The sequence below is a fragment of the Mustela lutreola genome, chromosome 7 (assembly GCF_030435805.1).
Source record: "Mustela lutreola isolate mMusLut2 chromosome 7, mMusLut2.pri, whole genome shotgun sequence".
Taxonomy (NCBI): Eukaryota; Metazoa; Chordata; class Mammalia; order Carnivora; family Mustelidae; genus Mustela; species Mustela lutreola.
The window spans coordinates 8,195,312-8,468,548 of NC_081296.1; the positions used below are offsets into that span (position 1 = coordinate 8,195,312).

At 53.0% G+C, this 273,237-nt stretch overlaps 13 protein-coding genes, 3 long non-coding RNA genes, 1 other non-coding gene and 1 pseudogene across 45 annotated transcripts; 8 read left to right on the plus strand and 10 right to left on the minus strand.

Annotated features, from left to right (window-relative positions):
• The first annotated feature begins 680 nt into the window (after positions 1-680).
• FURIN (furin, paired basic amino acid cleaving enzyme) lies at positions 681-15,461 on the plus strand. Of its 3 annotated transcripts, none has more exons than XM_059179954.1 (16): positions 681-805; positions 7,594-7,930; positions 8,344-8,442; positions 8,557-8,652; positions 8,993-9,124; positions 9,233-9,309; positions 9,562-9,650; positions 10,096-10,268; positions 10,908-11,120; positions 11,520-11,620; positions 11,729-11,832; positions 11,916-12,033; positions 12,142-12,321; positions 12,757-12,881; positions 12,999-13,109; positions 13,310-15,461. In XM_059179954.1, the coding sequence occupies exons 2-16, from the start codon at positions 7,754-7,756 to the stop codon at positions 13,903-13,905; spliced, it is 2,391 nt and encodes a 796-aa protein (XP_059035937.1). In that variant the 5' UTR covers positions 681-805; positions 7,594-7,753; the 3' UTR covers positions 13,906-15,461. The 3 variants fall into 3 exon arrangements, with proteins under 3 accessions (XP_059035937.1, XP_059035936.1, XP_059035938.1); XM_059179953.1 differs by lacking the exon at positions 681-805 and adding an exon at positions 3,717-4,018; XM_059179955.1 differs by lacking the exon at positions 681-805 and adding an exon at positions 3,717-4,018 and having other exon boundaries at positions 8,996-9,124.
• A 710-nt stretch (positions 15,462-16,171) lies between these two features.
• On the plus strand, positions 16,172-25,631 carry FES (FES proto-oncogene, tyrosine kinase). 2 transcript variants are annotated; one of them, XM_059179951.1, is made up of 19 exons: positions 16,173-16,457; positions 16,891-17,106; positions 17,328-17,501; positions 18,846-18,942; positions 19,053-19,236; positions 20,556-20,693; positions 20,774-20,893; positions 21,042-21,164; positions 21,305-21,491; positions 21,613-21,696; positions 22,096-22,305; positions 22,570-22,692; positions 23,081-23,134; positions 23,558-23,676; positions 23,990-24,084; positions 24,199-24,322; positions 24,552-24,709; positions 24,802-24,924; positions 25,314-25,631. In XM_059179951.1, the coding sequence occupies exons 2-19, from the start codon at positions 16,900-16,902 to the stop codon at positions 25,454-25,456; spliced, it is 2,463 nt and encodes an 820-aa protein (XP_059035934.1). In that variant the 5' UTR covers positions 16,173-16,457; positions 16,891-16,899; the 3' UTR covers positions 25,457-25,631. The 2 variants fall into 2 exon arrangements, with proteins under 2 accessions (XP_059035935.1, XP_059035934.1); XM_059179952.1 differs by lacking the exon at positions 23,081-23,134 and having other exon boundaries at positions 16,172-16,457.
• Positions 25,632-34,919: 9,288 nt separating this feature from the next.
• On the minus strand, positions 34,920-35,526 carry LOC131835587 (uncharacterized). The gene is made up of 2 exons (XR_009355255.1): positions 35,226-35,526; positions 34,920-35,106 (listed from the first exon to the last, which is right to left on the minus strand). It is a non-coding gene; the product is annotated as an uncharacterized LOC131835587 (long non-coding RNA).
• Positions 35,527-35,653: 127 nt separating this feature from the next.
• MAN2A2 (mannosidase alpha class 2A member 2) lies at positions 35,654-58,647 on the plus strand. Of its 6 annotated transcripts, XR_009355246.1 has the most exons (26): positions 35,655-35,883; positions 36,146-36,347; positions 37,134-37,283; positions 37,835-38,092; positions 38,163-38,307; positions 38,440-38,611; positions 39,072-39,199; positions 39,402-39,575; positions 39,843-40,029; positions 42,255-42,432; positions 42,743-42,945; positions 43,150-43,332; positions 43,497-43,611; positions 43,832-43,899; positions 44,056-44,221; positions 44,748-44,984; positions 45,218-45,340; positions 45,635-45,749; positions 46,000-46,133; positions 46,279-46,420; positions 48,392-48,525; positions 48,780-48,854; positions 50,293-50,487; positions 50,629-50,739; positions 51,301-51,505; positions 57,243-58,647. XR_009355246.1 is itself a non-coding variant. In XM_059179956.1 (25 exons), exons 3-25 carry the CDS (start codon positions 37,152-37,154, stop codon positions 51,451-51,453), a joined length of 3,528 nt encoding a protein of 1,175 aa, XP_059035939.1. In that variant the 5' UTR covers positions 35,655-35,883; positions 36,146-36,347; positions 37,134-37,151; the 3' UTR covers positions 51,454-53,738. The 6 variants fall into 6 exon arrangements, 5 of the variants coding, with proteins under 5 accessions (XP_059035943.1, XP_059035939.1, XP_059035940.1 ...); XM_059179956.1 differs by lacking the exon at positions 57,243-58,647 and having other exon boundaries at positions 51,301-53,738; XM_059179957.1 differs by lacking the exon at positions 57,243-58,647 and having other exon boundaries at positions 37,856-38,092; positions 51,301-53,738.
• A 1,150-nt stretch (positions 58,648-59,797) lies between these two features.
• UNC45A (unc-45 myosin chaperone A) lies at positions 59,798-78,265 on the plus strand. 2 transcript variants are annotated; one of them, XM_059179961.1, is made up of 23 exons: positions 59,798-59,930; positions 63,504-63,670; positions 63,870-64,080; positions 64,563-64,970; positions 65,149-65,310; positions 65,561-65,597; positions 65,885-66,060; positions 67,948-68,040; positions 68,424-68,591; positions 69,796-69,964; positions 70,253-70,423; positions 71,926-72,097; positions 72,700-73,000; positions 73,781-73,875; positions 74,072-74,213; positions 74,587-74,727; positions 74,889-75,016; positions 75,169-75,235; positions 75,641-75,754; positions 75,966-76,081; positions 76,924-77,041; positions 77,146-77,301; positions 77,468-78,265. In XM_059179961.1, the coding sequence occupies exons 4-23, from the start codon at positions 64,920-64,922 to the stop codon at positions 77,723-77,725; spliced, it is 2,835 nt and encodes a 944-aa protein (XP_059035944.1). In that variant the 5' UTR covers positions 59,798-59,930; positions 63,504-63,670; positions 63,870-64,080; positions 64,563-64,919; the 3' UTR covers positions 77,726-78,265. The 2 variants fall into 2 exon arrangements, with proteins under 2 accessions (XP_059035944.1, XP_059035945.1); XM_059179962.1 differs by having other exon boundaries at positions 64,563-64,925.
• HDDC3 (HD domain containing 3) lies at positions 60,500-62,159 on the minus strand. 2 transcript variants are annotated; one of them, XM_059179971.1, is made up of 4 exons: positions 61,996-62,159; positions 61,641-61,696; positions 61,233-61,530; positions 60,500-60,992 (listed from the first exon to the last, which is right to left on the minus strand). In XM_059179971.1, exons 1-4 carry the CDS (start codon positions 62,105-62,107, stop codon positions 60,862-60,864), a joined length of 597 nt encoding a protein of 198 aa, XP_059035954.1. In that variant the 5' UTR covers positions 62,108-62,159; the 3' UTR covers positions 60,500-60,861. The 2 variants fall into 2 exon arrangements, with proteins under 2 accessions (XP_059035954.1, XP_059035955.1); XM_059179972.1 differs by having other exon boundaries at positions 61,290-61,530; positions 61,996-62,153.
• LOC131835586 (uncharacterized) lies at positions 71,581-74,923 on the minus strand. The gene is made up of 2 exons (XR_009355254.1): positions 74,788-74,923; positions 71,581-74,238 (listed from the first exon to the last, which is right to left on the minus strand). It is a non-coding gene; the product is annotated as an uncharacterized LOC131835586 (long non-coding RNA).
• A 305-nt stretch (positions 78,266-78,570) lies between the features above and the next one.
• Positions 78,571-103,678, plus strand: RCCD1 (RCC1 domain containing 1). Of its 9 annotated transcripts, none has more exons than XR_009355249.1 (12): positions 78,571-78,875; positions 80,084-80,288; positions 80,373-80,769; positions 80,941-81,062; positions 82,943-83,041; positions 83,301-83,471; positions 83,977-84,006; positions 85,875-85,986; positions 90,946-91,063; positions 99,669-99,757; positions 100,772-100,996; positions 103,629-103,678. XR_009355249.1 is itself a non-coding variant. In XM_059179970.1 (8 exons), exons 2-8 carry the CDS (start codon positions 80,114-80,116, stop codon positions 84,728-84,730), a joined length of 1,095 nt encoding a protein of 364 aa, XP_059035953.1. In that variant the 5' UTR covers positions 78,571-78,875; positions 80,084-80,113; the 3' UTR covers positions 84,731-85,860. The 9 variants fall into 9 exon arrangements, 3 of the variants coding, with proteins under 3 accessions (XP_059035953.1, XP_059035951.1, XP_059035952.1); XR_009355248.1 differs by lacking the exon at positions 103,629-103,678 and adding an exon at positions 103,484-103,574; XR_009355251.1 differs by lacking the exons at positions 85,875-85,986; positions 99,669-99,757; positions 103,629-103,678 and adding an exon at positions 103,484-103,574.
• PRC1 (protein regulator of cytokinesis 1) lies at positions 103,561-129,770 on the minus strand. Of its 4 annotated transcripts, none has more exons than XM_059179967.1 (15): positions 129,618-129,770; positions 120,787-120,919; positions 119,797-119,919; positions 116,684-116,917; positions 116,437-116,607; positions 115,797-115,946; positions 114,947-115,094; positions 114,033-114,169; positions 112,125-112,220; positions 110,060-110,206; positions 109,755-109,865; positions 107,183-107,293; positions 106,511-106,610; positions 106,073-106,114; positions 103,561-104,514 (listed from the first exon to the last, which is right to left on the minus strand). In XM_059179967.1, exons 1-14 carry the CDS (start codon positions 129,626-129,628, stop codon positions 106,095-106,097), a joined length of 1,692 nt encoding a protein of 563 aa, XP_059035950.1. In that variant the 5' UTR covers positions 129,629-129,770; the 3' UTR covers positions 103,561-104,514; positions 106,073-106,094. The 4 variants fall into 4 exon arrangements, with proteins under 4 accessions (XP_059035950.1, XP_059035946.1, XP_059035948.1 ...); XM_059179963.1 differs by having other exon boundaries at positions 106,434-106,610; XM_059179965.1 differs by lacking the exon at positions 106,073-106,114.
• LOC131837421 (U6 spliceosomal RNA) lies at positions 118,681-118,786 on the minus strand. Its single transcript, XR_009356032.1, has one exon. It is a non-coding gene; the product is annotated as a U6 spliceosomal RNA (small nuclear RNA).
• Positions 129,771-132,862: 3,092 nt separating the features above from the next.
• Positions 132,863-153,944, minus strand: VPS33B (VPS33B late endosome and lysosome associated). Of its 3 annotated transcripts, XM_059179977.1 has the most exons (23): positions 153,489-153,722; positions 149,724-149,804; positions 149,310-149,371; positions 147,333-147,382; positions 147,070-147,137; positions 142,599-142,644; positions 141,500-141,594; positions 141,131-141,235; positions 140,445-140,541; positions 140,158-140,235; positions 139,876-139,949; positions 139,507-139,593; positions 139,232-139,322; positions 138,296-138,370; positions 137,975-138,039; positions 137,796-137,850; positions 136,581-136,627; positions 135,655-135,787; positions 134,755-134,828; positions 133,954-134,055; positions 133,698-133,773; positions 133,352-133,468; positions 132,863-133,242 (listed from the first exon to the last, which is right to left on the minus strand). In XM_059179977.1, the coding sequence occupies exons 1-23, from the start codon at positions 153,582-153,584 to the stop codon at positions 133,163-133,165; spliced, it is 1,854 nt and encodes a 617-aa protein (XP_059035960.1). In that variant the 5' UTR covers positions 153,585-153,722; the 3' UTR covers positions 132,863-133,162. The 3 variants fall into 3 exon arrangements, with proteins under 3 accessions (XP_059035960.1, XP_059035959.1, XP_059035961.1); XM_059179976.1 differs by lacking the exons at positions 149,310-149,371; positions 149,724-149,804 and having other exon boundaries at positions 153,489-153,944; XM_059179978.1 differs by lacking the exons at positions 149,310-149,371; positions 149,724-149,804; positions 153,489-153,722 and adding an exon at positions 148,904-149,055.
• A 4,914-nt stretch (positions 153,945-158,858) lies between these two features.
• Positions 158,859-164,165, minus strand: NGRN (neugrin, neurite outgrowth associated). Its single transcript, XM_059179984.1, has 3 exons — positions 163,984-164,165; positions 163,467-163,577; positions 158,859-159,950 (listed from the first exon to the last, which is right to left on the minus strand). The coding sequence occupies exons 1-3, from the start codon at positions 164,145-164,147 to the stop codon at positions 159,341-159,343; spliced, it is 885 nt and encodes a 294-aa protein (XP_059035967.1). The 5' UTR covers positions 164,148-164,165; the 3' UTR covers positions 158,859-159,340.
• An 835-nt stretch (positions 164,166-165,000) lies between these two features.
• Positions 165,001-176,252, minus strand: TTLL13 (tubulin tyrosine ligase like 13). The gene is made up of 15 exons (XM_059179975.1): positions 175,987-176,252; positions 175,209-175,479; positions 174,828-174,868; positions 174,011-174,129; positions 172,469-172,599; positions 171,862-172,018; positions 171,315-171,458; positions 170,881-170,966; positions 170,361-170,592; positions 169,725-169,918; positions 167,324-167,509; positions 166,863-167,043; positions 166,387-166,566; positions 165,491-165,809; positions 165,001-165,149 (listed from the first exon to the last, which is right to left on the minus strand). The coding sequence occupies exons 2-15, from the start codon at positions 175,466-175,468 to the stop codon at positions 165,001-165,003; spliced, it is 2,379 nt and encodes a 792-aa protein (XP_059035958.1). The 5' UTR covers positions 175,469-175,479; positions 175,987-176,252.
• Positions 176,253-180,059: 3,807 nt separating this feature from the next.
• On the minus strand, positions 180,060-185,180 carry GDPGP1 (GDP-D-glucose phosphorylase 1). Of its 4 annotated transcripts, none has more exons than XM_059179982.1 (3): positions 184,797-185,180; positions 184,498-184,611; positions 180,060-181,343 (listed from the first exon to the last, which is right to left on the minus strand). In XM_059179982.1, the coding sequence occupies exons 2-3, from the start codon at positions 184,564-184,566 to the stop codon at positions 180,246-180,248; spliced, it is 1,167 nt and encodes a 388-aa protein (XP_059035965.1). In that variant the 5' UTR covers positions 184,567-184,611; positions 184,797-185,180; the 3' UTR covers positions 180,060-180,245. The 4 variants fall into 4 exon arrangements, with proteins under 4 accessions (XP_059035965.1, XP_059035964.1, XP_059035962.1 ...); XM_059179981.1 differs by having other exon boundaries at positions 180,060-181,420; positions 184,530-184,611; positions 184,797-185,179; XM_059179979.1 differs by having other exon boundaries at positions 180,060-181,409; positions 184,797-185,179.
• A 97-nt stretch (positions 185,181-185,277) lies between these two features.
• CIB1 (calcium and integrin binding 1) lies at positions 185,278-190,226 on the plus strand. Of its 3 annotated transcripts, none has more exons than XM_059179985.1 (7): positions 185,278-185,504; positions 185,647-185,681; positions 186,819-186,927; positions 187,902-188,052; positions 188,184-188,302; positions 188,375-188,463; positions 189,409-190,226. In XM_059179985.1, the coding sequence occupies exons 1-7, from the start codon at positions 185,454-185,456 to the stop codon at positions 189,542-189,544; spliced, it is 690 nt and encodes a 229-aa protein (XP_059035968.1). In that variant the 5' UTR covers positions 185,278-185,453; the 3' UTR covers positions 189,545-190,226. The 3 variants fall into 3 exon arrangements, with proteins under 3 accessions (XP_059035968.1, XP_059035969.1, XP_059035970.1); XM_059179986.1 differs by lacking the exon at positions 189,409-190,226 and adding an exon at positions 188,681-188,972 and having other exon boundaries at positions 185,283-185,504; XM_059179987.1 differs by lacking the exon at positions 189,409-190,226 and adding an exon at positions 188,710-188,972 and having other exon boundaries at positions 185,293-185,504.
• Positions 189,566-228,454, minus strand: SEMA4B (semaphorin 4B). Its single transcript, XM_059179974.1, has 16 exons — positions 228,299-228,454; positions 216,104-216,201; positions 215,396-215,611; positions 200,942-201,105; positions 200,718-200,780; positions 198,828-198,926; positions 198,083-198,194; positions 197,683-197,796; positions 197,413-197,564; positions 195,497-195,678; positions 195,218-195,368; positions 194,195-194,405; positions 193,997-194,112; positions 193,571-193,737; positions 191,458-191,543; positions 189,566-191,233 (listed from the first exon to the last, which is right to left on the minus strand). Exons 3-16 carry the CDS (start codon positions 215,529-215,531, stop codon positions 190,491-190,493), a joined length of 2,496 nt encoding a protein of 831 aa, XP_059035957.1. The 5' UTR covers positions 215,532-215,611; positions 216,104-216,201; positions 228,299-228,454; the 3' UTR covers positions 189,566-190,490.
• A 23,236-nt stretch (positions 228,455-251,690) lies between these two features.
• On the plus strand, positions 251,691-251,771 carry LOC131837350 (U4 spliceosomal RNA; annotated as a pseudogene).
• A 249-nt stretch (positions 251,772-252,020) lies between these two features.
• On the plus strand, positions 252,021-256,669 carry LOC131835594 (uncharacterized). The gene is made up of 3 exons (XR_009355256.1): positions 252,021-252,156; positions 253,566-253,665; positions 255,139-256,669. It is a non-coding gene; the product is annotated as an uncharacterized LOC131835594 (long non-coding RNA).
• Positions 256,670-273,237: the final 16,568 nt, after the last annotated feature.

Here is a 273,237-nt window from a genome sequence, read left to right on the forward strand (position 1 = left end):
TCTGTCAAATAAATAAATAAAATCTTAAAAAAAAAAAAAAACTTAAAAAAAAAAGATGAAAATGGACTGTCTTACTTTTCTGGATCAAGAGGGAGAAGGAAGGGCGGGGGTTTGTTGGAGCCGCGAGGCCGTGGGAGGGTGCAGATTTCCAGGGACACTGGTGTCCTCACAGGCAGGTCCTTCCAACCCCAGCAGAGGCGGTCGCTGGCTTCCTGAGAACAAGCTCTAAGGGACTCCGTGCTTAGGGCTCCCGCATACAGCAGGTGCTCAATGAATGTCTGCCAGGCGAGACTGCACCCAAAGCACCTGTCAGGCGCCCAGCTATGGGTAACACTGGCTGGGCACTGAGGACAAGGAAGAAGACACAAAGTGGGCAGAGGGAAGCCATTAAACCGGTAAGTGACTTGGGGACGTGGCAGAGCCATAAGGCAAAGGTGAGCACAGACCCACCCCAATAACTGGTAAAATGAGGAGAGCTGGCAATGCTGCGATCCTGTCCCAGCGTGACCAGATGTCAGCACCCAATCATTTCTGGCTCCTCCCCACACCCACAGACACCCTGTTTGACTGTCATATAAAGGAGGTTTTCCCAAAGTGGTTTAGCCAGAACTGGCTAGGCCCTGCCCTGAGACCAGATAGGAGGAGCCTGGCTGTAGCCCCCAGCGGGCGGCGAGGCGCTCAGGATGGACCCCGGGTGTTCAGGCGCTAGCTGGTGAAGTATGGGCGTGCTTTATTCAATTTTGCATGACTTCAAGGTTTAATTATTTTATTAGAAAAGTTACTGTAGACATTCCAGAAAACGCAGGTAAGCAAAAAGGAAGAAAACTTTAAAAAGCTCTCCAAATCCCACCGTCTCAGAGAGCGTACCCGTTAGATTTTGTCAGAGGCCCTTCTGTGCATGCACGGACGGGTTTGATTAAAACCAGGTGTGGGCGCTGCTGTGGAGGGCTCTGAGGTGCCCGAAAGCGGGGAGGAGATTTGGGGAGAAATGGACCCCCCCGGAGCACTCAGGGGACATGGGAGCACCCGGGTGGACGGAGCCACAGGACGGTGGTTGCCCTCAGGAGCCTTGCCCCCCAATTTGAAGGTCAAGAGAAGCCTGGCTGGCTGCAGCCTTCCTCCCTGAGCCTTGCTGGGAAGGTGGGAACCCCCTTTCACAGCCCCTTCATCCCTCAGGCCTTACCCGGCCCCGCTCTTACCCGCCCCTCCCAGGCCTTCCTGCTCGGGGCTCCTGTCACGTGCTGCTACCATCTTGCCCGCCGCTGTGTAAAACTGATAACCCGCTCCGGAGAGCCCTGGGCTCTGAAGGCCCTCGGTCAGGGGGGGACCGGGCTTCAGGGGGCAGCTTCGCTCCCTCAGGAGTTAAGGCCTCAGGGAAATGCTTGGGCGGGATCCAGAGAACAATACATGGCCCTAGGCCTTGTTTGGGGGAGAGAACTGTCACCAGCTGTGGCCAGGTGGGATTCTCTCCGGAGGGAGGCTCGTCTCAAGGGGATTGGCTTCCATATTCATTTTCCGCCGAGAGGCCTGTTGTATTGCCAAGAGGCCTGTTGTAAAATACTATTGATTGTGCGTGAAACTCCCCAGTGGGAGAGGGACAGAGGTAAAGATGGTCTGGGCAAAGCAAGGACAGCTGCTCACTCGCTCGGTCCTCTCCCTCCTCCCCACAAATGAGGCACCTCTGAGCCACACAGCTGAAGGAATCGCACTTCCTGCCAAAGACGGGATGGGAGAGGCCGGCCCCTCCGGGGTGGCAGCCCTCTGAGACAGCCCTCCCCCTCCTGAGACCCACGGTGGCACCCCCGGGGCCAGCCTCCAGGAAGGGTGGGGCACCTGGAGGCTGCCAGTCTCTCTCTCTTTCTGCTTGGGCCTTACGTCTAGGCCAGAGGACATGTGGGGGACTCCAAGCCTAAGGTGGGGCTAGCCCTGTCCCAATTTCCTCTCAATGGGGTTCTCTTGCTCATAGACTGAGGAAGAACCATGACTCACTTCCTGCCTCAGTCTGACTGCACAGGCATTGTTCTCCCAAATGGGGCTACCCCAGGGTGGCCCCTAGGAGTCTCAGCTTCTCATGAGGGAAGTTCCCACCCCAAGCGGGAACAAACCAGACTTAGCTCCCAGCCCGACTTTCGGGACCCCTGCATCCTAACCAGAGTTTCCAGTTTCTGCAGCATCTGAAGGGGTGTCCCAGTGGTACCTCGTCGCATTCCATGAGGACCATCTCCACTTGACTGAGGAGCCAGGGGAGGCTCTCAGAATGGAGTAACTTGTCTAAGGTGGTGGGGTGTGAAATAGGGCCACGGGGCTCTGAACTGGGCTTAACAGCTGACTTGCCACCTAGTGACCTTAGGGAGAATACTTGACCTCTCTGGGCCTCGGTTTCCTCTTCTGTAAAATGTAAACAGTGCTACATAAAACGTGTCAAAGGAGAATGTATTTGTACCCACCTGGCGGGGTTTGTGGGGAGGGAGAAATAAGTTAACACGTGGAAAAGAGCCGAGAATAGCTCCTGGCTCCTGGTGAGCCTGTTCGGTTTTGTCATCAACCCCCCCCCCCCCCCCCCCCGCCTCCATTTAAGGACGCCAAGGATAGGACTGTGCACAAGGTAGTCTCACAGGGCGCAGGAAAGGATGGGCAGAGACTGCTCTACGACCTTGGAATAACCGAGCCCCGGGAGCTCTTGGCCACATTTCCCCTCTTTTCTTTCTCAGCTCAAGCAGTGGTGGCCTCAGCCAAGTAGCACAGACGTTTTCTAGGGCAGGGACCCAGGGAGGGAGAGGAGCTCGTTGGTATACGGCAAGTAGCTTGGATCAGGTTCTGCCAAAACCCCAGATCTCTCCAGCTCTGAGGCCTGCTAGGTGGGGGGCCTTGGGCAAATTATTTAACTTTGTGCTCCTCAGTTTCCTTATCTGTAAAATGGGATTAATAATGTCGGCTTGGAAGGATTATGTGAATTAAATAATGTATTTAAGAAGGAGGCAACCTAAAGGGACTGTCCCCGTGCCGGGTCCGCGGTTGGTGCTTTTTTTAAAAAAAAAAAAAAAAAGGAAAAGGCGTGGGCTGCTCTTTCAGCTTATCCACCTGTCTACATAGATGCAAACAGTCGTGACTCTTCTAACTGTAGGCCCTGGGAAGGTGTGCCCCGCTCGCTGAGGTCCGACCTCAGGGGGAGCTACCCCAGGTCGGTCACCCCGGGACACTTAACTGGGTCATGCCCAAATTTCTGGCTCAGGAATGGGACAGTCGTGGGGGTTCGGGAAAGAGAGGGCCGGCTCCCCCGCAATGCAACCGACACTGAGCTCGGAGTACTAAGCAGCCCGAGCCAAGGGTTCCGAGTTCCGGTCTCTGCCTCCGCCTGCCCCGGGAGCAAGGGGCGCGCAGAGCCGGGAGCGGGGGCGGGGCAGCTGGGCCCGGGAGGTGGGGGTGTGGGGACGTGCCCGGCGGCCGCCAAGGCTTTGGGATCTCCAGCCCCACTTTTTACCTGCCCCTACCGGGCGCCGGAGGAAGCGGGCGCCCCAGAAGGCCGCAGGGCCTGGGCTCGGGGCCCGGCGCTCTGGGTCCGCGCGGCTCGGGCTCCGAACGCCGGCCGGGGCGCGGGCGGCATGGGCGGCGTGCGCGGCGGGCCAGCGGCGGCGGCGGCGGCGGCGGCGGCGGCGGCGGCGGCGGGCCGGGAGCGCGGAGGTGGCGCCGCGAGGGGGAGGGGCGCGGCGGCGGAGGAGGAGGAGCCCGGGCCGCCGCAGCCGCTGACAGCGACGGGAGTAAACAAGCAGCGCCGCCGGGGCCCGGCCGCTGCCCCCGCCCGCGCTGGAGCCGGAGCCCAGGCCGAGCCCTGCCCCTGGTCGCGGGCCGGGCCGAGGCCGCCCGCCGCGCCTCCCCGCCTCCGCGCGGTGACGCTGCTGCTGGGCGCGGGGACGGCGCCGAGCCCAGGCCCCCCGCCGCCGGGCTCTCCGCTCGGCCGAGGGGCGCCCGAGCCGCCGCGGCGCTCGCCTGGAAAAGTTACCCGCCCGGGCTCCCTCGGGTAAGCAGGCGGGCGCGGGGCCCGGGGAGGCAGCGCGCCGGGCCCGGGGAGGGCCGGCCGGACTGGGCCGCTGTGCCCCGGGAGCGGGCTCCTCGGCCCCGGCGCCCCGGCGGGGGAGGGTCGCGGCCGGCCTGACCCGGGCCCCCAGGCCCCGGCTGCCCGTCGCGGCGTTCGGAACGGGCTCGGGGGCCGGCCCGAGGGTGGAGCCGCGGGGAGCAGGAAGGGCGCCCTGCAGCCCACCTGAGCGCTCCGGGCCCGGCTCGGTCCCCGGCCCCTACCGGGGCCGGTACTTTTCCGCTTGGGGCCGGGGCGAGCCCTCTGACCTCAGGAAGCGCCTGCGGGGCCCCCGCCGGGGGCGGGATGGGGAGAGAATTCCAGAGGCGCCGGGTGCTCCCGCCTCCCCGCTGGCCGCCGGGGGCCGCCGCCGGCTCGCCTACTCCGCCGCCCCGGGGAGGGGGAGGAACGGCGGGGCGCGGGGCGGAGGGGATTATTCCCTGCCCGGCCTCGCCCCCGCCCGCACACCTGGGCGACAGAGACTCAGGTGCGGGTCCCGCGGGCTCCGGTAGGCGCTGGGGCTGCCTCCCGCCGAGGCCTGACCCAGGCCCCTTCTGTCCCCGTGGGGTGGCTGGACCGCGGGGCCGCCTGCTCGCCAGACAGGTCTGACGGCAGTCACTTGTCTGGTTTGTACCTGCTTTCCGCTTGCCCCGCCGGTGGGGAGGGGAGGTGCAGACCCTCTGCCCTGGAGGGTGTTGGAATCCTATTTTTGACTTGGGAAGTGTGAGGGGAACCCAGGTGATGTGGCCTGGTGAGGGCTGAGCAGCTGCGGGCCAGGTGTGGACACAGCGCAGGAGAGTAGCCAAGCTTGACGTGTTTCAACCGGAACAGCCCAAATTTTACCGTTTCCTATGTGGGGCTTTCATGTAAGATTTGATTTTTTAAAAGGGGGGGGGTGTATGTGTGTAATGTGGCTTTTAAAAAAAAGTTGGAAAATCTCAGATCTAGCAGTTTTTACCACCAAGGAAACTGAGGCCCAGAGAGAGGAAGTAACTTGTTTGAGATCACACAGCAAATTAGTTGAGCAGAGACTGAAAATCAGAATTTCGGGGGCACCTCTCAGGTTTGGTGACCTGGCTTGGTGTCTCTGCTAGAAAGACTGAATCTAGTCCACACCAGACCCTCAGTGCCTAGGAAACAGCAGCCCGCCCAGGGGGTAGTAGGTTCAGTTTAACGCTTCAGAGCTGCTCTCTGTGTTAGAGGTTCCCGGGACCTCTGGAGAAATGGCTTTTCCCAGGAACACAGCCAGAAAGAGCAGTTCCAGCTTTCTCCGTGGCCACAGCCTAGAGCCCAGTCCCATGTGAGGGGGCATCACAGGAGGCTAGAAATAAAGCAAGCCTGGTGGTTTGGGGAGGGGAGGTTTGAGCTGAACTGGGACTCTGAGGGTGAGTCAGAGTCTGGGATGGGGGTGGGGAGCAGCCCATTCATTCATTGTTCTCAGTGCCTGCTCTTTGGGGAGGGAGGGGGGTGAGAAATCTTCCCTCCCTCCAGGTTGCTGAGGTAGGGATGTGTGGGGGCTTGGGGGCTGTGTGGGAGCCATATCCACAGCTCCCCGCGGCTGGAGATGCTGGGCAGAGGAAGGCAGGCCCTTTCTCCGGGGACTGTTGGGTTGTGTCGGAAGCCTGCTTTCTTTTGGGGGGCTGCAGGGTAAATAGTTGGTTAATCACCTTTAATGCCGAGCAGCTGCAGCTCCATTCACAGTGTGCTGGAACCTGAGCTGGGCCTCAATGGGCCCGTCTTGATTTGGGAGCTTCGGCAGGGCTCACAGCACTGTGGTCCGGGTCCGGGTCGGGTGGAGGTTTACTTGCCATCTGGACCGAGAGGTGGCTATTGCAGTGTCCAGAAGAGGCCTTGTCTGGTTCCTACCTGGTTCTGCCCGAAGGGCCCCACATCCACTATTAAGTGAGAGGCTTGGGTCTCTTCACAGCCTAAGGCCTATGTTTGGCCACCCAGCTATTGCTAAGACTAGCTTTCTGGAAGTTGGACGCCCAAGGCATCACGGGCCTGACCTGGAGCCCTGTGGACTCTGCCCCGTAACAGGGCGAGGAGGAGCCGTATTGTGGATGCCTCCCGCCATCAGCTGTCAGGTTATTTTGGTGTAAACTGAAAATACCCTGGGAATTGTGTGTTGAGTCCCTTCCAGCCTGCAGAGTGGGACTGTAGGGGCGGCCCTCCTTCCGTGAGGCTGGTCATGGCCTAGGGGAGCCCCTGGAGGGGTGAGGTTTCCCAGTGGTGAGCCTGCCTGTTCAGCGCCCCACAGCCTGGGGCGAACTGGGGAGCTTCCTTTTTGCTGCCTGGCAGAGTAATCTCCTTTGGGGCTGAGAGTTGGTGGGGGCATCTGGGGCCCTTTGGGCAGGCTCTCTGCTCAATGAGCTTGGCACTGACACAGGATACCTCCAGCGGCCCTACTGGGGCCTCCCTGAGCAGCTCCCCACCCCAGGGGCTTGGGTTCTGGCTAGTCAGGGGCCCTGTGTGGGGACAGTTATGTGGCCCCAGGCATAGAGGTCCCGCTGCTTGTTTGCTGAAGGAGGAGAAACAACAGGCAGACTATTGATTGAGCCTCACCTTGGCGCTCCTGGCTCAGCAGCCAGTGTTTGCTCTGGCTGCCTGGGCTCAGATGATGCAAGGCTGGTGGGCGTGGAATACAAGGGGGCCGCTGGGGGCCCTGCACCCAGGCCTGGGCAGGGCAGGGGGGGCAGTGTTCCCCAGGAAACAGCCTAGAAAGAGTCTGGGCCCTACTTTGATGATGGCCACCGGCCTGGGGTCTGTCCCTAGAGGGAGGTGAAGCCAGTGGGATCCCCTGTGCTCAGCCCCCCAAGCCCCATCCCTCCCAGGGTCACCCGCTGTTTCTTCCCATGGGGCTGTGGGTCTTTGCAGGTAACTCCCTGTGGCTGTGTCTGCTTTCCTGAGCCAGGAGCCCCTGGCAAGCTGGGTGGACACCACCCATTAAAAAACTTTGAAAAGACATTTTGTCAAATATACCTGGGTAATTTGGAAAGCATGCAAGGACACAAAGAAGAAAATAACAGTTATTTGTAATCGTCACCATCTTGAGAGAATCGTTGGTTAACGTTTCAGCATGTGTCCTTCCAGATTTTGTTTTGTGGTTATATATAAATATACATGTATAAATAGTTCCTTAAAAACAAAATGGGGTCATGTGTACATACTGCTTTATAACCCATCTCTTTTTTACTTTGATTGTGCTGAACATTTATTCTGTTGTTGTTTCTGATTCTGGATGACTCAAGCCTGATACTTCATCCCACTTCCGTATTCTTATGTGGAGAGAGGCTTAGGAGCCGTGTGTGTGTGTGTGTGTGTGTGTGTGTGTGTGTGTGTGTGTGTTTGGGGGTTCCATCTGGCTGGCCGGCTGACCTTGGGGGGCTGGATTCTCACCCGTCTCCCCAGGAGGCCTTTTCAGGCCTAGATCTAGCAGCCCTGGGGCTTGGAAGGCAGCTTTAGCACATGGCTGGGGAGGGACTGACCGTCTCCCCCTCTTCTTCCCTTGTTCCCCTCAGAGCTGGCAGCCCTCGTCCCCTCACAGCCCTGCCCCGCTCGGCCCCATGCCCCCGCCAGTCAGCCCCGGGCCACAGGCAGTGAGCAAGCACGCGGGAGCCGAGGCCCTGTGACCAGGCCAAGGAGACGGGGGCTCCGGGGTCCCGGCCACCTGTACCCCCCATGGAGCTGAGGCCCTGGTTGCTATGGGTGGTAGCAGCAGCAGGAGCCTTGGTCCTGCTGGCCGCTGACGCCCGCGCCCAGAAGGTCTACACCAACACCTGGGCCGTGCACATTCCCGGAGGCCCTGCTGTGGCTGACCGCCTGGCGCGCAAGCATGGCTTCCTCAACTTGGGCCAGGTAGGACCAGGGCAGACCACCTCTGGCCTTGGCTCAGGACCTTGCTGGGGGTGGGGCCAGTGAGGGCAGGGGTTCGGGCCCCAGGCCCAGGACTGTGGGCTTACCTTGTCGGGACTGTCTGGGTGGGGGCACATTCAGGGCAGCCGGGGGTAGGGGTGGGTGGGGATGGGAGCAGGGGTTCATCCTGCCTTCTGGCTTCCAACCTAGGTTGTTTGGGAGACCAGACTGTGCCAGGGAGGGTGGGTCCCTCTCTGTCCCCTGCACCCCCTGGCCGGTCCCAGGCCGGGAGCAGATGCCCCACCACCCCCTGGCGTCGTGAGCCTCCCCTTGCAGCCGGTTGTCCACCCCCGTCCGCTGCCTCCCCGGGGACTGACAGATGGAAAGCCCGGCTCAGCCTCCCTGCTCTGTCGCAGATCTTCGGCGACTATTACCACTTCTGGCATCGAGCGGTGACAAAGCGGTCCCTGTCGCCTCACCACCCGCGGCACAGCCGGCTGCAGAGGGAGCCTCAAGTGAGTGCACCCCCAGCCCCTCTGGCTGCCACCCTTCCCTCTCTGGAGCCTCTTGAGTAACCACCGCCCCCCCACCCCCCACACCCTCACCTGCTCACCCTCACTCCCTCACAGGTGCAGTGGCTGGAGCAGCAGGTGGCCAAGCGAAGGACCAAACGGGATGTGTACCAGGAGCCCACGGACCCCAAATTTCCCCAGCAGTGGTACCTGGTACGCGGCCTCCTCGGGTCGTGGGTCCTGCTCCCCCGTGGCACCCATCTGGCCACTGAGGGCTCCCACGGGAGGCTGAGGCTGACATGGAGGCCTCCTGGCCTACTTCGTTCTCCCTGCCGAGCATTCTCTTGCTGCCCCTTCCTGCTAAGCCTGGGGGGCGCCCTTCCCGAGTTCTCGACCCTCCCACGGAGCCCAGGCAGCCGGGGACGGCACTGTGGCTGCAGGGGCGGGTAGAGAAGGAGGTTCGGGGGTGGTGACGGGATTCTTCAGCGTACCCCTGACCTCACACAGCCAACCACATCTTGTAAGTGCTGGGGTGCTGGGGCGGGTTTCTCAGCAGTCTGGCGTCACCCAGCGGGACCTGAACGTGAAGGAGGCCTGGGCTCAGGGCTACACGGGTCACGGCATTGTGGTCTCCATTCTGGACGACGGCATCGAGAAGAACCACCCAGACTTGGCAGGCAATTATGTGAGGAGGTGGGGGAGGGAGGCCGTGATCCCGGAGAGGGGTGTCTTGGGGCGGTCCTGTTCTGTCAGTTGGTCAGACTGTTCCTGACGATGGCCATGTCCTCTCCAGGATCCTGGGGCCAGCTTCGATGTCAATGACCAGGATCCTGACCCGCAGCCTCGGTACACACAGATGAATGACAACAGGTGAGCTATGGCAGGCCCCCCGGCCCCGCCTGGTGTCTCCTCCCTTCCGCTGAGAGAGCGGGGTTGAGCCCGGGTTAAGACCCGTTTCCCTGGGTCGTGCTGTAGTTCTGGTCAGAGCAGGGGTGGCCGTGGAGCGGAGAGCATGGGAGGGCACAGAGGTCGCAGCTGGAGGGCTACACTGACCTATCCGGTCCCTCTGACTGCTCCACCACACTTTGTCCCCTGCTAATGCTGTGCTCTTGTCCCCGGCAGGCATGGCACACGGTGTGCCGGCGAGGTGGCTGCCGTGGCCAACAATGGTGTCTGTGGCGTAGGTGTGGCCTACAATGCCCGCATTGGAGGTGGGTGTGGGCCGTGGCCACCCTGTCCTGGGGAGGGCCCTGCTGGGGATTTTGTCCCATCTGGCCAGTGCCCATCTATTCCCACCACGGGGCAGTTCCTTAGAGGCTCCCGGACCACGCAGAGCTGAGCCGCCCATGCTGCAGGCCAGGTGAGGGCCTCTCAGCAGGAGCCTCCCTGAATCCCTGCCGCCCACTCTGAGCCCTCGAGTCCTTGCAGGGCCGGCCTTGGCCCCCGCGCACCCCAGGGAGTGCAGAGGCTTGTTCCAGGCCAGGCTGTGTGGTTGAAGGCAGGGTGTGTTCGCTTTCTCCCTTCCGGCTCTTGGCCAGCTCCAGCCTCTGCCTTCCTCTGTGTGTCCTCGGGGTGCAGGGCTGGATGTGCTTTGGGGGGGTGCCCCGGCGGCTAGACCCATGCAGCATCCCTCTCCTCACCCCCCTCCGCGGCCAGGGGTGCGCATGCTGGACGGCGAGGTGACGGACGCGGTGGAGGCCCGCTCGCTGGGCCTGAACCCCAACCACATCCACATCTACAGCGCTAGCTGGGGCCCCGAGGACGACGGCAAGACCGTGGATGGCCCTGCCCGCCTCGCCGAGGAGGCCTTCTTCCGGGGGGTTAGCCAGGTGCGGTGGGGGTCCCCACACAGCCTTCTCGGGCCAGGCCCGGGGCTGTCTGCTCGCTGTCCTAGCTCGCTTCCCCCGTTCTCCTCTTCCTGTTTGTGGATGCTTGCATTACACCTTAATTTTATATGAGGCTCGTTTATTAAAACGTTAATGCGGGCGTCTGGGTGGCTCAGTGGGTTAAGCCGCTGCCTTTGGCTCAGGTCATGATCTCAGGGTCCTGGGATCGAGCCCCGCATCGGGCTCTCTGCTCAGCAGGGAGCCTGCCTCCCCCCTCTCTCTGCCTGCCTCTCTGCCTACTTGTGATCTCTCTCTGTCAAATAAATAAATAAATAATCTTTAAAAAAATAAAAATAAAAATAAAACGTTAATGCACTAGACAGATAGCAACAGAGAAAAACAAGGGGAAAACCCTCAAACTTCCAGCTCCTGCAGTCCCGGGTCTGGACGCTTTGGCAACAGCCTAGGTCTGTGGTTCCAGATAGACAGACAGACTTGCCCAAGTGCCCAACCCAGCAGGGGTCTCACGGGGTGCGGAGTAGGGTGACGTGTGCGACGAGGGGCCCAGTGCCCGGCAGTGCCCTCCCACCAGGCCTCCCCCGGGCCCCGTCTGCGAGTGACCCCGGCCCACTCTGTCCACAGGGCCGCGGGGGGCTGGGCTCCATCTTCGTGTGGGCCTCGGGGAACGGGGGCCGGGAGCACGACAGCTGCAACTGTGACGGCTACACCAACAGCATCTATACGCTGTCCATCAGCAGCGCCACGCAGCTGGGCAACGTGCCCTGGTACAGCGAGGCCTGCTCGTCCACGCTGGCCACCACATACAGCAGCGGCAACCAGAACGAGAAGCAGATCGTGAGTCCCGCCCCAGGGGCGGGGGGCTGCCTGTGGGCTCCACCCAGGGCCCCTTTTCCAGACCAGGTGTGGCCAGGGAATGGTGGAACAGGAGCCGGGGCTCCCTGAGGCTAGGGATGGGGCCATGGGGCTCTTTGACGCCCCCGAGAAGTGGAGACTCTAAGGAAGTGCGTGGCTTCGAATGGTCTCCAGCCTGGCGCTCAGCCCCTCGAGCCATGGGAAACGGAGACCTGGGGAGGGCCAGGCATTGGCCTGTTCATGGCAAGTGAGCAAGGCCGCGGCTGGGCCCCAGGTGTCCTGGCCCTGGCTCCCCGGCCCTCCGTGGGTGCTCTGGGCCTGTGGGCAGAGCAGGGGGCAGGCTGGTGGCCTCTCTAGTCCCTCCACCCGTTCTCCTGGTAGGTGACCACAGACTTGCGGCAGAAGTGTACGGAGTCTCACACGGGCACCTCGGCCTCTGCCCCCTTGGCAGCCGGCATCATTGCTCTCACCCTGGAAGCCAAGTAAGTCGGAGGGTGCAGCGACCTCATCCCCACCTGCGCCCCCTGCAGGACCGCCCTTGGCCTCTCTCCAGAGAGGCTGAGCCCCACCTCTCCCTGCCCCCTTTGCAGTAAGAACCTCACCTGGCGGGACATGCAGCACCTGGTGGTACAGACCTCGAAGCCCGCCCACCTCAATGCTAATGACTGGGCCACCAACGGTGTGGGCCGTAAAGGTGAGGACAGGGTGGCCCAGCATGTGGGTTGGGCGTGGGGGGCTCTCTGCCTCCCAGCTGAGCCCGCCTTCTCTGCCCCGCAGTGAGCCACTCGTATGGCTATGGGCTGTTGGACGCAGGTGCTATGGTGACCCTGGCCCAGAACTGGACGACGGTGCCCCCCCAGAGGAAATGCATCATCGACATCCTCACTGAGCCCAAGTGAGGCCCGGCCCTGGGCTGGGAGGGGTGGCTGGGGCCTGAGGCTTGCTGGGGGTGCGGCCCCGCCCTCCTGGCCAGGCTGGCACACTGTCCCTACTGTCTGCACAGGGACATCGGAAAGCGGCTGGAGGTGCGCAAGACGGTGACCGCCTGCCTGGGGGAGCCCAGCCACATCACACGGCTGGAACACGTGCAGGCCCGCCTCACCTTGTCCTACAATCGCCGTGGCGACCTGGCCATCCACCTGGTCAGCCCCATGGGCACCCGCTCCACCCTGCTGGCCGCCAGGTGCCTGCCCTCTCCCCTGGCCAGCTTGCCCTGCCCCTCATACTCGCACACGTCCGTTCGCGTACTCACACCCTCCTGGACTTGTCACAGAGTCTTAGTGGCCACCATGTTCTTCTTAGTGGAGGTGCTGTTGGCACTTGAGGAGGGACCGTTTGGTCCTAGGGACTGTCCCACATCAAAGGAATCCCTGGCTTCTACTCATTATGTGCCAGTAGTGTGCCTTCCCGTGTCCAGACTTTGCACGTTTCCAGAATTTTCTGGTTGAGAACACCTGGCCTACTGGGAAACAACAGCTATAGGCATTTTCAGCCTAGTGGGGCCGGTGCTGCACTGGGGGAGGGTGCATAGTCCACGTGTCGCGGCCTTGGTGTGCCCTGGCTGCTCGCGGGGGTCCCCCAGAGGCCTCCAACAGCCATGGGCACCCTTCCCCCCCAGGCCACACGACTACTCTGCAGAGGGGTTCAGCGACTGGGCCTTCATGACGACCCACTCCTGGGACGAGGACCCCTCTGGCGAGTGGGTCCTGGAGATCGAGAACACCAGCGAAGCCAACGACTACGGTACTGGGGCTGTGTGAGGGCCGGGGGGGGGGCACAGAAGGGAGCTGGGGGGGCCTGGGATTCCGGGGGCAGTGCCGGTGCTCCCTAACTCTCGCCTCCTCCCCCACCCTGGAATAGGGACGCTGACCAAGTTCACCCTTGTGCTGTATGGCACAGCCCCCGAGGGACCGCACACACCTCCCGAGAGCAGTGGCTGCAAGACCCTCACGACCAGCCAGGCCTGCGTGGGTCAGTGGTGGTGGCTGTTTCGGGGTTTCGGGGCCTGAGGTTCGAGGGGGTGGGCACGGAGGGAACCTGTCTTGCAGCCCAGTGCTAGGAGGAAAAGGGGTTTGAAGAGAGCTCGGGATGACCGTGGTTTTGGGGCTGGAGGCTGCTCAGGGCCGCCTTGCCTGCTTAGCTGACACCCATGTCCCCTCCTCTGCCGGCAGTGTGCGAGGAAGGCTTCTCCCTGCACCAGAAGACCTGTGTCCAGCACTGCCCACCAGGCTTCACGCCCCAAGTCCTCGATACGCACTATAGCACCGAGAACGATGTGGAGACCATCCGGGCCAGCGTGTGTACCCCCTGCCACAGCTCGTGTGCCACCTGCCAGGGGCTGGCCCCCACAGACTGCCTCAGCTGCCCCAGCCATGCCTCGCTGGACCCCGTGGAGCAGACGTGCTCCCGACAGAGCCAGAGCAGCCGCGAGTCGCCCCAGCAGCGGCCGCCGCCCCAGAGGCTGCCCACAGAGGTGGAGGCGGAGCCGCGGCCGCGGGCAGGGCTGCTGCCCTCACACCTGCCCGAGGTGGTGGCCGGCCTCAGCTGCGCCTTCATCGTGCTGGTCTTTGTCACCGTCTTCCTGGTCCTGCAGCTGCGCTCCGGCTTCAGCTTCCGGGGGGTGAAGGTGTACACCATGGACCGCGGCCTCATCTCCTACAAGGGGCTGCCCCCCGAAGCCTGGCAGGAAGAGTGCCCGTCGGACTCAGAAGAGGACGAGGGCCGGGGCGAGAGGACCGCCTTTATCAAAGACCAGAGCGCCCTTTGATGAGCGCCTACTGCCTGCCCCTTCCAGCCCATCCCCTCCTTGGGCACTTTTTAATTCACCAAAGTATTTTTTTATCTTGGGGCTGGGTTTGGACCCCAGCTGGGAGGCAAGGGGCAGAGACTGCTTCCCACCCCTACCTTCGGGCCCCCTGGCTGCCTGAGGTGGGGCCCCAGGACCAGCTGGGGAGCAGGGGAGGGCCTCACCCCACTTCTAGCACCCCTTCTGCGTGGAGAAAGGAGTGGAACCGTTAGGACAGCTTTCCAAGGTCCAGGCCCCAGCCGGGATCCCCTGCGTCTCTTCCGGGATTCCTGACCGAGCTGCGGCTCTTGTCCCTTCCCTGTTCCTCTGAAGCAATAATGGTCCCCATCCAGGCAGCAGGGAGGCTGGCCTAGGGGGTATTTGAAGGAGGAGGCCACCTCTCCAAGGGCTTTTGTATCCCCAACCCTGTCCCCCGAGTCTGGTGAGCCTCTCGAGAAAGTGGTGATCAAAGGAAGGGACCAAGGCAAGGCAGGTGCTTCCAGGGTGCGCCCGCGTGTGTGTGTCCCTTTGCCCACCTCCACCACAGCTGGCTGCCCGCCAAGTGTGGCTGGCCCGACCGAGCCCCGTGCTGGTGTCCTGACCACCCTACCTTCTCGGGCCTCCTCCCCTCCTGCCAGGGCCCAAGTCCCTGTTTTCTGAGCCCGGGGCTGCCTGGGCTGTTGGCACTCACAGTCCCGGAGCCCCTGGGTGGGTGGTGGGGAGGGACGGTGGCCCGGCCGGCCTCTCCCGCCTCCCACCCGATGCTGCTTTCCCCTGTGGGGATCTCAGGGGCTGTTTGAGGATATATTTTCACTTTGTGATTATTTCACTTTAGATGCTGATTTTTTTTTTTTTTTTTTTTGTATTTTTAATGGGGGTAGCAGCTGGACCACCCACCTTCCCACACCCACTGTCCACTCTGCTGTTCCCCCGGCTACCCTGGCCCTGAGGTGTGGGGGGGCTGCAGCATGTTGCTGAGGAGTGAGGACGAGTTGAGCCCCAAGTCCCAAAGAGGCAGGCGGGCAAGCCAGGTGGGCCCTAGGAAAGGGGATTGTGGGGGGGAGGGGCAGGCTGTCATCTGTGTCTCAGATGGGGCTCATCGTGCCAAGGGCTCATGGGTCACTGGTTCTCCAAGTGCCAGGGGTGGGCAGGCAGTGGCACTGAGCCCCCTCCAACACTGTGCCCTTGTGGAGAAAGCACTGACCTGTTCTGCCCCCTTAAGTCCCCCTCTTCTGACGTGCCTTTCGCACCCCTCCCATTAGGACAATCAGTCCCCTCCCATCCGGGAGCCCTCTTTTCTTTCTCTCTCCCCTAGCCCTTGCTGGCACCCAGCCACCTGCCCAGGGGTGTCCCCTCCTCTCCCAACCCCCCACCCTTGTGGCCAGCCTGGCTAATTTTGTAAGATACTGGGTTGGTGCCCAGTGATTTTTTTTTTTTCTTGTAATTTAAACAGGCCCAGCATTGTTGGTTCTATTTAATGGACACGAGATAATGTTAGAGGTTTTAAAGTGATTAAACGTGCAGACTATGCAAACCAGGCCTGGTCTCCAGCGTGGTGATGCCGCTCTTCCTAGGACCCTGGGACTGCATCCGGGGTGGGGGCGGGGATTAGGACCAGGTGATGACCTGCTTCCCTCCAGGTGGACCCAACGCTGTCTCCCACGGAATTCTAGGGCCTCCTTGGGGGAGCGGTGGGCTGTGGAAGGAGGCAGCCGCTGGGGACAAGCCCCAGGGTATGGGACATGGGAGCCCCAAGAGGAGGACAAGCCGAGGGCTTCTACTCCTTCAGGCCTGCTCTCCAGCAGGGCGGTCCCCCTTGCTCAGGATCTCGCTTGGCTGTAGGGCTGAGGTCTGCGGTGGGGCCTGACTAAAGCCAAGATGGATGGTTTTCTGCTGGCCGGTGTCCTGTCAGGAAACTCCATACCTGTCGACTCTCCCGCCCTAGACCCTCTGCCCTAGGCCCTCCGCGGGGCCGAGGTTCCCTTGGGACAGGAAGCCCCTGCCTCGGGTAGGGGGCTGGCAGCCGGCTCCCCAGGACCTGTGCCTGAGAAGGAGGCCTCTCCTCGGGGATATTTACTTGGAAATTTTATTCACATGTTGGCTGGCGCCTGAGCGCTCCTTGGGGAATCCGATGGGGTGGGGAGGCCCGGAGCAGGCTTCCCCCTTCCCCTTCTGGGCCGCCCTGGCCGGGCGCCAGGCCCCCACCGCGCAGCGGCAGCTTCCCCGCGCTCCCGGGCGCTGCCCTGGCCCTGGGGGCGCCGGCAGGCGGCTCTCCGCGCGGCCATTCTTCCCCGGCCCCCTCCTCCCTTCCGTTTCCGCGGCCGCGCGGCGCGCTGGGCAGGGGGGCCGACAGGCGTTGGGGGCGCCGGCCCTCCCGCCCGCCCCTTCCCCTCGCCGGGCCCGCCCCGGCCGGCCAGCCGAAACCGCGGCAGGAGGAAGCCGAATCAGGAACTGGCCAGGGTCGCCCGGGCCGCAGTCGGGCAGGAGTCGTCCCGGAGGCGTCCTCGGCAGCCCCGGAGCAGCTGCCCGCGCGGGTAAACCTGCCGCGAGACCCCGGAGGCGCACGGGGGGCGGGGGGCCGCAGGGGCCGGGGGTGCGGAGGGGGGACACCCCCCCGGGTGGGGCGCGCGTGGCACGGCAGGGGCCCGGCTCAAGCTGTGTCTGCCCGAAGCCCGGAGGAGGGTCCCGGGCGCGCCGAGCCCCTGGGAAGGGTGCGGGTAGGAGGGCCTGGGGAGGGAGGGGTTCCCTGGCGCCAGGCCTTGGCCGGAGACTCGGGAAGCAAGGAGGGCCGGGCGTCCCAGGCCAAGTTGCCGTTTTGGATCTATGGCTGCATTTCAGAAGGAGAGGACCCACCTCCTGACCAACGGCAGCTCCTTTTTGCCGGGCTGCCACCCCCCTCTCTGGCCGGCCCCTCCATCCTCAGCTGCCGCCTTACCCAGCTGTGGACCCTCCTCTCTCTGCCCCCAGGACGGCACCATGGGCTTCTCTTCAGAGCTGTGCAGCGCCCAGGGCCACGGGGCCCTGCAGCAGATGCAGGAGGCCGAGCTGCGGCTGCTGGAGGGCATGAGGAAGTGGATGGCCCAGCGGGTCAAGAGCGACAGGGAGTATGCAGGGCTGCTGCACCACATGTCCCTGCAGGACAGTGGGGGCCGGGGCATGAGCCCCAACAGCCCCATCAGCCAGGTGGGGATTCTGGGGGACCCTAGGCCTCCTCGTCCCCTTCCTGCCTTCTACTGACAGGAATTTCGGTGGCGCGGGAAGGGGGATTGGGGGGGAAGGGACAGTTCTGCCTGCCTGTCCCTTCCCTTCCCAGAGCCCACTGGGGAGGGTTGGAGGGTTGGCCAGGCCCGGGCCAGGGAGCCATTGGTCCCCACTCGCTGTCTCGCCTGTCCCATGTCGTACAGTCCTGGGCAGAGATCACCAGCCAGACAGAAGGCCTGAGCCGCTTGCTGAGGCAGCACGCGGAGGATCTGAACTCAGGGCCCCTGAGCAAGCTGGGCTTGCTGATCCGGGAGCGGCAGCAGCTGCGCAAGACCTACAGCGAGCAGTGGCAGCAGCTGCAGCAGGACCTCACCAAGGTGGGTCGGTGGCCCTGGGCTCCCCCAGCCGTGGCTGCCCAAAGACTGAGAGTAAATGGGCTGGTTTTGCACAAGAGCCCCTGGATTCACGGGGGAAGTGCAAGTCCCTGACCGCAGGCCTGCCCTAGCTTCCGTCCCTCCTCCCTGCTCCTGGGCTGGTCTGTAACAAGGCCTCTCTGCATTTTCTGTCCCCTGAGTGCGCGCCCGAGCCAGGTGCTGGGGGTAAAGGGGAGTGATTGAGCCACTGCCTGCAGGGCGCACGCATCTGTAACCCCCACCCCTCACTGCCCTGCACTCTGAGGCCCGCGAGAGCAGTTGGGGTTGGTCTGTCTGCTGTTGGTCTAGGCGGGCTCCTCCAAAGGCGTCAAAGATACCACAAGCAGCAGTGGGGGCCCCCACTGTGGGGACACGGAGGTGCAAAGTCAGCCCACCGGCATTTGAACCTGGCCCTGCTGCTCAGGTCTAGAGGTTGAGCGATTGGAGGAGGTTGGAGGCTGCTCAACCTGCCCCGTTCCCAGGTTCCCAGTGCTGGTCAGCACCCCTGCGCCACACCCCTTCCACCTGTGCCAAACCCAGCCTTCCCACGGACCCACAGCGGCCCCTGGTGGCCACTGTCCACCCACCGGCGGGCTCCCCAGAAGTGCATCTAATTCGGGGGTCAGCCTGCTTTTATGGGGTACTTTTCCTGGAACCCAGCCATGCCCGTTTGTTCATTTTCCCGTTACCTGGGGCTGTTACAGACCTATAGTGACAGAGCGGATTCCAACAGAGACTGAGGAAGTGTTTACTTCTGGCCCTTTAAGAGATTCGTCTTGTCTTTCCTTTAAGTTGTTGTACAGACCGGGAAACTAAGATTTAGAGGAAAGGGAGGGAACTTACCCAAAGGATCCCAGTGCATAAACAGGGGAGCTGGGATCAGAACTTTGCTCTTGGCCATCCATTGTTCCTGCCACCAGGAACAGAATTTGCAGGAGTTGATGCAAAGTGAAAATGCGGGGCCTCTTGACAAAAAATTATGAAGAGTTTCAAGATGGCACCAACAGAGCGTTAAACCAAGCCCTGGCCACACGTGCCTCCAGGTACCACTCTAGGTCAAGGAGGGCCAGGTGGAGCCTGCCCAGCGCCCCTCTCTGCCTCTCCCAGGCGCCTGCCCTCACACCAGCTCCTCTGCTCTCACTTCAGCAGCAGCATTGGGCCCCAGAGGCCTGCAGGCCCTTCCCGGGGGACAGACAAGGGTGCGCAGCCCGCCAGGACTGCAGGACCCTTGCAGGGCTTCGCCTCAGGCCGAACTCTTCTGGGCCCCAGGGAGCTGTTAGCCCACGCTGGCCCCTCGTCTCTCCCCAGGCCCACAACCAGGACATCGAGAAGCTGAAGAGCCAGTACCGAGTCCTGGCACGGGACAGCGCCCAGGCCAGACGCAAGTACCAGGAGGCCAGCAAAGGTGTGTGGCTTCCCTTCCTGGGAGAGAGGGAATCCCAAGCCAGCCCTGACCCCCCCATGGGGATCTGTCCTTCTGTGCCATTCCGCACGACCTCTCCCTGCCCCCCGCAGACAAGGACCGAGACAAGGCCAAGGACAAGTATGTGCGCAGCCTGTGGAAGCTGTTCGCTCATCACAACCGCTACGTGCTGGGCGTGCGGGCCGCGCAGCTGCACCACCAGCACCACCACCAGCTCCTGCTCCCCGGCCTGCTACAGTCGCTGCAGGACCTGCACCAGGAGATGGCCTGTATCCTGTAAGTCGCAGCCCCAGCCGCCCCTGCCCTGCCGTAAGCCCCACCGCCAGCCCCAGAGGCCGAGTCTGCCCGGGGGAGCAGGTGCTGGGTTGAGATGTGGAGTCCGCCGGCTGGTGTCTGGGTCACGCTTTTCCAGGGTCCCTCTTGCAAGGTGTTCTTGTATGAACGGAGCACTATTCTAGGCTCTGGGGTACAGCAGGGAACAACACAGACAAGAGCATCTGTCCTCTAGGGTCGTTCACGGTACTGGAGAGAGAAAAGAGTAACGACGAGGGGCAGCATGTGTGGGTGGCAGTACAAGGAACAGAGAAAGGCAGGGGAGGGGAGGCGGGCAGGGAGGAGGGAGAGCTTTCCATAGAGTGCTCTGGGAAAGCCTCAGAGATACTCAGGTAAATGGGGGTGGATGGGGTGTTTGGAGAAAGACCGTTCCAGAAAGAGGGAAACGCAGGTGCACGGGCTCTGGCGTGGGAGAGTGCCTAAAATCCGGGAGCAGCAGGGCAGCCAGTACAGGCCAGGCAGAGGGAGGGGAGGGCCAGAGCCGGCTGCGAGGCCAGACGGGTCCAGGTTTGGGGCACTGCCGGGTGACGGAGGGGCCAGGAGGCCTTTGGGGGACTTGGGTGCTGCTGTGTGGAGGAGAGAATTCACGGGGCCAGGAGGGGGGCTGTTGCAGGAGTGCGGATTGCTGGGCCAGCGCCGTCTCCGTTAGGGGTACTCCCAAGGCAGAGCCGGGCCGGTTCTTCATGAACCAGAAGTGAGGTGTGAGATGGTGTCTGGGGAAACTGGAGTTTCCGCTGACTTACGTGGACATGAAGGAGAGAAACGGGTTTGGGAGACAGGAGTTTGCCTTTCAACTCCAAGGGTTACGGTGTCTCAGGGACGTCTGGCACGGGACGTTTGTGTAGGTACATGGCCGTGTGAGGCTGCAGCTCCGGGAGGGCCTGGGACTGGACACGTGGGTGCAGGGCCAGCAGCATGGCAGAACCCAGAGCCCCCAGACCCCCAGCGTGGGGCTGGCAGCCCGGGACAGGTGCACCTGTACTTGCATTTACCGAGCAGTCCGCACGCACCACACGCTCTGCACCCCAGCTCTCACGGGGTCCTTATCACAAGGTCTAGTGTCCCGGTGGCACACACGGGGAAGCGGAGATAAGGGAGACATTGAGTAACTTGCCTGTGGTCATTTATTTGGCTGGTAAATGAGAGGGAGGGGGAGGCTCAAGCGCTGGCCCCTCCAAAGCCAGCGTCAGGGGCCCCACGCTGCGCTGCCCAGCCTGGCCCGGCCCGAGGCCCCACTGACCAGGGCTCCTGTCTGGGCGCAGGAAGGAGATCCTGCAGGAGTACCTGGAGATTAGCAGCCTGGTGCAGGACGAGGTGGCGGCCATTCACCTGGAGATGGCGGCAGCGGTTGCCCGCATCCAGCCCGAGACTGAGTACCAAGGCTTCCTGAGACAGTATGGGTAAGCCCCTCCTTGCTCCTGCCGGGTAGCAGGGCTTCTAGCCCATTCCCGTTCGCTGACGGGGCACTGTCGCCCCAAAGGTCCACACCTGACATCCCACCCTGTGTCACCTTCGATGAGTCACTGCTTGAGGAGGGTGAGCTGCTGGCTGCGGGGGAGCTGCAGCTGAACGAGCTGACCGTGGAGAGCGTGCAGCACACGTGCGTGGGGGCCGGGGGCTGGGCTGGGGGGAGGGGTGGGGGGCAGTGGACACCGCCTCTGCAGAGCTGTGGCCCACCAGGCTTGCTTGGCTCCGCGGCGGTGCATCTGAGGGGCCCGGCTCTCACATGGCCCTTCCTTCGGGCACAGGCTGACCTCAGTGACAGATGAACTGGCTGCGGCCACGGAGACGGTGCTCAGCCGGCAGGAGGCGGTCACCCAGCTGCAGCGCGACCTCTGGAACGAGGAGCAGAACACCCATCCCCGGGAGCGGTGAGCGCTTCGCCCACCCACGGCTCGCCCACAGCAGCTTCCTGGCCTGCCCCCCCTCGCCCGCTGGGCGGACCGCTGCTGGCTGCTGCCAGGGCTGAGCCCCTCTCCCCTCCCCTCCCCGTCCCCCCCACCCCCTGCAGGGTGCAGCTGCTGGCCAAGAAGCAGGTGTTGCAGGAGGCGCTGCAGGGGCTGCAGGTGGCTCTGTGCAGCCAGGCCAAGCTGCAGGCCCAGCAGGAGCTGCTGCAGGCCAAGCTGGAGCAGCTGGGCCCCGGGGAGCCCCCGCCCGTGCTGCTCCTGCAGGACGACCGCCACTCCACGTCGTCCTCGGTGAGCTGCCTGCCACTGCCCGCCCTGCTGGCCTCGCCCGCCCATCCCCGGGCGCGCTCCTCACTTTTGCCCTCCCCCTCCCCAAGCCTGGCCACCCGCTGACGTCTGTCCCTGGCCTCAGGAGCAGGAGCGAGAAGGGGGAAGGACACCCACCCTGGAGATCCTTAAGAGCCACATCTCGGGAATCTTCCGCCCCAAGTTCTCGGTGAGTGGAGCCCAGCCTGGGCCCACAGCTCTGCCCTTCTCCAAGAGGTGGGCTGGGCCAGGGGTCTCCGACACGTACTGCTAAGCAATATGTGCTGCAGCCTTGGTACCCCCGGCTGTCCCTGCTCCGGGAGTAGTTGGGCAGCTGGAGCCTGGAGGAGAAGGCAGAAGCCTGGTTTGAGATCAGCCGGCCCGGGCTTCCTGTCCCAGCTCTGCCTAGAGCGAGCCTGACTCCGTCTGTTGCTGGCTCCTGGGGCTCTAATGGCACGCAGGTGGTTTGTGAGGACAAGGGACATATGTGAGAGAGAGAGAGAGAGACCCCAGCTGACCCTTGTCTGTCCTGGTGGCCTCCCCTGGCAAACTGGTGGAATGACCTTTCCTTGCCCCCCATCCCTGCCAGCTCCCTCCACCCCTGCAGCTCGTGCCAGAGGTGCAGAAGCCGCTGCACGAGCAGCTGTGGTACCACGGGGCCATCCCACGGGCAGAGGTGGCTGAGCTGCTGACACACTCCGGGGACTTCCTGGTGCGGGAGAGTCAGGGCAAGCAGGAGTACGTGCTGTCTGTGCTGTGGGACGGCCAGCCCCGGCACTTCATCATCCAGTCCACTGACGTGAGTGAGGTCTGCCCTCTGGCCTTCCCTGCCTCGCCCCCTGCCCGCCTCCACGGGAGAATGGCCTTGGGAGGGCAGGAACTGGCTGCTACGTCCACTGCTTCCTTGGCGGAGCTGAAAGGGGCCACAGAGAGCACCCCGTCTGTGCCGCAAGCTCAGGTCTTCTGCATGGGCGCCCCCCCCCAACGGCTTCAGGCTTGCAGTACAAGCGCCCCCCCTCCCCCCGCAAGGAGGCCGTTGACCCTGGGTTCCCCTGCCCCACAGAACCTATACCGACTGGAAGGGGACGGCTTTCCCAGTATCCCCTTGCTCATCGACCACCTGCTACGCTCCCAGCAGCCCCTCACCAAGAAGAGCGGTATCGTCCTGAACAGGGCTGTGCCCAAGGTGAGCCTGTGCCTGGCCCCGCCATGCCACCCAGGCCACACAGCGTCAGAGCAGGAAGGGTTTCCCAGGCTCCTGTCTATATGGGGGTGCAACGTGATTCCACCCTCCTCGGGGCCAGCTTCCCTCTAGGTTTGGAATCTCAAGGCCACGCCCATTCCATGGGACACACACATACCCGCAGAGCTGAGCCTCCCTCATGGAGGGCACCTGCCTGGTCCCCAGAGTCATCTAAGTGTGATCCTGAGGCTGCCCAGCCCCCATTTTTCAGACCAATAAACCGAAGTGCTAAGAAATGAAAAAAAGCATTGGTGGGGGACGTCTCGTCCCTTGCAGGGCCCAGCACCCATCCCCTCACCGACTTCCGACCCTCCTTCCCCTCCCTCCCCAGGACAAGTGGGTGCTAAACCACGAGGACCTGGTGTTGGGGGAGCAGATTGGGCGGGTGAGTTGCATGCCCTTATTTTCCGTCCACCACTTCCGCTGGCACCCCCATGCCTCCTCGCCCCACCCAGGCAGGCCCTTTCTCCTCAGGGGCAATATCCATGAGCTGTAAAATATCTCCTAAGGAAAGAGTCATTTCCTTAAGAATCAGAATGGGTTTTCAATTCAAGGGAAAGATCTGGGGGTTTTCTGTGTCACTTTTCCTTGTGAGTGTGGCATGTCTGAGGTAACATTTTCTCCCTATCCCGTGCACACCACCTTGGCTCCCCCCCCCCCCAGGGGGTAGACGCCTGTGGAGCACAGCTGAGCAGTCTGGGTGTGGGGACAGTGAAGGGTGGGTGGGGACAAGATGAGGGCCAGCCTCTGGGAGTGAGGAAGAGGACCTGGTCTGGGGACAACTGGTAGGAGCCTGGCGCCCTTTCAGGGGAACTTCGGTGAAGTGTTCAGTGGACGCCTGAGGGCCGACAATACTCTGGTGGCCGTGAAGTCTTGTCGGGAGACGCTCCCACCTGACCTCAAGGCCAAGTTTCTGCAGGAAGCAAGGTGTGTGATAAAGCAACAATCCCACAGTTCCACATACACGATGTTCCTCTGTGCATGGCATGAGGTGACATGCTCAGCTTAATCTTCATGCCCCTCACCCCGCACTGCACAGATGGTATCCCTGCCTAGTGCCGAGGGGTAGAGGTCCAGTGACCCACCTGAGGGCAGGTATCTGGGTCTGCTGGCCTCACAGGCCATGCTTTCCTCATCTGCTGCCTTCTCCTGGCTTCCCTTGGTCTCCCTGGGGCTCCTGGGGCTCCCCGGGGCTCCTAGGGCTCCCCGAACCAGGGTGCTAAGTGGTGCTGCCCCCCAGGATTCTGAAGCAGTACAACCACCCCAACATCGTGCGTCTCATTGGCGTCTGCACCCAGAAGCAGCCCATCTACATTGTCATGGAGCTTGTGCAGGGTGAGCCAAAGAAGCTGGTCTACCGCTTTGTCGGGGGTGGGGTGGGGTGGGGGGGTGGAGGGGTGGGGAAGCAGCCGCCCATGGCTCACCTGGTCTCCTGCTGCCCACCCCCAGGGGGCGACTTCCTGACCTTCCTGCGGACCGAGGGCTCCCGCCTGCGGATGAAGACCCTGCTGCAGATGGTGGGGGATGCGGCCGCGGGCATGGAGTATCTGGAGAGCAAGTGCTGCATCCACCGGTGAGAGCTGGAAGGGTCCCCCCTCAGCGGCCTGGACCCATCTCTACCCCCCACACCCCTCCCACCCCTGCCCAGGGCAGGCATGGACTCCAGACCTGGTGGCTGTCTGTCCCCCGTAGACCAGGGGCTGGGGCTGGTGAGCAGCTCTGTCCAAGGCCGTGCCTGGAGCGCGGGGTTGGGCAGGGGTCGTGGCTGCATGGACACTGTCCCCCTCCCCGCCCCCACCCAGGGACCTGGCGGCTCGGAACTGCCTGGTGACAGAGAAGAACGTCCTGAAGATAAGTGACTTTGGGATGTCCCGGGAGGAGGCCGATGGGATCTATGCAGCCTCCGGGGGCCTCAGACAAGTCCCGGTGAAGTGGACAGCTCCGGAGGCTCTTAACTACGGTAGCCGGGCCTTCCCCGGGTGCCACACGGCTGGGGCCTCACTGCGGCTGCGCACAGGGCCGCTCACGCCCCCCCCCCCCCCCCCCCCGCAGGACGCTACTCCTCAGAGAGCGACGTGTGGAGCTTCGGGATCCTCCTCTGGGAGACCTTCAGCCTGGGGGCCCCCCCGTACCCCAACCTCAGCAACCAGCAGACGCGGGAGTTTGTGGAAAAGGGTAAGGCGTCCCCGCATAGTGGCCACTTCGGACCCACGCGGTTCTCCCGAGGCTCGGGCTGGGCTCCCCAGGGTCCCCGACCGCCCTGAGGGCACAGCGAGGGCCATCCCGTGGCTGCCACCAGACACCCAGTGCTGTCGCGCTAACCCGTCACCGCAAGGGCGGGAGGACTTCCCGCGTCCCTCCTACTACGACCAGTCAGGCCTGCAGAGCCGACCGCGTGCTGTGGGACCGGGGTCAGGGCCTCTGCGTCCTCGGGGCCCTTGAGGAGTGGCGCCCCGAGAACACCCCTTGGCGCAAGCAGCTCCCCGTGCTCCGGGAGCACCCCAGGGGCTGCCGGTCCCCCGCCCACTCCTCACGCTGCCGCGCCCCCGTGCCTGTCCCCACAGGGGGCCGCCTGCCCTGCCCCGAGCTGTGCCCCGACGCCGTGTTCCGACTCATGGAGCAGTGCTGGGCCTACGAGCCCGCGGAGCGGCCCGGCTTCAGTGCCATCTCCCAGGAGCTGCAGAGCATCCGGAAGCGGCACCGGTGAGGCCGGCCCGGCTCCCGCCCGCCAGCTCGTACCTCCCGCCCTGCGGCTCCCGCGGCCCGTCGCCTCCTCCCAGGCCCGGCCCCGGCTCCTCCCCACTCCGTGCTGCCGGCAGCCACGCAGCTCCAGTCGGTCGGCCCGTCCCTGCGGAGATAATAAAACCACTTGTGTCCACTGAGTGCTCTCGGCATGTGCGCTCCTCCGGAGGGCAGGCCTGAGGAGGAGGGGGCGGGGCCCATGCTGTGGCCGTGGGGAAGGGGGGGACCGGCAGTGTCTGGGGTCACAGCTGACCTGGTCCGTAGCCCCTGGATGCGAGACACGGGGGAGAGGGAGACAGTCTACAGGCTTCTGGCGGTGGCGATGTCCTTCCTGAAGGAGGGTCGCGGGCAGTGGAGCAGAACTGCAGGAACCGTGGGGAGTTTGGAGAGGTCGCTTCTGAGGGGCCTATGGGGATGTAGGTGTGACACAGAAGTCTAGAAGCCCTGGGTGGGTCTGGCGGCTCAGTGGGTTAAGCGTCTCCCTTGGGCTCAGGTCATAATCCCTGGGGTACCTGGATGGAGCCCCACATTGGTGTTGCTGCTCCTCCTTTTGCCCCTCCCCCCCGCTGTGCGTGCTCTCTCTCTCTCTCTCTCTCTCTGACAAATAAATTTAAAAAAAATAAAATAAAGAAGTCTAGAAGCCCAGATGGAGGCAAAGCCTGGCCACTGATGTTGGAAAGTCACTAGCTGACAAATGTCGGAGTAGCTGACATGATAAGTGTGACAGTCATAAGAGACTCAGGGGAGAGGGGAGGGGAGCCAGGGAAAACGAGTCTCCCTAAAAGGGGGCTGGGGTGACTGAAGAGAGAGTACAGCTTCCCAGGGAGCTCATCCATCGAGACAAGTCTACTGAGCAATGGGGTCGCAGAGCGGGGAGCTCTCACCTCCTCCTCTAGGTCCATAAAGACCCCCCAAATCTATACAATCATCATCAGAAACTTTCCCAGCAGCACCAGAGAAGGGCACGAAGACAAAGAGGTATGAACAAACTGAAAAGCAGAAATCGGGAAGGATCTCTTGCTCCCAAGAACAAGGCAACAAGAACTTTGAGGTAAAATGGCCTTCCCTTGAGAAAGCTGAGGAAGTAGTTCACATCTATTTTTGACAGAGATAAAAAACACTGTAACTTGTGTAAACAAGAGGAAATCAAGTTAGAGTGTGATTAAGAAAAAATACTAAGAAGTCTTTATCATTAGAAGTGATAAAAAGCAGAACCAAGGAACTTCTGTTTTCTGGGTAGGATGTGGTAGGTGGGTCTCCACAGACCATTACTCCCATTGCAACAGCTAGGAGGAAATGACCTCGAAATCATTTTTATTTTACTTTTCTAATTAAAAAAAAATTTAAAGTATTTAAATATTTCTTTTTAAATATTTAAAATATTTTAAAGTATTTTTAAAATATTTTATTTATTTATTTTTTAGAGATTGATCACAAGTAGGCAGAGAGGCAGGCAGAGAGAGAGGGGGAAGCAGGCTCCCTGCTTAGCAGAGATCCCCATGTAGGGCTTGATCCCAGGACCCCAAGATCATGACCTGAGCCGAAGGCAGAGGCTTAACCCACTGAGCCACCCAGGTGCCCCTATTTATTTATTTATTTATTTATTTTAAAGATTTTATTTATTTACTTGAGAGAGAGACAGTGAGAGAGAGCATGAATGAGGAGAAGGTCAGAGAGAGAAGCAGGCTCCCCATGGAGCTGGGAGTCCGATGCGGGACTCAATCCCGGGACTCCAGGATCATGACCTGAGCCGAAGGCAGTCGTCCAACCAACTGAGCCATCCAGGCGTCCCTATTTATTTATTTTTGAGAAAGAGAGAGAGAGAGTGCATAAGCAGAAGGAGAGGGAGAAGCAGACTCCCTGCCGAGTAGGGAGCCTGATGCAGGGCTCAATCCCAGGACCCTGGAATCATGACCTAAGCCAAAGGCAGACACTTAATGGACTGAGACACCCAGGTGCCCTGAAAATTATCATTTTTTTTAAAAGAAAGAGGAGCGGTGGAAGGAATAAGGACCAGATGAACAAAATTTCCAGTGGGAAAGATACCTTCCAAGGTGAACTGATGATAGATTATTATTTTCTTCTCCCAGACATTTGTTGATTTGGGGCATCTCCAGTGAGCAACATTGTGCCGACCAGGGAGACTCTAATGGGAAAAAGAGGAACGAACAGTGTGTGATTCTTGCAAGGACTGTGTCGTGGGATGGGCACTAGAGGAGCCTGGAAAGCCAAGCCAGTTTTCCCCATGGAACATTTGCTGAGTTCTGGAGCACTGCGGCCAGCTGAGTACTGGTTGGGCTAGAAAGGCAAGTCCCACAGTGCTGCAGTGTTTAAAAACGTGGTGGGGGCTAAAATAATGACTGCCCCACCTCAAAATACTGGCCAGATTTTGAACCTGGGTGGTTTGGGAGGCTAAAGAGCTAACCTCAGAATTTCAGAAAAGAATTTGAAGGACTAGAGCAATACGGGCTGGCCAGGCTTTCAACCCCAAATCCAAGAGGGTCACTCTTAAGGGACAGGGACAATCCAGAAAAATATTGAATTTTATCAGAACTGTAGCTCTGCCCCAACTCCTCTCAGTGCCCGATTACATTGAGGTGACTGGCTCCCCTGGGATGGAGGGTAAGGGAGAGGAATAACATAGTCTGAAGTCCTACCCTTTTTTTTTCCTTTTTGAAGATTATTATATGTTTTTTATTTTAATTCCAATGTAGTTAACATAGTATTAAATTAGCTTCAGGTATACAATATAGTGATTTAACAATTGTATATATTACTCGGTGCTCATCAATATACCCTTCTTTTATACCCCACATGCAACCTACAATCAGAAATTATAAAACATGCACACAAGGGGATAGAAAATGGGGCCTATGAACAGGAGAAAAAAGAAACAATAGAAGCAGACCCACCGATGATCCAGACATTGGAGCTGGCAGACAAGGACTTAAAAATAACTATGGTTAATAGTTATTAACTATTTGTGAAATTGAGGATGGATTAATAGGAGGTATCTAATCTGAGATATAGGGAGAGGAAAAAAAAAAAAGAGAAAGCAGGGACAGCTGGGTGGCTCAGTCAGTTATGCATCTCACTCTTGGTTTCAGCCCTGGGGGTGATCTCAGGGTCCCAGGATGGAGCCCTGTGTTGAGCTCTGTGCTCAGCAGAGAGTCTGCTTGAGGATTCTTTCTCCCTCTGCGTCTGCCCCTCCTCTGCCCCACTTTCTATCAAATACATTGGGAAAAAAAAAACAAACAGAGAAATGGGAGCCTAAGGAACACACGAGATTCCCGTATATGAGTGATGGAAATTCCAGAAGGAGAGCGAGGTTAGGACCGAAATAAACCGGAAGTGACCAAAATGTCTCTCTAGCAATAAGGAACAGACCACGGGTGCGCATACCAACATTGACAAATCTCAATGACACGTCGACGAAAAAAGCCAGATGTGAAAATGTGCCTTCTATATGGTTCCATTTCATGAAATTCAACAACAGGCGAAACAAAACTATCGAGACCTCAGCCTCGTGGTTGGGGCTGAGGGTTACCCATAGGAAGGGGTGTGAGTGCAGGGTCACAGCCCAACCCAGTATCCTTACAACTTCACACGTCCCTCCATAGGCTGTGTAGGCAAGGCCTGAGGTGACTGACTTGAGTCTTGACAGAATGAACAACAATTCCTCCTGCAGCAAGGGGGCCACAGGCTGCCGGGTGGGGAGGCTCCCCATCCATGGGAGACCACCACAAGCCCATGCCTCATTCCATCCCTCTAGTTCCGGTGGAGTGCAGGGCTCGTCCCCCCGCCTCCTCGTAGAGAGCAGCCTGAGGCCGTGCCCCTGCTCGGCTGTAGTTTACAGTTGGCTCCTTCGCCACAGTGACCTCCCACCATACCTCCTGTCCCGGTCCCTCCAGTTCTATGTCCTCCTGTGGGACTAGGGGTGTGAGAAGTTGGCACCATGCTGGTCTTCCTTTTGCCGTCTGTGAGTAAAAAGCCATCTGGATGCCCTGGGGCTTTTTGTCTCCTTCCCAGCTGAGTCTATGACATGAGGCAGTCTATGGGCCTAGTGACGGCAACAGTGACTTGTGGCCCCATTAGCCCCGACACCGCACTTCCTGTAGGACCAATAAGTCCAGTCTCTCTGGAGAAGAGACAGGGCTGTATGGAACATCAGGTAAAGTAGAAGAGAGAAATCTGCCTCTCTCAGTGTCCGTTTTGTGCTGACGTGTTTGGTGACGTCAGAGACAGGCAGTCTTTGGCCATCATCCCTGATCCCAAATGAGTTCCATTAGCGTGTTTTGCTTTGTTTTGTTTTAAGATTTTACTTTTAAGTAATCTCTACCCCCAACGTGGGGCTCGAACTCCCAACCCCCAGATCAAGAGTCACACGTTCTACTGACCGAAGCCACCAGGAGCCCCATACATTGGTGTTTCGGGTTAGAAGTCAAAGACAGAGTTTCTCACTGAGGTGAAGAAAGCAGTACTGCTCACCCTCTTACTGTGACTACAGATGGAATGCTACCTGGTGATCAGGGGCAGTCCGCCACTCCGAAATGCAATGGGGTCCACTCTTACAGTGAGTGAGACAGGAGGGAAATGAGAGATTGGAACAAAAGTCCAGTGAAATCATAGAAGCAAGACTCATCTGACTAGCAAACGAGGGTGCTTTGCCCCACAGGCTGACGAGGAATAGAGGTCCTCCAGGTGCTTCACAATTGACCCCACGCTCCATGCCCCCCTGGCTACGACCGTGCCAGCCAATGTCATGGATGTGGCGGAGGAAGATATAAAGATAAGTTAGGGCTTGTGCAGTGGGTCTTCACGGTTATACTGAAATGGCAGCCTATCCAAGATGAACTGTCATCTGACGGGCATCCTCAGATCGTGCTGGGAGAGGCTACCCTTTCCTTTCAGTGCTCAGGAACCAGCATTCATAATGGAGACCACGAGTGTCCAGATAACAAAAAGTCATCCGAAGTCAGCTCGAACGTTTGCTGAACACTACCAGGCTGCAGGAGAAATGGAGTCTTCTCTTGCTCTCTGAGGATGTCTCCGGGAAACTAGTCAGCTACCGCATGATAATTTTTCCAGAATGGAAGCCTTGGCAAAGGCCAAGATAATGCACCCCAGGCCAAGGCTGGGGGTAGAAACCAGGCCATCTGGACCTGACTATTGTGCCAGGGGTTCCCGGAAGAGGAAAGTGATATTCTTACTGTGACCAAAAAAAAAAAAATCTTTCTGGTTATCATGTCCTGGGACAGTCAATGGGACTTAATCACGTGGGCCATAACTGCGCCAGCTTTGCCATGTCCTCTGAACAGACAGGAGAGACACCAAAAAAAGCCCTGACCCTCCCGCTGAAGTTTGTGCTGTTCAGACTACAGTTGGACCCAACACTTTCTGCGCTATCCTAGACCCCTTTCATAGACAAATTGGGGCTAGTTTGGAGGCCAAGATCCTTTTATCCCCAGGGGAGACCAGAGGCCCTATGTAGTGGCCAGGGTGAATTAGAAAACTGAGAACGATGAAAATTCCCAAAGCTTCTCAGGCCTCCCGTGGGCCACTGTGATATCAGGGCATACCCACAGGTGTGGCTGAGAGCTCACCCTTACTAGATTTGGACAAATTGAACACTGGACTGCTGTAGTTCTGGAGCAAGCCCTTTTGAGCCATCACACACCCAAGTGGTTGTAACTAATACTGTTGAATGTATTGTGAGAGCAGAAGTTTTGAGTGTGTGTAAGCGATGTTCCCAAAGGGGAAATGTCACGATTAGGATTGTGGTCATAAGGATAGCTACAAGTGGTCACCCTGAAGCAGAGCAGGACAGGGGGATGAGGAGGGGAGCTACTGTCTTGACGAAGGAGCTAGTAGATTTAAGGGAGCTCAAGGACCTGATATCTCCTTATAATAGTTCTGAGTGGCCACTAACAAAGGCCAGTTGCCTGTGGTGCCTCAAAGATTATTACAAGTCCCAGAGCTCATGGCACAGACTGAAGAAGACACCTGGGTGTGGTGGGAGACTTTGCTTGCTAATGCCTTTTTTAGCATCCCATTAGATCCAAAGGATGAAAAATCATCTTGCCTTCATTGGCTTGGGTTGCAGTACACCTTTCCAGTGATGCCACAGGACTAGTTGAATTCTGTGATTTGCTACCAGTCCTAACTCCTGTAGGAAGAGCCTTGTGACAACAGATTACGGGAACACGTGTCCCTGTTCACAACCCACAGAAAGCATGGTGGTTATCTCACGTGTCCACTTGGCTGAGCTGTAGTGCCCAGGTACATGGTCAGACATTATTCTGGATGTTGCTGTGAAGGCGTTTTTAGTTGTGATTAACATTTAAGTTGATGGTCTTTTAGGAAAGCAAATCTCCCCCCATATTGTGGGTAGACCTCATCGAATCAGCCGAAACCCTGCAGAGAACGAGACTGACCTCTCCCAGTCAAGAGGGAAGTCTGCAGCAGATGGCTTTTGGACTTGAATGGCTCTTCCCTGGGTCTCCCACTTCCCAGCTTTCAGACTTAAAGTGTAGCATTAACTTGTCTCTGGGTCTCCAGCCTGCTGGTCTACCCTCCAGACTTTTGACTTGCCAGCTTCCATTGTTGCAGGAGCTTATTCCTTTAAAACACACATGCATCCATACATCCAACTGGTTCTTCTCTGGAGACTCTTGACTAAAACAGGCTACCCACGGAAAAAGGACACTTTGACCATGAACATCAGTTGAACCAACAAGCTGTTTAGACCCATACTAAGTAAGAACTATAGCCACCTGGATTGATGATCACACAGGACATGGCCGGCTGTCTGTAACCCAGGGCTCGGCTGATACCCCTGGACTATCGGCCAGTGCGTGTGGCCTAAGATGCCTACACTACAAGCTACACAGTGGAGTGACAGAACTCTGGGGCATGTAGTCTGGGGCACTGAACCTGGCTGGTTGTGACAAAGAGACTAGATGGGTCTCCTGCTTTCTGCTCAGAGGTACTCCTGGGCCATGACTGCTATCAGCAGCTTTTTCGAGATATGGACAGCAATTCCTGTCCGCACGGTAGATGTGGGGCGTGCCATTCAAAGACTCCTAAATGCGTGGGGTTGCACATAAGGGTTCTCCAAACTTCCAATCAGACAGTGGTGCTTTCGTGCCCAAGAGCACTCAGCCGTGGTAACTACTCGCAGCGTTCCCTGGACGTTTCATGCCCTGTATCACTGACAGGTAGCAGGTGCCAACAAAAGACGGAAAGTGCCCTTAAAGGAAAAACTAAAAAAAGGTAAGTAGATGACCGACCCTCAGCTCCCAATAGAGTGCACCCTTGAGATGAAGCAGTGTGATTTCTGAACATGGCAATTCCAGGAAAGGGTGGTTCTCATCCAGATAGTGTTTAACTATAAGGTTGAGAGGAAGAAAAGAGGCCTTGACTCACTGTAAGAGACCCAAACCCCATATTTAGTTCCCTTTACTCTTTCTTCTCCCTTCTCATCCCTACCTCCAGGAAACCAGGCTCCTGGGCCCTACAGCAGCAAAAAAGAGTCAGGGGTGAGAGAGTCTAACCTAGTGCTTCTCCTGCTGCCCTGGTTATGCCTGAGGACATTAGGCCTCTACTGGCCTGCCAGACACAAACCAGTCTAAAGTCTGTAGCACAAGTGGTGATGGACAATCCTTTTGCTCTGGGCTTTGTGCTGGCCAGTCAAGGCAGCATATTCACGGCTCCCAACAACTCTTGCTGCACTCGAATTAATGAATAAGGAAAAATGGAGTGATCTATCTTTCGACTTACAAACAGGGTGGCTCTAAGGTTGATCCCAAAGGCATCTGGGACATCATGGTTTGGCTCTAAGGAGGGAGCCTGGTTGTGGTCTGTCCTCCACGTGGGCCCATTCACTCTACCCAGAGGCACAGCTGCGGTCACTGTCATCTGATGTTAAGACAAACAGAATTTGGTCCAAGCTTCCATCAGCACAACTAGCTCTCTGATGGAGTGGCTATGCTCCTGCAAAGAATTCTTGGCTGGATACGTGAAAGGTTGGGGCGGCAGGAAGTAGAGCGGCAGGCAGCACAGAGCCCTGATGCCCTTGCCCAGCGCCGGAGAGGCCACGAAGGTGAGGCTTGACCACAGAAGCACCCAAGTCTTGGCAGAACGTTTTCTTTTCTTTTCTTTTCTTTCTTTCTTTTTTTAAGATTTTATTTATTTATTTGACAGAGAGAGAGAGAGATCACAAGTAGGCAGAGAGGCAGGCAGAGGGAGAGGGGGAAGCAGGCTCCCTGCTGAGCAGAGAGCCTGATGCAGGGATAGATCCCAGGACCCTGAGATCATGACCTGAGCCAAAGGCAGAGGCTTAACCCACTGAGCACCCAGGCACCCAGCAGAATGCTTTCTGATTCCGCCTGGAGCCAGAGGACAGAAGCAGCCTGACAGTGTGGGGACACTGCCACCAGGCCCTCTCTCATCCCTCCTCCTAGCTCATCTGTGGGGCTTTCCACAAGGCCCCTCCCTCCATGTCAAGGGCAGCTGCAGGCCGTGAAAACGGCTCGATTGTTGCTGAGTTGGCTCCCTAGCCACGGAGAGACCTACGTCCTCATTGCTGATCACACCGTCCCCAGTTCACTCTTGTCCTCTTACTTGGGAAAGCTGACACCACGCTGGTCTTGCTTTTGCTGTCTGTGTGAGTAGAAAGCTATGTGGATCCGTGGGGGTGGGGCGGTTGTCCTTACTGGCTGAGGCTAGGGAAATGCGGCAGGCTCACCTAGCAGCTTCTGCAGTGACCCTTGTGGTCTGTTAGCCACCATGCTGTGCTTAGGGACTGCTTGACCTCTTAACAGGATCATTTTGGGGGTGATGGGAATGTTCTGTTTTGATTGGAGTGGGGATTATCCTTGTGCATATATTTATCAAAACTGATTAAACTGTATACACTTAAGACTTGTGCCATCATGGGGCGCCTGGGTGGCTCAGTGGGTTAAAGCCTCTGCCTTCGGCTTGAGTCATGATCTCAGGGTCCTGGGATCCAGCCCTGCATTGGGCTCTCTGTTCCGTGGGGAGCCTGCCTCCCCCTCTCTCTCTGTCTGCCTGTCTGCCTACTTGTGATCTTTCTCTGTTAAATAAATAAATAATTTCTTAAAAAAAAAAAAAAAAAAAGACTTGGGCCATCAACTGTGAATTAGATGTCAAATTTTTAAAAACCACCAAAAAAACCCAAAAAACAAGCCAACAGCCCACCAGGGAACAAATAAAAGCTTTTGAAAATTATGATTGCCAAAATGAAAAATCCAGTAGAGGGCTGGAAGATAAATTTACCTGAACACAGGGCAAAACACAGAGGCCTAGGGAACCATGAACCTAGCCTAGGTCTAACACCCTAGTACCGGGCCTTTCGGTTTGTAAATAAACCTAGAGGAATGTTTGTGGTGATAAAAAAGAGATATGAGTTAAAACAATGAGATGACAGTTTAAGTAATAATTGTTTTTTTTAAACTGTGTAAGCAATATTCAACAGTTTGTCACTGATAGCACAATCCTTTGGGGGAACAACAGATCTCCAAGTAGGCTCACACAGGTCTCTATCTTTAAGGCCCAGGTAATCTCACTGCTGCGAATCTGTCCGAAGGTAACACTCTACGAAGAAAAATGTGGAATTCAGGAAGATGTTCACTGCGTATGTTTATGACGCTGCAAAATTATGAACCACCCAGACGCCCGGTGAAAGAAGAACCACCAGGAAGACGGTGTCTTACCGACGGGGTGGCAAGCACGGAAAGGGATCGTGATCAACGCACGTGTGGGGAGGAGCAGCACCCCTTGGCCTGAGAAGCGTAGCCGCATCCAGTCAAGGCGGCCCGGCGCAGAACAGGGCGCGCTCGGAAAATGGGCTTCACCGCTCGGCGGCTGAAATGGAGGAACGTTTCCCCTGCTGCTTGGCAATGCGCGGACGCTAGTAAGATCCAGAAAATAAAGTTGCGCGCCCCTCGCGCAGGTTCCGCAGCGCGCCCAGGCCCGGCCCGGGCTGCGGCTGCGCACTGCGGCCCCGTTGCCGGTCCCCGGGCGGCGGCGGGGAGCGCGCGGGAGGGGCCGGGCCGGCTGGCGGGGGCGGGGCGGGGCCGGGCCGGCTGGCGGGGGCGGGGCCGGCGCGGCGCGGCTGTCTCCGCCCCCCGCGCTGGTCGGCGGGCTGCCGCGGGAGGCGGCAGGGCGGGCGCGGGACAGGCGCAGCGGATCGCGGGGGCGGCCGTGGCCCCGCGGGAGCGCGGCTGCGGCGCGCTGAGCGGGCAGCGACGGCTGGGCTGACGCCCGCCTTCGCCTGCGTCGCTGCCTCCGCGCGAGCCGCCGCCCCCGGGGATGTGAGGGGCGCAGCTCGGCCGGCGGGGCCTGGAGCGGCGCGGAGGCCGGCCGCGGACGGTAACGCGCCTGGTGGACCCGGGGGAGGGCTCCGGCTGCACCCCGGGCCGCGACCGGGGTGGGCAGCAGGAGAACGAGCGGCGCTTCGGGTCGGAGGCGGCCCGCGCTCCCGCACCCTGCCGTTGTCGATGCGGTCCCCGGGGCCGGGAGGGTCGGCGAGGGCCGCGGCCGGGAGGGGGCTGGGCCAGCCGGCGGGCGGGCCTCCGAAGACCCGGCGGCAGGTGCCTAACCCACCCTGTGACCCAACTCTCTCTCCCCGCAGCTCCACCCACTTTGGCCTAGACCCAACCTCCAAGGGCTAAAAATATTGCCCGGAGGCTTCTGAGCGGATCAGATCGTGCTAAGTAGGGCACAACGCGCAGAGGCGACAGAGCTCCTCGGCCCCAGGGCGGGAGCCAGTCTCCGGAGCGGCGGTTCCGCCCACGCTCGGCCCAGCAGCTAGCGGCCTCCCTCCGCCCCAGCAGGCAAGTGGGGGCCCGCGGGCGGTGGCAGCGGGCACTGGTACCCCGAAGTTGCCCCACAGCGGAGCAGTGTGCGCAGCTTCTCTCTAGCCGGGGGACCTTGGGCACCAATCACTGCTGGCTTCCAAGGGGGTCCCCCAAGTGCTCTAGAACCAAAAGCTGGAAGTTACCCCCTGCAGGAATCCCAACCAGCCCTGAGAAGAAGCAGGGCCCGTTTGGTGTGAGAAACGCGAGGCGCTCTTGCAGCTTTGTGAACTCATTCTGATTTTCTTAATGAGAGACGTGCTGTGCCAGGCGCTTTCTGGTGTGCATCCGTCTGAGCCAAGAGGGCAGAAGAAAGGCTTTCCTGTCCGTACCTTTAAAGCAAACTAAATCTGTTTATTCCTCTGAAACTAGAAGCACATGGTTGAGGAGACTGGAGATCTACCTCCTTTGGCTGTGTCTTTCTTGTAGGGAAGCTAATTATGACCCTGAGATTGTGGGGTGAACTCTGGAGTCAGACCTGTTATACTGTTGTGTTACCCTGGGAAGAAGCAGCCTCGGCATCCTAGGGGCAGAGCTGTCCCAGGACTGGGCAGGACGAGCTCCTGGAGCTTTCTGGGTCTCAGCGGAGAGAGGAGGCTCCACAGCCAATGTTGGGATTTGATCCTTAGAAACTTGCTTTTCTCTGGAGTCAGGCAAATAGATGCACCTAGACGGTGGCACTCAGAAACTCTTTGGGGCATTTGGTGGAAAGATCAACAAAGGGATTTTGCCTGCTAGAGCCACAAATGGTGTCTCTCCTGCCAGGTGTGTGTGGAGGCCAGTATGAAGCTGAAAAAGCAGGTGACAGTATGCGGGGCTGCGATCTTCTGCGTGGCTGTCTTCTCGCTCTACCTGATGCTGGACCGAGTGCAGCATGACCCCACCCGTCACCAGAATGGTGGGAACTTCCCCCGGGTGAGTCAGACTTGGCTGCTAATCTCTTCATGTATGCAGGTCACCTCAGCTCAGGTGGAGAGTCACTGTCAGCCCAGGACAGAAACGTCTCTTTCCAATAGGCAGATTTTCTAGAAATGCAAAGATAAAAACAAGGATAGCAAAAAGAGAGAAGGAGGAACATGTCCTGCCGTTCTGTCCTCCTGAATTCTTGGCAGACATTGCTAATGGATTGCAGCATTCTTTCCCACTAAGCCCGGATGTAGTCCTTGTCAGCACCATGCCCCAGACAGGCCACACCTGGAGAATAGGCACTCGAGATGAAATCTTCACCTTCCATGAGCCGGGGTAGGTTGGGGGGGGGGGCGGCGAGGGTACTCCCAAGTCAAGTGGACTGTAGTGATTTGCAGATCTCCCCTTATCTGACCAGAGCCATCCAGGCCTGTAGGCTCCTGGCTCTGCCTGCACTTGGGGAGAAGGATCACAGTCAGGCCTCTGGTGGTGGGCCCCACGCAGAGATCCTCCCTGTGGCGCCAGAAGCCGTGGGTGATTGCTTTCTGATCTTTCGGCAGAGCCAAATTTCTGTGCTGCAGAACCGCATTGAGCAGCTGGAACAGCTGTTGGAGGAGAACCATGAGATCATCAGCCACATCAAGGACTCGGTGCTGGAGCTGACAGCCAACGCGGAGGGTCCGCCCGCCCTGCTGCCCTACTACACGGCCAACGGCTCCTGGGTGGTGCCACCAGAGCCCCGGCCCAGCTTCTTCTCCATCTCCCCTCAAGACTGCCAGTTTGCTCTGGGGGGCCGGGGCCAGAAGCCAGAGCTGCAGGTAGGGGCCCGCGCTGGCAGGGAGCGCTGGTGGTTGTGGCTGGGCGCTGAGCTGCTCTCTGGCCTGGCAGATGCTGACCATATCAGAGGAGCTGCCCTTTGACAACGTGGATGGCGGCGTGTGGAAGCAAGGCTTCGACATCTCCTACGGGCCCCATGACTGGGACGCTGAAGACCTGCAGGTGTTCGTGGTGCCTCACTCCCACAATGACCCGGGTGAGGCCCCGGCGGAGCCCTGGGAGCCGGGCTGTGCCGGGCAGAGGGGGGCGGAGTTCTCTGATGGCAGGGGTGAGGGAGGGGCCCACAAAGAGGCTGGCATCCTAAGGGGACCCTGTGTTGGCTCCCCAGGCTGGATCAAGACCTTTGACAAGTACTACACAGAGCAAACCCAGCACATTCTCAACAGCATGGTGGGCAAGCTGCAGGAGGACCCCCGGCGGCGCTTCCTCTGGGCGGAAGTCTCCTTCTTCGCTAAGTGGTGGGACAACATCAATGCCCAGAAGAAAGCAGCAGTCCGCAGGCCAGTGCCCACCGGGGAGGCATGGGAGGGCTGCCATCTGGGCCCCGGGATGGCTGCCAGAGCAGCTGGAGGCCAAGTGGTGGGCGCCAGTGTGGCAGGGAGAGGCAGAGGGAAGCAGGGCAGGGAGGAGCGATGGCAGAGGGGCCGAGGCAAAGAAAACAAGAGCTGGTGTTAGGAGAAATCAGAGTCACATGAAGCTGTATGCCCGGAGAAGAAAGACCCCAGGGCCTGGCCCCAGGAAGCGTAGATGGAGGTCCAAAGAGAGGCCGGCCCGGACAGCATGGAGGTTGTATGGTGGGGAGAGGAGGGTGCTCAGTTGTTCTGTGGGTCCTGGGCTTGGGCTGGGCTGGGTGAGGCGAGTGGGCTCGGTGAGGCCAGCACGCACAGGTCCTGGCACTTCTGGTCAGCGGGACTGGGAGAGCATCCTTGCCCCACGCTGAGTGTGAGTCCCTCACTCCAGGCTGGTGGGAAACGGGCAACTGGAGATTGTGACAGGAGGCTGGGTGATGCCGGACGAGGCCAACTCCCATTACTTTGCACTCATTGACCAGCTTATTGAGGGCCACCAGTGGCTGGAGAGAAACCTCGGTGAGTCTGGGCTCAGGAATGGGGTCTGTCCCCATAGCTGGGCCCAGGAGGCAGCAGGGGCCTGTGGGGCACGGATTGGCGGGGGTTGGGGGGTTGTTCCCTTTCCAGGCTGATTCCACCAGCTTGGGCCTGGCGTGATGACAAGAAGGGAGCTCGCTTCCCAGGACCAGGGAGCCCACCTGTGGCTCCCATGTCCTCTCAGGTGCAACCCCGCGCTCTGGCTGGGCAGTGGACCCCTTTGGCTACAGCTCCACTATTCCCTACCTGCTGCGCCGTGCCAACCTGACCAGCATGCTGATCCAGAGGGTGCACTATGCCATCAAGAAGCACTTTGCTGCCACCCACAGTCTGGAGTTCATGTGGAGGCAGACCTGGGGTAAGACCAGGTAGGGTGGAGCGGGTCACAGTTCTCCCTGGGGAAGGACAGGGGGATGAGAAATAAGGCTCCAGAACAGACCAGCGAGCGCTAGTGCTGGTGGCCAGAGTGCTCTCCTCCTTCGGGGGAGGTCGGGGGTCACGTTCACCCCTGGCCTCTGCAGGGCCTGCTATCTATCCTGCGGGTCTGAGCGGCCCGGCCCCTGGAGACGCCGTGGGCTCCGGGGGTAGCCTGCTTCCGGCTGATGGCCCGCTCTGTCTTCTCCAGACTCAGACGCCAACACGGACATCTTCTGCCACATGATGCCTTTCTACAGCTATGACGTGCCCCATACCTGCGGCCCGGACCCCAAGATCTGCTGCCAGTTCGATTTCAAGCGGTTGCCAGGTGGACGCATCAACTGCCCCTGGAAGGTGCCGCCCCGGGCCATCACAGAGGCCAACGTGGCTGAGAGGTAGTCTTTTCCGGCCTACGCTGGGCCATTTCACACAGAGGAGCCAGGAGACCTGGCCTCAGGCCGGGCTCTGCTTCACAGGGGGTGGGGGCGTTTGTACCTCTGTAGAAAGGGGGTTGGGCACAGGGAGTGAGTTCAGGTCCCCAGCCACTAAGGTGGCAGCTCCTTTACTGAACCTCCCTGGAAAACTGGAATTATCCAGAATGGTTTTATTTTCCCAAATGAGGATATTTCCCAGCCAGTGCCGGTTGATTGACTCAGAAGGGAACAATTCTCAAAATAAGTGAATTTCTTTGCACCCTGTGGCCTGATATGCCTTTATTTAGCACGGGCATTCTGATTTGGCTCAAAATTGGCCACGAGCCCCCATTCAGATGCACAGTCAGTCCTGCCCAAGAGCCCCCAGCCTCCGAGAAAGCCCACCTGTGCCACCAAGGGTCATTAGGGACCCCTAAAGATGTCTCTGTTGCTGAAGTCAGCCCACGCCCTGGGATAGGGCAGACTAAGCGTGATCTAGAACAGTGGGTTGGCTGGAACCAAATGGCCTTGGGAATATAACAAGTTGAACTGGTTTTCGTGTTGTGGTAACTCAAATTTCCATGAGGTCTGAGAGGGGAAATGTGTGACCAAAAGGGAAAGAAAATGGTCTTTTGTTTCTGAAACTCAGAAATCTGAATGCTGATTCTAAGCAAGATTCTAGGGCTGTTAAGGCGCGGTGTGTCTTAGAGCAGCAGTTGTGACCTGTGATGCCAGCCCAGGTCTGCGGAGGGCAAGTCATGAGAGTAACTTCGTCTTCTCCTTTGAAAGGCTCACTAGGCTCAGGAATTAGGGGAAGAGGGTGTTCGAGGGGTCCTCCCTTGAGCGCAGAGTAGTATAATAGTAGCCGCCGGGTCAGCACAGTTAAGTAGATTAGTGGCTGAGTGAACCACAGTACCACAATGTGCCAATTACTAGATTGGTCTGAAAAGAGACAGGGACTTTAATGAGAGGCTGTGAGGCTCTGATTTTTCTATTGATTTTTACCAGTTACTTCACTGAAAACGAAAATGACAAATGTGTATTTATCGTTTCTTCTGTATGTGCAAGGCGCCATTCTAAGTGTTCAGTATATACGAATTTGTGTAGTTTTTTTTTTTTTTAAGATTTTATTTGTTTGACAGAGAGAGAGATTACAAGTAGGCAGAAAGGCAGACAGAGAGAGATGGGGAAGCAGGCTCCCTGCCGAGCAGAGAGCCCGATGCAGGGCTCGATCCCAGGACCCTGAGATCATGACCTGAGCTGAAGGCAGAGGCTTAACCTACTGAGCCACCCAGGCGTCCCCGTTTAGTTTGTTTTAATTCTCAAAACATCATAATGGTAGGTACTGATGGTCTCCTCATTTTATAAAAACTGAGGCCCAGAGAAGTTAAGTAACTTGCACAGAGTCACTCAGCCTAGTCCGTGTGGAGCTGGCCTAGTCTGGCTCTGGTTCTAGGCTCTTTGGTGGTGTGCTGTGCCACTAACTGGTAGGCAAAGTGAAGCCAGGTGTCAGGGTCAGGATCCCACAAGATCGCAACAGGTTGTGTGTGATGTGGGTTGAATCCAACCTGGTGAGATTTACTAGATGTAAATGTAAGGTTCCCCTCCTAGCCTCAGAAAACAGCATAGAAAAGTTCAGGATGAGAAGAGAGGACCTTGCTGAACCTCAGGCATGAGAAATGTGCATGCTGGCTGACATCAGCTCCGTGGGGTGACCATGGGGCTGCCAGAGATACTCCTGCTGATGCCCCTGCACGCTGGCCGGCCGAGGGGGCGGTCAGGGGGCTCACCTGGACTCCCGCCTCCAGTGCTGGGCCCCTTGCTCTGAGGGACATAGGCACAGTGTGCTGGGGAACTGCTGGGGATGGAGGGACCCAGGAGACAGAGGAGCTGGGCTTGTGGAGTGGGAACGGAAGGCACAGAGGAGTGTGGTGGGGGGGTGCTGCATTGCGTGTGGTGTCCAAGGGCCACTGTGATATCCAGGACCTGCAGCCAGAAACCACAGCCCAGCCTGGGAAGACGTCCCTGGTTGTCAGAACTATCCAGAGAACATGGGGCTCCCAGGCACAGGTTTCCCAGTCTGGGTGGTGCCCACTGCGGGCCCCATGACTCCTTGATGGATGTGTTCAGGGGCCCTCTGGGGCTGGCTCAGCCCCGTTCCTCTTAGGCCCAGACTCCACTGGGGCCCGTGCCCTTCCTCACTGCAGGGCCGCGCTGCTCCTGGACCAGTACCGGAAAAAGTCCCGGCTGTTCCGAAGCAACGTCCTCCTGGTGCCACTGGGGGATGACTTCCGATACGACAAGCCCCAGGAGTGGGATGCCCAGTTCTTCAACTACCAGCGGCTCTTTGACTTCCTCAACAGCAAGCCTGACCTCCATGTGCAGGTGGGAGGGGCGCCGAGCTGGGGGGCAGGGTGGGGGGGGTTCCTCCCCAGTGCTGCAGACTGGCCTGGCCTGGGAGGTTACCAGCTCCGGGGGGGTGGTTTGTGCCCGACTCTTGGGCAAGAGCCTCCCTTTTCTGTCAGAGTTCCTCTGCGGGCCTCCTAGCGTCTGCGTGCGGTCCCGCAGGGCGGGACGTGCCACGGCTGCCTGCACATAGGCAGAATCCCTGCCCCCAGTGCCCGGCTGCAGCCCTGGGGGCCACAGCTTCTAGAAGCTCTGGAACTGATGGGAGCGGGTTTTGGGGTCTCCGCAGGCCCAGTTTGGCACCCTCTCTGACTATTTTGACGCTCTGTACAAGAAGACCGGGGTGGAGCCAGGGGCCCGGCCTCCAGGCTTCCCCGTGCTGAGCGGGGATTTCTTCTCCTACGCGGACCGGGAGGACCATTACTGGACTGGCTACTACACTTCTCGGCCCTTCTACAAGAGCTTGGACCGGGTCCTGGAAGCCCACCTGCGGTGAGGCTCACCCCCACTTCCAGGCCAGAGGGAGGAGAATGAGCCTTCAGGGTTTCAGGAGGAGCCGGATTGGCTTAGAATGCACTAGAAGCGCTTGGAGACGAAGGCTGGCGGAGACGTGGTGGAAGGAAGGGGTCGGGGCTTGCTGAGCAGGGCGGACCTGGGGGTCGTGCAGGCAGGAGTGTGACCCCTCTCTCTGGGCAGGGGTGCGGAGATACTATACAGTCTAGCTACCGCTCACGCCCGCCGCTCTGGACTGGCCAGCCAGTACCCGCTCTCAGACTTCGCCCTTTTGACGGAAGCTCGACGCACTCTGGGCCTCTTCCAGCACCACGACGCCATCACCGGCACCGCCAAGGAGGCGGTTGTGGCAGACTATGGCATCAGGTGGGGGCTCCCTGCTGGATCCACGTCCTTGCCCACTGTCCTAAAGAAACGCCCTGCTGGGCAGTCAGTGGGCAGGTCTGCCGAGGGCTCTTCCTGCGGGGGAGGTGAGCAGTCTGTCTGTGGCGGTGTTCTCCATGGCCCCCTCCTGCCTCCTGTGCCCCCAGGCTCCTGCGCTCCCTTGTGAGCCTGAAGCAGGTCATCATCAATGCGGCTCACTATCTGGTGCTGGGGGACAAGGAGACCTACCGCTTCGAGCCTGAGGCGCCCTTCCTCCAGATGGTGAGCCCCGCTCCTCTGTCCGCTCGGGGCGCTCTCTGGAGTGTGCAGTCCCATCCACGAGGGCGTCCCTCTTCCTGTTCTGCCTGCGCTGGAGGGAAGGATCGGTGCCCAGTGCAGCTGGTGGTCCACAGCCAGGACAGGCAGGGGCTGGGGAGGAGACAAGACCCTGAGCCAGGCCAAGCCCGGTGACAGTTCTTCCGTTCCCACATCTAATCCCCAGGATGACACCCGCTTAAATCACGATGCCCTGCCGGAGCGCACAGTGATCCAGTTGGATTCCTCTCCCAGGTGAGCCAGACCCGGCCAGGTGCAGAGGTGAAGTCCTGCCGGCTCCCGGCACCGTCTCCCCCACGCCTGCCCAGGCACTGTGGGACATGGCCTGGCCACAGCTCTGCTCCCACTGCCAGTGGCCTCCAAGGTGAGTGAGCCTGCCTCTCCCCACAGGTATGTGGTGCTCTTCAACCCCCTGGATCAGGAGCGGTTCAGTGTGGTGTCCCTGCTGGTCAGCTCGCCCCGAGTGCGTGTCCTTTCAGAGGACGGTCAGCCACTGGCCGTGCAGATTAGTGCACACTGGAGCTCTGCCACCAGCACGGTCGCCGATGTCTACCAGGTGAGTGACGGCCCAGGGCATGGGCCCCAGCCCTCTGTGCTGACCCAGGGCCCCTTCCCCGGGGCCTCACTCCACCTGGGACACAGGCCTCCCAATCTCCTGCTTCCTGCCTAGGTTGGGGGCAGGGGTCCTGGGGAGGGGGGGACCAGAGGACAGTCATTCCTGGGACATGAGTCAGGAGTGGAAGGTTCTCAGGAAGGGGAGGTTTGGTGCGGTAGGAAAGCAAAAATGGGGACTAGGTTGCCTTGCCATGTGCTTCCTGTTTCATAGTTTCTCAGTTATCATGAGATTCCTGAAAGTCTGACTAGAGGCAAGTGATGTCCCCTGACTTTCAGAGGCGGCGGTGGGGGGGGACAGAGGACCCCCCCAGGTGTGGGCATTTCCTCAGCCTTTCTCAAGGAAAAAATAAATGCCCTGGGACTAGACTCCCAGGCCTGCACCCAGAATGGATGCCCATGCCGTGGGCCGCACTTCCTCACCCCTGCCTTCCTCACCGCTCCCTTCCTCACCCCTCCCGCGCCGGCAGGTGTCTGTGCCCATCCGCCTGCCGGCCCTGGGCCTCGGGGTGCTGCAGCTGCAGCTGGGCCTGGACGGGCCCCGCACCCTGCCGGCCTCCGTGCGCATCTACCTGCACGGCCGGCAGCTGTCGATCAGCAGGCAGGATGCGTTTCCCCTGCGCATCATTGACTCTGGCGCCAGTGACTTTGCCCTCAGCAACCGCTACATGCAGGTCTGGTTCTCAGGCCTCACCGGGCTCCTCAAGGTAAAGAGCCAGGGCCCCGGGCTGAGGAGGGCCTGCCTGGCGGGGGCGGGGATGCTGAGGGGCCTCGTGACTGTCGGGGGCCACGGAGTGGGCCTTCTCGGCTTCTGAGCGGTGGGAGGGGGTGGCATGGGGAAGCTGAGCTGGCTCCTCGGGGAGGTTCGTCCGTGCCCTCCCAGGGGGCAGGCCTGACATGCTGGTGTGGGGCCAGGGGTCAGGGCTGTGTTCTTTGGCAGAGCGTCCGAAGGGTGGACGAGGAGCAGGAGCAGCGGGTGAACATGGAGTTCCTCATCTATGGCACTCGTGCGTCCAAGGACAAGAGTGGAGCCTATCTCTTCCTGCCTGATGGGGAGGCCCAGGTAACCCTAAGACTGCTCACAAATCCGGGGATCGGAGGAGCCCAGTGAACCAAGGCAGCGGGTGGGATGTGGCCACAGGCCTCCTTCCAGGGTCGTCCCTGTCTGCCAGGGGCCCGGCCTCGGCTGCCTCTGGGAGTGGGGTGCGCCAAGGAGCAGCTGGGGCCTTGGGCCGGCTCAGCTGGGGCTCTCAGGCCGGAGCCTGCTGGGAACAAGTACTTCTGGCAGCGCTGGGCCAGTACCTCCCTGCTCTGCCCTCTGTGCTGTGGCTTTAGCTGCCTTCTGCCCTGTCCCCAGCCGTACGTCCCCAAGGATCCCCCTGTGCTGCGTGTCACCGAAGGCCCTTTCTTCTCGGAGGTCGTTGCCTACTATGAGCATGTCCGCCAGGTGGTCCGGCTTTATAATCTGCCAGGTGAGCTTGGCGGACGAGCAAGGTCAGAAGGAAGGTCAGGGCTGCACCAGCTAGGCCACACTCTGCCTTCTGCCTGTTCTCTGCTCACATATCTGTTTTCAACAAACGTATTGTTTGAGACCAGAAGGACGTTAGTTTTCTTGCGGGGAAGATCCTGCAGAAATGCTGGGAGTAGCTGGCAGGTTGGGCACAGCCTCCCCCAGCCCATCTCTCAGGCCTGTCCACGCTCTCCCTTTGTCCTTCTGCCCAGGGGTGGAGGGGCTGTCTCTGGACATGTCATCCCTGGTGGACATCCGCGACTACGTCAACCAGGAGCTGGCCCTGCGCTTCCACACGGACATTGATAGCCAGGGTGCCTTCTTCACGGACCTCAATGGCTTTCAGGTGATTCCCAGGGCCTTGAGAGCAGTCGGCCCTGGTGGAGGAAGAGGAATCCGAGGCGAAAATGATCAGGGCCCCTTCAGACTGGGGACCCCTAGGGCCCAGAGGGTGCCCAGACACCCTTGATCAGCCGGGCTTGCACTCCCAGGTGCAGCCCCGGCGCTATCTGAAGAAGCTGCCCCTGCAGGCCAACTTCTACCCCATGCCGGTCATGGCCTACATCCAGGACGCCCGGGACCGCCTCACGCTGCACACTGCCCAGGCCCTGGGGGTCTCGAGCCTACATGATGGTGAGTGGGGAGCCCAGCTATGCCGAGGGTGGAGGACGAGGCAGAGTCCCATCTGTGCCCCAGGGCCTCCTCTCAGCGGGCCCCACCCCTGTGGTCTGCATCACCTTAAGGCTTGGAGAACATTCGCAGCGCCTGTCAGTCGCACGGGCCCGGCAGGAAGGCAGATGCCGGCTGTCACCCTCCTAGTGGAGGCAGCCATGGAGGTGACCAGGGGATGGGGTCCTGTTGGGTCCTTTTTAGAAGCACCAGGGTATTGAACAGCGATTCTGAACCGAGCTCTGCGGCCCCATTTTCCTGGCCAGGGATGGAGGTAGGGGCAGTTGGAAAAGTGCATTTGATGTTATAATGAAGTATTTCACGGGTGCCTGGGTGGCTCAGTCAGTTAAGCATCTAAGTCTTTATTTCGGCTCAGGTCATGACCGCGGGGCTGTGGGACCGAGCCCGGTGTAGGACTCCACGTTGGGCATGGAGCCTGCTTGAGATTCTCTCTCTCCCTCTCCCAGCCTCTTGGTCACTTATGGAAAAAAAAAAGGATGTTTTTAATTTTAAAAAATTGAGCAAAGAAGAAAGGGATATACTGTTTTCCTATTAACAGTCATTAAAAGAGAGAATTGTTGTTCTTAAAAATTGAAACAAAGCCAGGAGTACCGGGCTGGAGCTGGGCCATGCCAGGAAAGCTGAAGTGGCTCCATGTCCTCAGGGTAAATAGAACAGTTTGCACTTGGCCTCTGAGGCCTTCCGACTTTCTGGGTTTGGGATAGAGCCTTTGTGCAGGGCTGAGCTGAGAATGCCCGGTCTAGGCTGTGCTGGGGGTCGGTGGCCAGGGTCGTGGAGGCCTGCCCCCCTGCTGAAGGAGCGTGGCTCTGCTCCCCCTTCACCCGGGGTCACCCTGCTGTCAGACTGTGCCCAGCTCTGTCTGCACCATTGGCTGCTAGCTGAGCCCGGGGTCCCCCTGCCTTGGTTTTCTCTGCCCTTTTGGGAAACGATGTGTTCAGAGATTATTTTTTATGTGTTTGTTTTTTTAAGATTTTGTTGGTTTACTTGAGAGAGAGAGCACGAGCAGAGGGAGAAGCAGAACCCCCTGCTGAGCAGGGAGCCCAATGCAGGACTCGATCCCAGGACCCCAAGATCAAGACCCAAGCCAAAGGCAGACACTTAACAGACTAGCCACCCAGGTGCCCTGAGATTATCGTTTTTTACCCTGAGCAACCTTTTCTGGAAAGATCTCCAGAAGTCCTAAAATGGACCCGTGCGTATAAAAGACTTAGAAACTAGAGCAATCAGAATCGGGCTGGGGAGAGGGTCAGGGGCCCCTGAGTAGACTCCCTCAGGAGATTATTTTAAAAAGCAGGTGCTGGGAAAACCCCACACCCCGACATACATCAGCTTTGCAGGGAGCCCCTTCTCCGAGCGTATTTTACAAAGAAAGCCTTGGCACTCCTCTGTCATCCCTTCTCCCAAGGGCAACCCAAAATGATACCTAATTTGAGCCTGTGTCTTATTTGCCATCTGCCTGTCCCCTGTGCCCTCCTTGTGATAGACGAGGCAGCCGAGCTGGAGTCCAGCCCAGTGTAGAGTAGGGGATGGGCAGGCGCGTGTTCCAGTCACAACAAAGTCTGCCCGGGGTGCCCGGCTTTGGGCCTGCGCAGGAAGCTCTGTGGGCCGCCCCGAGCCCTTCTGTTCGCTCGTTCACTTTGTTAACGTGGCCAGTCCAGATAAGGTCCCCAGCCTGAGCACAGGGCCCACCTGCCCGCTCTGGGCCCCTTGCTTCCTCTTCTGGGACAATGGCCCTCACTCAGCCCCCTTCGAGCCCCAGCTTCCACGGCTCTGCCTCCGCTCGGTGACTCTGTGTCCGGCGAGTTCACCAGGCGGGTCCCCTGGGGCCCGTGGTTGGGATTCTCCTTCCAAAGCCCAGTGTCTGTGTGGGGATGGGGGGGTCGCAGGACCGTGGCTCACAGTTAGCGTCCCCAGGCCAGCTGGAGGTGATCCTGGACCGACGGCTCATGCAGGACGACAACCGGGGTCTGGGCCAAGGGCTCAAGGACAACAAGAGAACCTGCAACCATTTCCGCCTCCTGCTGGAGCGGCGAAGCCTGGGCAGTGAGGTAAATTCTGGGTCTTCCTCCCCGGGAGCCAGGTCAGGCTGGTCCTTGGGTGGCAGAGCTAGAGGCGGGCAAGGGGTAGCGAGAGTAGGGCTCTTCCGGGGGTGCGGGGAGTGAGCCTGACGCTCTGCCGGGCAGCCTGGCACTTCCGTCTCCTGCGGCACCTCCTGCCTTCCTCTGTGCCGCCGGTCCCCACTGTGTCCTCTAGCCCTCTGCTGCAGCCCCGTGCATCTCATGGCTTTCTTTGCCCCCACCAGCCTGGCTTTTTCTCCAAACTGGCAGCCATGTTTAGGGACTTGGTCTTTCACAGCAGCAGGAGCGGTGACCTCGAGGTAAGGGCTAGCGATGGGGTGTCGGACTAGTGGTAGCGCGAGTTGTGCCTGGACCTGCGGATGACAGAGCCTGCCACTCAGTCCCCTGAGGCCGTGGCTCAGTCCTCACTCACTATGGAGATCCTAAGCTCTTGTGCTGTAGGCCTGAGGGGGACACAAACATCCGCGTTCCTCACCCCACCCCCCACCCCACTCTCTAGGACTTCGCTTGCGGGGGGAGGGGGGCAAGCTTTGTGTGTAAAATGAAGGTAGAAATCTGCCCCCTGGTGCTGAGGAGGGAGAGAACATCATGTGCCAAGGCCGCTGAGGAGGACAGCTTCCAGGGGTGCGTCGGCCCAGCACAGCCATGACAAGTGGGGTCTGATCTGACCCCGTGAACCGCGGCACAGGGCAGAAGGCAGGAGAGACCGCGCGAACGGGCAGCGGCCCTGTCTAGAGCTGCCTGCCCAGTGCGGTAGCTGCTAGCCATGCGTGGTTATTTAAGTTAATTAACATGATCCAAATTTAGTTCTTCATTTGCACCAGTTACGCTTCGAGCGTCCCATGGTCACATGTGGCTGGCAGCTACTTTGTTGTCCAGCGCAGGTATAGTGTGTTTCCGTCATGGCAGAAGGTTCTAGTGGCCGTTGCTGGGGTAGCAAGAGATTGGGGGTCATTTGGGGCAGACTGTCATGGGCCGGGACCGGCTGGTAGAAGAGCCTGGACTTTGACTGGAGGCCCAGGAGGGACCAAGCAGGCAGGCTTGGCCCTAAGCTGTCGCTCGAACAGCTGGAGTACTGAGGAATGGACCTCCAGGGAGGCTGGAGGCAGGTGAGGGTGTAAAGGCTGTTGAAGCAGGAGATGTCAGTGGCTCAATAGCGAGCCACAGGAGAGAGCTTGTGGGTTGGCGGGGGAACGGAGGTCAGGCGAAGGGGAAGTTAGAGATTCTGGGCGACGGGCAGGAGGGTAATGCTAGGACAGAAGTCCAGAACACGGACAAGTAGTCACCTCAGAGGAAGTCCAGGTCAGCCACCTAAGCAGCTGTCCTCGGTGGGCTCAGCTGTGGGGGGCCCCAGGCCTGAGGACCGGGGCTGGTGCTGTGGACGTGGGGCTGTACCCAAACCGCAGGATCACTCGAGCACGCCCTCCATCTGTGTGCAGCACACGTCTGTCTTTCCTGTTCTCTTCCCCACTCTGAGAATCTCGGTGATGGGAGATGGTGCTTGGGGTATGGGGGTGTGTGCTTGTTGTAAAGTCACAGAAGCAAAACCCCAGAAGAAGTCAAGGAGAGAGGGCCTAGCAAGCAGTCCTTTCTAGGTTGTGTGAGATGAGATGGAAAGTGGCCTCATGTGAAGGCTCCTGGAGCCTCCCAGACACATCGGGGAAGCTCTTCCCGGAGGAACTGACCCGGGCGCGCGTTTACCGTCCCCCTCACGTGCATCTCCGGCCCACCTCGCAGGTCCAGGATGGCCGCTCCACCAGCTACCCGTCCCTCCTCAGCCACCTGACCTCCATGTACCTGAACACCCCAGTGCTCGCCCTGCCCGTAGCCAAGAGGCAGCTCCCGGGCCCCGGCCTGCGCTCGTTTCATCCCCTGGCCGCTTCTCTGCCCTGTGACTTCCACCTGCTCAACCTGCGTACGCTGCAGGCCGAGGTGAGCGTCCCCGTCAGGCTCTGGCCTGGTGTGCCCCAGACTCCTCCCCATCCCGGTCCTGCCTGCTGGGGAGCAGGGCTGCCCCCTCCATGAGCCTTGAGCAGCCCCGACCCCCTACCGCCCCTCGCATCTTTCATCCAGGACGATGCCTTGCCTTCGGCGGAAACTGCACTCATCCTACACCGCAAGGGTTTCGACTGTGGCCTTGAAGCCAAGAACCTGGGCTTCAACTGCACCACAAGCCAAGGCAAGGTATGGGCCGGAACATGGGGAGGCTGCCGTGAGGTGGGCAGCGAGGATGGGACTGGGGGGGTGGGGGTCCCTCCAGGGCATTTTGGAGAGGGAGGGAGAAGCTGTCCATGGGTGTTTCCAAAGCAAGCGAGGCTTGGTGGGGGCGCATTCTGGGCGAGACACACAGCTGGAGAACTCGTGCTCCACGAGCAGAGACCACTGTCCCACAAGGTGGAAAGCCCCAGAAGCTCATGCTGCTGCTCTGGGAGCTCTGTTCATGGGTTAAGCTGGCGCTGATATGCAGCTCCATGTGCCACAGTCTGGGCGGGCGCCGGTGGGTCCAGAGTGGACCCCAACGTGGTCCCTGTCCTCAAGGAGCTCACGGCTCTGGGTGGCGCTGCCTACCCTGTGGCCCACGGGCAGCCTTCAGAGCCAAGCACATCCCAGGGACCCTCCGAGACAGCACACAGACTCCCACGTGTGGGGAGGCTCCGTGTTGCCTCCGTGGGCTTCTCCAAGAGGTGACAAGGCATATAGAGGAAGGGTGCCCAGCACAGCCCCGTCCCATGTCCCTCTCCACAGGTGGCCCTGGGGAGCCTCTTCCATGGCCTGGACGTGGGGTTCCTGCAGCCGACCTCCTTGACGTTACTGTACCCCCTGGCCTCACCCTCCAACAGCACTGACGTCTATCTGGAGCCCATGGAGATTGCCACCTTTCGCCTCCGCTTGGGCTAGGGCTTCCTGTGGCCTGAAGGGAAAGCACGTCAGAGACTGCCTCTCACACAAGGTCGGGTTGGGCAAACCGGACGGGTATCCTGTCCCAATCTACCTCTCAGAACTGTGACACGCTGGGCTGTGCCCTCATTTTCTGTTTATCTTTGCTTCTGCGTCCAGGGGCAGCTCCAAGCCCCGTGTCGGGTAGATAGGGCAGACGCTAGTGAGGTGGTGGCAAGAGGGCCCAGGGTCAGAGCGCGCGGGGCCAGCCTCTGCTTTGGGTTGTGATGGCGCCCAGGTGGGCACAGGCTTAAGTATCCCCCCGTTGTCCCAGAATGGGATGGAGGAGAAGCAGGGTCCGAACTGGTGGGGCGGCCGAGTGGGTAGCCGCCCAGCGCCGGGGTCACTGCAGTCAGGAGCCAGCTCGAGGGGGACTTTCTGGCTCTGGAAGGACTGCTTGTCTAGATGTGACCAGCAGGAGCTGAGTGACGGCTGGGAGGAGGGCGATGGGGACCTGGAGTTAGTGGGGCTGAGGAGGGAGCCCTGCTTTCTGTGATGACTCTGCCATAGGTGCTCCCTGGTCTGCACACCCCGGCTCAGGGCTGTGGGGTGGCAGGAAGGACTCAGGAGAGACCATGTCATGGCCAGAGCACAGAGGACACTTCAGATACCGACCCCCCCCCCCCCATCGCAGGCACTTGGTCTGTATGTTGATGTGTGGGCTGGTGGCAGGGACCTGGGGGGTCCTTCATCCTCCCTGACCCCACTTTGGTTCCTGTACTCTGTACACCACTGTCCTCGGGAGCTCCTTCCCATCCTGGGGGCATTTGGCCTGGCACATTTCCTTTCCCTGGAAAGAAAGCGAAGCCTCCAGGCGCCTGTGAGCGTGAGCAGTTTGAGAAGAAGGCTCTTGGCCCCATCCCTGCGTGGGCAGGGCGAGGGGGGGGGGTCTTCCTCTACGGAATCCTGGCACAGGGACTGGGGATACAGAGCGTACACTAGGAGGCATTATGGCTGCTCATGGGCCTTCATTTCAGCTTTGATTCATAGAGAAGAGTTTTTGGTAGTCTCTATAGATGCTGAAACAGTATTTGGTAAAGTTTAAGATCTATCCCTTATTAAAAATCTTAGTAAGTTAAGATGACAAAGAGACATCGTAATCTAGATGAAAACAAATCTCTATCGCAAACCAGCAGTTGGTGACATTCTAAAGAACCACAGGCATTCCCATACAAGTCGGACGCGAGCCGAGGACGCATCACTCGTTAGCGGTGTCCTGGCACGGTCCCCCCCATGGGAGAGCGGTGAAGGAGAGGAAGGTACAGCTGTCATTATTTGCAGACGACAGCCCGGCCAACCCATACAGTGTACGAGAGCCCACAGGAGACCTGCTAAGACCATTCTGTGAGTGGACACACATGGCAGACACGATGCTCCCGGAAGATTTCAGTTCTCTCCGAATCAGCCCTTAAGTTCAGTGTGTTCCAGGACCAACAGGCTCCTGGAACGACAGGCAGAGTCCCGGAGCAGACCCCCAGGGAGACAGGAACTTAGTAGCATAAAAGGAGTATTTGAAGTGGGGAAAAAAGATGGCTTGTTTAATAAATAGAACTTTAAGACACGTGGCCCTCAAAGTAAGAGATCTGTAGCTCACAGTTGCCACGACAATTAGATCCAGAGGAAAGAATAGAAAAGTTCAACTGCAAAATTACTAAAGGATATACAGGAGATTATTATATCTCTGGGATGGGAAGCTCTGTTTTAAACATAACATGAAACCTAAAAGATCTAATGAGGGGAATAATAAAAAGGTTTGACCACCCCAAGATATTGAAAGTGTACGTATGATGGAGAACATTATGATTCCAACACAAATGAGACTGGGAGAAAAAATGTTTGCAGCCTTTCCAATATTGATGAGTATTGATACTTCAGGAGAAAAGCTTGCTTTGGGGTCCTTGGAGAGGGTCCCCTGGGCCTGCTTAGCAGATCCCCAAACATCCAGAATTCTTCCAGATCACCCAGGGCTGTTGTCACCACCATCAGGCCAGGGCACGTGGAATGCTAAGTCACAGCAGAAGAAATGAGATTACCAGGTGAGGTGCTCAGCACAGAGGACCCGGTACACAGAGGAGCTCAATAAATAGAAGCGGTGATCTTATTAGTAATGCCAAGTAGTTATATCACAGCAGATGGTATCTGCTAGTATCCTATGACTTGTAATCAAACGATAAGGGAGACTCTGTGAAACACCGCCCCCCCCCCCCAGGAAATGAGCAGAATAAAGGCTATTTATTACATCTGAAGGTCTTAGATTTTCCATGGAGTTATTCATCTGCCCGGAACAATGTTTAATCCTGCACACTGACCTTTTAAAACCACTCAAGGCAGCGTAGTTCAAGGTGAGGTCCACATCACCAGGAGTGTTTCTTTCCGGTTCAGCTTTGGAGCCTGAACTGGTGGGGGGTGCCCCTGAGCCGGGACGTGGGGACAAGGGCCCATGGAGTGGAGACAGAGACTTGCTTGGACCGCCGTACAACTGGGAATAGCACTCAAAAGAATCTGCATTTTTAACAAGCTTCCAGGTGATTCTCTTGCATACAGTAGTACAGAAATGGGCCTTTGATTTTAAGGCAAACTGCAGTCCTTCACCACGGAGCCCTGACACTGAGGCCTCCGTTCTGAGGGTGATAATCAGAATTAGAACAAGGACATGACATGCAAGCAACATCAGCCCCTGGAACTAGAATTCTCTTCCTCCCGGCACCCCTCAAGCCACTTAAAACTACCCCACCTCCAAGAAGAAAGGAACCCCGGCAAGGTGGATTGAAACCAAGAACCAAGTTCTGTGCAGGCTGAGCCAGGCACGGACTGCGCTGACCCAGCTTCCCTAGGGGGTGGGCTTGAGAGACCCTCAGAAGGACGGCATCTCTCAGCAGAAGCTTGCCTGCCTCCCCCACTGTCACCGTGGCCAGCTAACTGCACCCAAGCCCTCACGGAGGAGGAGAGAAGCACAGTCTGGGTGGTGGGAACAAGGCTCACCACCCAAAATCGAAATCTCTTGTTTTTTACTAGCAAAAATTCGTCCACATAAACACTGCATGGGAGGGGGGCAATTCTCATAGCAAGAACAGGTGAGAGAGGAAGAGGCCAGATCCTTCAAAACAAACCTCAATTTCACTTGGGGTCTGTGGGAAATCTGTTCAGAACTTCTTAGCGGCTACTGGGACCGAGTGGATCTACAGAGTCTCATCGATTCTGGGTCCTGACTTTGGACCCCCAGATCGAGGTAAGCCTGAAGTGAAAGTGAACTCTGGGCACAGGAGACCTGGAGCCGTGGGAGGTGAGGACTTCCCAGCCCTTGTTGGGATGTGCGACAGGGTTGAAGATTTAAAAACCAGCGCTGAGTGTGGAAGCCTCGAGGAGCTCACTCGGGGGTGGGGGAGTCGGGTTTCCCTGGTGGGGAGCCCAGGGGCCTGCACTGGAACCGGTCGCGTGGGTGTGCGCATGGCTACCTCCTCAACCCCGGATGCCTTGGGATGGTCAGGGGTTAAAAATGCAAGAGCCTCGTCCTCCTAAGACTGGAGGCGCTCTCCTCTGACCCAGAACAGAGAGAACGACGACGGCCTGAGCAGCTGGGAGGCTGCGTGGCTCAAGGGGAAAGCAGTGGCCGGGAGCCCTCCAAGCCCGAGTGGCACACAGGTGACTGAGAGTGACCAAGGGGCCAGAGCCAGGCCAAGCAAGGAGCACAGGATGAGAAAGCGAAGAGACTGCAAGGAAAAACGTGACAAAATATAAGCCCCCCAAAATATTTTATTGAAATAGACTCCGCGTGGCAGAAACACCAGATTCGGTGCAGATGACACAGAGACTTGTGCATTTGGAAAACTGAGCTGAGGAATCCGTCGAACCCACCACCAAGGTAAAAGGAAAATATAAAAGAGGTTAAGAAATATGGCAGATAGGGGCGCCTATGTGGCTCAGCTGGTTGAGCAAATTCTTAGTTTTGGCTCAGGTCACGGTCTCAGTCAGGGTCATGAAATCGAACCCTGTGTCGGGCTCCACACCTGGTAGGGAGCCTGCCCAAGATTTGCTCTCCCTCTGCCCCAACCCCTACCCCCTAGCTCCCATGTTCTCTCTCAAGTACAAAGAAAGAAGAAAAGGCGGAGAGACTTGGAAGCAATGACATAGCATTTAGCAGCACTTTTAGGAGAGACTAGTGAGTAGGGAAGAGGAAACCATCAGAAGGATAGCGGGTGCATTCTTCAGAAAGGAAGATATGTAGGAGTCCTTAAATGGAAGCGCTCACCAAGTTCCAAGAAAGGGATGTTTTAAAAAAAAGAAATCCTCCTGTACACATACTGCAAAAAAACAAAAACAAAAAACCCCTACAAATCAACAAGAGAGAAACCAAAAGGAAAGACCACCGGAACGCCGGCAGACGTCGAGTTAGCATCAGTAGATCCCTGGAGTCCATGAAGTAATGCCTTCAGACTTAGGGAACATGACTGCCAAGCCGGGATCTGGTGGCAGGTGCACTCCCATTCAGAGGGAGGGAGAAATGGCCTAAAGACGCAAAGGCTAAGAGTTTGCAGTGTGCAAAATTTAGTGGGAGAACAAAGGTGTTCTTCGGGAAAAGCGAAAATCCAGGATGCATAAGCCAGTGGTGGGTATGCCTCTTGATCTTAGGGTTGTGAGTTCAAGCCCCACATTGGACACAGAGCATAAATAATTTTTTTTTTTTTTTTTAAGAGAAGGTGTAGGGACACCTGGGTGGCTCAGTTAAGCGGCTGCCTTCAGCTCAGGTCATCATCCCAGGGTCCTGGCATCAAGTCCCGCATCGGGCTCCCTGCTCAGTGGGGAGCCTGCTTCTCTGCTCTGCCTGCTGCTCCCCCTGCTTGTGTGCTCACTCGCTCTCTGACTAATAGATAATAAAAAAGGCAATGCATAAAGAAATACTGTCCATTCATATAATGAAATACTAGAAAGTAGTTTAAAGGAATGAACTAAACACTCATGTGCATTGACATGAATAGATCTCAAAGCATTGCTAAAGGAAAAGAAAGGTACTGGGGCGCCTGGCTGGCTCAGTCAGTAAAGCATGCAACTCGTGATTTTGGAGCCCCACGTTAGGTGTAGAGATGATTTAAGTTAAAAAAGTATACTTACAGAGTGATACATACTTAGGACAAAATCCTGTAAGGACAGTCTTTTCAATAAATGGTGTTGAGAAAATTGGATATCCACATACAAAAGAACAAAGTTGGAAGATTATCTTACACCTCACACAAAAATTGAAAGGGATCAAAGATCCAAATGTAACAGCTAAAACTATGAAACTCAGAAGAAAACAGGAGGAAATCTTCATGACTGGCAACAATTTCTTAGATATAACACCAAAAGCAATAATCCTTCTGGAAAGGAGTCACCATTCTAGATCCCATTAAGATATTCATGCTTTGTGTAAAGAAATAAAAAGAGCAACATTAGCAGGATTCCAGTTCAGAAAAGGTGATTCCTATCCCAGTGGATGACTTTGAGGGGTTCATGATGTCTGTGGAGAAAGTCACTGCAGATATGGTGGAAAAGCAAAAGAACTAGAATTAGATGTGGAGCCTGGGGACCCCTGAGTGGCTCAGTCTGTTAAGAGGCTGCCTTCGACTCAGGTCATGATCCCAGGGTCCTGGGATCGAGTCCTATATTGGGCTCCTTGCTTGGCAGGGACCCTGCTTCTCCCTCTCCTCCTCCTGCTGCTCTTTCACTCTCTCTCTCATAAGTAAAATCTTTTTTTTTTTTTTTTTTTTTTTAAGTGGAGCCCGCAGATGGGACTGAAATGCTGCAATCTCATGATTAAACTTGAATGGATGAGGAGTTGCTTCTTGTGGATGAGCAAAATGGTTTCTTGAGATGATGTCTACTGGTGAAGATACTATGAAGATTGTTGAAATGACAACAAAGGATTTACAATATTACAGAAACTTGGATTGACTCCCATTTTAAAAGAAGTTCTACTGAGTGTGGCTGAGTTGGGGAGGCACGTGACTTTTGATCTTGGGGCTGTAAGTTTGAGCCCCGTGTTGGGTAAAGGGATGACTTAAGAGAAGTTCTAGGGGGGCCTGGGTGGCTCAGCTGGTTGAGTGTCCAGTTCTTGATCTTAGCCCAGGTCTTGATCTCAGGGTTGGGAGTTCAAGCCCTGCTTTGGCACTGGGGGCCATGCTAGGTGTGTAGCCTACTTAAAAAAAGTTTAAGTTCTGCTGTAGGTAAAATGCTATCAGACAGCCTCGCTCACTACAGAAAAATCACTAGTGAAAAGAGTCAATCAATGTGGCAAACTAAATTATCAAGAAATGGCCACAGCTCCTCCACCTTCAGCAACCACCACCCTGATCCGTCAGCCTCCATCAAGGGAGGCAAAATCCTCCACCAGCCAAAAGATCACCACTCACCCAAAGCTCAAAGGATGATTAGGATTTTTTTTTTTTTTTGGCAATAGAGTATTTTTAAATTAAGGTACACACACTGTTTTCTTAGACATAATGCTGTTGCACACTTGGCACACTACAGAATAGTGTAAACACACTTACATACACTGGGAAACCAGAAAGTTTCACTTGACCCGCTTTATTGTGATATCCCCCTTATTGTCGTGGTCTGGAACTGAACCTGCAATATCTTGGAGCTATGCCTATAATCTCAGACAGTTCAGGGGAAAAAGTTCCTTATTCTGTAATGTCACAACTTTTAAGTTTCTGATTGTTTAAAAATATATATTGAGTTAAGGGCACCTGTGTGGCTCAGTCCGTTAAGTGTCGGACTCTCAATTTTGAGTCAGGTCCTGATCTCATGGGTTGTGAGACTGAGCCTGCGTCAGGCTCCCCTCTCACTGGGGAGTCTGCTTAGACGTTATGCCCTTTTTCCTGCTTGTGCTCTCCCTCTCACTGTCTCAAATAAAACCTTTTTTTTTTTTTTTAAAGGTTATTTATGAGAGAGAGAGATGGTGAGAGAGGGAGCACAAGCATAGGGGAGCTGGAGCGGGAAAAGCAGGTTCCCTGCTGAGCAAGAAGCCAGACATGGGGCTCGATCCCAGGACACCAGGATCATGACCTGAGCCAAGGGCAGATGCCTAATGACTGAGCCACCCAGGCATTCCTCTCAGATAAAATCTTTTTTTTTTTTTAAGGTAAATAAACAAAAGTTTTAAAGGCCCAATAGTGTGGTAAAAAAGGAACTTGTCCTTACTGTCATTGCCCCATCTGTTTGGCCATTAATAAGTCTTTTCACCTCCCTGAGCTTCATGTTTTGTCTCTGTAAAATGAGAATATCCCTTCCCAGCACTGCCTTACCTGGTTATTATACAGAACAGATGAAGTAACACCTATGGAAAGGTTCTTTTGTACAACATCTAGCACCCTGTGAGACAAATACCCCTGGCATTCTGTAAGAGATGGAATTTTTTTTTTTTTAAAGATTTTATTTATTTATTTGACAGAGAGAAACCACAAGTAGGCAGAGAGGCAGACAGAGAGAGAGGAGGAAGCAGGCTCCCTGCTGAGCAGAGAGCCCGATGCGGGACTCGATCCCAGAACCCTGAGATCATGCATGACCCGAGCGGAAGGCAGCGGCTTAACCACTGAGCCACCCAGGCGCCCAAGAGATGGAATTTTTATTAAATGTCCTGAAACCTTCATTTTAAGCCACTTAAAAGCTGCAGATTACATATTTTGATATTAAATATATAAACTGCAGGTTTTGCATATATAAATTAATAGTATAGTAATAAATATACTATCAATGTATAAAGTACTACTATACTATTAATAAATTATTGATTTACTAACATTATTTATATAGAAGTATATATGTAAATATATTTATTTAAGTGTAAGGAATAAAGTTTTTAAAAATCCTGTAATTCTGCCTCCCCCAAATAACTTATTAAACCAAAACCAAAATTCTCCAAAACACCTCATCCAGGCCAGCCTTAGAGGATTGCACTGAATTTTTTCACTTTCCTTATCCGTTTACGTGGGACTACCCTGAAACTCATTTCCTTTTAAGTCGCCTTCTTGGGGCCCTTCACCATTTTTTCCTGCAGAAACTGCAGGGGAGCCTTCTTTGGGCAAATAACCACCGTGGTCGAGCGCGAAATGGCTTTTGACCTAACCACTTCCTCCTTCCCCAGGTGTGCCCTTTCTAAGGGGCTAATAACTCTGTGGCTAGCGGCGACCAGAAATCCGTCACCTGCAGCCCCCCAGCGAACCGACGCCACGGAGCCGGCAGCCGCCTCTCCCAGGCCCCGCCCACCACAGCCTCCGAGCGTGGGGCCGCCTCGGGGCCACTTCCGGAAACGACCGGAAATCCGCGTCTCTTGGTAACCAAAGGACCCGGCATGTTGGGGCTGAGATCTGGGATGGGCTGCGCCTGGCGACGAGTTTCCAGGGCAGTCTGGGATATGAGGGACTCGCAGCACCCCCACGGGCCCTGTCCTGTTGTTGCTGGTAAGCAGGTGGCATTCCTTTCCAAAACATCTGTCATTCCGTCCAACTTTTTTCCTTTTTTCACCAACCTTCTTCTTTTTTTTTTTTTTTAAGATTTTATTTATTTATTTGACAGACAGAGATCACAAGTAGGCCGAGAGGCAGGCAGAGAGAGAGAGAGAGAGAGAGAGAGAGAGAGAGGAGGAAGCAGGCTCCCCGCTGAGCAGAGAGCCCGATGCGGGACTCAATCCCGGGACCCCGCGATCATGACCTGAGCGGAAGGCAGCGGCCCAACCCACTGAGCCACCCAGGCGCCCTTTCACCAACCTTCTTAAAGGAGGAAGACTGTTAACCATTTCTTGAACACCTTCGGGTCAGGCTCTGTCTGACACGTGACCTAGTCTAACCCTAGTAATTACACAGCCTATCTCACTCATAAGGAAGCCAGGCTCGGCGGGGAGGGGTCGGGACCCTGACCTGTCCCTGGGGGCACGCAGTCGGCTCCCTGCCACGTCCAAGAGCAGGTATCCCGCCTACCTGCTCGCCTACCTGCTCCCCATTCGGCAGGCTGGGGAAGGAGCAGCAAGAACTTAAAGCTTTACCCAAAATGCTTTATTTTTACATAATGACTTATGAACTAGTGTTTATGGAAGCCCAAGTCCCTGAGGGGCCAGAGTTCGCTCATACAGAATAGCAAACAGACCCAAGCCTGGAGAAAAGGGCAGTTCAGTGCATTAGGATCAGACGGGCTCCATCTGATTTCCACAATCCAGGGCTCAGCTGAGTCAGCAGGACACATTCAGAGTGAGAAGACGCAAGTGTCTCTTGGCCTCTTGTATCTGGGCTAAACCAATCAGGGAGGGAGATGGAGAGGCACCGAAAGGCGGGAACAGGAAATCTTTCTGGCCTGGCCAAGGCTGGAGTTTGGGCCCCTGATGGCTCCAAGGACCGCTCAGAGCGTCAGCCCCCGCTCCTTAAACAGCTGCTTTAGAGCATCTTCCAGCTGTCGGTTTGTTCCCTGAAGCCCCTTCACCACTTGCGCTGCCCACTCGAAGTATTCCTGGACTCGATGTTCAGACCATCCTGCATGAGAATGGGCAGAAAACCTCTCACATGGCATCCAGGATAGCACTGCCTTCTGCCCACTTCCTGGAGGGCTTGCTGCAGGGCCACCAGAGGAGCTCCCGCTGGGATTTGTCCTGAAAACGTCCCCTTGACCCAGCTGTTGCACTTCCACGGTGCGCAAGATCAGAGTGGGCTAGTAGGATTAGCTGGGGGAACCAACTAGAAGGCCCAGGCTCTTCCCCCACTCCCCCGGGGAACCTGTGCCTCCAGAAGGTGGACACCTCCCCCTTTCCCCCGGAAGGTGGGGGAGCGTACCCTCTGGGGTGCAGCGATTCAGGTCCCTCAGGTTGTACAGCTTGTCTGCCAGCTTCACCAGTTTGGCCCCAGGGCTGCTGTGGGGTGCGCGCTCCACCTGCAGCCGCTTTCTCTCCAGCTTGGGCATAGTCTTGTCATCTGTCACCTCCTCCACCAGCCGCCGCACTTGCGCCCCAAAGTGCCGCTCCACCTCATCCAAGCTGGTGTCTGTGTCCTCCACTGTGTCATGGAGCAGGGCTGCCTGGGGACAGGCTTCCCCTTAGTCCTGTGACTCCAGGCAAGGGCTGCCCAGGGCCGAGTGGGGTCCCTGATCCCCACCCTAGCCTCCGAGGAAAGAACCAGGGGAGTTACCTGTAACACCGCAATGTCAGTGATTCCCGCCTCGTGGGTCAGGATCCGAGCCACACCTGACGGGGCAAAGCAGGAAGTCAGACCTGAGGGAGCCCCAGGCAGCGTGCTGCGGGTTTTGCAGAGCCAGATGTGGCCTGTCACTAGCCAGATGACCTTTACTCTCTTTGCGTGTCATCTGTGCAGAGGAACAACCATGCCTACCGCCCCGCGTTGCTGCGAGGCTTAAACACGAAAAGTGCCCAGCACAAAGCCCGGTACAATGTAGGTACTCAATGAGGCGTAGGCCCTCCGCGTTCCCTTCCCGGTCCCCACCCCCTAGACACCGCTGCGGCTGCTCCCCGGGCGGCGCGCCCACCGATAGGGTGGTTGATGTAGGGGGTCCCTTCGGGGTCCTTCCGCCGCTGCAGTCGGTGCTTGCGAGCCGCGAAGTCCGCAGCCTCCACCAGCTGCGCCGCCTCGGAGCCCATCGCGCGCGTGGGGCTGGCGACTGACGTCCCAGGAGCCCCTTGAACCCAGACAGAGCGTCCACAGCGCCCCCTGGCGCCGCGGAGGCCGGTGACTGTGGAGTCCGACCCAGACAGGCTGGTTTCTGGGGAGCTGACATCCTGGCGGAGAGACCAGCTGGTGAGGGGCGCTGCTCCGCTGTGGGTGCAAGAAGGACATGGCCGGCCTCTGAGAACCCACAGTCTCGGCGAAGGAGGAAGACAAACAAGAAATAAGACAGTATTCTCACAGAGTGCCAGATCCGGGTCAGAAATCTGGGGATTATTGGCCTTGGAGGAAGGGCAATTCACCCGGCCTCCTAGGGTCAAAGGCAACATCCTCCAAAAGGATTCTCTCGTCCTGTGAAAAGACAGTCTTCAATGTCAATGTTCTGAAAATTCTCAAAGTGCTCTAAAAATGGTTTTCCCTGCAGGGAGGAACTGGTTGGGATGGGCGTGGGAGCCTCACTTTTGGGCCCAGAAGACCCTACAGCCTGACCCTCTGGTAACTGGAACTTACACTAGCAGCCTGCCTAACTGCTTCAGGGTTAGACTCCCAGACAGCAGTGATGTTTCTGCAAGAACTGTCTTCTTTGTTCTCGGGTGCTGCATTTCTTTCTTGTACCATCAGTGTTCCTGCTTCAGTCCCTAGACACCTGCTGTGTGCCCCTCAGATGATAACTGCTGTCATGCTGTTCTGGGAGCATGACATCGTCAGGTCTTCACAGACTCTGGAATAACAGCACTGCTGGCTGGTGGCCTTGGGCCTTCTAGAGAAAATCCCTGTCTCAGCAGATGGCTGCTATGAGGTTTAAGGGGTAAGAGAGAACTAGAGACCCTGGAAGAGCTTTTCCTGTGAACTGGTTTGCGAAGTACAGTACTCCAATCAGACTGGTAGCTTCTGGGTTTCGGCTGGTAGCTGGGGCAGACAAGGGCTCAAGGGAAAAGCTAATGGAAGGACTTGCCCTTGTTTTGCAGCTAGTCTTAGTGGTTGCCATGATGCAGAAGTTAGGGAGGGAAGCTCCAAATGCTGTAACTAAGGTCCCTGGGGCCTGAAATGGAACGACCAGAATTCCCAGGGCTTCCACAGCTGCCTGGAAATTGAGAGTGGGTAGAGAGAAACATATCTGGCTTTATCTCTTTTTCAGCCTAATGGCTCGACTTCCCTCTCGTGCCTCATTCTGAGCTCTAGTTTTCTGAACCTTTTCCCATTCAGTTCGGAAAACCTTAGGCAGATGGAGACACAGTCCCCACGTTTTCCGACAGAAAATAGAACCTCAGTCACTTTCGCCTCCAGAGGTCTGTGGTAGAAGCTTCAGGTTTGTGTTCATGGCGCCCAGGGGCCTTGCGGTTTTGATTTTTATTTTCCTACTCTCTTTAGCCATGGCTTAGAAAGAGAGATGTTGGGGTTCCTAAGACCAGCGCTCAGGTGGACGTGACCTCTCATGGGCTTTCAAAGGAGGCTAGGCCTTTTGCTGACTGGCCTGACCGTGGGGCTGCTGCTGCTCTTCAGCTGGGCGACGCTTGCTCAGCCGACCTCTCTCTCAGGTACCCAGTCTCCTCTGCGCGCACCCCTCTTCAGGCCCCTACCAGCTCATCAGGGTATGAGCTGCTCTGGGGAGCCAGTGGGGAGGAAGGGCATCTGCCCTTTTGATAAGGGCTGATCATTTTCACTCTCCAGAGGGATGGAGTTGGGTGTGGGCAGACCATTCTTGCCAGTCTCCAGCCCCCTTGCTCCCCCCTTCAGCATTGGCCCACCACCCTCACTTGTGCCAGACCACCTGGGATGCTGATGGCCGCCGCTACCCCGGTTTTTTCTGTCCTCGGCTCTCGGATACCCCGGAGGAAGCCTTCTGCTGCCACCTGCAGGCTGCAGGGGGCTCCTGCTGCACCCAGGCTGAATTTGAGGCCTTGTACCAGGTCAACCTGTCCAGCCTTCCGCCTCCACCCATCCTCAGGTGAGAACTCCAAACCCCAGAACCCCCGGAACACTGGCAAACAAGCTCTGTTTTTCATTCCTGGGGCGGGAAGTTTGTAGCATACAGACGAGTGGAGGGGCCGACTTCAAACAGAAAATCGCGTGAATACACAATTACAAACAGTTCTGTGAAAGGAAGTTCAGGGGGCTGTGTAAGCGGGTAAACAGGGAGCCATTGCGTGCACTGTGGGGCTGGGGTCAGGTGGGACAGGTGTCAGACCGAGAGGATCTTGCAGTCCGTGGATTACATCCATTATAGTCGGGGTTTTCAAAACTAAATCTGTCCATGGATGGCTTCATGGCATCTGTGATCCCCTGAATTTCTATTTACGAATTCTACATTGATCGGGGGAGAGGGGTGTCCCGAGCTTTCTCCGACTCTCAAGGGCTCTGTAACCGACAGGCTGCAGCAGCAAGCGCGCGGCTGGGGCCAGCATCCTAATACTCTCTCCTCTCCTACAGGGGTCGGGGTCCGCTCCTAGCCCTGGGCCTCTATACCCTGCTGCTCGTGGCCCTGATGACCGCCGACCTCGTGCACTTCTGCCGCGGTCGGGGCGGCGGCCGGCGCCGGCGCCCCAGCCGTCTTTCCTCTCGGTCCTCCGCCGCGCGCCCCCTGCAGGTCCCGGTGGGGACGGACTAGGATCCGCCGCGCGGATCAGAGCCCCGCCCACCGGCGCGCTCTCTCCTTGCCCCCGCCCCTTCTCTGCCTCCGCCTCTGACGCAGACCGGGGCGGGGCAGCCGACGCCCGATTCCTTAGCCCGGTCCCACGCCGCCCCAGAGACTGCGCCTGCGCGCGTCCTGTACGCCCTCTCTCCGCGATGACTGTGAGTGGTCCAGGCACCCCCGAGCCCCGGCCCGCCGCCCCCGGGGTGCGTACCGGTCCTCCCGTTCCATCACCACTTCCCACCTGCTGTGACCGTACCCCGGCCTCCTTCTCCCCGTCTTGGCCCTCCATGGGACTTGCCCCTGCCCCCCGGTCTCTTGTCTCCCAGCTCCCTGACCCTGGCCTGAGCCCACCCCCAGCGTTTCCACCCATTCCCTCCACAGGCCAGTGCGGTGGAGCAGCTGCGAAAGGAGGGCAACGAGCTGTTCAAATGCGGGGACTACGAGGGCGCCCTGACGGCCTACACTCAGGCCCTAGGTCTGGGCGCTACGCCCCAGGACCAGGCCATTCTGCACCGAAACCGGGCCGCCTGTCACCTGAAGCTGGTGAGGGAGCCTGCTGCTCTTCCTCTGCCCCTCCTCTGCCCTGCCTGGGCCCGGTTTGACCATCTTGCTGCTGTTTGGGTCCTGGCTGGGTGTTCACCTTCTCAGGCCACCTCCACTTACTTGTCTGATGTCTTTTTGGGCCTCCGGGTGGTGGGGATTTGAGTGGCTACTAGAGCACAGCCCTGCTGCCCAGCTAGTGCCCTGAAAGGAAGACGACCAGCCTCTCAAGCTCCTGCTCCTTTTCTTACAGGAAGATTACGACAAAGCAGAAACCGAGGCATCCAAAGGTAGGAGACTGTGGGCTGCGGTGTGGAGCTGTGGTGGGCAAGGACTCTGGTTCCACTGCACCTTCACATTTTCCTTTCCCTTTGGCCCCAGAAACACTTCTGCCTTCTCTCTTTCCCACTTCTTTGGGCGTTTCCTTCTCTGCAGCTACCCTCACCTTTCTGAGGCTGGAATACTGAGTCCCACATCTGTCCCCCCACCTTCCTCGGGCCCTCGAGACCTTTCCCTACTGCTTTTGCCTGGAGATGGTGGCCTCATGGGTGCTGACAGAGCTCCCGTTTGTGCTCAGCCATCGAAAAGGACGGAGGAGATGTCAAAGCACTTTACCGGCGCAGCCAAGCCCTAGAGAAGTTGGGCCGCCTTGATCAGGCTGTCCTTGACCTGCAGAGATGTGTGAGCCTGGAACCCAAGAACAGAGTTTTCCAGGAGGCCCTGAGGAACATCGGCGGCCAGATTCAGGAGAAGGTACGTGAATGACTGAGAGAGAGGCTTTGACAGGTGGTAGAGGGACACTGGTAAATGGATCTGGGCAAAGGATGTAAACAGGAGATACTGATGGCAAACAAGCTTTTGGAATGAAGCTCAGACTTGCTAGTGGTTAGGGAGAAGCAAGTGAAAATAACAGCCAGATGCTGTCTTTTCAGCAAACTTTTAAAGTATGTAACTTTGCTAGAAGAAGGGAGGCAGACGCTTAAGTGGCAGGCTCGATCATGAGTTGGTGCATATTGGTACAGCTCCTTCGGGGAGCACCTGAACATAGCTCTTAAAATTTTAAATGAGCGTATCCTGTGATCCAGTATGTTTATTTGCTGTCTCCCCTGAAGAAGCCTTGACCGTGTACACAAGCAGGCATGTGTATGTTTATTTCAGCCTTGTTTATTATAATATGAAGTTGGAGCTTGGCTAACTGCCTAGTGATAGGGGAGTGGCTTAATAAATGGGGTGCTCCCCTTACTGTGGACCCCTGTGTCACAGCTACCAGGAGTAGGTAGATTTATAGACATCCATGTATAGTCGTGGAAAGAGACAACTTCTTAAATGAAAAAAGCCAAGTATGCTGTAACACATATGGGAGGATACTCTTCATGTTGAAATAATACCTCATGTGCACCCTCAAAACAGTACCATGTTATCTTCTGTGGGCCCACTTGGGTGTGTAAATATGAAGAAAACTATTTTCAGAGATAATGCATCAGAATGGTAACAGCATGAGCCCTGGGGAACGGAGGGAGATTGATGGAGTTTTTCAGAGCTGCTGCTTCATCCATTAACTCCGTAATATAGAAAGAGACACTGTTTGCATAGTATATACATTAAAAGTTACTTTAGGGGGCCCCTGGACGGCTCAGTGAGTTAGGCCTCTGCCTTCGGCTCAGGTCATGATCTCAGGGTCCTGGGATTGAACCCCACATCAGGCTCTCTGCTCAGCGGGGAGCCTGTTCCCCACCCCCCGCCTGCCTCTCTCCCTACTTGTGATCTGTTAAATGAATAAATAAAATCTTAAAAAAAAAAAACAGTTACTGTAGGAGAAAGAAGTCTAAAGCCCATCATGAACACAGCCCAGCTTAAATTAACCAGATCCCATGATGTTACAACGCTGTCCCGGGGAGAGCAGGGAATGCGCTGGCAGATGCCTTATAGAAAGGCTGAGATGTGGGAAGGCAGGTTGTTTCTGCTCTGTGCAGCTCTGGTCAGCAGGAGCTGCCTAGAGCCCTATGTTGAGATGGATGAGGAAGCAGGTTGGTGGGCCTAGCAGAGCGCCCCATGCAGGACTGATTGGTCATGTCTGCCATGGATGCAAAGGGGGATGCGGGGAATAGCACATATGCTGGGTACGTGCCACCACCCATGCCCTGGGCCCTGGGGAGGGAAAGGGCCGAGGGTGATCTTGGTCCATCAGGTTATTTTTAAGTTTTCAGAATGCTGGAGCCTCTGAAAGCTACCTCCTGACCTGCTGGCTCCCCTGCTGCAGGTGTCAGTGCTGGGTTGAGGGCCAGGGGCACAACATCCATGCTGCCACGACATGGATGGCTCCTCAGGGAGGCGGTGGCCCTGTGGCTCCCAGGGTGCCTTGCCTTCTGAATGGCACCGCCTTCGGCACTAGCACCGCCCCTGCTGCCCGAGTGGGAAGTAGCTCAGGAGGGAAAACAGCCACGGGAAGTTTGGGTGAAGCTGCCAGGCAAGTCTCTTCCTGCCCAAGGTAGCGTGGGGTGAGCCCGCAGCCCAGATGTCCTAGCTGTGCCTCCTGAGGACACGAGCCAGGCGCCGGGATGAGCGGAAGAGAGCACACAGGGAATGCGCTGTCTTTGGCTCCAAGAGGGACCTCCCCCGCGCCTCGCTGGTTTGTCGTAGGTGCGATACATGTCCTCAACGGATGCCAAAGTGGAGCAGATGTTTCAGATACTGTTGGACCCACAAGAGAAAGGCACCGAGAAGAAGCAAAAGGTATAGGTCTGGGCCGAGTGAGTGGGGGTGGGACTCCCACTACAGCTGCCCCCTTCCCCCAGCCCCCTGTCCCTGCCCCAGCGGTGCCCTCGCCGTGAGCGGTGTTGGCCCACCAGCCGCTGCTGGCCTGCTGTGCTGCCCTGTGCTCCTCGGGTCATGCAGCCGGACTCCCAGAGCCCGAGCGAGAACCTACAGGGCCTAGGGCCTGTGTGTGTCCTTTCCCTTCCTTACTGGAGGGAACTGAAGTTCACAGAGGTTCCGTTTATGACCCGGGTCGCTCAGCCGCTGAATGGAAGCAGCGCGGTCCAGAGCTCTGGCTCGCTGCTCGCCCTGGCCCGTGCTGTGGGTAGCGTCCATGGGATGGTGCGCTTCCTTTGACGCAGGCTTCCCAGAACCTGGTGGTGCTGGCCCGGGAGGATGCTGGGGCTGAGAAGATCTTCCGGAGCAACGGGGTTGAGCTCCTGCAGCGCCTGCTGGACACAGGCGAGGCTGACCTGATGCTGGCGGCTCTGCGCACCCTGGTCGGCATCTGCTCGGAGCACCAGTCACGAGTAGGTGGGGCGGCGGGGCTGGCTACTACCACGGTCTGTACACCCACCACCCTGCCACGATCCACTCTGTATTCCCAGAAGAATAGAAGGTGGAATACAAGGGGACGCATCATGAGGGGAAAAATTAAAATGGCTCCCAAAAAACCCATCATGATTTGGGATGAACTGGGGCTTGTAAAAAGTGAAAGGAGCCCACGGACACCCTGAGCCCGTGCTTTCAGTAGGCTGTCCTGGAGCCAGCTCAGAGACGCCTCGTTCGGACTCACTCATTGTGCAATAAAAGTGAGGTCTTGCAAGGAAAGAGGCCCCCATCGTTCTCCAACCATCAAACTGACGTTTCCCCTGCAGGAGTGTCCTCCAGCCAGTGATGTGGTCGGTGATGTCACCCAGAACATCTATACTCAGACAGGGACCAGATAGGAGGGGCTTGACCCTGAGCTGGTTGTCCGTATAGACAGCACATGTCCAGCACAGACACTTGTGCAAGAACAGTCCTGCCCTGGCGGAGTCCAGGCCATACTTCTCACCTGAGCTGGCTGGACCCAGCGGAAGGGACTTGACCCTTGGTTCCTTTGAGAGGCGCCCACAGTTCCAAGATCAGGGATGGAGCTGTGGAATAGTCCATGAAAGCTCTTTAGGCCAAACCCAGGCTATACTTCTGGGTCTCCCAGAACTAAGAACGGTAAAGCCATGTGAATTCCATCCACCTCTTTCAGCTTTCCTGCCCCTTTCAGGTGAGCCTCTGGGATATCCAGCTTAGAAATGGGACGGAGAGGCCTTGCCGTCCGTTCCGTGCATGCCCGCATCCCGAGGGTGCAGACAGAGCCTCAGAGTCACCATTGGAAAGGAACCAGGGGTCCTTGGACCTGGGGTCATGGAGCTTGTCCAGACTTCTGGGGCTCCTTGTTAGGGAAACACAAACCAAAGCAGCTGTTCCTCGGGCCACAGTGTTCCTGTCTGCTCTGACACGCTGAGGAGAGGTAGTGGTGGATTCCTCGGGAATGTTTCCCTTAGAAGCCTTTCCTGCAAATAATCCTGGCATGGCCCTGGGTCACACGCTCAGTCAGGCCCACTTTGATTCCCTTTGGAGCTGGGCCTTCCACCGAGATGTTGTCTCCCCTTCTGGCCACACTCACACCCACAGTTAGGGATCCCTGTGGCTGCCCTCCACCAACGGGAGGCTCTGTCCCCCTCTCCCACCCAGACGGTGGCAACCCTGAGTGTGCTGGGAACGCGGCGTGTGGTCTCCATCCTTGGCGTGGAAAATCAGGCTGTGTCCCTGGCTGCCTGCCACCTCCTGCAGGTTATATTCGACGCCCTCAAGGAAGGCGTCAGGAAAGGCTTCAGAGGCAAAGAAGGAGCCATCATCGTGGGTGAGTAGAAGGAGGTCTGCGGTCCTTTGGGTGTTGCGATCCTGGAGGGAAAGGGGCCGAGCCAGCCAGGCTAGCTCTTTGGGGACCACACTGGCCGCTGCAGGTTGTTTAGGGATATGGCTTGGTGGCAGTATTTTACTCTAGATTGGAAGCCTGCAGAGAAGGGTACCTACAGGGAAGGCTGAAGCCCAGGGGTCCCCTTCCTCTGTCTCCATGGCCTATTGGGGGGGGTAGGGGTCAGGCAGGGCCGGGCCATTGTGGGGTTCGCTGATGCCTTCTCGTTGCCAGATCCTGCGCGAGAGCTCAAGATCCTCATCAGTAACCTCTTGGAGCTGCTGACTGAGGTGGGGGTCTCTGGCCAAGGCCGGGACAATGCTCTGAGCCTTCTGATTAAAACAGTGCCCCGGAAGTCTCTGAAGGACCCCAACAACAGCCTCACGCTCTGGGTCATTGACCAAGGTAGGAGATCAGTTTTAAAGAGGGAGAAGGACCCTGAGCGTACCTGTTACGTCTTGCTTGGGTCATTGTTCCAGCCCTGTGTCTGCACTGAAGCATGTCCTGTGGCCTGCACTGTGGTCTCAGGAGAGGGGAGACCCTTCAGCCGCGCCCGTGTGCACGTGTGTGTGCATCGAGCAGGCGGGCAAGCCCATCAGCGGGAAGGCTGGTTGAGCTTTCTGTATCTGAGGTGTTTCCCCGTGAGTGTACATTACTTTGTACTTGGAGAAAAATATTTAGAAGTTTACTATATAAATTCACACCTCTTGGGACACCTGGCTGGCTCCTCAGTGGAACATGCAGCCTTTTTTTTTTTTTTTTTTTTTTTTTTAAGATTTATTGATTGAGAGAAAGCACGCTTGTGATGGAGGGACAGGGGCAGAGGGAGAGGAAGAGACTCTCAGGCAGGTTCCCTGCTGAGCACAGAGCCAGATGCAAGGCTCGACCCTGAGATCATGACCTAAGCCAAAATCAAGACTCAGCTGCTTAACCGACTGCATCACTCAGGTGCTCCTGAAAAATGGGACTCTTGATCCTTGGGATTGTGAGCTCAAACCCTGTACTGGGTAAAGAGAGTACTTAAAAAATAAAAAGAAAGATATTAAGTACATACATACATATCCGTATACATAGATACACACACATACATAAATCAGTTCACAGTACTCTTTTTCCCTTTAAAGATAAATAAGGTGGGGCGCCTGGGTGGCTCAGTCGTTAGGTGTCTGCCTTTGGCTCTGGTCATGATCCCAGGATCCTGGGATCGAGTCCCGCATCAGGCTCCTTGCTCAGTTGGAAGCCTGCTTCTCCTTCCACCACTTCCCCTGGTTGTGTTCTGTCTCTCTCTCTCTGTGTCTCTGTCAAATAAAGTCTTTTTTTTTTTTTTAAATAAAGATTTTATTTATTTATTTATTTGACAGACAGAGATCACAAGTATGCAGAGAGTCAGGCAGGGCCGGGGGAAGCAGGCTCCCTGCTAAGCAGAGAGCCTGGAGCTCGATCCCAGGACCCTGAGATCATGACTTGAGCCGAAGGCAGAGGCTTAACCCAGTGAGCCACCCAGGCGCCCGAATAAATAAAGTCTTTAAAAAAGATAAATAAGGAAAACTTGGCAAAGGCCCTCCATGAGTACGTTTATCGGGTGTTCATCTTTTGGTATCCTCCTAATGCTGTGAGGCCCGGGTGTTATCTTTCCCTTCAGTGTTACAGATGAGGAACCTCAAAGCCCCAGAGCACTTGGCCCCATGGGCAGGGCCAGCATGCGGTCCTCACTTCCGAGGACCCTTCCTGACACCATGACTGTTTCTGGAGGCGGCGGCAGCCCCCCCCGGCTCTCCGAGCCTGCCCTGCATGCGACTGTCCATGCTGTCCCGCTCTCCGGGAGGCCCTGCTTGCCCGTGCCCTTCCCAGGGAACCTCCTCACTTTGCCAGCCTTTTGCTCCTTTCATAGCAGGGTATCTTTTCAGGCCTGAAGAAGATTCTGGAGGTGGGAGGCTCTGTGCAGGGGCCTCCTGGAGAGCTCGCGGTGACCGCGAACAGCCGCATGAGTGCCTCCGTGTTGCTCAACAAGCTCTTTGATGACCTGAAGTGTGACGCCGAGAGGGAGAATTTCCACCGGTTCTGCGAGAACTACATCAGGTAAGGGAGCCGGCCCGGACCACTGCCGGGGGTGCCGACGGTTCGCACTCCTCGGGGAGGGCCAGCAATGAAAGGGTTTCAATCAGGAGAGCAGCCTTAGGGACGCCTTGCAGGGACCAAAGTGGTCCCAAGGCCCACTTCTTTTTCCAAAGTGGCCTGCCCAGGGAATGTTCTTTCTCCATTCTACACCACAGCGAATGCTCTCGGGCACGCACTGTGTGGACTGAGCCCTTTGGGGTGTCCGTTGGGACACTGCAGTGCAGCACGACGGTCCTGCCCTTAAGGAGGTTCCAGGTGGGACTGAGGACAAATCCTGATAGGAGCAGAGCAGTTTTGGGTTGTCATACGTGCAGGAAAGGAGCTAAATGGTGTGAGCGAGAGTGACCTAGGTCAGCTACATGATCAGGGAAGGCCCGAGAGCCGAGCGAGAGAAGCTGGGCAGCCAGTGCTCAGCGGCATGTGCTTGCCGTCCCGGGGGCAGCTTTCTTTGCTGTTCCTGCCCAAGTCGTGCAGATGCCTGGCCGGTGGACAGAAAGGGGGTGGGGTAGGAGAATCCCCTTATGCTGGCCTTTGTGTGACCGCTGTCACCTTGTGCCCCTCAGGAGCTGGTTCGAGGGCCAAGGTCTGGCCGGGAAGCTGCGGGCTATCCAGACGGTGTCCTGCCTCCTGCAGGGCCCGTGCGAAGCCGGCAACCGGGCCCTGGAGCTGAGCGGCGTCATGGAGAGCGTGATCGCTCTGTGCGCCTCTGAGCAGGAGGAGGAGCAGCTGGTGGCCGTGGAGGCTCTCATCCATGCGGCCGGCAAGGCCAAGCGGGCCTCGTTCATCACGGCTAACGGCATCTCGCTGCTGAAGGACCTGTACAAGCGCAGTGAGAAGGACAGCATCCGCATCCGGGCACTGGTGGTGAGCCGGGCAGGCCCGGGCTGGGCAGGCCAGCCTGCAGGCAAGGGGGCCGCTATGGGAGGGTGCGGCTCCAGCACAGCCAGGTGCAGTATGGGATGTGTAGGGCCATGTCAGAGCCAGAGGCATGAGCCCTGGCTCCTCCTGACCACAGGGCTCATGGTCAAGTTAGGGATGAGCCTTGTGCAGACAGGACCCCCGAGAATGCAGAACGGCACTTGCTGACCTCTGGAGGTGGTGGGAGAAGCTCCAGGAGGACCGCTGGGCCAGGCTAGTTGGCCAGGCTGGTCAGAGGGGCCATGTCGAAAGGCTTAGCCTCCAGGTAGCCCAGGAGCTGGAGCTTTGGGCCCTGGTTGGTCCCCGTAAGCCTGCTGCAACCATGCCCTTGGGAATGCTGGTCCTTCTCCTTGGGGCACTTAGTCCTGGGTCTCTCCATCCCAGAAGGATCTTCTCTTGCCCGAGGCACTGGGCCTCTCCCCACACAGGTCTTGGCTCCACCCACAAAGAGCTCTCTGTATGGCACAGAAAAAAAACAGAGCAAACCCAGTGCAGATCTGGGGGGTTGGGGTCCAGGATGTCTGTCTCTACCCAATGTGTGTCACCTGACCCCCTCCCCCAGTAGCTGATTTGCTGCCAGATCTCTAGGTGGTAGCCTGGTAGGGCTGTGTGTGGCCTGCAGAAGGCCCGGCACCATGTCAGGGAGAGGGCCCATGCCAGGTGCGGAGGAGCCCAGCCCACCTCCATCCCTAGAGACCAGCATCTGGTTTTTGCCTCTTCCTGCAGGGCCTGTGTAAGCTCGGCTCGGCTGGAGGGACAGACTTTAGCATGAAGCAGTTTGCTGAAGGCTCCACTCTCAAACTGGCCAAGCAGTGTCGAAAGTGAGTTATTTGGTCGCTGTGGCTCCCAACCAGACTGTCAACTCGGCCTTGAGAGAAAAGTGTGGGTGGAGGGCGGGGCCTCCTCTCTACCCTGCTGTGCCCCAGGCAGACCCTCCTGAGTCCTGCCATGTGTGCTGCTTCATGTATAGAGGGGACACGCCCCTGTTCCGATCCCCACTACCCCGTGTGTCCCCAGGTGGCTGTGCAATGACCAGATTGACCCGGGCACGCGGCGCTGGGCAGTGGAGGGCCTGGCCTACCTCACCTTCGATGCTGACGTGAAGGAAGAGTTTGTGGAAGATGAGGCTGCCCTGAAGGCTCTGTTCCAGCTCAGCAGGGTAGCTCCTGGGTTCCTCTAGTCTTCTGGGAACAGAATCTGGGATTAGAATTGACCAGGCTTTCTTGGCAGGTCTCGGCCAGTGGCATCTGTGGCGCGGGGGCGGGAGGGCTGGAAGCCCGCGGGGTCGCTCTGTGGCCTGGGCCTCCGGGGCTGCACGAGTAGCGTTGGACCGGACAGTGTCTCTGGAGCAGTTAGGGAGGTCACAGGTGTGAGCCCCCAGAGTCTGGGGCCAGGTTGGGCCTGGGAGCTTCCCCCATTCATCCTGGCGCCCCAGTGGTCCAGCCGAGGGTAGACTTGGAGGCCCGGGCGGCATTTGTCCCATGCTGCTCTGTCCCCGGACGGCACCCCGACCGCCCCTGTCCTGCCCGCAGTCCGAGGAGAGGTCAGTGCTCTTTGCGGTGGCCTCGGCGCTGGTGAACTGCACCAACAGCTACGACTATGAGGAGCCCGACCCCAAAATGGTGGAGCTGGCCAAGTACGCCAAGCAACATGTGCCCGAGCAGCACCCCAAGGTGAGGGCGCCCTTGACCCGGGGCACCCGTAGCAGCCTCCTGTTGAAGTGGGTCTCTTACCTCTGTATTCACGTCCGTCGGTTTGTGCCGCGAGGAGGGCCGCCCTCTCCCTGTCCTGTCAGCCAGGGCCCCTCTGCTAAGCTAAGCTGCCTCCTTCCCAGGACAAGCCGGCTTTCGTGCGGGCTCGGGTGAAGAAGCTGCTGGCGGCGGGCGTGGTGTCGGCCATGACGTGCATGGTGAAGACCGAGAGCCCTGTGCTGACCGGCTCTTGCCGCGAGCTGCTGTCCAGGTGAGCCGGCCTCGGCGCCGCCAGACCTCCGAACTCGGGAGCGGAGGAGCAGTGGGGCCACCTGCGGAGCCGCTGGCCGTGACCGAGCCCGGGCCCGGGGGTGTCTTGTTGGCCAGAGCTGGCTCCCGCCCACCCACGCCGTCTCCCCACAGGGTCTTCCTGGCGCTGGTGGACGAGGTAGAGGACCGCGGCACGGTGGTGGCTCAGGGTGGCGGCAAGGTAAGCTGGCTTACAGTCTCCTTCCCGAGGGTCTAGAAAACCTGACTCAGCGGCTGTCACACCAGGGACGAGGCCAGAACACAGTACGAGGGACCCGCAGGAACGTGCTCCTGCCGAGTGAGCGATGCCGGCGGGGGCGGGTCTGTGCTGCCCGAGATCCCGACTCTCCTTTCTCCTGCGTGGCCCAGGGCCCAGCCCAAGGCGCGGCCGGCCCGTAATAAGCGTGTGGAGGAGTTTGGGCAGCTTAAGGAGAGTCCTGAGGGGGGAAGAGGGTCTGGGGCAGGGAGTGTCACAGGCCTGAGGGAGGAGAGAGGTGAGCCCCAACCCCTGCCCGGGCTCGGGGGCTGGTGCTTTGGGCCTTACCCTCCATGGCACATCTCGGACCCTGGCGGCTCGTCCCCACAGGCTCTGCTCCCGCTGGCGCTGGAGGGCACTGACGTGGGCCAGACAAAGGCAGCGCAGGCTCTCGCCAAGCTCACCATCACCTCCAACCCAGAGATGACTTTTCCTGGCGAGCGGGTGCGTGTCTTGTCCCAACCCTGGCCTCTCTCCTACCCCGCACTGGGCCCTGATGGCCTCTGACCTGGGCTCTGGCTCCTCCTTGGGACGGACAGGAAGTGGCGGCCGTGCTGAGCTCCGGGGTGGCGAGGGCAGCCTTCTCTCTGGGGGTGGCCTCTTGCCTCCGGGTCGGTGGGGATGGTGAGCGCCCTGACAGCTGACTGTACTGCAGATCTATGAGGTGGTCCGGCCCCTCGTCTCCCTGCTGCACCTCAACTGCTCAGGCCTGCAGAACTTCGAGGCACTCATGGCTCTCACGAACCTGGCGGGGATCAGTGAGAGGCTCCGGTAAGGTCCCCGGGACAGCACTTTCCAGTTTGAAGAGCTGTCTTCGGTCACGGCTTGACTTGAGCCTCACAGGCCCTGTACCTGGGGAGGCAGGCCCTGAGGTCTGACTCGTACCGCGGTCCACCTGTGGGTGAGGCCTGGGGCGGTGATGGTGCGCACCCTGGAGTCCGACCGCCTGGGTTCACATCCTGACTCCACTGGCCGCTAGTGTGTAACGCAAACAAGTGCTGCTCCGTGCCTCAGTGTTCTCCTCTGTGGAATGGGATGGGCACACTCCCTCCCTCAGGAGTGGTAGTGAGCAATAAATGAGAAAATACACACACAAGCCCCAAGTACGTGGCACCTGGCTCGCTCCCAGGGGTGTGGCCAAGTGGTACGCGTCCACTGTCACCGCGAACGGGAACATTGGGCTCCCTGTCCGCACTCAGCCTGTTTCTTCTTCTGCAAGATAGTGATAGTAAGTGTACCTGCGCCTTCACCGTAGGGCCATGGTGAGGATTAAGACAGTCCAACCCTTGGGGCAAATAATACATTATATGTTAATTAGAAAAAAAAAAGTCCCAAGTTCTGATTCAGGGTACGAGCTTAAATGTTAGATGTTAGCATCACTGTCGGCAGCCCCCTGGTCTCCGAACTCCTGCTGTAGAGCATTTTCCATGGTCCCGTGCTATGTCCTAGGCTTGCTGAAGACACTGGAAGCCACCGCAGTTCATGCCTGGTGCAGGAGGGTCTCTGGTGCCCTGGAGATCCTTGACCTGGGGCTCGATTGCGTGGGGACTCAGGGATGGGGAGGTGGAGGCGGGAGCGCTAAGGCTGCTGACCTTTCCACCCTGGCCCCACAGGCAGAAGATCCTGAAGGAGAAGGCTGTGCCCATGATCGAGGGCTACATGTTCGAGGAGCATGAGATGATCCGCCGGGCAGCCACAGAGTGCATGTGCAACCTGGCCATGAGCAAGGAGGTGAGGGCGGCCCGGGGGTCACGACAGACAGGTGCGCGGCGGCACCCTTGCCCCACTTGGCTCTGCTGCAGCCCGCTCAGTCCCCTCCTCCCCTGTGGCCGCAGGTACAGGACCTCTTTGAAGCTGAGGGCAATGACCGGCTGAAGCTGCTGGTGCTGTACAGCGGTGAGGACGATGAGCTGCTGCGGCGGGCTGCAGCGGGGGGCCTGGCCATGCTCACCTCCATGCGGCCCTCACTCTGCAGCCGCATCCCCCAAGTGGTCAGTGCCTCTTCTTGGCCGGGAACGGGAGGCGGGTCTGGAACACCCTGCATGGCCCCGGCGGGGGGGGGGGGGGGGCGGGCATCCTGGGACACACAGGAGTGCTCCGGCCAGGTTTGAGCCTGCTGCTCGGTGGTGACTGGTGACAATGCCCTGTTCCCCGCAGACCACACACTGGCTGGAGATCCTGCAGGCCTTGCTCTTGAGCCCCAACCAGGAGCTGCAGCACCGGGGTGTGGTGGTGGCACTGAACATGGTGGAGGCCTCGAAAGAGATCGCCGGCACCCTCATGGAGAGCGAGGTGCTGGAGATCCTGTCAGTGCTGGCTAAGGGCAAGGAGAGCCCCGTCACCAGGGCTGCTGCGGCCTGCCTGGGGAAAGCGGTGGAATACGGGCTTATCAAACCCAACCAGGGTGGAGAGTGAGGGTCTGCCTTGTGCATACGCAAGCTGCAGCAGAGGACAGACACAGCTTTGGCTGCTGCGGGCTGGGATGCTGAACACTGGCCTCTCCTCCCTAGCTGCTCCCCGATGTCCTCTGCTGAATCAGGGACCACGGGCAGTCACGGCCCTTTTCTGCCAGCACTGCCGCCAGCCTCACGCAGCAGGAACCTTGTGTACTACTGTAGACAGCTGGGAATCTGGCCGCATGTTCCCGGCCTTGGGAAGGGCACATCCAGCAGCCGCACCAGCTAGGAGCCTCACCTGAGCCTGCCAGCGGGACCACCCCGACCCTCTAATAAAAAGTATGTGGGACTCAAATGCGCGCCCTGTCCCTCCGCAGGGACCTGGCTGTGGGCCAGTCTCTGGAGCGGGAGCCAGGTCTGGCTGTGTGCGCAGCAGTTAGCTCTACGGAAGGAATCCTACGGATTCCTCACCCCGGAGCCTGCTGAGTGCTGTCTAGTTCTGTTGGAGGATCAGGGTAAACCTACGAAGCTAATAAAAAGCTATTCAGTCGCGTGGGAATCAATGGCTTTGGACTTCTCAGTGCTGGTCCGTCAACCCTCTTGTCTTTGTATTGCGAGTTCCCAGTGGCCTGCACTCGGGCAGTGCTCTGCATCTGGGGCCTGCTCTCCCCTCGAGGAAAAATCCTGTAGCTCGTCCCGGTGACAGCAGGAGCTCCACCACCTGCCGGGGCGGAGAGCCGCGAGAGCTTGCTTCTGCTCTGGGAGCGAGAGTGAAGCTCATTGGCTCGCAGAGATGAGTGACAGGCTCCGAGCCAAAGAGAGGCCAAACTCGCCGAGGCGCCTAGGACGGCTGCTTCCTGTGGGGCCTGAGTCCTTCTCGTGCGGGTCGTGAGCCGCGGCCGACCCGGGCTGAGAGGAATGGCGGGGTGCACGCGTCGCCGCGGTCGCTCCTCGCCAGCTCTGCAGCTCGGATTCTAACCCAAGCTCCGCGACCCCGTCCGGCCCACCTCTGCCTCGGGCCCGCGCCCTCCGGAGGTTGCCCGACCTCACACCCGAGGCTGCAGCGGCCCAGCGCAGGCTCTAGGGCCGGGTCGACCTCGATCGGACGAAACGCGCGGCGGACGGGACGGGCGGCGGGCGGGACTGCGGATAAAGAGTTGGGTACGGAGGTGGGCACCGCCCTGCGGCTGCCCGCCCCTGGCGGTGACGTCACCGCCCTCGCCGGCGATTGGCCCGGGGAGGCTGCGGCAGCCAATGGGCGCCTGGCCCGGCCCGCTGCTCTTCAAACCTTTCCTCCGCGGCGGCGCGCCCCCGGGTCCCCGGCGGCTACTCTGCATCCCCGCTTGTTCTCCCTCGTGACTGCGGGTCGGGAGGAGCTGCCCGAGGAGGGTGGAGGGCACAGGGTCCAGATCAAAGGTCAGAGGCCCCTTTGGGTTGGGACTGGGCACGGAAGGGGTTAGGAGCCCAGGTACGGGTCAAGGAGCTTTGCAGGCACCCCGAATGGAAAAAGCGGTGTTGCTTTTGTAACCGCGGACGCGGGACTGTATGTTTGTCTCCCCATTTACGTGTGAGCTCTCTGGGAGCAGCCAGCCGTCTCTCTCATCCGCCCAAAGGACGGCATCAGTAAATGCTTGTAGAACGAATAAGTGACTAGGTGAGGTCCGGCTGAAATTGTGTATAGGTCTCTTGAGAACTAGTAAGTACCACTGGACTTTCTAAAATAAACTCTAAGCCCTGCATTAATAAGCCAGGACTTAACCTTGTGCCCGTCGTGGTATGGGCCAGACCTGAACCGTTTATTTCCATCTGTTCCACACGGTTCTACAGGGTAAGTGCAGGCGGCGCCCTCTCCTGTGCCGTGCCTTTGTAAAACTGAAGAAACTGAGTTGCACTCAGAAAGTTTAAGTGATGGACCAAGGACACGGGCACCGCTCCCTGCAGAGGGAAGCACGTGAACCCTGGGGCTGGCCAAGCCGCACAGGGCGCTGTCTCCCAAACGCTCTGTTTTGCCCTGGTGGGAAGAGCACTATTGTATGGAGCCGGTGGGCCTCGATTTCAGCCCTCTGCCCCTCTTGGTCCTAAGTTGTGTGATTGTGGGAGGGTTACTTTCTCTAGGAGTCTCTTCTGTCAAATGGGGGTAATTCTGGTTCCCAAGATGACATGGGATAATGAGCCTGACACTGGGAGCTGGAGGTGCACAGATCCTAGGACAACGCCTAAGGGAGAGGACACTTAAGTACCTGGGGCCCAGTCTGTGGGGCAATGAGCTTCCCGGAGCTAAAGGGAAGACAGGGCAAGTGTCCCCATTCTAGGCGGCCCAGAATCTTCCTCAGTCTGGTGGGATTCCTAACCCGGTTCCGCCTCCCACCCCATTCAGGTGGCGGCCAGCAGAGGGCGCGGCCCGAGCATGGCCGAGGAGCGCCGGGGGTCCTGGTTCGGCTTCGGTTTCTGCGGCTTCGGGCAGGCGCTGGGCTCGGGGCACGGGCGGCAGGTGCACAGCCCCGAGCCACTGGCGACACCGGGCCCGGGCGCCGACGTCTGCCGCGTGAGCGCCAGCTGGAGCTACACCGCCGTCGTGACCCGTGAGCGCCCCTCTCCGCCCCACTTCCGCCCTCGCCCCGGGTGCGTGGTCCGGCCGCCCCCCAGCCAGCCCTTCGCTCCCGCAGGTGGAGGCCAACTGCAACTTTCGGGCGCGGCCGGCGGCGCGGCTGGCGGCTGCAGGGACGCGTGGGCCTCGGAGGCGCTCCTCGTGGTGCTGCGCGCCGGGCCGGCAGTCGGGCCCGGGCCGGAGCTGCAGGCCTGGGCGCCGGATTCGGCGCTGCGCGGGGAGCCCCTGTGGACTCACACGCTGGTGCCGGAGGCCGGGCAGGAAGACGCCGCGGGCGGGAAGCCCCAGGCCCGGGCGCTGCCCCTGCTGCCCGGCGCGCGCGCCTACGTGAGTCCGCGGCCGCCCTTCTACCGGCCTCTGGCCCTGGAGCTGCGGGCGCGCCGGCTGGAGCTGGGCGGCGAGCACGCCTTGCTGCTGGACGAGGCGGGCCAGGTGTTCTCCTGGGGCCAGGGCAGGTGAGAGGGGCGTGGCCGCGTGGGGCCTGCGGGCGGGGGCGGGGCGGGGTGGGGGCAGATAAACCTGGTCCCGAGTGGGAGGTGAGCGTGGGAAGTGGCCGTCTGGGGACCCGTTGCGTGTGACTGGGGCAGGAAGGGGTGGGGGACCCGCTTGGGCTCTCCCTCGCTCAGGCACGGACAGCTGGGCCACGGGACTCTGGAGGCCGCGCCGGAGCCGAGGCTGCTGGAGGCGCTGCAGGGCCTTCCCATGGCTGAGGTGGCCGCGGGTGGCTGGCACTCCGTGTGTGTGAGCGGTAAGTGACAGACTCAAGGTCTTCTAGGCTCCAAGCCTTCTTCCCCCTCTTCCAGTGTGGGCGGGTGGTCTAGGCAGACCTCCTTCCAAGTTCATCCCATGTTAATCGGGCTGCGGTTCAGGACTCCTGGGCGCCTCTCAGATTCAGCCCTCTCTCTGCCCCGCCATGATGCGCTCCCACCGGACTGTTGCCCTTGTCTTCTGTTGCTGGCCTCCCCGCCTCTCCCATCCCTCCCCTCCAGCCCGGCTACCTTCCTAAAACACTCTGCAAGGGCGCAGGAAGGGGTGGGGGGCAGCTGAGCTGAGGAGAACGGACAAGAAAGGATGCAGGGGGTCAGGTGGCTGTGATGTGCGGCACACAGTGGCCCCACAGATGCGCACAAGGAGGAGGGTGGGGGTGAGGGCGAGCCCAGAACGGAGACCCTCGTTTGGGATCCTATGTCCACCGCCCTGGCAGGCCATGCAGCTGCAGCTGATTCCCAGGCAGGGAGCAGGTGGTCTTTGTTTGTAAGGGTCTGCACCTGGGGCTCTGGCTGGGCTCTGGAGGCTTCTATCCGCGGGGGTGGGGGCAGCTTTAAAAAACATGTGCCTACACCACCAACCCCTAGTCTCCTGTCAGGAGACTGGCTTCGCGGACAGATGTGAAAACGCGTGGGCTGGAGGGAAGGGAACACAGGACTAGAAACAGCCAGATGGCAAGTCTCACACTTCAGGCCGGAAGAAGTTGGAAGTTTTTGAGTTCACGACAGTGTCCGGAGCACAGACGCTGGAGACCGAGCTTCCTAGGTTCAGATCATCACTTTGCCCCTTCTAACCTTGGGCAGAGCACTTCACCTCTTCGTGCCCCCTGTTTTTTCATGAATAAAATAGGCATGTTGTCATATAGCTCTCTGTAGGGCTCTTCTGAGAATTAAATGGTTATATTTGAAAAGTGCTTAAAGTTCTGGCTCCAAGTAAACACTTGATAAAAATTAGCTGCTGTCATGGGTAATTTTTACGAGAGAGGCAAGGAAGGTCAGAGCTTCCAGAAGAGGCCTCTGGTGGGGCCTGTGGTGGCCAGGGCTAAGCAAGGGGGTGTCGTGGGCTCCGTGGGTTTGAAAGGGAGGCCGTTGGGAATTTCCAGGCATGCGTTTCTGAAGCATGTGTGGTTGGGTGTTCCGCGAAAGGGAAGCTTATGTGAAGCGACTTCCCAAGGAGCTGGAGACCAAAGAGAAAGGCCCACAGGTCCAGCTTGACAAGAAACGGTTTACTAAGGGAGTTTCTGGACTCCTGTTGGGCGGCTGCAACAGGGCTGCGACCGAATGCCCTTCCGGTCAGACCTGCTTTTATAGCCCTAGTGTCTGGGATTCCGTGCTGGGGGCCGCCCAGGAGGAGAATGTTCGAGATTAGTTCTGTGTTGTCCCATTTCCAGAACAGATCCAAGGACCTCATGCTACCAGGGCGTTCTTAAGGGTTGTTACTTGTGTGATTTAAAAAGAGAAAGTGTGCTGGGGGCTGTTCTCAAGAAGGCTTCATTCAGGTCTCCGAGCTGTCGTGGTGGCAGCTTTGTGCAAGATGGCGTTTGTTTGGTTCACACGTGGGAGGTGGGGAGGGGGCGGTTTAGCAACAAAGTGAAGAAGTGAAACTGGAAAGGAAGGTCCAGGAGACTCTGAAGAAAGGATGACAAGGAAAGCATCTGAGGGGGAAGGGAGCCTGTAAAACCAGAAAGCTGTGGGGCCCGCCGGAGGCACTGCCCGGCGTGTCGCCTTGGGCAAGGCAGGCGTTCGTCATCCCCGGGGAGCTGGTGGGTATACAAGGCATTTGGGTGGATTCAGGGGGGCTTAGGAGGGTGACGATGCAGTTCACAGTCTGTTTAATGGGTCCCCTTTGTCGCTTTTTCAGAGACGGGGGATATTTATGTCTGGGGCTGGAATGAATCCGGGCAGCTGGCCCTGCCCACCAGGAGCCTGGCAGAGGATGGAAAGACTGTTGCCAGGGAAGGTGAGGGTCCGTCTTCTTCACGTGTTTCTGTCCTTCCGACCCCTGGTCACATGCCGGCCGAGACCTTGGAGTGCTTGGAAGGGACATGGGTCGTCCTTGGGACCCCAGGTCCCTCTGTGGGACTCCGGGCTCTGGGGAGGCCTGGGGTATGGCAGGGCTGTTGTCAGCGTCCGCAGCGCCCCCACCCCCCATGGCTAAGGTGCAGCCAGAGCTCCGCCTAGCCGTCACCATGCTCCCCACTGTCACTGCTTCTCTGAAGCTGGCAGGCCGCACGAAGGTGACTCCGACATGAGGAGAACGGTGGGGAGTGAGGACGGAGCCCCGGCCCCCTTCATAGCCATCCAGCCCTTCCCCGCTTTACTGGATCTGCCCCAGGGCGCAGAGGCAGCCCAGGCCAGCTGTGGCTCCCGGCACACGGCGGTGGTGACAAGTGAGTAGGGCAGGGCGGGCAGCCGGAAGTCCCTCTGCCTGTCCCGTAGCTGGCGCTGCAGAGAAGGCTGTGATCCCCTCAGAAACCTGTACTTGAGGTGTCTCCGACAAGCACTGAGTGGCTGCCTCCCTCCACGAAAACAGCCCCAACCTCTGGGGCTTGGACAGGTGCCCCTCAGCTGTCCGGCCGCGGAGGCCCCTCCTCTTGCGGGGAAGCTGGTGTCGGTGGCCGTTCGGTCTGAGCACGGGGCCTGCCCGGTCCAGCTGCTAAGACCCCTGAGCCGCTGTGAGAGGGCAGGCCCATCCGCTGGCATACGGGAAGGTAAACCTCTTGCACCCGGATCCTTAACCGCCCCGGCCGCGGCTGCGCGGAGACCATTGTTGGAGAAGGTGCTGTGCTCTGCGAGGCAGAGCTCGGGACACTTGGAAGGTGCTGGCTGGGGACTGTGGCAGGCCACGCTAGACAACTGCCTTGTGACCGCCCCTTACTGTCCTTCTGGTTGTAGGAACTGGGGAGCTCTACACCTGGGGCTGGGGTAAGTAAGAGGTTTGCTTGTGTGATGCTTAAGCTAGGGGAGGAAGGGACCAGGGCATAGAGGGCCTGAGCCCTGGGACGTCTGGGACGGAAGTGCTGCGGGCCCTGGTCTAGAACAGAGCCTGGCGCTCGGAGTCCGAGTCCACACAGGAGCGAAGTGGATGTTTGTGCTTCCTGTGGGTCTTTCTGAAGAATTGTCTTGAGGGAAAACTTAGGCAGCATTTAGGACATATCTGTTGGTCTGGCACTGGGGAGGAAAAAAAGTTAAAAATCTCTGTTCTGAATGTCTGGAGTTCGGAGCCGAGAAGCTGGAACATCGTCTTGCCTGGTGTGGTTGGTGGCAGCCGCCTCTTGGGGACCTGGGGGTGGGGGTGTCCTGCCGGTCCCGGAGGCTCTGTGGCTCTGGGCTCCTGAATTACCAGAGCAGAGCGCCCAGAGTGGTGGGTTAACCCTGCACTTTGCGGGGCAGCCTGAGTTTTTCCCTCCCTTCCTGGAGGGCAAGAGCCCCAAGGCCCAGAGTTGAGGAGGGCCAAGGGGCTCCCTTCACTTTAGGTAAATATGGACAGCTTGGCCACCAGGACACGACCAGCTTGGATCGGCCCCGCCGTGTGGAATATTTTGTAGATAAGCGACTGCGAGTCAGGGCCGTGAGCTGTGGGCTCTGGAACACCTACGTGTACGCTGTGGAGAAACAGGAGAGCGGACAGCTGCAGCCACGGGTGTGAAGTGCGCGTGCGCTAGAGTAGATGGTACACTTACACCCGTGAAGCACCCCCGAGCCAAGGAAACCTCTGCCGGCCCCCCAGATGCCCCCCATTTGCCCTCCCTGCCACAGCCCTCCTGCCCTGCCCTAGAGCCCCGTCTTCAACTTCGTCCTCGTGTTGGACACGCCTAAAGAGCTTTGGAAGGGCATGGCCAAGGCCAGCAGGGCAGACACCATGAAATCCAAAGCTCTGGGGCGGGGAGCCTGGGGGTGTGGGCAGATCGCCAAGCTCCCCCAGCTGACCCGGGGTGATTTGAGGTCGTGTGGAGATTGGGGACCAGCAGGGGTCGTCTTGGTCATCTTTCCTCACCTGTTTTCACTTAGGATTGTACCACTGCGTCCACATTCGGTAGAGTTTAGTTTGTTTGCTTTGGATTTTATGTGACTGGAGTCCCTCTGTGGCTGTCCCTTTGTGTCGTGTTTCTTCTTTCAACACCGTATGATCCGTCCGTGTTGTGCTCTGCAGTCCATTCATTTTTACTGTCCTGCCGTGTTCTGTCGTGTGAATATACCCCATTGTATATTCTTCTGTTGGTGGTCATTTTTCCTTTTATTAAGTTAAAATACACATAAAACGGGCGCCTGGGTGGCTCAGTGGGTTAAGCCTCTGCCTTCGGCTCAGGTCATAATCCCAGGGTCCTGGGATCGAGCCCCACATCGGGCTCTCTGCTCGGCGGGGAGCCTGCTTCCCCCTCTCTCTCTGCCTGCCTCTCTGGCTGCTTTGATCTGTCAAATCTTTAAAAAATAAAATAAAGTACACATAAAAAAATATACCGCCTTAACCATTTTTCAGTGTGTGTCTCAGTATTAAATGCCCATTGATGTGCAACTACCGCCGCCATTGACCCCAGGGACTCTTCTCATCTTGCACAACTTGTTACCTGTTAAACAGCCACTCCCCACCCATTACCCCTGGCCAACACCATGGTATCTTCTGTCTTTCTGATTTTGACTGTTCTGAATCATCATTCGTGTCACTAGCTTATGTCACTTAGCTGAAGGTCCTCAGGGTTCATCTGTGTTGTAGCAGATTCCAGAATTTCCATCACAGCACTGACCACATTGTTTATCCATTCACTGGTTGATGGGTACTGGCTTGCTTCCAGGTTTTAGCTGCTGTGAATGATGCTATGAATCTACGTGTGCAGATGTTTCTTCGAGACCCTGTTTCCTGTTCTTTTGGTTATATATTCCGAAGTGGAATTTCTAGGTGATCTGGTAATTGTATTTTTATTTTTACCTTTTTTTTTTTTTTAAAGATTTTATTTATTTATTTGACAGAGAGAGGATCCCAAGTAGGCAGAGAGGCAGGCGGTGGGGTGTGGGGAAGCAGGCTCCCTGCTGAGCAGAGTGCCCGATACGGGGCTTGATCCCGGGACCCTGAGACCATGACCCAAGCTGAAGGTAGAGGCTTTAGCCCACGAAGCCACCCACACGCCCGGTAATTCTATTTTTAATTTGTTGATGAGCCTACGTACTGTATTCCATGGAGGCTGTACCGTATTTAATTCCTACAACAGTGTATAAGGTTCCAATTTTCCCATAGCCTCGCCTAATACTGGTTGTCTGTTTTTCTCCATAATGACCATCCTAATGGGTCTAAGATGCTATCTCCCTGTGGTATAAATTTGCATTTCCCTAATGTTTAGTGATGTCGAGTGCTTTCCATGTGCTCATTGGCCATTCATAGATCTACTATGGAAAATGCCTATTCAAAGGTTTTGGCTGTTTTTTTAATTGTTTTTGTTGTCGAGTTTTAGGAGTTCCATATGTGTTCTGTATATTAAATCTTCATCAGATATGTGATTTTGAAATATTTTGTCTTGTGGATTGCCTTTTTTTTTTTTTTTTTTTAATTCATTTGACAGACAGAGATCACAAGTAGGCAGAGAGGCAGACAGAGAGAGAGGAAGGGAAGCAGGTTCCCTGCCGACCAGAGAGCCCGACGCGGGGCTCGATCTCAGGACCCTGGGATAGTGACCTGAACTGAAGGGACAGGCTTCAACCCACTGAGCCACCCAGGCGCCCCAATGTGGATTGCCTTTTTACTCTGTTAACAGGGTCTCTTGATATAAGAAACAAATAAAACACTTTAATTTTCATGAAGTTCAATTTGTTTTTCCTTTGTCATCTGTGCTTTTGGTGTCCTATTAAAGGAGTCATTGCCAAATCCAACGTCATGAGGCTTTTATCCTATGTTTTCTCTCAAGAGTTTTATTGTTTTAGGTCCTACATTTAGATCCTTGACCTACTATGAGGTAATTTACATATATGATATTAGTTAAGGGTCCAACTTTGTTCTTTTGTGTGTGATTGTCCAGCTTTCTGTGCAGCATTTGTTGAAAAGACTGTTCTGTTCCTCCTGAATGGTTGTGGCACCCTTGTCACAAATCCATCTGACCACATATGCAACGGTTTACTTTTGGCTCTCTGCTCTGTTCCATCAGTCTGTATGTCTGTCCTTATGCCCGTGCCACACTGTTTGATTACTGAAGCTTTTCTAGTAGGTTTCAAAATCAGGAAGTGTGGGGCGCCTGGGTGGCTCAGTGGGTTAAGCCGCTGCCTTCGGCTCAGGTCATGATCTCAGGGTTCTGGGATTGAGCCCCACATCGGGCTCTCTGCTCAGTGGGGAGCCTGCTTCCTCCTCTCTCTCTGCCTGCCTCGCTGCCTACTTGTGATCTCTGTCTGTCAAATAAATAAAATCTTTAAAAAAAATAAAATCAGGAAGTGTGAGTCCTCTAGTTTTGTTTTTCTTTTTCAAGAATATTTTGGCTATTTGGGGTCCCTTGAGATTGCCTATGAATTTTAGGGTGGGTTTTTCTATTTCTGCAAAAAAAAAAAAAAAAGTCATTGGGATTTCAATAGGGATCATATTGAATCTATAGATCACTTTGGGTAGTGTTGGTATCAATAATATTATGTCTTCCAATCCATGAACATGGGATGTATTTCTATTTTCCATTTATTTATGTTTTTAATTGTTTTCAGCAGCATTTTGTAGTTTTCATTGTACATGTCTTTTACCTTGGTTAATTCCTAAGTATTTTATTCTTTCTGATTTTATTGTAAATGGAATTATTTTTATACTTTCCTTTTCATATTGTACATTATTTGCCTATAGAAATGCATTTTTTTTTAAAGATTTTATTTATTTATTTGAGAGAGAGAGCAAGCATTAGAGAGAGAGGTCAGCAGGAGAAGCAGACTTCCCGCTGAGCAAGGAGCCCAATGTGGGACTCGATCCCGGGACTCCAGGATCATGACCCGAGCCGAAGGCAGCTGCTTAACCAACTGAGCCACCCAAGCGCCCAGAAATGCATCCTTTTTTGTGTATACTGACTTTGTATCATCCTCCTCTGCTGAATTCATTTACTCCAACAGTTTCTTTGTGGATGCCAGGATTTTCTTTTTCCTTTTTTTTTTTTTTTTTTTTAAAGGTTTTATTTATTTATTTGACAGACAGAGACCACAAGTAGGCAGAGAGGCAGGCAGAGAGAGAGGAGGAAGCAGGCTCCCCACTGAGCAGAGAGCCCGATGTGGGGCTCAATCCCAGAACCCTGGGATCATGACCTGAGCTGAAGGCAGAGGCTTAACCCACGGAGCCACCCAGGCGCCCCAGATGCCAGGATTTTCTATATGTAAGGTCATAGTCTCCACAGACAGATGGTTTTACTTCTTTTCTTCCAATATGAATGCTACTTATTTTGTTGCCTCATGGCTCTGACTAGGACTTCCAGTATTGTGCTATAGAAGTGGTGAGAATGGGCGTCCTAGTCTCATTCCTGAACTTAGAGGAAACGTTTTCAGTGTTTCACCATTCAGTATTCTGTTTGCTTTGGGTTTTCTCTATATAGTTTTTATTATGGGGAACTATTTCCCCTCCTATTTTATTGAGTGTTTGTATCATGAAAGGGTGTTGAATTTTGTCAGATGCTTTTTCTGTATTGATTGAGGTGATCATGTGGGTTTTTTTCCCCTTCATATTGTTCATGTGGTGTATTACATCAATCGTTCTGGTACTCCAATAATAAATCCCCTTTGGTTATGGTATATAATCCTTTTAAAATGCTGCTCAGTTCTGTTTGCTTGTATTTTGCTGAGGAGTTTTGCATCCATGTTCAAAAGGGATACTGGTCTGTAGTTACCTTGTCTTGCTTTGTCTGGCTTTGATGTCATTGTTATGCTAGCTTCATAGAACGAGTTGGGAAGCATTCTCCCCTCTTAAATACTTTGGAAAAATTTGAGAAGTACTGGTAGTAGTTCTTTTTTTTTTTTTTTTTTTTAAAGATTTTTATTTATTTATTTGACAGAGAGAGATCACAAGTAGGCAGAGAGGCAGGCAGAGAGAGAGGAGGAAGCAGGCTCCCTGCTGAGCAGAGAGCCCGATGCGGGACTCGATCTCAGGACCCTGAGATCATGACCTGAGCCAAAGGCAGCAGCTTAACCCACTGAGCCACCCAGGCGCCCGGTAGTAGTTCTTTAAATGTTTGGTAGAATTCACCAGGGAAGTCTTCAGGTCCTGGGCTTTTCTTCGTTGGGTGATTTTTGATTACTGATTTAATCTTCTTACTAGTTATAGTAAGTTATAGTAATTCAGATTGTCTATTTCTTCGTGATTTAGTCTCTATAGGTTTTGTGTTTCTAGGAGTTTTCTCATTTCATTGAGGTGATCCAATTTGTTAGCGTACAATTTTTCATAGTACTCTTAAAATCTCGTTCATTTCTGTAGAATCAGTGGTAATGTCCCCACTTTCATTTCTGAGTTTAGTCATTTGAGTCTTCTTTTTCCCTGAGTCCGTCCACATATAAGTTTGTCAATATTATTCATCTTTTTGGAGAACCAGCTTTTGGTTCCATTGGTTTTTCCCTGTTGTTTTTCTTTTCTCAAACCATTTATCTGTGCTGTGCTCGTTACTATTTCCTTCCCTCTGCTTGCTTTGGCTTCAGTTCTCTCTCTCTTTTTTGTTTTTCTAGTTACGTTTAATTAGATTGTTGACTTCAGATCTTTCTTGTTTTTAGTTTTTATTTTTTAAAGGTTTTATTTACTTATTTTTTTTTTTAATTTATTTGACAGACAGAACATAAGTAGGCAGAGAGGCAGGCAGAGAGAAAGGAGGAAGCAGGCTCTCCATGGAGCTCAGAGCCTGATGCGGGGCTCGATCCCAGGACCCTGGGATCATGACCTGAGCCAAAGGCAGAGGCTTAACCCACTGAGACACCCAGGCTCCCCTCTTTCTTGTTTTTAAATGGGAGCATTTATAGCTATAAATCCCCTCAGCACCACTTTTTCTGTGGCCCGTGAGTTTTGGAATATTGTGTTTCATTTTCATTAGTCTCTGTATTCTAATTTACCCCGTGATTTTTTCTTCGATCCATTGGTTGCTTGAAATGTATTGTTTGATTTCCACAATATTGTGAATTTTCATTTTTCTTTGTACTGATTTCTAATTTCATCCTGCTGTGGTCAAGAGAGGATGCGGTGTATGATATCTTTATTTTTATTACGTTTTTAACTTTAACTCCAACTTTAACTCCATAGTTAACACACAGTGGAGTACGAGTTTCGGGTGTTCAGTGTGGTGACTGAGCAATTCCATCCATTACTCGTGCTGGTCCTGATACCTGATAGGTGCACTCTTAATCCCCTTCACCTGTTGCACACCCCCCTCCCGCCCCCCCCCCATGATAACCACTTGTTTGCTTGTTCTCTACAGTTAAGAGTCACTTTCTTGGTCTTTTTTTTTTTTTTTCTTTTGGCTCTTTTGTTTCTTAAAATCCACATATGAGTGAATCCTGTGGGATCTGTCTTCCTCTGAAGGACTTAGGTCACTTAGCCTGATGCTGTCTAGCTCCATCCACGTTGTTGCACATGGCAGGATTCCATTCTTTTCGTGGCTGAGTAATATTCCATTCCATATACCACCCCCCAGTCTTCTTTATCCATTCATCTATCATTGGGTCCCCGGGCTTTTGTAAATAATGCCGCTGTACGCATAGGGGTGCATATACCCCTTTAAATTCATGGTTTTATATTTTTGGGGTAAATACTCAGTAAGGTAGTTCTATTTTTAACTTTTTGAGGACGGTCTCTTTTCCACAGTGGCCGCACCAATGGAGGGGCTCCTTTTTCACCACACCCTTGCCAACACTTGCTGTTTCTTGTCTTTTTGATTCCAGCCGTGCCGGCCGAGTGAGGGGATCTCTCATTATGGTCGTGGCTTGCGTCTCCCTGATGCTGAGTGATGTCGAGCATCTTCTCGTGCGTCTGCTGGCCATGTGCGTGTTGTCTTCGGAGGTAGGTCATCCTTTAGTTTCGTTGCTCGTTTCCTTCATTGTGTGGAAGCTTTTTATTTTAGTGAAGGTAGTTTGTGTTCGCCTTCATGTCCCTTGTCTCAGGAGGCGTCTCTAGAAAAGCCATTGCTATGGTGTGAGGGCATCATTGCCTGTGCTCCCTTCTAGGTAGTTTCTGAGATTGAGATCTCTAATCCAGTTTGCATTTATTTTTGTGTGTGATGAAGGGGAGGGGTCCAGCACTGTTGTCGTGTTGTTGTATGTTTCTGTCCAGTTTTCCCATCACCGTTTGTTTGTTTGTTTGTTTGTTTCCCCATCACCGTTTGTTGATGAGACTTTTTCCCATTGGACATTCTTTGCTGCTTTGTCAAAGAGTAACTGACCGTATCATTGTGGGTTTATTTCTGGGCTTTCCATTCCGTTCCATTAGCCTATGTGTCTGTTTTTGTGCCAGGACCGTACTTCGGACTACCGCAGCTTCGTAAGATAACCCGACGTCTGGGATTGTGATACCGCTGGTCTGGATTTGGTTTTCAAGATTGCTCCGGCTAGCCAGGGTCTTTTGTGGTCCCATGCAAACTTTAGGCTTGTTCCAGCTCTGTGAGAAATACTGTTGGTATTTTGGTAGGAATGGCAGTGTGTGAGATCTTTGAGTATTAATTGGTGGCCCGATACATGGTGTGTTGTGGACACTGTCCGTGAGCACCTGAGAAGGCGTGTGCTGCTCCTGGGCGGGGAACCGTGCCCGTGTCTGTCAGATCTAGTTGGTTTACGGTGCCGCCAAGTCCTCTGTTTCCTGCTGTCTGGTTGTTCTGTCCATGACCGTGGGCGGGGGATTGAAGTCTCCGAAGTTACTGTAGAGCTGTTTCTACCACGATCATCCGGGAAGAGAGGAACAAATGAAACCAGACGTAACCAGAGAGAGAGAGACAAACCATAAGAGACTTAATCTTAGGAAACAAACTGAGGGTTGCTGGAGGGGAGGGGGTCAGGGGTTGGGGTAGGTGGGGGAGGGGCACTGGGGAGCATGGGTGTTGCGATGAGCGCTGGGTGTTCTAGAAGCCTGATGAGTCACGGACCTGTACCCCTGCAACGGATAATACGTCATGGATTGATAAAAAACCTGTTTCTCCATTCAATTCTGTCAGTTTTTGCTTCACATATTTTGATGGTCTGTCATTAGGTGTGAAAATGCTTGTAATTGTTATGTTTTCTTGCTGTATGGAGTCCTTTATTATGTAATGTTCTTTTCTGAGTCCTGTACCTTTGTGATGGCAGGTCCGGTCTGTCTGATACGGGTAGAGCTCCCGCCCTCTCGCTGTCCGTTTGCCTGGAACAGCTCCTTCCGTCTAGTCACCGTCGTGCTTGTCTTGGACCTTAAGTGAGTCCCTTGTACCCAGCGTACAGCTGGACGTATGCTTTTATCCATATGCCAATTGCTGTCTTTTTTTTTAAAGATTTTATTTATTTATATGTCAGAGAGCGAACACCAGCAGGCAGAGGCAGAGAGAGAGAAGCAGGCTCCCTGCTGGAGAAGGAGCCTGATGCGGGACTTGATCCCAGGTCCCCGGGATCTTGACCTGAGCCGAAGGCAGCGGCTTAACCGACAGAGCCACCCAGGCGTCCCTGCTGTCTTTTTTTTTTTTAAGATTTTATTTGAGAGAGAAAGCAAGAGCGAGGGGGAGGGGCAGACGGATGAGCAGGCTTCCCACTGAGCTGGGAGGCCCAAGAGGGACTCCATCCCAGGACCCTGAGATCATGACCCGAGCCAAGGCAGGCGTCAAGCAACTGAGCCACCCAGAAGCCCTGCAATCACTGTCTTTTGATTAGAGAATTTAACCTATTTCCACTGAAATTACTGATGACGAGGGACTGTCGCCTGTCATTGTGCTATTGGTCTTCTGTCCACGCTATCACTTTCTTGTCCCTTATTTCCCGCATTCCTTCTTTTGTGTTTAGGGTGATTTAAAAAATATATATTTATTTGACAGAAAGAGACACAGCAAGAGAGGGAACATAAGCAGGGGGAGCGGGGGAGGGGGAAGCAGGCTCCCTGCTGAGCAGGGAGCCCGATTCGGTCCTCAATCCTAGGACCCCGATGTGGGTCTCGATCCCAGGACCCTGGGACCATGACCTGAGCTGAAGGCACCTGAGCCACCCAGGTGCCCCTAGGGTGATTTTTTTTTTTAGTGAAATGTTTAAATCTCTTCTTCATGTCCTTTTATGTGACTTTATAGCTATTTCTTCGGTGGCTCCTGTGGGGATTACATTTAATATCAAAATTACAACATTCTAATTTGAATTTATAGCAACTTAACTTTAGTAACATAGAAGAACTCTGCTCCTTTATAGTTCTGTCCCCACTGCTTTGTCGTCAGTGTCCTAAGATTACATCTTTATACAACATGTGCTTAGAACATAAGGTAATAATTCTTTTAGATGCATTAGTCTCCCAAATCCTGTAGAAAATAAGATTTGGAGTTAACAAACTGAAGGTACAGTGAAACTACCTTTCACATTAATAATTGTTTTTCTTGGGGTGCCTGGGTGGCTCAGTGGGTTAAGGCCTCTGCCTTCAGTTCGGGTCATGATCTCAGGGTCCTGAGATCGAGCCCTGCATTGGAGCCTGTTTCTCCCTCTCCCACCCCTGTTGCTTGTGTTCCCTCTCTGTCTGTCTGTTTCTCTGTCAAACAAATAAATTAAATCTTTATTTTAAAAAAAGAAGGAGGGGCGCTTGGGTGGCTCAGTTGGTTAAGCGACTGCCTTCGGCTCAGGTCATGATCCTGGAGTCCTGGGATCGAGTCCCACATCAGACTCCCTGCTCGGCAGATTCTGCTTCTCCTGCTGACCTCTGTCCTCATGCTCACTCTCTATCTCTCTCTCTCTCAAATAAATAAATAAAATCATTTTTTATTTAAAAAAAAGAAGAAGAAGAAGAAGACTGTTGTTTTAAAGTCTGCCCGGGGCACCTGGGTGGCCTAGTCTGTTAAGCATCTGCCTTTGGCTCATGGTCTCCGGGTCCTGGGATTGAACCCCGCATCAGGCTCCCCGCTCAGTGGGGAGTCTTCCTCTCCCTCTAACCCTCTTCCTGCTCCTTCTCTCTCAAGTAAATAAATAATCTTTTTTAAAAAATCGACTTTGTCAAATATGTCTGCCATTAAGCTTTTCAGGGACAGGAGCCTTTATTTTTTTCGTTTGATTGGCCATATTTCCCCTATTTCTCTGTGTACCTTGTGACTTCTTGTTGAGCCTGTGCTAACTCTGGAAGTTGGATTCTTCCCCCTTTCCAAGGATTGCTGTTTTTTTGTTATTTTTGTTTTCTTTTTGATGTAAGCGGTTTCTGTACCAGGAATCAGCCTGAGGTGTAAACTTTGTCTTCTTCTGTCTTTTCTAAGCCTTTGTTGGGCTTGGCCATCCCTTTCTGGTTTTCCCCACATATGCAGAAGTTTTGGAATATGCCAGGCTTTTTTTTTTTTTTTTTTAAAGATGTATTTGTTATTTGAGAGAGTGCGCTTGTGTGGTGGCAGGGGAGGGGCAGAGAGAGAAGGAGAGAGGATCTCAAGCAGACCCCCTGCTGAGGGTGTTTTTTTTTTTTTTCCCCCCATCGTGGGCTCCATCTCATGACCCTGAGATCACCCACAACCTGAGCCGAAATCGAAGAGTCTGACCTTCAACTGACCGCATCACCCAGACGCCCCCAGTGTGCCCGTCTTTAATGTCTGGCTCCCCCATGAAAGGCGAAAAGTGAGAAATGAAGGGGGAACTGAAAGGCACGGACCCTTTAAATCTCCTGGAAGGCGCTTGAACCAGAGTGGGGACAGGCTTGGAACAGTACGGGGACATGCCATGACCCTGGCTGCCTGTCTCTCTGTGCCTCTGCAATCAGAGCAGCAGCCCGAGCTCAGACGCCTGCTGTCTGGAGGGCAGGTTCCTTTCTCCCGCCCTGACTCTCAGAAGCTGTGTGCCGGCTGCCTGGGGAGGATGTGGACGGCTGCTGCAGGGTGGTGGGGGTGGGGGCAGGCTGCTGCCCCAAGTTCATCACCATTTTCACCATCCAAGCCTTCCCCTGCAGGCGGCAGGCCTTCAGCAAACTCGAGTTCCCGAACAGTTACACCCAACTGCTGAGTAGCGCCATGGTTGTCTAGGGCCGGAGACGGGGACGTCCGACTCGGCCCTTTCCCAGAATCTGCTCCCGTGGTCATTCTTGTTTCTGGTTGTTGATCACACACCGTGTGCATGTGTCCAAGTTCATCTGCAGAATATTCAGAGTAGAACTGGTGGCCGAGCTCTCTTTACCAGAGGACTGTGTAGCTCACCCCACCCCCGCCCCCCAGTGGGGTTCATAGTGGCTCAAACACCAGGCGGACAGGCAGTAGTTTCCGTTCAGGTTCCCCCAGTACTAGTGAGGTTGGGCAGCTTTTTATTTATTTATTGGCCATGTGGAGTTTTTCTGTTTTAAAGTGCCTGTTTCAGCTTTCGTAGTGATTTGTGTTCTTCATGTATGTTAGGTACAAGTCCCTCATGGGTATGTGTGGAGACTGCTCTCTGCCCCGCTGGCTTTTCAGTCTGTATGGTACGTTTGGTTTCACTAGTTTGTGTTAAATGTTACTCTGTGCCCGGGAATGCTCAGCATGTTTTGCAAATAACTTACCTTGATCAACAGAAGTGCTTATTACCAGCTCTATCAGCATTTCCCTTTATGGTTAATGGGTGTGTGTGCACATATGTGATTGAAGAAATTTTGGGCGCCTGGGTGGCTCAATCAATCAGCGGCTGCTTTCCGCTCAGATCATGATCCCAGGGTCCTGGGATTGAGTCCCACATCAGGCTCTCTGCTCAGCGGGGAGCCTGCTTCTCCCTCTCCCTCTGCCTGCCTCTGCCTACTTGTGATCTCTCTGTCAAAAAATAAATAAAATCTTAAAAAAAGAAAAAAAAATTTTCCTGACTGTGGTGTCTTTACTTATTTTTCCCGTGGTAAAATATACTTAAAATAAAATCTACCATTCAGCCATTTTTAAGTGTATAGTCCCGTGGTATTAGGTACATTCACATTTACTTTAATTCTCTCCTGAAATTCTATACCCATTTAACACTAAGTCCCCAACCCCAGCCACACACAGCCACCCCCAGCAACCGTCATTCTACCCTCTACCTAATCTGTATCTTTTTTCAGGCAGCTAAGCCTCACCCAGTGACTAGAGGTGGCACCATGATCTTGTACCTGGGTTCTGTATGTATTCGTGTCTATTTCTAGACTTTCTGTTCTGATCTGCTGGTCCGCACCACATTACACTGTAGATGCGCTATAGGATATATATATATATTTTTAAAGATTTTATTTACTTATTTGACAGAGATCACAGGTAGGCAGAGAGGCAGGCAGAGCAAGATGGGGGGAAGCAGGCTCTCACACAGGGCTCGATCCCAGGACCCTGAGACCACAACCTGAGCCAGAGGCAGAGGCTTAACCCACTGAGCCCCCCCAGCGCCCCAGGGTATTTTGTCCTGATAGGGCTTGCACCCCTCCCCCAGTTGTTTCCTTTGACTATTTTATTTTTATTTATTTATTTTTTTAAAAGATTTTATTTATTTATTTGACAGACAGAGATCACAAGTAGGCAGAGAGGCAGGCAGAGAGAGAGAGAGAGAGAGAAGGAAGCAGGCTTCCTGCGGAGCAGGGAGCCCGATGCGGGGCTCGATCCCAGGACCCTGAGATCATGACCCGAGCCAAAGGCAGCAGCCCAAACCACTGAGCCACCCAGGCGCCCCTCCTTTGACTATTTTGGGGAGTTTTAAATATATTCCAGATACAGGTCTCTTTCATCAGATCCATGACGTGCAAATATTCTGTCCTAGTTGGTGGTCTGCCTTTTCCATCTCTAACAGTATCTTATGCAAAGCCAAGTCTTAAAAGTGGCTCGAGTCCGTCTTGCCATTGTTTCCTTTTATGGATGTTTTTGATGTCCGAAGAACTCTGCCCAGCCGAATACCATGAGTATTTTCTGTTCTAAAATAAACACTGGTTGAGACTTAGTGTTTAGATCTTTGATCTAAGTTTTGCCTTGGGAGGAGCGAGGCAAAGGAGAGCCGTTTGGCTGTGGCCGTCCGGTGGTTCAGCAGCATCTGCTGGGAACACGGCCCTGTCTTGCCTTCGCGCCTTCTCCGGGAACCATTTCACCACCGTTTTGTGAGTCTTCGTAGACTCACTGGTTTTTTTTGTCTTTTTTTTTTTTTTTCTTTAAGATTTTATGTATTTATTTGACAGAGATCAAGTAGGCAGAGAAGCAGGCAAAGAGAGAGGAGGAAGCAGGCTCCCTGCTGGGCAGAGAGCCCGATGCGGGACTCGATCCCAGGACCCTGAGATCATGACCTGAGCTGAAGGCAGAGGCTTAACCCACGGAGCCCCCAGGCGCCCGCAGACTCACCGGTCTGTTCACTGACCTGCTTCTGTCCTTTCACCAATCAACGCTGCTTTGCCTTGGCTGCCGGAGCTGTAGAACTAGCCCCAAATTAGATGGGAGAGTCCTCCGAGTTGGTTCTTTTAAAAATTCTTAGGCTTTTCTAGTTTCTGTTTCCATACCCTAACATGTTTGTATCTACCAAAAACATTCCGCTGGGATTTTGAATGGCCCCACCTTAGACGTACAGATCGCTGGGGGAGAGCAGATGTTCCCCTCCAAGGGCATCGTGTATCTCCTCAGGCTTTTCTCTTTCATCGGTATCCTGCAGCTTTCCGCAGAGGCTAATATCAGTTTTGTTTGATTTATACCTAGGTCTAGTTTGTTGTTTTGGAGTTATTTATGTGCTGTTTTCCAAATTTTAGTTTCCGATTGTTGATTGCTAGTGTTTCCAAATGAGGTTGATTTTGTAGGTTAACCTGGTGTTACACGGCCTTGCTAGATCAATGGGAGCGTTTTGTAGGTTCCTTGGAATCCATACACTCATGATGTCTGTGAATGAAGGTGGTTTAATGTCTTCTTTCCAGTCTGTGCGTCGTGTCTTTCTTCCTGCCGTATTGCACTGGTTCAGAGTTCCCGGATCGTATTCCACAGGCGTAGTGAGAGTAGACCGCTTGCTTGTGAGCTCCGGGGGAAGGCAGGCAGCCTTGAGTCATCCTGTGTTACCTGTGAGTTGACTTTGGTAGATGCCATTCATTAATCACGTAAAGAAACATTCTTTTTTCCCTAATTTTCTGGAAGTTTTTTTTTTAATTTTAGGTAAAGTTTATTTTCATTTAGTAAGTCTCTACAAGCTGTAAGCCTCTATGCTTGATTCTTTGAGCCTGAGGGAGAGTCTGTCCCTGCTCATTTACAGAAGACACTGGACTTAAAGGATGCAGTAGAAACCCCCAGTGCGACCCCTAGTGGCCATTCTTTAGGACCTTTGCAACTCGGCATACAGCGGTACCCATAGCGGAGCTTTAGTACAGGGACACAGTAAGGGTACAGAGCTGGGTCACAAGGGAGACAAACATGGGCAAAGCCTGACAGAACCCACGTGCAGGCTTACTTGGGCTTCCTCCCTCACAGGAGGGGTCACCCAGAACCCACTCTTCCAGCAGTGAAAATACAGCAATGTCTGTGCAGAGCTTCTGCCCACAGGAAGCCAATTTAGAGACTCAGCACACAATGTTTATGGGGGGCTCTCGCACCCTTTTGCTTACCATATACGGAATTCCCAGCGGGGAAGCAGATGTTCAGCCTAAGACATAGTGCCCCACACAAGCAGTCTAGGCACATCGAGCCACCCCTAAAGCTAGAGACTCTTTTGAGAGCTGAATTCCCAGATGCCAGCCAGAGGCTGACCTTGCAAGCATACATTTCTAAGCTGGCAGTCTCAGTCCTGCTATGCTAACTTTTTTTTTTTGTCTTTTTTTTTTTTTTAATTAACATATAATGTATTATTTGCCCGAGGGGCACAGGTCTGTGTATCATCAGGCTTATACACTTCGCAGCACTCACCATAGCGTACATCCTCCCCAATGTTCTGGAAGGGTTTTTTTTGTTTTGTTTTTAGATTTTATTTATTTGATAGAGAGCACAGTGGGCAGAGGGGCTGGCAGAGGGAGAGGGAGAGGGCTCAGCAGGGAGCCCAATGTGGGGCTTGATCCCAGGACCCTGGGATCATGACCTGAGCCAAAGGCAACTGCTTAACCAACTGAGCCACCCAGGCACCCCGTTCTGGAAGTTTTTATCATGAATTTTGTCAAATGCTTTTCTGCATCAAATGATAGGATCGTGTGGATTTTCTTCTTTGGTTCATCAATATGGTAGATTACAGTGATAGAATTTGAAAATTATACTGTTTGCATACCGTGGCATTCACCATGTTAAGCTACACAACCGAGTGGTTTTTAGTACATTCGCAATGGTGTGCAACAGCCATCGCCACAATCTAGTTTCAGAACATTCTCCTAAGCCCCCAAAGCAACCACTGCCCGTTACCGCTAGCCCCGATCACTGCTCTCCTTCCTATTTCTATGATTTGCCTATTCTAGATGTTTCACATAAATGGGATCATACAATGTACGGCTTTCCGTGTCGGGGTTCTTTGACTTAGCACAGCATTTTCAAGGTTCATCTGTGTTGTCGCATGTGTTCCTCCCACAGCTGCAGTGTTGCGTGGATAGACTTCGTTTGTCCTTGCGTCAGCTGATGAACAGTTGAAGGATTTCTGCTTTTTTGCTGTTACGGATAATGTAAGCAGTCATATATGTATTTGTGTGCGGACATGTTCCAATCGGGTATCAATACCTAGGAGTGAGGGTTGCCTGGGTAGCTCAGTTAAATGTCTGACTTCGGCTTGGGTTCTGATCTTGGGATCCCGAGTTCGAGACCTGCATCCCTGCCTCTGCCCCTGCCAAGCCTCGTGCTTGCTCGCTGTTGAATACCGCCCGCCACCCCGAGCAGGGAGCCCGATCAATCCCAGCACCCGGAGGAGGCAGAGGCTTTAACCCACTGAGCCACCCAGGTGCCTCATTTTTGTTCAGTTCAAAATATCTGTGAATCTCACTTGAAACTTTCTCTTTTTTAAAGATTATATTTGGACATTTTCTGAAAGGTTTTTTGGCTGCTGTGGTTTAATTCCTTTCTGGTCAGAGAACATTTTGATCACTTAATTTTCTTAAAAATGTGGGATGCCTGGGTGGCACTGGTGTCCATCCAACTCTTGCTTTTGGGTCAGGTCGTGACCTCATGGGTTGAGATCGAGCCCCGCATTGGTCTCCACGCTCAAGGGGCTCTGCTTGGGGATTCTCCCTCTGCCCCTCTGTGCACACAGGCTCTTAGAAGTCTTTAAATTTTTTAAAAAATGTGCTATAGTTTATGACCCAGAATGTGGCCTATTTTGGTGACTATTCCGTATGCACTTTACAAAAGAACGTGTTTTCTTTTTTTTTTTCCTTTTCTTTTGCGGTTGCTGGGTGGCGGTCTGCAATCAGGCCCAGCTGGTTATTGGTGGGATTCGTTTCTTCTAGAGCCTTGACTAATTTTAATCTGGTAGATTTGTCCATTTTTGCCTTTCAGTTCTGTCGGGTTTTGCTTTGTGTATGTTGACGCTGTTTTATGTGCATAAACATTGAGAACTGGGATGTCACTGAAAATGGCGTAGAACTCCTGGGCTCTGCCTTTCACAAGAGCAGCTGATGAACTGGCAGAAACTGGCAGAGTCCACTTTTTTTTTTTTTTTAAGATTTTATTTATTTATTTGACAGAGACACAGTGAGAGAGAGAACACAAGCAGAGAGAGGGAGAAGCAGGCTTCCCACCTGGCAGAGAGCCTGATACAGGGCTCGATCCGAGGACCCTGGGATCACGAGCCGAAGACAGACGCTTAATGACTGAGCCACCCAGGCGCCCCACGGCAGAGTCCACTTTTGAGAGCTCCAGAAATCGTCAAAACCTTCCAGCGACCAGAGGGAGAAGCTGATGCTTTGCGGGTAAGCGCGCTGACATCTTGCCTTGCCGGCCCGCCACACCTGACGCGGGGGCCGGTAATGAGGACAAGAGCTCGCGTTTTTGGTGCATGTTTGTGGCACCAGAGGGAGAAATAAAGTCCTTTTCAAAGAACTGTGACTGGATTTTGACCTCTGGCATTTCCCTGAAAGACTGGTGTAAGAGCTGGCCTTCCTTTGCCAGAGTCCGTGTATCCAAGGCTCAGTGGCTCAGGCCAGAAGTATTTAAGGACACAAGAATTGGCTGCAGCAGCTTGGACGAGGGCCGACAGCCGGGACAGGCAACAGACGTGCCAAAAAGCCTGGGAAGAGGGACGTTGGGAAAGGAAGTACGTAGGTGAAGGCCTCTTAAAGCTCCCCCGTGTACTGAGACCTGAGAAAGCTCGGTCCACACGTAGGGCTGGCGTAGACGGTCAGAAAAGCCTGAGAAAACCTCAGGCTTTCACTCTGGCCGTCTCTAGGCTCCACGTGATGAAGCAGTGGAGAAGTCTCCAGAGTCAATCTCACGGCTAAGCCATGCAGGAGTGTGCCCAGAGCCAATTTGTGAAGATGATCATTTTCCTTCTTTAGTAATCTGTGCGCTTCTCATGGGGCTCGAACTCACAGCCCTGAGATCAGGAGTCGCACACTCCGCCCACTGAGCCAGCCAGGCGCCGCCCATCCTTCTAATAAGTGAGTTTAGCCAGCAGGATACAAGAGCCGTATAGAGAGCTCAAATGTATTCTGGCAGGCAGGCAACAACCAGGAACTGGAATTTTAAAATATCACAGTAGCCTTGAGAAATATGAAACACTTAGGAATATATCTGACAAAGATGCGGAAGATCTGTACGTATGAGCTTTAGAGTCTGTGAGAGAAAACCTAAGGAAATGGACAGAGATGTCCGTTATCCCTAAACTGATCTATAGATTCAATAATCGATTTTTTGTAGAAACCGACAAGCTGATTCTGAAATTCCTATGAAAATGCAGAGGACCTAGAACAGCCAAAGTGACTTTTAAAGAAGGTCGAAGCTGCTGGCCGGCTCAGTAGGTAGAACGTGCGGCTCCTGATCTCAGTCATGAGTTCCAGCCCCACATGGGGTGTGGAGCCTACTTAAATGCTAAAAATGGAAAAAACAAAAAAGTAAAATCGGAAAGCTAATACCACCTGATTTCAAGAATTAATATTAAGTCTTTAGTAATCAGGACAGATGGATGCACTGATTTTTGACAGCAGCACAGGGGCAATGCGGTAGAGAAAGGAAAGGCTTTTCAACTCCTGTTGCTAGACAACTTGGCATCCATAGGTGGTCGTACTTGGAGCCACGCACATGAACACAGACGGCCGAAATGGATCACACACAGAAACACAAAACCTACACTTTTAAAACCATTACCTCTTGGGTTGGGTAATGATTTCTTAGAACACACCTACAATCTAAAGAAAAATGGGATGTCATCAAAGTTAATGGTCTGTTCTTCAGAAACATCGTTAAAAGAATGAAAGAGAAGCCGGAGACTGGGAGATGGTCGCAAAACCTAGAAAAACAGGACTTGATTGGGGCGATATAAAAATTTATCCAAGTGTACAAATATGTATTTTCTAATCAAAATAAAGGCTGTTGGGGCGCCTGGGTGGCTCAGTGGGTTAAGCCACTGCCTTCGGCTCAGGTCATGATCCCAGGGTCCTGGGATGGAGCCCCATATCGGGCTCTCTGCTCAGCAGGGAGCCTGCTTCCTTCTCTCTCTCTGCCTGCCTCTCAGTGTACTTGTAATTTCTCTCTGTCAAATAAATAAATAAAATCTAAAATAAATAAATAAATAAATAAATAAAGGCTGTTAAAAAACCAAAAGGCCAGGCAGCCTCACCCTATAAAAGCTAATCCTGTTAAGGATGGACAACAGTGGAGCCAGAAATTTCCTAATAGGGTTTCAGCCCCTTTATATATCAAGAGTTGGACTTTTGGTCTCATACTTTTCTCAAAATAAAAAGTATTTTCGGGACCCCTGGGTGGCTCAGTTGGTTAAGCAGCTGCCTTCAGCTCAGGTCATGATCCCAGCGTCCTGGGATCGAGTCCCACATCGGGCTCCTTGCCCCGCAGGGAGACTGCCTCTCCCTCTGACTCTGCCTGCCATTCTGTCTGCCTGTGCTCGCGCTCGCTCTCTCTCACAAATAAATAAAATCTTAAAAAAAAAAAGTATTTTCTATTTAGAACTAAGTGCATAAAAGGATATAAAAATCACACTCCTGGGGCGCCTGGGTGGCTCAGTGGGTTAAGCCGCTGCCTTCGGCTCAGGTCATGATCTCGGAGTCCTGGGATCGAGTCCCGCATCGGGCTCTCTGCTCAGCGGAGAGCCTGCTTCCCTCTCTCTCTCTCTGCCTGCCTCTCCATCTACTTGTGATTTCTCTCTGTCAAATAAATAAATAAAATCTTTAAAAAAAAAAAAAAAATCACACTCCTGACTAAAAATTTCTTGTATGTTCTTTTAGTCTTTTGTTTTCCACAGACCAAACTGACCAAACAGTGATTTGAAAAAAAAAAAAAAAAACAATAAAACACCACCATGTATCTTTTTGAAAGGTAAGTATACACATTAATTTATTTTTAAGAATATATTTATATTTTTAAAAACAGGACATGTATACCTCTAAGCAGCATGGCTGACAGAGACCAAACCCATGCCGGTAAGCTTTCGAGAACCATTGAGTGTGCAGACAGTAGTGCTGGCACAGGCAGGCAGAGGAAGAATAAATAGTGCTTGGGGGAGAGCAGTAGTGATCGCCAGAGTACGTGAAGATGCGGACGCTGTAGCAGGAACAACTCCCCAGTACTGACATGTGCAAAGTTCCAGATCTCCGGGACAGAGATGGCCCAGCCCGGCCCCACAGCCTGCCAACTGCAGGGGACAGACGAATGCCGGCACCTCAACCCGGAGAACACTAAAGAAGCAGAGTTCAGGTAAGCATGCTTGTCCGTACACATGTCTGCGCACGTAGGCCATTGCACCATAGAACAGAATTCTACACCATTTAACAAAGGAGCCCCAGCCTCTCTGTCCGACAGGATGTTCATCTCTCGTTATAAGGGTACAGGCCAATAACACTTCGTGCCCCATGCCCCGAGGATGGGCACGATGGTAAAATACAACAAACCCTTGGTCAGGCTTCAGCAAAAGAATTACGGGGCAGAGAAAGAAATTAAGTTCCATCTGCTAAAATTTGCACTTACTGCTATGAACTAAGATTGAATGTATTTCTTGGGTCAAAACAACAATCAAGTTTTTGAAGACCCACTGAACCATCTGGTAGGTTTTCATCTGTAACAATCACTTCTGTCAGTCAGGCCCAGGGTAGTAGAACCTAAACTCAAGAAAAATCGAGGCCCCCCCCCACATAATCAGGTCTAGTCTAGGCACAGGAAGCTACAGCGGCTGACTGATCAGGGCTTCTCAGGATTGGATGTTGGTCGAATTGAGGATTCGAGAAGCAGCGTCAGATTTGGAAGCCTTTGAAAGTTCTCGCTGTTGAAAAATAAATAATGTCAATGGCAGTGCGGCCCCTCCCCGGCACACCCCCTTGTCCTGGGAAGTACGGGTACATGACTCTGAGCCCGAGGTCCCTCGCCAGCACAGGCTCTGTTAGGGATGGAAGATGGAAGCCTGAGCACCATGCTATTAGCCGTAGATAAGCATGTGCACCCTGGACCCCTTTCCTGAGCCAGTACATTCCACCAGAACCTCCCAGCACAGAAATCCCTTACGCTCCACGAAGTACTCTCTCCAGTGGTCAAGCTAGGCAGGCAACAACCTTTGGTCTCTGAGCCCTTTATAAAGGACGGGGCCAGACCCTCTATCTACCAATCCCTGGGGCCGAGGGCCTTGGAACCTGCTGGTGATTTGATCTCCTGCTGGAGCACATGGAACAGAAGAGGGTAAAGCATGAACGAGTCCCGAGAAAGGGTAGGAGAAGTTAGAGAGAGGTTAGGAGAGGTTAGTCTACCGGCTTGGTGCTGCCTGCGGGGGTGGGTATGAGCCACAGCAACCCAAACCAGCCTAACCTCCCACCTTTATGGCCTTGCCATAAAGAGGAGCAGGTGCATTTAAGCCCCAAGTGGGCGCTGTGGGACTGGGCTAAGCAGGCAGGAGCAAGCGGGTCCCTCAGTGCAGCCGGCAGCCAGCCGGAGCGACACACACAGGGATGTCATTTGACAAAAGTGCCGTAGTATGAAGCCAGCTGCAGTGTTCCAGACAAGCTCTAGCCTTGGGCAACTGCCCCCTTCCCCGCCACTGCAGCCCCGAGAGTGGCACCCCTGGCTGTGCGCCAGCATGTCCCCTCCACCCCGACCCCACGTGAAGAGCAGCCTCCCCTCCCCACAGGAAGATACTGAGGGAAGAGAGAACACGTGCTGTTAAGGGCGCTGCAGTTAAGGATTAGTGAAGACGGAGTAGGTTACTAGGAACAAAGAGTGTCTGGAAAATCGCTTTCCCAATGCCACATGATGCTTTAGCAGCTTGATGTGGGAGGAACAGGCAGAGGCTAGGAAAGGAGCACTGGCTCGCTCGTGGCAGACAGAAAGCTGGCGGGTGAGCCCGAGGGTTAGTACGGCATATACTCCAGGACATGATCAGCACGCAGGCCCAGAACCTCACGACAGGCAGCACACAGCTGGGGCTCCCCTCCCTGTGTGATGGGGCCTCTGTTCTCTCCAGCACGCTGGAGGCCTCTGAGGTCACAACTAGGGAGGGTGAAGGTCTTCGGGTGTGAAACACGGTGATTTAAAAAAAAAAAAAAAATTTGCCTGACTTTAGGTAGGGCTGAGAATCCAATTCAAGTCTGAACAAGTATTCTTGTTAATCAGCAGGTTAGGATGTTGTAGGATTGAAGTCAGAAAGTAGTTTTGATTTCCACATTAGGAATTCCTACTTCCTTTGTTTAAAAAAGGGGTGGGGGGCGCTCTACGATAGTACAGCTGAGATGATCAGTTAGTGTAGCTCCGTGTCCAGACGAGAGTTAAGCGAGCAGATGTGACAGGTGAGTTTGGAAAATGGCCACGGGACATGCAGGGGTTGCCATACAGACCTGAAGCCCAACAGCGGAGCTGTCAGAGAGGGGCGGATCCTTCTAAGAACAAAGAATTGAGACAATTACCAAGAACTCCACCAAGAGAGCACCAGGGCAGTGATCAGAAGGGTCACCTCCTGCAGCCAGGGAATGGTATTTCTTAAGCAGAAGGATCGAGGTTAAATGTTGCGTTGCCACTGCCACTTTCCTTCTTCTCTTTCCCCTAAACCACCCGACCCCGTGCCATGGTCAAGGCAGGAAAGGGATTCTCAGCCTCCAAAAAACTGTCCTAATTATCTGGGTGCCCTTGGGAAGGAACCCACTCTGCCCCAACTGTGTGCTCCCCAGAGACTGGTAGATATCAGAAAAGGTGAATTACCGCAAACTCAGAATAGGTGCTGGCAACAGAATTAATGCTGAAGTTGCGCTGCAGGGGGGCCGAGGCGGGGTACCCACCGCTCAGGATGCTGCCGTTGAGCTCCAGGTTCTCCTTGTCGGCTCCATGCCTCCCAGCACGGGGGGTTTTTTTCCCCGAACAAGTGGAAGTGATGACCGGCTGCAGAGAAGAGAGAGATCCGGGCATCATGCTAAGGAAGGATATATACACACACACACACACACACGCACGCACGCACGCACACACACGTGCACGCACACACAAGTGGCCAAAGGCTAGTAACATCTCCATATTATTCATGTCTCTCCTTGTGGTTTTAAAAGCTGCAGGAATTCTTAATGATGTGCAGAGGACCTGTCTTAAGCCTGTCTGTGAAATACTTGAAAGACACACGTAGCACATCTCCACCTCTCTTTACGTGACCGTCCCCGACCGTCTCGCGATCCAGGGTGGCCGGACTGGAACCCACGCACAGGGACCTCGCTCAGCAGCAGCTGAAGCCCAAGGTATGAACCGAGCCCCCAGAATCCTATCCCAGTGACTCCCACGATCCTACTGGGGTTCAGAATGACCATTCCCTCTCTTGCATTCGACGGATAAGCTAGCTTACTCTCAGCATCTCAAGGGAAACTGAATCCAGGCATCTTAGACAGTGGCACAAGCCGGCGGGGCGTCCAGGTGAGCGGACTGGAGCCGTGTTGATGAAGCCCTTGTGCGCACAGCATACTGACCTTGCTGCCAGAAGGTGGAAGCCGAGACACGGGGGAACGGTAGACTGTCCCCCCAAAGACAGGCCGAATGCTGCTGTTGGCCGTGGCATTGGACATGGCGGTCGTGTTCAGCTGCGGAGAATGGGCGAAGAGAACACACCGAACACACTCAGTAGCCTGCCCGGCACCACAGAGGAAGGAACAGAGGAGAAAGTCCAAGATGGGTTTCCAAGGCTCAGAGTTTTGAGAGACCTGTGGTAAGTGTTCAAAGCTGATTTCTACCCAGATTGAACTATAGCATGGCATAGCCATTTTGCTTCTAAACCTATCAGATTAGGTATTCACACAAGAGGTTCGAAAGCAGAGCCATGCAGAGGTCTGTGTCCAAATGCAGCCACTTCACAGCAGCCCAAAACCCCACCAACAAGCCTAACGTCCACCCCCAGGCAAATAAGCGAATTGCGGTTGAGTCGTGCTGTGGATACTGGTCCCCGTTAAAAAGGACTGACCTGTTACCTGTGCCGCAACACGGATGAATCTCACCAAAGTTACGCTATATGAAAGAAGCCAGACCGGAAAGGCATACATACTATATAACCACATGCATATAGCGTGTTAGAAAATGGAAACTTGGGACGCCCGGGTAGCTCAGTGGGTTAAAGCCTCTGCTTTCGGCTCAGGTCATGATCCCAGGGTGCTGGGATCGAGCCCCACATCGGGCTCCCTGCTCAGTGGGGAGCCTGCTTCCCCCTCTCTCTACCTGCCTCTCTGCCTAGTTGTGATCTGTCAAATTAAAATAAAAATCTTAAAAAAAAGCAAACTAGTCAGTGGTGACAGCAAGGCTATGGCTGCCACGGGCTGTGGGGGCGCAAAGAGAACACGAAGGGGCAGGAGGAAACTTTGCATGCCATGGCTGTGTTCACGGGCTTGACTGTGGTGATGGTTTCATGGGGTATACGTATGTCAAAACTTAGGGAAGTATACACTTTATCTGCCAATTTGACTCAGTAAAATTAAAACAAAACAAACCCTCTAGGTGGGGGCACCTGGGTGGCTCAGTCAACTGAGCATCTGACTCCGATTATGGCTCAGGTCATGATCTTAAGGTCGTGGGACTGAGCTCTGGGCTGGGAGTAGATCCTGCTTGAGATTCTCTCCCTCTCCCCCTGCCCCTCCCCACCCTCCTCGAGCACGGGCATGCACTCTCTTTAAGATAATAAATCTTAAAAATGAAATCTTTAAAAACTATGTAACAATAGGGAGCTAGTTTAATAAATGATAGCATGGCAAGAGGACAGAAGGTGCAGCTAACAGTAAGCATGTATTTGAAGAATGATTGATGCTATGAAAAAAATCACAAGCAATAAACCCAGTAGGGTGAGGCAGAAATCCAAATTATATGTGATCTCTATTTTGTAAAAATACATTTTTTAAAAATATTTTATTTATTTGACAGAGAGCACAAGTTGGCAGAGAGAGAGGGGGAAGCAGGCTCCCCAGTGAGCAGAGCCCAACACGGGGCTCGATCCCAGGAAACTGAGATCATGACCTGAGCTGAAGGCAGAGGCTTAACCCACTGACTTAACCCACCCAGGTGCCTCATAAAAATACATTATTTAAAAGCCTTTTTGGGGGCGCCTGGGTGGCTCAGTGGTTTGGGCTGCTGCCTTTGGCTCGGGTCATGATCTCAGGGTCCTGGGATCGAGCCCCGCATCGGGCTCTCTGCTCCGCAGGAAGCCTGCTTCCCTCTTTCTCTCTGTCTCTCTGCCTGCCTCTCTGCCTACTTGGGATCTCTGTCTGTCAAATAAATAAATAAAATCTTTAAAAATAAATAAATAAATAAATAAATAAATAAAAGCCTTTTTGGGGTGCCTGGGTTGCTCAGTGGTTGAGCTGCTGCCTTCAGCCCATGATCCTGGGACGGAGCCCCACAACGGGCTCCTGGCTCAGAGCGAAGCCTCTTCTCCCTCTCCCACTCCCCTTGCTTGTGTTCCCTCTCTTGCTGTCTGTGTCAAATAAATAAAAACTCTTCATAAGCTTTTTTAAAATCAGGAAAAACACCATATATCCTCCTGGGAGTTTTTGCAGGGGATTTTTTCTTTTTTCTTACATGAGCTCCACCATCAACACGGGGCTTGAACTCCCGGCCTGGGATCAAGAGCCGCAGGTTCCACCGACAGAGCCAGCCGGGGGCCCCTGCAAGTGATTCTTAAACTATCATATGTTGTAAAATACGAGCCGAGAAGTAAAGCTCTACTTCATTTATCAAAGACAAGGTCACGTTCCTCCCTGACTTCTGCTCCAGCGATGGAAGAATACTGGATATTCCATTTACTAAACTTGTGGTTCGGGGCCCCCAAGTTTAACCCACCCCAGACCCCAACAACAGGCACACATCTGCACTGGCCAGGCCGTGACTGTCGTTATCAAGTTGCTACCGGGGTAAAGGTTGCCTTCCGTTCATACATTTAGAGGAACCTCACCCGGAAGGCCCAAGAAACTCTTCCCCCTCTGTGGGGCAGGAGGCAAGAGGTGGCCAAGAGCCATCGCCTCGAGAGCCCCATAAGGGCGGTTCGCAGAGCCCCGCGCTCACCTTGCGCACTTTGCCGGGTGTGTTGGGGGTGAGTCCCCGCCGCTTGCTGGGCGTGCGGGGAGCACTGCCGTACAGCATCTCGGTCTCTGTCTGCTTCTTGTTCTTGAGTTGCTGTGTGAAAATCAGAAGCAAAAGCCATAAATCTCAGGACGGGAAGAGGCCTGAGATGGGACAGAAGCAGTGCCCGAAGTGGAGTGTCCAGACCCCATACCCAGGGCTACCCCTCCAGCTGCCGCCACCCCCGCCTCCGGCAGAGACCCTGGGCTGCTCACACCCCTTCCCCGTCCCCCGCTGCGCTCGCTCACCCTTTCCTGCTTGGCTCGCTCCTTCTCCAGGCGGTGCGCCTCCCACTGCTCCGACACGTACTCCATGAACTTCTGCCCGTTTACCACAAACGCCTTTGAGTGCTCCCGTTCCCACGTTTCTATCCGTGCCTTCAACTCCTCTTCCAGCTGGAATCGTAGACAAGGACACGCTGATTACCACCAAGTTTTGGTGAAGCCCGCGTGGAATGATTCCCCCAAAGGAGGACCCCGCCCCAGAGCACCGGGAGCGGAACACCAAGCTGGACCCACGAGGGTACAGGACGGAGTGACCAAAGAGCACAGCCTAGGGATGGTTTATTCCTAACACACATGAAGGGGGAGAAGGCAAGAACCCAGAGTCTAACTAGGGTTTTGGTGCCTAAAGCTAGACGCAGCACAGGGAACACGAGCAACGCGAAATGGGCAGAGCGGGTCGAGAGCACCGCCCTTGGGGTTCGCAGCCGCTTCTACTTCTCAGTGGCTGTGGAAAGGCGGGCGAGTTACTGAAGCTCTCAGGGCGTCTCCTCATCTATAAAAATGGAAATGATCCTAACCTCCTAAGGAGGTGGTGACAACAAATGATTAATAAATGGAAAGCACTTTACAACAGTATCTGGCACTTAACGCAATAGTACTAACAATTACTTCTACTACTAAAATAGATAACGGGGGGCCTGGGTGGCTCTGCATTCAGCTCAGGTCATGGTCCTGGGGTCCTGGGATGGAGCCCCATGTCGGGCTCTCTGCTCAGCGGGGAGCCTGCTCCCCCCCCCCCCGCCCCGCTCTCTGCCTCTCTGCCTACTTATGATCTCTGTCAAATAATAAAATCTTTAAAAAATAGTACAAACTGGGCGCCTGGGTGGCTCAGTGGGTTAAGCCACTGCCTTCGGCTCAGGTCATGATCTCAGGGTCCTGGGATCGAGTCCCGCATCGGGCTCTCTGCTCAGTGGGGAGCCTGCTTCCTCCTCTCTCTCTCTGCCTGCCTCTTTGCCTACTTGTGATCTCCCTCTGTCAAATAAATAAATAAAATCTTTAAAAAAAAAAAAATAGTACAAACTATTTATACCAAAAATAAAAAAAGTTAGACAACAGTAGGGGCGCCTGTGTGGCTCAGTTGGGCATCAGCCTACGCCTTGGGTCATGCTCTGCGGTCCCGGAACTGGGCCCTGTGCTGGGGTCTCTGCTCAGCAAGAAGGCAGGTCTGCTTCCTGCCTTCCCCTGCCCCACTGCCCTGCACTCTAATACATGAATAAAATCTTAAAACAAAACAAAAAAACCACCAGTAAGGAAGCCCACAGCACTTTCTCAAAAGCTTGCCTTATGTTATAAGCCAAACTGCATATTCCCAAATTTATGTTTGAGTCCTAACTCCCAGTACCTCAGAATGTGGCTTTATTCAGACATACAGGTAATGGAGCTAAAGTGATGTCATTCGGACTGCTCCTAATCCAACATTCACTGGTGGCTTTGTTAAGAGAAAATGTGGACACAAATACAGAAAGGAGGCCAGGTGAAGGTTCAGGGAGAAGGCAAGTCATCCACAAGTCAAAGAGACAGGGCTCAGAAGAAACCAACCCTGGGGCGCCTGGGTGGCTCAGTGGGTTAAGCCTCTGCCTTCAGCTCAGGTCATGGTCTCAGGGTCCTGGGATCAAGCCCCACATCCGGCTTCCTGCTCAGTGGGGAGACTGCTTCCCTCCTCTCTCTCTGCCTGTCTACCTCTCTGCCTACTTGTGATCTCTGTCAAATAAATAAAATCTTTAAAAAAAAAAAAAAGAAGAAACCAGCCCTGCTGATATTTTGCTCTCAGACTTCTAGCCTCCAGATTGCGAACAAATTCTGTTGTTGAAGCCCCACAGTCGATGGTACTTTGCTGTGGCATCCTGAGACAGCTACGAAACCTTGATATTCAGATGCTTCCCCCAGGAAGGCTCAGCATATACCTGCCATCCTTGCCTAAGCCTTGGAAGAAAGGACAGTTCTGGGGCAAGACAATTCAAAGCAGAGGATTTACAAACAGTAAGGTGTTTTGTAGCCAAGCACCAAAAACTCTTTGTGGCGACGTTACCTTGGGGAGTGTTTTTTGAAGCTTGGCTCGTTGCTTTTCTTCTTTTAGAAGATTTCCTCCGCGGTTTGTAAATCGACTTGGATCTGAAGCTTTTCTCTGTGAAAAATACCTTTTAATTAGAGGAGGCCCTGCGACAATTAGACCAGAAACTGCTGCTAAGATCCCTCACTCTCATAAACTGATACAAACTAAGGAAACTCTCAGAGTTCTGCATTCCCAACCACTGTCCGCAGTGAGAGGCAGTGATGTCCTAAGACAGGTGAGTGGGCTGTGAGCACTTACAGGTATATGCACGATCACCCACTGGTGTGTAGGAAGACTACAGTTTCCTTTCTAATCTAAAAGTAAGATGGGGGCACCTGGATGGCTCGGTGGGTTAAGCCTTCAGCTCAGTTCATGATCACAGGGTCCTGGATTGACCCCCGTTCCCTCAGCCTCTCCTCTCCCCCTGGCTCGTGCTCTCTCCCCCGCTTCAAATAAATAAAATCTTTTTAAAAAATAAAAGATAGGCGTTAATATGTAATGTGCAATGTCACTGGCTCTCTTCCGTGGTTCAGATGTCAAAGACCACTTGTCACCTATAGGGAATGAGACATGTGGAGCGACAAGGGAGGGGTCTACACTCGGGAGGGCTTGGGGGTGGCGTCCCTCCTCGCCCACTCACTCCTAGCACACGAACGACGCAGCATAAATGTGCCCGGTTAAGAGGTTTACAATCTGTTTTTTTATTAAATTAACACTCACAAAATAGGCAAGTTAAACATGTTAAGTGTTAGGCTTCTTTTCTGTTTTTGTTATTGTATCATGTATACAGTATATCAGGGCAGTAATTTAACCATGTAATTTGTACATATAAATTAGATTTATACACTCAAAAATTGGAGATCATCAGAAAATTTTAGAAATAATTTGTCAATGTGGGGGCAAAGCTCCTAAAGAAACTGTTTGCCTTCCAGACCACTTGACTCATGACCGCCCGTAAACACTAGCTAAAGGGGGTGGTAATTCATTTCTTATTTTTCCTTAAATACTGGCATGTCAGTAAGCCTTACTTACCTGGCTCTTTACTGACATTTCCTACCCTTCCTTCTTGCTTCCAACCACAAGTTAAGGAGTAACTGAGGCCTGGGGCATCTGTTCTTAGTCAGCTCTGAGACCTCACACGGGGCTCTCCATTCAAGTCCTGTTTCCCTGCTGTAACCCTGAAGGGGTTGAGCTCAGATTCCCCAACAGCCCCTTTCAAGCTCTGAGAACGAGTCTCCGTGTGCCCTACACGTCTCGTCTGGCTCATCCAAGCCCCATGCCTGAGCTTGGAAACCTCTGAGGAAAGCTGTGAGAGCCAAGTCTGTCAGAAGAAAAGGAATTCAGACCATACACACGTGCCCCGGTACCCAGGGGCTGTCTTCTGAGAAGACAGCAACCGCTGGAATGGTAGCGAACAGTAACTGCCGCCCCACATCCGTGCCCCCCTTCCTTGGTTCAGAGAACCAGAATCTGTCTGCAGCAGCGGCTCCCCCCGGCCTCTCCAGCCCCGGGTGTGGCCGGCAAGCAGAGCAGCAGTGCCTGACGTGCAGCAGGGGGAGTTCCAGCGCTACCTTGAACCTGAGGTCCGGTCCACCCATTAGTGGTGGGGAAGCCGGGGACACAGACCACTGTGGAACAGCTGTGCCTGCCCTGCATGTTCTAGCCTGGACTTCTTTTTGCAGGAATTCGACCTCACTGAGGGCAGGAATTCCGTTCTCTGTTCCCGCATGTGAGCTGGGCACGGCTGGGTCAGCAGCAACTCAGGACTTCGTGCTGAAGCCCGGGGGTCAGACCCCTGGCCAAGAGCGGAGCGGAGGCAGACCCTGCACATGGCGGGCGGGAACGCTCGACCGCACTCTAGGGGAACAGAAGCTCGGGCCGTACCTCAAAGTCCAAGAAAAGTCTCCAGCTTTCTTCCCACTTCTGGACGCCTTCGAAGAGTTCCTTGTGAAGCTCATAGTAGTTTCTTAAGCGCACGATCTCAGCATCGTGCAGCTGGAGCAGATTTTCCGTGTAGTCCTCTGCAAGACCCAGGCCCCGCAGTTTTTAAAAATGCCTCGTGTGGAGCAGCCCCACGTACTAACCCCCATCCACTTCCTCCTAAAATGAAACCAGATTTTCTTCCTTATAGTAAAAGTGACACGTGAATAAGTGCACGCTGTGGACGACAGAGCCAGCTCTGTCACACGCTCAGTCTACGGGGAGCAGGGAGTAAGGGGCTAGGCTATGGGTCACAATGACGAAGATTCTCAAAGCTGCGTCACCTCTTGCCCTGTTCTTGGTTGCCCTCACCATCTTCCTTTCCATCCTGCTCACAGAAAATGTCTAAAAACCTAGTACAATCTCATCTTTATGCTCAGTTCAGTTCAGGCTAGAGCTCCGCCGAGCTCTCAGGGATGACTCCATGGGCTCAAACGTGGGCTCTGCGGTTTACGTGCCCTGCGCCTCCGGGTTAAGTTGCTGAACATTTACAGGCCCTCGCGTCCTCATCTCCTGAGGTGAGGATTAAGTGAGGCGGTGGCGTCAGGAGTCTGACAGTGCACCTGGCACGGGGTGAGCGTGAGCTCCTGATAGACCTGAGCCTCACGACGACAGGCTACGGTGACTTACTACTTCTACTACTTCGGAAATCAAGGCCCCCTTGTCTCCTAACGGCATCTGCAAATGTTAATTACACAGGAATGGCAGTTAACGCTACGTGGCTTGAAAAGGCAGCAGAGGAAATCTGTGCTGGTGAATGTCTGCCCTCGTAAAAGACAAGTGAGGACGTCACAGGAAACCGCCGCCGGTGTACGAACCTGCGTAGTAAGGGGCAAAAGCCTGTCTCTGCTCCTGACTGTAGAAACACTGGTCCCAGTACTGAGCCAGCTCCACTCGAATTGCCTCAATCACTTTCTTCATGTTTTGCATCTTCAGTTCCTCCAGCCGATCCACTTCCAGCTGCAGCTGTGACAGAGAGACTCGGTAAAGGTGCTTGCCATCATGTACTTTCATGCAGGAATACAGACGTGCAAAGGTCCCCCTAACCCCCCACGCCCCCGCTAAAATAAAATTACAACACTAAGCCACAGGGGTCAGTCAACGCTTTGAGAGAGAGAACCCACACATACAATAGCAGACAGGGAGAGAATCCCAAGCAGGCTCCAAGCTGGATGGGGGGCTTGATCCCACAACCCTGAGATCGTGACCTGACCCAAAATCAACAGCTGAACACCTGACCAACTGAGCCACCTAGGTGCATCAACACTTTTTATAACTCTTATCACGGGAGCCAGAAACCTAAGAAAAGTGCACAGAGGACAGAAGATAAGCAGGCTACAGCCACCTCTGTCTAATGCTTGCCTTAAAACCAGGCTCGTAGAGCACCTGGGTGGCTCAGATGGTTAAGTGTCAGCCTTCAGCTCAGGTCATGATCCCGGGGATCCCCTGGGATCGAGCCCTGCATCAGGCTCTCTGCTCGGTAGGGAGCCTGCTTCTCCTTCTCCCCCCCCCCCCAACTCATGTTCTTGCACACTCTGCACACAGGCTCGCTCGCTCTCTCTCAAATCTTTAAAACAAAAAACAGGCTCACTCGAGGCAGACGGTGTTGAAGACGATATACTTGACACTGGTAGAGACTGCTGACCCAGTGCCCATTGGATTTCTTACCGCTTTCCTGACCTTGGCCTTTGACCCAGTCATAACCGTGGCCACAGCTTCTCTCTCTTCTGCAGGTATCTGCAACCTGTCCCAGAGCTCTCGGATCTGAGCTCGCAGACCCTCACACACTGCTTCATTTTGTGATTTTCGCATTTCCAGCTGTAGCAAGGAGAGCCAATGGTTATGGCAAAGACAGCAGCACAAAGAAGGCCAGCCCTGTGGCTTCCTGCAAAGAAATGTTTGGACCCACACGGAGAAGCAGCACTTTTACTAGATTGTGAAGAAGTGTGGTTTCATGACTTTTGGACACAAACTGTATGGCTGCCATTATGGTAGGATCTCAAACCCCAAGAATTAGAATTCAGATTTTTAATTTAAAAAATTAAATACGAAGCTAATTCACATGACTAACAGTATTTCATCCAAAATTTCAATTTCATTCTTAGAGCCACAAATAAGTGTTTTGTTAAAAAAAGAAAAAAAAAAAAAAAAAGACAAGCCCCCTTCAAGGTTATACATCATTCACTGTCTCTACCCTCCCTCATTCTTTTAACTTACACAGACTTATTTAAGACTGAAGGGAAAAAACTGCCATTTTTTCGAATCTCTGGACACTAGAGAACCAGGCCGTAATGTGAGCGGTTATTACCTGCTGAAGCAGCTTCTGTAGTGTCGCAATATTCTCCAGAGACAAACAAAAGGCATCTTCATCTTCACACACCACATCCCTTTCAAAGCTCGTATCTGGGGTGTGATCTAATTCCTCCATACACAGGACGATCTGTCTCTTTATGTTGACGAACTCCTCACGTCTAGATGCCTACGAAATAAAATGATTACAAGTACCTAGGGGAAAGTCCAACTGACTTTCAGGAAGTGTGAACGCCAGCACTTACCTTTGTTTCCCTCAGCGTGGCCACGTGTTGTCTGAACTGGCTCAGCTCTTCTAAGCTGGGAACCGAGGAGCTGTCAACGTCATAGTGGGGCATGCAGAGAATTTCACACAGCTCTTGATCTTGTTCTTGAAGTAGTTTCAGCTCCTGTTTTCGCTCCTTTTTCTGTTTTCGCATCAGTTCCACCTGAGTGCGCAAATCCTTTTCTAGCTGCAAGATGGTCGTCTCTCCTTCTTCCTGCAGGAGACAGTGTACCATTGTGAGAAGGTTCCATGTGGATCTCTTCAAATGATGAGAAGGACAATGGGAGAGGGCTAGGGTGAGAGGCTTTTTTTTTTTTTTTTTTAAGATTTATTTATTTGAGACAGAACGAGTGAGAGAGAGCATGTGCACAGGTGAAGGGCAGAGGGAGAAGCAGACTCCCCACTGAGCAGGGAGACTGACGTGGGACTCAATCCCAGGACTCTGGGATCATCACCTGAGCCAAAGGCAGACGCTTGACCAACTGAGCCACCCAGATACCCCCTTGGATGACAGACTTTTAGTTAAACTTACAAATAAGTCAACTCATGGCCAGCAATATATGGCACCAAGAGGGCTCCCTAAGAAAGGTCTTGAATAAGGAAAGGTACCAGGACACTTTTGTAAGAGGTGAAAAGTGGTTGGAAAGCTTACGTTGAGTTAGCTATTGAAGACTATATCTAGTTCAAGACGTGATGCTCATCCTAATAATCCTAAGAACAGCACCTAGCCGATAAAAATCAATGGTCTTTACTCTACTCCAACATATTAAGAGGGAAAAAAAAGTGGCAGGTATAGGACTTAAAAATTTACACGATTTTACTCAACAATGGTGAACAAAGACTATCATGTAATCTGAGGAAGATCTATCACTGTGTATCTAACTTCTTACCTAATTTCACACTGAAAATTAAAAAAAAAAAACCAAAAAAAAAAAAACCACTAAAGAAACTATTTGTTGGGGCACCTGGGTGGCTCAGTGGGTTAAAGCCTTTGCCTTCAGCTCAGGTCATGGTCCCAGGGTCCTAGGATCAAGTCCCACATCGGGCTCTCTGCTCAGTGGGGAGCCTGCTTCCTCCTCTCTCTCTCTGCCTGTCTCTCTGCCTACTTGTGATCTCTGTCTGTCAAATAAATAAATAAAATCTTTTTTTTTTTTTAAGATTTTATTTATTTGTAAGAGACAGAGGGAGAGAGAGCAAGCGAGCACAGGCAGACAAAGAGGCAGGCAGAGGCAGAGGGAGAAGCAGGCTCCCCGCCAAGCAAGGAGCCCGATGTGGGACTCGATCCCAGGACCCTGGGATCATGACCCGAGCCGAAGGCAGCTGCTTAACCAACTGAGCCACCCAGGCGTCCCAATAAATAAAATCTTTAAAAAAACCACAAAAACTATTTGTCTAAAATCAATGATACAGGGATGCCTGGGTGGCTCAGTCATTAAGCATCTACCTTTGGCTCAGGTCGTGATCCCAGGGTCTTGGGATCAAGCCCTGCATTTGGCTCCCTGTTTAGCAGGAAGCCTGGTTCTCCCTCTCCCACTCCCCCTCCTTGTATTCCCTCTCTCGCTGTCCCTCTGTCAAATAAACAAATAAAATCTTTAAAAATAAATAAATATTAAATAAATAAATAAATAAATAAATAAAATCAACGATATATATGCCATTTCTGTAGATTCCAGGAAATTCCACTAGTGTCATGGTCTGTCTAATTGCTCTTGGCTACCAGGTATGAATTATCCTTAACCCTTTATTTTTTAATTTTTTATTTCTTATAAACATATATTTTTCTGCCCCTGGGGTACAGGTATGTGAATCGCCAGATTTACACACTTCACAGCACTCACCATAGCACATACCCTCCCCAATATCCATAACCCCACCCCCTTTTCCCAACCCCCCTCCCCTCAGCAACCCTCAGTTTGTTTCGTGAGATTAAGAGTTACTTATGGTTTGTCTCCCTCCCAATCCCATCTTGTTTCATTTAAAAATACGGAACGCTTCACGGATTTGCGTGTCACCCTTGCGTGGGGCCACGCTAATGTCCTCTGTATCGTTCCACTTTTAGTATGTGTGCTGCCGAAGCGAGCACTATCCTTAACCCTTTAGAGGCGGTCTCCCGGGGATGTCTGGGGGGTTAAATCAGTTAAGTATCTGCCTTCGGCTCAGGTCATGATCCAGGGTCCTGGGATGGAGCCCCACATCGGGAATCCCTGCTCAGCGGGGAGTCTGCTGCTCTGTCTTCCTCTGCCCCAGCCCCCTTGTGTTTTCTCTCTCAAATAAATAAAATCTTTTGAAAGAAAGGAAGGGAAAAGAAAAGGAAGAAACTCCCTCCTAGACACCCACGTACTTCTTGCTGTAACAGAGAGAGGGACCCCGGAATCTCACGGCACCATGCGCTGCCCCTGCACTCACAGCCATTCCAACCACCTCCCCAAGCTCCACGCTGGTTTTCATTTTTATGATCCCAACACTATTTCTACTGGTTCTCCCCAGGGACACCTTTTGGACCCCTATCCTGTTACTCATTTCATCCTTGCTGGGCTCCTCCTTCAAGCCCTGCCCCGTGGTAGGCCGCCCGACAGCGAGCTCTCAGCCTGGCCCGCAGCAAACCCTGCAGGCCCTCGGCCTGACTCTGCCGCCGGGCCCTTGAGACCTCTCTCCGCCAGCCGCGTTCTGGCTGGTCCGCGGCACACAGCTGCGGGGTATGAGCAACACCACAAAGGCAGGTCTTTTGGTAACTTTCCCTTGTATCACTAGATCACTAGTCACTTTTGCTTCCTGGGTAGTGCTTTTCATTTGCTTTCAGAGAAAGAATAGCATCATTCCATCCATACCTACCTTTAAAAAAAAAAAAGGAAGTCCTACGCCCTACAATGATAGCAAGAGGAAGCTGGTTTGGACGGAAGGATGGTAGCACTTACCAGCTCTTCCACCTCGCAACAGGGCAACTCTTTACATAAGTGGAAGTTGCTGGAACAAACTGACTAGGTGGTAAATTCCCCCCACTTTCTATGACCAAGATTCTATAAGGAAATCTTCCACTGGAGCCCCAAGTCAGAGCAGACCCAGCAGGAGCCCCCAAAGGCCCCCGCCATGTACCTGGAATGGCTCGACATGTAACTCGCTGCACAGTGTATTCAGCTCTTTTTGACAGATGGAAATGCTTTTGATGAGCCTTTCCTTCAGGCTTTCCTCTTCGGCAATCATCATATCCAGGAGGTCCTACAAGAGAGCGAGAAGTCCCATAAAAGGTTGGGGTCAGTGGGAAAAAAACCCAAACCAATAACAACAAAACCTTCATAATTACAAATTCTTTTTTTTTTTAAAGGTTTTTATTTATTTATTTGACAGAGATCACAAGTAGTGAGAGAGGCAGGCAGAGAGAGAGGGAGAGGGAAGCAGGCTCCCCGCTGAGCAGAGAGCCCGATGTGGGGCTCGATCCCAGGACCCTGGGATCATGACCTGGGCCGAAGGCAGAGGCTTTAACCCACTGAGCCACCCAGGCGTCCCATAATTACAAATTCTTTTTTTTTTTTTTTAAAGATTTTATTTATTTATTTGACAGAGAGAGAGATCACAAATAGGCAGAGAGACAGACAGAGAGAGAGATGAGGAGAAGCAGGCTCCCTGCTGAGCAGAGAGCCCCATTCAGGACTTGATCCCAGGCCCCTGGGATCATGACCTGAGCCGAAGGTAGAGGCTTAACCCACTGAGCCACCCAGGCGCCCCCATAATTACAAATTCTTAAAGAAAGTACTTAAATAGGGGCGCCTGGGTGGCTCAGTGGGTTAAGCCGCTGCTCAGGTCATGATCCCAGGGTCCTGGAGTCAAGTCCTGCATCCGGTTCTCTGCTCATCGGGGAGCCTGCTTCTCTCTCTCTCTCTCTCTCTCTCTGCCTGTCAAATAAATAAATAAATAAATAAAATCTTAAAAAAAAAAAAAAAAAAAAGAAAGAAAAAATAGGACTTAAATAGAAACAAAACCAGGAAAAGCCTGTGACTTCCAGTGTCACTTCCCCAGTTCTCGCAAAGGGACACCAGTCTCCACACTGCTGTCCCACTGCAAACAGACCAGTACAACTCAGCTCACCTTGATGTGCTTCTTCACAACCTCAGTTCGTTGTAACCGCTGGTCCTCTGGAATCCCGATCAACTCCCAGATTTCCCGCAGGTGATTCAGAGCTTTCTGGAGACATACTATCGACTCCTCCGCCAGCACCTCACTGAAAAGCAAGAGAAGCCAGTAACATGAGCCACTGCCTCCAGACTAAAAGCAGTTATTTACAAAAACTGAACAGACTAGTTTCTCAGTGGCTTCAGGCTAAAACAAATCAAAAACCCATATTCAGCTTTAACCTCTCTTCTCCAAAACACAACACTGGCAAAGCCAAATTCAGTATCGCCTTACACTAGGGAAATTCAATTCCTTCTTCTTGAATTGAAGAAATTCAGTTCTTCTTCTTCTTTTTTTTTTTTTAACATTAAAAAAAAATGCTCATCCCAATAATCCTAAGAACATCACCTAACCAATGAAAACCAACAGTCCTCGCTCTACACCCAGCGTGCAACCCAACATAGGGCTTGAATCCATGACCCCCAGATCAACACCCGACCTGAGATCGAGAGTCAGATGCTTAACCAAATGCACCACCCAGGTGCCCCAGAAATTCAGTCCTCTCAGTAACAGCCAGAATCAGGACTTTCATCAACAATTCTACCTATGGCAGGACAACACAGAATTATAAAGAAAAACAGGGGCACCTGGATGGCTTAGTTGGCAAAACATAGGAGTCTTGAACTCAGGACTGTGAGTTGGAACCCCACGCTGGGTGTAGAGACTACTTAAAAAAGGAAAGATAAACCAGACAAAATGAACTCCGGCCAAACACAAGAGCCTGCTCTAGGAAAAGCTCTTGTGAAACGGCAACTCACTACAGTCTGGTTGTCCTGAAGTTACCGCCACTGACTTTGAGAATGGCTCAGATTACACAAGACAAACATCAAGTGTTGGCGAGGATACAGAAAGACCAGGCCTTTCATACATTACCAGCCCGGAATGGAAGCCAGGACACCACTGTGGAACCTGCCGCAGCACCTGCTGAAGCTGAGCCTCGCAGGTGTATTTCCACACGCGGGGCTGGCAGATGAGCATAGGGAGGGTCAGAGCAGCGCTAGTCCTAGGGGCGTGAGAGTAGAAACAACCCGATGTCCACCAAAGAGTAAACAGTCCATTCCTACCACGGAATAACAGCAATGAACAGATATGATCATAATGTAGCAATGAACCACAATGCTGAGTCTCAGAAACATCACTTGGACTACGCTAAATGAAAAGAAGTCAAACGCCAAAACGCTACATCCTACACGATTTCATTTGTGAAATTCTAGAAAAACTTAGTGAAAGAAAGTCTGGGATCAGAGCAGGAGGTCCACTGCCAAAAGGCACAAGGAAACTTTTTTACAGTGATGGAATGGTCCTAGATCTTTCGATGATCACCTAACTGTATACAACAACCAAAATTCAAAACTGTTCAAGTAAAATGAGTTAATTTTACTGTATGCAAATTATACCTCAAATCTTAAAAAACAAAACAACAACAACAACAACAACAACAAAACAGGCAGTATGAGACCCCTAGGTGGCTCAGTCGGTTGGGTGTGTGACATTTGATTTCAGGGAGGGTCATGATGTCAGGGTTGTGAGATCAAGCCCCGCCTCAGGCTCAGAGTCTGCTTGAGATTCTCTCTCCTGCTCCCCCCTCCCACTCCTGCATGAGTGCACGCTCTCTCGCTCTCTTTCCCCCAAAATAAATAAATAAATAAATCTTTAAACGGCGGGGGGTAAAACAAAAATAATGTTAAAAAAAAAAAAAAGAAAAGTTAGGGAAGAAAAGGAAAATTGGTTTGAAAGAAACAAGCAAGTCAAGCAAGCATTTATCACCATGTGATTCCAATTATACAAAATTGAAACACAGGCAAAAACCAAGGTATGCTTTCAGCGGTCAGGACGGTGGTCAGTGGTTGCCATTGTCCTGGGCGGTGGTGACTGGGCAGGGATACAAGGAGCACTGGTTACATAGGTGTGTACTGACATTGTGAAAATTGATGGAGTTGGCCCTTGCATTTATGCACATTTCTGTATGTTATTCTTGAATTCCAAAAAGTTTATTTTAAAAAATGCATTATCTGATGCAAACTTAACTGGGCACCTTCTAATTTGTCTTTAAAAAGTTTACTTTTTTGGGGCGCCTGGGTGGCTCAGTGGGTTAAGCCGCTGCCTTCGGCTCAGGTCATGGTCTCAGGGTCCCCACATCGGGCTGTCTGCTCAGCGGGGAGCCTGCTTCCTCCTCTCTCTCTGCCTGCCTCTCTGCCTACTTGTGATCTCTTTCTGTCAAATAAATAAATTTAAAAATCTTAAAAAAAAAAAAAGGTTTTTTTTTAAAGATTTTATTTATTTATCAGAGAGAGAGAGGGGGAGAGAGCGAGCACAGCCAGACAGAATGGCAGGCAGAGGCAGAGGGAGAAGCAGGCTCCCTGCCGAGCAAGGAGCCCAATGTGGGACTCGATCCCAGGATGCCGGGATCATGACCTGAGCCGAAGGCAGCTGCTTAACCAACTGAGCCACCCAGACGTCCCTAAAAAGTTTACTTTAAAAATGCTAACCAGAGACGCCTGGGTGGCTCAGTTGGTTAAGCGGCTGCCTTCAGCTCAGGTCAAGATCCCAGCAGCCTGGGATCGAGTCCCACATCGGGCTCCTTGCTCGGCAGGGAGCCTGCTTCTCCCTCTGCCTCTGCCTGCCACTCTGCCTGCCTGTGCTCGCTCGCTCACTTGCTCTCCCTCTCTCTGACAAATAAATAAATAAAATCTTTTAAAAAATAAATAAGCTAACCAGGGGCGCCTGGGTGGCTCACTGGGTTAAGCCTCTGCCTTTGGCTCAGGTCATGATCTCAGGGTCCTGGGATCAAGCCCTACATTGGCATCTCTGCTCAGAAGGGAGTGTGCTCCCCTGCCCCCACCTCTCTCTGCCCACTTGTGATCTCTGTCAAATAAATAAATAAAATCTTAAAAAGAAAAAAAAAATGGCTAACCATTAGTCTGCTTCACATAACACTTAAAAAGCAGAAATTGAGATGCGATTGGGAGGGAGACAAACCATTAAGTGACTCTTAATCTCACAAAACAAACTGAGGGTTGCTGGGGGGAGGGGAAGAAGGGGGTGGGGTTATGGACATTGGGGAGGGTATGTGCTATGGTGAGTGCTATGAAGTGTGTAAACCTGGCAATTCACAGACCTGTACCCCTGGGGATAAAAATATATTATGTGTTTATAAAAAATAAAAATTAAAAAATAAAAAGCAGAAATTGGGGGCGCTTGGGTGGCTCAGTGGGTTAAAGCCTCTGCCTTCGGCTCAGGTCGTGATCTCGGGGTCCTGGGATCGAGCCCCACATCTGGCTCTCTGCTCAGCAGGGAGCCTGCTTCCACCTCTCTCTCCTTCTGCCTGCCTCTCTGCCTAATTGTGATCTCTGTCTGTCAAATAAATAAATAAAATAAAAACCAAAACAATAAAAACAAAAAGGTTGCCTCTCCTACTTAAAGAAATCTTTGGCACAAACACCAGTAGCCTACACCAGATGGCCAATATCAATACCCAGATAGCGAATAATGTTTCAAAGAATTTATTGTACTTCATTCATTTTAGAAATGGGAACAGGTAACTAAGGCATTTGTTTAATCTCAATCAACTAATATTAATTATTCTACTCTCAACTGAAGTTTAACTTCGGAGTCTCCCCAGGCACTCCAATTTTAAGACAAAGGAATGCATAAGTCAAAATTCTAATCTTTGCATTTTATTAAAAATAACCTATAGTGGGTACCTTGGGTGGCTCTGTCGGTTAAGCATCTGCCTTCAGCTCAGGTCGCGATCTCAGGGTGTTAGGATCAAGTCCCACATGGAGCTCTGTGCTCGGCAGGGAGTTGCTTCTTCCTCTCCCTCTCTGCTCTCCCTCACTCTCTCTCTCAAATAAATAAATAAAATCTTAAAAACAAAAACAAAACCTACAAGACTTCATCTGTGGTCAGTATCCTCCAGTCTGAATGCAAAAGCCCAGTGTTGAGCCCAACCAGACTGGGCCACTGCTCTAAGGGGCACGACTCCAGACTCCAGGCAGTGCTCTGCAGTCTCTTCCAGGCTGGTCCACCCCATCCTAGCCAATCGCACAGTTCGCGCAGCTAGGATCTCTAGAAAACAAAATCCAATCAGGCCTTTGCGGGACTTCTCCCTTCAAAGTTTCCCATCGCCCTCAGCAAACAGTTCAACCACTTTCAAAGGAAAGGCTTTCAAAACCTCTCAAGTTTTGTCTCATTTAAAAAATACATTGTATTTATTTGAGACAGAGACAGAGAGCCTGCACAAGCGTGGGGAGTGCAGGCAGAGGGAGACGGAGAAGCAGACACCAAACTGCCCCACCGAGCAGGGAGCAGGATGTGGGACTCAATACCCGGCCCCAGGGATCATGACCTGAGCCAAAGGCAGACACTCAACCAACTGAGCCACCCAGGTGCCCCAAGGTTTGTCTCTTAATCTCTCTCACAGCATTTCCCGGACATGCTCCTCCCTCAGCCGTGTGCAGGTCTCAGCTGTTGAAACCACCATGCTTCTGTACATTACCTCCACTTGCCATCACCTTCTTTGAACAGCTGTGGATTCCTCACAGTCATCCCCCATCCCCACCGGCCCCATCCACTCTGTAGACCACAGACTCAAGACCAAGGACTGCCAGATCTTATCCGTGTTCATTTTTCCAGACCATAATGCACAGCAATTGTTCAATAAACGGAAAATGAATGGCCTTGAGTCCCTACCAAAGGCTCATTATGCCTCTAACATCCAGCTACCTTCAGTTTATAAGCTCTCACATACAGGCAGATTTCAAAGCTCTGCTGCCTAGCTCCGTAAAACATTCAGAAGGTAAAGTGATCACTCTTTTGAAGCATAAAATTCTAGCACATGGGAAATGAATCGGAATAGACATTTCTCCAAAGAAAGTCTATCATGGCCAATAAGCATGTGAAAACACACTGACCACTAGCGAAATGCAAATGAAAACTAGAGAGATACACTTCACAGGTACCAAGATGGCTATAAGAAAAAAGACAGTTACCAAAAAAAAAAAAAAAAAAAAAGGCAATAACAAGTGTTGGCAAGGATATGGGGAAATTGGAAGCCCCCATATACTGCTGGCGGAAATGTATAATGGTGCAGCCTCCTTGGAAAAGTCTAGCAGTGGGGCACCTAGGTGGCTCCGTGGGTTAAAGCCTCTGCCTTCGGCTCAGGTCATGATCCCACCTGGGATGGAGTCCTGCATCTGGCTCTCTGCTCAGCAGGGAGCCTGCTTCCTTTCCTCTCTCTCTCTGCCTGCCTCTCTGCCTACTTGTGATCTCTGCCTGTTAAATAAATAAATAAAATCTTTAAAAAAAAAAAAAAAGTCTAGCAGTTTCTCAGTTGAACAGTTACCATATAATCCAGAAATTCCATTCCATAGGTACTGACCCAAGAGACATGAAAACATGTCCATGCAGGGCGCCTGGGTGGCTCAGTGGGTTAAGCCGCTGCCTTCGGCTCAGGTCATGATCTCAGGGTCCTGGGATCGAGTCCCACATCGGGCTCTCTGCTCAGCGGGGAGCCTGCTTCCTCCTCTCTCTCTCTCTCTGCCTGCTTGTGATCTCTCTCTCTGTCGAATAAATAAATAAAATCTTTAAAAAAAAAAAAAAAAAAAAAAACATGTCCATGCAAAACTCATATACATTTTTTTTTAAAGATTTATTTGACAGACAGAGAGATAGCCAGAGAGGGAACACAAGCAGGGGAGTGGGAGAGGGAGAAGCAGGATTCCCACTGAGCAGGGAAGCCCAATGCGGGGTTTGATCCCAGGACCCTGGGATCATCTGCCCTGAGCCAAAGGCAGATGCTTAAGGAGAGACACCCAGGCGCCCCTCATACAAATGTTTATAGTAGCATTTTTATCATAGCCAAAAGATAGAGACAACGCAAAACGGCCATTAATGAATAAACAGGTAAATGGGATACACCTATCTGGTGGAAAGTTACCTGGCAGTAAACCTGGGAAACATTAGGCCACGGTAAAGAAGCCAGTCACAAATGACAATGTGTCGTAGGGTTCTATTTATATGAAATATCTAGAACAGGCAAAGGTAAAGAGGCAGAAGTACGTTAGTAGCTCTATGGGGCTGGTGTGTATGGAGGGAGGAAGGTGGAAAAGAGCCTGACCTCTAATGGGTATATGCCCGCTTTTCAACGGGATGAGGAAATGTTCTAAAACTGACTGTGGTGATAACTGTAGGACTCCGTGAATGCACTAAAACCCATCACACTGTATGCTACACGAAAGGTAAGAAATCACTTTAAAGACCATCTGAGATCTTTTCCAGTCCAGTGACCTAGTTTCAAGAGATTGGGAAGACTGGATCTTTTCACAACCGTTTGTGTCCTTGGGAGGTATCCTTCTAAGTACCCTCAGCTTTCCAGTGATGTGTTAGGAGAATAAAAATCTCAAAACTTGTACTTTTAGGGAAATTACCTGAATCTGTTTACAGGCGGTGTCTAATTGAACCAAGAGAATTATTATTCCCAGTGAATGCACTGAGGCATCTTATGATCATACTTTTTTGAAACATAAGTTATTCACTCAAAAATACTACTTGAATATTTATCATACACATGGCACATTCTAAGTGTTGGAACTCAGCACTGAACAAAAGTGATATCCCTGCCCTCTTGGGGTTTACATTCTAATAGTAAAAGAAAAGCAAATGTAAGCAAATCTTATATTAAATGGTAGCAAGTCCTCCCTGAGGTGATCTTTGAGCAAAGAGAGAGGTAAGGAATCCAGTCATGGCCCATGTTGGGAAAGAAAGATCGAGGTACAGGGAACAGCGAGTGCCAATGCCTGAGATGGGATGGTCCCTGGTAGGTGCCCAAGAGAGCAAGGACTCTGGTACGACTGGTGCAGAGTACAGCAAGACGCCAGGGGCCTTTGTAAAACGCAGAGGCTTTTACTCTAAAATATGAAATCACCAGAGGATTTTGGCTCCTGTGTTGACAAGAAGCTTCAGGAGAAAAAGGCAGAAGCAGGTAGACCAGTTAAGAGGCCAGGGGAGCACAGCAAGAGATAACGGTGGTGACCTGGACCAGGGCAGTGGCCCAGAGCTGGGGAGGAGTGAGACTGTGGCTGTCTTTTGAAAATTAAGGCTAATGTCAGAAATGAGAGAAAGAGGGGATACAAGAATTAGTATGAATCTTGTGAAGGGTGGAATATTTTTCTAATTCTTTGAAAACAGTACTCAAGTGAGAAGGGTCTCTAGATTTGTAATTCCAAACGCCCGTTTTCCCAACAGGCCCAGTAAGATTTGTTAAAGTAATCGAATCCATTTTTTTTCTTTTTTTAACTTTTTCATTATAACAATTGTGTGCATACTGCTTTTAGTTAGTGGCCCCTCTGGCTCCTGGAGGCTAGCAGTGTGTTAGCTGTACAGACATTTGTTTTGGTTTTAATTGGCTCTGAGATCTACAAATCTCATGTCATTTAGTTCTGTAAAAGTAATTTGGCTAAATTAGTAAACATAGCTGTCTTTCAATTAAGTCAAAAACCAAAAAACACTGCAGATTATGTGCCAGATTTTTAAAAAATGACAGCTTTACTGAAGTTTTTTTTTTTCCTTTCTTTTTTCCCCAAGATTTTATTTATTTATTTGACAGAGAGAGAGAGATCACAAGTAGGCAGAGAGGCAGGGAGAGAGAAAGGGGGAAGCAGGCTCTCCACTGAGCAGAGAGCCCAGATGTGGGGATCCATCCCCGGACCCTGGGATCATGACCCAAGCCGAAGGCAGAGGCCCAACCCACTGAGTCACCCAGGCGTCCCAACTGCAGTTATTTTAAAACCCTGGCTGTTTTTTCAAATGGTGCCATGATTTGTACTCCCTTCCCATTCTCCGGGAGGCAAGCACTTGAAAAGGAACGACGGGAATTAGTAATTATGGAAGGACGAACTTTCTACAGCGACAGAGCAATCAGTCTGACCAATAACCACAAATAATGAATCATCACAGTGCCTCGCCCACCTCTTTCAGAAAGTAACGTTAACGTTTTTATCGCTCTTAACACAGGAGCCCTATGCCCTGGTATCATCCCTATTTTAGCACAAAGCTGACACCTCTCCCTTTTGCAGCTGACATTCCCAGAGCAAAAGAAAGGTGGTTAATAAGCAAACCTGCCCCTCAATGCCAGTAAGTGCTGTGCAGGGAAAACCGAGGGGAGGGGACAAAGGAGAGAAGAGACAAGTGACAATCGGTGTGCGGACGAGTCTGGCCCCTACTTTAAGTCGGCGGCGCCCCCTCCCCAGCAGGGCCAAGGGAATCGTGAAAAACACCGGAGAGGAATTCCTTCATGGCGCTCCTGAACTTGCAAGGAACCCGGCTCCCGACCGCGTCAGCTAAAACGTTAGCGCCGCAGCCCGGCCCCGCGGGAGACACGGAGAAACGGAAACACCTGACGACCGTAAAGAGAAGCGCGAAACCCGACCGCAGAAGACGCAGGACTTCGAACAGGCCGTGGGTGCCAAGAAGCAGCACCTGAGGCGAGCGGGCGGGGCTCGCGGACACCCGGCGCGTCCAGGCTTCTGGAGCCTCGGGAGCCCGCGGCCGCCGGGGCCGGTGCGCAGCACGCCTTGCCGCCCCCGCCCCGAGCACCAGCTCAGCGCTCCCAGCCCTGCCGGCCGCGCCCGGGCCTCACTCGGCGCGGCCTGCCGTGACACCCGCGCTCCGGGGGCGTCCCGGGGACCCCGCACCCGGGACGGGGGTCGCTCCCTCCCGCAGCCCCTCGACCCTTCCGCAGCCTGCACCTTCTCCTCATGGCGGACGCTCCAAGCAGCCGGCCGTCGAGGCCCCAGACCTCCTCCACGCGGGGCTGAGCGCAGCAAACTCCCGCAAAGACCGCTGTGTTCTTCCTGGCCGGCGCTCCGCGAGCCGTTAGGTCACCGCGGAATTTCAAACTGAACCCGAAGGCGGAGCAGCCCCGCGATTGGCGCTCTGACCCGTCGCTCCTCGCGAAGCCCCGCCTCCTGGGACGTGAGCCGCGAGCGCGCACTGCGTCCAGGCGCGTCGGAGCTCGGAGCCGGGGCGCGCGGGGGAGGGGGCCGCGCGCTGGGCGTGGGAAACGCTAGCCTGCCGACTGGCGGTGGGGTCGCTGTCTGCGCTTGCGCGGGGAGCCGACGGAGCCTGGGGGGACGTCCCTCCCTGCCGCCCCGCCCCGTCACTGTTTGGATTCGAAGCTCTGGGCGCCGCCCGGAGACCGCGGGAAAGGGGTGAGAACCGCAGCCCTTCGGAAGGGCCGGAGCGGGCTCAGGGGGAAAGCCTTCCCTTTAACCCGCTGCCCTCGCGCAGGCAGATGGCGAGCCCGGCACCTTTCTAGACAGCGATCCCATTTAATCTGCACGACAGCCCCGTTTGGTATTAACGGCATTTTACGCAGGAGAGAACCACTCTTAAAGGTTTGAGGGGCTTGCCCAGGTCACATGACTGGCACACAAATGCCTATCACCTGGGCATGGTTCTTTCAAATTACAGGGGTTTGTAGTTGTATAAAAACTTTAAAACTCAAAATCGACATCAAAGCACTTTTGTATCCTTTTTTCGCTGAACATACACTACATCCCCAAATGCTTATGTATAGCCTTGTTTTCCATTGATTCACAGTTGGATGATATTGTGGCTCGAGGTGATCTCATCTGTTTTGATACAAACGGATATTTAGATTTTAAATTTTACAAATAAATGTCTTCATGAATAAATCTACATCTTGCACTATTTTCTTACACTTGATCCCTAGAAGAGTAGCTACTGAATGCTCTCCCTCCAGAAGGACTGAATTAATTTGCGCTTCCCACTAAGGAAGCCTTACCAGAAGCACACCCACCTCTCACCCTCAACTGCTCTTTTAAATCTCTGCTAATTTCATAGGCAGAAAGTGTCACTCCCTTCTTTGATTTGCGCTTGCTGGCTTATAGCTGAAATTACACATTTCCCCTGAGTGTATTGGCCATCTATGACTTCTGTGACTCCTTTTCATTTGCCTCCTCCATGAAGGAAAAGTAAAGGATGCTTGTTTGCTTCACCTGCAGGACCATGTTTCTCCCACTTTCAGAAAGACTTAACTGGAGCTTTTGACATCCTTTAACAATGTCAGCAGCACGTCAGACATTCACGCTGCTGATGGACAGAAATGCAGAACACTTTTGAAATTTACTTGCACTTTGTTGATTGACTTAAAAGTTATTCAGAAAGCTTCAAAACCTTGTGATCTTCAGGCATGTTCCCACGGCCAGCATCATAAGCACCCTAAGACCATTTTGCTATCATGTCTGTTGCACTGTTGTTCTGAAGCCAATGAAGTCACAGAGATACCCACTCAGAGCATATACTCGACATGTAAAACACTGTGCAGAGTGTAAGTAGGACCCTGTTACAGGACTGGACGGCATTGTTCTAGAACTTAAGTGCAGTGTGTTGCCACGGTCTGTTTCCTTGGTCACAGAATTGTTGTCTGTCACATATTCTTTATGCAGACTAACACCCCTGTCAGTGGGTGTCTTTGATCCTGCACACTAGCTTAACATAAAAATTATAACAAATTCTAGCTGGATACCTGAGGTATACATTTTCCTTAGAATACGCACTGATAACAGCACTCCTTTATGAAAGAATTGTTTTGATGATCCAACAACACAGATTTGGATCTTTTAGTAAGTGGCAGATAGGAAGCAGAGGGACTGGAAGGGACAGTCTTGCAAAAACCCAGGCAAAAAATACTCAGGATCTCTGGCATGGGGATGGTGAGGAGAGGATGAGCCAGAGGCATGGAGGGATAAGGGGTAGTGGAACCAGCTGAATGTGGAGGATTTAAAAAAAAAAAAAAAATCTGAGGTCAAGGTTATAATTTCTTTCAAGTACAAGACTTGGGTAGATGATAAGGATGTCAATTACCGGAACACAGGAGGAGCAGATTGGGGGATTCAAAGTGAGGACAGGAAGTTCAGTTGGAGAGTTTATTTTAGACATGTCGAGTTTGAAGGGCCTGTGGAATGACCAAGTTGAAAATACCAGCGTGAAACTCAGCAGGAAGAGGAGAGCTTGGGATCTGGAAGCAGCTGACAACAAAGGACAGGGAGGGGACAGGCAGAGACAAGCAATCCAAGGAGACAGAAGCACAACCCAGGAGACCACAGAACAACAACAAGAGTGTCGTGGAAGCTGAGCAGAAGAAAGGAAAAGCAGTTGTCAGGAAGGTCAAGTTAGAGGAGGACCAAACAGAGACTGATGGATGTGGTTACAGTACAATTTTTTTAAAAGGTCAAGGGACAGAAAGGCCACCAAAATCAGCAACTCGGGGGTGGGGGGCACTGGTGAACTTTTTAGCAGCACTGTTAGCTGATGCCCGAGCCTGCTCTAACAGGACGCAGTCCTTCATTCTGCAGTAAGAGACAACTGCTTAATACCAGAGTGCCTCCTGAAGTTGAAACAGTAACAAATTCATCTTTTCTAAAGTATAATGAATCAGGAGAGGCTCCTGCTGGCTCAGTTGGTAGAGTGTATTACCACTGACCTCAGGGTCATGAGTTTGAGCCCCACATTGGGCAAAGGTTTACTTAAAAAAATGAAATAAGATGGGGGCGACTGGCTGGCTCTGTGGGTTAAAGCCTCTGCCTTCAGCTCAGGTCATGATCCCAGGGTCCTGGGATCGAGTCCTGCATCCGGTTCTCTGCTCAGCAGGGAGCCTGCTTCCTCCTCTCTCTCTTTCTGTCTGCCTCTCTGCCTGCTTGTGATCTCTGTCTGTTAAATAAATAAATAAAATCTTTTTAATAAATAAATAAAGTATGATGAACTGCAGAATTTTAGAACCAGAAGGGTGCTTGCTGATCATCTTTCTAGCCCATCCCCCTTGTTTGATGGTTGAGGAAACTCTGGTACAGGGCAAGTTTCAGGAGAGAAGCAGACCAGGCCCAGACCTACGGCAGAGCCCAGACCACAGAACCAATGAAGCCCCCTGTGCTTCACTAAGAAGACGGAAGAGCATGTCGAGAACTGAACATGACACTGGAGAGTAGAGGCTTTATGGACAATGATGCTCAAACAGGATTTAGCAAAAGATACCTCCCCCTCCTTTTATATTTTCAGCACAAGCTGTACTTCATACACAAAACAGAGACCTATCCTGGGGGCCAGAAGTGAGCGCTGTCCTCAGGTAACTTCTCTAAATCCGGATTAAGTTCCGTGCTCCCCGGCTCTCAGGAGGGTAGTTGGTGGACACTTGGTTAGCAGCTGGGGCCACATTCCTGCATCTCGTCGGGAAACGTGTCCAGGGAAGACGTCGACACCAGCAGGGACAACGTCAGGCTTTTACCTCACTCATGGCTTCCATAAGGCGAGCGCTGTTCGTGACTGCCGTCGTCAGAAAAATGAACCTGTACCCTGTGGGGTCAAACACGCCAGCACACGGCACCAGGAACAGATCAGAGGTCGAGAAGCCTTCTGGGCACTGGTCTCTGTCCCCCAGGTCCCCCTTTCTGTTCTCTCTTACCTTTCTCCCTGCCCAGGAACCGGAGGGCCGAGATCTCTGAGAATGTGCAACCACCCAAGAACACCACCATGATGAGGCGCAAAGACTCGCTGGAAGCCTTGTCTTCCTTGGTCACGTCTGTGGGGGTTGAGCCACACCCAGCTCTTCCGTGGCGGCGCCCCCAGCACCCCTCCCCCCACCCCGGCCCCAGGTGGCGCCCCCAGGAAGACCCACCCCCACCCCCGCTGGCACCCCCAGCACCCCTCCCCACCCCCCGCTCCCGCTGGCACCCCCAGTAGCCCCCGCCTGCCCCGGGTGGCACCACCAACAACCCCCACACCCGCCCGCCGGGGCCAGCGCGGCGCACCTGTGAAGGCCAACTCATTGCAGTTGAGCAGCCGCACGACTTCGTCCAGCCCCTGCCAGCTCCGCCGCTCCAGCACCTGGGAGGCACGAGCACCGGGTGCCAGTCTGAGACCCCACCCGGCTGAGGAAGGGCCGGTCACGGCAGCCAGACTGTCGCCATCTCTCGTTAGTTAGTTACTGGAGTGGCTGGAGGTCGGGACAGGCCAGGGACCAAGAGAAGGCAGAGGGCGACACATGAACGGGTGGCTTCCCCTCACCTGCTCGATGAGTCGGCAGCTGAGGGGCACATAAGCACCACTGAAGACATACGCCATGTCCCGTGGTACTTTCAGATCATACTCGCCATCCACACGCGGGATCTAGAGAGCAAAGGGGGCTACGTGAGGCAGGTGACAACTCATCTCTCTGGCCTCGCACTCGGTCAGAGAAAAGGACCTTCCCCAAAGCAGGTTTATTTCAGCTAAAAGGAAAACCAGCAAAAGCCCTAAAAAAAAAAAAAAAAAAAAAAAAAAAACTATAACCAAAGATTAAAGCTTTTGTTCAGTACCCACTGATTCTTGTGAACGAACTCCCCCGGCTCCCCACGAAGGGCTGGGAAGAACGAAGCCCCACAGACGGGGACGTGTCTGTCACTGATGAGGCACTCAGCCTCCCCTCTGACATTTGGCCGCTTCTTCCGGTTTAATAAGTGAATGAATCTTTGTCTCTTGCCTCATTATTAAATTAAGCTCATGCTGGGGTGCCTGGGTGGCTCAGTGGGTTAAAGCCTCTGCCTTCGGCTCAGGTTATGATCTCAGGGTCCTGGGATCGAGCCCCGCATGGGGCTCTCTGCTCAGCGGGGAGCCTGCCTCCCCACCTCTCTCTACCTGCCTCTGCCTACTTGTGATCTCTATCAAATAAATAAATAAAATCTTTAAAAAAAAAATTAAGCTTATGCTATGATGCTACCAAACAAAAAGATCTTTATCAAAACAAAACAACAAAGAGATGTTGGGGATTCAAAGCTCTCCACCAAGGACCGGACCCACGGCTTCCTCATCCATCCTGAATCGACGTACCAAGTTCAGCTTCTTGCTGATGGCACGGAAATTGCTCCTCTTGGCCAGAGAACTGAAGGCATCAGTAATCTTTCCTGGGAAGGAAATCTGTGCTGGATTTCACCGAAGATCGACGGATTCATGACCCTGCCCCAGGGGACACCACTCAGGAAATGTCAAATAGTAGGACCTCGCAGGTAGCAAGACCACTCACATCTCAAGGCCCTCCTCAAAGCCATTCGCCTAAAATTCCCTGGAACTTGGCGCCTGGGTGGCTCAGTCATTAAACGTCTTCCCTAGGCTCAGGTCACAATCCCAGAGTCCTGAGATTGAGCCCCGCATTGGGCTCCCTGTTTAGCAGGGAGCCTGCTTCTCCATCTCCCACTCCCCTGCTTGTGTTCCCTCTCTCTCTCTGTCAAATAAATAAATAACAGTCCTTAAAATAAATAAATGAATAAATAAAATAAAATTCCCTCGAACTGATCAAGATACTCCCCACTCTTTGCCCCACCATGGTCTTCCTACAGGGTACCGTACAGGGTACCGGCCATCCACTCGGTGCAACAGACAGAGCGACCCGAGCTCACTGAGGGGTGCAGGCCTTGGAGTCAACAACCTGGGCTCAGGTCTAATGACTCACTGGGGGACCTTGAACACGTCCCTCAACCTCACTCAGCCTGTTTCCTTCTCTAGAAAATGGAGGCTATCAGCTTGCGTGCATGAGGATCAAGTAAGAAAAGTGTATCTGCTGGTCTCAGCACATGGGAAGTTCAATAAAAGGGACGAGCCCCTGGCCGCAGAAGTAGGAGCAATGCCAGAAGAGTGACCGATCCTCCTTCCCCAGCTCGTTTGCTCCCACCTGACGGCTGCAAGGAGAGGGGACCCCAGCCAGGGAAGGGGCTCCCTGGGCTCCCTGCTCACCTGCGGCCTTGTCCGTCACCAGCTTGCTCACTTTACTCTCCACAGCTGTGAGCGTGTCCCCCGGGGCCTGCTCCGTGAGGAGCCCCGCTCGCCGCAGATTTGAGAAGGTAAGCAGGTGCTCAGGGCCATAGCTCTGAAGAAAATGCAATTCCGCCATTTACCGAGCATAGGCCCCGCCAAGGTCTAAGACTGTCAGGTGACATGGAGGTGGGGGACAGAAGGGCTATGCATTCAGGACCCTAAAGAAATAACCAAACACCAGGGGCACCTGGGTGGCTCAGTAGGTTAAGCCTCTGCCTTCGGCTCAGATCATGATCTCAGGGTCCTGGGATCGAGCCCCGCATCGGGCTCTCTGCTTGATGGGGAGTCTGCTTCCCCCTCTCTCTCTGCCTGCCTCTCTGCCTACTTGTGATCTCTCTCTCTGTCAAATAAATAAATAAAATCTTAAAAAAAAAAAAAAAAAAAAGAAAGAAAGAAAAGGAAGAAATAACCAAACTCCAAAGAATGGGGGGAAAGCACGGAACAAGGAGAGGAGAGAGAAAGCCGCTGATGTCAGGGTGCTGGGGGGGGCTTCTCACATGAGGTAAGACGAGAAGACCCGGAAGGAAAGCCGTATCACCCCCATATACTACACTAAAGTGAAGTAGAGCCCCGGGGTAGGAACTCAGCACCCGGTCCACGGCTCAGTGGCCCCGGCTCTCCCAGCACTGGCCACCCAGGCAGGGACTGGGGGAGACAAGGGCAGTGGGGGGGTCTCTGCGTGCTGAGAGGCTGACTATCCTGAGATGCTCTAAGAGGGAGGCCAGACTGGGAACAAAATGGGGATGCAGACAAGAAAGGGGCCATTTCTTCTGCCTCTTCCAGAAGTGTCCAATGATGACCTCGCCCCACCCGGTTCCCTCCAGAGCCCATTCTCCTGGCCTCACCTGCAGATACTGTGTTTTCAGAGATCGGTAATCCTTGGGAATCAAACCTGAGGGTCCGGAACATAAAACAGGTTCGCACAAACACCACCTGAGCTGTCCCGAAATCAACAGCCATACCCACCTCCCCACCCGTCCACCCTCTTATTTCCCGAACATCCTTTATTGGGAGGAAGGATTCAGTAAATGTCAACCTTGCATCCAGCCAGTTGATTCTAAACTGACTCCTAAACTTAAGCTTGCTTATCAGCAGGGATGGCGGCAGGACTGGGGCCAGTGCTCCTGCACCATGCTTTACAAGCTACCGAGGAACAGGACAAGTGTTCGGATGAGGTCAGAAAGTGTGGTCTGAGGGGCGCCTGGGAGGCTCCGTGGGTTAGGCATCTGCCTTTGGCTCGGGTCATGATCTCGGGGTCCTGGGATCGAGCCCCGCATCGGGCTCTCTGCTCAGTGGGGAGCCTACTTCTTTCTCCCTCTCACTCTGCCTGCCTCTCTGCCTACTTGTGATCTCTCTCTCTCTCTCTAATAAATAAATAAATAAAATCTTAAAAAAGAAAGTACAGTCTGAGGTGCCATCCTCCAGTGACGTATGAAGAATAGGCTTGCAAGTCAGGGTCGTGAGCGAGTCATGAGGACGAATGGCACACGGAGTACAGCCGACGGTACTGTATTGGCTGGCTGGTGGGGAGCCCAGCCCAATGTACACAGCTGTCCCATCCCCATGCCATATAACTGAAACTAATATGTACCATCATGTGTCAACTCTACATCCAATTAAAAAAAAAGATGAAAGGGTTGCATGAACAGGTTAAAAGAGGTCACAGAATCTGAGCTTTTGTAAATGTTTATGAAATTGTTTGGCTGTTCCCCTTCTCCTGGACTGTCTCTTTATTATGAAAGCTTGTGGAAGGTAGCCGGCCAGATGGAACAGAGAGAGAAATGCCACTCTGAGCTGTGCCCCATGGTCCTAAGATGTGACAGCGCTTGTTCCGGGGGGCCTGGGTGTGGTCCTGCTCAGAGTCAGGACACTAAATGACCCTAGGTCCCTGGAGATGTCTCACTCCGAACAAAGACTGCTTTATCTTACAGGGGAAAGAATCTACGAAATTACTGGGAAATGTTCTGTCTGCTGGGATATTTTCTGTGTCATTCACAGTGATGTCTTCCATCCCTAAGGTACAGTTTTTCAGTCTGGCATCTTTGGTTGCAGGAGCTCACCGTTCTCAGTGATGGACAAAAGGCACATGAGGCGAAGGCTTTCAATAGGTGACACCTGCACGAGAAGAGAGTCCTGGAGAATTCAAGTTCCATGACACACGCTCTTCTCTCCTCTTCCTTCTGCTGGAGGCCAAGCCCCCGTGATACAACATTCCCAGCAACCCCGGCCACCTGCTCACCTGCCGGTCTATGTGTTCTTCGATGTAGCTGGTGCTCTCCCGGATGTTGAAGCCCTCCAACAGCGCTGCGAGAAGCAGAGGAGAGCCCGTTACAGGGGAGCTGCTCAGCTGTTGCCATCTGTGTTAATGGGTGTCTGTCTCTCAATCTTTCTCCATCCTTGTTGGGGGGGAGGTTAAGGGACCCCCCGGACTCCTAGCAGGAACCAGCATTCCACCCAGCCAGCATCAGCTGGAAAGAGCCAGAGAACATCTTTGCTGGGTGGGATGGTGCTGGGAGCAGGGGAAGCATCAGAAGGAGCCAAGCACGGCCCCCACTGTTACCATGTTCAGTCTTGATGAGCTCCTGGAAGTCCTGCTTGGTCTTCTTCTTCATTATGGATTCACAAGCCCCGATATCTGCAGATAGGACAAAAAGCAAGCTGATATATTTCCAGTTCTAAAAGGATATACCAGGGTGCCTGGGTGGCTCAGCGGGTTAAAGCCTCTGCCTTCAGCTCAGGTCATGATCCCACAGTTCTGGGATCGAGCCCCGCATCAGGCTCTCTGCTCAGCAGGGAGCCTGCTTCCCCTGCTCTCTCTGCCTGCCTCTCTGCCTACTTGTGATCTCTGTCAAATAAGTAAGTAAAATCTTTAAAAAATAAATAAATAAAAGGATATGCCTTGGGGTGTCTGGGTGGCTTAGTCATTTAAGCGTCTGCCTTTGGCTCAGGTCATGATCCCAGGGTCCTGGGATAGAGCCCTACATCAGGCTCCCTGCCCAGCGGGAAGCCTGCTTCTCTCCCAGTCCCCCTGCTTGTGTTCCCTCTCTCGCTGTGTGTCTCTCTCTTCAAATAAATAAATCTTTTTAAAACTTAAATAAATAAATAAATAAGAGGCTGCGCCTTTATTGTCCAGAAGAATAAAATCTTCTTCTTTTTTTTTTTTTTTTTAAAGATTTTATTCATTTACTTGAGAGACAGAAAGAGAGAACGAGTTCGGGGAGGAGCAGAGGGAGAGGGAGCACACTGCCCGCTGAGCAGGAAACTGCATGCGGGGTCGATCCCAGGACCCTGGGATCATGACCTGAGCTGAAAGGAGATGATTAACCGAGGGGAGCCATGCAGGCACCCTGGAACAAAAATTTCTTAAGGCAAAATGCAGAAGTACGTCTTTCAATTTTAAACAAAACAAGATCATTATTTCCTGGGGGAACACAGACTTCCCCCCAGGGCAGATCTCCTCTGTAGCAGCCCCTCGCCACCCCTCCCCAAAACCTACGGACACTCAGCAGGCGGTGCTCCTGTTTCAGTCCCTTGAGCTCCTGGGACACAAAGTTCTTCATCTGCTTGATGTCCATGCCCCTCCGGCGCTGTGGGAAGTCCCCATAAGGTCAGCCTCTCCCTGCCTTCACCCGTGAGCGGGCCTCACCCCCGCCCCAACCCCAACTCCTAGAGAAAAGACAGGGGCTGTCGTCAAATCAGAAGGGAGCCAAAGCGCAGCAGCCTTGGGAAACTGGGGACACCAAACAGAAGACCCCCGGCTTGGAGCCTCACATCATACTGAGCTTGCAAGTTCCGGGCCTTCTGGCTCAAAAAGCCGAAGACGTTGGAGAAGTGCTCGTTACGAATCTCATTAAACACCTGCAAGGGGAACCAGACAGCGACAACTTACCGGAGAGAACACTAACTAGTCCCCCCACCCCCAGTAGTGTAATGGGGGCACAAGAGGAGTGCCCGGCTGTTCCAGCAAAAGCACAGAGAGGGCCGTGCTGCTGTCACCAATGTCAGGCCCCAGCTATCATGCTCCGGGGTTTGCTCTTACCTGGAGGGGGAGCCGCCTCCCCCAGGCTCAGCCTCCCCTCCCAGAGTCCCGCCCAGAGTAGCCCAAGGGGGATCCACCAGCCAGCACCTGCATACCCTCACCTTGTCTTCGGCATTGAGTAGAACCTTTAAGCTCCTGTCAGAGGATGTGACTTCTGGGCCAAAGTCAACACTCCCTTTGAGAGCAGAGGGAGCGGCTATGAGGATCTCCAGGGGGGGCTTCCCTCCCCTCCCCTTTCCTGAACTGCCACTCGGAGTCCCCCAAACTATCTGGAAGCCAGCAGTCTGTTCAGAGTCCGAGGCTCTCCCACAAGCCCTGCCCCCTGCGAGAGCCCCCCAGGAGCTGAGGACCCCGCCCCCCCGCCTCACCAAGATGCCACTTACCACACTTGACACGGAAGGTGTCGTCCACCAGACCCTCGTAGACCACCTGGGAGCAGAGTGCCGTCACGAAGTCCACGTCTGAAACCGAGATCCCCGGCCGTGAGGGTCCTCCCTGACCTACGTGGCTACCCAGTTCACTCGGCCTCAGCTCACGGGCCTCCCCAGGGCCCAAGCGCCGTGCTCGCGGTCACAGCCCCGACCCGAGGATCCGAACTTGGCTGCCACGTGGGCCCGATCCCCACGTCTTCAAGGGTCCAGAGACGACAGGGGCGCTGAGCATTCTTTACCTCGGTCTAGGAGGAAGACATGTCCAATCTCTGGCCTTCGGCCCTTGGTCTCGCCGTCCTCCTCCTCCTCCAGTTTTCTCCACAGTTCGTATGACATCTGCGGGGACCAAGACACTCTCAGTCTCGTGTCAGGTCCCTTCTGCAGCCCACCCCTACCGAAGTCACCTCTTTTCCGTGTGACACCTCTCCTGCCCCCGAGAGGGCAGCTGATTATTAACACCACTACCCACGGCACTCCCATCTGCGCCCACCCCTTCCAGCCTCTCCTTGCTGACGAGGGACTCTCTCTGCCTCTGAAGACTTAGGAGTGCTATCCCAGAGGCCTTGGCTCTTGCCTTTCTGTCCGTCACACAAGCCCTCCCCTCTGAGGAACTCTTCTGAACAATAAAAGCAAGCTAGGGGCGCCTGGGTGGCTCAGTGGGTTAAAGCCTCTGACTTCGACTCAGGTCATGATGCCAGGGTCCTGGGATCGAGTCCCGCATCGGGCTCTCTGCTCAGCAGGGAGCCTGCGTCCCTGTCTCTCTCTGCCTGCCTCTCTGCCTACTTGTGATCTCTCTGTCAAATAAATACATAAAATCTTTAAAAAAAAAAGAATATAGCTCTTATCACAGATGCCCCTACAGTCCCCACTAGGCAGAGGACAGGTACAATAGAGCCATGGGGACCACAGCACCACACATGCCCACCTTGGTGCAGCGGCCAATTCCGTAGCAGTTGGGGAAAGGCCCGTAGAGGGTGCTGAGAAGGTGCAAGGCCTGTGCCACAGTGTTGATCCAGCGCTGGTCTCCTTCCTGCAGGAACCACATGGGCCGCAGAGATACGGCTCAGCCCAAGAGACGCATCTGGAAAGGGGCAAGCTGGAGCAGCCCGGGGTGGGAAGGCCAGGCGTGGGGACTGCCCAAAAGGAAGTCCTGGGGCTATCAGCCATTCAATCTGCAAAACGCTCTTCCTCATAATAAGTTATAGGACTCACAGGAGGGTCCATGTTTCTAACCCATGGGACCCCACATGTGTCCCCACCTGTCGGTGCCAAGACTCAGGGACCCTTCACTTACCAGGAAGTAGTCCCTGAAAAATTCTGGGAGCTCCATGCTCAACAGATCCACGTCAAGAGGCAGCAAAGAAAAGGCCCACTCGTCACAGCTCACGTCTGCGGGAACAGAGCACGTCAGCCACCCCACAGAAGGCGCCACGCTCCACACTGAGAGAAGGTCCGCCATGGTGACACAGGAAGGTGATGCAGGCCTGCCACACGCCCAGCCCCAGAACACTCAAAGACGAGTGACAGTCTGTGCCTCAGAGGAGTTCACAGTCGGGAAACAAAAGGAGACGGGCACACCACAGCCTGTCACGCCATGTGAGGAGACTGTTTTCACTCGAGGGCCAACCGGAAGTACCGAGGAAACATTTGCTGGTCGGCAAATACTGACAGAAAGCCACCGATGTGCGGGCACCAGGCCGAGCCCCGGGGGTGCGGGAGTGGAACGGACACGCTCCCCATCTTCTGCGAGAGAATGCCACTCTAGGGAGATGTCCACCAGACACAGCTCATCACAGCTGCGCCCCAAAGAACAGCGATCCGGAAGCACAAACACCCCAGGGATCCAACCTCAGCTACGTGGGGCGTAAGAAAAGTATAAGAGTAAAGGAAAAACTTCCCTAAAGCAGCAACATTTACACCTAGAATTTGAGTAAGATTGGGTATGAAAAAAAAAAAAAAAAAAAGCTGAGGGTGGAGAATGTTCTAGGCCACAGGAAAAGCAAGTGGAAGAGCCCATGGCTGGAGAGGGGAGAGTCAGGAGGGAGCTGTACAAGGTGAGGCTGAGGTGCCAGGCAAGGGCCAAGTGCAGAAGGCCACTGAAGATTCTGGAACCAGGGCGGGATCTGCAGCGGGGAGCACAGTGCTCAGGTCAGCGTGGCTGGCAGAATGGAGGGAGGGAAGGCAACACTCTTCCTTTGTGGAAGTCTCAGAAAGGGAGGAATGGCAGCACCTGGCACCCCCTTCAGCCTTCCCTTGAGGGCCAGTCCCGCTCTCCATGGTCAAGAACAGCCCCTCTGCCCAGGCCAACAGGCAGAGACGAGGGGCCCAGTGTGATTTCCTTCCCTTCGTCCCGCATGTTCCCCCCGTCTCCACTCACGGCCGCCTCCTCTCACCTCCGTAGACTCCCTCTTCCTCCAGCACCATCTCACACGCGTGAAACTGGAAGACAAGAGGGAGGGGTTGGTGACCACCTTCTTCTCTGTTCTTTCCATCTGTCTGGTGTCCCTCCGCGGTCACTGCTGAGAACAGCATCTACTGAACCCAGTGACGATGACAAGGGAGCGTGGACTTTTAGGGACAATAGGAAGGACCACTGGGACCATCTAGCCCAGGGCTTTGATTCCCTGCTTTATTTATGCATTCATCCATTGCTCTTTTCTCCCTGTGAGACTGGGAAGCTCCACAAAGGAGAAGGCATTTCGGCATCACTGAAGGCTGCGTCCCACAGACAGACGTGAAGCGAGGGCCCAAGCGCACCTCAGAAACAGGGGAGGCGAGGCAGGTGGCCGGGAAAGAGCAGGGGTGCAGAGGGAGGCTAGGGTAGGGCATGCCCAAGGGACGCCTGGAGTCACTAAGAGATCCAGAGAGCCTGCCTGGAGGTCCCTGGCACAGGGTATTTAAAGTAGGTGGTTTGTCCAAGAGAAGAGAACACAGAGGGACATGAGCGCTAAGGACCGGATTCTAGGGAACACCACAATTCAACGGGCGCACAGGGCAACACCTGGCGAAGACGGAAAGATGACACAGAGGTGGAAACGGGGACTCGGCACCTCTAAAGGCAGCAAAAGTCAGTGTCGGGAAGAATGGGCAACAGTGTCAAATGCCAGGGACATTAAGTAGGACAAGCAGGAACCAGGCATCACCGAGTTTGACAACAGAGCCCTGGAGGGACTCGATTTAAAGGCGAAGGCAGCGGGAAGGACGCAGGAGGAGTGGCAGCGAGAACTCTGGACACAACAGAAGGGAGAGCCCCTGACCGCGAGAAGATAAGAGGGGGAGAACTGCTTCGACGGGTAGACATGGGGCGCCCGGGGGGCTCGGCCGGCTAAGTGTCCGCCTCCGGCTCAGGTCCTCATCCCGGGGTCCTGGGATCGAGCCCCGCATGGGGCTCCCTGCTCAGCGGGGGGTCTGCTTCTGCTTCTCCCTCTCCCTCTGTCCCTGGCCCCTGCTCCTGCACTCTGTCTCAAATAAAGAAAGAAAGAAATCTTTAAAAAAAAATTTAAAATTTTTTTTAAAAAGGCGAGCTAGACATGGTTGAAGACAAAGCAAAGCGGGAGAGAAGGAACGCGGACATGGGGCCAGGGACACATGCAAACCGGTGGACCGGGAAGGGGAAGAAGCCGGGGTCACTTCCTCCTTTGAGCCAAGTGGGAAGAAGGCGAAATACTTGGAGGCAATGAGGAAGGAAGCGGGAGCACTCCTGTCCGGTAACGATGGTGACAACTGATGTGCATTAAATATCTGACACCTGCTAAGCGTCGCTGTTAGTATCTTGTAAGGATCACCTCCCGTGGTCCTCCTGATGACTCCGCGAGATGTGGGAGATCATGCTTCGGGCTCCTGATTTCCTTTACACAGAAGAATCCGATTCATCCTAATTTCTTTTTTTCTCTCTCTTTTTTTAAGTGGGTTCTACTCCAGGCTCGAACTCACAAGCCTGAGATGTAGGGTCACGTGCTCTAGGCCAGCCAGGGGCCCGTCCCTCACTCAGTTCTGTCAGTGAAACTAAAAATGTGCGCCCACTTTTAGTGCTAAATAAAGAATCCCGGAGCCCAGATTGCAAACTGCCAATCTCCATAATTAACAAAAGGAGTCTCAGGAAGACAGATTCCCTCTTCCCTAAATTACTGAGGGAGATTGTCTGTGATTTAAAATTTGGTCAAAGAGGGGCGCCCAAGTGGCTCAGTTGGTTGAGCAGCTGCCTTCGGCTCGGGTCATGATTCCAGGGTCCTGGGATCGAGCCCCACATCGGGCTCCCTGCTCAGCGGATAGCCTGCTTCTCTCTCTCCCCCTCTCCCTGCCGCTCTGCTTACTTGTGCTCTCTCTCTAGCTCTCTGTCAAATAAACAAATAAAATATTAAAAAAAAAATTTGGTCAAAGAATCTAAGATAAGATGTAAGATGGAGAAAATTCATCAAAATATCAATTTTGTTTTTCTGTGCAATAGTGAGGCTTGTAGGATTATTTGAAACTGTTACCAACTTGTTCTATTCCCTATTTAAACAAATCTCTCCTTGGAAGTATAATTTGAAAAAAAGGGGTTTTATAAGACTCCAAAAATGAATTCATTGCCACAGTTCCCTTAATAACATTTAAAAGTAACCTGTAAGTCTGACTGGTTATCTTAATAATCTCTTGCCCTGGGGGCACCTGGTTGGCTCCGTCAGGTAAGCCTCTACCTTCTGCTCAGGTCATAATCCCAGGGTCCTGGGATCGAGTCCCATGCTGGGCTCCCTGCTCAGTGGGGAGCCTGCTTCTCCCTCTCCGTTTGCTCCTCCCCTGCTCGTGCTCTCTCCCTCTGTCTCTCTCAAATAAACAAATAAAATCTTGAAAAAATAAAAATAATAATTTCTTGCCCTGGTAATGATGTTGTACTTGATATACTTGTATTTCCCAACAGGAAAACTAGCCACAAGATTGTGCTATGAATCTTCCAATGATCTTCAAGAGACGATCACTAGCTCTTTCTTCTTATTCCTTTTATGTGATGAGAAAACAACATAAGCCTGTAATTTCACTAGGTTTCCTAACAAACACTGAAAGTCATGTAAAAGAGGTTAACTCTTTGCCACCTGCTGCCACATAGATGTTGCGCATAACGCGAAGGGAAACAAATCAGAAAAAGACAAATAGCCCATGATTTCACTCATACGTGGAATTTTTTTTTTTTTTTTTTAAGATTTTATTTATTTATTTGACAGAGAGAGATCACAAGCAGGCAGAGAGAGAGGAGGAAGCAGGCTCCCTGCTGAGCAGAGAGCCCGATGCGGGCCTCGATCCCAGGACCCTGAGATCATGACCTGAACCGAAGGCAGCGGCTTAACCCACTGAGCCACCCAGGCGCCCTCATACGTGGAATTTAAGAAACAAAACAAATGTACCGAGAAAAAAAAAGGCAAACCAAAAGTCAGACTCTTAACTAGAGAGACCAAATCGATGGTCACCAGAGGGGCGGTGAGTGAGGGGATGGGAGGAATCGGGGCGGGGAATCGAGACTGCACTTATCCTGCTGACCACTGAGTAATGCACTGAATCGCTGAATCCCTGTATCGTATACGTCAAACTAACATAACACTGTGTGTTAACTATACTGGAATTAAAATAAAAAGTAAAATAAAATGTTCAGCCCTGTTATGTTTAAAAACATAAAAGGTAAGTACTACCATCAACTCCATTTTACAGATGAGCAAGCTGAGACCCAGAGAGCAGTCACATAAGTCACGTGAGTTGTCCAAGATCCCACAGATAGCAAGCGCCAGAGCCAGGATTCACACATAGTTTGGCTTCAGTGGCTCGGACTGAGCTACTGCTTCTACCTTCTCTAGTTTTTTGGAGAAGACTGAAAAAAAGAATCAATCCCCGTCCTTTGAACTTGAATTTCTATCTGCTCTCCATGAGGCGCGCACTCCCTGGGGCAGCTTTATGGGCACTGGGCAGGCCGTGGGCGTAAGGCCGAACGGGGCCACAGCGCATACCTTGCTGACGTGGGGGTGAGAGCAGAGCCTGATGCATCAGGGAACGGAGATGCCGTGGTCCCGGGACACTACAGCCTCGGAGAGAAAGTAGATGGAAGAAACCTGTAGCTCACGGCGTGGCTTCACTCCCCTCGGAGGCTCAAAGTTGGGGTGGAGTTGGGGCGCCTGGGTGGCTCAGTGGGTTAAGCCACTGCCTTCGGCTCGGGTCATGATCTCAGGGTCCTGGGATCAAGTCCCGCATCGGGCTCTCTGCTCGGCAGGGAGCCTGCTTCTCTCTCTCTCTCTCTCTCTCTCTCTCTCTCTCTCTGCCTGCCTCTCCATCTACTTGTGATTTCTCTCTGTCAAATAAATAAATAAAATCTTAAAAAAAAAAAAAAAAAAGTTGGGGTGGAGTAAGATGGTCTCTCAGCAGCTTTTTTTTTTCTTAAAAATTTTATTTATTTATTTGATGGAGACAGAGATCACAAATAGGCAGAGAGGTAGGCAAAGACAGAAGGAAGCAGGCTCCCCGCTGAGCAGAGAGCCCGATGCGAGGCTTGATCCCAGGACCCTGAAATCATGACCTAGGCTGAAGGCAGAGGCTTAACCCACTGAGCCACCCAGGCACTCTCTCAGCTAGTTTCTTGTGTAAGAAAAGGCCTTTCCAGAGGACACTGCTTCAGAAGAAGCAGACACAGAGGCCACCTGTCACAATTCCACACTAACTAGCGCAGCCTGAAAGACAGACCCTCTGCCAAACCATCACGGTGGCATTAATGACTAGACTGTGACAGGTCTTTTGTTCCGTCACACACAACTGGCTTCGGGGGAGACACAGATATTGGCCCCTGTCCCTTCCCCGCCTTCCGTCCCGATCGACCTTCTCCTCCTCCCACCAACCCACACTCACCTTCTGAGGGCTGAAGATCACTTTGTATTTTCGAGTCCGGCCAGCCAATTTGTCAGCATTGACAAGACCTACAGACAGAAGGAAAGCAGCCCAGAAAGCCACGGGCCATCTGTTAGACGTGAAGCAAGGAAGGAGACATCCCCTCTGAGGGGCACGGCCCATTCAGACCACCTCTTCTCATCAAAGGTCCTTATGGCCTAGGCCCTCCATCTTGGCCACCCTCCCCTGGGTCTTGGGTACCTGTGGCTTCATTGCATACTCACTGGCAACGTATCGCATGTTCTTGATGCGAGGCCGGACCAAGAAGCACAATCTGTGGGCAAGAGAGTTAAAACAAACAAACAAAAAACCTCAGTGAAGGGGCGCCTGGGTCGTTCAGTGGGTTAAAGCCTCTGCCTTCGGCTCGATCCTGGGATCGAGCCCCGCATCAGGCTCTCTGTTTAGACAGCCTGCTTCCCTTCCTCTCTCTCCACCTGCCTCTCTGCCTACTTGTGATCTCTGTCAAATAAATAAACAAAATATTTAAAAACAAACAAACAAACAAACAAACAAAAAAACCCTCAGTGAAGAGAAGTCCTGAAATTGGTAACAGCTGTTTAGAAGAAACAAATGAAGTCAACTGTTCCATCACTGGCTCTTCTGGCCAGGCCTACAGCTCTCCTCCAGGCCAAAGCTATGCCCGCTCTCTCGGCCGACCACCTCCCGAGCACAGAAGACCCCCTTCCGTACCCCAGACACCCGGGCACGGCGGCTGCTTACTGGCCCGTGGCGGCCCCGGGACCTCCTGCTCTCACGTAACTTACGATCTACTGGGCAAAGTCAGATACACACGCATGAAGTATACGGATAATCCAGTGTTAGAAACAATCGAAGAAAGTATATAAAATGGTGTTTTTCCAGTGGGGGGGGGTGGTTCATGGAGGTACTCTCCATGTATCCAAGAGAATTTTTCCTTAAAGGAACACAAACATTACTGCAGGTTGAAAAATATAAAAGATAAAAGCGAAGGCCAGACATGGGCTGTCTGTGACTATGTGCCAAGTGACTAGGACAAACACTAAATGCCATGGAAATCCAGGGGAGGAGGAAAGCACCCTGGACCAGAATGGCGACACAGGGCTTCAGGGAGGAGGCGGGGCGTCTCTCGAATGAGCCGTGAGGGCAGGAGAGAATGGCAGGCAGAGGGGATGGGGTGGCCAGAGGTCGAAAGCGTGTGCACACAGCTGGGGCATGAGACCGTTCGAGTCAGGGCGCCCAGCTGGCTCGGTCAGTGCAGTAAATGACTCTTTTCTTTCTTTTTTTCTTTTTTAAAGGTTTTATTTATTTATCTGACAGACAGAGATCACAAGTAGGCAGAGAGGCAGGCAGAGAGAGAGGAGGAAGCAGGCTCCCTGCTGAGCAAAGAGCCCGATGCGGGGCTCGATCCCAGGACCCTGGGATCATGACCTGAGCCGAAGGCAGAGGCTTTAACCCACTGAGCCACCCAGGCGCCCTGGCGTAAGTGACTCTTGATCTCAGGGTCAGGAGTTCGAGCTCCACACTGGGTGTAGAGATTACTTAAATAAATAAAATGCTAAAAAAGAAGAAAAAGAAGAAGAAGGGGAGGAAGAGGAAGAAGAAGAAGAAAGGAAAGAAAAAGAAAGTGTGTGTGAAGCAGAGGCTTGAGGGGACACAAGACAGACCGGGCTGGAAAGGCAGGGTGACCCTCGCTGCCGGCAGCCTTGGCATCTGCAATGAGCGATCTGGACTTTAGTCAGCAAGTAAGAGAAGCCCTGAAAGTTCTCGAGAAGGGCATAATAAAAATATTTTTCAAAGATCAATCAATCTGGGGCACCTGGTTGGCTCAGTCGTTAGGCGTCAGCCTTCGGCTCAGGTCATGATCCTGGGCTCCTGGGATGGAGCCCCCCATCGGGCTCCCTGCTCAGCGGGAAGCCTGCTTCTCCCTCTTCCACTCCCCCTGCTTGTGTTCCCTCTCTCGCTGTGTCGCTGTCAAATAAATAAATAAAATCTTAAAAAAAAAAAAGCTTAATCAGTCTGGCTAGAGATGGTAGACTGGGTCAGAGAGAGAGGAGGACAGGGAGGGAGACAGCGCGGATGGGAGAACAGGTAAGAGGGCACAGCGTAACCCAGGCGTGAACTTGCGGAAGTGCAGGGAGGTGAACCACATCACAAGCATGACAGGAGGCAGGTGTGTGGGGACCCCTCCGGGCCGGAGCCCAGACGCTCTCCAAGACACTCACTGTTCACTGGAGCTGACGGCTGGCTTGTTCTCTACCTTATACAGCTTGTCGACTTCGTGCTGCTGCAGAGGGAACCCAACAAGGCAGTGCACGTAAGTGCCTGGAAACCCAAAGCAGGACACAAAGAGGACTTCTGGAAGGGCTCCTCCTCGTGCTTCTTCTGGGAATCAAACTGCATCCTCGACCACTATCCCGCTGAACTTTCCTCAAACCGTCATCAGGAAAATATCCCAAAACCAAACAATTCAAAACCAACCCGAACAACAGCACCGATTCCCCTTTGCCCACCCAGTTCAGCTACTGCATTTTTCCCTGAAAGGGCAGCCATTCACTAATAATTTGCACTGTTCGTTAAGAGAAAAACTGCTTCATGAGAAGAGAGGGGCCGGAGTCCACTGGGAGAAAGGGTGGTACCTTCAGGATAGAGACGTTGGCGATCCGATCCAAGGGGCTCATGAGATCGGCCTCAATGAACAAGTCCTTTTTCCCTGGAAGCTGAAGAACGCGGTACCTTGGGTCACTCACAGGTGACACACACTCCCTTAGCTGAGAGCTTGTCTAGCCATGCACTTAGCAAGAGCAGACTCAGCCGGAAATGCACTGGGCATCATACTATCTACCTCAACGTCTCATTTATCAACTGTATCCACAGCGGTCCTTTCTTCAAGTATTTGCCTAGTTTGTCTTCCTATTTTCTGGACCAGTGGAAAGCTATTTCACCTTCTCGAAGGTTAAGTCCTCCTCACTTGACCCTCCTGCGTGCCCGTGACCTCGTTCGGCATCACTGCCCTGTTCTCCACTCTGCCTCCTAATAACCCCGATCGCCCACTGAACAGAGCCAAACCAAAGCCCCACTTAGTATCCGGCAGCCCCTCAACTAACTGCCGTCTCTTTTCAAGTATGTTTTTTCTTCTACTTGCAAAAATAACCCACATTCAGTGCAGAAAGCTGAGCCCAGAACAGTCCGAACCCACCCACCCACTCTCCCTTCCAAATATCTGCCATCTGATTCCTGCATCCCTTTGGGTGCTGCTGTCTGTGTGTCCAGGGGAAGGAGGGGTCCCACTGAGTGGCAGGGAGAGGGAAGTCATCAGAAGTTCTGCTCTGTCCTAGGCCTCGACAGATGGGTCGGGTGTCGGCAGGGATAGAAGATGGCAACCCAGCAAAGGCTGGGGCAAGAGAGCAGGCTGAGTGGTAAGGACAGAACAAGCAGTTTGGTTTCGCTGATGCGTAAGATAAGTGCAGGGTGGCAGCATGGAGGATTTTGCACCCACCCCCCCCACCCCCCCCCCGGTGGGGGGTAGAGGAACATCTGGCAGCATCTGGCAACATTTTTGGTTATCAGACTGGGGGCAAGGGGTTTGACTGCCATCTACTGGGTAGAGGTTAGAAATGCAGTGAAATATCCTGCAAGGCAGGAACAGTCCCACAGCAAAGCATCAACGGACCCCAAATGTCAAGGGACCCAAGGCAGGAAAATCTTGATGTAGGGGAATAAATGGTGGGATACAGGATTGAAACAGTCGACCGGAACTGGAGTGTGGAGCACCCCAACATCGGGTCACGAAGTCTGAAGTCGATCCTCTATGAACAAGGGAACAGAAAGCTTTTGCGCCTTGAAGCAGCCACTCAGCTGGAAACTTCAGTTGGGTAACTGGGCACGCACTGTGGGTACAGTGGATTGGAGGCATGAGAAACTGAGGCAGGGAGTCCACTTCTGTGGTTGAAGCAACAGTCCAAGCAGCCCAAGCATGAAGCAAAGACCGAGGACCCGACTGAAGCTGGTGGTGCCGCAAACAAAACTACGTTAAGGATACACGGGATGTGTGAGAGAATGCTCTAAATGACTGAAAAAAATTAACAGTGTTAACAGCGCTTGCACCTGTTTGTTGGAGGTGATTTTTTTCTCTACTTTCCCTTACCTTCTACCATCTCTATAATGCCTGTTATTGTATAATCTCTAAAGTCGGTGAGGAAGTATCTTGGGACTCGGGCGGGTTCAGTTAAATATGAGAGCAAAAGGAGAGTCAAAGACGATTCTGAGGCTGGAGCCGGAACAGCAGCGCTTGTTCAACAAGAATTTAGTCAGAAGAAGTCATTTTGGGGGCGCCTGGGTGGCTCAGTGGGTTAAAACCTCTGCCTTCGGCTCAGTCATGACCCCAGGGTCCTGGGTCCTGGGATTGAGCCCCGCATCGGGCTCTCTGCTCATCGGAGAGCCTGCTTCCCCCTCTCTCTCTACCTGCCCTCTGCCTACTTGTGATCTGGCTCTCTCTCTCTGTCAAATAAATAAATAAATATCTTTAAAAAAGAAAGAAAGAAAGAATGAATGAATGAATCAGTTTGAAGAGCAAATTATTACAGGAATCCTGCACCAGCCACAGCGAGTCAGCCTTGGGGGCAGCTCCTCCCGAGCTCCAGGTTCAAGTGCCTACCCTTGGCCTCATTTCATTTACTCTTTTCATGGGCTTCTCACCTATAAGAGGCTTTAACCCGCGTCCCTTTTCAATTCCTCACTCGTCTCAGCATCTTTCACTTGCCAATCGCTGTGCTACCACTGCGGGGCATACAGATGGGATATAAAATTGGGTCCCGGATTCCCTGAGGTGCTCTGAGGTTCTTCCAAGCCCCCATCCTCATCCCGACGGCAGCTCTATGCTTCTGTCTGCTGGATGTTACAAGAGTGATCTCCTCCTCAGGGACGCCTGGGTGGCTCATTCGGTTAAGCGGCTGCCTTCACCTCAGGTCATGATCCCAGAGTCCTAGGATCGAGTCCCGCATCGGGCTCCTTGCTCCTTTCTCCCTCTACCTCTGCCTGCCACTTTGCCTGCCTGTACTCTCTCTGTCTCTCCTACAAATAAATAAATAAAATCTTTTTTTTAAAAAAGTGATTTCCTCCTCGCATCTTCACTTCACCCTTTTCAAACCCAAACTAATCAGCACGTTCCTCTAATTCTTTTTTTTAAATTAAGTGTTCATATAAAAATATTTATTAAACACATGCTATGTGCCTGGCCCTATGCCAGGTACTCCCTGCATACACAGTGCTGAACATAACAAACATGTTCCCTGTCCTCGGGGACCTTCTAATCTAGTAGGGATCGTGAACATTAAGCAAGTCAGTATACACACAACATGTTACAACTACAGCAACAGCATTGTTTTCCTATTAACACAAGATAAAAACCTCAAACTCAACTCTGCTTCTCTCTCTACAATCAGTAATCTTTGAGTCTTCCTTCACTACGACTTCCCTTCGTTCCCACTGTCACTAATTTTGCCTCATCTGTGGTACCCAAACTAGCATGCCTGATCCCCATCTACCCCACTCCACACATGGCTATCAGAATCATCTCCATTTTTCTTTAAAGATTTTATTTATTTACTTGAAAGACAGTACAAGCCAGGGGAAGGGGCAGAGGGAGAGGGAGAAGCAGGTTCCCCACTGAGCAGGGAGCCCAACTCAGGGCTTGATCCCAGGACTCCAGGATCATGACCTGAGCTGAAGGTAGCAGCTTAACTGACTGAGCCACCTAGGCGCCCCCAGAATCATCTTCAAGTATTGCTTCACCCCATAAGTGGGGAAAGAAAATCTTCAGTGGCTGCCTAATGCCTACTGCGTAACTTCTGATTGCTGTCTTCCCTGTATGTGTCTTCTCCTTCCCTGGTTCCTCAACTTTGCTTCTACCAACCAGTCCTTCTGCCTGCTCCATCTCCAAGGAAAATACGCTGATTCTTTCACAACCAGCTCCTTAAAATTCCTAGATCACTCCAGCGAGTAATGACTGCTTATTCTAAATGCTTCCAGTGCCCTATCAGCCATGTACCACACGATACTCTGTGTGGGGTAATCCGGGTTTGAGGCTCCTACTGGAGCAGATCCTTAAGGACAATGATGTCCTAACCATCTTTCCATCCCCAGTGATGCGGGGCACGACTGGTGTCTCCCTCGCCTGTACCAAAAAGAAGTGACTTCCTTAACTCTCTGCCAGGTCCCAAGCAGCTCTTACTGTCCTCTGGTTTTCCGTCCTAAATGCTTCCTTTTGGACCTGCCCCAGAAGCTCCAAGGACAATACCAAAGGCCTGGAACAAGATCAAGGGAACTCCGCAAGGAAGAACTATGCGTCCAGTGAGTGCTAAACTGTAGGTGCAGAAAAGTCCCCAGGAGTGGCGGGCACTGACCTGCTCCAGCAGATAGATGAGCTGGTCACGAGCCAGCCTCTTGAGCATGGAGAAATCAGGCAGCTCCGGGGCGTCCGGCCGATGGGGGAAAGCCATGGCAGCGGACACCGGAGCGGCGAGGTGGAAGAAGGGCGACGCCCTCCACTCCGAAAAGGTCGGCAGGAGCCCGGGGTAAGCGCAGGGCGGCGCTCCTGCAGGCCTGGGCACGGTTCGAAAAGAGCCCCCGAAGGGGCCCTCGCTCCTGCGCGCGAATGAATGGCCACCTCTCGGTCGGGCAGCCGCGGCCTCGGAGGACCTTCGTCCAGATCAGCAGCCGCGGGACCGACCCGCCCCTCCCTGGTCCACTCCTCTAGCAGCCAGAATCCCTGTCTACGCCCACAGATTTCGCGGCGAGCAGAGAAAACCCCACCTCCTGCCGGAGAGACAAGCGACTTCCTAGAGCTCCCGGAAGTCCCGTGCGCTCGACCCGCGCTCAGCATGCCGGGACGGGGACGGTACCCGGGAAGGGACCTTTAAAAACGGAAGGCAAAGGGTCGATGTTCTGGTTTCCTACCTGGGCGCTGTGGAGCGGTCCCATCATCACTAATCTTTAAGCGTACATCCGATTCTCCTAGCTCGCGAGGGTTGGGCGCTTCTGCTACATTTTCAGAACTTCGTAAAATGGGTGAGACCCACTCGGGATCTGGAGGGCACTGATCCCTGGAGGTCTTGGCTGTCAGTCAAAGCTACCCCCACAGATTTAGCTGCCTTGCAGGAGCAAGACGCGGAGGGATGGGACACTGCGGGGGAAAAAGGGGAAGGCGTGAAGATCCAGTGGAAGCTAAGCCCCGCCAGCTATGACTTTTGGATTAAGGAGTTTTGACTCAATATCGTTCGTGAGGAAATGGACGAACTGTGGCATTTTCATGTAATAAAAATAACTGAATACATAAAAGAACCCAGATACAGAGTGGCATCTTTATGATGCCATTTAGATACGGTTCTAGAACAGGGAAAACTAATGGGTGGTGGAAAAAATTTTCAGGAAGTGATTGACTTTGGGGTAAGAATTGACTGGGAAGAGAAACCAGGCAATTTTCAGGGCTGATGGTAATGGTCTAGACTCACCTTGTTTGTTGTTTTGTTGTTGTTGTTGTTTAAAGCCATTATAAGGGGACGCCTGGGTGGCTCAGTTGGTTAAGCAGCTGCCTTCGGCTCAGGTCATGATCCCAGCGTCCTGGGATCGAGTCCCACATCGGGCTCCTTGCTCAGCAGGGAGCCTGCTTCTCCCTCTGCCTCTGCTGCCATTCCGTCTGCCTGTGCTCGCTCTCTCCCTCTCTCTCTCTGACAAATAAATAAAATCTTAAAAAAAAAAAAAAGATTTAAAATAAATAAATAAATAAATAAAGCAAGCCATTATAAGGGATAGACCCGCTGACAATACCTAAACTCACTAGTCCATCCTAACATCACATCATCTTCTCCTTGTGAGATGTATAGGAAGTACAAAGCTTCACTGATTGTCAAAAATTGAACCGGAGCAAATAAAAAGATGTAAATACCAGTTGATAGGAAATAGGGAGGGTAGTAGGAACATGACAATAAACAAACATCACAGGGATGAAATCTGCTATATTCGAAATACAGGAAATAGGGATACCCGGATGGCTCAGTCGGTTAGCATCCGACTCTTCATTTCATCTCAGGTTATGATCACAGTGTGGTCACATCTGGCTCCATGCCGGCCATGGAGTCTGCTTAATTAAGATTCTCTCTCCCTCTGCCCCTCCACCCTCTCGCTTTCGCTGTCTCTCAACAAATAGATAAATAAATATATATTTTTTAAGAATACAGGAAATGTATGGGTCAGAAAACCTGTAAAATAGGGGAATAGGGGTGCCTGGGTGGCTCAGTGGGTTAAAGCTTCCGTTCGGCTCAGGTCATGATCCCAGGGTCCTGGGATGGAGCCCCGCATGGAGCTCTCTGCTCAGTGGGGAGCCTGCTTCCCTTCCTCTCTCTCTGCCTGCTTGTGATCTATCAAATAAATAAAATCTTTAAAAAAAATAGGGGAGTAACGCAGAAAGGGAAACCACTTTGGAATTTTAGACACTTCTAAGACATAGCTACATCATGCAATGTTGCAGTGTGTGGACCTTGTTTGGATCCCAATTCCAAGAAATCAACCACAAAATTAATTTATGAAACAGTAAGAGAGTAACTATCAGGATATTAGCTGCTAATAATTAGTAAAACTTAAGGTATAGTCATGGCTTATGCGTCTATGTTAAAGAGTTCGGGGGGCACTGGGATGGTTCAGTCAGTGGGTCATCTGACTCTTGATTTTTGGCTCAGGTCATGGTCTTGGTGTCGTGAAACTGAGCCCCACGTCAGGTTCTGCTCAGCATGGAGTCTGCTTGTCCCTCCTCTGCTCCTCCCCCGACTCTCTCATGCACTTGCACTCTAAAAAATAAGTATTTTCTAAAGAGAAAAAGGAGTTTGGGGTGTCTGGCTGGCTCAGTCAGAAAAGCACGTAACTTTTTTTTTTTAAGATTCTATTTATTTGACAGAGATCACGAGTAGGCAGAGAGGCAGGCAGAGAGTAAGGGAAGCAGGCTCCCTGCTGAGCAGAGAGCCTGATGCAGGGCTTGGTCCTAGGACCCTGAGATCATGACCAGAGCTGAAGGCAGAGGCTTTAACCCACTGAACCACCCAGGCGCCCCAAGCATATAACTCTTGATCTCAGGATCCTCAGTTCGATCCTTACATTGTGTGTAGAAATTACTTAAAAATTTAATAAACTTAAAGAAAATAAAAGGGAGTCCTTATCTCTTTCAGATATATAAGTATTACAGATGAAGTAATATGAAGCATATAGGATTCACTTTATTTTTTAAAAAGATTTTATTTATTTATTTGATAGAGATCACAAGTAGGCAGAGAGGCAGGCAGAGAGAGAGGGGGAAGCAGGCTCCCCGCTGAGCAGAGAACCTGATGCGGGGCTCGATCCCAGGACTCTGGGATCATGACCTGAGCCAAAGGCAGAGGTTTTAACCCACTGAGCCACCCAGGCACATTCCTTTGCCCATTTTTTTTTTTTAAGATTTTATGCATTTATTTGACAGACAGAGATCACAAGTAGGCAGAGAGGCAGGCAGAGAGAGAGGAAGGGACGCAGGCTCCCTGCCGAGCCGAGAGCCTGATATGGGGCTCTATCCCAGAACCCTGGGATCATCACCTGAGCTGAAGGCAGAGGCTTTAACCCACTGAGCTACCCAAGTGCCCCTCAAATAAATAAAAATCTTTAAAAAGGAATAAAGAGGTTGCCTAGGCGGCTCAGTTGTTAAGCCTCTGCCTTTGGCTCAAGTCATGATCCCAGGGTCCTGGGACCATCAGGCTCTCCCTGCTTCTACCTCTCCCACTTCCCCTGCTTGTGTTCCCTCTCACTGTGTCTGTCAAAGAAATAAAAAAGGAATAAGGCAGGAACAATTCAACTTGGAGAAAGCTTAGGTCTTGGCTGAAGTCTGGATGGGTAGGCTGGCAAAGGGAAAAGGCAGGGCTTTCTGCCATTCTGGGCTGACTGGTAAGCTTCTCCAAACATTCCTCTACTCAACCTAAATTGGAATCTTTGTTGGGAGCTGAAACTACGGCAATGAACACAAAACAGGTCTCCTGCCCCCATGCGCAAGGTGGGTGACAACAGACACTACAGTAGTAATCTATTTCAATACCGAGGCATATTAAACACGGTGTGGTCACAGAATGTGAAAGGAGTTGCTTTAGACTGGGTGATTAAGGAAGGCTTAACTAAGAAAGTAACATTTGATCTAAGGCTTGAATGACATGGAACCTACCATGTGAAAATCTGGAGACAAAGAACCAGTAGGTGTAAAACCTTAGATTGGCACTTGCCAAGAATGGAAAAAAGATTTAAGCTTCATATGCACTAGGGATGGTAGGGGATGAGGTAAATGGAAAACCTATCAATGCTTTTTAACAACAGCTTCTAATTTTCCATAGCCCACTGGGGAAAGGGCGTAGTCAAATGATTTGCAGGAGTTAAAAATTAGTCAAATAGCATCTTCCACCTCTTAAAATGACCAAAAGGTTCTAATGACAAGTTATCATGCTTTTTAAATCATAAAAAAAAAAAGTCATGATAGTGACAAAGCAGTGAGAACAGAGCCTTATCTGCCCACTGCTGTATTTTCTTAAAATTTATTAGGGTGCCTGGGTGGCTCAGTGGGTTGAGCCGCTGCCTTCGGCTCAGGTCATGATCTCAGGGTCCTGGGATCGAGCCCCACATCGGGCTCTCTAAGCAGGGAGCCTGTTTCCTTTCCTCTCTCTGCCTGCCTCTCTACCTACTTGTGATCTCTGTCAAATAAATAAATAAAATCTTTTTTAAATTATTTATTTATTTATTTATTAGGGAGGGAAAGAGCATGAAAGGGGAGAAGGTCAGAGAGAGCAGATTCCTTGCGGAGCTGGGAGCCTGACGCGGACTCCATCCCGGGACTCAGGGATCGTGACCAGAGTCGAAGGCAGTGGCTTAGCCAACTGAGCCACCCAGGCACCCTGCCTACTGCTGTATGACCAGCACCTGGATTCTCTTACCTTTGCCTGGCCTATGACAGAGCCTTGCCATTCATCCAATGCCAAGTTAACAGTAATCAATGATACTGTAATCAAGACTAGTGACATTTGAGATAGCAATGAGATTCACGAACACTCAATGACAGGTTTAGAAAATCAATTCTTTTCATTAAACATCCTGCATATATTTAAATTCTGAACCACCAGTTTTTTGCCAGTGACTTGTTAAAATGAGGCATGCCTGAACACTGTCCTTGGGCTCTTCCGTTGCTTGCATGTGTCTTATTCTGTCTGTCTAGTAATTGTCAGTTTCTGGTTATAATGAAGTATCTCTTCAAAAATCAGTAAACTCAGGGGCTTATTACCTGTTCTCACCCACATCTCAGCTCCCTTGGAAAAATCTGATGACAACTGCAAAATTAAATGCTACTCCAGCTTTTAAAAGTAGCCAGAGATTATGCTTAAGGCCATAAAGCCTTTGCCTGATTTTTTTTTTTTTGGGGGGGGGGGTCAATCCCGATACTCCATCTCTTTCAAAGCCCCAGCAACTGAAGGAAAGAAGAGCCGCTTTACACGAGGTGATGAGTGAAGGACTAATGTCCCCATTTTTGGCTGTCAAAGCCTAGGACTAAGCAGGGTGAAGCACAGTGCCCTTTCTTGGGAACTCCTCAGGCGCCATCTCAGGGCAAGGGACCCTTTGCCTCTTTCCCTCCCTCCCTCTCCAGATTCACAGGTAAACGCTCTCACCCCAGAGAGCGCCAATCAACACAAAAAAGTACATTTACTTTTAACACAACACAGTAAAGTACATTTACTTTATTTTTGCATATAATGAAAACAATGGACGAAGCAGTTCCCGAAGTTCCCGAACGACCAGTGCTCATTATTCAAGAAGTGAGGTCAGAAGGCAAACGTTGCAGTTTTCTCCAAACACATATTCCAAGTATCAGAGAGGACTAACAACACACGCAACGGAGCTGGTTTCAACAGAGCCCCAGCAAGAAGGGTGAGCACTGCAGATCCACGTGCGTCAGACCAGGAGCAGTGCTCCAGGACACCAGAATGTACCCAGCAGTCATTAACCCTGCCCGGCAATATACATCTGCCCTGTGAGGTTCACTGCCTTTCATCAGATTCAATCTGACCGGCTCTTTCCTCCCACCTTCCAGCTCATCATTTCCTGCTATCCCAAGGCGGATACTCCACACACAGAAGTCCAGGCGGCTCCAGATATACTGGCCCAGCTGTGTTTCACTTGGCACCTCCACAAGCCATGCTCCAACTCAGATTCTGTACAGGAAGTTCCCGTTGCTATCGAAGAACTCTCGCCCCCTCTGGACAACTTTGCTGCTGAAGTCCTGCTCACCCGGCTCCTCTGCCTTCAGATCTCCCGGCATGTCGCCTGGCAATCCATAACCATCAGGTCCTCTCTTGCCCACACCGTCGCTGGTGGAGGACTTCTGCAGCTCTCGCTGATGACCTAGGGCTGCTGCAACAGGCACGGAGCGTTCCTCCTCCGGGACCTGGATTCCTTGATTCCCTCCCTTTTGTCTCCGTGGTGTATTTGTACCGTGAGTGTTTGAGTCTATCAGGTGCAAAGCTGTGCTGTGACCCAAGCCTCTGAATGAGGATTCACCCCTTGGCATCAGCAAAGAGCCTGATCCAGAGTGACTCGCAGACAGCGACTTCAAGGTGTCTCCAGAGCCGGGGAGCTGCCGGAGTGAGTGCGCAAGTCCAGCTTTCTTAAGGACTTTTTGATCCTGCTTCAGCTTCTGCTCCAATGTGGGTACAAACTTGCTTTTTAAAACCCTTCGGATCACATCAGTGCTGACACCAAAGCCTTCAGCTAATCTAGGAACTGACCAGGACTCTGCAAATTCTTTATGTAAATACCTATGAGAGAAAGCAGCAGGTTTTTTCAAGTTGTGAAGCAGTCCGCTAACAGAGTACCTAACTGACAATATTAGTGATATCTACGTGAAAAAGAAGGGCTCAGAAAAACAGCAAACATGGCCTCTGTCTTGCGCTACTGAACGGCTGTGTTCCATTCCTATGTGCCGACACCAACACCCCACCACTCCTAAGTCACTTTATTTCCCTCAACTAAACTCCCTACTGTGCACCAGGCCCCAGGCAGATCCTGGGGATGCATGAAGACTGTCTTTTCCTTCAAAGAACATACAGTCTGGTGGTGGAGACGCGTACTAACACATGCAACACCACGATGATAAATTCTAGCAGAGGATGCTGTCAGAGCACCTGGGAGAAGAGAGACAGGCTAGCACAACATCTGTAGTGGCTTGGGAATTGCTTCAGAAGTCCGCCTACAGCTGGTCCAAAAGGACGAAGAGGACTAGGCTGGCAGAGAGGAAAAGGAGAGTGAAGGTCTTGATGACAGAGAGCAGCATGTAAAATGCAGAGCAGCCCATCACCATTGTTACCCGTCTAACAGTGAAGACAGGAACAAGTTCATGTCACGCTTATGGAGTTTAACCCAAAGCAACAGTGAACCAAAGAAGGGTTTAGGAAGGGCTTTTTTTTTTTTTTAAATGTGGGTTTATTAAAAAATGGCAGAACTGCAATTTGGGACACGTAAGCTATGGCAAATCATGTGCAGGTACAGGAAGCATTTTAAGCAGTGGAATGAATGCCACAAGGAGCTTTTCATTTTGAAAGTCAATCCAGGGGTAGTTTTCAGTGGTAGGACTAAAGCTGGAAAAATCAGTCAAGAGCCTGTCCTGAAAATCCAGGCAGTCTGAACTGTGGCAGTCGCAAAGAAACCAGAAAAAGGAAGAGAGTTGAGAACTGTTATAGAAAGCCAAATGGTAGAACTTGATAAGGACTAAATATCGGGGGTAGAGGTAGGCAGAGATTCAGGCTTTCAGCTTGAGTGACTGGCGGGACCATTCAGGGGTAGAGTGAAAGCAGGAACAAAATGAAGTCAACAGAGAACAACGATAAATTTTCTTTTGTTACTCTGAGTCCACTATTTTATTATGTTGAGTTTGAAAAACACATGTGACGTCCAAAAAGATACAATCTAGGGCATGGTTGAATATATACAAGTTAGAAGGAAACCATGGACTGGAGACAACAGATTTGGAAGTCGTAAGTGAAGAGCACGGGTGGTTGAAACCACATGATTGAAATAGGTGGAGATAAAATGACCAAGGACACATTTCTAAAACACAACAGTATTTAAGATACAGGAGGAATGAGGGAAACCCAAAAGGAAAGTGACAAAAGCAGCCCTAGAAACAGAAGTGAGTAGTACCCTGAGTTAAAGGAGATGAGAAGTTCAAGAAAATACACTACAAGATCAAATGCTGCAGGAATAGGAGAGGCAAGAGACCAGAGCGTCAGGAATCCCTAGCAGTGAGGATGTCACTGATAAGATTTGTGGACGATGGTTTCTCTGTTGTGACCAAACAAGGACAGGTAGCCAGGAAGAGCGAGCTGGGAACAAAGTGATGAGGGCGAACCTGAAGCTGACAGATGGAGGTCTCTGAGGAATTAGGTATAACTATTACCTAGTGCAGAGGCATTGGTCCCAGACAAGTAAAGGGCCACCTTTCCCCTAGTTTGTAAACACTGAGAACTGGAAATAAAGAGAAAGTCCAAGAAGCTCTAAAGGGATCTTAACTAATGGTCAGTTTTATCGTTAAAGTAAAAGAATAGGGGCACCTGGGTGGCTTAGTTGGGTTTCGAGTTCAATCCCCACACTTGGTAAGAGACTACTTAAAAATAAAAACTTAGGGGTGCCTGGGTGGCTCAGTGGGTTAAAGCCTCTGCCTTCAGCTCAGGTGATGTTCTCAGGGTCCTGGGATTGAGCCCCGCATCAGGATCTCTCAGCAGGGAGCCTGCTTCCCCCTCTGTCTGCCTCTCTGCCTACTTTATCTCTGTCAAATAAATGAATAAAATCTTTAAAAAGAAATTTAAAAAATAAAGTAAAAGGACAGCTGTTAACCACAGAAAAGGAGGTTATAGGACAATATGGAAAAGCTGCCTACTTTGAGAGGGGAGAGGGGAGAGGAAGATGACATGAGAGGTGCTACAAGCCCACAAAATCTTGCTCTACAAAATCCCCTTTCTTCGAAGTGTCACCTTCAGAGCCATTCTAACAGGAACGGAAAAGGACAGAGAACTTACGGAAGCCTACTTGGCAATATTCATCAAAACACAAACCCACTTGCCCTTGTACCTATCAACTCTACTTCTGGGAATGTACACAACAAATGTACCTGCCAGGTATGTGAATGCTGTGTATATTCAGTAGAACACGATTTGTAACAGCAAGTCAGTACAAACAACCCACATACACATCATGAAAGACTAGTGAACTAAATTATGAATTACTGGGACTCCTGGCTGGCTTAGTCAGTAAAGCATGCAACTCTTGATCTCAGGGTCATGCTTTTGAGCCCCAGACTGGGCATAGAGATTATTAAAAAAAAAAAAAAAAAAAAGGAAGGTTATGATTTACTAGGATTTCTCCAAAAAAGAGCTTTCTGTCCTTAAGTGGAAAGGTCTATGAAATATCTGAAAAAGGGTTCCTGTCTGGCTCAATCAGTCATGCATGCTACTCCTGACCCTGGGGTTATGAGTTTGAGCCCTGCTGCGTTGGGTGTACAGATTATTTGGAAAAAATAAAAGAAGTATGTGCAAAAGGAAAAGTGTAGATAGAACAGTATTTACAGTATTCTGTTTGTGATTAAGGAAATGAATATAAAAATCTGTATTCATACTCCTATTTGCATAAGGACACCTGGAAAAAGAAACAAAAATAGTTCCATGGGAGAGTGGCTGGGATTAAAACTATTTTTTCAGACTGTATTTATTTATTTGACACACAGAAGGGGCGGGGAGAGCCAGCGAGCACAAGCAGGGGGAATGGCAGGCAAGGGAGAAGCAGGCTCCCGGCTGGGCAAGGAGCCCGATGTGGGGCTGGACCCCAGGACCCTCGGAGGCATCCCGGGATTAAAACTTCTCAATGTATAGACATTACACTGTTCTAATTTTGAGCCTTATGTAATGTACCGTCTATTCAAAATAAACGTAACATTTTAAAAAAGCGCTTTATGACTTTTAAGATACAGATTTTCTCTTCAGAAAAACCTACGTAACCAGGGAGGCCCCCATCCCTGACCTTAAAAACGCCACGATCTACCATTCTGAGGTTAAATGATGTGATGTCTTCCAGCCTACTCTTTTAAAATGTCAGCAAAAAGGAACCAGCTGTGTACTGATGTTAAAGACTGGTAAATTTAGATGACGAGCTTAGGGAAAGCCGTTATACTATTCTGTCACTGAGAAATCTTAAATCAAAAAAGTAAAATATAAAAATAACGTTCTAGGCCCCCGTATTCATCATTTCTCGTCACAGCTGATCCCAACTACAGCGAGTCTTACCGGATCTGTTCCATGGCTTTCCACGTCAGGGTCCTGGGCGGAGCACCCGGAGCCTCCATTTGCCTCCGAATTTTCTGGAACCGGGCGGCTTTTTTCTGCCGTTTCAGGGTGCTGGGGGAGAGAACCAATGGCAGAAGCCATGCGTGGGAGCAAAATGGGTGGCTGAAAAGCCTCGGACTACGTCACAAAGAGCCCAGCCCTCTTCTCTTTGTTTGCAAGGGCAACCAGGCCATGTGTGTTGGCTCAGCCCTGCTCCATACACCTCCCCAGAAATCCAATACCTAACACAGCCCGTAAGCACGCTGAACTTTCTAAAGGGGTGATGAAATACGTCACTGGTGAAGAAAGCTGTGGTCCCAAAGGAGCCGCACGCCCGCCCCTGCGCCCCTGACAATGGGTAAGAAACCAGAGCTGCGGCGGATGCGGCGGCACCACGCCCGGCTCCTAGCTGGCGCGGCCTGGAGCGCAGGGGCGCGAAGCCCCGCTTCAGGCTGAGGGCCCAGGAAGGAGCGGGTACCTCTCCACCTCCTGCAGCTCCCGCTCCTCCGGCTCCCAGTCGGAATCGGGGTCCGGCTCGCGGCCGAGAGAGCCGGGGTCGGCCACCCCCCGGGTCGCGAACCCACAGCGAGCGACGGCAGCACGGACACGCACGCCCAGCAAGACCCTCAGAGTAACCGCCATGTCGACAACAACAAGAAGTCTTCAGCAGCCGGAAACGCGCAGTACCGGAAGCCTAGGGGCGGGGCCGGAAGTGGACGGGCGGACCGGAAGCAAGGATGGTCGCGAGTCTCTCCTGCTTCTGGCCGAGGACGGGGAGACTGGGCTTGAACCTGTGCGCTCCCCGCCCTTCCCGGCTGTGAATGTGGAGAGTATTGAGCCTGAAATGCAAGGGCCAGAATGACGTAGAGGACGCTCCTGCAAAACGCCATAAACTTTAATAAAAAGACGGAATCATTTGCCAAGAGCCGCCCCTCCACCCCAAAGGCTGCCCAGGCCGGCCTCTCCGCCACGGCGGCGTTAAAGGCGTTCCTTCGGCGGTCCTCTGATGGCCACAGACCCCTGCCTTGGGCACACGGCTCCTCTGGGAAAGGGGCTTCTTGTCGCCAGGATGACCTCCAGCCCCGGGCCGCCCCTGGGGTTCAGACCCATCACCTAGCTATAAATCCAGGCTAAGGTTTGAAGGGCGGGGATGAGTACGTGGCCGACCCTGGCTCCTCTTCATCTTTTAGTCTTTACAGATCTGAAAATAATCTTAGGGTATTGAGGAATTCTTGATGTCTTTGTGTTTTGCTTTGTGCAAACAGGGTTCCTGGCCAGGACTTTCCAAACTGAAGCTTGGTGGCAGTCTTTGATTTAGCAAAGATTGAAGGCCCTCCGCCCCTTTGGAAACCCGAGGGGCCTCTCCAGGAGAGGTTGTGCTGGGCTTGCATCCGGTGGTGGCTGAGGTCAAGGAGGGCGGTGGTCTGCAGCATCAGGGGTGCAGAGGCAGGGCAGAGAGTGAGATTATGGGCTTTGGGTGCTCAGTGTTCAGAGTCTACCGCGGAGGGCAGGCACAATCAGTCCATGAGCCACTTTCCACTCTTTCTGGCTGCAGAAGATAGCCTTGTTTTGGGGTTAAAGTGGATGACACTGATCCTGCCAGGGCTCTGTTTATGGCTTCTAGCCTTCTGTTGGCTTGGCCTTCTGCAGTGGAAACATGGGTCCCCTGAGTTGGTATTCACAGGAGGTTCCTCACCTCTTTACCACCTGTTGCCCCGTTACCAACACAGAGGAATGGCATCCCACGCTCCCCTCCAGCATCTATACCACGCTGCATTGTAATTGTGTGTGTACTTGTCGGTTTCCCTGTTAGGTTTGTTGAGTGCTGGGGCTGTACTTCTGCCATTTCTATCAGGAGCCACTACCTGTCCCACTCCCACACTGGTGGAAGTGCCATGTTATATTTTGGGAACATCCCAGCTGTAATGTTTGCTACTGGGAATTTACCCAAGTCAGAGTGACCATAGCTGGTATTGTGTACTTACGGCTAGTGAGCCTGACTCTGGCACTGGAAAAATAGCGCCTTCCAGATGTCTTCATTGACAATGAAGAGGGGCCGATGGCTGCTGAATCTCCTATCCAGTTGAAGTTCTTGGGCTGTAGGTGGCACCAGGAATGATGTGGAATTGCAGCATTCATGCTTGGCAGTGGCCCTAAGATCCTGGGCGCCAATTCGTGGGCCCGAACTGGATGCAGGAAATGAGGAGGGCCCTGCTCTTTTGCGGCCCTTCTCAGGAGGACCAGTGGGACCAGACTCACAGATTGCAGTTCCTGACTGCACAGCCCGTCCTGGTGGCATCTAGGCTAGAGGAGAAGAGTAGCCCCTTACATTTCTTTTGAGGCTGGATGGAACGGTGTGAGAAGATAGGTGACTGAAACATCTCTTGTAGGCTGTGGCCACTATTTAACCCGTTAACTCCTTTGGGGCCCAGCCAAAACTGAGGACTCAGTAGGCTTGCTACTAGCCCAGGGAATAGTGAATGCGGCAGCTGTTCTGTTGGCCCAAGTCTGTTTACTTATCGCCCGTTAGAGCCGTGGTACTGGCAGTGCTAGGGAGAGATTACACAGAAGCCACCGAGGGGGGTGGCCTTGTTCTTGTCAGTCGTGAGTTTGGGGTTATTGCAAGACTGGAACATAGAGAACAGGTCTCTTAGGAGAAGGGTGGCAGCTGCACTGGGCCAGACGTCATTACCACAAACAAGGGAGCCGGGGGACAAATGCAGAAGGAACCAAGAGACCCTTTCCCAACACCCAGCATACTCTGCTCTCCCGGGCTGCGCGCCAGATACCATCACATTAGCCGCCTGTGCTGTGACCACCACCGTGTGCTGCTGCAGCCCGTTTTCCCGTGTTCTGTGAGAGGCTGCGTAGGGACCCTCACCAGGTACTCATGAAGTTTTTTCTGGCCCTGGCGGCTGGGGTGCAGCATGCGGGTGAGCTGCTCTACAATACCCAGGCTTCGGATGAGGTTCTCCCTCTGGAGCAGGGCTTTCATGCGCTCGAGCTCCTCCTCTTCCACAATCTCTTGAGGATGCATGGTATCCAGGTGCGCGGGAAGCAGCTGTAAAGTACATGAGAGATGATTTCAAGATCTCCAAGGGGGAGTCCCATGCCATCATGACTGGGGGACTCCTGCCCACTGCAACCCCCCCGCCCCGTTCCCTTCCCTGACCCTAGTGGAAGGTGCCCTTTGCTATCCGTTCTCTCACCTCCTGGTCCACCACGTCAGATCCAATATACTCATTAGGAACTCCTCACTCCCTTATGCAGGAGGAGGAGAGGACAGCAAAGATTCCCTTCTCTAGGAGTCCCAACCCATCTCCTACAGAAAGGCGAGAGCTACCAAACCCCTGATACCTCTTTCTCTCGGGGCCGGTTCCTATAAGCCAAGTGGGTGGAAAGTCCCCGGAGCCCGGCCCTGGGTCGGCTCTTCTCCCCTGCGGATTCACCCTGGTTCTGGTCCCTGTTTTCCTTTCGCCTCTTACTGCCTGAGTTCTCCTGCTGTTCCTGCTTAAGGCGGATCTCTTCCAGTTGTTGCCTGACAAGACATAGCCGCTTCAGACACTGGAGAAAGTGTACTGGGGAGAAGCAGGGTGAGGGAGACAGGGTATGGGAGAGTGGAGGGGGGGACAGGAGAAGAATGAGGAGGAAGTCGGGGAGCCTACTAAAGGGAAACGAAGTTACTAAGAGTCTGATAGGACATAAGACCCCATTCCTCTTTGCTCAAGTGTTGGCTTCCTCTCTGCCCTGCTGGGGAGCAATTCAGCTTCAGGATAAGCTCCGCCCAAGTGGACAGAGGAGAATGCAAGGCAAAGTACCTGGCACACTCCTCTCTGGCCTTGGAAGCAGCAGTCTCCTGGAAGAGGGAGCCATTGTGCTTGAAGAAAGGTGCGTACTTCTCCGTGTCGGGCCCAGGGTAGATCCGCCGGTATCCCCCGAGGTGGGAATCCTCATAGCGTTCCTGGTCCAGTATTGCGGCATGGGATGACTCAAGTTGTTCTCGCCTATGGAAACCAGGCTCAGAGTGAGTCAGGAGGGCTTTGAGAATGTTCAGTGGGGGAAGGAAGGCTAGCCAAAGCTTTGAGGATCTCCCGCTAGCTTCACGGCCTTTCTGTCCATGGCCCACATAGGGAAAGCTGCCAAGGCCTCTGGCCAATCCCACCTGTGTGTAGCCATGAAAATAGAGGCTTGACTTTCAGAAATCTGGTTTGTTTCCTTCCTTCCTTCCTTCCTCCCTGTTTCTTTTCTTTTCTTTCTTTCTTTGAAGATTTTATTTATTTGACAGAGAGAGACACAGTGAGAGAGGAGAAACAGCATCGGGAATGGGAGAAGGAGAAGCAGACTCCCCGCCGAGCAGGGAGCCCAATGCAGGGCTCAATCCCAGGATGCTAGGATCATGACCGGAGCTGAGGCAGCTGCTTAATGATTGAGCCATCCGGGTGCCCCAGAAATCTGGTTTTCATCTTAAGTGCAAAGGGGTCCCCTCATACTAGCTAGCACTCCTAAGTTACCACCATCTTTTGGGTTTCTGATTATAATCTATGTTAATTACAGAAAATGCAGAAGCACAAAAAGACCAAATGTCCCATAATCATACTGTTATGAGCATGGACTTGATGGACTTGGGCAGGACCCCTGAGTCTGAATCCTAGCTTTGCTCCTAACTACCTTGCTCTTTCTTTAATCCTCCCTTCCTTTCTTCTTTCAGACAAAAATGGGATCATACAGCAACATTTTTAAATGGCTGCCTAGTATTCAAGTGATTCTATGATTGTACTTTTGTTCCTTATTTTTTTAAAAGATTTTGTTTGGTTATTTTTATTTATTTATTTGACAGAGGGATAGCAAGAGCAGGAACACAGTTAGGGGGAGAGGGAGAAGCAGGCTTCCCAACGAGCAGGGAGCCTGATGTGGGGCTCGATTCTGGATTCTGGGGTCATGACCTGAGCCGAAGGCAGATGCTTAACTGACTGAGCCCCCCCAGGCACCCAAGATTTTATTTTTAAGTAATCTCTACACCCAACCTGAGGCTCAAACTCAAAACCCTGAGAACAAGAGTCACACAGTCCACCCACTGAACCAGCCAGGCTATATGTTTGCTTAATAAGACCAGTAGTTGGGGTGCCTGGGTGGCTCAGTGGGTTAAGCCTCTGCCTTCGGCTCAGGTCGTGATCCCAGGGTCCTGGGATCAAGCCCTGCATTGGGCTCTCTGCTCAGTGGGGAGCCTGCTTCCCCTTCCCCCTCTCTCTCTGCCTGCCTCTCTGCCTACTTGTGATCTCTGTCTGTCAAATAAACAAAATCTTTAAAAAAAAAAAGTCCAGTAGTTTTCAGCCCTTTCCCCCACTGAAGGACACGATTCCTGCAGTCATGTGTGCAGTCCCGCTGTGGGAATACCCACTGTATTTACAGTTCTACTTCCCTCCGTTCACACATTTGAGTGCCTACGTGTTCCAGGCCCTCAGGATATCATGACAGATCGAATACACACTGGCCCTGCCCATTGGAATGCAGGTGGTGAAGAGTGATGTTGTTACGGGAATAATTCTAAACCTACTCACTCATTCGTATGTATTATTAACATTATAATTTAGTGTCAGCAACAAATTGCCGTGTTTGTAACCCATCTTATAATGAAAGCAACAGTGGGTAAAAAAGACTGATTTCAACAACCCCTTATTATGGAATGACTAGACTGCTTTCTGTTTCATTATAAACTTTCTAGAGGAGCTTTGATTAAAAAAAAAAAAAAAGCAAGAACAAACAGCCCATCAGGCCACATAAAGCTCCTTATGTGCTAATTTGAAATAGCTACAAATGACACTGCTAAGCATGGGACAGAGAATGTGAAAGTTACACTATTGCCTGGGTAAAGGGAGGAGAGCAGTCTGTGTGTGTGTGTGTGTGTGTGTGTGTAGGTATGTATGCATTAAATATTTATCCAAGTACACACGTGACCTAAGGAACAGAAGTGACCCAAGAAACAGAGATTGGCTCCTCCGGGGGGATACGGTAGCTACAGAAGAATTAAGAGATTATTCACAGTCTCTTTTGAATTTTGAACATATTATCTGTGATATGTATCATATTATCTCTGCAGAAAAAAGTTATTCTTTGTAGCCTATCAGCCCTAGGCCACCTTCCCCACCTAAAGAAGCACTCATACACTAAAGCAGCACTCGTACGCCAGCCAGGCCAGTGGTAACAAGACAGCTCAGACACCTGGAGCACCTCGCTTCCCGTGGCTGCTGGTGGTACTGGAAAAGCCGCTCCTTGACTCGCCGCTTGTCCTCCTCCATCACCTTCCTTTTGTCACAGCCTCGGAGGTTGACAAGGGTCATGGCATCGCAGAGAAGCGCATCCTTCACTTCTCGATCGAGGCGGGAGTCGGTGGTGAAGCTTGGAGAGTGGTTTACCTGCCAGGAGGAGTCCTTATCCGCCCTGTTCCCAGACCACCGAAGCAGGCGTGGTCTCCTGGAGACCTGACTGAGGGTATAGTCAAGAAATCTCCCCCTGCAGAGGCCTCAGCCAAGGAGGCGGGGTGTTTCTGACTCCCAGGGCCACAGGACTGTGCCACAGAGATCCCTCTGATACCCGGACAGCCTGATTCTAGAGATACAGTGTCCCTAAAGAGAAAGATTACATGAGGAACACTTGGGATTCAAATCCTGGACCGGTGGCCAGAGACCACTCAGATTTGACTCATCGGGTCAAAAGTGGAGAGATCTACATCCCCACCCCAGTGCCACCACCTCCCCCATTCTCTCTTCCACCAACTGAGTGCACGTATGTGCCAGGCATCCCGTTCAGGGCGGCCTCTGGATCTTGGTTCTGCAAAGCCCAAAAGACATTCCTCACCTCCAGCAGCCAGGGCTTCAGCCTGTGGTCCAGCAAGATGTCAAAACCAAGGATCTCAAAACAGGCACATGTACCTCCGCTCAGATATTGGGGAAAACAGGTTCGGTAGTTGTGGCGAAGAACAGAATGGGCTGAGATGATGGTTTTGATGATGATGTCCTCGATGTCCGCCCACAGCTCTCCAGGGTCGTAGCCGTGTTCTCGCAGCCAGGCGTTGAGTGTGGACAGCTTCCTGCGAGGCCCAGTGCTCAGAGGACCACCCATTTCTACACCAGTGGGGCTGGGCCGCAGGCAGGATGGTCCCTACCACTACCCCTACTTCCGGGTGCCTGCATGGGAGCGTGGAGCGGGGCTTACTGATCAGGGTGGGGGGTGGGGCCGCACTTAGCGGTTGGGCACAGGACAGGGGTCTGTAAAGATGGTTTTCCTGAGCATTTGGCCTCCCAAGGGCCGGCTCAGTTTGGGGGCTGCTGAGGGCTGCTGAGACCGTAAGCTGAAGAGCCATCAGAGTAGGGAGTACCTCTTACTGCCCATAGCATCATCCCGGACAAAATTCTCATTGTGTTTGTTGATAGCGTAGTTGGTCAGGTGCATGCAGACATCATCCTGGGAAGAGAGTGGCCCCGTGGCTCAGACTGCTTCCCTCCAGCACCCTGTCTCTAGCCCTTTATTGCCTTTTGATCACCCATCCCTCCCCAGGACAGCTCATCTCCCATCCGTCTCCTCCTACGAACTGTCCAGCAAGCTCCTGGGGAAAGGGGCAGTCCAGGCTCCTCCTGGAAGGAGCCTGGTAGCACTCACCGCCCCCTGGCTGCTCTCCTCCCGGCCAGGGGCCAGGGTTCACGGGTGACCATGAAACCAAGCCCCTCTACTTGGTTTCTCCGCGGAACCTCAGTGCTCATGAGAGGAGGGTGCCGTCCTGCCCACCCGCCGGACTGCCAGCTGGCGCCTTACCAGGTTGCTGTGGCTGGGCTCCACATAGGGCATAGTGGCAAAGCGGGCCAGGCCCTCCTCATACATGAAGATCCGAAGAGGGTCACAGGACGTGATCAGGACATAGATCCGCATATCAAACTTGAAGCCATCGATGAGGAAGGGCTGAAAGCACGCACACCCACCAGGGAAGAAAACCTTTGAAGTGCTCGTTCTATCCCATGCACTGTTGTAAGCGTTTCAAATCAGAATACCTCATTTAATTTTCATAATTAACAGTATGAAGCATAAAATAGTTACTGTTATCACTCTCATTCAACAGATGAAGAAACTAAGGCACAGAAAGAGTAAGAAATGGCCCAAGATCACACATTTAAGAAGTGGGAAAACTCAGATTCAGACCCAGAAAGGCTTGCTCTGAAGATTGACTCTGAGCTGCCTCTGAGGTGAGGGGAAGCAGCAGGAAGGGTAGGCGCCAATGGGCAGGCTGGCTTCCTCTCTGGCACTGGGAGAGACGAGGCACCCCAGGGCTTGGGGAGGGTCCTGGTGGTCCTGAGGCACCCTTCACCTTGGAGATGTATTGCTGGCAGATCATATGCTCTCCCGGCTTGATCTCCCGGGGGTTTCGGGTGATGAAGATGCCCCGTCCCTGGCAGCCGCTGTCCGGTTTGCAGATATAGGTGCGAGTTTTTCGCTGACGACCATAGGATTGGAAGTCCCCAAAGCTACGTGCAAAGAGAGGCTGGTCAGAAGGGTTCTGTGCAGGGCACCTGGATGGCTCAGTGGGTTAAAGCCTCTGCCTTTGGCTCAGGTCATGGTCCCAGGGTTCTGGGATTGAGCCCATCGGGCTCTCTGCCCAGTGGGGAGCCTGCTTCCTCCTCTCTCTCTCTCTACCTGCTTGTGATCTCTGTCTGTCAAATAAAAAAATAAAATCTTAAAAAAAAAAAAAAAAGAAGAAGGGTTCTGTGCATCACAGCTGAGCCAGGCCCCATGGAGCTCTGCTCCCGTCCACGCTTTTCCTGGAGCGTCTGTCTCAGACCTTCTTTTCTTAGACCAACTGAAACTCTCATCCCTTGAGACTTTCTAGGTCACAAGGCCAGAGTCTGGAGGGAACTGAGATGGTGAAACCTTTCCTACCCGAGGACATGAGCCTAGGCAGTGGGGGGCTCACTCACTCTGCAGGGAGACACCAGGTGCGGGGGAAGATGTTGTACTCGGTAGGATAGAGTTTCTGCATGCGGTTGAGGTTCCGAGCCAGCAGATCTTTGCGGCAGATTTCGGTCATGCCAGGGAAGTGGTTGATTTTCTGAAACAGAGTCAGTTGGTTAACGACCCCCACCAGCCAAGCAAGCAGCAGTCCCTGGGGCCTTGGGCATGCCGGGAGGATTGGGAAAGTCAAAGTAGAAATCACAGTGGACAAGGTGCCTGGGTGGCTCAGCCAATTAGGTGTCTGACTTGATTTCAGCTCAGGTCATGATCTCAGGGTCCTGAGATTGAGCCCCTCATTGGGCTCCGTGCTGGGCATGGAGGCTGCTTAAGATTCTTTCACTCTCCCTCTGCTCCTCACCCCTGCCCACAAGCACATGCATGCACTCTCTTTCTCTCTCTTAAGTGTGGTGGGGGGCGCCTCGGTGTCTAAGTTGGTTAAACATCTGCCTTCAGCTCACGTCATAATCTCGGGTCCTGGGATTGAGCCCTGTGTCAGGCTCCCCACTCAGCAGCGAGCCTGATTCTCCCTCTCCCCCTGCTCCTCCCCCCTGCTTGTGTGCTCTCTTGCTCTCAAATCAATAAAACCTTTTTTTAAAAAAAAAGGTCACAGTGGGGGTAATCCCTGTACCCAATACCCTAAGGGAGAAAAGGAAGGTTCCCTAAAGCAGGTGAGAACCTCCTCCTTGGCCTCGCCCAAAACACAAGTCCACACTGCGGTTGGGAAATGAGGGGCAGCAAGAAGGATTCACCAGGACTCTGGGCCTTCTAGCTGCCTTATAACATCCCCCAGACCACTGGACATGTGTCCTATAAGAATTGGTGCATGGGAGGGGCGCCTGGGTGGCTCGGTGGATTGGACCTCTGCCTTCGGCTCGGGTCATGATCTCAGGGTCCTGGAATCGAGTCCCGCATCGGGCTCTCTGCTCAGCAGGGAGCCTGCTTCCCCCTCTCTCTCTGCCTGCCTCTCTGCCTACTTGTGATCTCTCTGTCAGATAAATAAATAAAATCTTTAAAAAAAAATAAAATCTTTTTTTTTTTTTTTTTCAAAAAACCCAATTAGAGGATAACAACAATGCCACGAAGAGGCTATGATCTTTTTGTGGACGCATCTTTCCTGACTTCCTTGCTACCATGCAGGGGCCCACACTGACTCTCAGTGGATGCCAATGCTCGGCTAAGCTGCTTAGAAGCCGATCACTCTGCCCACCTGGCTGTGAGCACTGAAGCTGCCTTCCTCTTAGGTGGGCTCACCTGCTCTCAAGGGTGCCAGGTGGGCACGGATGCCTCCAGGCAAATAGTGCCCAGCAGATCCTTCCTTCCTATAATAGAAGTTCCAGAAACCCAAGAGGAGAATTTTTCCAGGGGAGCAGAAGCCCTGGCCATGGCCTTTCCCGCTCTGCCCAGGGAGACAGCCACAGAGAGTGGCAGCCTCATCTGCCCGAGCAGAAGGGGGAGAGGACTCATTCAGGGACCATGGCCCCTTTTAGGCTGGGGTCCAGAGGTTGTACCTGAAACCTTTTCATGTCCATGACTCGTTCCAGTGAGACAGAGCAGTCTGTCCAGTACACAGTCCATTCCTCATCTTCCCCCACCTCCTTCAGGCCACACATTTGGGCTGCCCGACGCACTGTGGAGAGAGGGAGGTCAGTGGTGCCAGCCGGGACACTAGCGGTAAGCCTGGGGATTGTAGCTGGGTCAGATAAGGAACAGACTTGACCACAGAGTGGGTTGAAGACGGCAGTGGCTCTTACCTCCAATGCTGCAGCTTAATTACCATGTGACAATTCCAAGTTCATGAGGCTGTCAGGGCCCTTCCAAAATCCGTGACAGAGAAAACTAGAGCCTGGCTCTCTGCTCCTGTGAGTCTTCTTTCTCTCAATTGGGGTGGTTTCTGACCTGCAGAGCCGACCCTCCAGAGGGGTCACACTGGCACCTCCCACACGGGGTGGCCCCTGGCCCAGATGGCAGTGGGCACAGGAGGAGATGAAAAGATAGCTGACCTAGCTGTTGATTTTTTTCTTTTAATTCCTCAAGCCCCCTCAAGGGCTTCCTTGGGGGAGGGGACCACAACCATATTGACCTGTTCTCATGTCAATTACAGTAAAATCTGGGAAAGGGAGAGCAATGGTGACCTTCAGTCGCTTTTTCCGCTACCACTAAGACAAGCCAGAACAATGATGTCTCAGCTGCTAGTAGCTCAGTACTGGCTATAGGCCAGCTGAACAAGATTCTGGGGATTGGGACCCTGACTGGGGACCATCCCGAGAGCAAAAGCTGCAGGTGCCCTCCTATGAATAGTGGTGTGTGAACGAGCTGGGTGCTTACCGCTCTCATACTTGCAGTTGGTCAAGTTGATGGCCAGGGGTCTGGAAGGGAGGAATAGTAGAAATCAGGCAGAGGGGGATAAAGGACAGACCTGGGGCTTCCAGGTACCCGACACATCTACAATGCAATTCATTGTCTCTAAAAGCCACTTGAAGACCAGGATGATAGAAATGGGCTGAAAATGCAAACCAAGCCAGCTCAAATGGTTCTGAATTTTGTGTTTTTGTAGTACCAAAAGGTTAACGATGTTCCTGTACTGCCTGTCCTCTTTTGCAGATTAAAGGGAAGACCCCCCTCGCCCCACAACTGCTGAAGGGAGGCCAAGGGGTGACTCTCTTCTGCAGCCAGGCAGGTGAGGGGACCCAGGCACCTGTCTGTTACCTGCGTTTCCGCCTTCTCTTTCTCCTCCCGACTTCTAAGTCATCTGAGTCAGTTGGGGCTATGATTTTCTTTGGGATTTTCTTGGCTACAATAGATAAGGACACTCCATCCCCAAATTCCTTATAGTCAGCCTTTGAGAGCTTCTGCTGAGGAGAGTCAGAAGGGAGGGTAGCTTCTCCTTGAACACACTCCTCCTCGGATTCCTCTTCCTCAACGTAGTCTTCCTCCGATTCGCTGGTCTTACAGGTATTTGGCTCCATCCTCTTAGGTTCTGAGGGGAGAGGGGTGAGTGTGAAATATGTGTCCCAGCTTCCTTCCTCCAGGTCCAGGAAGGCCTGCGGGAGTCCACGCAAAGGATCTCATTCATGGTGTTACAGGGGAACGTTGCCGCCCCTACAGAACAATCCCACTGCAGAAGGGGATGGTTTCCATGTAGGTAATGGGGGCAGGGGAATGCCTGTGAACTGTTGGCTTCCCCGACAAGTCCTGATTATCCAAGATCGCCCCTCCATACAACACGCTGGGGTGCACGTAGAAGCTGGACAGAGCTGGCAGGGCCATGACCATGACTTTTTTATTCCTGAATGGGAAGGAGGGGATGGCTGGGCTCTTGGGGGACCTTGGATTTTAAAATGGAGCTGAAAACCTAAGGTGGCCTAAGCCGGCCCTTTCCCTGTCCCCATGATTCAGTTTCTCCATGTGTACACCCTGGCACTTGATGACTAAGACCCCTTGGGCTCTGCTGGCGGAGGAAGAGCCCCTGGCGGGCACTGCCCACCCGAGATTCTGAGGAGGGGGTGGGGGCTGCTGGGTCCGCCCCTAGCGGTCCGAGGCTGGACTCAGGTGGTCGCTCATGTCCACCCTTCGCCCGGCTTCTGCTCCTTCCCGGGCGTCCCTGGGCGTCCGGGACCGCCTCCTTGTTGCACAGGACTGGCTGTTCCCGCCGATCGCGAGGGGGAGCCCGCCCCCCCCTTCCGGGGTTCGCTCCTAGTTCAGAGGTCCCGGCGGCGGCGGCGGCACCTCCTACAGCAAGCCAGCAGCCGCCGCCGCCGCCGTCGCCATGGACACGAGGGCGGCCCCCATTGGAGCAGCGTTCTGGGGGCGGGGCTTCCCCGGAACCACACCCACTCGGGCGCGGGCAGAGGCCATCTTGTGCGCCCGGCCGACGCGCGTACCCGGGGGTCTGGAGGTGGTGGCTCTGCGGTCCCCGCTGCAGCTCTGCGGCCGCTCCCGGGGGCAGCAGCTGGGACTTGTAGCCCTTCCGCTTCCTCGCCGCTTCACATACGTCTCATCCTATCCTATCTCGAACCCGGGGGGCGAGTCGGGAATTTGGCCAAGTCTGCCTTCGGGGACAAGTACCTGCTCGCCTGCCTTCAGTGTTTTAGTGACCCGTGTTGAGGCGCGTCCGCGCTCGGGAGCGACAGCGGCGAACAGCGCGCAGCCTGCTGTGCTGAGTAACAAAAGGGCCTCATCACAGAGCTCCTTCACCGCTCCTCCTATGCGTGTCCCTACACTCTGACTTCTGATGGCCACCTCCACCGAACTCAGTCCAACCTGTCATTCTAGACTATCCCGTGTGCCTAAATCTAGAGGACGCTTTAGAAACTCCCTTCTTGGGCGCCTGGGTGGCTCAGTTGGTTAAGCGACAGTTTTCGGCTCAGGTTGTGATTCTGGAGTCGTTGGATGGTGTCCTGCCTTGGGCTCCCTACTCAGCAGTGAGGCTTCTCCCTCTGACCTTCCCCATCTCGTGCTCTCTCTCTCATTCTCTTTCTCTCAAATAAGTAAAATCTTAAAAAAAAAAAAAAAAACCCTAAACCTTCCCTCCTTTAAAAAAGATGTGGACATCCTTTGATTCATGTTTCTTCAGCATATATGGTTACTCTCTTCGTGAAATGCTTTGGAGTCCCTTGCCTTCCAGGACTATCACTTTTCTCATTTTTTTGCACAAATATTTTGGGTTCCAGGCACTATTCTGAACCATCTGAATAGTGAACCATCACCAATTCTTGCCTGAATTTGCCACCACACAGCAACCTCTTAACTGGACTCTCTGGTTGTTCTTCCCTCCTTTACAGCCATCCATTACATCTTCAGTATTTTTAATTAATTAATTTTTTAAAGATTATATTTCTTTATTTGCGAGAGTGACAGAGAGCACAAGCCAGGTAAAGAGGGAGAGGCAGACTCCCTGTTGAGCAAGGAGCCCCACGTGGGACTCGATCCTAGGGTCCTGGGATCATGACCTGAGCTGAAGGCAGATGCTTAACCAACTGATCCACCCAGGCGCCCTTAAGTATTCTTTCTAATGCAAATTGGATACTCCCCAATTTAAAACTCTTGAGCGCTTCCCATTAAAGATATATATATATATATATATATATATATATATTAAAGGGGGCTAGATATATTCAGGGGGGTCTATTTTCTTAAATAGCCACTTTCTGTCACTCATGCTATGGAAACTGTAACACTTTACACACCAAAGATGATTTTGGTGTCCATTTCTTTCTTTTTTTTTTTTTTTAAAGGTTTTATTTATTTATTTGACAGAGAGACATCACAAGTAGGCAGAGAGGCAGGCAGAGAGAGAGAGGAGGAAGCAGGCTCCCTGCTGAGCAGAGAGCCCGATGCGGGACTTGATCCCAGGACCCTGAGATCATGACCTGAGCCGAAGGCAGTGGCTTAACCCACTGAGCCACCCAGGCGCCCAAGCGTTTCCCATTAGATCAAACCCCAAACCCCTTGGTTACATAGGCCCTCTACCAAAAAGCGAGCAGAGGTGGAGAGGGGCTGGGCTGGATCACACCCTCCTATCTTTCTAGGGTGCTCTAAGGGGAGTATGGAGGGTCCCCTAAGTGATACACACTTAAGCTTAGGAAAAGTTTCTAAATCCCCTTCTTGACAATTCATGAGCTATGTAAACAGCTGAGAAGTACCACCATAAAGAAAACCTATCTGCTCCCCCACCCCCACCCCATCTTATGGAAAAAAAAGTCTGGCCAGAGGCGGCTTTCCTCTGAACAGAGGTCCTGGGGTAAAAACCTAGTATTTGGGCTCATCACCTGGGACACAAAGTCCACTTTGCTGTAATGGTTATTTGCACTTCCTTCAGACTGAGGGAGCAAAACAAAGTGATGTTAGGGGAGCTTGTATATGCAAAGGCTCACAGAAAGAAGCATAAGCTAAAATTACTGCGAAGTGCCAGAAAGAGGAGGTCGACCCCAAGTTTTTTTTATAGGAATTTAAATGTCAAATATATAATATTTAAATGTAAATATTAAACTTTTCTTATAAACTTTTTTTTTTCTTTTTGGTGGTACATATTTTGCCTTAACTCAGTGGGACCTTATAACATCTTCTGGGATATAAAACTCTAAAATTCTATATAAAAACTTCAGATGAGGCCAGGATGGAGAAAGCCAGCTACGCAGGGACCTGAACCTCGTCAGCTGTTAAGGACGCCACCGCTACCAAGCCAGCCGATGCCTAGAGAGGCAGCTTCTGGCAGTGCACCACCGGTGCTGCGGTCCTGACCCCGCGGCGTGTGAGCTGTACGGGCTCAGACAAGTTGCCTCCACTCTCCCAGCCTCTCCTTATTATACGGCGGTACTCAAGTTGTGGAGATGCCTTTTCTCAAATGAGGTGATGATGTGCTTGAGGAACACTCAACTCTGTGCTGGGGGCTGGAGGAAAATTCAAGGCTGGCTGGGTGGGGGAAAGGTGCTCTAAGTAGGGGCTATGGGGAAGAGAGACCCAGTGGAGGGGAGGGATGAAGAAATGGTCACTGGTGGCTCGAGAAGGGAGAACTGGCAGAGGTGAGGGCAGAGGAAGCGGGGGCACAATGCCTAAGGCACTTTAACTATTACTTTGCCAAGACTTGATATAAAAGGAAAAGTCTATATAATGTCAGGAATACGTAACTTTTTTTTTTTTAAAGATTCTATTAATTTATTTGACAGAGACAGCGAGAACAGAGACCACCAGCAGGGGGAGTGGGAGGGGGAGAAGCAGGCTTCTCTCAGAATAAGGGAACCTGATGTGGGGCTTGATCCTAGCACCCTGGGATCACCGCCTGAGCCGAAGGCAGATACTTAACAACTGAGCCACCCAGGCACCCCACTTAACTCTTTTTTAGTATTTTTATTTACTTATGAGAGAGCGAGTGAGCACACACACAGGAGAAGAGGGGCGCAGAGGGAGAGGGAGAAGCAGACTCTTCACGGAGCAGGGAGCCCAACATGGGGCTCTATCTCAGGAGCCTGGGATCACGACCTGAGCCGAAGTCAAACACTCAACTGACTTAGCCACCCAGGCACCCCAGGATATGTAACTCTTGTGCATACTCTATTTGTTTATTTTCTAAAAAGATTTTATTTCAGGGACACCTGGGTGGCTCAGTTGGTTAAGCAGCTGCCTTCGGCTCAGGTCATGATCCCAGCGTCCTGGGATCGAGTCCCACGTTGGGCTCCTTGCTCGGCAGGGAGCCTGCTTCTTCCTCTGCCTCTGCCTGCCATTGTCTGCCTGTGCTCGCTCTCTCCCTCTCTCTCTGATAAATAAATAAAATCTTTTTTAAAAAAAAAAAAAAGATTTTATTTCAGAGAGAGAGAATACAAGTGTGCATATGTGGTGGGGGGGCGGGCGGTGGGCAGAGGGAGAGAACCTCAAGCAGACTCTGCACTGGGCCCAATGCAGGGCTGGATGGCACAACCCAGATCATGACCTGAGCTGAAATCAAGAGTCTGGATGCCTAATGGACTGAGCCACCCAGTCGCCCCCATACTTCCTTCCTAGTAACAGGTTTGACATCCCTGAAGCTTGCCTAAGAAGAAAAATGAGAAGCAGATACATTCATGACGGTGCATTCATTCAATTTATTCTAAGGTTTCTTCTCTTTACAGAGACCACTTAACAGTTCTTTACCTCACCTCCTGGCGTGGAGGCAGGTAAGGCAGCAGCCATGGAACCCCAAGCGACCACTGTGGACAGCTTTCTGGAAAGGGACTTAGACCGGATAGAAAATACATACTTCTAGAAGGATTACTGTTCATCCTGGGCAATCAAGGCCACCAGTGCTGCCTGTACTTCTTCTGCCTGGGCTGGGGGCAGCAGACAGTCTCGAATGAGGGCCAGAGCAGCCGCCTCCGTCAGACTGTCAAAATCCTGGGACGTTTTGATGGGAAGGTGCCCAGCCAGCTCACAGAGGGCGACATTGAACGCCTCGCCTTCCTTTACCCCGAAGCTGGACTTCCGGGCCCACAGAATTACTCGGATGCCTGTGAGAGCGGAGGATGGTGATGTCTTTCCAGGTGGGGCCCCCCGGGTCACAAACAAATTATGGGCAATCTCATGGTCCGTCAGGTAGTCAGTGGCCCGACATACCCTGCCTATGAGGGCTTCCAAGTCAGGCCCCGGCCCACTTGTGTAGAAGAGGAAGCCAGGAGCGGGGAGGGCCTGGAGCAGGTGCAAACGGCCCCCAGGGTCCAGGGGCTCGCTCGGTGCCCCCTCCACAGGCAATCTGTGAGCCAGGTAATACCCGTGCAGGTGCAGGTGGTTCACCGAGGCCAAGCCACCCAGGCTGTTGAAGCCGACGCGGAAGCCCGGGTGTGAGCTCAGCAGCACAGCCTCGACGCCGGCCCGCAGTGCAGCTGGTAGCAGGCGCTGAGGGAGCCCCTGGGTGGGCTCGGGCACCAGCAGCACGTGGCCCCACTCCAAGGGGCTGACATTGATCATGACGAGGATGTCCTCTTGCTGGAGAGCACCTGGGAGATCGGGCTCCCGGAGCAAACGGAAGAGGACTTCTCCTGGCCGGATCTTGTTGAAGTTAAACTGTTCGGGGTCAAATGCCTGCCTCACACTCCAGATGTTCTGGGGGCGCCTCCTCTGCACACCTCGCTCCACGTTCAGCTGAGCCACAAAACCCACCACACCAGGGAGGGTCTGGGTTTGCAGCTCCCCAAGGCGGTAGCGGAAGAGCCCCAGTTCCATGCGCTGCCTCCAGGCCGCGCAGAGAGCAGAGTCGAAGCGAGACCTCGGTGTCCTGTCCAGGAGGCTGGGTGCGGTCCTTGGCCACTGAATCCCTTCCAGAAGCTCCTTCTGCCGGTAGACAAAGTTGGGAACGCCTTTCTCTTCCCAGTCCTTACGGTTTGGAGGGAGCAAATAGGAAATCTCATTTGAATCCTGTGCAGCAGCCATGGGGCTGACCTGAAACAATCCTAAGAGGTGAAAAATACAGGACACCATCCCATTTTCAGAGATTCGATTTTGAGTTTCAAATAAATATTATTTTTTGTTCCAATTACAAAAATAATTTATGCCTTTGAGAAAATATTTTTGAAAACATGGAAACGCTCCTGATTTCAACACCTCTAGATTAGCATTCATTTCCGCTGAATTAAAAAATAAATACTTTTTCTTTTTTTAAAAGTTTTTTTTTTTGAAGATTTTATTTATTTATTTAACAGACAGAGATCACAAGTAGGCAGAGAGGCAGGAAAAGAGAGAGAGGAGGAAGCAGAGTCCCTGCTGAGCAGAGAGCCCGATGCGGGGCTCGATCCCAGGACCCTGAGATCATGACCTGAGCCGAAGGCAGAGGCTTTAACCCACTGAGCCACCCAGGTGTCCCTATACTTTTTCTTTTAAAGGTTATGTATATTGAGTAAACTTTCTCTCTCTCTCTCTTTCTTTTTTTAATATGGGGCGCCTGGGTGGCTCAGTTGTTAAACGTCTGCCTTGAGCTCAGGTCATGGTCCCAGGGTCCCGGGGTTGAGCCCCGCTTCAGGCTCCCTGCTCCACGGGAAGCCTGCTTCTCCCTCTCCCCTTGTTTGTGTTCCCTCTCTCACTGTCTCTCTCGCTCTCTGTCAAATAAATAAATAAAATACTTAAAAAAAAAAAAAAGGCTAAGGGGACTGAGGCACTGGGAAGAACCGGGAGGATCTCAGCTTCAGAACATAGTGGTAGGGCGCCTGGGTGGCTCAGTGGGTTAAGCCGCTGCCTTCGGCTCAGGTCATGATCTCAGGGTCCTGGGATCGAGTCCCGCATCGGGCTCTCTGCTCAGCAGGGAGCCTGCTTCCCTCTCTCTCTCTGCCTCTCTATCTACTTGTGATTTCTCTCTGTCAAATAAATAAATTAAATCTTTAAAAAAAAAAAAAAACATAGTGGTACCCTGTAGTGGCCTTTACCGAGCTGGAGGGACTGAGGGAGAGGTGGGGGTGGGACTAGATTGATTTAGAAGAAGGGGGGAATGGAGAATTCAGTTCTGATGACTGAGCTTGATATGTAGCCTGAGCATCCAAGAAGTGGTGGAGGCAGCTGACAGTCAAACCTGGAGGTCAAGGGTACAGGGTGGACCAGATACAACTATGGAGTAGCATTTTAAGCCAGGGATTAGGACCAAGGAGCCAGGACCAAGATGACACCAGGAGGCTAAATATATGAGTAAAGACGTACTGATCAACAGAAAGTGGGCACGGTCAGATTTGCATTAAAGTGAACTAATAGGCACAAAGCATTACCTGTGACTACAGAACACTTTAGAGTGATCAGTCAGCAGTGACCATGTGACAGGATCAAACCTTTCCACGAAAACCAGGAGCAAGGGAACACTGGTCACATGTCTACCTTGTGCCAGGCATGGGCTGGGTGCCCTCTATCTTCTCTCAGATGACCTACCTTCACAACAAGCCTGTGAACTGGGCATCATCCTGGGACAAAGGTGAGAGATTAGGCCTGATTCCGCCTGTAAAGGCGGACCAGATGTTTGAATTCCTGCTCTACTAGTCACTAGGGATGTGACCTTGAGCCCCTAGAATGAAGTCCATAAGGCTTAGCTGTGTGCCCACTCTCATGGCCTCTCATTCCACTCGTCCCCTCGTCTACTCAACTCCTCACTTACTGAACTTGTTCCAGCTCAGGGCCTTGGTGCTTTCTGGGCTCCCTGCCTACAATATACCCTTTTCGATTTTCTTCACAGGGCTGTCCCCTTCAGCTCTCAGATCAAATGTCACCCCCTCGGGGAAACCGGGCGTGGTTCTCCTATCTCGTGTGCCAAGGAAAACAGGAAGAAGGAAATAATATTATAAACAGGGAAAAGATGTCTTGGGGAAAAAAAAAAAAGTGGAATTCAAATCCAGGAGTTGGTAGTTATGAACAAAACTTGAAGAGATCCAACTAATAAAATAATTTCACAACAAGGAGCAGTTGGGGCCTCTGGGTGGTTCAGTGGGTTAAAGCCTATGCCTTTGGCTCAGGTCATGATCCCAGCATCCTGGGATAGAGCCCCGGATCTGGCTCTCTGCTCAGCAGAGAGCCTGCTTCCCCCCACCCCTCTCTGCCTACTTGTGAGCTATCTGCCAAATAAATAAAATCTCAAAAAAAAATCTACCAGGAAGCGAAATTATAATCAGAAAGCTGTTCAAGGAAGGGTTTAGCACCAAGTGAGGTGGCTGAGAGATGTGTGTCACAGCTGGTCACCATGGCACAGGGCCAATTCCCACATCTTTACTGCAAAGAGACACAGTATCACCAGGAAGTCCAGGGACAGGCCTTGGCTGGCCAGTGCTCCCTCCCCTCAGTCTAGGGGACACCACGACAGCTTCCTGTTCTTCGCCTCCCCTTTTATTAACCAATCTCTTGTACAGAAAGAGCCTCCTGTGAAGATGATCAGGTTGGGACGGAACTATACTCATTTTGACTGGTTTTGGTGTTCTCAGTACTCTGCAGCCTCTACCTCCTGGGATGGAGGAGTATTTCCACAATGGCGGTGGGGACTCCCATGTTGAGACAGGGAGGCTTCCTAAAGCCACTCTCAGATGAACACCTTACTGAGTGCTGGGGAAGCTAAGGTCACTCAGCAAACATTTACTCAGCAACGGCCACCTATTAGATCCTGTAGATCACAATTCTCGGAGCTCTTGGGGGAGGGAGGGACGGGACAGACACTAACCCAATCAACACCCACGTAAACATAAGTTGCCAACCTGAGGATTCTTAATCTATTCTAGAGAACCAGGAAAGTCCTCCCCAAGGCTATTATGGAAGAGGCACTGAGAGCCCACTGTGCCGGCAGGGAACCCAGAAAGCCAAGGGAAGAGGGCAGAGAGAGGCTGAAGTCAGATTTCAGAGGGCCGGTATTCCGGTTTTCAACCATTTATTAGTTTTAAACCGAAATGACCATGATGAGATCTAAACTTTACGAAGATCAAGTAGAATGAATCAGGAGAATCAAGAAATAATCCCTACAATGTTGTCAAATACACATCAATAAAGCTGAAAACAAAAGAATTAATCTCACCTCCACTTCCTCCCTAAGCCTGGAATCCTCACCTTCTGGAGCAGTGGAGGTTCGTTCGCATTCACGCATCCAGTTTGCTGAGAGCCTGCTCTGGGCCAAGCGTGGTCCTAGGGGCTGAGAGGGTACAAGAGCAAACAAGTCAGCCTCAATCCTTGCCAGCTCTAGTGAGGTCTACAGTCATAGGGACCCTTGAGAAGAGCCTTAGACCGGGGTGACCGCCTTCTAAATGCCGGAGTAGGGACAAATCACCTAACCCTTCCCGCGGACCTGTTTTCCACATTTGTAAAACGGGAACCTACCCTGCAGGCCTCTTGTGAAATTTGAAGATCACTCTGCACGGCTCTGCAGTCGGCAGACCCTCAGCGCACACCCTCAGTGGGCCGCAAGGTTCTGGTCATTTCTGGAGGTGGCATGCGGGCTGCAACACGTGCGGCGAGGGCGAGCGCCAACGTCTGGATGTAAAAGTCCTCGCCGCGCTTCGGCCACGTAGCGAGTCTCGAGCTTTCCGGAATTCCAGGTTCCAGGTAGTTCCCTTGGGCCCCGACCGCGCCCAAGGCTGCCGCACCACCGACAGCAGTAGAGAAGGACGCAACGCGACACTCGCCGCAAGCTCCCGGCCGGGCCATGGCGAGGCTGTGGCGTCCCAAACGCATGCGCAATCCGGCCGCTCGCACGCGGCGGGGCTCGCCCCGCCCACTCCGGAGGCGGGGCCGTGAGGCCTGGGCTCCGCGCTCCGGGCCCCGCCTCCAGCTCGCCAAGGACTGCCCGGAGCCGGGAGCTGGCCGGCGGAGCCCGGCAGGGAGCGCCTGGGCACTTTAAGGAGGGGGCGGGCCCGGGGGCGGTGGCCCCAGGGGCGGTTGCCGCGGGGACGGGGCAGTGACGCGGCCCGAGGGCGGAAGTGGAAAAGTTGCCGGCGCCCCGAGGCAAGTTGGCTGAACTGTGCGCGCGGCGCGACGATGGGGAGCTCGGGCAGTCGCCTGTCCAAGGAGCTGTTGGCGGAGTACCAGGTGCGCGGGACGCCGGTCCCGGGGAGTGTGCGCGCGGGCCTGCGCAGGGGAGCCGGGTCTGGGGAGCCGGATCCTGGGGCCGGCGGCAGAGCGGGCGTGGCCTCCGGGAGGCTCGCTGAACCCCTTCCGTTTTGCCTTCCAGGACTTGACGTTCTTGACCAAGCAGGAGATCCTCCTGTAAGTGCCCTGTCGAACTTCAGCTCCCAGATCCTCTAGAGGCGGCTTCGCGGGGGCTCTGTCCGTAGACGGACAAACGGCGGGTCCCCCAGAGGGAGGGACAGGGGCCTGCCTGCGGTCCGCGGCCGAGCGGGAGCCGGCGCCCGGGCCCGAGTCCCGGGCAGTGTCCTCCGCCCGCCCCGCCCTCCTCGCCCTCCTGCCGTTTCGGGGGGGCCCCCAACCCCGCTGTGCACCGCTGGGAGCCACCTCGCAGCCTCGGGCCCGGCCGGGTGCCCCGGGGCCTAAGCCCCGTTGCCTTCTGCATGACCGAACTTCCTGCGCCAACCGGGCAGGGGCTGCTGTGGCTCTCCACCGACTTCGCCTACCCGCAGCTTGGCTCCTGGTAACTCGATCCGAATTAATACAGTAACCGTTAACGCTTACTGAGCACTCTCCGAGTGCCAGGACCCGTGGAAGTGGTTGGTTGCCTACATTACCTAATTTAATCCTCAGGTGGGAGGTACCGGGACAATGACAGAAGTTTCAGATTAGTTTGGTAACTTGCGTAAGTTACCAAAATTACTTACACTTCGAGTAAGAGGATTTGAACTCGAGCTGGAACCTCCTTCCTAGCCGTGTGCCAGCTTTTTGTGGTCAAGGCACCTGAGTGAGGAGATTTCTTGGCCTACCTTGGCAAAGATAACCCCAGCGGGAAGGAGAGGAGGGCTGAGGAAAAGATCATTTCGGGTGGTTACTAAAAAGAGGAAGGCTTTGAAGAGCTGGAGATTCCTGGAGTGAAATGGGAAAGAGATTTCAGTTTTACTCTTTTCTCCCTGGTTTTCAGGATCAACTTCTGGCTCCTTCTATAGTCTCTCCATCCCTCTGGGAGCTTTAGAACCTATGCCCAGTACAGTGACTGGCACACATTAGACCCTCAGTAAATACCCATGGCATGAATGCACTCTCAGCCTGTAGTCTGGAGACATCTGGATTTTCTACACATGGGACTACATATGTGTCTCCCTTTGGCCTATGCCTGCTGACTGAGAAGTTGTGCATGTGCCTTAGCTCCTCACCTGCTTTATAATGGGTAATGAAGCAAGGAGTGGGGATGTAATACACACAGAAAGGTTTGCCAACAAGTTCCTCTTCTGCCAGAGCCCACAGGCGGTTTTGTGAGCTGCTTCCCCCAGAGCACCGGAGCGTGGAGGAATCACTGCAGATACGAGTGTCCTTGGAGCAGATCCTCAGTCTTCCAGAGCTCAAGGTGCCAGTCCCCCACTCTCCCTCTGCTATTCCACTTGAGATCATGTGGTCACTGGTCCCTGTTCTGGTCTTCTCTTTATTTAGCCCTAATTTCCTGGGGAGGAGGGCTTTACCAAAATCACCTGGTGGAATTAACTAGAGAGGTGTTTTGCCAGTTGGGGTTCTTGGACATACTCTTGGAGAGTCAAAGAAGTTTTGTCCTTTAAAAGGAGTTGAGCTACCCAATTAAGGTTTGAGAAACCCTATTCCAGAGGCTGATTGCCTCTCTGTAGGGTTGCTGTGAAAAACATTTTTTAGGGATGCCTGGGTGGCTCAGTTGGTTAAGCATCTGCCTTCGGCTCAGGTCATGACCCCAGGGTCCTGGGGTCAAGTCCCACATCGGGCTCCCTGCTCAGCGGGGAGCCCGCTGCTCTCCCTGCTTGTGCACTCTTTCAATGACAAACAAATAAAATCTTAAAAAAAATTTTTTTTATAAAGATTTTTACTTATTTGAGAGAGAGTGGGGGAGAGGGGAACGGAGAGGGACAAGCCAACCCCACGCGAAACCTGGTGAGAGGCTTGATCTCACGACCCTGAGCGGAGATCAAGAGTCTGACCACAGACTGGGGCCACCCAGGGTGCCCCTGCTGTGAAAATTTTTATGCAAAGGGCCTATAACACAGTGAGTGTTGAAGTAAACGTGTTTAAAGTCACCAGCCCATCTGTTCTCTTCCCTTAGGATGCTTTCATCTTCCTTCTCTGCCCCAAGCCTGCCTTTGGGTTAAACTGACTCACAGGAAACCATTTTGGTCTCTTCCCTTAGTCAGGTGGTCCTCCTGCTCTCCAGGCTGGCCCTAAAAGACTGATCCTTCTCTCCTGTGAACCTGAGCTCACAGAGTAGGTGCTGTGACCTGTTCCCTCCAGCTCCTGGTGGGGTCTGAGGAGTGTGTGACCTGGGCTGTATCTGTGGCCTTCACACAAGGCTCTCTTGCCTAGGCCAACCCCTTCAAGGAACGAATCTGCAGGGTCTTCTCCACATCCCCAACCAGGGACAGCCTGAGTTTTGAGGACTTCCTGGACCTTCTCAGTGTGTTCAGTGACACAGCAACTCCAGACATCAAGTCTCACTATGCCTTCCGCATCTTTGGTGAGAGCCAGGAGCAACCTGGTGGGACACAGCCTGTCCCCCCATGGTCGTGGTGGTGGTGTACCTACTGCTCGGGAGCCTGGGAGCTCACCCTGACCACATTCTTTCTGGCTTCCTGTGTCTGTCTCTAGACTTTGATGATGATGGAACCTTGAACCGAGAAGACTTGAGTCACCTCGTGAACTGCCTCACAGGACAGGGCGAGGACACACGGCTTAGTGCTTCAGAGATGAAACAGCTCATTGATAATGTGAGTAGCTGGGCCAGGCCAGGGAGCGGGAGGGAAGGGCAGGGACTTGGCCTGACGCTCTCCCTCCCCCAGATCCTGGAAGAGTCCGACATTGACAGGGATGGCACCATCAACCTCTCAGAGTTTCAGCACGTCATCTCCCGGTCACCGGACTTTGCCAGGTACAATGGTCGTGGTCCCCCGTATTCTGGGTGCTGCACCTGGGTCTGGGATGTTAGCATGGGGGGCGGCAGCAAGGCTGAGCAGTCTCTCCAGTTCCTCTCAGTGTCTCAGGGCAGCTCTAATGCCAAAGGGGAGGGACAGATGTGGGACAGCCCATTCTGAAGGGTTGTAGGGAAGACAAGCTTGGGGCTAGCCTGTCCCCTCTTCTTTCATCAGAAAACACGACCCACTCTTCTCTTGTTCAGCTCCTTTAAGATTGTCCTGTGACAGGAGCCACAGCGTGTGTCCCAGCAAGCACCCCGTCAGAGAGGCTTTCCACTGCTGAGCTGTGGTCGAGGTCATGCCTGTGTTGCCAGGGCCGGCCAAGCTGGCCTAGCCCAGAGCTGGCGGCCGTGCAGTCCCGCTCCAGGAAGGAGAAGGCCCTCCGTGCCAGGGCCTCTCTCCTTCTGTTATTGTCATCGCTCTGTTTGTGTTCTACTCTTCCGTAATAAAAGTTTAGACATTTTGACCCTTTGCATAATACTAGAAGCACTGGTATGAGGAAGGACCGGACTTCCAGGAGCCTTTGGTCCTTCTGGGAAGAACAGGATCTAAAGGGCCAGCAGGAAGTGAGACCGTAGCCTGCCCGGCCCAGCCCTCATGAGGGTGTGAGCAGGACGGGGTAGCGGGACAAGTGCAACTCCTCCCAGTGGTGCTTATACAATTTGTACACATAAAAATTCAGACAACTGTGTGCCAAAAGAAAAACCGCCAGTTTCACTGTGTGCTCATTTTAAAAAATAAACATTTTTAAAATAATTAAAAAAAGAACATGACAACCCCCCCCTCCCCGATCCCATGTTCCCACCCTGAACCGAACTGGGGGAGGTGCAAAGTAAGGGGTTGACGGACAATGAATGAATTCTTTGCCCCTCCCATCAGTGCATTAAACTTCCCACCTGCAGGACCACGCTCCACTGGGAGATGACGTCGACCAGACCAGGGTGGCTCTGGGCCACTAGCCTCTGGAAAGCGGAGGCTCAGACCACTCCCCAAAACTCAAGAGCACTGGGCCAACCTCAAAGAGTAACAGTCCTTTGAGAGGAAGGGCCAGGATTCTGTTTCTTTAGATTTTATTAAAAAAAAAAAAAAAAAAAAGTAAAGTGCATCTTATTAAAAAAAATATAAAACCCACTTAAACTTAGTGTCCCCATCACTTTGAGTGGGAGTAGGCAAGGTGGGAGGAGGGAGCGGAGAATGGGGTCCGGGAGCAGTCTGGAGGGGATGCGAGCCAAAGGGACACACAGGTTCACAGGCTGGATGGAGGCAGGCAGGCACCAATCTCTTCCTAGACTCCGAGGGAAAGGGCATCCATCGTCCTAAACTCTCTCCTGGGCTCGCGCTGCCCCTCTTGCGCGTGGCCACAGCCTGATACAGGCCGGAAAGGTCCAGCAGGTGAGTCTGAGCCCAAGGCCTTGTGAGGGGCTGCAGTGGCAGCGTGGCCCTCTGGTCCCTGAGGTGACGGGATGATGGCTGTGAAGAGTTGGCCAGCTGGCAAGGCAGGACCCACAAAGCCCGAGCCGCCCCCTGCTTCTGTGGGGACGAGGGCCCACCAGTGGCTGTGGGATAAGGCAGGAGGTGGAAGAGGCCAGCCGGTGGGGACTGCCAGCTCTGTCTCAGACTGCCTCTGAGGCCGTGCGGCGGAGCGGCTGGCGCACGTGGCGTTCTGCGATGTCTCATTCTTCTCACTGGCTTCACATTTTCTTTTTTCTTTTTTTTTTTTTTTTAAACAAAGGGCTCAGTTTTACACAGGGAGCACTGTTCTGCCCACCCAGGCAGGCCCCCATCCGCAACCGGGCTCTCCCGGGCCCTGGCTGCCAGTTGCAGCGGGCCTTGCTGCTTGGCAAAGGTCAGCGGGCCAGCAGGCTCTGCGGGCCCCGAGGGCCGGGCGCTGCGGCTGTGTCCCACAACCCGCAGAGGTCTGGCGGGCCCCCTCTGCGCACTCGGGGTCTGCGGGGCCAGGGCGGACTGCTCGAGCAGTGTGCTTTCACACCACGGAGTCCCGGATCTCAGAGCCCAGGCGGACCCGGGGCCGGGGGCACACCGGGGACACTTCTACAAAGCTGTCCTGGATGCTGAGCGGCCTCTTCTCAGACTCAGTGAAAACGCGGGGTGCCGGGGAGCTCTCGGACAGGGCCTGGTAGCCTCGGTGGTCCAGCGGAGTGCTAGGGGGGCCTACGCCATTAAGTGGCCGGGTCTCAGGGGGCAGCGCCATGGGGCGGGGCTTGGGGTGCACACTGGCGCACTCCCCCTGCTTCAGGAAGACCTTCATGCCGCCCCGGTGCCGGTAGAGGAAGAACAAAATGAGGAGCACCACGGCGAGCACGAAGAGCGTGCACATCACCAGGAACTCGGTCCAGTAGGACTTGTCCACCCCCCAGCTGGCCTTGCTGCCCGCCGGTGCGCTCACCCGCGACGTGCTGATGATGACAGGCACGCTGCCGCTCCGGTCGCCTCGGTCCGCTGCCCTGTCCTCCACCACCGTTGGGGAGTAGCAGGCCACCAGCTGCCGGAAGCCCTCCTCCAGGGACCAGCACTGGAACACCCCCAGCTCCTGCTGGCCGCCCACCAGCAGCAGGTCCCCAGTGGGCAACACACGGCAGGAGGCCGAGGTGTTGACCGGGAGACCGTTGTGCAGCCAGAGCCGGGTGGCCAGGTTGGAGAGGAGGGGGCAGGCCAAGGTTTTCACCGTGTTCGGCGGAAAGTCGACTTGCTCACATTGCTTCTCACCTGCAGACGGAAGAGGCACGGGGTAACGGTGGGACCAGCATCCACGGGAGCCCCAGGCTCGCCCCACTTCTCTGGGGACTGTAATCCTTGTGCTGTGGTACACAGCTCTGGGACTCTGAGTCTGGGACCAGGAAAGGCGTTTACAACCCACCACTGCCTGCAGGGGCCTTCTCAGCAGACCTGGCCCCCCCACTTCAGCCCCAGCCCTCCACAGGGCGACTTACCCGTGAGTACCGGAGACCGGGGCCCGGGTGAGGAAGTATTGCAGAGACCCCTGGTGTTGGCCCCCTCAATGTCCTGGATCCATGACCTGGGGACCAAAGAGAGTCAGAGAGAGGCCAGGAAACCATTGTGCCCCCACAGGGACCCGGCCCCCGTGCAGCACAGGCCCTTCTCTGGCCCTGCAGCTCCATAAGGGCCTGGGGCTCAGAGACTGCGGGACCCAAAGCCAGAGTAAACGGCAGGCGGCTTCCCCAGGTTGATTCTACACCTGCAGGTTTGAGCCGGCATCTCCTCCGTTTGCACAGTATTTATTTCAAATATGGCTAAATACCACTTTCTGCGTTATGAAAGCAACATGGACCTTGAGAAAAAGTCTGGAAGCACCACTGGTCTAATGCATGTCTCCGCCTCTTTTAAAGCAATGCACATGCACACGCTTGTTTGATAAAACGTAACAAGGAATAAAAGTAACTCGTGATACACTCACAAAACCTAAAAAAACCTCAACCAAGTACAAACGCTGAAAACCCTACAGGAAGGGCTCCTGGGTGGCTCAGTGGGTTAAGCCTCTGCCTTCGGCTCAGGTTGTGATCCCAGTGTCCTGGGACCGAGCCCCGCATCGGGCTCTCTGCTCAGCGGGGAGCCTGCTTTCCCCTCTCTCTCTCTGCCTGCCTCTCTGCCTACTTGTGATCTCTGTCTGTAAAATAAATAAATAAAATCTTAAAAAGAAAAGAAAAGAAAAGAAAACTCTACAGGAGTCACACACAGTCTACCAGCCAGTGGTGATGGTGGCGCGTGGCCCTTTGGGCACATCCTTCAAGGGGCACATGCGTGTGCACAAATGGGGTTCTTAGAAACAAAACTGGCACCAGGTCTCCCTGTGTGCGAAGCAAAGACACTACAAGTGGGATGGGTTCCATTTTTATTTAAAATACATGTATTTTGGGGGTGCCTGGGTGGCTCAGTGGGTTAAGCCTCTGCCTTCGGCTCAGATCATGATCTCAGGGTCCTGGGATCGAGCTGCATCGGGCTCTCTGCTCAGCAGGGAGCCTGCTTCCCCTCTCCCCCTGCCTGCCTGTCTGCCTGTCTGCCTATTTGTGATCTCTGTCAAATAAATAGATAAAATCTTTAAAATACATGTATTTTTGTCTATTTCACAGATACATAAAAAAACCTAGGAGACTGTATGTTGAAATATCACTGCAATTCTCTCTAGGTGCTGGGATTTGGGATAGTTTTTGTTCTGTTTACACCTACCTCTACTTTTTGATTTTTTTTTTTTTTTAAGATTTTATTTATTTATTTGACGAGAGAGATCACAAGTGGGCAGAGAAACAGGCAGAGAGAGAGAAGGAAGCAGACTCCCCCCTGAGCAGAGAGCCCGATGCGGGGCTCGATCCCAGGACCCTGAGATCATGACCTGAACTGAAGGCAGAGGCTTAACCCACTGAGCCACCCAGGTGCCCCTACTTTTCGAGTTTTCCATATGAACACCTTATATCCCAATTTAGTGCTTTTGGAAGTGATTTTTATTTTTTTATTTATTTTTTTTTTTTTATTTTTTTTTTTTTTAAAGATTTTATTTATTTATTTGACAGAGAGAAATCACAAGCAGATGGAGAGGCAGGCAGAGAGAGAGGAAGGCAGAGAGGGAGGAAGGGAAGCAGGCTCCCTGCTGAGCAGAGAGCCCGATGCGGGACTCGATCCCAGGACCCTGAGATCATGACCTGAGCCGAAGGCAGCGGCTTAACCCACTGAGCCACCCAGGCGCCCCTGGAAGTGATTTTTAATGGGTTTGTTTATGGCCTGTCATGTAGCTATTTTTTGTGTGAAACACATTCACACACCAGTCCACAATCTCCTGCAAGGCTTTTCAGAGCTGTGATGCTTCATTCTTTGCCAAGTGAGGTTCCCGGCTGTACAGATGGGTAAGGCAAACATTGCTTATGGCCTACACCAGCGTACTTTGGAGAGGCAGAAGGGGAGTGAGTTACTAACCGTGTGGACCGTGGCCACAAAGGAGCTGCCGGGGGACTCTACAAAGGGCCCAGGGAAGGTGGTCCGAGGCCAAGTGTGCAGGGGTGGACAGGTAGGAAGGGCTGGAGGAGCTCTCACCTGGAGGCTGTCTCAGGCCCGTAGAGGCTGACAGGTCTGCACCTGGAACTGCTCCATGCACAGTAGGGGTCCCGGGCGAGGACGCAGTCCCCACAGCTCTGGTACAGGCTGCAGCTGGCGACGGGCACCTGGACTACGCTGGAGTAGGAGGCCGCGTAGAGCAGTCCCTGTACGGACATGGACACGGGGGCATGAGCGACAGGCGTGGCCGGTCAGGGCCACCACCTGCAGCTGCACCTGCTCACGCCCCCAAGGAGCCTCCTCTTGTGCTCCCGGGAAATCCACTTTCTGTTGGCTTATGCCGGGAGCCTGATCCTTCCATCCTGCTGCTGCCAGGGAGGACAAGCTGGCTGAGGCCCGCTCGTCAACAGCAGAGGGGCACCAGAGCACGCTGGCTCCCTCCTCCAGGCTCCCCCACCAGCTCACCCTGTCGGCGTCCAGGAGCAGGTTCTGCACGGGCTGTCCGTGTGGGAAGATCTGGAGCTCCTCAATGATGTGTACCCTGGAGCCCACGCTCACCGCCTTGTGTAGCCGGCCATCACCTGGAACACAGATGGCACTCAGGCCCACATCCCGGTGGCCACGGCGCCTTGACCTTGAACCCGCCCTGCTGTCGGCACTCACCGGTGCCCAGGAAGAGCACATCATAGGTGTGGTGCAGGCCACGCACACGGTGGACGGCCACACGCTGGTAGCGGGCCCGTGGCTGCAGCAGCAGCAGGTGGCTGCGGACCTGCCCGTCCATCAGGAAGTGGTCTTTGAGGAAGTTCAGCACACGGTCCGGGAGCTGCAGGGACGACCTGATCTTCCTCTCCCGGGCGCTGTTGGTGATGCACTGGAGGAGGAGGGGGCGGCGTGAGACGGAGGGCCGCTTAGGGCAGCACGCAGCAGGGCAAGCCTGCAGGTGCAGGACTTCTGGCCCAGCCTCTCCGGCGGACAGGAGGGGGGCATCTGCCATCCCCGGAGGCCAAGGGACGTCATTGGGTGCTGCATGGAGCCAACACACTGATCTGGAAGCCGAAGGGGAAAGCCTGGGTATGGGGCCCCCAGGGGCCCTGGCTGGCAGGGTTTCCCTTTCTACCCAGGCCTCGATGAGCATGACCACCCTTCACGTGGCTCTTGCCAGTACTCAAAGGAAGCCCTGCCTGGCCAGGCTTCCTAGGCCGGGGGTCAGAAGGAGGTGCTCTCACGGGGCCCCAGGGAACTGAGACCCAGGTGCCCATGACGGGAACAGCTTGGACACTTGCTCGGCTCTGCTCCCCCCTCACTTTCCTGTCCCTCATGGTGCTTCCTGGAGTCCCCTCCCGTACCAACTGCTCATGCTCGTGACCTTGTTTCAAGGGCTGCTTTGGGAGGAGCCGCAAGGCTGTGAGGACAGGAGGAGGGTGTCCTCACAGCTGGGCCACTCACTCAGCCCCTAGATAAGGAGCCCACAGCTGAGCAGGAGAGAGGCACAAGCGAAGGGACAAGGACAAAAGCGCACGCTTCAGTGCCTGGGCAGGTGCACAGCTGCCCACCGAGGCAGGTTACCGGCACTCCAGCATCCATAGCCACGTCCAACCCAGTAAGATAAGCAGCTCTGGGCTTCAGTCCCTCTTTCAAGAGGAGAAAAGAGACCCAGAGAAGCCATAGGCGGCCGGTACTCACCGCTCCGGGCCGGGGTGAGGGCACTGGGTGCGTCACCGTGTACCACTGCTGCGTCTCCCGGTTCACCTCCTTGTAGAGACCACTGAAGGCGTTCTGCACGTCCCTCATGGTGAAGACGCAGACGGCGGAGCCCTCCATGGTCCCCCTGTGCCTACAGAGGAAACGGCTGGATGAACCCAGGAACCCTGGGGCACGAGATGCGGCCAGCTCTTGGGCCCCAGTCCCAGTCACCCCACGCCCTCCCAGCTCCCAGTTAGGGTTAGGTCCTGGGGGCCATACCACTGGGAGGTGAAGACCCCATAGAACAGGGTGTCACGCCAGTCCTGGGGGCTGGGGCTCAGCGTGAAGACATCCTGCAGCACATTGAATGGGAAGCCGTCCTCTGGCCGTGAGCACAGCAGCTGGGCCTTCAGGAAAGATGTCCAGCGCTGCTGCAGGACCCGCTCGCCACCCTCGTCCCCCTGGTGGAGCGAGAGAGAAGCCGGGCTTATGCGCAGGCCCCGGCAGGGAGCCTGGGGCCCCCTACCGCCCCTCCCAGTGGTTGCTACACAGACATCCTGAGTGGCACGCCGAAGCTATAGGGCAGGGTTCCATTTAGAATCAGGAAGACTTGACGGCAGGGTCCAAGTCCCATCGCCGCGAGGCTGGCCGAGTACACGAGGGTGCCTTCCTCACGGCAGAGTACCCGGAAGCGGACAGATGGGGAGTCTGACACAGGGGAAGGGGTCATGATCCCCCGCGAACAGGGCACCTGAATATCCACGCTGCAGAACTCGTTTGTAAAGTTTTTTAATCATGGGGCACCTGGGTGGCTCAGTGGGTTAAAGCTTCTGCCTTTAGCTCAGGTCATGATCCCAGGGTCCTGGGATCGAGCCCCACATCGGGCTCTCTGCTCGGCGGGGAGTCTGCTTCCCTCTTCTCACTCTACCTGCCTCTCTGCCTACTTTCGATCTCTGTCAAATAAATAAATAAAATCTTAAAAAAAAGAAAAGTTTTTTAATCATATAAATACCTATATATTTGCACATGTGCCAAAAAAGAACACAGATCATCAAGGAACGTTCTAATCACCGGTGGTGCAGCAATAGGACTCTGACACTAACTGTCAACATTTAGTTCTTGTAGTTGTAGCTCACCACACTCCTAAAGCTTTCCGGGGCTAGATTCAGCACATGCAACAACTCTGAGGCCAGTCTAGCGATGCCCACTGAACAGATGGGGACACTAGATGAGAAGGCACAGGACTTGCCTGAGGTCACAGGACCCGTGGGGCAGGCACTGAGGCAGCCTGGCTCGTCTCTGTTCTTGGTCTCAAAGCTACCCTGCTTCTTTATACCGTACGTGATTTTTGCGTGTACTTTTCTGTACTTTTGCATTTTCTTAAATAGGAAAAAACGTTAAGAGCCACGTTAATTTAAAAGGAGAGAGGGAGGGGTGCCTGGCTGGCTCAGTGGGTTAAGCCTCTGCCTTCAGCTCAGGTCATGATCTCAGACTCCTGGGATCAAGCCCAGCATCGGGCTCTCTGCTCAGTGGGGAGCCTGCTTCCCCCTCCCCTCTGCCTGCCTCTCTGCCTACTTGTGATCTTTCTCTCTCTGTCAAATAAAAAAGTAAATAAAATCTTTTTTATTTTTATTTATTTTATTTTTATTTTTTTTAAAAGGTTTTATTTATTTATTTGACAGACAGAGATCACAAGTAGGCAGAGAGGCAGGCAGAGAGGAGGAAGCAGGCTCCCTGCTGAGCAGAGAGCCCGATGTGGGGCTCGATCCCAGGACCCTGAGATCATGACCTGAGCTGAAGGCAGAGGCTTTAACCCACTGAGCCACCCAGGGGCCCAATAAAATCTTTTTTAAAAAAGAGAGGGGTAGAGTGGGAGGGCTCCTGGGTGGCTCGGTTTGTTAGGCAACTGCCTTCGGCTCAGGTCATGATCCTAGAGTCCTGGGATCGAGTCCCGCATCGTGCTCTGTGCTTAGAGGGAGTCTGCTTCTCCCTCTGATCCTAACTTCTTCTCATGCTCTCCCTCTCTCTCTCATTTTCTCTCTCAAATAAATAAGTAAAAATCTTAAAAAAAATAAAAGGAGAGAGAGAAAAGCAGTCAGTCAAGCTATTCCTCCTGGAGGACAGAAGAGGCCTCCTGGCACTTCCTGATCCAGTACTGGAGCCTTCGGGTCTCTGGGGCAGCCCAGTCCCCTCACCTTGCAGATGCGGGCAATGCGGGACACGATGGTATTCTCGAAGAACTCAAACTCCTGGCCAGTCTCGCTGAAGAAGAAGTAGATCTTGTCATCGTCCCCTTGCAAGCTGCCCAGGCTCTCGGGAATGTAGGCCGAGGCCACAAACGCTGGATCTGTGGGACCAATGGGGAGTGCAGTCAGCCTGGGAATCCCAGACAGGCGAGACACTGTTCCTGGCCTGGCCCTGAGAGGCTCCGGGGACTGGCACTGGGTGCGTGGGAAGGACTTCACCTTGGAGCCAGTTGAGGGAGCTCTCGGTCTTGGTGGGGCGGAGGCTCTGGCTCCGGGAGATGGCCGGGTCATTCCCCTGGAAGCTGCTGACCGTTCCGGTGTAGAGCTCACTGTCTGCCAAGAGAACATTCCCGTGGGAATGGCCCCTCAGCACGGCTCCTTCTCCCCACCCAGGGCCCACACTGACCCCAGCACTGCCCATCTCGCTTGCGGTGGACAGGGAAGGGAGTGGGATCTGGGAAAAGCCAAACCCAAGGGCAGCCGAGGGTCACTCTGGGCCCCCTGGGACCCAGCATGGCGGGGACCCGCCAGCTCAGGCCTGGGACCGACACTGCCCACCTACCCTCCCCCACACGGAGCCTCACTGAACTCATCCTGCCACCCCGCCCCCAACACTCACCAACCACCAGGGCCGTGGACTTGAAATTGGGGTCAAAGGGACAACGGCCCTTGCCATCTTCCAGGAGGATGCGGCCCATCTCGTCCTGTGCCAGAGTGAAGTTCTCCACACTCTGCAGGGAAGCAGACGGAAGAGCTCAGGGACACGCTGGGGAATGCGCGTGGGCCTAGAGGGAAAGGAGGGGGGCGTGCCAGAGAAGGGGGGGGCGAGGAGGGAGGCAAGCCGCCACACTCCTCTTCTCTGCAGGCAGGGTGCCGCGCGGGCACCGTCTGGCAGGGGCCCTCTGCGGTGGGCACACTAGTTGCAGTGACTACAGGAGAGACGCGACAGGCTTCAGAAGGAGCACCGGTATGATTCAAACCTGAGCTCCAACCCACTGCTCAGAATGCCACCCTCTGCTCAGGGGTGGTAAAGCAGAAACGCAGAGAGAGAGAGAGTGTGTGTGTGTGTGTGTGTAAGGGTGGAGGAGGTGGGCTGCGGAACTGAGTGAGGCCAGGGGAGAGCTTGAGGAAGCAAGGGAGGGTGTGAGTCCGGGGCTGGCCATGACCTCTGTGCCTGGGGTGTTTCCTCGTGCCCCTCCTTCCCCCACCCTCCGTGGGCCAACCGGGCCCCTAGACCTGGGGCTGGACCTCAGGGTTCTGGACCCACCGCTCCCTAGAAGTCGTGCCCTGTGCCCCAGCCTGGACCAGGGATGGGTGCTGGGGAACAACAGCCCCCGAGAGCCCGGACATGGGTGGGCACTCACGATGTAGGTGCACACAGGGCTGAAGGCCGCGGTGCCGCAGGTGAACAGGTGAGTGGTGTTGAGCGGCAGGAGGATCTTGATGTAGTTCTGACAATCGCGCTGAGGGAGGAGGGAGGAGGCTGTCAGGCCCAAGGATGCCGCCAGGGGGCGCCGCCAAGCCCTCCCTGGCTGGGGTGTGCTGGGTGTGTGAGGAGAGCTTGGGCTCTCTCTGGCGCTCCTCAATCCCAGGGCAAATGAGAATCCAGCAGCATCCTGGGGCAGAGCTGACCGAGGACCACAGAGTGTGTGCGCTGGAGGGGAACCCAGGGGCTCGGCGTGTTCGGGAAAATTCTCTTCAGTGTCGGAGTGAAGGCACAGAATCCCTCCTCTTGGGCTGTCTTCGCCCAAGGTCTTCGCCAAGGTCTTTTTTGGAACCTCAGTGAAAACCTCTGGTTCTCCCCATGTGCCTGGTGAGATAAGCCAAGGCCCAGAGCAGTACCTGGGATCCCCGACTCACAGATGACCCCGACCACGTATCTGATTGTTCCCCAAAAACTTTATCTTCCGAGACCTCTCCCTTTTCAGCTGCTCAGGCTCCAGACCTCAAGGTCAGCCCCAATGCCTCTTTCACACACACCCCAGAGGCCACTCTCCACCACGGCATCCAGAGCAACCCCTTTAAAACATGCAAGCCAGGGACGCCTGGGTGGCTCAGTTGGTTAAGCAGCTGCCTTCAGCTCAGGTCATGGTCCCGGCATCCTGGGATCGAGTCCCACATCGGGCTCCTTGAGCCTGCTTCTCTCTCTGTCTCTGCCTGCCACTCTGTCTGCCTGTGCTCGCTCTCGCTCTCTCTCTCTGACAAATAAATAAATAAAATCTTTAAAAAAATAAAATAAAATAAAATAAAATAAAATAAAATAAAATAAAACATGCAAGCCAGGGTGACTGGGTGGATCACTGAGTTAAGCCGCTGCCTTTGGCTCAGGTCATGACCTCAGGGTCCTGGGATCGAGTCCAAAATCGGTCTCTCTGCTCAGAAGGGAGCCTGCTTCCCTCTCCCTCTCTCTCTGCCTGCCTCTCTGCTTACTTGTGATCTCTGTCAAATAAACAAATAAAATCTTAAAAAAAAAAAAATGCCAGCCATGGCGCTCCTCTGCCCAGCCCTCTGGTGGCTCCCCAAGCACCTCTCTCAGAGCAAGGCCAGTCCTGCCCGTTCTCCAGGTAGCCCAGAGCCAACTCCTGACGCACATGTCACTTTCTTAATGAGGTGTGGCCTGACTACCTGTTCAAGTGGCTGCATTTGGCCTGTTGCTCGCTCTTCTGCACAACTATACTGCCTGTGTCTGAAAGGACCAGGGCGCAGAGCACATTTGCCCATTCAAAGAAGTCGGGGGCGGTCGGGACTTAAATCTATGTCTGAACTCAAGTCCCGGGCTCTCTGGCCTTCCCCTCAGTGGCCTCCCGCTACATGAAGGACAGGAGATCTCTGGGAACAGTGGGGAGTCCTCCAGGAGAACCCCAGGCCCGTCAAGACCCCCACGCTGGGGGTCTGGCCCAAACCACACCAGGATCAGGCAGATGTCCTCTAGTACCCACTCCGTGGAGCGACACCCAGTCACTGCTCTTGCTGGAAGCCGACTTTATTTGGTTCTGATTAGGTGTGGGGTGAATATATTGGCTCACTGAATCCCCATGGCAAGTCCTGTGAGACAGGCCATCAGTGTCCCCATTTTACAGGTGGGGACACTAAGGCAGTTCGGTATAGGACCAAACCAGGTGTGGCCATCTCTGAAGCCTAAGGCCAATCTACCGCAGCTGGCTGCACACTCCCACGTCCTGCTGCCACACTGGGTCCGGCAGACCACCCTCCATCCCTCCTTCGGCCCCGGTGGCCACCACATGCTAGCTCACCTGTGGGTCCTTGCCCTTGAAGCTGCACTGCTGTTTCCTATCAGCATCTGCGCTCCATGACAGCTGCAGAATGAGAGAAGGGGGGCGCGTAGGTGGGGATGGGGGTGTGCCTGGCCCCTTCTCTCCCACCAGCAGCATCTTCACACCCAGAAGGTCGGTCTTTCCGTCCACCTGCCCCTCCGCCATCCTCTGCCCAGCTGAGCCAGCCCTGGGCATCACCTCACCTCCTGGTACGCCCCCCCAGGCAGGAAGCTGGCGCTGCTGTTGAGAGCAAAGAGGGCCTCTCGGGCACCCACATAGAGCGTCTTGCCATCCCTGCTCAGCAGAAGAGCCGTGTAGTTGGAGATGTTTTCTGCCCCAAATCTGAGAAATGGCCGGTCTTGGGAGCCTGGGGAGAGGAAGACGGACATCACCTGGGGGCCACCCCTCCCACGAGACACCTCTCCCATGGACCTCGAGGACGGGCCAATCTGAAGGGAAGGGAGCAAGGCAATGCATGTCAAGGAGCTGGGAAAGGCAGAGGAGGCTGAAACGGAACAGCAGCATTCCTGGGCTCTCAAACATCACGTAAGAAACAAATGCACGAAAGCTGAATGGGAAGGAACATTATAGCAGCGTTCACGTTAGTGAGAAACTGGCAACAACCTAAGTGTCCAACCATCAGGGAACGTCACTAACACTGCACTGGACAGGATATTAGGATATAGCCGGTAAAAATGATGTAGTAGGAACACCAGAAAAACCGGCAAATTAAACAAGAAAGGCATGGTCAAATAGGAAGCAAACTAACATATAGAGTAATGGATTCTGAACACGTAAGAGAATAAAAGATAGGAAAGGACATTTACCACCCCTCTGAGTGGCATCAGCCCCAAGGAGAAGGACCTGTAAGGACGGCCCACCCGCACTGGTCCTGCAGCAGCAGAGTCCTGACGGCCGAGGGGAGCAAATGCGGGGCTCTGGTCTTTACCTCTTAGCACCGGCTCAGGGTCACTCATGGAGGATTTACGGTCATAAAACAGAACCCACAGTTACCAACCCTGACTTCAAGCACCTGAATGCGCAGTAGAGAGACGTTGTGATGCCGGGTCCCAGGGTGGTTAAGGGAAAAACGGAGTCTCTATCTCCCTGGGGAGAGCGAAGAGGACCACCAGATATGGTCAGTGGTTAATGGAATGAGAAATTGAGGTTTCAGTATAAAAAAAAACTTAAAAAAAAAAGTTTCTTTCTTTTTAGGAACCTCTAACCCAACATGGGGCTTGAACTCATAACCCTGAGATCAAGATTCACATGTTCTATTGAGCCAGCCAGGGACCCCGAGGGTAGTTTTTTAAGTTACAGAGGCAACCCAGTATAGTGGTAGAAGAATGTCTGCAGGAGGCAGGGAAGACAGATGGAAGTGAGGGAAAGCTGCCTTTTTCTCAGCAACAGATCAGTGAATCAGATAAGCCATGCAGCAGTGGTGCCAGCATTTTAGTTAAGCTTATGGAGGAAACCGGGGCACCTGGGTGGCTCAGTGGGCTAAGCCTCTGCCTTCGGCTCAGGTCATGATCTCGGGGTCTTGGGATCGAGCCCCACATCAGGCTCTCTGCTCAGCAGGGAGCCTGCTTCCTCCCTCTCTCTCTCTGCCTACTTGTGATCTCTGTCAAATAAATAAATAAAATCTTAAAAAAAAAAAAAGTCATCCCTTTAATCAGGCCTGGGGCGGGGGATGACAGAGGCACCGGTCACTTTTCACACTTAAAAACTCGCTTCCACACTTAAAAACGAATTATGTGTATGTGTCCTGGATACAAACATGAAATACTTTTCATTGTTATAAAAGACATAGTAACAGGGAAGATTTTAATTATCTACCAACAAGTGAAGATGGTTATAAAACACTATGTCTATGGGGCGCCTGGGTGGCTCAGTGGGTAAAAGCCTCTGCCTTCGGCTTGGGTCATGATCCTAGGCTCCTGGGAGCAGAGAGCCTGCTTCCTCCTTTCTCTCTCTCTCTGCCTGCTTGTGATTTCTGTCTGTCAAATAAATAAATAAAATCTTAAAAAAAAAAAGGCATTTATTCAAAAAAAACAAAAAAACCCCATTATGTCTAGGGGCACCTGGGTGGCTCAGTCAGTTAAGCGCCTGCCTTCAGCGCAGGTCACGATCCTGGGACCCATGTCAGGCTCTCTGCTCAGGGGGAGCCTGGTTCTACAACTCCCTGTCACTTCCTCTGCTTGTACTCTCTCTCTGTCAAATAAGTAAATAAAATCTAAAAAACAAACAACAAAAAACAAAAACAGTATGTCTAGTTAGTTAGGTCTTATTTTTTTAATAGGAAAAATATGAATAGAAAAGAAAAAAAAAGAAGGGAAAATCCAGGAAGATGAATCACAAAATGCTGAAAATTGGTATCCCTGGTGGGAGTACAGGTAATTTTTTTTTTCCTTTTTACTTCTCATGTTTGGATTCTGTAATCCGGTTACTCTTGGGTAATATGAAAGAAACAGAAGGAAAAAAAAAAAAGAAAGAAACGCATGTTATCTGCCCAACCAGGGTACCGTTTGTGCCTGGAGTAATGGGTCTGAAGAGAAATTATTTTAAAAATTTGAAGCAGCTGATAAGAAAAGAAAAACAAGCAGGAATAAGCTACCCTGCCCCTCGTGGGTCTCAGGCATCTGACCAACAGATTCTGACCACGCAAGCAGACACGGTCTCATGAAGCTGAGGGAGCAAAAGGGACATGCCAACAAAGCACTTGTGGAGACAGCTTCATGAGCTTGTACATGGCGTTTTACGTACCCCTGGCCTGGTTCCACAAAGGGCAAGAAAACAAAGAAAAGAATGTAGTGAAACATAAACAATAAAATCAAGAACAGAGAAAAAACAAGATATAGATCCGAGACAAACACCTAAACCAGAGAGTTAGGACATATTCACATAAGCAGGTCAGAAGAGACCTTCACACACTACTAGAGACAGGTTGCACATTTAATGCTGAGCCTCCTGGTGGCCAAGGAGAAAAGAGAAATAAAGGGAAATGAAGCGACTTTGTTCTCACTGTCCAAGAGGAGGAACACAGGGTGAAGCTAAGCTTTCTGGAGAAGCTAAGCTTTCTGCTCAGCCACTAATGCTGAAGGAAGCCTTCAGGTGGGATGTCCTAGCAAAGCCAACAGGATGTGGGATGGATAGCATCCTGCCGGCAAACAGGATGACAGAGCTCCCAAGGCCACTCTTCACAAGGTATCCCAGAGAGGGAAGGCAAGGACACAGGTGACCAGGGCAGGAATCGATGGGGGGAATGTGTGTGGCTCTGCAGCTGGGAGTCTTGTCATGCTCTAGAAGCGAAGTCGGTACTGGGGGGGGGGGGGCACTGGGAATTCATGGGGAAAGTAACATCTCACATCTGGAGCCCAAACTCTAGTACTAAAACCAAAGGTCCAGAGCAGTCAAGGCCTCTCTTTGAACTATCATGTCCAGACCTGCACAAGATTCTAGGTCTTCTGCCCCCAGATGCCAACCCCTCACTACATCAGCACTCGACACGCTGGGAAGCCCAAACTCATTCCCCACTTCTCCCAACCATGAAATTTCCAAACATGAGGCCCAATCGTGTTGCTTACACTGTGTGCTGATGACCTTTTGGAACAAGCAGCCTGACCTTTCCATGCTCTGCTCCTGGAAGTCACCCCCACCAAGAGACCCCTCCTGTTGGCCAGCAAAGGTCCACACCTGGGAGGGCGCATGGGGCAGAGATGAAGACACTTACCCCCGCAGGCCAACGACAGCCCTACAAGGTACATACTGCTGTCATCCTCAGCTTACAGAGTAAAACCAAATTCAGAGAAACCAGGCAAGTTGCACAAAAGCAGCTGTGGTGGAAGGCTGGCTCAAGAGGTCGGCTTCCAGAAGACCTTCCCTCCCCCCAGGTGGTCAGCAGCAGGACGCAGCAAAATGCCCCAAAAGGCCTGACCTCCAGGGTCCAGGCCTGCCCTGAGGTGCCACCGCCGCCTAGGGACGGCCTGACTGTGTGCAATTTGTGAGCTCCTGGGTGATCCTGAAGTGGGAGGCCCACGGGCCACCCACTGACAAGCACCGCTGGAAGGTGGTGCCAGTCCCGAGTCACTGACCTTTAGCCTTTAGCTGTCTCACACACATCAAGGGGATACTGAGGAAAACACAACTCCCAGCGGCCTCACTGGGAGGAGTCCAGGAGACGCGGCAAACGCCTTCCACATCCCCCGGGCGGTTCTCTGAGAGCGAGGGCTGGCTCAAATCTGCCAGTGTTTATCTGCCCGCCCAGGATGGGCATCTCCCCTGGGTGGGCTGGAAGTCTAGGCAAGAGGCCACACTTAGAATCCATCCACAGAAATGCCGAAGGTCAGAGATAAGCTGCCATCCAGGTGGCAGCTCAGTCTTACTAGGGCCAGGAGGAAGTGGAAACCTGCCAAGGGTCACGTAGAGAGAGCCCAGCCAGGCTGGAAGGACTGCTGGGGCACCAGCCCTGCCATGCCTCCTTCAGTCCCACGGGGAGCATGGTCAAGGAGACAGCAAAGGGACAGAAGGGGGTGACAGGCCCCAACGCCACGCGTTCCCCTTCTGCGCTTTCTCCTCTTCTGTCCCCCTTCCCTGAGCCTCTCAGACCAAGCCATGGTGTCCCGAAGGCCTTGCTCGCTGCTACCCTGTGGTCCCCCCAGACAGGTGGACCTCACCAGGGCTAGTCCGTGGGGCTGGCTTCCCAGCTGGGAGTCTTAATGAGACAGAGACTAAGAGCACAGGCTCAGGAGTCAGAGACCTGGGTTCAAACGTTGCCTCTGTCACTTACCAGCTGTTTGCCACCAGGACAGGCCACTTAACATCTTGGAACCTCACTTTCCTTATCTGTAAAATGGGATAATAGCACCTTTCCTCATAGGGTTGTTATGAGAAGAAATTAGATTATGTATGTAAATAACAACGTGCATAATAACCCCCATTTACCGAGAGCTTTACTCAGAGCAACTTTGCACACGTTGGCCGAGTGCTGGCATGGGGTCTGGCACACGACCAACACTCGAGTGGATCAAAAACAAAATCCAAAAGCCCTGCAGGAAAATCCAGCCCAGCGAGGGCTGCCAGCAGAGCAGGGCTGTTTGGAAGAGCTGGGCCTCCCTCGTCCTCAGGGTTAAAAAAACTCACGCGGGGCAATTCGTAACCTAGGTCGGCACCTGATCACGCGGGGGCCTCCCGGCCAGAGCGCACGAGCTTGACTTGGGACAGGTGTCCCAGGCACGTGCTGTGTGCCCGCTCCCGCTCCCGCTCCACGGGACTGAGTCTCCGTCCCCACCCGGGTGCCTGGGGTCACCTCCAGAGTGATGGCACAGACGTCTGTGTGGGCCCTGCCTGAGCTTGCTGGTGTGTGTGTATGTGTCTGCACATCCTACCGCAAGGCCTGTCTGTACCTGCATTTGCTCCCGGCTGCTTTTTGTGGAGAGGTGACTGGGAGGGGGTGTCGGTGCTCTCCGCTCCCCAGGGGCGTCAGCACACCTCAGGGGCTGCCCCAGCTCCTAGGCCGCTCTCTCGTGTGCTCTCCTGGGCGGCCTGTGCCGCCTGCGCATCCTCCACATCCTCTTCTACCCAGCGGGTGGGTCCAGGAGGGAGAAAACTGGTCTGCCTGAGGCTGCGGCCGGTTTTTCCCAGGTGGACGAAACCTTTCTATCCACCCTGGGCAGGCCTGAGCTGGTGGCGTCCCCGGGGCTCCAGGCAAGTAGCACCGGGGCGGGCCTGGGGCTGCTGCCTTGGAGTGGGCACGCTGGACGGGGCCGATCCGAGCGGGCCCCGCTCCCCCACCCCTGGGGCCTGGGCCTCTCCGCAGGAAGTGATGCGGGAACAACTCAGCCCCCAGACTCAGCTGGAGCTTCTCCCCGTCCCTGTGACTCAGCCGGAAGCTGGGAGCTCTCTGGAGTGAGACGGGAATCGGGCTCGGCACGGTCCCCACCCAGCCGCCAGCCAGCGAGCTGTAGCTGGGCCGTGAGTCAGAGAACCACCCCACCTTTCTCTCCACCGCGGCTCCTGGCACCACAGCTGACGTGGACGTGGCCCTGACATCCTGGCCGCCGCAGGCCCCGGCGGGACGAGGCCAGAAAACACCAGCTTCTCAGTGTGAAGAGCGGGGAAGGTGCCCCCAGTGCAGGGAGGAGGTGTGGGCTGCCCCTCTGCTCGAATCCCAAAGTCCCCAGAAAGGGGTCTGGGCCCCAGGGCAAGCCCGCGAGGGCACCTCCTCTTCCCCAAGGCGTCGCACTGGACTCTTGGACCCGCTTGTACCTGCAGGAGCGCCACTCCTAGGGCAGGACTGCTGACTCAGCAGCAAACGTCAGCCGCCTGGGACACATGTCCCCCTTCTACACCGCGCCCCAGAGCTGTGGCAGGGTGGGCCAAGGGACCGGAAGCGGCGGGCTGAGTCCCCAAGCAGGGAAGGATTCCTCTCTGCAGGGGAAGAGGGGCTGTGGGCCAAAAGCCCTCCCCATACAGAGGTGAGCAAGCAAGAAAGAGGTAGGACAACAAGGGAACCCAGACTAGAAGCATCCCCTGTGTCCAGGGCAGGCACATTTAGGGAAGCCCACTTCCCAGATGGCCGCGGCCATGCTTTCCAGTGAGTGGGCCAAGAGCTCCTGGCAGAATCACCAGGAGGCCCCTCGCCCCTCAAAGACAACCCTCTTCCTTGTACCCTAACCCAGACTGTCATAAGCTGCCACCACCTTGGGCATGTGCCTCCACCAGGACCAAGGGCAGCTCCTCCAGCCCTCTGCTCAGGGGCTGGCTGTTCCCTCACAAACCCCCGTCCCGACTGCCCAGGTGGCCACCTTCCTCCTCTCACACACATCTCCCGTTTTCTGAAGAAACCGGGACCACCATCAGATACGGAAGCCTCAATTTCCCGCCGCCTCCCTATCTCATCAGAGGCCAAGTCCCGTGTCGTCAACCTCTGCCTCTCAGAAAGCCGTTGTTTTCCTCCGACATTCATCCTAGAAATCAGTGTGCCTCCGGGCTATCCTCGGCGGCCAAACTCCTGAAGAGAAGAGCCGCCCAGAGCGGCCTCCGTCCCTTAGCTCCCACTGACCCCTTGCCTGGGAGTCAGGCCTCCATCAGCCCCACTCGCCAGGGGCCAGGTATCACCTTGCTGCCGAACTTCAGACACTGAAGGGCATTGCCTCTGTGGCACCTGGCCTGGTAGAGGTCCCCTGTCCCCGACGTGTGGGCCACACTGGCCTCCAGGGTCACTTCCCTTCTCCCTCCCACTCCTTCTGGGCCTCCATCCCTCCAAGAGCTAACGTACGTGAGCACCCACTGCATGTTTTAAACAGGTCAATCTGGGCGTCCTGGCAAGGCGGCTGTGCAGGAGGTCCCCCTGCCTGAGGTTTTGGTGGGACAGCTGCCAGTGATCAGCCAGTTAGGAAGAACAGTGGCGCCGGGACTCAGCCTGGACCGGCAGCTCTGGCGTCAGGGTCATTGTGTCATTAGGCTAGCTCCAGTCACTGCACACTCTGCTCTTTAATGCCGCTCCCTAGGATCTCCCCTTGGCCTCGAGATCACAAGCCCACACCCATCACTTCAACAATCCAGACACCTGCAACCCACAGATCTCACCATCGGGGCAGGTCCTCCATCTAGTGGGAGACACGCCACGGCCACCACCCACCACCGTCCCCTTCGGCTTGGGCTCGTGTCCTGTGTCACCCACTGGAAACCTAGAGAAGGAGGTTCCTTCCTCCTCTCCCTTACCCCACAGACATCCAATCCATAAACAAACCCTGCCGATTTTCCCTCCTTAATACTTCCCTAATGTGTCCCATTTGCTACCACTGTCCTGAACCAGGCCACCATCCATCCCTTCCCAACAGAGATACACTAACAGCCTCCCAACGGGCCCCTGCCCCCAGCCCAGTCTCTGTGCTGCAGCCAGAGGGCTCTCAGGGTACCGTCCCAGTCCTGGATAACCCTCAGCTGTGCCCCTCTGTCCAAGCCCCTAACTTGCCAGCCCTCGCCACGTCTCCCTCCAGCTTCAACTGAGTGACACAAAGCTGCAAGGTCCTGTTCCTCCTCTCTCGTTTTGCTCAAGGCCTGGAACGCCCTTCCGTCTCCCCAATCTCTACTCATCCTTTGAGACTCAGCTCAGTTTCACCTCCTCCAGGAGGTCTTCCTGAAGCTGGGCGAGGGGCCCCTCTCTGCGCTCACCCCTTTCCCCTCACGCCTCTCCCGGCACCGGCCATGTGGCTGGTGGACGGGCTTCCTGTGTCTGTCTCCTCCACCCGGCCAAGGGCTCCCCAAGGAGCAGGATGTGCTAATTCATGCTTGTATCATGTGGCCAGGTAAGGTCCAAGGAGTTGTTCAAAAAACATGTCACTGAATGCCTGAATGCTAAGTCCCAATTCAGAGCACTCTGGTCCAGGGAGGGGTCTGAGATTCAAAGAGGGCAGCCTGGAGGTCCCGAAGGCTCTTGCCCACAAGAGCATGTCTGAGGACCACTGCCCTGCTCGGCCCCCTCCCCAAAGCACGGACCACTCGGCCCCACGCGCTCAGGGCCCAGAGAGCAGTGCGACAGCCGACAGACAGGAAAGAGTTCGCAAGGGCTGCAAAAAGGACGCGCTGCCCACGCCTGAGTCCTGACTTATCACTGACCCCTGTGCGGCTCTGAACAGGGCCCTGCCGTCTCTGAGAGGCAGCCCTCACTAAGCTGCTGGAAAGACCAAATAAATGCAGCATGGAGAAGTGCCAAGTCCCATCCCTGGGTCAGGGAGCCCCCAGTAACCAGGACTGACCCTACCCATGCCCCACCCGACACCCCCCCCACGCCCCCCGCCTCTCCTCCTGCCGCCTTCCCTCCTTCCCCACCCTTGCTCTGAGTAACACCCAGCACTCCGGCCACCTCAGCAGCTCGCTCATGCAGAAGACAGGGGATGAGGGCAGATGGGGCTCCAGCCATTGGGACGCAGGAGCCCGTCAGAAGCTGTGGCCACTGCAAAGCCCCAGATGCACGCTGCTTAGAATGGGGGCCCAGCCTTGCCAGATCTTCCGGAGAGCTGGAAAGCTGCATTTTTCCTTTAGATTTCCTGAGTTTTAAATATCAGCAACTAATTAAAATTTCTTTAAACACTTGGAGGCCAAAGAAAATCTATTTCCGGGCTGGCTCTGGCCATCCCCCCACCCACCACCACCATGGTGCAAACCTGTGTCTGAGACGTTTGCTCCGGGTCTCCTGTGGACCACATTTCTAACCGTGGCCATACCCTCGGGGCCTCAGCCGGATCCCCTGTTCCCATCCAGGGAGTGACCTCGATATGTCTCTTTACCAGACGGACAAACGGAACCTATCAATCACTCAGGAGCCGAGCTGGGCCATTCTGCCGCCTTCCCACACTTCACAGCTGAAGCTGAAGGCAGCTGTTTTAACAGAGAATGTAGTTCTTGAGTCCTGAGAGCTGTGGCCCGTGGCTTGACCCCAGACCTTTTAGCCGTACAACCTTGACTTAGCAGAGTTCACTTCTCCAACCTTCTGTCCCCCCACAGGAGGGAGCAGTGCCCCCTCCAGCACCTGGCACATGGTGGGGGCCCCATCCTGGGGGGCTTTCTTTCCTGTTTCTGTTAGCGCCTCTCAGAGGATGAACAATGGGAGGCCAAAAAGGAGAGGAGACTGCTCATGTGGCCCCTGTTCAGTAGGAGTTAGGATAAAGTGAGAGGTTTCAGGGGCACCTGGGTGGCTCACTGGGTTAAAGCCTCTGCCTTCAGCTCTGATTATGATCCCAGGGTCCTGAGATCGAGCCCCATATGGGGCTCTCTGCTCGGTGGGGAGCCTGCTTCCTCCTCTCTCTCTGCCTGCCTCTCTGCCTACTTGTGATCTCTATCAAATAAATAGATACTAAAAAAAAAAAAGAGTTTTCAGTCTGCTGGGCCCACTGCAACCCCCTCCCCAGAGCCCCTTGCCACCTCTCTGAACCCTACTAACTGTCAAGATGGGCTTTTCAGAGGACGCATCGGTGCAGACCAGAAAGATCCCACAGAGAACAGATCAGATCTCAGGGAAGCAGAGCCATATCCTTGGACAAAATACTTCACCTCTCTGAACCTCAGCTGTCTTCTTTGTAAAATAGTGATAACTTTACCCACCGTGTGCGGGGGAACAAAACAACCTAAATGCCTGGTGCCCACAGTAGCTCTATACCCCCCATTTTCCTTTCCGCTTTCTTCTAGGCCCTAAACACTGCAACACAAACGGGACGCCAGCCAGCTGTGCTACCTAAGGGCTGGACATGGTCCTGTCCTGCACCAGAGAGCCCCCCCAGAGGAGTGGCAGCTAAAAAAGGGCCGTGGAGACTGCACAGGGCTAGGCACAGAGACAGAGTTCGCCTGTAGCCTGAGGAACATGAGATGGGTTGGAGCCTTTACGGGACCCTGGGCACGTGTCCCAAGACAGCCAGCTCCATGTGAGCCACTCTCCATCCTGGACACAGGGGAGCCTGGCCGAGAGGACAAATGCAAGGAGGAGGGGTGGGGGAGAAGCTCCCCTTCACCCCCAGGGAGAGCCCCATCAGAGGCCTCTCCACCCATCCTGAGCACCCACGAGGGGTGGGAGCCAGGCCACACAGTCTCTAGGAAGGGGACAAAAGAGTGAGTGAACTCCATGAGCTGAGTCCAGCCTTTCCTCCAGGCTCTGGGCCACCTTCTGCGTCCCTTGCGTGGATGAACATGCAGGTGTGTCCAGATGTGCCCCCAAACTTGTGCAAGCTTAGAGTTTTGCTTGGGTGGCACACAGGAATTTCAACAGCCCGCTGAATGCAGGGTTATGCACGAGGCAGCGTGGAACCAGTGCGAGACAGGGTGCGGGGAGAGGTGCACCAGCCCCACACAGACGTTCTTCAGGGCACAGAACTTCAAAGAGCTGAACCAGGAGCACTTGAAAAGTGCACTACATTCAGCAGGACCCCTGGGGTGACTTGCTTGGTCCTCCTCACCCGAGCAGGGAGTGGGACCTGCACCATTCCATTCCCTGACCTGGCTTGGGTCTCAGCAACGAGCAGAGGGCCTGCCTCCGGCCGGTGCCCAGCATCACCCAGATGGATGCACATAACCTCCCTGAGCCAAGAGGGGCGGGGGGGGAGGAACTTCCACCACAGAGAACGGAGGCCACTACTTTTTACTGGGGTCAGAGCACGTGCCAGGCACTGTGCCAAACGCTTTCCATACATTATTTCCTCTCATCCGCTCAGAGCCCTGCGAGATGGGTCCTGCCATTAGTGCCGGCTTGCCCCAGGCGGCGCGGTTAGGAGGCAAGCTAGTCTTCCAGGCCCGGCCGTTAGCGCCATAGCTACTGCTCTTTCCACTTGGCTCTGAAGGGCCATGGAGATGCCAGGCCACAGGAAAGAGCTGAAGACAAACGCTCACGTGGGGCTGAGACCACATCCAGGAGGGAGGCCTGGCACCAGCCAACTAGACTTTGAAAGCGGCCTGCACTGGGGGCTTCACAGAGCAGCCTTGACCCCGGGTGTCCATTCCAGGGTCAGGGGACAGGCAGTTGATCTGTGCCAATGCCCAGCTCCCCGGCTCAATGGGGTTTTGTTGACCAGTTTGCAAGGCCTACGGATTTATTTCCGATCTGGTTTGGAAACACTGTGTCCAGACCTTTCCAGACAGGGGCAGGGGGAAATTAATAACTCCTCTTAATTGCCCAAATAAGGGAACTCAATAAGATTCTCATGAGCCAAAGAAGCAGCTTTGCTTTGTTTCTTTCCACACGGCCCGGGCTGCGAGGCTCTGGCCTTGTAGCTCACACACCCGGCGCCATTATTTCTACTCGGCTGTGCTCCTCTCCTGAGCCGTTGGTCCTGGAACTTCAAACGGCACTTTCCAGTGCAAGAGAACCCAAATTCCACACACTTCTTTGAAGCATTCCTTCCACAGAGACAAGTAACTTCCCTTTAAGGCCTCTCCTTGTCCAGCTGGCACTGGAGGCCCCAGTTCCCCTCCTCCTTCTTGGCCACTGGACGAGAGCACAAATGGGGGTCTCATCCTTCAACCCCAGGAATCTGCTGCAGATTAACAGCAATGAGGGTTTCCTAGGAAGGACCCCACACATGAACTGCATGCTCTGGTTCCGGAGACATTGTTTCAAGGCCAAGACACAACTCACGGTCCCTGGGTATCCGGGCCGTTGCGGACCTCAGGTGGGAATGCAGCAGGGGAGGAAAAGTAGGGTGCAGTCTCTCCCTCCACGCCTCTCTCCCTGTTCTGTGAAGGAGGGGCTGTGGGCCCTGGTGCCTAGAGTCCTCATGCTCACCTTGGGCCTACCCAGGACAGGCACGCTGCCAGGAACATCTAACAAGCCCCCAAGGATGCGGCAGGAAACTGGCTGTGGCCATGCTCCGAAGGGGAGCCTGTTTCCGCACCAGGGCAGTCCCTACTGGGGCTCCTAGTATCTAGGGCCAGGAGGAAGCCTAGGGAGGCAGCCCTTTGGGCTGGGGTGCATATCAGCGAACCATGGATGTGTGCTCATAAGTTCAGGGTTGGGTGCTGCTAACTATTCCTGGGCTTTGGGGGGAGACTGGAGAAAAAGGCTCCTCTGGGCAGACCCAGTCTCAAGAACACAGCAACAGCTTTGTCTTTTTCTAGGAGCCACAGCTTGGAAAGCAGCATACCGACTGCATTTCTAGGCCCTCCAACTTCTCCAGGGACACCTTTGTGCCATGCATCTGTGCCAATCCCAACAGGTGAGCCTGTGTCACAGTCCTCTGTGAGTTTGGATTTTAACATACGGGTCTGGGAGAGGGGGGTGCACAGACATCCAGACCAGATCCCCCACTGACCTGTGCAGGCGACACCGGTATGTGACAGAGCTTGGCCACAGTCACAGATTTGTGGAAGTGGGCCAGGTCTCAGAGCTATGTGGGTAATCGCCACCAAGTGTTCTAGCTGCTCTTAGGAAGCAGGCCCTCTCGGTTCCCCCTCATGGCTCCCCAGTTCTGCCCTTCGGTTACCCTCTGCGTGGTCCCCGTCCAGTTCCCGAGCTGGACACAAGCTCTGAGGGTTAGCCCAGGGCCATAAATGGAGTCCATCGGAACTTTTGTTCCCATTTCGTCTCCCTCCTCCCAGGGCAAAGGAGGTCTAAGGATAAAAGGAGTTGTGGCCACAACGGAGAAGTGGCAAGGCAGTAGGCCTGGGTCCAGATACACTTGTTTATCCTCACTTAATGAGATGGAGCCCCCAAGGGACTGTGGTCAAACAAACACACCAGCACCACCCCGACCCAAGGCAGTCACCCTGGCTCTGTGCAGGAATGAAGCCTGTGCTTAACACGCAGCAACACCACCAGCTAACACTTACTGAGCGGTTTCTATGTACCAAGCCCTGTCCTAAGGACTTTTCAAACACAAACTAATTTAATCTTCACAACCCTGAGGTAGGTACCATTATTATCCCATTTTAAAGATGAGGAAATCGAGGCCCAGGCAGGGTTCAGTCACTTGTTCAAGGTCACATGGTTACTAAGTGGTGGAGGCAGGATTTGAACCCAGGCCATGCTCTCCCCACAAGTCCTGCAATGTTTCAGACAGGGTTATTCAGGGCCACAAGGAGCCTGGATAATAAGTGCTGATTCGGCTACTCTTCTCTTTTGTACACAGAATGTTTTCAGGAGTAGGGATGCAAAAGAGAGAAGGAAATCTTGTATACTTTCAATATGGAACCTCTAATTTTATTCCAATTCTCCCAGTGTGACAACAAGTTAAAGGGCTTGGATAAACAACATCTCTGAACCCCTTAAAGCCTGTGCCCACAGAACTCACCTAGTTTCATGAAATCGTCAAGACAGCCTTACAAGATACCTACCACTGTGCCCATTCTGCAGATGAGCAAACCATAGCACAGGAAGAAGGGAATTACTTGTCCAGTAGGAGAAATGGCTTGGAATTCCCACCTCTCTAATTTCAAAGACGACTGGGAAAAGCAACAAGATGTAAAGGGGCTGGGAGAGGGGAGAGCCATGAGCACGGTGAGAGACCTCACCAATGAGGACGATACTCCCAGGAGGAGACTCTCCCAGGGCCTAGGAGTCCCACAACAGCCCCCATCCCTGGTATGATCGCTCCCGCCCCGGGAAGGATCCCACCACTCTCCGTCCGGCACTGCGCCGAGAGACCAGGGTGAAGGGCTGGGAGGGAAGATGGGACTCCTGTCCCGCTGCGGCTCGGAGTCCTGCTGCGACTTGCTGGAATACCAGAACCCCAGTGTTTATGGGACTGCAAGCACGGCCCCCTCCACCCCGAGACGCCCTCGGGGGCGGCACCGCGGCTGGCTCTGGTCAGCATCAAAGTCAAGCAGATGGGCAGGCGGACCAGCGGGTCGCCAGCCTCGGGGGAGCCCGCCACCGCCGAAAAGGGCACCATACCCAGGGGCGAGCTTGGACGACAGAGCAGGCAAAAGACCCCCCACACACACACCTACTAAAGGAAGGGAAGAAAGGGGCCCGCGGCCCCCCAACTGCCCTCTCCTCTCTCTCCCTCTCCGCAGCGCCCTGAAAGGAGGAAGGGTCCTAATGGACCCCAAGCCTCCCACAGGCCCTCTCGTCCCTCCCTCCTTTGTCACAGCAGCCTCCGCAAGCACCTCCCGGCCGCCTCCCCTCCCCCCGACCCTAGCCCGCGCCCCCGCGGGGTAGTCCCGGCGCTTACCCAGCGGCAGGCTGATCCGAGGGGCGAGCGCCCGAGTCGGCGGCGGCGGCAGGAGCAGCAGGAGCAGCAGGAGCAGCGTCGGCGGCCCGGGAGGCAGCGTGCCCCGCGGGGCGGACGGTCTGCTCCCCCAGCCCATCGCGGAGCTCGGGACAGCAGGGAGCTGCGGCGTCCTCCAGGCTCTGGCTCAGGTGGCTCAACTTGACTCGCGAGCGAGACCTGGGGGTGGGGTAGGGGTAAGAGGGGGGAGGTGCGATTACGTGGGCCGAGGTGGGCGGGACCGAAGGAGGAAGTCCCGCGGCTGGCCCGGCCTCTCCCGCCCCGCCCACCTCCGCGTTCAGGACCCGAGAGGCCGGAGGGGCGTCCGCCGGCTCCGGGAGCTCGGTGCGCGCCTGGAGGGCGCCAAGCCCGGCAACACTGTCGCCGCCGAGAACGAACCCGTCTTTCTTCATCCCCGCCTCTCAGGCGCTCCCCCCTCTCCCCGACCCCTTCCGGCTCCTCTGCGACCACCCTGAGCGCGTGCGGTTGGGAAAACGGGCGGGTCTCTCTCCCTGGGCGCCTCCCGAGGGGCGGCCGTGGGTCTCCATTCTCCCTTTCCAACTCTGCGCGGGTGCTCCTGGCACCCACTTGCCCGTGACCAAAGGAACCGGCGGAGCCCGTGCTGACGAGGCTGGTTGCTCCTGAGTCTCACTTCCGCACGGGTCAACCCACCTTAGGTCTTGCCTGGGCTTCCACTACGGGCTCGGAGTGTGATCCAGGTACCCTGCGGGGTCATCCACGTCTAGAATTCGGTCCACACGAAGCCAAACCTTGGGGGTGGGGGAGTGGGGGGGCAAGATTAGCTTAAGTGGGAACTACCTGTAATGCACCGTCAAGGACGTCTGACCACCTCAGCCTGCACGCTGCGCCGCAGGGAAAGTACTCCCTCAGGCTGGAGTGGAATCCTACGGGCACCCAGCACCCATCCTCCTGGCTCCTAACATCCTCAGGGTTGGGGCTTAGTTCTGCTGAGACTGGGGAGGGGTTGTCATACTGCAGACAGGATCTCCCAGTGGGTCCCTATCAGCATTAAAAAAGCAGAATAGCCTGGGTGGCTCAGTCAGTTAAGCGTCCCCCTTCGGCTCAGGTCATGAAGGGGGTCCTGGGGTCCAGCAGCAGGTGGGGCTCCCTGCTCCCTGCGGAGCCTATTTCTCCCTCTCCCTCTGCTGCTCCCCCTGCTTGTGCTCCTGAGCTCGCTCTCTCAAACGGATATATAAAATCTTAAGGAAAAAAGGCAGAACAGCAAATATCAAAATGCAGTGATCACGGAAGATCAGAAAGTGTTGGTAAACGTGTTTCAACTTTTCCTAAAGGTGCCCAGGAGCGTAGTAAAATGTAATTCTTCCCGTACTTCAAGTCAAAGGTAGTTTGAAAACCTCCGCTAGGTTAGTCATTTCCATGGCACTGGTGATGGTTTCTCCAGAAATTGGCTGGAAAGTTCCTCTTCACCTCCAACGAAAACTAGCCTCCTCAGAGCCACCGCACGTTGCTTTCCCCCACCCCCAGGGCCTGCCACATCCTCTGCCACAGGGCGGCTGTCAGGAGATGGGCACAGCACCCACATGGTTCCAGGTCTCCTTTCCTAGTCAGGCTTCCTCGTGCTCTGTGATTTCTGTACCTCCACCATCCCAACACGCATCTGTGGACACAGTTCAGGCTAGTAGCATCCCCTTTTTTTAAGGCACTGCCAGCACTGGACACAGAATTTACCCAATTATACTCAGGCTTCTGTCTGCAGCCAGGATCTCTGTCCTGAACTCCAGATGGCCTCTACATTTCTACCAGGCTGTCTTGTCCAACAGGCATCTCCTACCCAACATGCCCTACACTAAGCTCCTAATGTTGCCTCTCTTCCTCCCCAAAATGGGTTCCTCCTGTGTGAGCTTTCTCCATCTCATTTAAAGGCAAGTTCTTCTTCAAGCTGCTTAACTACTTGCTTTCATTTCCTCACCTCTGACCCACTAGCAAATCCATAATCTGACCATTGACAACCTCCCAGTGGAGGGGGTGGGGTCACTATCTGCACCCTCTTTCTCCTGGTTACTCCCAAGTTCCTCCTAACTGCTTGCTGCCTCTGCTTCCACCTCAGCTGTCTTGCAATCTGTTCTCAACTCAGCAACCAGAGTCTTTCAAACCCAGTTAAGATCTTGGCACTCCTTTGCTCGAAACCCTCCAAACGTTCCCTGTCTCATTCAGAATAGGAGCCAAAGACTTACAGTGGTGTACAAAGCCCTGTGTCATCCTCACCCCACCGCATTCTCCAGGGCTCTCCCCTCCTTATTCTACTCCAGGCACACCCCTAACAACTCCTCTTAGGACCTTTGTCCTGGCTCCTCCCTCTGCCTGGGGCACTCTTCTCCCAACTAGCCACACGATGGAGTCCCTTGCTTCCTTCAGATCCTTGCTCAAAGATAACCTTCTTGAAGAATCTGAATTTCCACCCATATTCCCCCTTACCCTGAGAAATTTTTTTCAAAGCACTCATCACCTTTGTTGTGGTTTTACATTACTGCCTGAAATCCCCCACCTGCCCCCAGCACCAAGAATGTTCACTGAGGGATTTTTGTGGATTCCGCTAGTGGCCCAAACCTTTTGAACAGTGCCTGGTATTTGACAGACCCTCAGCAAGTACTGGCTACATGAATGAATGAATGAATGAATGAACGAACGAAACCCAAGAGTCACGGAATACTAACGGCTCATGTCAGCTAACTTTTCTGTATCAACTTTGATCTAGTAAAGAGTTCCCCCCAAACCTCAAACTATGCAATTAACATTTTCTTTTTTTTTTAATTAAAGATATTTATTTATTTGATAGACAGAGAGAGATCACAAGTAGGCAGAGAGAGAGGGGGAAGCAGGCTCCCCGCTGAGCAGAGAGCCCGATGTAGGGCTCGATCCCAGGATCCTGAGACCATGACCTGAGCTAAAGGCAGAGGCTTAAACCACTGAGCCACCCAGGCACGCCTGCAATTAACATTTTCAACCTAAGCACAGGACTTCATATTGATCTCCTTTAAATCTGCTAGTTCTGATCTGGATTTCATTCTATTAAGGCCATTTTGAGTATTTATTTTATTATCATAGAATTTGACTTCCCTTCCCAGTTTTGAATCATCAGTAAATTTGGTAATCATTTCTTAGCCTTAATTCGAGTCACTGATAAAAAATATTGGGTGTCAGGGTGTCTGGCTGGCTCAGTCAGTAGAGCGGTGAAGCTCCTGATCTTGGGGTTGCGAGTTCAATCCCCACACTCGGTAAGAGACTTCTTAAAAATAAAATCTTTAAAAAACAAAACAACAACAAAAAAACCCTAGGTGAGCAGACCTAGTATCCACTTTCCAATAAAAGGTACCACGTCTCCTTGGGGAAGGCAAGCCTGGAACACTTTGTTGAGCCAGAAAGCAAGGAAGTAATTAAAGACCAATGGGGTCACATCAAAAGGACATAGGCCCAGCTTGATGACTAAACTTGAGATAATCGGAGATTCAAAAAGCATACTGAAGTAATGGGTTCTAATGCATCAAAATAAAGCAATCCATTAGTCTGCACTGAAACTCAGGAAAACATACAGAGAGAAAGAAAAGAGGTAAAAAAGAAGCTTTTTATAGAAGAATTGTGTCTGATAAATGTAGAAGAAAGAGTAGACTTCAGAAAGTCTGGATTCCAACAAGGGTAACCAGTGGATGCTAAACTGTGTATGAACCGGGGCACCTGAGTGGCTCAGTGGATTAGGCCTTTGCCTTCGGCTCAGGCCATGATCTCAGGGTCCTGGGATTGAGTCCTGCATTGGGCTCTCTGCTCGGCAGGGAGCCTGCTTCCTCCACTCTCTCTCTCTCTACCTGCCTCTTCGCATACTTGTGATCTCTGTCAAATAAATAAAGTCTTAAAAAAAAAATAAAAAATAGGGGCACCTGGGTGGCTCAGTGGGTTAAGCCACTGCCTTCGGCTCAGGTCATGATCTCAGGGTCCTGGGATCGAGTCCCGCATCGGGCTCTCTGCTCAGCAGCGAGCCTGCTTCCTCTGCCTGCCTCTTCCTACCTGTGATCTCTGTCTAATAAATAAATAAAATCTTTTTAAAAAATTAAAAATAATAATAAACCGTATATGAACAAGGCCTCAAAGTTTGTCCTACAAGTGACTTACTAATGACCAAAAGGAAAATGTATCTCTGGGGAAGAACTCCAGCAGCCACCACCTTAACCAAGTGGTCCAAAGGAGCATCACAAGGAGCACCCCAGTAGCTCAGTCAGTTAAGCTTCTGCCTTTGGCTCAGGTCACCATCCCAGGGTCCTTAGATCAAGCCCTGTGTGGGGCTCTCCCTGCTTGGCAGGGAGTCTCCTTCTTCCTCTCTTTCTCTCAAATAACCAAATGAAATCTTAAAATAATAATAATAATAATAATAATAATAAAGTAGCATTACCAGTAATACGACTGCCTGATGCATTTAGCTCCTGGTATGATGCAATTATGAAACACACAACATCGGTCCTTGGAGCACTTCTGGCGAAAGTGTTTAACCCAGATCTAACGATAAAGACACAGATACCTCCAGCATTCTGTAAAGGCAGCTAGCCTGGACTCATCACAATGCTCAATCCCATAAAAGATAAAAAAGACAAGGGGACTATTTTAGGTCAAGAAACGAAAGAGACATGATCATCAGATGAAATATGTGAACACCGATAGAATCTTGAAAGGAAAGAAAAGCAAGCCTTTCAGAATTGGGGAAAATGTTGCGAGGCCCTGTGCCCCAGGTATCGTGGCCCCAGGTATCAGGTATGTGGCGCTAGGGCTCATTTTCTTTGGTATGCTAATGGCACTGTGGTTTTAGGGGAATGTTCTCATCCTTCAGGGATGCCTGCTGAAGTCTGTGGAAGTGAAGCTGTCTGGTCTGCAACCTACTTACAAATGATTCAGCAAAAATAAGTGCGTGTGTGTGTGTGTGTGTGTGTGTGTGTGTGTGTTAGGGTGTGACTGTCACCAAATTTTAACAATCAGTTGATATAGAAAAGTTCCAGGTGTTTTCTAGGAGTGTTCTCTAAGTTTTGGGTGGGGGGGGTTGGGTAAGACGGGGGCCAAAAGCAAAGCCCAGGGCCACTAGAGACCTCTACCAGGGTAGGAACTGATCAATCTTCTTTGTATGTTAGACCACCAGCTACATGTCCTTTGACCTGCACTCCTGAAGCCCACATTTCTCCATATCGTCCACAAGAATATTAGGAAACAAGTGCAAGAAATCTTGTTGGAATCAAGTTGCTAGCTCCGCATTTCCTTTCCGCCTCTGCACACCGTTCTCACCCGGGAAGGTGCCTGGGGAGTGGCACGTGCTCGGTCATCGGCGGCGCAGAGCCCGGCTCTCTCCATCGACCAGCTCCCCAAACGGCGGCAGGGCTGGCCGTGCCCTCGTGTCTTGGCAACACTCAGGTTGTCTGGCCGCTCTCTGCTCATCCCCGAGGAGAGGAGGCAGCGGCTGGGGCGGCCTCGCCTGGTGGTTAATTATACCCCTTTCACGGCTGCTCGAACGCTTCAAGTATGTCTTACGCCAAATGGGTAGTGAGCGTCTTGGGGACAGTGACTAGTCGTATCTCCGGAACCCCTGCTGCCCAGTGCGGTACTCTGGCAGGGCTGACAGAAGGAGGGCCCCGACTGCTGGCCCGGAGGAGTACCCTCCCACCCACGACCCCCGCATAGCATTTTCAGCCCTCGTGGGCTCCTCGGTCTTCCGCTGGCGTGTCATTTGTTCTCCCCAGACTGGAAAAACACAAGAGGATGACTGGCTACGAGAAACCTCATTTGAGCTCACTTCCTGTGGGCTAACGCGTGGTTCCCAAGCCAACGCTGTGTCTCCTGCTCCCTTTTGCCACTCTTGGATGTCAGCAAGTCTCTCTGAGCCAGAACATCGGGGTCTATAAAGAGCTCAGGGGCAGGGCGCCTGGGTGGCTCAGTGGGTTAAGCCGCTGCCTTCGGCTCAGGTCATGATCTCGGGGTCCTGGGATCGAGTCCCGCATCGGGCTCTCTGCTCAGCAGGGAGCCTGCTTCCCTCTCTCTCTCTCTCTGCCTGCCTCTCCGACTACTTGTGATTTCTCTCTGTCAAATAAATAAATAAATAAATCTTTAAAAAAAAAAAAAAAAAAAAAAAAAGAGCTCAGGGGCAGCATAAAAAGAGAAAAGCAACGGTCTGTGCCCCCAGCCAGCAAGATGAAGTCGTCAAGCCTGGCCCTCTCTTTCCCCGTCCACGGTGACACAGTCTTGCCCTTCCCATCCTGCCCCGGGGCCCTTCTCTCTCTCTCTCCATCTCTCCTTCCCAAGTCTCTTATTTTCTCTCCCTCTCTCTGGCACACAGACACACACACACATATAAGACAAAAACACATGAATAAGAGGTAAAATGTACATAAGAATATACAGAAAGGGGCCAAATGAAACTTCGTGATGGTGAGAGATGTTTGGACGAGATGCCTAGGATGGCAGAGAAGGAAACTTTAGGGATCACCAGAATATTCTCTATCTTGATCTGGGTGTTGGTTTCAGAAGTGTGTACAAATGCTAACAGGTTTGGAGCTGTACACTTAAGATCTGTGCATTTTCCTGTATGTAGATTCATATTTTATATCTGTCATCATGGGAAAAACAAAAAACAAAGAAGCCAAAAGTTAAAAAAAAAAAAAAAGAACAACAGAAACACCTCACCTGTAGGATCAGGTGGGAGAAGAACTATAGGGGCACCTGGGTGGCTCAGCTGATTAATTGTCTGACTCTGGATTTTGGCTCTGGTCATTATCTGAGGGTCACGAGATCGAGTCCTGAGTCTGGCTCCAGGCTCAGCACAGAATCTGCAGGGGACGCTCTCTCTCCCCCTCTGCCCTTCCCCCCATTCACACTCTATCTAGATAAAAATCTTATTTTGTTGTTGTTTTTTTAACATTTTATTCACTTGAGGGGCGCCTGGGTGGCTCAGTGGGTTAAGCCTCTGCCTTCGACTTGGGTCATGATCCCAGGGTTCTGGGATCGAGCCCCGCGTCGGGCTCTCTGCTCAGCGGGGAGCCTGCTTCCCTTCCTCTCTCTCTGCCTGTATATCTGCCTACTTGTGATTTCTGTCTGTCAAATAAATAAATAAAATCTTAAAAAAAAAAATTTATTCACTCGAGAGAGAGGGCATGAGCAGGGGGAGGTGCAAAAGGAGAGGGAGAAGCAGACTCCCAGCTGAGCCAGGAGCCTGACATTGGGGCTCGATCCCAGGACCCAGAGATCATGACCAGAGCCAAAGGCAGATGCTTAACCATCTGAGGCACCCAGGACCCCAAGATAAATAAAGTCTTTAAAAAACACACACACACACACACACAAAAAACATCTACAGAAGAGGGAGAAAATGAAGAGAAGAGGCTAGAAGAGAAAAAAGAAAAAAAAGGGAAGCAAGGGCAAAAATATAAAGCAAACAAACTCGTGCATCCACTGCCTCTCTAGCCTGCTTAGCACAAAGGAGAACGGCAGCGGACCTGGGCACAGGGCAGATGCTGGCAGTGGCATGGTCAGGACACAGCCAGCTTCCCAAGCAATCAATATTCATTAATCATCTATAGGTACAGGCTCTGGCCAGGTGCAGGCTGGCCCGTCCTTGGGCACGGATGGCTCAGGCCGGACGTCCCCCAGCCAGGCCTGCCTGCTTTCATTCCCACCCAGGGCAACCTTGCTTTCCAGCTCCCACAATTCTACCCCGGGAGTCACTGCTTTGTTTGTTGGCCCTGGGGGAGGGGCCTCCTGCCAAGCCTAGTGGAGCCTAAACCCAGAGGTCCTATCTACCCCCTCCGTGCCCCCACCTCCCCCGAGTGGCACCGGGCTCCTCCCCGTCCCCGGCTCTGCTGGCAGGCTGCCTGGTCAGGCCTCAGACACACACTGGCTGCGGCCCAGCTCCCAGGGCCTTGGCCCCCTGCCACCATCCCCTTGTAGCCCCGGGCCCTCCTCTGATGCCAACCTGCAGCTGCAGCTCCCCCACCCCATCCCCTGGCCGGGGCACTGCTGGTGTCTCCTCCCCCGGGGCTGGGCAGCGGCTGGGCTTCGGCATCGATACATTTTGATGAGGAAGCGACACCAGCTGGCACACCCTGTGTGTGCTTTTAAATCAGCCAATGACTTCCAGATCCTGGGGGCTGGGAGCTTCCTGGGGCAGCGCCCTCCACTCACGGGGCCAGCACCAACATGGCCTTCAGGCCTCATAGGCAGCTTTTCACCAGAGTCTGGCAATACGTGAAATGGTCTCATCTCTGACCCCCACTCTGTTCTGAGCCCTCCCCCGGGCCCAGGGTTTCTGGCTCTGGCAGGTGGTAGCATCCAGGGACAAAGCACGCCAATTCTTCTGCTCAAACTATCTTAGCACCATCCGTTACTTGTGGGCTGTGAGCCAGCCACATGATGTCCCTGGGCCTCAAGCTTCCTCATCTGTGAGATGGGAACACCAGCAGTCCCTCCATGGGCTGAGCAGAACAGAGAAGAGCCCCCGACATCCGAGGACTGGCGGTGAGGCCCTCCGTGAGCACGCCCCGAGCTGGCCTCCCCTATCTGCAAGTTGCCACGACCTGACCTCAGTAACTCTTAGCCGTCTTATGTGCCCAGCCCCAGGACCCCCTTTTGGCCTCTTCCCTCGGGTTCAGCTGCCCCCTGCAAGCCCGGTGCTGAGTCTGCGACTCTCCAGGGGAGAAGGAACCAGCCCGCCCAGCCCGGGCCCTGGCTGCGCCTGCTGTGGCCAATAGCCTGCCACCTGCTCCAGTGCCAGCCCTGCTGGGGCCTGTTGGGGCCTGAGTTGGCCACTCCCTGGGAGGGGATCCCCCTGCCCCACGGGGCTGTGGTGCAACCAGCAAGGCCCAACCTGTCCCAGGCCTGACAGGGTAGAACATGAAGTTACCACTGTCACTCCCCTGCCCCGAACACCAGTTTGGCGGGGGGTGGGGGGTGGGGGGGTGGCTGTCTGCCTGGGCCTGCAGGCCTGCTCACAGGGGGGACCTCGGGGGTCTGGGGAGTTGGTCTGGCTGATGCTTGGCACCTGCCACCCAGAAGAGGCACAGTGACTGCTCAGGGACTGTCCTTCTCTGATACCAGGACATCTGTCACGGGTGGGAGGCAGGTGTTCTAAGGATCTAGGAAAATTTGGGTTTCCATTTTGGCTTATCAAGCGTGAGGCCCTTCCCTTCCCAAGATCCCAAGAAATCAGCACTCCGTTTCCCCCTTTGCCACCAGGTTTTTCCTCCTTGAACCCCACTCTGAGCTGCTGACTCCTCGCCACTGCCCCATGAAGGGAAAGGTGGCCCAGGTTGGGGCCCCTCCTCCACCCATGAACTAACCTCCTTTCCAGAAGCCCAAGATGTCCCCTTCCCAAAGATGAGGGGCTCGCTGATCCCTATAGTTTCCTGGTCACCTCAGTCACCTGGGGGCTGCCACTCTTTCTCCCAGCGAGATGACCTTGCTCTTGGTTCCGGTGCTTCCTAGAGTGGGCCAAGGGTGCTGGGGGATCGCCAGGCAGTTTCCATGGACTTCCTGCCCCTCCAAAGACGGAATTTGGGCCCTGTTTGCTGTAGTGGAGGTAGGTGTCCCCACCTGCCACACCCGAAAGCAGTGGTATCAAGAGATAACACTCACAGAGCTGGCATGGTGACACCAAAGATCTGTGCTTGGACAATTATCTTGCACACCAGGCATCCTGGCCCAGGACTCCTGGCAGCACCACTGATGCCAGGGATGAAGCACTGAGCCTGAGGACACTATGAGGCTCCATGGGGGTCCCACTTGTTGCTAGAAGAGAAGGGGCTCTAAGGGGCCTGGGACTGGGCCCTGGACCACCCAGCTGCATAGGCAGAGCTCCAGCTCCCCCCTGCTGTAGTCTCTGCAGGGACCCCATAAACCCCCTGAATGAGAGCAGGCCCACCTTGCTGTTCCTAGCCTCTTCCTCTCTGAATTCTGCCTTAGTTCTCTCATGACAGTTCTCTCGCAACAAGGGTGGGCTTCAGGGGAGCCGTGAACCCTAAGAATGGTATATCGCCTCTGGTGAGAGAGATCAGAGCTTTCATCTGATTTCAAAAAGAACACTATTCCCTTCCCCCTATTTAAAAAAAAAAAAAGGTGGGGCGCCTGGGTGGCTCAGTGGCTTAAGCCTCTGCCTTTGGCTGAGGTCATGATCTCAGGGTCTGGGATGCAACCCCACATCCGGTTCTCTGCTCAGCAGGGAGCCTGCTTCCCCTACCCCTGCCCCTCTCTGCCTGCTTCTCTGCCTACTTGTGATCTCTGTCAAATAAATAAATAAAATCTTAAATAGAAAAAAGGTAAAGAACCGTTTCTTGAAGGTGTGCTTATCTGCAGACACAGGTACCTTTCACAATTACCTTAGCAGGTAAAAAGAAGTATCTTATTTTGGAGTAGTTTTATAACCATGACATGAATCCCCTGGCAAACGATTTCTCTGAAAGCAAAGTTGACACCTGTAAGGCTATTACTGAATACTTACTCCTCATTGAGGCAGGCACTGTGATGAGCTTTTTCTTTTCTTTTTCTTTTTTAAGATTTTATTTCTTTATTTGACAGAGAGAGATCACAAGTAGGCAGAGAGGCAGGCAGAGAGAGAGGAGGAAGCAGGCTCCCTGTGGAGCAGAGAGCCCAATGTGGGGCTCAATCCCAGGACCCTGAGATCATGACCTGAGCCAAAGGCAGAGGCTTAACCCACTGAGCCACCCAGGCGCCCCTGTGATGAGCTTTTTCTGTTCAATCGTTCATGGAATTCTCACGACAGATTATCATATCCCCACTCCCGAGATGAGAAACTGGGGCAGGGACCTCCTTAACGTCACACAAGTGGGAAGTCAGGAGCAGCACCAGAACCCGGATCTGACTCCAGAACCTAGAGTCAGAATTTGAAGCAGGGTTTTTGTCTGAACTTACAGCCATCCTCCTCTTGATCACATAAACTGCCGTCCCTTTCCTTACTTCCTTTCTCTTCTCCCCCCTTTTCCCTCCCTCTTTCCTTCCCTTCCTTCCTTTTTTCATCCCCTCAACAGACATTTCTTGTGCACATAGGACCTTGTAAGCCCTGCCGAAACAGAAGGAAACTGATAGGTCGCTGCCTTCATAGAGTTTACAGTTTATCAGGATCCCTAAAACTCTTCTTTCCAGATAATCCCCACCCCGGTTCACATTTGTCTAGACACTTCCACTCACTCATTCCTTTGTCTCCCAACAAAGGTACCGGCCAGGGCCCCCTTGGCAGAGCCCCAGAAGTGCTCCCAGGCAGTGCAGGCTAGACTCATGCCGTTTTCAGATGATTTCCGGAGCCCTTCCTTTGGGCTCCTGCTGCTCTGTGCTCAGATTTCCATTAAGGACCGCATTGTGCTCTAGTGAAATGCTCATTTACACATCACATCCCTCTCTGGCCGTCTCTTTTACAAGCTTCTTGAGTGTAGGGACCAGGCCTTGCCTAACACAGGTTTTTAATCTTCTGCCCCAGTCAGAGGTTGGAAACAGTGGGTACCCAGTAAATGTTTAATAAACGAATACGTGAGTTTTCTGCTCTAGTTGACTGGCTTGAATCATTTTCCAAATGATTCATTCAAGTGTTCCTTCCTGGATCTCTCTTCCCAACTCCCTCTTAACCTTTTCAAAGCAAAAGGCACCTTACTGATGTGGGAAGTCCCACTTCCCTGCTTTAGGGCAGCCAAAGGGTTTCTTGCTCAGTCTGAACAGATTTGTTGGCTTCAGAAGAAACGGTATTTTGGAGAGCTGCTGAATGTGCAGCTCCCGGGGATTTATTTAAGGCAGTCCTTTCAGATGCTACATTAAAGCAAGCCCCAAGGCACAGGACCTACGCACGAGGGAGAGCAGCTCTTTCAGCTCTCCCCAACGCTCCAGCCTCCATGGCCCATCTTCAGGTCACCTGTTGCCAGTGTCCCATCTTCAGATCACCTGACACCAAAAGCTTGAGCCCTAGGGTTGGTTGCTAGGGATCTTACCCAGACTTCCCTGAGCTTCAGTAAAATAACCACCAAAGGCAAAAGCCATAGCCTACAAGTCGGGTTACTAGCTTCAACCCACTGTCATCTTGGGAAGTAATTTAACTTCTCTGGGTCCAGTTTCTCTTATGAAAGTGAGAAGGTGTTACTAGGCAGATTACTAAACCTCTTCCAGTTCTTAAGCATCAACAAAAAAAACACAATTTTTAAAAACTTACACGCTTCCCCGTTCTTGTGGCATTTGACACTTAAAAGAATCCTGTGATTCATAAGTCAAATTACCTACTCACAATCAGGTTCAGAAATGTGAGCAGAGGGTTGATGACCTTCCCGGGGGGGCGGGAGGCGGGGGGGGGGGGGGTAGGTGCGGGGCTTCTGAGTCTTTTGGCAAGACCAGAACGACTCCAGAGCGGCCACTAGATTAGTCTCATTTCCAGGATCCCAATGTCTTTCCTTTCTAACCCCTACATCCACGTGTCACTCAGAAACAGCCAAGACAAAAGCCTAATTCAAAGGCCACACCACATTCCGAGGAAGGGCCCAGGCTTCTTCCAAATCCCAAATGATCTCCCTCCCGGGCCAGGATTCCTGACCCTCTCTCCATTCCGGATTTGGGAGTAGGGAGTACGGGGGAGGTAAAAGAACTCCGCGCAGGGGCCTCGGGTGGCCTAGGGAACGGGGGCCCAGCCTCCCGCGCTGCCATGGCAACCAGCTCCCCGAGTGGCTGGCGCCGGTGCCCATCAGAGCGCGCAGGTGGCGCCCTCTCGGGAGAGGGGCCCGGCGGGAAGCGGGGGCGGCGGCGGCCGCGGCTGCCTCGCCCTCGTCCGCCCCCTCCCGGGGCCGCGGCTCCCGGACGCCCTGCCCCCGCACCTACCTGCGAGGGTCACGGCCCCCGCGCGACCACAGCCCACGGCAGGGCCACCTCTGCGGCGCGGCTCCTCTTCCCGGACCGCCCCCAGGCTCGCCCCGCCTGCCTGGCGGGCCCGGCGCGCTCCCGGGGGACGCAGAGTGTCCCCGCGAACACCCTCCGTCGCGCGCGGCGTCCCCGGAAATGCGGGCTCGCGGCCAAGCCCCGCCCCGCCCCGCCCCTGTTTATGGGAACTGTCCGGTGGCGCCCGCGGGCTCGCCCGCCGCCCAGCGGGGCCTCGCCACTGCCACCAGCCCCGGGCGGCGGCGGTCACTCCGCGCTCGCGGCTGTGCCCGCCTCCCCGAGTCGGGACCTGGCCCCACGACGGCCGCGGGGTCTGCGGGGCTGCGCCCTCCCTGACCTTGGGAGGCCCGGCCTCGCGTGTCCTGGGTCCTATAGGGGATAGGCTCTGCCGCTGGAACCGGCGGGTTAGGGGTGGAGTCCTGCCGAGATCTACTGCCACCTAACTGGCTGTGTTACCTCGGGCGGGCTCCTTCCCCTCTCTGAGCCTCCAGTTTCTTATCTGCGAAGTGGGCATCGGAACAGTAGGACCTCACAGCGTTGTGGTGAGAAATACAATTATGAAGGCACACAACTGGCACATGGTCAGCTCTCAATAATGGCAGTATTGTTTGCAGTAAGAGGCAAGGGAGAGCCGAGCTCAGAGCCACCCTCCACGAAACCACCCACGTCTCCGCCCGCGGTAAATACTGCTCGCCGCGCCCCGCCCCTTTAACCAGCGACGGGCCACGCTGTGAGAGTGAAACCAAACCAAGAGGTCTGCGGGACGGGGTGAGACAGAGGGCTATAAATATCCTGCATTTATCAAGTGACCTTGGCTCGGCCCTCTCGCGGCCCGCATCCTGGCTCCATCTTCCGGGAGAGCCACAGCGAAAGCCACAGGGGCTCTCAGGGCGTACCTGAAACAACCAGTTCTGGGCGTGTAAGTGGCTGAGCCGGCCAGAACGGGCTGGTCAAGGGGATGGAGAAACCAGAGGGCAACTGTCAGCCTCTTCCCCCACCTGGCAGGCCAGGCCAGGCCAGGCTTAAGTGCCTGCGCACTGTTCTTCTGCCGCCAAGGTCAGCCGGACTCCCCCAGATACTGCTCCCCCATAATAGATGAAGAGTGATTCTTTTGTTGTCCATCTACATATTTACTACAAAAACGTTTGAAAACGGAAAACACAGTGAAAAATACCCATAATTTGGGGTGCCTGGGTGGCTCAGTCTGTTAAGCGTCTGACTTTTGATTTGGCACAGGTCATGATCTCAGGGTCCTTGAGATCCAGTCGAAGTTAGACTTGGGGAGTCTGCTTCAGATTCTCTCCTTTTTGTCCATTCCCCCACCCAGCCCTGCGGGCCTGTGCACTTGCTCACTTGCTCTCTAAATTAAATTAATAAAATCCTTAAAAAAAAAAAGGAAAAAAAACCCATAATTTCACCTGCCAGACCAGAATGATGCCAGAGTGGCCACTAGAGCAGCCTGTGTTAATATTTTCCAAAACTTCTTTTGAGAAATAATTTATATGGAATAAAGCTCACAGATCTAAAGTCTACTGGGTTAGTATTTTGGGGACTATCCTGTCTCTTCTCTTTTCTCTATTTTTTTTTTTCTTTCTTTCCCTCTCTTCCTTCCTTCTTTCTTTCTAAGATTTATTTGACAGAGACAGTGAGAGAGGGAACACAAGCAGGGGGAGTGGGAGAGGAAAAGCAGGCTTCCTGCCCGGCAGGGAGCCCAATGTGGGGCTGGATCCCAGGACCCCAAGCTCAAGTGTTGCACCATCTGAGCCACCAGGCGCCCCTCCTCTTTTCTGTGCATAGTTTGCATTTAAAACTTTTAGAAAAAGGGGGCATCCGGCTGGCTCAGTTGGTGCAGCATGCAACACTTGATCTTGGGGCGTGAGTTCAAGCCCCACCATGTTGGTCGTGGAGCCTACTGAAACGAAAACTACCCAAAAAACCCCAAACAAACAGAAACTTTTAGAGAAAAGGATTAGTCAGTGTAATGACTTTTGTTACTTTTCCCCAGGACAGCGGTATATCACAGCACTTTTCTGTAACGTTAAAGATCCTCACACACCTTCATTTCTTCTTCTTTTTTTTAAAAAATCATTTATTTATTTATTGGACAGACAGAGATCACAAGCAGGCAGAGAGGCAGGCAGAGAGAGAGGAAGGGAAGCAGGCTCCCCGCTGAGCAGAGAGCTTGATCCCAGGACCCCAGGATCATGACCTGAGCAGAAGGCAGAGGCTTTAACCCACTGAGCCACTCAGGCGCCCCCACCTTCATTTCTAATCTACTCTACCACAGGAGCTTCGCACACATTTTTAACCAGATCTACTCTCGTGCCTATCTCTTGTTTCTGTTCACTATGGTCAGTAATGTCCCTAGGAGCATCCTTACCAATAAGCTTTTCCATCCTCCCTCAATTATATCTTTTTGTGTCTCATATTCTTCCTTCCTCCTCATAGTCTACACTTAGTAGTGAAACATGCTGCATTTATAGCTAAAGTAGTGCACTTCATTTGTGCAAGATTTAAAAACCGTCCATTAGTTTTATTACCACAGCCTTCCCAACAATGGAGGGGGGTAGGAGGAGATGGTAAAATTCAGCACCTCTGAGATCCCACCACAGAGCACACTGTGTCCGTCTAAGCCAGGGCTGCTCAGAGAAGCTCCTGGAATCTAGGCCTCTCCCATGGGGCCTCAGGGCTCCAGAGTCCTTACACAACGGTGAGCCATTCCATCCCCAGTCCCCCGACCAGCCCCAAGCCCTCTGGAAAAGAATGCTGTCCCTGACCTCCCTTTACTTCCTTCTCTTGCCGTCATCCTTTCTAACTTCCGCTTCCCCTCCCTTTTCCGCCCCTTCTGCCTGTCCCACTTTCCTGCCTCCCCACCTCTAACCTTCTTCCAGCCCTCTAATCAAAAAAGGGAAAAATCTTTAATGCATTGAAAAAAGATCTTATTTTTCATGTTATTGACACCCCTCCCCCACTCCCACCTCCTTTCCTGGCTGTGGGGACCTCAGGTGCAGAAAGGCTTGAGTTAATCACCTCAGTTCCCAGCAGAGGGTCCCCATTGGTCAACACAGGGTCCCTTGATTAATGTAGCTGTTCATTTCCTTTTATCCACTCTACTCCCCCTCCCTCTCCTTCCCCCCATAGGCTACTATTCTAAGGTGTTTAATATACATGCCTTTGTTCTTACGCATTCTTGCAGAATGCATTGTAGAATTGTATGCATATGCTTTTAAAAATCTTCTGTTATTTTGAAATAACTACGGACTCCCTTAAAGTGACAAAATAGTACACTGCGTCCTGCACATATTTCCCCCAGCATCCACCCATGGTGATGTCATACAGCTGTGTCGTGCGATAGCAAAACCAAAGAAACTGACATCCATAAAATATCGTTAAACAGACAACAGACTTTATCATTCAGTTTTCACCAATTTTTACAATGCCTTTATTTGTGAGTGTGTGTTCATAGTTCTATGCTACTCAACCCCCTGAATACATTTGCGTAACCACTGCTGCAATCAAGATACAGAAATGTTCCAGTACCACAAACGGTTTCCTTCCTGGCACCCTTTCATCGTCACACCCCCCCCCTTTTGACCCCTAAACCCTGACTAATCTCTTCCCCCATCTGCACTGTTTTGTCATTTCGAGAATGTTATATAAATAAAACCTTTTAAGATCGGCTTTTCTGATGAACCATAATGCCCTTAACTAACGATACATACAGGTTGTTTGGGGTTATTACAAATACAGGTGATATGTGCATCCTGAATGTAAGTTTCACTGCTTTGGGTATATGGCCCAAGGCTGTCATTGTCTTGTGGTAAGTGCATGTTTAGTTTTATAAGAAATGACCACGTTATTTTCCAGAGTGACTGTACCATTTTACATTCCCATCAGGAATACAGAAAAGATCCAGTTTCTCTACATCCTTGCCAGCACTTAGTGTTATCACTGTTTTATTTTTCAGCTGTTCTGAAAGGTGTATAGTACAGCTCAATGTAGTTTTAATTTGCATTTCCCTGATGGCTAATAATGTTGAACATCTTTTCATGTGCTTATTTGTCATTCAAAGCTCTTTTTTTTTTTTTTTGAATAGGCTCTATTTTTTGGAAATATTTAAGAGAGAGAGAGAGCACAAGCAGGTGGAGCGGCAGAGAGAGGGAGAGGGAGAAACAAACTCCCTGCTGAGCAGGGAGCCCCAGAACATGGGGCTCCAGGGGCTTGATCCCAGGACCCTGGGAACATGAACGGAGCTGACGGCAAGTGCTTAACCTACTGAGCCATCCAGGCGCCCACATCTTCTTTGTGAAATGTCTGTTCATGTTTTTGACCCATTTCTACTTGGAGTGCTTTCTTTTTTTCTTTTCCTTTTTTTCCTAAGATTTATTTATTTATTTATTTATTTGACAGAGATCACAAGTGGGCAGAGAGGCAGGCATAGAGAAGTGAGAGAGGAGGAAGTAGGCTCCCCGCTGAGCAGAGAGACCAATTCGGGGCTCGATCCCAGGACCCCGGGATCATGACCTGAGCTGAAGGCAGAGTAAAATTTAACCCATAGAGCCACCCAGGTGCCCCCATTTTCTATTTTTAATTTACATAATGACATCTTGTTGTATACCTCATTCAGTTCCTTAGTGTTTTACTTCTCAGACCCATCCATGCTGCTCTGGGTACGTTTAATCTGCTGCTCCTAGTTGCTTCAGAGTGTGCCCCAAGGTGTACATCCACATTGTATCTATCTATTTCCTCAGGAATGGACCCCCAAATTGTCTACAACCCCCTACCCTGGTAAATAACTCTGCCATGAATGTCTTCTGGCCTCTCTACCTTGTAGGAGATTATTTACAAGGTATGACTTGCTCTGGAGTCACAGGCCACCTTTCCTCCAAGCCTACCTGCTGTGCATCTCTGTACCCTCCCAATTCCTGGCATTATCCAGCTGTCTCATTTAACAATCTAAATGATATAAAGTTATTACATTGTTTTATCTGGCTGTCTATCTATCTAAGCGGACTCCACACCCAGCATGGAGCCCACCATGGGGTTTGAGCTCAAGACCCTGAGATCAAGATCTGAGTCAAAATCAAGAGTCAGATGCTTAACCAACTGAGCCATCCAGGTGCCCCTATAATGTTGCTTTTCAGTCAACTTTATCTGGGTGCCTGGGTGGCTCAGTTGGTTAAGCACCTGCCCTTGGTTCAGGTTGTGATCTTGGGGTCCTGGGACTGAGCCCTGTGTCAGGGTCCCTGCTCATCAGGGATTCCACTTCTCCCTTTCCCTCTCCCTCTTCCCCCTGCCCTGCTCATGCTCTCTCTCACTGGCATGTTCTCTTGTTCTCAAATAAATAAAATCTTTTAAGAAATTAAAAATAGGGGCTCCTGGGTAGCTCAGTGGGTAAAAGCCTCTGCCTTCGGCTTGGGTCATGATCTCAGTGTCCTGCGATCGAGCCCCACATTGGGCTCTCTGCTAAGAAGGGGGCCTGCTCCCCCCCCCCACCGCCGGCCTCTCTGCCTACTTGTGATCTCTGTCAAATAAATAAAAAAAAATCTTTAAAAAAATTAAAAATAAATAAACCTTACCCAGGCCTAATTTGCATTCAATAATACTAACACATTTGACACATACGTACACTTGTAAACACAATCCAAATAAAAACATGAAATATTTTCATCACCCCAAAATGTTCCCTGTGCCCCTTGCTCTCAATCTCCCCTCCCTACTCCCCACAGCCACCGATCTGATTCCAATCACTACAAATTACTTATGCCTCTTCTAGAATGTCATATAAATGCAACTGTACAGAATATAGTCTTTTGTGTCTGGTTGCTTCCACATAGCAAAAAATTTCTGAGAGTTGTGTCAACGATTCATTCTTTTTCTATCATTAAATAGTATTTATTGTACCAATACCAATTCGTCTCACCTACTGGTGAACATCTGGGTTGTTTCCAGTTTGGGAAGTTTGGAGGTCCAATGACTAAAGCTGCCAACAAATGTTTTAATTTGTGTTTCTCAGATTTCTAATGTCTCCTATGTTGATTAGCTTTTCAATTTCTCCTTGTGTAAATCACCTATTTGCATCTTTGCCCATTTTTTCCCCATTTGAGTCCCATCTTTTTCTTACAGACTTGTAGACGTTCTTAGCATATTCTGAATTTAGATATTAGTCCCTTGTCAGCTTTAAAGATTTTATCATTAAGTCATCTCTACGCCCAAGGTTGGGCTCGAACCCACACCCCTAGATCAGAGTTTCATGCTCCACTGACTGAGCCAGCTAGACACCCACCCCTCTTATCAGCTTTAGATGCCACAAATATATTCTCCCAATCTCGTCTGTTAACCTTGTCAATGTAGCCATCCTTGGGTAGAAATCTTTAATTCTAATTAATCAAACTGATGATCTCTTTGCATTATAGTATTTTTTAGAAGATTTCATTTATTTGACAGAGATCATAAGTAGGCAGAGAGGCAGGCAGAGAGAGAGGGGGAAGCAGACTCCCCGCTGAACAGAGAGCCCGAAGTGGGGCTCAATCCCAGTACCCCAGGATCATGACCTGAGCCAAAGGTAGAGGCTTTAACCCACTGAGCCACCCAGGTGCCCCTATTTTTTTTTTAATTTATTTATTTGAGAGAGAGAGAGAGAGCATAGAGGGAGAGATAGAAGCAGACTCCCCACGGAGCAGAGAGCCTGATGAGATCCCAGGAGCCTGGGATCACAACCTGAGCTGAAGGCAGAGGCTTAACCCTCTGAGTCACCCAGGTGCCCCAACATTTTATATTATTAACTTCATGATTTTTCTGGACACATTTAGGAATTAGTCCATATGAAGTCCACTTTTTCATGTGATGGTAAGTTGTGTTTTTTTTTTTAACAATTTATTTATTAATTTTAGAGAGAGAGCGTGTGTGGGGGATGGGGCAGAGAGCAAAGGAGAGAGAAACTCAAGACGACTCTGCACTGAGAGGCACAGAGCCCAATGCGTGACTCCATCCCACAACCTCGAGATCATGACTTCTACCAACACCAAGAGTCCAACACTCAACCGACTGTGCCACGCAGATGCCAAGTTTGGAATCCAGTTTTATGTTCTTCCAGAGCAAACCACTTTTCCCATATTATATTCCTGTGGGCCTCAGACTCGTGCCTCTATCGTAATCAGGGGAAAGCCAAGGGAACCAAGGGAAAGCACACTGCCAGGCTCCGCCCCGCTGACTCAGTAGGTCTGGGCTGGGCCCACAGTATCTGCATATCTAGTAAGTTCCCAGGTAATGCCAGGTAATGAGGTGATGCCCCGATGCAGGCAGAGAAAGCACACTCAGAGAACAGCTGCCCTCAACAAAGAACCATGAACCTCATTGATTTTGTTCTCTAGCTCACTGGTGCCTCCATAATGGCCTATGCTTCTGGGCTGTGCTCCATGCTACTACACTCCTCCCCTAACTTCCCCAAGGTCTCCCAGGACCTAGGGCTCCAACCACACGTTTCGTGATCACATCCCCATGCCCCTCCTAAACCACAGTCTTCCAACCTCTTGTAAAAGCCTTAAGGTTGTCCAGCCTCCTGGCCACACCCCCGTAGTCACTGGAGACTTTGGCGCATGGCTCCCCATCCTTTTCTCCACCTAAAGCCCCATCATCATCTTGGGTGACTTCAACAACCACATGCTAGATATTGATTGCTCAGGTCTCCAGGGACCTCCCCCATCTCCCCCCTTTTACCATCAATAATGGCTCATCACCAAGATCCCAAATTCAGGCATCTCTGTCCCTGGCCATAATCTCTGTTCCTTCCAACTTTCTGGTTTACCACACTCCCTCTGACCTTTTCAGGACCTTACGAGCATCTCCTCCTCCTCCCCAGCCATTAGACTTTCTTCATTCCCTCCCAACCCAACTTAGATGCTGTGACTCACCATTGCAACAACCTTTCCTGAACTCCCCCACTGCCGTATTTTCACCGCCGGGGTGGTGCTCGGCATCAGCTCTGGGCTCTACCTTCCCGGTACCTCTTTCTGAGCGGCCGTGGGAGCTTCACTCACGGAGGGGAGGGCTCCATTGCAAACCCGGGTCACCGCTTGCCACAGACCCTCCACACTGCCTGCCTGGCCAGCTGGGTTCTCTGCTCACTTCTTGGTGCCCACTGTCTGCAACACCATTCCTTCCTCTCCCGGCTCCCAATGCCCTCCCTTCTCTCCCCATGCAATGAACAAGTCAACAAAGGGGTTCTCCATTATCTTTTTTCTATTTGCATGAGAGAGAGACCCAGGCCACCTTCGCCAACAGGGTGATAGTCTTGGGACAGACTGCACATCAAAACCAGTTAACAGGGCACCTGGGTGGCTCAGTGGGTTAAAGCCTCTGCCTTGGCTCAGGTTATGATCTCAGGATCCTGAGATCGAGCCCCTCACCGGGCTCTCTGCTCAGCAGGGAGCCTGCTTCCTCCTCTCTCGCGCTCTCTCTCTCTCTCTGCCTGCCTCTCTGCCTACTTGTGATCTCTGTCAATTAAATAAATAAATAAAATCTTAAAAAAAAAAAAAAACAAACCAGTTAATGGAGATTGCAGCTATTTTAACTGTTCAGGCACAATAAAGCAGTGCTTTTCAACATGTCCACACAAATACAATGGCTATAGGTACAGATACACTTGACAATAATATCCCAAGTCTAAAGCTGAGACCTTTCCTGAATAGGATACCCAGTCAGAGGGCCCTCCAGAGCCTTGAAAGGCCCCATCTTCTACCAACCCACCACCTTTCCCCTCCTGGCCTTGTTTCCACCACCGCAGAGGGTCCCCACCCCCGCTACACTATTGCCATCATTGGGAAGCTGGCTATTCCTGTAGACTACCATCTGTCTAGTCCATCAGAGCAAAGCTTTAAGGCCAATCTAGGGCTTGAATTCAAGACCCCAAGATCAAGAGTCCCATGCTGGGCCCACTGAGCCAGCCAGGCACCCCACCTGCAGACCATTTAAATCTGAGACTTTTGGGGCAGACCCCGCCTCAGTATTGGTTTAAGCTCCCAGGTGACCCCAGCTGGAAGCGGGAGTGGAGAAGCTGCCCCCACAGCAATTTCCCCTCCTTCCGGGTGTCTCCTCCCCAGTACTTTTGTGTCCCACACCCTTCCTCTTCACTGCTTTATTCCCAATAGTTTTGAAACGTTCTCAAACCTCTCCCATTTAAAAATTAAGTTAAACACACACACACACACACACACACACACACATTCCTTGATTTCCACATCTCACTGCAAGGCCTTACCACCCCAGGGCTCTCTCTGGAAGGTTCTCTTCCAGTTTCCAGCTGTACCTGGACGGGCAACCTCTCTTCAACACCGAACACGACTTGAGTGTGTGTGTGGATCACACGGAACCTGGCACGTGGCAGGGCTACACACATGTCAAATGAGTGAAGAACACATTAACCAGTCAGTCAAAGGAGTAGTGTCGGCTCCTGTCCTGATGTTGGGGGAAGCCCTCCAGTAGGACCTCTGCTCAGGGCCGGTGGGGCTGCCTTACTTTCCCTTCCAGCACCTTTCCCGCCTTGGGCCTCCTGTCCTTGAGACCGAGAGTGGAGAAAATGGTGCAGGAGGTCTGCAAGCAAAGTCTATGCCTCCGGGGGTGATCTATCCACTGCCCACCCCCCCACCCCCCAAATCTGGGAAAACAGGTGCAGCAAATCCTTCTAGTTCCTTGAAAACTGATCTCTCTTCCGTTGTTGTTAAGGGCTGTGCGTAAAGGGTTAAAGCATTTGCAGAAATGGAGGGACCTCCCTCTGGCCCTCGACAACTCTTGAGATGCTCTGCAAAAGGTCAGATGTTTCCAGAATCTCAACAGACAGCCTGTGTCTGTTTAAAGAGAAGACAACGAGTTCTCGGCCCCCTGCCAGCCTTCGTGGGCAGTTCTTGCCTGGTTCTGCAAGGCACCCGGCCAGATGCCTGGCCAAAAAGCCTTCCTCCCCCTCGAGATGGCCAGGAGCAGGCCAGAGTTCTCCAAACCCCAGGCTGGATTCCTGCCAGCCTGGAGAAAGCTGGCATCCGACAAACAGGGCATACACACCAACTGCCATGGCCTGTGATGCACCAGGAATGATGGGGGCAGGGAGGCAACTTCCTGTGCACACTGACTGTCGTCAGCTGGAAGGGACTGTATTCTGACCTTGTCCTTTATTTATTTTTTTAAAAGATTTTATTTATTTGAGAGAGGGAGAGGGAGAGAGAGAGCGCCCGAGCATGAGAGGGGGATGGTCAAAGGGAGAAGCAGGCCCCCTGCTGAGCAAGGAGCTCCACAGGGTACTGGATCCCACTGAGCCACCCAGGTGCTCCTGACCCTGTCCTTCAGAGAAGAGGCTTAGACGGCAGTGGCTGTCATGTAGTGTAGAAAATCCTGGACTGGGAGTCAGAAAACCTGTGTTCAAAATCCAGTTCTGGGACCACAAGCGATGGGATCCTGGACAGAGTAGGTCCTTTGTGTGTATCTGTGTCCATCAGGAAAAAGTGGGTACAAATACCTCTCACCGCTGGTGGCTTACTGAAGGTCACACAGTACAAACCAAGGTTTCCTTATTCCTGGCTGCCTGCCCGGGACCCTCTAGAGGTGAGCAGATTACCTTGAGCACTGAGAGATCGTAAAATATAGCTGAAGACACATTTAAATAAACTCTGGCTTTTATTCCTTAATTGTGTTCTTTGTAGAAAAATTAATACGCGGGGGTGCCTGGGTGGCTCAGTCATTAAGCATCTGCCTTCAGCTCGATCAAGCCCCACATCAGGCTCTCTGCTCTGCAGGAAGCCTGCTTCTCTCTCTCCCTCTGCCCCTACTTGTGTTCCCTCTCTGGCTGTCTCTCTCTCTCTGTCAAATAAATAAATAAAATCTTAAAAAAAAATTAACACACGAAAAATTCATATCCCCATTCTCTAGAGTTAATAGCTGCTAATAATCTGTCATTTATCTTTTCGTATTTTCGAAGTATACACATTGCCTTTTTTTTAAAGGCAGACACTTAACAGGTGAGCCACCCAGGTGCCCCCACTTATAATTTTTAAAATAAGACTCATAGGGCGCCTGGGTGGCTCAGTTGGTTGAGCGGCTGCCTTCAGCTCAAGTCATGATCCCAGAGTCCCAGGATGGAGTCCCACATCGGGCTCCCAGCTCCATGGGGAGTCTGCTTCTCCCTCTGACCTTCTCCCCTCTCATACTCTCTCTCATTCTCTCTCTCAAATAAATAAAGAAGGGATGCCTGGATGGCTCAGTTGGTTAAGCAGCTGCCTTTGGCTCAGATCATGATCCCAGCGTCCTGGGATCAAGTCCCACGTCGGGCTCCTTGCTCGGCAGGAAGTCTGCTTCTCCCTCTGCCTCAGCCTGCCACTCTGCCTGCCTGTGCTCGCTCTCTCTCTCTGACAAATAAATAAATAAAATCTTACAAAAAATAAGTAACATCGTTTTTAAAATATTAAAAACAAAAAAACGAGGCTTATAATACAGGTTCACGCAAACGGGACCTCCGTGTCCACACTGCCGTGCCAATTCCCTCTTACTCTCACAACTGACCACTTCCTGTCACTTTACCCAGATCTCCTCATTCTGTTGAGTACCTGCATGGCATTCTCGTCTCTGGAATGCCGTAACGTATTTTAACAGACCACTGATGCTGCACATGTGAGTTTGTTTCTGCTTATTCACAAAATACAGGCTCTAAGCTACAGCTTGACTGTTGCAACACTCGTGGGAAAGGAAGTACTAACATTTCTTCGTCTTTTTTTTTTTTGGTTCATCTCTGGCACTTGGCAGCCTGAGCTCAGCACTCAAGAGGGCTGTGCACCCCTCCAGGGGATGAATGTATAAGTCATGTGTGCCCGCACCCTTCCCAGGCCATCCGGCTGGGGCTGGCCCGGGCCCCGGTGTGTGTGCATGCGTGAAGGCCTGGAGCTGGCCCCCGCAGAGCAGGGCCGATAAGCACGTACACACGGCTCGGGCGACATGACCCTGACTCACAGGTTCAGGCATATAAGCGAGCGGCGGGGAAACTCCGCGGTTCTGAACCAGCGCTGACTCAGGACTCACTCACTTCTCCGTTTCCCTCCAGCGTCACTGCTCCGTCTCCAGGAAGGGCCGGTGACAGCAATCACTGGGATCTTGAGAAAAGGGAGAGCCGCTCAAAGAGAGGGCCTAGACAGGATTATAATGATTGGCCTCGTTCGCAGAAGATGTCTACTTAGTCCTTGTCCATGAACAGTGGGCATGTCCCCCCCAAGCAGAGGGTCAGTCAGCAGATGACACAGATTCCAGCTGTGATCACCCACCCCCCCACCCCTGAGCGATCTGAGACCACAGACCACGTGCAAAATAAGAACTCCTCCCGCTCCTATATGTCTGTGCACTGGCGTTCTTCAGTTCCTTTCCAAGATGAAATGGTTTTATTATTATTTTTTCCTGATGACAAAGGACATTCTTTCTCATTAATAGAAAAAAGAAAAAAAGAAAAAAAGAAATTCCAGACAATTCCGAGAAGCACAGAGACCGTCGATCACCCCCAAGGCCATCCCCAGAGAGGCCGCCGTTGCTGTTCGGAAGCGCATCCTTCCACACAGAATCGCATCCACACTAGCATATTATTTACAAAGTTCCCAGTAAGTACAGTTTTCTGATGCCCTTTGGAGGGGCTGAGACGTAAGTTCCCTCACACGGGCGGAGCTGGGAGCCTCCCCACCCCTCCCCCCTCTTCAGCGGCAAGATGGAGCAGAAGACCATGGCAAGACTTAATAAGCCCTAATGAGCTTAATAAAGGCACCCAAAGATGGCGTGATGATTCTGGCCATTTACACGGTGAAGATGATGGTCACTCCATCTCCCGGGCAGCGGGAAGCAAATTCACAAGCAGATGAGCGCGGTGGGCATGACACCCTGCTCGCTGGGGTCAGACCAGCTGGTTCTACCGCGGAGTTCTAGACCCGCCCCGGCCACTGCACTGCCAGCCTCCCTCACAGCTGAACTACGTGAAGCTGTCCATACGGAGGGCTAAGTGCGAAGTACCCTGTGTGGTTGGGAGGCACTGCTCTGGTTTCAAGGCAGAAGACGGGGAAGAAACTGGGATTTCCCAGCCCCCAGCCACGAAGAGAGCAAGCCATTTGGAGTTTCCCTGGGGGAGACTTGATACCTGCATCGCAGAGCCCTAGAAGAATCTGGAGCAGAAAAGAATCTGGGAGATTAGAGTACTACCCCACCCCACGCAGTGATTCAGAATATCTGTCCATCTGTAACCTAACTCAATGGAAAAATGGGTTTGAAATGTATATTTTTCTCTTTGAAGACATTCCTGTGTGGCCTGGAGTCCTGGAAAGTTTCCTAAGACCCGAGTTCTAGTCTTTGTTTTGTGCCTCGTGATGCCTACAGCCTGAGGCAAAGCTCCTTAAGCCTCTGGGCACCTCAATTTTCTCATCTACAAAACAGGGTTTCTGATGTTGCCCCACCTGTCCGGCAGGTCGCTGGGACACGAGGTGCCAGTGAGGTAGCGCATGTCAAAGTGTTTTGGGAATCTGGTGTTTTCATACCCACAAAGCTGCCTCCTCAGGAGCCGTGTCCAGAGCAGACAGGCCTGACGGGGCCCAGACGCCCAAACCCTGGTTCCAAGGGGGGCCCCTACAAGGGGGGGCCCGCGGCTGGGGAGAGCTCTGGAGAACACCTGACTGCCTCGGGCCAGGCCCTGCTCCGGTGGTGTGGAGGAGACAGTGGAAGGAAAGACAGGCCGGTGCTCACCTCGAGGAGCTTTAGATCCCAGTGGGAGAGGCAGATAGAAAAAGGAAGACGTTAGAACAAGAAATTTGGAGAGAGAGGTGAGCGCTGAGTGGAAGGAAACAGGAGGAGGTTGATAGCGAGGGACGAGGTGGAGATTAGTGTAGAGGGTGACAAGGCCTCTCTAAGTGGTGACAGCTCAGGGCTCAAGCTTGAGTGACAAGGACAGTCCCATGAACGCCTGGAGCACATGCTGTTCCAGGGTTAGGCCGTGGCAAGTGCAAAGGCCCTGAGGCAGGAACATACTCCTCTTCTAAGGCCTTGAACGGGCTGAAGGCTCAGAACAACAGCAGGGGAGGTTTGCGGTGAGTTTGAGGCAGTTTGTATGGTTCTAGGATCACCCTGCATTGGGTCGGAAGTTCCAACTCCTCCAGGCCGGGTTGGGGGGCCCAGGGAATCGTTAGGGCTTGCAAGGGTTCTACCCATGACCCAGCCCAACCTCTAACATCCATGCTAGGAGAGCTGCAGAGAGAAAGGCAGCTTGTCTTGGGTTCCTGCTCCATTTTGGGGCCAGGATTCAAGACGCCCCCCTACCCAGGCCACCCCCACCTAGAGGGGAAAGGGAGGGGGGGTTCACTGAAACCACAGAGCCGGAAGGAGGGCCCAGTGCCCCAAGGCTTCCTGCTTCAGCCAGTGAAACTCCAGGGCTGGGCTCCAGAAAGGAAGTGTGTTGCCCAGCTGGGCCGGGTCCTGCATCATCAAGGCCCAGCCCTCAGCTCTCAGCTGGCAGGGCCAAGGGCAGGCCGGGGGTGGGGGTGGGGGTGGGGGTGTCAGCTCTAGGAGCCCAGCCCACGCCCCCTGAGCAACCTGATAGAGCAGGAAGCGGGCCTTCAGCCAGACAAAGCAGCAACCGAGCACCTGCAGCCTTTGTTCCCTTTGTCCCGGTTGCAGACTTTCCCAGGCACCTGCAGCGGGGCCTCGGGAGCACCTGGGCCAGGAAGGGGCTCCCACGGGATCTGGTTCTCCTGCCACAGGGAGGGGTCCGACTCGTGGCCCTGAGGGAGGGCCCGTAGAACAAGAACGAAAACAACCAAACTAGCGTCCGCCTAGGAGCTCTTAACTGCCGGCTGGGTGTCACTCCAATTACCCTCAGGAGGGAGGAGCTAGTATCCTCCCAGCGTTACAGAGAAGGAAACAGAGGCACACGGAGGTCAAGGGACCTGGGCAAGGTCACACAGCGGAGGAAGTCCAAACAGTAGGGGCTCTGGAATCAACTAATCTCAGCCCTGCTGGCCTTGGTTAAGGCATTCACATTTACCGAATCCTGCAAGTGAGTGTTAAGGGATCCGAGGAGGTGTGTGAAGCCTCGAATGCAGGAGTCCTAATCCCAACCCCCAACCTGTCCTGTTCTTCTCCTCACTTCCCACAGGAGCCTGTTCCTGGGCTGAACCTCAGTTTCCTCATCCAAGAACACAGGTAAATAGGATTACCTAAGAGCACCGGTGAAAGCCTGAGGCTCCCCGGAGAGGAGTGCCTCGTCTGTGCCTAGTTTTTCTTCCTTTGCTTTTTTTTTTTTTTAAAGACTATTTATTTGAGGGAAGGAGAGAGACAGAGAACATGAGCAGGGGAGGAGTAGAGGGAGAAGGAGAAGCAGGCCCCCCGCTGAGCTGGACTCTGTCCCAGAACCCTGGGATCATGACCTGAGCCGAAGGCAAGACCCTTCACCGACTGAGCCCCCTGGGTGTCCCGGCCACACTCCTGGGACCATCCAGGGAAGATGCTCTCTTACAGAACTGCCCTCTTTTGCTCGCTGCCAAAAGAAACAACAGCCACAACAACACAAATAGAAAAACCAGTCTTAGAGCCATTCCCCACTTGAAACAAAAAGCCAGTATTACACCGCTGGGCTCCGAAGATCTTCTCGGGAGGGAAACCAGAAGTGACAGCTCAAGCCATAATGTGGCTATGGAGATTCTGTCTAGTTCCACGCCCTGGGACAAATTACCCCACCCACAGCAAGAGGGACGGACGGTTGCACGTTCATGCGAAGTGTAGGGAAGATCCACCGGGGATTTCAGCCTAACACACACACACACACACACACACACACGAGCGTGCAAGCGCGTGTGCACACACTCATGCACAACTCCCTTTCCTATAAATCAAGCTGTATTTTATCAAGTTCTCATTTTCAGTGAAGGCCCCCATGGGTATAGATGATCTTTGTCCTCAATAAGAGGGAATTATCATGGGGCGCCTGGGTGGCTCAGTGGGTTAAGCCGCTGCCTTCGGCTCAGGTCATGATCTCGGGGTCCTGGGATCGAGTCCCACATCGGGCTCTCTGCTCAGCAGGGAGCCTGCTTCCTCCTCTCTCTCTCTGCCTGCCTCTCTGCCTACTTGTGATCTCTCTCTGTCGAATAAATAAATAAAAAATCTTTAAAAAAAAAAAAAAAAAAAAAAAAAAAAAAAAAAAGAGGGAATTATCATGAATCATTGTGGATACACATCAGGGTGGTGGCCCCAGGTCTTCTGAGTGACCACGTCTGTTTCTCTCGTCCTCCTTTTGGGGTTCAACTGCTCCTTCCTGGTAGAACTCCACCACTCAAGTAGGAGCTGTCAAACATCCTACATCCTACATCACTGTCCCTAGCCACAGTGACTGGTGCAAGAGAAGGGTCTGAAATCCAGAAAAACCAAGCCTATCAGAGTTTTTCTCAGGATTTTAAATTTGGGCCTGAAGGGCACCTGGCTGGCTGAGCCCGTGAAGCGTGCCACTCTGGACCTCAGGGTTGTGAGTTCGAGTCTCACGTTGGACGTGGAGATTTCTTAAAAAATAAAATCCTTTTTTTTCTTTTTAAAGATTTATTTATTGGGACGCCTGGGTGGCTCAGTCTGTTAAGCCGCTGCCTTCAGCTCAGCCCATGATCTCAGGGTCCTGGGATTGAGTCCCACATTGGGGTCCTTGCTCCACAGGGAGCCTGCTTCTCTCTCCGCCTCTGCCTGCCACTCTGCCTGCTTGTGTGTGCTCTCTACCTCTCTCTCTCTCTGACAAATAAATAAATAAAATCTAAAATAAATAAATAAAAAGGTTTTATTTATTTATTTATTTGAGAGAGTTAGGAAGAGTAGTGGGGAGGAGCAGAGGGAGAGGGAGAAGCAGGCTCCCTGCTGAGCAGGGAACCAGACATGGGGCTCCATCCCAAGACTGAGATCACGACCTGAGCCAAAGGTAGACGCTTCACTGACTGAGCCATCCAGGCACCCCTAAACAATAAAATCTTAAAAAAAATAAAGGGTTAGGGGCGCCTGGGTGGCCCAGTGGGTTAAAGCCTCTGCTTTCCGCTCAGGTCATGATCCCAGGGTTCTGGGATCGAGCCCCACATCGGGCTCTCTGCTCAGCGGGAGCCTGCTTCCCTCCCTCTCTCTCTGCCTGCCCCTCTGCCTACTCGTGATCCCTGCTAAGCAGAGAGCTTATTTATTTGATCCCTGTCAAATAAATAAATAAAATCTTAAAAAAACACAACTCTTTAAAAATAAAAAAAATAATAATAAAGAGGTAGTTGAAGAGGAAAATTTTATTCCTCTTGGATTGGTGACCTTGAAGTCCAGTCCTATTCCTGGACTATCTGGGTGGTGAAAGCCTGTGTGCAGAAGCAGGGAGGGAAGCCATCAAAGAGAGAAGTCATGATGTGTAGCAAGTGTCCTGACATTATAGCCGAGGTTCCTGCTGTCCCGAAAAAAGGCTCAACCTTTCCTGCCCATCTCCCTGTGGTGTGGTTCAATGAGCCAATAAATTCCTTTTGGTCCCCTGCCTAACCCAACCACTGGGCACTCATGGGTCATAAACACAACAGTTCAGTAGGACAGACGGCAGAGGCAAGACTTGATGACTTGCCAGGTGAAAGTTTTAGGCAATCACCTGTGAAGTCAGAGGCCAACAAGACTGCTTCAATGATTCACGTCAACAAATATTTGTTGAGTTCCACTGTGCCAGGCATAGGATTGGGCACTCAGGATATAACAGCGTTGGGGACAGACTAGGTCCTTTTCCTCACTCTGGAGTCACTGGAAGGGGCTTTCTGTGGGCAGTGAGACTTCAGGACCTCGCTGAGGGATAGTGAAACCTGGCCAGGCTAAGAGTGGGAAGAAACGTGGGAATAAAGACATGGAGGTCAGGCGCCTGTGTGGCTCAGTTGGCTCGGGTTATAATCCCAGGATCCTGGGATCTAGTCCCACATGAGGCTCCCTGCTCAGTGGGGTATATTCTTCTCTCTCTCACTCTGCCCTGCACCTACCCCCAGCTCATGCTGGCTCACAAATAAATGTTATTTTTAAAAAAGGGGTGGCTCAGCGGGTTAAAGCCTCAGCTTTCAGCTCAGGTCATGATCTCAGGGTCCTGGCATCGAGCCCCGCATCAAGCTCTCTGCTTAGCAGGGAGCCTGCTTCCCCACCTCCCTCTCTGCCTGCCTCTCTGCCTACTTGTGATCTCTGTCAAATAAATAAAAAAAATCTTAAAAAAAAAAAAAAAAAAAAAAAAAAAGACAGAGGCGTAAGACCAGTGTCCGTGAAGGCATCATGTTTTGTATCTCCGAAGCTCCTGGCCACCAGGAGCACTCAACAGTGTTTGCTGCGTATAGGAGTTAAGTGAATGAACTACCGTACAAGTCATCTGTGGGAAGAGTGTCTGGTTGGGCGTGGCTGGAGAGCGGAGTACTGCCGAGGAAGGGAGCCCACAGCGGACCTCCTGGGAAGCGTGGACTCGGCCTGGGCCACACACCACACCACACCACGCCAATTCTGGCAGAGGGCTGGGAAGAGCTGGCCCAATAGCCCTGGGCCCTGCGGAGCCTGGAGGCCCTGGGGACCCTGGGGGGTGGGGTGGGGCGTCTCTGTTGTGGTTGACACACCCACAGTCCCCTGGGTCTCGCCGGTGGTACTCTGCCCAGCACCCGACCCAGCACCACAGCCACCCGAGGTCATGCCCCAGACAACACCGCCTTTCTGGCTCCTGGGCGAAGCTGCCAGCACAGCACTCCTGCCCAGTCTGTAATTTCACATGGCCTCCTCCCATCCTGACCGCTCCTGGCCTTTTGCACCCCAGACATACCCGCTCCAGGGTCTGCCCAAAGAGGAGACGAGGTCCGGTGGCTACCTGAACCCCTGGACCTGGGCTACCGGGAGCAGGGTGCACACTCCGCCGCTCGACTAGGCGGACGCTGAGCCCGGCTGTAGTCGCCATGGCGGGCTCTGCAGCCGAGGCCTGGGGAGACCGCGCCCCCTGGTGGCCAGGACCCGCCCAGCACCTTGGTCTTCCCGGGGCATCCATGATTTTGCACCCTTGTTCAATGTTCGTTTTTGTGTTTGTTTTTTGTTTTCTTTGAAGAAATACCTTTCTGAAAGGCTGAGAGCACAGAGGGGGCAAACCTCTGAGTGCCAGTAACGGCAGCCTCTTTACAAGCATTTTTGTCTGTGATATGTAATGCCCTGTACGAGAGGTGAGTTGGTATTGGTGGGGGCGGTGGGGTTTGTGCAGCAGGAGGAGGGTGATTCACAAAAACTAGAAGACAGACCCTGATCTCAGGGGCGTGTAGCCAACGTAGACACAACATACACATATGACACAATGGGCAAACCAACGCAAATTAACAGCTGAGTACACACTAAACACACACATGCTGACAACAGTAAACAGAGCAGGTATGAGGCTGGTGACAGGACACTGGCTGGAAGGAAGGCTCGAAGGGACTCTGGACGATTGCCAGGCCCATGGACTGAGGACTTCTGGGGGCTAGAGAGATGTCAAGGAAGAGGCCAGCATCTATACATCTTTGGACGTACAACCATCATGCCTCCCCAAGCACGGGGGCGCCCTTGGCACCTTCCTGCTACCACCATGGGGCTGCCCCGTGATCAAACATGAACCCCACCGCAGATACTAGTCCACTTAGACACCTCTTACTGCCCCTGGCAGACCCAAGGCTCTACCTGTAGGCATCAGAGTATCCCTCGGCAGTACAAGCTCAATGAGGTTCTACTGGTTATGCCTTTGTCCTTGCCTTGGCTCATCTTAGAAGGGAGCAAACCACGTCCTTTGGGTCCCCAGGGCCATGAAGGCTCTCAACTTGAGAGAGCCAAATAGTCTCACTCTCACCTGCCCAAGGGTTGGTCAGAATAGGCGTGAGTCTACATGGGGATGGGGCCGCCATGTTCTGAACATCCTGGGAGCCCATCCTAGGCATGGCATTCAGTATAGAGGGCATGTATTCTGAAATGCAGAGAATGAAGAGGTAGCCCGAGGGCAAGGGCGATCTGTCTTTAACCACATCTCAGAGCAAGAAGGTCATTACCGAGGAATGTTGGATCCGAGGGTTAAGGGATTCCACTGGGCCTGTCCATTCTTCACTAGCAATTTTTCAAAAGACAAACTCAACACTGATTTGCTCCTTTACAGTGGGGTGTGCAATAGCCCCACAGTTTGAAAATATTCAGGGACCAGGGGCGCCTGGGTGGCTCAGGGGGTTAAAGTCTCTGCCTTTGGGGACGCCTGAGTGGCTCAGTTGGTTGGACAACTGCCTTCGGCTCAGGTCATGATCCCGGAGTCCCGGGATCGAGTCCCGCATCAGGCTCCTAGCTCCACGGGGAGTCTGCTTCTCCCTCTGACCTTCTCCTCGCTCATGCTCTCTCTCACTGTCTCTCTCTCAAATAAATAAATAAAATCTTAAAAAAAAAAAATAAAAGTCTCTGCCTTTGGCTCAGGTCATGATCCCAGGGTCCTAGGATCAAGCCCCGCATCAGGCTCTCTGCTCAGTGGGGAGCCTGCTTCCTCCTCTCTCTGCCTGCCTCTCTGCCTGCTTGTGATCTGTCAAATAAATAAATAAAATCTTAAAAAAAAAAAAAAGTAAAGAAAAGAAAGAAAGAAAATATTCAGGGACCAGGAAGTTGCTCAGTGGAAAAAGAAATTCAAATAAAGAGGAGCCTGGCTGGCGCAGGGCCTGTCTGGCCCTTGATTTGGGCTCAAGGTCCTGGGATGGAGCCCTGCATTAGGGTTCCACGCTCAGTGGGGGGTCTGCCTCTTTCCCTCTCTCTCTGTCCCTCCCCATTGCACGCGAGCTCTCTCTCTTTCTTAAATAAATAAATCCTTAAAAAGAAAGGAAAAGAAATTCAAATAAAGATAATCAAATAAACCAATAAACCACATACCTAACGAGACATCAGGACATCGGGTGGAGCAAGACCAAGGCAGCCTGGGGCGCCTGGGTGGCTCAGTGGGTTAAGCTTCTGCCTTTGGCTCAGGTCATGATCTCAGGATCCTGGGATTGAGCCCCCACATCATGCCTGCTTCCCCCCCTTCTGCCTGCTTGTCTGCCTACTTCTGATCTCTGTCAAATAAATAAATAAAATCTTAAAAAAAAAAAAAAAAAGACCAAAGCAGCCATCTTACAACCTCAAGATCTAACGTCTCAGGATTATCTCTACATTTGGATTCTTTTTTTTTTTTAAGATTTTATTTATTTGACAGAGAAAGGGAACATGAGCAGGGGGAGTGGGAGAGGGAGAAGCAGAATCCCCGCTGAGCAGGGAGCCTGATGAGCCCAAAGCAGGGCTTGATCTCAGTATTCTGGGATCATGACCTGAGCCAAAGGCAGATGCCTAACGACTGAGCCACCCAGGTGCCCCTCTACATTTGGATTCTGACAGGCCTTTCAACCACTCAAGATGCAGCCCCTCTCATGACCACAGGGGTTAAATACTACCCTAGGCAGTTACCCGCCCACTGATTTTGGAATGGGCTCATGGCCCATTCTCTGGGAGCGATTCTTCTGTCAGCAATGATCTCAGCTCTTGGATCTGTACCTGTTCGGCTTTGGCTAGTCACTGGGTGACCCAGTGAGATTCTATGATCTGGCTTCTGGACAGAACAACTTGGCTCCTAGGAGGCAGGGGCACTGCTTGGAATAGTTTGGGTTCTAGGTAACAAAAACTCTACTCAAACTGGCCTCATCAGTGAGGAACTTAAGAGGAAGCCCCCAGGAGGCTGGGTTCTAGCCAGTTGATATAGCATCTTGGTGAGGACATAAAGATCCCAGTTCATGTGTTCCCATCTTTACTGTTCCCACCACAGGAGACCGTACCATTTTGCCCTTCATGCATGAGAGTCCCTGCTTCCACACAACATCATCAACAGGGCGGCTTGCCAAACATTTGGATTTTTGCCAATCTGATAGGTGAAAAGTAGTATCGTGCTGTTATTTTGGTGTTCACTGTTCTTATGATGAGTGAAGTCAAGCATTTTCTCATATGCTTAAGGGCTACCTGGTTTTCCTTTTTCTGTGAATGTTGTCTTTTTTTTTTTTTTTTTAAAGATTTTATTTATTTATTTGACAGAGAGAAATCACAAGTAGATGGAGAGGCAGGCAGAGAGAGAGAGAGAGGGAAGCAGGCTCCCTGCTGAGCAGAGAGCCCGATGCGGGCCTCGATCCCAGGACCCTGAGATCATGACCTGAGCCGAAGGCAGCGGCTTAACCCACTGAGCCACCCAGGCGCCCGAATGTTGTCTTTTTTTAAAAAAAAATTTATTTATGTATGTGAGAGACGGAGAAGTAGTAGACTCCCACTGAGCAGGGAACCCAGTGCAAGGCTTGATCCCACAACCCTGGGATCATGACCTGAGCAGAAGACAGATGCTCAACCGACTGAGCCACCCAGGAGCCCATCTGGGAACGTTGTCTTTACCTGCTCTGCTTGCTTTTCATCTGGGCTGGTACATTGGATGCAGGTTCCTTCTCTCTCTGCTCTGCCAGAACCAAGATGGCAGCCGCGGTTCCAGGCACTTAGATGGAACCTGGAAAACAGGAGTGTCCTACGTGTAGCCAATCTACTTCTACTTTCCAACACCCTTTTCTCTTTCCTGTTTCTTCTATAGACAAAAAGAGCCCAAAACTCACTTTCCCAGTCTGCCTTGCAGCTAACAGTGGCCACATGACACAGTCCTGTCTAATGAGATGAAAGGGATGGGGCACCTGGGTGGCTTAGTCAGTTAGGCAGCTGCCTTCGGCTCAGGTCATGATCCCAGAGTACTGGGATTGAGTCCTGCATCGGGCTTTCCACTGAGCAGGGAGCCGGCTTCTCCCTCAATTAAAAAAAAAAAAAAGAAAAGAAAAGAAAGTGAAGGAAAGCCAGGGCATTTCTGGGAAATCTTTGATTAGAAAGACAGGTGTCGGTCAATGGCCACGTTCCTTTCTTCCCCTGCCTTACCATGGACATAATGGCTGGAGTGGCAGCCTTTTTGACACCATAAGCAAAAGACAAGAATCACAGAGATGTTAATCCTTTAAAAAAACAAAAAAGGGGGGGGTGCCTGGGTGGCTCAGTGGGTTAAGCCGCTGCCTTCAGCTCAGGTCATGATCTCAGGGTCCTGGGATTGAGCCCCGCATCGGGCTCTCTGCTCAGCGGGGAGCCTGCTTCCTCCTTTCTCTCTCTGCCTGCCTCTCTGCCTACTTTGTGATCTCTCTCTGTCAAATAAATAAATAAAATCTTAAGGAAAAAAAAAAAGCATTTAAGTAGTCTCTACCCTGCACATGGGGCTCGAACTCACAACCCTGAGATCAGCTTTGCACAGTGGCAGTATCGTAGCCAATGAGGTTTATCCAAGGCGCGATTATTGCTAATTGAAAACAACCCTGAGATCAAGAGTCACACACTCTTCAGACTGAACCCATCAGGCACCCCCAAGAGATGTTGATCTTGTTATTACTTGAGTCACCAAACCAATGCCAGGAACCACCTACGTCCAGACTTTTATGCTGAGTTCATTAAGTATCTTTGCTTTTTTTTTTTTTTTTTTTTAAAGTATCTTCACTCTTGAACCATACATTGTTTGTCAGTGGTGGGGAGGAGCTTCTGTTACTTCCCTGATAAAAACATTTCTAACTGATGAAAACCTCCCAGGAAGTCACTTTCCCTTCTCTCTGGATTCCTCCTCAGGATATCAGACTGGATCATATGCCCTTTCCAGAAGCAACTGCCCTCAAGTGGAACAGAATTCCCCTTAGGCCAATGGGGTGACTCTTGAGGTATGGGGGTCACCTTTCCCTGAGACAAATGGATGCAAGGAAGAAAAACGGTGGTGTGGGGGGGAGATGTGGCACTTTTAGAAAGGAAGAGGCGAGCACGGCTGCTGGGGAGGCCGCCAGCAGGGCCCCATGTGTGCCATTAGCTCAATTTTGGGACTGGGGAGGGGGTAGCAATCTGTGCCTCACCTACATGTACTTGTAGCCCATTCAGGCTGCTCTAGGGCTCTGCTGGAATCCTGCTGTGTGCAGAGGTGGCTAAATACCCCACCTGCGAGGCAATAAGGTCATCGAAACCACTAATGGACAGTTAGTTCATGAGCGACACCTCTCTCAGTGAGGTCAAAGAAATGTAGATTTTTTCCCTCCCCCTTAAAGCAGAAATAAACTTTCCTCTATTTATGAATAGATTACACTAGTTCATCGATTCCATGGGGCAGGGGTACAATTTTCTTGTTTTCTACTTCATCCCCAATCCCTAGCAACTGAGAAGACATGCTGAACAGGACAGAACCTTTCCACAGACCTTAGAGAACTGCCTTCGCTCCGACAGCAACCCACTGACTGGGGGTTAGGATAACTCCGTCTGCCACCATCTGACCTAACTATACTAACAGCTGCTCCGTATTTCCCCGCCTCGGCCCCAGGATGACAAGCCAAGACTGGTCTATAGCCGGAGCTGGTGAACCCATTCGGTTCTCAGGAATCATCTCTTTCTTTCTGGGGCTTCCCAGATCACCTCTTTACCCTTGTTCAGCCCTGGGACCCAATATCTGAAGTCTCTACTTCCTTCCCTTGCAAAATGGGGGGGGGTGCAGGAGGAAGAAGACTTGTGCCCCTCGCTGACATTCCAGCTCATTTTCCGCTGCAGTGTTTCAAAGACCACCAGCAGTGACTCAGTATCGTCCTCTCAGTAGCTGGGGTATAATTAGTCCGGACCCAAGGACCTGATTTCAAGAAGCCAGGTGCCCATTTGCAAACTCTGCTACCCACCTTGCACCAGCTAAGATCTAGTTCCTCCCTGGCGGGGATCGGTCATGCACACTCTTCTCCGCCAGGTCTGAAAGGCAAGGGGCGGGTCGCCCGACGGGCTTCCGCCTTCCCTGTGGCCCCCACCTCAGCCCTCACTCAGCTCCGTGACAGCTGGCTTGCTTTCTTTCATCTTCCTGCTCCGAGCAGAGCTCAAAGCTCCTTCTAATTGTCCCCGCTGGCAGGATTCTATTACGGTTGTTTATTTCCTCCATTATAAAAAGTCATATAAGCTCATTAAAGGAAATGTAGAAGATCCAACTAAGTAGGAAGACGAAGGGAGAAAAAAGCCTTCTGCCCCATTACCTAAACTCAAGCCTGGTTAATAAGTATCAGAAGCCCTTCTGACATGTCTCATTCACTTTGACGTGCCTCCTTTCTAGAATTTCCTAACCCCAGCTCAGGGTGAGAGAACAGAGCAAGAGAAGACAGGAGCAGAAAACTACAAAAACAACCAGAAAATGAGTAACGAAATGCCAATGAGTAAGTCACTATAGAATTTCCTTTTAAATCTGAGCTCTTGGGGTGCCTGGGTGGCTCAGTGGGTTGGGCCTCTGCCTTCGGCTCAGGTCCTGAACTTAGGGTCCTGGGATCCAGCCCTGTATCGGGCTCCCTGCCTAACTGCTCAGCAGGGGGCCTGTTTCCCCCTCCCCCTCTGCCTGCCTATCTGCTTACATGGGATCTGTGTCTGTCAAATCAATAAAATCTTTTTTTTTTTTAAAGATTTATTTATTTATTTACAGACAGAGATCACAAGTAGGCAGAGAGGCAGACAGAGAGAGAGGAGGAAGCAGGCTCCCTGCTGAGCAGAGAGCCCAATGTGGGGCTCGATCCCAGGACCCTGGGATCATGACCTGAGCCGAAAGCAGAGGCTTTAACCCACTGAGCCACCCAGGCGCCCCAAATCAATAAAATATTTTAAAAAATAAACAAATCTGAGTTCTAGCAGTGCTTGGCTGGCTCTGTTGGAGGAGCACGTGACTGGACCTCGGGGTCGTGGGTTCAAGTCCCACACTGGCTGTGGAGGTTACTTAAAGTAAATAAAAAACAATCTGAGCTCTACTTGTTAATGTTTTGTACAGCGTTCAGAGAGTAATTCTAGAGGCGGTGGGAAGGTGTACAAAGATTTAATTCCCAGCAAGGAGTGTTGTGTTCTCTAGGACAGCTGCATCAACGGGTCGAGATGCCGGGACAAGGGCGTTCCTAGAAGTAGCTTGTGCAAGCGCAGAAAAGGTTTGAGAGGACACGTCCCTATTATTACAAAACATCTTATGGGTGTTCTTTGGGGAGAAGGGGGTGGAAATGGAGAAAGGGGTAGGCTTTCACTTTTTCCTTTATAGGCCTGAAGAAAGAGACTGATTTTTGCAGAGATCCTTTCCTTAATTTCTCCGTTTGTGAAGTTTCTACATCTTCTATGGAGAATATATGTTATTTTTAGAATCACAGAAGTGTAACAGAAGTGTTAGTGGATGAATGGTGTCCCCCCTGCCCCCCAAATTCATTAGTTGAAGTCCTAATCCCCAGCAGCTCAGAATATGACTGTATTTGGAGAGAGGATGTTTAAAGAGGCCATTAAGGTGATGTGAAGGTATTGGGGTAGGCCCTAATCCAATCTGACGAGGTTCCTATAGGAAGAGATTAGGACACACAGAAGGAAGACCATGTGAGCTAAGGAGAGAGGCCTCAGATGGAACTAATCCTGCCGACAACTTGATCTTGGACTTCTAGAGTCCAGAACGGTCAGAAAACAAATCGCTGCTGTTTGAACCATCCAGTCTGTGGTTCTTTGTTACAGCGGCCCGGCAAATGAAGACACGACGTAATTAAAAGGAAAGAAAGGCAAGCAGATACAAGTACTTGGTATTTCAAGTTTTCACACTGCAAGATTTTGCTGGTCATGAGAAACCCAGAGGTTCAGGAAGTCATCTGTAACTTTTTTTTTTCTCCTTTTTGCAGCTACAATTTGAGCCTCAGCCTGTGGGGCCCGGAGAAACGGAGGATCCAACAGAGCCAAGGTGAGGCCTCTTGGTTCCAAACTGCCACCAGCCGCCACGTAATATACACACACGCGCGCGCGCACACACACAGGTTCACGGAGCCCGAAAACAGGTCTTTGTGATAATGGTCTTCAACAGAAAGCCTGGGGCTGGGCTGGGAAAGAGAAACGGAGGGGTCCACAAGGGTGGTTCTTGGCCAGAGAAGTTTGCAAAGAAGCAGACAGTGCAGGTCCGATCCAGGGGCCACTCGGACCCATCACATACTCTAGGTGGGTCCCAGGCCCCATGGGAAATTGAATGAAAATAAGCAACCTCTCCCTACAAAGATACACACACACAGATTTTTGCACATTAATTCAGTGGTTTGTGTCTTCTCCCTTCCCAACATCTGTGTATGCTAATTAAAAACCCCTGCTCTCGGGCGTCCAGGTGGCTCAGTCAGTTAAGTGTCCAACTCTTAATCTTGGCTCAGGTCTTGATCTCAGGACACGAGTTCAAGCCCCATGTTGGGCTCCATGCCCAGCATGAAAAAAAAAAAAAAAAAAAAACCAACAAACGAAACACACCTTTGCTCTAGTTAAAAACAGAAAAAGTTAATTTCAGGAACACAAGTTTCAGTTGGAGTTCTGCTGTGCAAAACTGCCCTCCCCACCCCCGGCCCCCCCAGTTAGAGATAAGACTAACGGAAAGGTAAAAGGGCGGTCAGAGATAGCCTGGAAAGAAGCCAAGGAACCTGCACAAACATTTCCATGAAGCAGAACGGTGAAGGCTCCACGTGGCTCTAAATGCAACTTGCCTGACAGCAGCAGCGGCTGAAGAAGCATCTTTCCATGTAACGAGCACGGGAGAGGCGGCCCCAGCCGACAGTGTGGCCCTGGCTGTGTTTCCTCTCGAGCTGCAGCTCATCAGAGAGCAGAAAGATAGGTGGAACCAAGGTTCGGATGCAGAGGAAACTGGCCTGTAGGACGAGAAAGTGAAGTCATAAACACAAGACACCAGGGTTTAGGTGGACACATTCAAGGACTTTTGGGTGCTGTGGCGACAGGTCAGGCTTCAGACATTTGCACGGCTCTCTCCTACACTCTGAACGCCAGACAATGAAGGGGCAGAGAATAAAAACTTCTGGGCTGCACATTGGATGACTGGAAAAAACTTCTGCAAGAAGGTTCACTGCAGGGTTATCTATATTAGTGAAACACTGTCCTCAAATAGGGACCAGTGGGGTCGATGAGGGTGCGTTATTTGAAAAAGGATGCGGGAGGCTCCTGGGTGGCTCAGTGGGTTAAGCATGAACAGAGGGAGGGGCAGAGGGAGAAGTGGACCCCTCGCTGAGCAGGGAGCCCCATGCGGGACTCGATCTCAGGACCCCGGGATCATGACCTGAGCCAAAGGCAGATGCTCAACCCACTGAGCCACGGAGGCACCCTGTTTGTTTGTATTTTAATAAAGAAATAAAATAAAATGCGGCTCCTAATATATTTACAACGACATCTGTGGCTTGCAGTGTGTGTTTACTAGACAGCGCTGGCCCAGGAGAACGCCTAGAACATAGGAGAGTCGTTGTAGCGACTCTCAGCGTTGAGTGCCTGGTGAACGGTAAGTGCTTATCGCACGGCCGCTTTTGTTCCAGAAACTTCTCCCTGTGCCCTCTCTTGGCTCCACACGGCGGATCTCTGCCTGGAAGGCATTAGCTGTTTCCCTGCCTACCTTGTCATCTTTCTTCACCCAGTGAGAGCTCCCGGCCTTCCCTTTTAGCTTCCCCCTCTCTGGGACCTCTCTAGAGGCGTCACCCCCACCGCCCCCCAATCACCCCCCCCACAATCTCACACCCTCACACCAACACATATGATTCAGGATTTCTGTGCAGGGACAAACTTTCTTGACATCAGTCCACTGTCCCCAACTGCTCCCAGCGGCTCTGGACCCCGAGCACCTCCTCTGCTCCACTGAGGTCACCTCATCTCGGGGCTATCATCCTTCTCGGTTTTCTTGTCAGGCCCCGCACGTCGGAAGCTCGATCCGTGCTGCTCAGACAGATGGCTCGTCGCCAGCAGGGGCTGTGGGCAGGCTGCCAAGAGGCTGCCCCACGCGGCCTTTACTCTGACAAATCCACTCCTGGGGCCCCGGGCTAGCCTCGGCCCGGCAGCTGGTGGAGAGGAGATCTGAGCCTCAGCTGCGAGCCTGGACTCCTCCAGCTCTCGGGAGACCAGCGCGTGCACCAGATGGCACATTTTCAATGCATTTAGCGGGGCGAGAACAGTTTTGTTTAGGAAAACATCTCGATCAGCCACTTTGGTTGAGGAAGGGGAGGGCGGGGCTGGGGACATGGCTGAAGGGACACGGTTAAACACACGAGGGACTAAAGAGCTTCACGGGCGTCTTCACAGGAACCTGGGGAGAAGAGACCCCAAGAAGAGAGAAGACAGGGAAGGTCAGAGAAATGATATGAAGCGGGGGTTGCAATGCAAAACAAAATGGCAGGAGCCACAGCCCAGGATGAATTCCAGTGAGAAATTTCCAGTGGCAGGGACACCAAAGGACGGACGGATGGACGGACGGATCCTCCCCCCCCCCTTTTTTAAAGATTTTATTTATTTATTTGACAGACAGAGATCACAAGTAGGCAGAGAGAGAGGCAGAGAGGGGGAAGTAGGCTCCCTGCTGAGCAGAGAGCCCGATGCGGGGCTTGATCCCAGGACCCTGAGATCATGACCTGAGCTGAAGGCAGAGGCTCAACCCACTCAGCCACCCAGGTGCTCCCTTTTCCCTTCTTTTTAAAAACAGTCGTCACCCTGGGGTGCCTGGGTGGCTTAGTGAGTTAAGCATCTGCCTTCGGCTCAGGTCATGATCCCACTGTCCTGGGATCAAGCCCCATGTCCCCCCTTGTTCAGCGGGGGAGTCTGCTTGAGGATTCTCTCCCTCCCCTCCCCCGCTGCCCCTCCCCAAGTTCATGCTCTAATAAATCAATAAATAAAATTAAAAAAAAAATAGTAGCCATCCTAAGATGTGTGAAGTGTGTCTCCCTAGTGACTGGTTATGTCGATCAACTTTTTATTTGATTATTGGCCACTTATATATCATCTTTATTTTTTTTTTAAAGATTTTATTTATTTATCTGACAGACACAGATCACAAGTAGGCAGAGAGGCAGGCAGAGAGAGAGAGGAGGAAGCAGGCTCCCCGCTGAGCAGAGAGCCTGATGCGGGACTCGATCCCAGAACACTGAGATCATGACCTGAGCAAAGGGCAGAAGCTTTAACCCACTGAGCCACCCAGGCACCTTATATAACATCTTTAAAAGGTGAAGGAGAATGGGAGGCTCAGGCTTCCAGTTATGGGATGAACAAGTCACAGGGATGAAAGGTACAGCACAAGGGCACAGAGTCAATGGAATCGTAGGAGCTTTGGCAGGGGACAGGCGGGAGCTACACTTGCAGTGAGCCCAGGATAACATACAGAGCTCCTGAATCGCTACTTGTACAACTGAAACTAATGTGATATTGTTACATCGTGTGTCAACTACACTTCAATAAAAAAAGAAAGCTAGGGGCACCTGGGTGGCTCAGTGGGTTAAGCCTCTGCCTTCGGCTCAGGTCATGATCTCAGGGTCCTGGGATGGAGCCCTGCATCGGGCTCTCTGCTCTGTGGGGAGCCTACTTCTCCGTCTCTCTCTCTCTCTCTGTCTGCCTATCTCTCTGCCTACTTGTGATTTCTCTCTGTCAAATAAATAAATAAAATCTTAAAAAAAAAAAAAAAAAAGAAGCAGCAGCAGGCTTCCTGCTGAGCAGGGAGCCCGACAAGGGGCTTGATCCCAGGACCCTGGGATCATGACCTGAGCCGAAGGCAGACGCTTAACCAACTGAGCCACCCAGGTGTCCCACCTCTGTCCATTTTTTAACTGGTTGTTTCCCCAGTGTTGAGCTGTAGGAGTTATTTCTAGTTTTTGGTTATTAAGCCCCTATCAGATCTATGATCTCTAAATATTCTCTTCCATTCTGTGGGTTGCCTTTTCATTCTGTTAATTGTTTCCTTTTGTGATACAGACCTATTTATCTGTTTTTCCTTTTGTGGACTGTCACGTCCAGAAAATAATTACCAAATCCAAATCCAGAAAGGCATACACTTTTCTGTTATGTTTTAAGAGTTTTATAGTTTTACCTCTTGTGTTTTTGATCCAGTTTGAGTTAATTTTTGTATACGGCGTGAGGTAAGGGTCCACCTTCGTTCTCTTGTATGTGGATGTCCAATTCTTCCAGCACCGTTGATGGAAAAGACTATCCTTTCCCCACCGAGTAGTCTAGGCACTCTAGCTGAAGATCAACTACCCCACGCACGATGGCTTATTTGTGGGCTCTCTACTCTATCCCGTCAGCTTATGGTCTGTCTTTATGCCAGTAACATGCTGCCTTGATTACTGTAACTTTTTTTAAATTATTTTTATTTTTTTATTTTTTAAAGATTTTATTTATTTATTTGACAGACAGAAATCACAAGTAGGCAGAGAGGCAGGCAGAGAGAGAGGAGGAAGCAGGTTCCCTGCCGAGCAGAGAGCCCGATGCGGGGCTCGATCCCAGAACCCTGGGATCACGACCTGAGCAGAAGGCAGAGACTTTAACCCACTGAGCCACCCAGGCGCCCCAATTACTGTAACTTTTTAAAAAAAGATTTTATTTATTTGAGAGCAAGAGAGAGAAAGCACAGAGAGAGAGGGAGAGGGAGAAGCAGACTCCCGCTGAGCACAGAGACAGACACGGGGCTCCATCCCAGGATCCTGAGATCATGACCTGAGTCCAAGGCAGCCGCTCAACCGACTGAACCACCCAGGCGCCCCTGCAGTAACTTCTTGAAATTAGGAAGTGTGAGACCTCCAACTTTGTGCTTCTTTGTCAAAATTGTTTGGCTATTCAGGGTCCCTTGAGATTTCATATGAATTTTTTTTTTTAAAGATTTTATTTATTTATTTGACAGAGAGAGATCACAAGTAAGCTGAGAGGCAGGCAGAGAGAGGAGGAAGCAGGCTCCTGGTTGAGCAGAGAGCCCGATGCGGGGCTTGATCCCAAGAGCCTGGGATCATGACCTGAGCCGAAGGCAGAGGCATTAACCCACTGAGCCACCCAGGCGCCCCAAGGACCTTTCTTTTTTTAAAGAATTTCTTTTTTTTTTTTTTTAGGGGCACCTGGATGGTCAGTTGGTTAAGTGTCTGCCTTTGGCTCAGTTGTGATCCCAGGGTCCCGGGATCCAGACCTGCGTGGGGCTCCCTGCTCAGCGGGGAGTCTCCCCTCTGACCCTCCTCCCTCTCTCTTATCTCTCTCTCCCAAATAAATAAATCTTTTTAAAATTTATGTATTATTATTATTTTTTAAGATTCTCTTTATTTGAGAGAGAGAGGGAATAAGCAGCGGGAGCGGGTTTTGGGGGGGGCACCCAGGTGCCCCAAATAAAATCTTACCAGAAAAAAAATTTTTTTTGAGAGAAAGCGAATGAACGAGCAGGGGGTGGGGACATGGAGAGAGAGAATCTCAGGCAAACTGTCTGCTGCCTGTGGAGCCCAATGTGGGGCTTGACCCCAGGACGCCAAGATCATGACCTGAGCCAAAATCAAGAGTCGGACACCTAACCAGCTGAGCCATTCCAGCACCCCGATACTACAGGCCTTGTAAGACCAGAATCTGTAATAGTTCATTTTGAGTGGCTTGTGTTCCTGCGAGATGGACTCCTCCTTTGCCCCACGCTGTACCGTACTGTGTGAGCGGGGATCTCTGAGGAGAGGCTCACTTCGAGTCTACGCTGGCTACACAGCGATGGGGGGAGCAGGGGCCCGGGACTGAGAGGCAGGGTCTCAGATCAGCAGCACAGGACTCTGGCCAGAGGTACTGGAAAGAGCCCTTCTGAACCCTGGGGGCAGCAAGGAGAATGCTGGGGGTCCCACTGCCTGTGGGACAGGAAAGAGAGGAGATTGGAGGAGACTGGGCCCAGACCGGAGAGGAAGGCCTGGCAGGCTCCGACCACAGCAAGGGGCTGTGGGTAAGGGGCGCCTCCCCGGCCAGGGGCCCTGCGCACACCCCTCCCTGGGTAGACACTGCCACCTTCTGGCTCTTTGTTGACCCACTGCCCCACCCCATTCCCAGAACCTTCTCCTGACCAGGAAACAAGAAAGGCAATGAGGTTTCCTTTACCTGCAAACAATCCTAGTCTCTGCAGCCCCACCTAGCAGCACGGGGCAGGTCCCAACCTTTCATCCTTTGGTCGCCTCCCAGGGATGGCTTAACACCCTCCCGGTTCTGCCTCCCCACAGAGAGTTTTCTGTGCCTTCATTTTCAGCAGACGAGGGGCAGGGCCTCACTGTGGAGAGCTCCGACCAGTGAGCCACTGGGATCCTTCTCCACTGTCGGTGGAGATGGTCGGTAGGTTGTTCTTGCTGGGAATCCCCAGCACCTCCTAACGATCACTGCCTCTTAGGCAGCCGGCGGGGATCCCTGTACCCAGTTAACCAGGTTCTCGAGTCAGTCAAGCTGCTTTTCTCCCTGCCCTTCTGCAGTTTGTTGCCTCTCTGTTACCTGAACTGTGAGCGCTTTCCTCCTGCCCAACCCTCCTCCCCAACTTGGCCCAAAGCCCTCTGCTTTGATGTTTCAAACTCAGGGCTGAAACTCGAACTCTCTCCCAGCGGGCACCGCCGGGAGACCCAGCTCTTCTCGACTTTCCATCTTCCCACTCTCAAGTCCCACACAGGGACTTGAACTTGGGCTACCATGTTGACTGGCCTGGGAAGGCCCTTAGTTCCCTCAGACTCCGCAGAAGATGGGGGATGGGGAGCTGGTGGAGGGACCACATTCCATCCATCCTCACTGCTCATTCCCCGTAGACCCCCATCTGCTCCCTTTCCCTGGGCTTGAAGACCCTCTTAATCCATATCTTCCTCTGCCCTTCTCCACAGGGCAGGCCTACTCACTGGGCACCTCCTGCAATACAGTTCCTCCTTCCTCTCCCCAACCCCTACCCCATAACACATGCTTCCCGCTAGAGGCTGGGGTACCGCCACGGTTCCCATGGAGATCAGACTGGAGACCAGTCTTCCAGAGGCCCAGGACCTCACAGCCTGAGGAGGAACAGACCACAGAAAGGCACTCACCTTCCTTTCCACCCCGTGTGTGCCTGTTAGATATTCTGGAAACAAGAGTGCTCATTCCTGGGGTCCTTACAGGCTGCTAAGGGCACCCTGAGGTTGTCTGTATCCCATGGATTTGACCTGGGACTTCTGAAGCTGCCCGAAGACATGAAGCCCAGCAGTACCGATATGCATCGGACCTTTTGTTCCCAAAGGGCTCTGCGGGGTGAACTTGAGCAAGGCTGGAATGCCCTTTCGTCCTGATGACTGTCCTGACCGTCAGACCTAGAAGGACGGGGTTCTGCTGACGCACCCCCACCTCCACTCCCTCTCTGAGGTTTGTGCAGGCCATTCCGTTCCCACCATAATGCTCTTTTCACAGTCAGCCTCCCTTAAAAGCCCTCAATGACTTCCCACCGATCCTGGAATAGTGGTAACCCTTCCCATGCCCTCAGGGCCCAGTGTGAACCCTGCTCACTGCTCTGGACTCACTCCCTTTGCAGATCTCCTGACTCACTGTACTCCAGGCTCACTGATCTTTTCGGGCCAGTGGCATCCCAAGTCAGCCTCGACCTCAGGGCTTTGCACTTGCTGTTCCTGCAGCTCATAACGGTCTTCAGCCTGATCTCCGCATGGCTGGCTCCTTGTCATGGGCCTTGTCGCTCGAGGCCTACCCAGTCTAGGGCAGATTCTCCTTTCCCTTGTGCCCTGTCCCTCCATCCTATTTTATTTTCTTCTCCACACAGATCCTTTTCTGACAGGGTCTTCTCCAAGGGTCAGTACCTAATTTTGTATTCTTTTCTTAAAAGGAGCCCCTTGCATTGGGTGACCCCACTGTACAAGCTTAAGGTCTCCCAGAACCTGAGTATGTCTGTAGCCAGAGCAAAGGACCAGGCTGCCTTGGGGACGTCCTGTGCCTGTCTCTGGCAAGGAGACAAAACTCAGCTTTCCCTCTGCCAGGCTATTTTGACAGGCCCCTGGCCTCCCTGTCTCCTCAGGCCTGGGTGCCAAGAGTAAGCCTGGCGCAGAAATCTTGGTAACAAGACTGGCCCTGGAGTCAACAGAGGGTAGGATGACCAGAGCTGCTGTTTGTCTTTCTCTTCCTGGAGGATCCCTGCCTTGACGCGCCTGAGAGACATAGATATTCTCAGTCAGCCCTACAGCACCAGACTGCTCAGCAGGGAGACACAGAATGGACTTGGCATGGAATCTTTTGTGCCTTCCCTTCCCGAATTTTTCTGCAAAGCTAAACCTTCAGTCTCCCACCTACCCCAGCTCTTACCAGTTTGGGCAAATATTTAGCAGACTCTCCCACTGCCTTGCCCTTACCAGACCTGGCTAGTCGATCACAGAACTCTTTCCAGAGGGCTCCTGGGCAGCCACTACCCAGAGATCAGGGAGGAAACCTATTTGCCTCTTCATCAAAGTCAGATCTGAATTATTGAAGAAGGGGATGCATGGGGGGCTCAGTTAATTAAGTGTCTGCCTTAGGCTCAGGTCATGATCTCAGGATCCTGGGATCGAGCCTCACTTCAGGCTCTCTGTTCAGCGGGGAGCCTGCCTCTCTGCCTACTTGTGATCTCTATCTATCAAATAAGCAAATAAAAATCTTAAAAAAATGAGAGAGAGATCATAGAAGAGGTGAATCTGTTTCAGAGGAAAAGGGTCAGTGCTTGCAATGAATTCCTCCATCTAGGCTAAGCCCAGGGAGGCCAATTCCAAGGACGTATTTTCTGTTTGATCAAGTAAGGGGAGACCTTGGGAGACCACAGCACCTTGGGGTACATCCCGCAACACAGTGGAAAGTCACTGGCCCAGAGCTGGAAGTCCTGTCCTGTTAGGGGCAAAACAATTCACTTCCTCATTCTGCACACGGGGTCACAGCTCGGGCTACTGGAGCAAATTACCATAGACTGGGTGGCTGAAAAAACAAATACTGGATCCTGACAGTTCGGAGCGCTGGGAACTCTAAGATCAAGGGGCTGGCTGATGCTGTGTCTGACGAGAGCTCTTTCCCAGGCTGCAGACCACCGACTTCTTGAACCTTCCCATAGTGGAAAGAAATCCCTCATTGCTTACTGGACAGCCACCATGAGCTGTCCTTAGAACCTCGAGACAGTGTCACCTCCTGGGGATGGAAGCACTAAGAAAGGAGATGACCAATGAGCCTGATGAGCTTACTGACCATAGACATAACCAGCTTCTGCAGAGAAGTCCAGAGAGAGGACTGCTAGGGGACTGTCCCACATACGCTTTACCTCTTACTTCGGGTGTGTCTTCAGTCACAGCCTTACAGCGCCAAACCGCCAGTTACAAGCCCCACCACTCCCCTGGGTGCCCCCAGCTATTCACCCCCCTCACTCTTCTACTCATCAGAAGGATTACATGCCACCAGGCAGCACCCAGCACAGTCCTCTCCTCCCTCCCCTCCCCCCAGTGCATGGCTCCTGCTGCCCGCCCTACCCTGTCATCATTCTCCTCTGTCATGGACGTCTTCATCCTCACCTCTACCAAAGCCTTTTCTTCAGAATCTAGATTTGCTAAGGATATTCCCAGTTTAAAACACCAACCAAGGAAAAGCTACACCCCCAACGCCCTCCTTCTGTCTAGCGTGTGCCTCCTGCATTCTCGCCCGGAGAGGTCTATACCCCCGGACCCCAGTCTTCTACCTCCCGGCCTTACTTCAACCCACTGTGGTTGGGTTCTTCCTTGTCCTGCTCTGGCTCCCTCACCCTCTGGTAAAGGAATTAAGAAAAGGCCCCTAACAAGATCACTGACGGTCTCAGGATCGCCCAGTCCAGGGGACACCTTTGATGTCCATCTACTCATTCAATGTGTAGCCTCCCCACTGCAAACCATCACCTGGACAGCTTGCACTTTCTGGGACAGCCCTCCTGGGCCCTCTCTTCCTCGGGAGCCCTGAGGTGCGGGCATCGCCCCAGGTCTCATCAGTGGTCCCTCCGCTGCCCCATTCCACAGCACACCCTCTCCCGAACAATCTTTTCAGACCCATGGCTTCTACTACCAACTATATGCCAGAGGACGCTTAGTAGTAAGCAGCATGCTAAAAAGAATGCTGAAAACCATGCAGGACCTGAGGAGGATACCACAACACGAGGAAGATGCTTGAGAGAAAAGGAAAAATCCTGGGTTTCTCCCATACCGCTGTGGGGAGGTCAGCACACACCCCAACCCTGGATTTCTCATCCACAGGACTGGGGACAAGAATAGTACCTACTTCACAGAGTTGCTATGAGGCTTAAGTGGGATAATTCTAGAGCCAGCTTCCAGGGCATGGAGCTGTCAATACCACACAACTGTCTCTGTGACTCGCAGAGGGAGAGATGCCAGGGAGAGAAGAGAAGCCCAATGAGCAATGGTAGTTTGGATCTAGACTTGGAAACATTTGAGGACAGTGGACTGGTGGGATCTGATTGTCACGGGCATGCCTAACCCATGAACACAGTCATGGGGCTGGGAGCCAAGGAGCAGGCTGCGGCTCTCCTTCTGTCTGGATGACCTTGGGAGCACCTGACATGGTTCAGCAAATGGCTGGCCATGGTGCCCGGCATGTCCGTCCTAGGCATTCCTGAGATAGTCTGTCCTGAAGTGTGTGTGGTGGGGGGTGGGGTGGGGTGCTGGTGGCTTGGGAAGATAAATAGCCTAGAGCCAGGAAAGGGAAAGGTCACCTTCTGGACTGTGTCGTGGGGGAGGGAACACAGTTCCCAGGGAAACGAGCCCTGGTCCTTAAAAAGTTCATTGAGCCTGTCCTCAGCACTTGCCGTGGTGCCAGGTCCTGGACTACAAACATGAATGTGATTTGTCCATGATTATGGGCTCCAAAGGAACACCTGAGGACCAAATTACTGATGGCCAAAGCCAGTTTATATAGGTTCATGAGAGTTAATTATGACATTTTCAGGAATTCTGCAAGCCAGTTATTTAACACAGTCAACATTAAAAATTAAATTACAGAGGGGTGCCTGGCTGGCTCAGTCAGCGGAGTGAGAGACTCTGAATCTCCGGGTCATGAGTTCGAGCCCCACGATGGGCATAGGGATTACTTAAATAAATACTAAACTTAAAAAAATTAGGTTATATAAGCCTATAATTAAATAAGTGATATTTTAAAGATTTTATTTATTTGACAGACAGAGATCACAAGCAGGCAGAGAGGCAGGCAGAGAGGGGGAAGCAGGCTCCCCAGTGAGCAGAGAGCCCGATGGGGGGCTCGATCCCGGGACCCTGGGATCATGACCTGAGCCGAAAGCAGAGGCTTTAACCCACTGAGCCACCCAGGCACCCCAATAAATGATATTTTAAAAACTCAAAACTCATCGCTTATTTATTTTACTAGTTATCTCTTCCCTGGAGGATATCTACATCTATTGTATCCATATGATAGAAATAGAATATAAGAGAAACACTATAAACTCTGTTCGGTGATCTTCTGTGAGTAGTTTGAAACTGATGGGGGATGAAGTGCTTAGGTCAGGAAATCAGCGTGCACGCGTATGCACATGCACATGCACACGCACATGCACGCACACGCGTTCCTGGAGCCGACTGTTCGTGACATTGACCAGCACCTCACACGACAATCTCAGGTCAGGAGTTTGGTCCTAACCACGTCTCATCCGTTCCAATAATCCGCATCTGTCCCAGATATACAAGCACCTCAGTCTTCAGGTTTCCCCACCACATTCGGATCAGAGTCTGCTGCCTCCGACCGGCAATTGGTCCCCGGCCCATACCACCAGCGGTGAGAACACTGGCAGCCACTACGGACCCCAGAACTTGCCGTGTCCTCCCTCAGTGAGCTCTCCATTCACTCTGACAATACCCCTGGGAGGTGGGCGCTGAACTTTGACTCTGCCCATTTCACAGATGCTAGAGCGAGCCACTGAGAAGCCCAGCAGCTCTCCCCTGAGGCTGCTGGCTAAGATCAGCGTAGAATCCTCTTAGAACCTTCAGCTCTGCCACTAAGGACTAATCCCCTGATCCAACAAGGGATGCGGCTTCAGAGGCTCAGGGGCTATTCCTTCCGCTTTGGTTTCCAACTACCACAGAGCATTCGTTTCCCGATGGTTTGATCGTCCCTGGTCACATCCGTGAAACTGCGGACAACAGGAGGCCCGTCCCAGGTCTTTAGGAGACTTTCAGGAGTAAGTAAGGCAGTTCTCGAGTTAATGATCCACCATTTCAGTGGACACAGTCCTTCTAAGCCAATCAATTATTAATTAACAGTTGAGGAACTACATACCCACCTCGGCTCAGGATCTGGACACCCCCGGGAAAGGTAAAACCTGGAGGAGTTCATTTATTTTATTTTTATTTTTGTATTTTTAATTTAAAAAAAAAGATACTATTTATTTATTTGACAGAGAGATAGAGAGCACAAGTAGGCAGAGTGGCAGGCAGGAAAGGTAGAAGCAGGCTCCCCTCAGAGCAGAGGGATCTTAATGCAGGACTTGATCCCTGGCATCCTGGGACCCCGACCTGAGCTGAAGGCAAACGCTTAACCACCTGAGCCACCCAGATCCCCTAAACCCCACAGCATTTAAATAACATGTTGAAAGTTACACAGTTTGGAAGAGACTAGGACAGCATATTCACCAGCCCTGAGTCCAGAGCCCCTGTGTCAGGGGAGGCATGTGATGAGTATTTGGCAGCCATTAAAACAAACAAACACCTTTTATAATGGGATGCTTGGGTGGCTCAGTGGGTTAAGCCTCTGCCTTTGGCTCAGGTCATGATCTCAGGTTCCTGGGATCGAGTCCCGCATCAGGCACCTTGCTCAGCAGGGAGCCTGCTTCTCCCTCTGTCTGCAGCTCTCCCTACTTGTGTGCTCTCTTTCTCTCCGGTAAGTAAATTTTTTTAAGGGTTTTATTTATTTGTGAGAAAGAGAGAATGAGAGAAAGACAGAAAGAACATGCGAGGGGGGAGGGTCAGAAGGAGAAGCAGACTCTCTGCCTACGCAGGACTGGATCCCGGGGTTTCAGGATTTTAACCTGAGCTGAAGGCAGCCACCCAGGTGCCCAGATATATAAAATCTTTTTTTTTCTTTAAAGATTTTACTTATTCATTTTTTTAAAAAGATTTATTTGACAGAGAGAGAGAGAGAGATCACAAGGAGGCAGAGAGGCAGGCAGAAGAGAGAGGAGGAAGCAGGCTCCCTGCTGAGCGTAAAGCCCGATGGGGAGCTTGATCCCATGACCCTGAGATCATGACCTGGGCAGAAGGCAGAGGCTTAACCCACCGAGCCATCCAGTGGCCCCCAGATAAATGAAATCTTTAAAGAAAAAAAAAAAAAACCTGGAAAAACAAACAAACAAACAAACCAAAACCTCTTAATAGAAGAACACCTAATGGCCAAGAAAAATGCCCATAAAGTATGAAGTGAAACAAAACAAAACACAACAAAAATGCCACAAAAAAATTGAGTTTAAAACATAACTGTATTTTATAAATTTGGGGTACATGTTGTTTTTCTCATTTTAGCATATCTGAAATACAGTGCATCAAAAATCAGTTCCAGGTAAATTACAGATATTAAAGTAAAAGGTGAAATAATAAAGATTCTAGAAGGTTCTAGAAGATACTATAGGAGCGTATCTCCATAGTCTCAGGGTAGGAAAAGATTGAATAAGCAGGAAACAAAGCATAACCATAAAAAGTGGGATAACTTAAAATTAAGAATTTCTGTGCAATCAAAAGACATATTAAGTGGGGTGCCCTGGGGCACTTGGGTGGCTCAGTTGCCTAGCCTGACTTCGGCTTTGGTCATGATCCGAACCCAGGGTCCTGAGTTCCAGCCCCAAGTAGGGCTCCCTGCTCAGCAGGGAGTCTGCTTCTCCCTCTGCCCCTCCCCCCTGCTCACGGGCTCCCTCCCTCTCTCAAATAAATAAATAAAATCTTTTTTTTTTTTTATAAATAAAATCTTAAAAAAAAAAAGAAGAGGGGAGCCTGGATGGCTCAGTCAGTTAAGCATCTGACTTCAACTTAGGTCATGATCCCAGGGTCCTGGGATAGAGCCCCGAGTCAGGCTCCCTGCTCAGCATAGAGTCTGCTTCTTCCTCTCCCACTCCCCCTGCTTGTGTTCTCTCTCTCCCTGAATTTCTCTGTCAAATAAATAAATAAAATCTTAAAAAAGAGAGAGTAAGTAAGAGAATGAGAAGGTAAGCCACTGAATGGGAGAAAACTTTTACAGTGTACGTGTTCAAAAAGGGGACTTCTATCAGAATGCAGTTCAAACTCCTACAAATCAGAAACAGGAAGAATCCAATGGAAAAAAAATAAGCACAAGACTTGCAACAGGCACTTCATAAAAGAAAATAATCAAATATTAAATATTAAACACATGAAAAGGAGCTCAGTCTCATCTGTTTCCAGGCAAATATAATTTAAAACCGCCAGAAGGGGCACCTGAGTGGCTTAGTTGGTTAAACCCACTGACTCTGAATTTCAGCTCAGGTCGTGTTCTCAGAATCCTGGGAAGGAGCCCAGCATCTATCGGTCTGGGCTCTGTGCTTATCATGGAGTCCGCTTGGGATTCTCTCACCCCCTCTGCCCCTCACTCTGCTCTCATACTCACTCTCTTTCTCTCTTCAAATAAATAAATATATCTTTACAAAATAAAAAACAGGGACGCCTGGATGGCTCAGTGGATTAAGCCTCTGCCTTCAGCTCAGGTCATATTCTCGGGTTCTGGGATCGAGCCCTGCATAGGGCTCTCTGCTCAGTGGGGAGCCTGCTCCCCCCCATCTCTGCCTCCCTCTCTGCCTACTTGTGATCTCTGTCTGTCAAATAAATAAATAAAGTCTTAAAAAAACAAAAAATAAAAAACACAAAAAAAACAGTTTTAATAAATAAATAAATAAATAAATAAATAAAAATAAAACTGCCACACGATACCTCTACACATTCAGGAGAACGACCAAACCCAGAAGAATACCACCAACCGTCAGCAAAGACTCGGGAGAAACTGAAACTCCCATACAATGCTGGTGGAAAATAAATTAGACAATCACTTGGAAAAACCATCTGACAGTGTCTATGAAAGCCGAATGCTTATGCAGTAACCTATGAACCACTAACTCACTTTTAAGTGTCACCCAACAGAATTTCCTTTGTACGTTCAGCAGAAGACAACTGCCAGAACATTCATATAAGCCTCACTAATAATAGCCCCAAACCAGAAAAAAATAAATGTCTATTAAGAGTCGAATGGATACATAAATTGTGGCAGATTCATAAAATGGGATTTTGCATAGCAACTGAATAAATTTTAGCACATTATGGGAAAGTATGGATGAATTTCACAAATGGAATGTTGAGAAGACACAACCTTGTGCATACATGCTGCCTGATTCCATTTCCACCCAAAACGAATATAGACAAAACCAGTCATTTTAGGGCACCTGGGTGGCTCAGTGGGTTAAATTATTATTTAAGAAAAATATACTATTTATGGGGCGCATGGGTGGCTCAGTGGGTTAAAGCCTCTGCCTTCTGCTCAGGTCATGCTGGGCTCGATTCTAGAACCCTGAGATCATGACCTGAGCTTCTGAAGGCAGAGGCTTAACTGAGCCCCCAGGCGCCCCTGCTGTCCTAAATTCTACTGAAATGACTGGTTTTTTGTTGTTGTTGTTTTTAAAGATTTTATTTATTTATTTGACAGACAGAGATCACAAGTAAGCAGAGAGGCAGGCAGAGAGAGAAAGGGAAGCAGGCTCCCTGCTGAGCAGAGAACCCGATGCAGGGCTGGATCCCAGGACCCTGGGATCATGACCTGAGCCGAAGGCAGAGGCTTAATCCACTGAGCCACCCAGGCGCCCCATAAATAGTATATTTTTAAAAAATAATAATAATTTGGGGCACCTGGGTGGCTCGGTGGGTTAAGCCTCTGCCTTCGGCTCAGGTCATGATCCCAGGGTCCTGGGATGGAGCTCCACATTGGGCTCTCTGCTCTGCAGGGACCCAGCTTCCTCCTCTCTCTCTGCCTACCTCTCTGCCTACTTGTGATCTCTGTCAAATAAATAAAGAAAAAATCTTAAAAAAAAAATAATAATTTAATTTCTAAATGAGTAGAAATAGATGTATAACTTCTAATCCAGTAAAGGGGGTCAGGGAGCATAAAGAAATCTTGACTGACCCAACAGAAAACTAAAAAGGATGTGGGGGAAAAAAGCAAACGAAAGGCATGGCAAGCAGAAAATGCGGAACAAAGTGATGGAAATAAGCAAAACATCTTCAGTAATCTCTATAAATGTGAACAGTTTAAATGTGCCTTTTGTAAGACCAGGACTTTCAAGTATAACTACAAAAATAAGATTCGGCTGCATGAGGATACATGTAGAAACTGGTGACAGAAAAGATGGGTGTAAAAAGCATGAAAAAATATGTAGCAGACAAAGGCCATCCAAAGTCAAGCTGGGTGTGGCAATATATAACATAACACGACATAATATAATATAAATATATTTTTAAAAGATTTATTTATGCATTTATTTGAGAGAGAGAGAGAGCATGAGAGGAGAGAAAGTCAGAGGGAGAAGCAGACTCCCCATGGAGCTGGGAGCCCGATGTGGAACTCGATCTCAGGACTCCAGGATCATGACCTGAGCTGAAGGCTGTTGCTTAACCAACTGAGCCACCCAGGCGCCCAATATAATATAAACCTTTTTTATTTTTATTTTTTTTATAAAGATTTTATTTATTTATTTGACAGAGAAATCATAAGTAGATGGAGAGGCAGACAGAGAGAGAGAGGGAAGCAGGCTCCCCGCTGAGCAGAGAGCCCGATGCGGGACTCGATCCCAGGACTCTGAGACCATGACCTGAGCCGAAGGCAGCGGCTTAACCCACTGAGCCACCCAGGCGCCCTAATATAAACCTTTTTTAAAAAAGATTTTATTTATTTATTTGACAGAGATGACAAGTAGGCAGAGAGGCAGGCGGAGAGAGAAAGTGGGGGAAGCAGGCTCCCCGCTGAGCAGAGAGCCCGATACGGCGCCTGATCCCACAACCCTGGGATCATGACCCGAGCCGAAGGCAGAGGCTTTAACCTACTGAGCCACCCAGGCGCCCCCCCCCAGTATAATATAAATCTTAAAGCAAAAAATAATATAAGGTATAAGGATGATTGCTATTTATTTTTTTAAAAGATTTTATTTATTTATTTGACAGAGGATGATTGTTATTTAATGATAAAAAGAGTAATTCACTAGAAAAATAGACCACGCATGAACTTATACTTAACATAGCTTCAAAATATATACGTTACCACGTATGGAATGCAAAGAGAAAAAAACACCCCACCACCACCATGGGGGGCCTTAACACTTCTCTCAGAAACTAACAGAACTTCTAAAAATCTGTAAGAATGTAAGTTCAAGGAACACAATGGAGAAGTGTGTTCTCAAGGCCAGACGTAGAACTCTCTACCTTCGAGTTAGGGGCCCTATTTTTTGTTTTCAGAAACACACGGAACATACAGATATAGCCACATATTGGACCACAAAGAGTCAGTAGTCAGTTAAGTGCCAAAGAAGACACAGCATTAGACATAGTTCAAAAAAATATATAAAGGGGCGCCTGGGTGGCTCAGTGGGTTAAGCCTCTGCCTTCAGCTCAGGTCATGATCCCAGCGTCCTGGAACGGAGCCCTGCATTAGGCTCTCTGCTCAGTGGGGAGCCTGCTTCCCCCTCTCTCTTCTGCCTGCCTCTCTGCCTACTTGTGATCTCTCTCTCGCTCTCTCTCTGTCAAATAAATAAATAAATAAAATCTTAAAAAAAAAAAAATATATATATATATATATAAAATCCCAGTTGGGGGTGCCTGACTTGCTGGGTAGAGAAAGCTATATATCCAGGTGACTCGAGGTATTGGGGTTCTCAGTTCGAGCCCCACGTTGGGTGTAGAGATTACTTTTTTAAAAATTATTTTTTTTAG

Bases quoted from the DNA above. Each gene is read 5' to 3' on its own strand.
- FURIN (XM_059179954.1), top strand. From the start codon at position 7,754: ATGGAGCTGAGGCCCTGGTTGCTATGGGTGGTAGCAGCAGCAGGAGCC. The intron at 10,269-10,907 runs GTGCGGTGGGGG...CTCTGTCCACAG, and splicing joins TCTTCCGGGGGGTTAGCCAG to GGCCGCGGGGGGCTGGGCTC. The intron at 11,121-11,519 runs GTGAGTCCCGCC...TTCTCCTGGTAG, and splicing joins ACCAGAACGAGAAGCAGATC to GTGACCACAGACTTGCGGCA.
- FES (XM_059179951.1), top strand. From the start codon at position 16,900: ATGGGCTTCTCTTCAGAGCTGTGCAGCGCCCAGGGCCACGGGGCCCTG. The intron at 18,943-19,052 runs GTGTGTGGCTTC...TGCCCCCCGCAG, and splicing joins GTACCAGGAGGCCAGCAAAG to ACAAGGACCGAGACAAGGCC. The intron at 20,694-20,773 runs GTAAGCCCCTCC...GTCGCCCCAAAG, and splicing joins GGCTTCCTGAGACAGTATGG to GTCCACACCTGACATCCCAC.
- MAN2A2 (XM_059179956.1), top strand. From the start codon at position 37,152: ATGAAGCTGAAAAAGCAGGTGACAGTATGCGGGGCTGCGATCTTCTGC. The intron at 40,030-42,254 runs GTAGTCTTTTCC...TCCTCACTGCAG, and splicing joins GAGGCCAACGTGGCTGAGAG to GGCCGCGCTGCTCCTGGACC. The intron at 42,946-43,149 runs GTGAGGCTCACC...CTCTCTGGGCAG, and splicing joins GTCCTGGAAGCCCACCTGCG to GGGTGCGGAGATACTATACA.
- HDDC3 (XM_059179971.1), bottom strand. From the start codon at position 62,107: ATGGGCTCCGAGGCGGCGCAGCTGGTGGAGGCTGCGGACTTCGCGGCT. The intron at 61,697-61,995 runs GTGGGCGCGCCG...TTGCCCCGTCAG, and splicing joins CTACATCAACCACCCTATCG to GTGTGGCTCGGATCCTGACC. The intron at 60,993-61,232 runs GTTCCCCGGGGG...ATTCTCATGCAG, and splicing joins TCCACCTTCTGGAGGCACAG to GATGGTCTGAACATCGAGTC.
- UNC45A (XM_059179961.1), top strand. From the start codon at position 64,920: ATGACTGTGAGTGGTCCAGGCACCCCCGAGCCCCGGCCCGCCGCCCCC. The intron at 73,876-74,071 runs GTGAGTTATTTG...GTGTGTCCCCAG, and splicing joins CTGGCCAAGCAGTGTCGAAA to GTGGCTGTGCAATGACCAGA. The intron at 77,302-77,467 runs GTCAGTGCCTCT...TGTTCCCCGCAG, and splicing joins GCAGCCGCATCCCCCAAGTG to ACCACACACTGGCTGGAGAT.
- RCCD1 (XM_059179968.1), top strand. From the start codon at position 80,114: ATGGCCGAGGAGCGCCGGGGGTCCTGGTTCGGCTTCGGTTTCTGCGGC. The intron at 81,063-82,942 runs GTAAGTGACAGA...TCGCTTTTTCAG, and splicing joins GCACTCCGTGTGTGTGAGCG to AGACGGGGGATATTTATGTC. The intron at 83,042-83,300 runs GTGAGGGTCCGT...GCTTCTCTGAAG, and splicing joins AAAGACTGTTGCCAGGGAAG to CTGGCAGGCCGCACGAAGGT.
- PRC1 (XM_059179963.1), bottom strand. The intron at 116,608-116,683 runs GTAAGTGCTGGC...TTTATTTCGTAG, and splicing joins CCACGCTGAGGGAAACAAAG to GCATCTAGACGTGAGGAGTT. The intron at 114,170-114,946 runs GTTCGTACACCG...TGGGTCTTGCAG, and splicing joins TTTTGCCCCTTACTACGCAG to AGGACTACACGGAAAATCTG.
- VPS33B (XM_059179977.1), bottom strand. From the start codon at position 153,584: ATGGCTTTCCCCCATCGGCCGGACGCCCCGGAGCTGCCTGATTTCTCC. The intron at 149,805-153,488 runs GTCAGTGCCCGC...CGCGTTCTTCAG, and splicing joins TCATCTATCTGCTGGAGCAG to CTTCCAGGGAAAAAGGACTT. The intron at 138,040-138,295 runs GTAACAGTGGGG...TGCTTCTCGCAG, and splicing joins GCTCATCAAGACTGAACATG to CGCTGTTGGAGGGCTTCAAC.
- NGRN (XM_059179984.1), bottom strand. From the start codon at position 164,147: ATGGCGGTTACTCTGAGGGTCTTGCTGGGCGTGCGTGTCCGTGCTGCC. The intron at 163,578-163,983 runs GTACCCGCTCCT...TCTCTCCCCCAG, and splicing joins GAGCTGCAGGAGGTGGAGAG to CACCCTGAAACGGCAGAAAA. The intron at 159,951-163,466 runs GTAAGACTCGCT...TTTCTCTCATAG, and splicing joins AAAGCCATGGAACAGATCCG to GTATTTACATAAAGAATTTG.
- TTLL13 (XM_059179975.1), bottom strand. From the start codon at position 175,468: ATGGAGCCAAATACCTGTAAGACCAGCGAATCGGAGGAAGACTACGTT. The intron at 172,600-174,010 runs GTACAACCTCTG...ACTCTGTTTCAG, and splicing joins TGGACATGAAAAGGTTTCAG to AAAATCAACCACTTCCCTGG. The intron at 167,510-169,724 runs GTGTCTGAGCTG...TGGTTTCCATAG, and splicing joins CGGGAAGCGAGGTGCTCCAG to GCGAGAACAACTTGAGTCAT.
- GDPGP1 (XM_059179979.1), bottom strand. From the start codon at position 184,566: ATGCGTGAATGCGAACGAACCTCCACTGCTCCAGAAGGTGAGGATTCC. The intron at 181,410-184,497 runs GTGAGATTAATT...GGATTGTTTCAG, and splicing joins GGCTTAGGGAGGAAGTGGAG to GTCAGCCCCATGGCTGCTGC.
- CIB1 (XM_059179985.1), top strand. From the start codon at position 185,454: ATGGGGAGCTCGGGCAGTCGCCTGTCCAAGGAGCTGTTGGCGGAGTAC. The intron at 185,682-186,818 runs GTAAGTGCCCTG...CTCTTCTGCCAG, and splicing joins ACCAAGCAGGAGATCCTCCT to AGCCCACAGGCGGTTTTGTG. The intron at 188,464-189,408 runs GTACAATGGTCG...TCCCACCTGCAG, and splicing joins CGGTCACCGGACTTTGCCAG to GACCACGCTCCACTGGGAGA.
- SEMA4B (XM_059179974.1), bottom strand. From the start codon at position 215,531: ATGGGCTGGGGGAGCAGACCGTCCGCCCCGCGGGGCACGCTGCCTCCC. The intron at 195,679-197,412 runs GTGAGGGGACTG...TCGCTCCACCAG, and splicing joins GCATTGCCCGCATCTGCAAG to GGGGACGAGGGTGGCGAGCG. The intron at 191,234-191,457 runs GTAAGTCGCCCT...TTCCGTCTGCAG, and splicing joins CCGGTCTCCGGTACTCACGG to GTGAGAAGCAATGTGAGCAA.